This window comes from Sus scrofa, chromosome 13 (genome assembly GCF_054392235.1).
Source record: "Sus scrofa isolate SSC_HxYL_T2T_F1_AM1 chromosome 13, Sscrofa_HxYL_maternal_Yorkshire_Landrace_v2.0, whole genome shotgun sequence".
Lineage (NCBI taxonomy): Eukaryota > Metazoa > Chordata > Mammalia > Artiodactyla > Suidae > Sus > Sus scrofa.
Window position 1 is genome coordinate 110,151,585 of NC_139395.1, and position 255,164 is coordinate 110,406,748.

Here is a 255,164-nt window from a genome sequence, read left to right on the forward strand (position 1 = left end):
TGATGCCCTGAGATACCAGTTGCATGCACTTGAAACTGGTCTTGCCTCCAAGAAATTTTGCCTGACCACTCCCCCCAAACTGAACTAGCTGCCCCCTTCTATGCTCCTTGCTTACCTCATGTTTGCACTTACGGCTACATTTAACACACTGTGTTAGCAATTACCTATTTATATGTACATTTCACAAAATATTTTGTAAACTCCCTAAGATCAAGGAATTTAGTTAAATCCTTTTGTCTTTTTTTTTTTTTTTTTTTTTTTTTGTCTTTTTAGGGCCGCACCGGCAGCATATGGAGGTTCCCAGGCTAGGGGTCAAATTTGAGCTACAGCTGCTGGCTTACACCACAGCCACAGAAACACAGGATTCAAGCCACATCTGCAACCTAAACCACAGCTCATGGCAATGCCACGCCAGATCCTTAACCCACTGAGCGAGGCCAGGGATCGAACCCACATCCTCATGAATGCTAGTCAGGTTCATTAACTACTGAGCCATGACGGGAACTCCCCTTTTGTCTTTTTTAACTTCTAGGTCTTAGTATTAAACCTCTTATCAGTAGACCTTCTATAGGTGTTTAAATAACCTGACGAATATACTACAGGACTGACCAGAACCCAATTCATACCCTATCCCTGCTTGGCTCGGCCAACACCACCACCATGGCTATTTCCCTTGGTTTCCAGCTCCATCAGCCACAGCACACATCACACGTGATCCACAGTTTTGTGTCCTGACTACTACAGCCACTGCCACTATCACTGACCAGGGAGTTTCCAAGAACCCACTCAGTGGCTATTTCTCTAGTCTCTGAGTGCCTAATGGTATAGATATACTTATAAGCTGACCCTTGGTTTACAGACCTATGAATTATGACTTTTAAAACGTGCACTGCCTCTTCTTTCCAGGCCTAGAAAGTAAATGAGAAGCAATATCACCTCCCAGGAGGAACTGCAGAAATCAGTACCAACAAAGACTTAAAAGATTCAGGGATGGTAATTCCCGTAATACACCTTGTTATTTTACCTCCCTGGCCTCTGCCAAAAAAAAAAAAAAATCACATAGATCATGGTGGGTGCCAGTGCACCACTATAAACTTAAAATAATATCCCCAATTATAGTTTCCATGCTAGATCTGAATTTTATTGGAGCAAATTAACTCAACACCTGGCACTTCATTTATGGCTATTGTTTGGCTAAATGCTTTATTCCTGATTCTCATCAATAGAGAGGATCAAAAGCAGATCATCTTTACATTGCAAGGCCATCAGTAAGTCTTTGGTGTACTTGCTCTGGTTATGTGTTAATTTTCCACTGTCTGTCATGGTCTTTTCTTTAGTGATCTCCATCATCTTCCTATTCCACAGTGCATCATGCTAGCCTTTCTATACTGATTGACATTTTACTAATTGGACCTAATGAGGAGAACAGGTCCAGTAATTTCAATGCCCTATTAAACACATATATGTCAGAGGGTAGGAAGTTAGGTCCTTGATGATCAAGGGGCATGCAACATCGGTGAAAGTTTTAGGGGACCAGTGGTCTGGAACATGAAGGGACATAACCTCTGAAGTAAAGACTGAGAGCCTGACAATGGTACACCAAGTAACTGTGCAACTGGAGTTGCCTATCACAAGCTTAGTGTTAACAGAAACTCTCAGAAAAAAGGCTGAGAGGCATGAAACAAACTATTGCATGAAGGAAGTGGAATAGTTAGGACACAACTCAAGTAGTCCAGAAGATGCAAAAAATGTAATTTGTTGGCCTAGTCTGCCAAATCGCCTGGCTCTGTTGCACTGGTGCCAGTCTCTCGGCTCACTACTGTGGTCTCATGGGAAATTCCCTATAAACAACAAATGAAGAAAGAAAGATCTTCTTCAGTTCAAAGACAGTTTGCATGCTATATTGGATTCCACAGAAATGGATCACCACCAGATTACAGTCTCTCAGGAGTGACTCCGAAAGAACAGGCATAGCCACAGAGAGGATCTCAACAACCAGGTAGATAGAATGACCTATTTTTTGGGTATAAGTTAGCTTCTCTCCTTGGTCTATTTACTGCTTGCACAATAGGCTAATGAATGAAGTGGCCATGGTGACAGGCTAAGCTCCTGTACACGTATCCAAAAGCAGGGGCTTCAGGAACCCAGGGGTAGAAACATAATCAGCCTATCTCACTATCACTTTTAATGATCCACTTGCATAATTTGTGCTGTTTCTAGTCTTATTTCTGCTGGATTAGACATGCTGATTCCCAGGGGGAGCATTATTTCCTAGAAAACACATTAAGTGTCACTGAACTGGAAGCTGAACTACTTTGAACTCCTCATGTCAGTGTATAAGAAAATAATTACTCTGACTGGTTTAATTGACACTGATTGTCATAAGAAGGTGAGGTTGTTGCTACACAATGGGGTCAAATACCAGTACATCTGGATTATAGGATTCACTGAGTCCCCTTTGGTGATTCTGTGCTCAGTTGTACTTGTAAGTAGACCCTGAAGACAACTATTGACTGACAAAGGAAAAACAACCAAGGGTTCAAATCTACCAGGGAGGAAGGACTGTGTGAACCTACCAGGCGAGTAAGCTATAGCAGCTGAAATGTTGACTGAAGGTGAAAGAAATTAGAATGGGTGACAAATGAGGGAATTGATGACTATCAGCTATGACCCTGGGACCAGCTGCAGCCGTGAAGGCTGTGGCTTGGTTTGCCAATCCTCTTTTCAATCTTGTTTAGAAGTTGAAACCAATTAACACTTGCATCTCTCTTCTTAAGGAAGTACAGGAGATACATCTTGTCCTCATACAAGATCTAGGACATCATAACAGAACGCAAGTAAATCTGACTGGTGCAAGGGACCCAGTACAGAGGCACCAGCTTGTATATGACCCTAGATACAGTCATCCCTGTTGCCCATTCCACCCAGTCATCAACCATTTGCAGTGCTTCTAGCTCTTCAAAATATCCCCATGGTGATTAAACCCCAGCCACTGCCAACTGTCACACACGGACAGTCCCTATATTGGACATTTCCCAACTGATACATAGAGACTGCTGCACTATAAGCCAGAGGCTCTTGGCTCCGGTGGCTGCCTGGAGGGGTTGTATAACACAACCTAGACACACAGGAAGTAAATGCCTTCTAGGGTGGACTTCACCACTTTAAAAAAAAAAAAGAAAAAAAAATGTAGAGAGGAAGAAACATGTGAATGATAAGAAAGTGAAACAGCCTCATTGCTAATATGGAGAAAGTTTTACCAGTCTGGATTCAGGTTGTTTTCACACCTGCTAACTCAACATCCATTCTGCAGTTCATGGATCAAAGAGTAATTCTGATTTTCAAGTCTTATTAGATAAGAAATACATTTCATAAGACCATAGCTGCTATGCCACTGTGCCGGTCCACGCCACAGCCATGCCAACTCAGAACCCAAGCCGCATCTGCGACCTACACCACAGCTTGCAGCAAAGCTGGATCCTTAATCCACTGAATGAGGCCAGTCATCGAACCCACATCCTCATGGATACTAAGTTTGTAACCCATTGAGCCACAACGGGAAATCCCAAACTGAGGAATTCTTAATGAGTTGGGTACAACCAGACAAGAGGAGGCGACAATCAGAGAAGGCTCTCTAGAGGAAAGGAATGTCCAAGATACATCTTAGAAAATGTAGTGGGTAAAGGAGGAAATGCATTCCAAAGCAGATGAGACCAGGCTGTAGAAACAAGGGTACCAAATCAAAGAAGATTTGTGTGCAGGGCTATGGAACCTTATTCTGTAAGTGACAGGGATCTACTGAAGGATTTTAAGTAGGAAATACGACTTGACCAGATTGATGTTAAGAAGCTTTACTTTGTCCTCTGTGGATACTGCCTCTGCTACAGGAAACTCTCCTGGCCACTTGTCACTGCTCAGCCTCAGAATATTCCATCCAGCCTCTAAGAGAGGAGTCAAGTGAGAGAACTTTGAAAGCCCACAGGGCTTGTAGAGAATGGGGGCTTCCTGGACACCTTAGAAAAATTAGAAAACTTGTTAATATCTTGCTTGAGATCTCACTAGCTGTGTGATTTCCTTGTGATTGAGGGAGCTCCTGATCCATCCTCCACACAACCGAAACCCTGATCAGAAGTCTAATCTGAGCGCTGAAAGCTTAAAGTAAAATTTAAGCTTTATTGACTCTTCTTCCCCAGTAGGCCACCCCCAAATAGTAACTGTGAAGTCACTTTCCCTTCTCTTCCTAAGTCTATCAGTACAGGAGTACTTTACGCATGAGTGACAGGCACATGGGTACCTGGGGGATTGGTCTGATCACCCATCACTTGGCACCAACTGTTTATGTTATTATTAAATCACCTTGAGACAGGGCTGACATCTATATGTAAACTCCTGGATTTCTTTAAGAATACAGATTCTGTCAAATTATAAAAGGCCAATAAATTCTATCCCTTTTTGCAAATGAATTCCAACAACTTTACACCATGTAAATTTAAGCCGAGGATACTTTAAAAACCAACCAAGGTCTAAGGATAGAACTTTGTGGGTTCAGAACCACCAAGATGATGAAATATCTCAGGTTCACTAAGGGACAGAAAATCCTTCTACCATTATACTCCTACTCAGCCAGCATCCCAGTGCTTGTCTAAAGATAGGAAGATCCTCACTGGAGAAAAAGTTCAGGGCTGGGAACTGAGAGAAAACAAGGTCTAATTGCTTTCTTTCCCCACCCTCCCCCAACACAACAGAGCTTCAGGTGGTCTTATTTGCCAAACAGTGTCTTGCCAGCCCCACTCAGCCCCATACTGAGCAGGATTTGGGAAGGATTTTTAAACTAGTAACAACATCAGATGCAAATAAACTCATTACATTTCTTTTCAAGTCACCTTACAAATATGGTCTTTAAAGCACAGTGAAAACAAAGACATAAAATAAGGCTTAAAACTGTCTCCTGTAGAAGTTATCTCTTCTGCTGGAGAGAGATGAAAAGGCAAATATTTCTGAGTGCTCCAGGTTCCTTACTGAACAATCATCATATGAACTTCAATTGAAAAAAAAAAATCAGCAAGTGTTTAAAAATCTCCTTTAATTATATTTTCATGAATTCCAAGAATATCATTGCAGTTAATGTTACAAAAAAGCAAAGAGGGACATCTGAACATGCAATAAAAAAATGGATTCACAGTGAAAATAATGTATGTTGGTACTAAAATATAGTAACTTGGCTCCCTGAAGGGAGAGGGTTTCTTCTAATTATCTATTCACTTGAGTTTTATTATGAGAAAAAAAAAATTTTTTTTTCTTGAAAGCTTTGGGAAGTTCTCAATTTGTGCTACAGTTATTGTTAGCATCTGCTGGAAGTCCCTCATTCTGAAAGCCATTATCTGCAGTCTATAATTTAATCAGGAAATTCAAAAGTACAACAAATAGCTTGGCAACTGTGTTCTTGTTACATACAAAGCCATTAGCAAAAATATGTAACAAAATCTATGTAAAACAAACAATTTTGTCCTTATATACATAAGTTTGCTCTATTCTTCACAACCTCACAGCCTGCTCTAAAATGAGAGGGTGTAGGGGAAGCAGCTACCAATCTCCTTTGAACTCTCCTTCTGGATGGGGTAGAGAAATCTTAAAAGGTAAGGTAACTATTTTAATATTTTAACTGAGTTACAAAAATGCGTCTGGGCTTCTCAATAAAGAAGGAAAACCAGGAAGGATGATAATGGCTTTAAAATAAAGAACTCATCCCTTTGTCCTTTGTAAAATCTCAACTCAATAGAGAGTAAGAATGATGACATTTGTGACTGTGATCTGAGGACACAGAGTAAAGAGCATCTTGGGGAAACACGGACATTAGAACCCAAGCTGCTGAGAAGTTTCACATCTAGGGCATGCACATACATCATACCAGTAAGAGTTTACACCTCAGAGGAGAAAGAGCATAGGTATGTGGGAAAGGTCACCCGAATCTATATACAAATGCATAAACAAGAACACACGGAGTCAAAGGGAGACAGAAATACAAGTTTAAAAATACACTATAAAATCTCAAAGCCAAGGAACATTTTTACTGAAAAACTGAAAACTCAGACAATCTACAGAATACCTTGTAAACATTGAAAATGCAGAAATTCACAGTCTCAAAAGAAAATATATTTCTGGTTTATCCTCACTGCTCGGCTGGGTCTGCAAAATGGAAGGATGTGAACAAAACTGATCGGCATGGCCAGAGCGCAGGGCAGCGCATGCGCCCTCAGGGATGCCACGACCTTCAGTGCCACTGCCCTTGGCACTCCGCAGATAGCCAGCGATGTAGGAGCCGGTGGAGTGCCGGTTCCCCGGAGGTGCCGGAGCGCAGGGTTTGCTTCGAAGAACCACTCCTCCCACAGTGCTGGGGTTCACACTTTTCTGCTTGTTGGCTTCCTGCTTTTCCTTGGCACGACTGGCAATATTGCGCACTCTGCTCTGACTTCTGGATGACAACTTTCTGACTAGCGCCCTGGGAAACTGATTGGCATCCTGCTTGGAATACAGCACTTGGCAGCTGTCTTCCTGGTCAAAGGACACAAGCTTCCGCAGCTGCTCGGTTAGGGCATCTATAGGCTCTAAAGACTTTGTTTTCACAGTCACGCCCTTCTTGTCTCTGATGCCAGTTGTAACAAAACTCTTACTAATACACTGGTACTTGCTTTCAAAATTGCAGGCGATGTCCTCTGATGTCAAGTCCCCCAAACTTTTGGACTTGCAAGGACTGGGCAGCTTCAGAGCAGGCAGAGGAGGGTGTGTGGACTGCTCAGGGGCAGGAACATGCATGTCTTGAACACTAGACAGAGGCTCGGAGATCTGGTTCATTTTTGCATCTGAATTTGAGAAAGGGTTATGCATAAAACCAGCACCCTGATAGGCTAGACAAGAAATATTTTGATTTTTGACATCTTGAATATTGTTGAATATTTCAGAGACAGAAGAATAAAGAGTCTCTTTACAGTAGCCATTTCTCAAGCCTCTTTGAAAATGTTCCACCGCATCCTGACTGTACTTCAGTTTTAAAGGAGAGGGGAGGTGACTTGTGCCCTCTCTCCTATATTCATAGGTTGTTACAGACAGATTTTCTGAGTCTCCATCCACTTCCACAAGACTGCTCCCCCCAGAATTTAAACCAAGAGTAGGATAAGCTATTACATCTTCCAGTGTCAAGTCAGTGGAAGTGGCAGGACTGTGGTTCTTCAGCATTTCCCAGCCTTTTCCATGGGTGGGGCTTTTTGGTAACCAGCAGTGAGAAGTATTAGAGGACCCAGTCAGGCTGCTTTCCATGGCCCCTGTCTTGGCCTTCCCTTGGTCATCATCTGGTTTGGTTTTAGAGACAGGAGTGCAGATAGTTTCACAAACAACTGTGTGTGTTGAGCATTCAGAGGTCTCAGGCCCTGAGAGTGCAATCTGCTCAGGAGATGAGCACAGGAAGGATGACTTGGGTTTTCCATTGGAAAAGCCATGTTTGAAGGGCATTTTTAGGTCCATGGTGGGCAAGGGAGGATGGCCAGATATCACACTGGGGCTCTGAGGATGAGAAATAACTGTGAGGTTAGCCTGATCACTGGTCTCATCAAACTGGCCAATCAGAGCTGAGATGGAACTCCCTGGCTCATTCTCATTTGTTAAATTGACATTGTCGATAAGATGGGAAATTTCATTCTCCTGGAGAATCGCAGTGGAATGTAAGTCGGGTACATCAGAACAGAGTGTAGAGACATCTGACAAGGAAAAGGATGTTGCACCTTTGCCCATATCCCAATTACCTTCCAGCTTCTTAATCTCCAGATTGCTTTGAGAAAGGATGCTTCCTGACAATGCGCTTTTCCCTGCCACGAAGCCCCCAGGATTCTCATTTTCCTTGATTTTCATACCTCGTAGATCTCCTGTTAGGCTAACTGCAGGATCATGAGTTAAATGTTGCCTTGAGGAGAGGGATTTGTTGGGGCACTGGTGTTCCTGGCAATCACTTAACACAACTGATTTGGTTCTCCCACTTTTAGGACCCGGTACCAACCGTTCTGTGATTGACAAGTTGGCAGTAGAAACAGAGTCCCCTTGGCTGATGTCTTTGTGTAGGAGAGCGCTGGAGGAAGAGGATAACTTTTTGTTGAAATTTGGAAAGTGTTGTTCTTTTATACTTGCTTTCCCATCTCTTCTGCCATCCTTATCTTCTGCAGAATGAAACAAACAACATTTTAAGTGACATGAATCACTTTATGTAGGACCTGCCAACACTCATGTTTGTCTTCAGACAGACAAATGGAAAATGTAAATCTGTTACATTGTGACAGAATATAATTATGGATTGCATAGATCTGCAACAAAGTGTCTGTGTGATGGATAAATGGTAAAATATAGTAATTTCATTGAAGCTTCCCTTTGAATAGCTATTACATCAGCTAAGGATGTAATATTCATTCTCAAAAAAAAAATAATGTCAATGAGTTAGCATACTTTTACAGTGAAGATTACCTTGTTTCCTAGTCAGATTTGTACTACACAGAAGCATGGCAATAAAAACAGAACAAGACAGCTCTGTTAAACAAAGTATTGTGGCACCTGTAAGCAAGATACTGTAAGCTTTCAAAGTTATACATGTATTAGTTTAAAAAAAAAAAAAAGGCACAAATCATTTTGAAAAACATTTTGGCAGAAGACTTAATTTAACCAATTAATTTCTAAAACAAATTGGAAGATGCAATAAATGCATTCAAATATCAATATCTGTTGACTTTAAAATGTAAAAATAAAAAATTTGTCATCAATTCTATGCCATTGCTAATATCTAATTTTCCATTGATCATATTTATTCAGTTTTAATACATAAATTTCATATTGCATCATCCCCTAAAAATGGCAGTAAGATATCAAACGTAGTAAGGAAAACTATAAAAATACACAACTAATTTGGGGTACCCTGTCATTTAGTTTGGTGCTAAGGCAACATTAGGTGTTCAAGTATTCTTAATTAGATTATTTTAATAAATTTTTGTTTTTTGTTATGAAAATCAAGAAAGAAGAATATATTTAGCTTGTTATTAACTATTTTCCTAACAAAAAATTCATCATAAAAATTTGATAAACCCCCCAAATATGAGGAAAAATATAAATACTATATGATGTTACTACTCAGAGATAGCCACTGTAAGCTTTTGTAGAGGGATAGAATTATGTCTAGAATTTCATATTCTGAATTTTCTCCACTTAATTTTTTTTTTTTTACATAACCTGAATCACTGGATGGTTATGTACTGCTCCATATTTATATATATATATATATAATTAAATGTATTACTTGATATCCATATATAGATGAATAACATATAAATTCCTGTTTTTTAAAGGGAGGAAAGAATCATGACTATCACTTTCTAACTCACCTTAATGGTATTAACATCTTAGTTGTGGCACTAACAGGATTAATTACCAATTCCTATTGCTTATTTTCCCCTCAAAATTGAGTTCTTTTTTTTTCTTTTTTTTTTTTCTAGGTCCACACCCACAGCATATGGAGGTTCCCAGGCTAGGGTCTAATCAGAATTGTAGCCACCAGCCTACACCACAGCAACGCAGAATCCTAGTCACATCTATGACCTACACCACAGCTCATGGCAATGCTGGATCCTTAACCCACTGAGCAAGGCCAGGGATCGAACCCACAACCTCATGGTTCCTAGTTGGATTTGTTAACCACTGAGCCATAACGGGAACTCCTGAAGTTATTTCTTTTTATATATAGTTTACTTTCCCCCCAAATGGAGTTTAGAAATTCTTTTTTTTGGGGGGGTGTCTTTTTAGGGCCTCACCCACAGTATAACAAAAGTTCCCGGGTTAGGGGTTGAATCAGAGCTACAGCTGCCAGCCTACACCACAGCCACAGCAACACAGGATCCAAGCCTCATCTGTGACCTACACCATAGCTCACGGCAACACTGGATCCCCAACCCACTGAGCAAGGCCAGAGATTGAACCTGTATCCTCATGGATTCTAGTCAGGTTTGCTACCACTGAGCCATGACTGTAACTCCTTGAAATAAATTTTAAAGCATATATTTCATCTCTTCTCTGATACTGCTCTTAGCCAAATTTCAAACTTTTAAACTCCCCTTTTCTCCTTCAAATAAACCATTCAAATATTGGTCTGTCTCCCTAGAATATCTTATAATAAAAATCAATACAGGAAAGCAGTTTTTGTGAGAAAACAGATGATTGAAATTAGATTGCATTATGAGAAAAATTTGCTACAAAAAACAGGTCTCACATTCTACCATCTGAAATGATTTTGATTGAATTAAAACATTTGTTGCAGAGACATCAAATAGACACAGTTTGGGTGCTGAAATTATCTGAAACAGGGTAGCGGAGGAGTCACTGATATAAGGCAAGAGCTCTTTGGTACATCATAAAGCAGATACCACTCTTCAGCAAGTTTTTTTGTTTGTTTGTTTGTTTTTTCTAATGAAGCTCTTGATATGAGTGAAGCACTATGCCCAAATTAGGGGAAAAGATGAGTAGTGCCTGGTCCCTATGTTTGAGGAGTCTGATTGGCCAGGAGCTATAGACATGCTTCCTTCCTTGACAATATCATGGGTCAGGGAAACAAGGTCACAGGAAAATATCAAATAAGCTACCTCTTGATGAAGCAAAGATTCCTCAAGTGAAAACAGTGGCTTACATTTACCAACTGGCTTCTCCTCTTTCTCCATAAACATTTCCAATTGTGAAAATATGTCACATGGTAAGGAAGAACTACAACTATATTCAACCTCAGAAAAGTCAATAGATTTCTATTTTACCTCAGAAAATCAATAAATATGGTACCCACTTATAAAACCATGATCTCTGCTCATATTTTGCAGGTTTCACCTCCATCTGTGGACCTCATAGACTCACAGGCTCCATGCCATCACACTGGATCCATCACTGGCAATTTCAGATGTGAGTATTATTTTGAGACTTTAGGTAACTAGGAAATAGCTCTTCTACCACCTCCCACAAAGTTTAAAAACTGGTCTAGCCGTGAGCTGTGGTATGGGTTGCAGACACGGCTCAGATCCTGAGTTGCTGTGGCTCTGGCATAGGCCGGTGGCTACAGCTCCAATTCGACCCCTAGCCTGGGAACCTCCGTAAGCCTCGGGAGTGGCTCAAGAAAAGACAAAAAAATAAAAAATAATAAAAAATTTTTAAAAATTAAAAAAATAAAAACTGGTCTAAAAGGTAACATTACAAATTATTTACTTTTCAGGGTATTTTGACTACAAAATGTCAACAATGTCATAATGGTAATCAGGGAACAAAACGTGGTTTAACCATGTGTATTCTTAAAGAAACTTCAAGTGTCTTACCCAGAGAGTTTTCTTTTCCTTCTCTGTCTTTTACAGTTTCGGATACAGGCAGCGACAAAGCCCCCAGAAGACTTCTGTCAACAGGCATAGACACAGGGCGTGCTTGCAAACTCCGTGTGGTCCTTCGCAGGACTCCATCTTGATCTCTTGCAGCATCAGACACAGAATCCTTTATCTCTATCATTTCCTGGAAGCCCATTTTGCTCTTTTTTCTGCCTTTGGCTGGAGCACTGGCTGTGCGCCGCAGAATCCTATCTCCAATAGATCGCTTCCGAACGTAATGGGAATTGTTTTCTGAAGAACTGTGCCTGGGATTCTTATTGAACAGCCCCTTCAGGCCTTGGAGCTGTCTGTTCTGAAGATACAAAAGGACCAAGCACAAGTTAAGCAAATGCCATTGTGCCAACTGCTTGCCTTTTGAATGACCGCTCCATGAAAAATGGATACAAAATGCAATCTCACAGCCACTGAAGAATATTCAAACCAAGAAAATAGCAGCTCACAGAATGTTTGCACATCATGCATGTCTTAACAACCTGACTCTGTGAGGAAGGCAGCCTTCCATTTTCACAACCAGCTTTCCCGAAAGTTTCCTGCCCAAAGATCACAAGGTGGTAGGAAGTTTCCACAGTTAACAGACTGTTATGAACTACAGCCGCTTAGAGCCACAGATGCATGTTGCAAAGAGGTAAGCAGGAAAATGGAGTAAAGTGAGAGAGCATGCCGCCACGACCACTGAAAGAGCAATGCGCCAGCGAGAACAAAGTACCATGCTGAGAAACTACCTTTGTAGCTCCTAGAAAGTGCAATATAGTATAACTGGGGTTGAGTATTAAAGGGCTCCACTGCAAGGGGAAACAAAACACAATTTGGGCTCATTCAAGAAGGTTGCACAAATAAAAACAAAAGAAAGAATAAAATGCATATGCTCTATAAACCCTTCCTCCCACTTTGGGTGATTTTTAGTCACAGGTTCATTTGTTACACAATTCACTACCATGCAGTGGTATATGCATCTCAACCCAAACACACCTTGAAAGTAATAAATAATATGACTTATATGTGGACATTTATTTAGGAGTGAGAATATATGTCCTATAGAAAACTTCCTTTTTCATATACTACTTCTGGCTCAAGTTATAAACAAACTCTGAATGTTATTATTTCCCTCAAGCATGATAAGTGCTAAAGATGCTGCTTAGTTCACCCGGCATTCCTAGAAATTCAAGAATCATTTTTTAATTGTTTACATTTGTGTGTGTTTAGACAGAGAAGAAATCCCAATGAGCAATGCAAACAGAAACCCAGGACTAAACACAGAAAGTCATGGTACAAAACCTTATTATTCCTAGAAATTAGGATCCTTAGCACGTCACCCCCACACCCAACTGATGGATGTGGGGATAAACACATACCTCCTAATTCAGTCTGCCTCCTGCCAGTTGGATTGTAGTCTTAGTAATATGAATATTAGCCATCATTTTGAGCATGTGCCAGACAGCTTTTTAAGGATAATATCTTTGCTTCTGAAATAGGTACTATTTTTACCCCACATGTACAGGAAGCAGAGGCACAGAGAATGTATATACCTCTGGAGGAGAAGCTCCAGGATGTGCAGTTTCTGATAAAGAGCACTGGACATTCCTGGGCCCTAGTCAATGCTATAGTCCCTCCAAATCACATTTATACCTGATAATTAATTCCAGTGGCCAAGTTCCCAATTACTTGGCATTACCAGAGAACAGCCTATTAATTGGTAAACCTCAGGTAAGCTCTGCAATGAAGAAATCAGCACCAAGGGAGAGCTCAAATACGCTTCCTCTTAAGACCTGTGGTGGCTTTAAATTCATCCATGACTTTTAGGTTTCCAGTTATATACAATGGCACTAAGTGAATGCATCCTGCCTAGAACTGGCTGGGATCACAGCCCAGTTAGTAGAGGTAATTCAAACACCAGAGACTACATTTCCCACTGCAGCCAGGTAGGTCTTTTTAAGGATTAAAATAAAATTCAAATACATTTATTATTTTAGTCAAATAAATGATTGCCTGAGAGATTGCTAGTTTTCTCAATTCTTTGAAGCCCAGGGATGGCCCCTAGGTATAGGAATGAGTACACACCCCCAAACAGGAAGGAGTACAAGTGAAGGGGACCTGAGGGCAGGAGAGCATGCTGAGCACAGTGTGGGCTGGGCTTCCCTAGAGTTTTCTGTTAAAGAACAGCCTGTCGAGATATACATTCCTGTCATGCAATCGGTTAAAAAACTTTTGTAAAGTACCATATTATTGTTGCGCGTGGCTTTAAGCCCTGTGATCTTTCTCACCTTTCCATAGATTTCATTGATTGTTATGTGGACAAATATGGATGCTTCTGTCAGTCCTTCCAAATAGACATGCCGGTAGCCTGATAAAAATAGAGAAAGTAGTTTCCTTTCATTGAACTTTCATTTGGCTCTCCCATGGATGCAACAGAATTAAACATCTGACTTAACTATAGTTCTTTATATTGACACTCACAGTATCATATAACACATATCTTATATATCAAATATGTCATGTATTATGTATATCACATATATTAAAATCTCCCAAAAGGAATGGTCAGTCTAGAGAGAAAAGCCCAGCCATACCTACCAGGCACTAAGCTACTGAAGGTCACAGTTCTTTGCCCAACAAAGTCTCGTCCAATCGGATCATGATCCCACACAAGGAAACGAACCAAAGCTATTTCTGGCATGTGTACTGTAAATGTCAGGGTTTCTTCCCACACAGGGTTAAAGCCTCGGAGAAATAGGAAAATAAAAATTAGAAAAGCAGAGGGCTTGGCTAAAAGATGATTTAGCAGCAACATCTGCAAAGCAGACAGTGAAAATTGCTTGCAATGGTTATTAAACTCGTGAAGATAACTGAGCCACCCCAGGATGCCTTACTGAAATGAAGCTTTGGAATTTACCCCATTGCTAGAAAATAATTGGTAGGAAAATTGCCTGTAAATTATTACATCAATTCCACTAATCTTTGATGCCAAATTGCATTGTAGAGAAACCTCTTTTAGACAATATTCAGAATGTTTCAGTAAGCTCAAAAATTATCTATAGTAGTGATCTAAGAATGCTTTAGCAAAAACAATGGAGACTGATTGCTCTCCCTCACCCTATCCCAATAGATCGATGCTTCTCACCCACCAAAGATCCTGCTGCTGTAATCATCACCAGCAAACATTTTGTAAGGTTTTAATGCTATTGTACATGTAATATCCTGTTTAATTCTTATGGCGATCTAAGGGTAGCAGGGCAGGAGTGTTTTTCTAATCAAGAAAAATACATATTGGAGTTCCCATCATGGTTTAGTGGTTAGTGAACCCCACTAGTATCCATGAGGATGTGGGTTTGATCCCTGACCTTGCTCAGTGGGTTAAAGATCTGGTGTTGCTGTGAGCCGTGGTATAGGTCACAGACATAGCTTGGATCCTGCATTGCTGTGACTGTGGCATAGGCCACTGGCTACAACTCTGATTTGACTCCCAGCCTGGGAATGTCCATATGTTGTGGGTGCGACCCTAAAAAAGACATTCATACATACATAAAAGAAAAATACATATTACTGACTTTCAAAAATATATAACTCTTAAAAATTACACAAGTAATCCATACTCATTTTTTAAATGTAGGAAATATAACGTTCATTTTATAGTTGAGAAAATTGGTATTCAGCGAAAATAATGTGCCTCATGTCATACAACTAGTGACAGAGCCAAATGAGACCAGCCACTATCAATTTCCAGTCATTTCTCATTAAGCAAGACCTTACCACATGAAAGATGATATATTTTCATAGCTAATGAAAATAAATAGGAAAGGCAAATAATTCAACTCAAATTCTAAAAGGCAAAAATGCATTTATTTCTTGGTAAAATTCTCTCAAGTAAAATAATTAAATAAACTGATCAATTTCGAGTACTCTATAATTTTGTTTTTCTCATTTAAAAACGAAAATTCATGTTATTAAGTAACCATTCAGTAGGTATTGAGCATTGGGGAAAAAAAGTGCAATATGGTAAGTTTGCTTCCATTTCCTAAGTAATAGGTTTGTGCTGCTCTTTACCTCTCAAATTCCTTTCCTTAAACTCCTCTTAAAGTTTCTCTAGGAACTTCTAATTCCCCAAACACTTTGAGGATTGTGGTTTAGATTTTCTTTTAGAGTACAAATGACTCGAGTTTGAGAAAAACAGGCTGTTTATCACATGTATGCATAAATACAACTTTAGATGATTACTAAGAAAAAGGCTTGCGTAAAGAAAACTTCTTTTACATCATGGCCAAAATATAAGAAAAATGCTGCCCATACACCACAAGTACATATTTAAGAAGTAAACTTCCCGGAGCATGCCGCGCTTGCCTTTACAATTTTGCATGCTCCAGAAAAAATAAAATAAAAAACGATCATTAGGACATGGGCTTCACAAATGAGAACTCTGAGGCAACATATGTCATGAGAACAACATAAAAATACAATGAGAGTCATTTTCCTGCATGAAGTTTTACCTCAGCCCTTTAAAATATCACTCATTCATTTCATTAGAAAAAAATACTTGCTTCAAAAGCAGAAGTCTTGAGAGCCTAGTTTACAACATCCAACAAAATATATCATGCATCAATCCCGCAATTGGCTTTGTGTTGAAAAATCTTAACGGAACACAGATGGCAGTTACAGATTTTAGAGATTTGTTTCTCTTCCACATAGATACTGTTTCCTTTTTTGGTGCAAATTCTACTTCTAGAGAATCCTTATTAAAAGTGAACACAGATTATAGTCTTACCATTGTCATCTACCACACGAGTTTGATCTTTACAGCAATCTACTGGCAATCCGATAATTTCAACTTCAACAAAAGGATCAATGATCTATATAAATAAGAGAGTATTATTACACCTGAAACATCTATACACATGTATTAATTTAGCAACATTTGCTAAAATGTCCACATATCAACAGCAATCTGTTTAATTAGGTGCTAAGAAAGAGATTGTGGAGTTCCCATCATGGCTCAGTGATTAACGAATCCGACTAGGAACCATGAGGTTGCAGGTTCGATCCCTGGTCTTGCTCTGTGGGTTAAGTATCTGGCGTTGCCGTGAGCTGTGGTGTAGGTCACAGACACAGCTCAGATCCCGCGTTGCTGTGGCTCTGGCGTAGGCTGGCAGTTACAGCTCCGATTAGACCCCTAGCCTGGGAACCTCCATGTACCACGGCAGCGGCCCAAGAAATGGCAAAAAGCCAAAAAAAATAAAGAAAGAAAGAAAGAGATTGTACCAGGTGCAACAGATTCAGATAAAAGGCAGGAATTTTTAAAAAGATTGCATTGTTGTTTGCCAATATATGTTAATGCTCCACAAATTTTACCCAATGAACCTACAGAAATGAGAGCTTCTGTCTGTGCACACATGCTCAGAGCAAGTGAATTCATAATAGTCTCACTCTGGAAACAACCCAAATATCTTTTTTCTTTTTTTTTTTAACTTATTAGTTTGCCTTTTGAGGGCCGCACCCGTGGCATATGGAGGTTCCCAGGCTAGGGGGTCCAATTGGAGCTATAGCTGCCGACCTACACCAGAGACATGGCAATGCCAGATCTTCAACACCTAGCTCCTATGCTGGACTTGGACAAGTTGTGTGCTTCAGTTTCCTCATCTGTAAACCTGGGTAACAGTGTCTGCTTCATCACACCGTTACCCAGTGTGTAACCCAGATGACATGCCACAAGAACAGAACTGGACAGTGGCAGCAAGACTGGGGAGACATTTGGGAGGTGGAATGTCCAGGAGATGGTAGTGGAATAGAAGTGGAGAGCAAAGAAAAGGTGAAAATTAAAGATGACAATCAATTTTCTCATTGGGAACAAGGAAATATTATTTCATTCTCAGAGATATGAACAACATGAGAGATCACAAGTTGAGAATTCAGGGAGCCTAGGTGGGGGGGGTGGGGGATGGTATTTTCATTAGCCTCTGACTAAGCACAAATAACAGAGTATTAATACTGTAATTTTGTGTCTGACAGAAATCACAGACGCTTTCAAGTTACATTATAAGTTGTTGCAGAAATCTCCAGGCATCACCTACACCCATCACCACTTCGAAGTTCTAATAGTTATTCAACCCCCCTCTAGATTCAGCTATTTTTACACACATATTTGTAGGTATGTCACAATTTGTTTGTAATATATTGATAAGTGAATTTCAATATTCTGGTTTACCTGTATGGCCGTACCTTTTATTTTATGCATTTAAAAACATTATTCTGAGAAGGGGTCCAGAGGCCTGATTAGATATCAAAGGGTTCTATGGCTCAAAAATAAAGTTAAAACCTCCTGACAGAGAATCTCAGAAGCCATAAGGAAGCTGGATTTTAATTATAAAAGATACACCTTACAGATTTAAAAGATTTCTTTAACCTCATAGACCACGTATCACACAGATAAAGAGATAACTCTTTAATGAAAACCATCTGGAAGAAACCCCCTCATCCAAGTAACACCATCAACCCCTGGGATACACTGACTAACATGGCCCTGATCTGATGCACTGAGAAGGACACACATTGCCCACGTAGTATGGCTGCCAAATATGTTTATTCTGATTCTAATGACAAACAATCAGGTCAATCCAAACTGAAGGACACTCTTGCTGCCCTTGGACATTGGCTTGGACTTTTTTTTTAAATGTCAATATCATGAAAACAAAAGCTATGGGAAATTAGTCTACATTTTAAAAGACCGCCAAAGAGAAATGACAACTAAAAGCAATGTGTGATCCTTAATCAGATTCTGAATCTAAAAAAAAAAAAAAAGGGTATAAGAAGAATTTTGGGACAGTGTGGGAAAATTGAACATAGATTTTTGTATTAGATAACATTGTACCAACAAACTATTGGGTATAAAATAGATGCAAGGTTCGATCCCTGGCCAAGCACAGTGCGTTAGAGAATCTGGGAGTTGCAGCAGCTGCTGCAGCTGGAATTCAATTCCTAACCTGGGAACTTCCATATGCCACAGGCTCAGCCACTGGGAAGAAAAAAAAAAAAGATAGGCACAAGGATGTATTGTACAACACAGGAAATAAAGGCAATATTTTATAATAACTGTATATGGAAAATAATCTTTCAATATTGTATAAAATTTTTTAAAAATTTAAAAGATGAATAAAGTTCTGAGGGCCTAAAAAATTAAAATAAAAAGAAAAGACATTATTGTACCAATATTAAATGTCAGGAGTTTTAAGACCATATTGTGGTTATACAGGAGAAATCCTTGTTCTTATGAGATAAATGCTGAAGGATTTAGGGCTCAGAGGTCACGATGTTAACGTACCCTCAAATGACTCTCCAAAGAAAAGCAAACGTATATATATCCATTTGCATAATTAAATTTTGTTACATTGGCTATATCTTTCCTTTTCACATGTATAAGTATATATGTATGTATACGTATATTTACACAAACAGATTTATACACGAGAGAAAGTAAAACGAATGTAAAAAAATTTGATAAGTCAACTGGTAAAGCTGGGTGCTGGAGGTATGGTGTCCATTTTATTATTCTTACAACTTTTCTGAGGTTGGAAATTTTTCAAAAGAAAAAGTTTAGAGGAAAATGCAGGAAGTGAATCTTCCTTTCTGCAGACAATAAAGAAAAGAAAAATGGAAATAAGAGGAAGTAAGGATAAATTTTTTGACACTGCCAAAATAATGACTCTTCCTGCTGAGAGAACAGAAGTGGGGAAACCAATGAGCTGGGACACCACAAAAATGCCAAGGAATGTCGGTGGCGTGGATTAGGCCGGAGACAGCAGAGGTGGAAGACATGGTCCCACCTGAAGCTCCTGCTTGCTGAGGGGTAGGACATGGGGCCATCTGTCAAAGATGAAAACAAATGTCTGAGAAGAGGTTGAAAACAGATCCTGTGGGGAATAGGATAGAGAGCTGATAAGGGGGAGAAGTGAAGCTGGGATGGCAGTGCCAGAGCAGCACTATGTGCGGGCCTGTTGAGACTGGAGGCAGAGTTGGTGGTGGTACCATAGCAGAGCTGCGTGGTCTCCCCCAGTCCAAAGACATTCAAGATCCAGAATGGGCAGTTTCACACGTGGGACAGGCAAAAAACTTGAAGTGCTGGGCCACTTCTGAGAGAAGGGACATAAACAGAGGAGGGGCTGACAGGTAGGAAGAAAACAGGCCAAGAAGGCCACTTTCAGGTGGAGCTGCTTTTTGGGGTTGGCAGGTGTGGTGGGAATAATGTAATGAAAGCTCTGGAAAGAGTCGAGGCTGTGGTCACAGAGGAAGGAGACATTTAAAATCATGCTGCAGCAGTGCAGCAAGTGAGGTGTTGGCCTGCGGCCAGGAAGCAGGTGGCTGATGTGCAGCAGAGATGAGGGTCATATTGGATGAGAACTGCAGATGAGAGGTGAAGATGTTCTCTTCTGCAATATCTCCATTAATATCAAAATTGTCCCTTGCACTCCAATTTAGCATTGCCAATGTCAGTCTTGAATTATGAATTGAATCACATGCAGTTATGTCTCCAAAATAGATGATGCACTGTATCCCAAAGGAAAAGGGTATGCTTTGCCACTAAGTCAGTTAATATATGATGAGCTGAGGTCAGTGCTCACTTACACACACACACACACACACACACACACACACACACAGAGCTGTGAAGACATTTCAGATGAAATCTAAACACAATAATATAATTACATAATTGAGCACCTGGTCATACACTCACCTCACCCCGGTCTCCAAACATGGAGTCTGGTGGTTTGGGGAGTTGTTGTCCACTGATCACTTTCAGGATGAGCTGCTTTTTGGGGTTTGCAGGAAGTGGATCACCAGAGAAAGGGTTGAAAGTACCTAGGCCAAGTGAAGCAGAAATTAACATCTAAGGTTGGTAACATGGGAAAACACACACATAGACACACATACACACACAGCTTAGGTTTCTAGGACAGAGAAACAATAAATGCTGAATTACTACAGTGTTTCTTAAAGCAAATTATCATATAACTGTCAGGGTGGCTTTTGCCTGAGGGCAATGCCAGCTGGCATTTCCATTGCTGTGGTGTTTTGTGTTTTTTTCTTTTTTTTTTTAGAATTCATTTAGAATTGGCCCAGAAGAATGGGGCAATTTAAAGCAAGTGTCTGTGATGCAATTATCAACCGTGGCAGGAGGAAAGAGGAACATTTAATTGAATTCCCACAGTATAGAGAAGGGGAGCAGTCATGTCAGATTCACATAGTTTTCCAACCTAAACTATCTCAGGTACAGAGTAAAGATAACAAGCAGAAAGAAGAACTGAAATTAAGGAAACAGCAGAGAAAGAAAACATGCAAAGCACAAAATTCTGAAGACACATCTGTCAAAAGTTTTTTACCTGAGCTGTTGAAAATTCGATTTGGAAAATTTTTTAAATTCTAATTAGTAGAACCTAAAGGAAGTATTTTTTGATGCAACACTGCATTATCTTTTCTTTTTTGCTAGCACTGTTCTGTAATTGGAATACGCTGACTAAAAGGGCTGATAAAATTGTTTTAAGTGGTGTTACAATTTTGCCAGCAGGTCTCAGACTCACACTTCCTTGGAGAGTTTCTGCAAGCATTCAATTTACAAATAATGCCCAGTGAATACCATCCTGGACCACTGGATTTCAGGTGAGAATCTGTTGCTGTCATTCACATCCCTCTTTAAGTATATAAGGCCACAAGGGAACATTCCAAACATCATGCTACCCAAATATTATACAGCTGTGCCAAGAGATTTTTATTTATATTCTTATACTAAATTTGTCTCTTTTCATTTTTTTAATTAATTTTTTGTTCGTTTTTTGTCTTTTTAGGGCCAAACCCATGGCATATGGAGGTTCCCAGACTAGGGGTAGAATCAGAACTACAACTACCGGCCTAAACCACAGCCACAGCAACGCTAGATCCAAGCCACATTTGCGACCTACACGACAGCTCAGGGCAATGCTGGATCCTTAACCCACTGAGCAGGGTCAGGAATCGAACCCACAACCTCATGGTTCCTAGTGAGATTCGTTTCTGTTGTGCCACAACGGAATTCCAAATTTGTCTCTTTTTAAAAAGTTATGTTACAAAACACTGGGGCATCACACTTTCCAGAGAGCTCTTTCAGAAGAGATCTCTGAATTCACAACTTCGATTAGGAAATGAACACACACCTTTGCACATCTGCTGGGGTTTCAGGACGTAGCCACAATTGCCATTTGTCTTGAATTTGGCTCGATTTAACTGCATCATTCGCCCTTCAGACTGGTAGTTCAGTGCCACTGTTCAAGTTCAAAGTTTGAAAGAATTAGGGAAGGCGACAGCATAGAGTCAAGATACAGAGATATCAGCCTCTCCCGAGGCATACCCACCTAGCTGGCAACCTGCGTTCCAATAGGGCAGAGGATTGAAATTGCTGGAATCAATGCGGTAGGCGGAGGGATAAATCCTTGTGAGCTGCTTTTGGTTATAAATCATGAACTGCTCTGATTTCTGCTGAACCACCTGATGTGCTCTTGTTTCACTGAAGGATAACACATTTCCTGTGGTTCCTGGCAGTTTTTAACAAAGAAAACAGACAAGTGAGAATTGCAGCAAAAGAAACACCACTCACAAAAAGACCTTAGAATAATGTCCGATGCCACCCACAATAAAGGCAGATTGAATTCGCCCAGAGCATGCACAGCTCCTGAGTGGGAAAGATCTATAAAATTCCACTCTTGGGGCTCTTTTTGCCATTCCAGATCAGAGCTGTGGATCTTGCAAAGATGACTGCCTATTTCTGGGTCCCATGTTCTCCCAAGAATCTAATCATTTCACTAATTCATGTCTATCTGGCTGGTATGAAGAAGACAGGACAGTTTTTTTCTAGATACACGATTCAAACAGAATAGCTTTACCAAAGATGAAGACACCTATGGATAAATAAATATATCTATGTAACTTGTTTCTGGTAACCGGGAGACTTTCATAGAAGGCATTCATCTAAAAAGCACACACAAGAAACACATATTAACTGACAGCATTAGAAATCAAAGAAAATAAAGGGAAAAGACTAATACCAAAACAGGAAAATTGGGTTTTAAAGTTAATTTGAATAGAATTATGAAACCAGAATATATTTGGGAAAAGAATTCAAAAGAAAGTTATAAAGAAATAAAAGTTTCAGAAACAAGAACAGTCATCCAAGCCAGGTTTATAAACAATGGAAAAATAAAGAGGGGTAAAAGAACAGGAAGCCTATTCCAAGCTTTTGCTTGGAGCATCATCAGAAAGGGTTAATCCAGGATCAAAGAAGCAACAAGTTAGGGGTCATGATGGAGTAAACCTCCAAATATTTAATACCCTACCCTTTCCTCCAAGGTATCTTTTGCAACATAATCTATAACACCCCCACCACTCCCATCCCTTCACCAAACATCCATATCTCACACCTAAAATGACCACCAAATATTGTCTGGACCTGCAGAAAGAGACCCGCTAAAGACCCAAACTTGCCCAGAGTCTGATTCTCATTCCAATGTGTGCCCTAACAAGATGAGTGGATCTGAACCCAGACTGAGGGACATGGCCCATGAAACCAAGGAATTGAATTACAGTCCTGTTGGCCCCGAGGTGTATCCATACTGTGCATGTTAAATTGTGCACACAGGCTCCTAGGGCCCCTGTTATCCAGAGGGTTGTGTACCTTAGATATTAAACACTGGCCAAATGACTAACAATTACACTCTGGAACTGGAACTTGGAGCAGTCATAAATACAAGTGGGAGGCAAGGAAATCAGAGAATTAAAGTTTTTACTCTGATTTCCCTCAATGTAGACCCTCTCTTTATCATATGTATATCTTACTGACCTATCCGCATAGTTTACATAACTCGAGCATACTGAAAATCATCTTATTTGTAGATTTTGATGAGGAATACTTTGAACATAATAAGAGAAAATACAATCTTTTTTGACAAAGCACATTCAGATGGAATAGCACTAAAATTAGTACCACTGTTTTCTCTCTCTCCACATAAATTATGCACACATTATCAACAAGACAACCTTGCTAATTAGATACATGTCAATTAGTATATTAATAGAGTTGAGTTGCTTTGCATTAAGATAAGCCATGCATCCATTACCTGCTGCTTATTTTGTGACTAAAACACACACAAAAAAGACAAAAACAGCTAAAGTTCAGGAACTAAATAGGACTCAAAGTTATTTTCCACAAACTAAGGATTACAATTTCCTAAGGCATGTATTTCTATGAACCAAATATACCTTTAACTCCATTAAGCTACTTCCTGAGTTTGTTTCTAGCTATGGGCAGTTATTACAAGAACGTGATGTTCACTTGCTGAGAATCCTGTAGGTTCTCATGTTCTCACATGACATTAATTTTTTGTTTTAATAATTATCACCATCTGAAAAAGGAATCAACACCAAAGGGAAGAAAAAGACATATTTGTGGAATGGGGGAAAAAGAGAAAGAGCTGGGGAAAGTCTCCTGGAGGTGTGTGAGGACATAGGAGTCAGCATAATGTTTTCCCATCACTGAGATAAGGGAAAATAGGAGATTTTAGTCTACATTTCACTTCCACTAAAATTAAAATTAGATAGAAAACCTACGTGGCCATCATTTATAAGTACTTATTAACTAAACAAAATACAAATGAGAAGGGGAAGGAGAGCAGCTAGCAGGAAAGTCCTGGGTAAAAACAGTTCTGACCAGAATTTCTCAACTCCATATATGGCAACTGATTAAAAACAAAACAAAACAAAACAAAAAACTACGCCAGAGTCAATGCTTGTGAAATTTCTACCCTTTTCTTCTTCTTCTTCTTTTTTTTTTTTTTTTTTTTCCTTTTTGGTCATGCCCATGGCACGTGGAAGTTCCCGGGCCAGGGATTGAACCTGAGCCACAGCAGTGACAATGTCAGATCCTTAACCTACTGAATGACCAGGGAACTCCTGAAATTTCTGCTCTTTTTGTTAAAACTGCAATCTGTGGATTAAATTATTATCACCAAGGTCAAGATTTTCAATGAGAAAATATGGGGTGTTTCAAGATGTTATTTTGGTCAATTAATTTCTTCTTTCTTCTGGTCATTCACACTTGGAATTGCCATCTGTTATCTGGCCACCAAACCAGGTCAAGTCTCCATAGTTCAAACACTGGAAAGACCTGGCTCTAATACATTTGTCTTTTTAATAATAATAAAGTGCTCTTCTGCCTTGTAGGAAATTTCTCTGACCTCTAGCCAATTAGGCAAACCTGGTACTCAGTAGAGCCTTCCCCCCCTCCCTGTGAGCTAATGTTGTACCAGCAATCAGTTTCCTGACACTAAAATTGGTCTCTACACAGTTCCAGAAATATGTGATGATGACCCAATTAACAACAGATGAATTAATAACGGACAAAGAAAGGTCAAGAGTGGTTATCCAGAAACAAAAACACTTAGCCCTTACCATCATCCACAATGTCCTGGGCTGCCACGGAGTTTGTGTACACAACCAAATCAGAGAGCTCTCGACAGAGCTTCATGGTTTTCCTTCGGCGACCCAACCTGTAAAATACACACCCAGGACTCAAGATATTTTAGAGCTGGGAGCGGTCTGGGTTTTGCTTACTCCACCTTCCCTCTCTGCTCCTGATGGAGTCAAGGAATGGAATCCAAATGTGATTTTCTGTTTGGCATTCTATCACAGAACCCCACACATGTGGCTTTATTCACTGCTTGGCTCAGCCAGGGATCACAGTCTTTTCTCCTGAGCAAGTTCTATTGTGAAGAGCTTGATTCCCACCATTACTCAACTGTGGAGCAACACCAGAGTTTACCAGGGAACTACTCTGCTTTGGCAGGGAGAACCTAGACTAAAAAGGACTAGAGACGCTGCATTGTGGATCATAAGAATTACATATCTAAAGAGAAATACAATAAAATTTCTGTAGTCATTATCTTCTAGAGGCATAATTCTAGTGACTTTTATTTTCTTCTTAATGCTTTTCCTACATTCTTCAATGTACTTAACATCTATTATTCTCTGTCTCCTATAAACTCCTCCTAGGATCTCCTCCACAACTTTACAAATTCTACCACTAATCTTTACCACAGTAAAATTCTCCACAATGGAAGCAACCTAAATGTCCATTGACAGAGGAATGGATAAAAAAGATGTGGCACATACACACAATGGAATATTACTCAGCCACAAAAACAATGAAATAATGCCAATTAAAATTAGAACCTAGATGGACCTAGAATTTTATCATACTAAGTGAAGTTAGACAGTGAAAGACAAACATCAAATGGTATCACCTGTATGTGGAATCTAAAAAAGGATACAAATGAACTTATTTACAAAGCAGAAAGAGACTTATATTCTTTGAAAACAAACATAGTTACCAAAGGGGACAGGTGGTGGAGGAGAGATGAACTAGAGGTTGGGGATTGGCATATGCACACTGTGGTATTTGGAATAACTGGCCAACCCAGACCTGAAGAGAACTCTACCCAATATTCTGTGATAATCCATATTGGGAAAGAGTCTGAAAAAGAATGGTTGTGTGTATGTGTATAACTGAATCACTATCATACAACAGAAATTATAACAATATTGTAAATCAACTATACCTCAATGAAACATTTAAAAATAGGCAAAAAAAGGACAGGAGCCAAATTGTTTCAAGAACTAAAAAAAAAAAAAAAATCCACAGATCATCACATTCCCCTCACAGACACACCTTTATCTGCTACAGAAATATCTAACCATTAAAAACTCCAGTGCTCACCACATAAGATACACAAATGGCCAATAAGAACATGAGGAGAGGCTCAACATCATTAGTCATTAGGGAAATGTAAATTAAAACTACAATGAGATACCACCTCATACCAACTAAAATGGCTATAACCAAAAAGGCAGACAATAACATGTGCTGGCAAGGCTGAGGAAAAACTGAAATGTTCATACATCGCTGGGGAATTTAAAATAGTACAACTCCTTTTCCAACATAGATTGGCAGCTCCTCAAAAATTTACAGAGTTACCATGTGACTCAGCAATTCTACTTTTAAGTATACCTCCAAGAGAAATAAAAACTTCTATCCACATAAAAGCTTATACATGAATATTCATTGCAGGATTATTCATAATAGCCAAAAAGTGAAAATAATCTAAATGTCCTTCAGCTAATGAGTGGATAAATAAAATGTAGTATATTCATACCATGAATATTATTCAACAATAAAAAGGAATGAAGTAATGATACATTCAACAACATATATGAATCTTGGAAATATAGTAAATGAAAGAAGCCAGACAAAAAAGGCCAAATATTGTTGGATTCCATTTATATGTCATATCCAGAAAAGGCAAATCTATAGAGACATAAAGTAGATTAGTAGAGACTGGGGGAGAGAGAAACAGAAAGTCACTGCTACTGGTAGTTTCTTTTTGGTGTAACGAAAATGTCCTGGAAAAGAAAATCATGGACTTGGAGAAGAGACTTGTGGCTGCCTGATGGGAGGGGGAGGGAGTGGGAGGGATCGGGAGCTTGGGCTTATCAGACACAACCTAGAATAGATTTACAAGGAGATCCCGCTGAATAGCATTGAGAACTATGTCTAGATACTCATGTTGCAACAGAAGAAAGGGTGGGGGAAAAACTGTAATTGCAATGTATACATGTAAGGATAACCTGACCCCCTTGCTGTACAGTGGGAAAAGAAAAAAAAAAAAAAAAAAAAAAAGAAAATGTTCTGGAATGAGATAGTGATGATATAGACTTATTCATTCAGTAAATACTTATTGAGCACATATTGGAAATAAAACAGTGAAAAAATTAGACAAAAATTCTTATCATAATGATACTTGTGTCATCAAGAGAACTAAGGCCAAAATGTGTCAACTCATTTTGCCAAGAAACAAGACATAAACATTGATATAAAAATCAATGGCAACCTACAGAATGGGAGAAAATAGTTTCAAATGATGCAACTGACAAGGGCTTAATCTCTAAAATATACAAACAACTTATACAACTCAGTAGGAAAAAAAAAAAAAAAACCCAAATGAAAAACAAGCAGAGACCTGAGTAGACATTTCTCCAAAGAAGATATACAGATGGCCAACAGGCACATGAAAAAATGCTCAACATCACTAAATATTAGAGAAATGCAACTCAAAACTACAATGAGGACCACCTCACACAAGTGAGAATGGCCATCATTAACAAGTCAACAAAATCAAATGGTGGAGAGGGTGTGGAGAAAAGGGAACCTTCCTTCACTGTTGGTGGGATGTAAATTGGTACAACCACGATGGAAAACAGGACGAAGGTACCTCAGAAAACTAAATGGAGAACTACCATATGACCTCAGAAATCCCACTCTTGGGCACATATCCAGATAAAACTTTCACTGAAAAAGATACCTGCACCCACATGTTCATTGCAGCACTATTCACAATAGCCAAGACATGGAAACAACCTACATGTCCATCGACAAATGAATGGATTAAGAAGATGTGGTATATATACACGATGGAATACTACTCAGCCTTAAAAAAAGAATGAAATAATGCCATTTGCAGCAACACGGATAGAACTAGAGACTCTTATACTAAGTGAAATAAGTCAGAAAGAGAAAGACAAACACCGTATGATATCACATATTTGGAATCTATATATGGCACAAATGAATCTATCTACAAAAAAGAAATAACCTCATGGACTTGGAGAGGAGGCTTGTGGTTGTCAAGGGGGAGAGGGAAGGAGTGGGACAGACTGGGAGTTTGGTGTTAGTAGATGAAAACTATTGTATTTGGAGTGGATAAGCAATGAGATTCTGCTGTATAGCACAGGGAACCATATCTAGTCACTTGTGATGGTGTATGATGGAGGATAATGTGAGAAAAAGAACATACATATATATATGTTCTGAGTCACTTTGCTATACAACGGAAATTGATAGAATGTTGTAAATTAATTGTAATAGAAAAAATAAAAATCTTATTAAAAAATTAATTATAAGAAAGAATCCATGCTCCACTTTTAATATTTAATTAGGAAATTCTATAGCCATTGGTGAATACATGGTTTTTTGATGGCAAATGATTATAAATCAGTGTGAGGAAGGTCACGCCTAGAAATTATAAGTAAAACTCCCAAGACATCCATAATACAGAGAACTTCTGCATAAAGTTAACTCTTTTTAATCATTAAGATTGAATTAGTTTTTGAGGTCCCAAAAGGACACCATCATAGATGCTTGGGCCTTCTATTATGGGCAAATCTCTTAACTGACTTCAGAGCATGATGCAACATGATTTCATGTGATACCTTCCCTGGCTATATGATTCAGAGTTGAGCCTTTCTCAAATTTCATCCTTGAGAACATTCACAGAAGAGGTCTCCTGGAAGGTGATTCTGTTTCTCTTATATCCTATAATGTAACTACATACTGAATTTTTTATACCCTAAAGGTAAAGACCCTACATATCTCCTTTGCCCTTACTAATTAGTTACTATTTCATGGATGGACATTTTGTTGAAGTGAAGCTCAAATATCGAACTTAACTGAAATCTAAATGTGATTCATTCTTGCAGAATCTCTATGCTTCAAAAAAAACATTTTAGTTTTTCAAGAAAGTCACAGAAGTGTGTGTGGGTGTGTACATGTGCACATGTTTGTATGCCTATCTATGAATGATATAATTTACATTCCTTTGTGAGACTCACTGTGTACATAATCTGTCAGAAAATCCTGCATCAAATCATGTATCACAATTCAAGCCCTAAAATTACCGTCATTGGAGTTCCCGTCTTGGCGGAAATGAATTGGACTAGGAACCATGAAGTTGCAGATTCGATCCCTGACCTTGCTCAATGAATTAAGGATTTGGTGTTGCCGTGAGCTGTAATGTAGTTTGCAGACATGGCTCGGATCTGGCGTTGCTGTGTCGCTGGCGTAGGCCGGCAGCAACAGCTCCAATTAGACCCCTAGCCTGGGAACCTCCATATGCCATGGATGCAGCCCTAAAAAGACAAAAAATAAAGTAAAAAATAAAAATAAATAAAATAAAATTACGGTCATTTTACTCATCCCAAATTCTACTGGCAATAATAAAGAAAAGAGCAGCTAATATTTTGGGGCACTTAATAGGGGTAGGGATCATCAGGCTAAGTACATTTCATTCCTTTAATCCTTTCAATGACCCTAAGAAACAAATACACATGACAAGCCTAATTTGCCCCATGTTAAAGTTGGAGGAACAAGAGTTTGAAATCTGGCTGATTTCAGATCCCTGGCTCTTCGCATGTGCTCATCACCTATCTTCTCCTTCGGACTCCTGTGACAGTGCTTCTGTACTAGTTCACGTGGCCTCTCTCTCTTCTCTGAAGACAATTTTGACCTGACAACTGCCACAGCCAGCATTTATTAAACGCTCATTGCACCAGGCAATGCAATTCCCCTATGTGTATTATCATCTCATATACCGTTGATCTTCACGTGTCCCACGGTACTGAGCTCTTTACCTTGGGATCTGATTTTCTAGACTCATACACCCCAAAGAGACAGACTGATAGGGCTGGAGAGTCCCTAGGAGTCTGAGCGAGAAATGTGGAGCGCTTTCTTACCGGTACAGCTGGCCGATCTCCTTTCCAGGATTCTGCTGTGTGTCCTCTTCATCATCAGTACTGTAAGACTTAGACCGTGATTTTGTTGTTTTCTGCTAGAAAAATCAAAGTAAACTTAACAAAGACTCACTGCATTAGGTAAATCTACAACACACAGAGAATGAAATGGGCTTTTAAAATACATGCATACACAGGGACAGTAACTTGGAGGGGAAAAAACTGACCAAATATTGCAGCTCGCCTCACCATTAATAACAAGCATGTTTATAGCCAAAATTCACCTTAAGATACTAAGGCAAAACTAAGGCCTTCATGCTTTAAAACCAACTTCTAAGCCACATAAAGTGCATGTCATGCACTAAAGTTCTCTATGAGGAGTAGGGTCAAAGTGGTAATATCCAATTAAGTGATTATAAGGGATAAAGTATCCTCTTATATGGGAACCTCACTATTCCTATTGACTTGCTTAGAAAAGGCAGATTTGTTTTTTAAAAAGTAGTAATTTTTAAAATGAATAACTACCATTCCTGCTTTTCTTTAGTATGTGCTCAAAAACCCATCTAAATCAAACTGTTCTACCAAACTTTTGATTCTTTTTAATTTCTAGAACACAGTGAAAATTGTTACCTATGATTCAGGCTGAAAGATCATAGCAGTAATCTGGTGCCTTTGGACAGATTAGCTGTTAGACAGAAAACCCCTTAGGAATGATGCAGTTTCATCTCCACCACATTGGAGATAACTCCAATACTTGCGAACTCATACCTCAACAATACAAACAAAGCTGAAGGACCCTAGTAACTGCAGAAAACCTTGTCACCAAAAACACAACCTCTCCAAACTAAGACTTTCAGACAGAGTACCCTGGACATCTGAGGAACGTAGCTTAGAAAAGGAAAGGGACTCCATCCACACATTACCATAGAACTCTAAGACCGTCTAGATTTTCTCATTCCCAGAAAATAAAAAATCAAGCTATATGGTTGGCATAAACACACTCAACTCTAGTGCACTGAGAGCCAGGTACCAATTTAGTCTGGAACCTTTTCAGATCTTATTTATGCCTTGAGAATCTCAATGTACATGATAAAGGAACCCAAGCACCTTATGATTTCATGCTCCAGATAGGTCTCTTAACAAGCAGATAAATTGACTAACCTTCCAGGCTTCCAATTGTGATATATTTTTTTTCTTTTTGGAGTCCCCTTGTGGCACATGGGGTTACTGCAGTGGCTTGGATCACTCCGGTATCACAGGTCTGATCCGTGGCCTGGGAACTTCTGCATACCAAGGTTGCAACCAAAAACTTTAAAAAAAGTTATAAAAGGAAATTATAACCAATTGTGATTTTTTTAAGGGCAGGGCAAAAACATTTATTCTAAAGGATTATTAGTTTTGTGATGATTAAATAAGAAGGCATGGAAAGTTATTCTGGAAGCCACATAATATTAACATCCAATTTTAAATACTATTAGTATTTGTTAAAATAATAATCTAGTCTTGTGGACATTCATTCTTATGACTTGAGACATAATAAATCCTAATTCTATAGTAGCTTAAAAACTCTCTAAAAGGTTTACTTTGGAAAACAGTTTTAATTTAAATGAGTAGTTGTAATCAAGAAATGAAATATTCTTCAATTCCACCAACAGTGAGCAATTTAAGGTGTTACAACAATAAATCTCTTTTAGGTTCATTTTAAAATATAAAATGCAAAAAACAGGACTAAGTAATGAAGTACCAACGATAGATGATTGGAGAAATGATGATATATTTTCCTTACATACAGTTTTGACACATCCCATCATGGATAATATACCATATAATCAATTTTTCACCTTACTTTTTTATTTAATGTTTTTCATGTTGAGCTCTTCAGGGTGATCATCTTTGAACAACTACATAATTGTCCATCATGTGAATGAATCACGATTTACATAAGCAGCCTTTATGGGAGAACACTTTAGTTGTTTTCAGTTTATTATGACTATTTTATCCAAACTTTTAATAAGTTATCCTATTGATGGGGCAGGAAATATTGATACACCATGCCTTGAAGTATAAAAGATGGCCTTGGAGAAACCTTATGCATAAAGTTCATCACCCAATAATTGATTTCTTAGTTAACATATTTTACTTTTTAATTTAAGTATCACACACATTTAGAAAAGTACAAGAATCAGAAGAGTACAACATGATGACTTCCCACAGAGTGTAACCACCCAAGTGAGGAAATGGAATATCATCTGCCTTCGGAGTCCCCTTTTTGGTCATCACCTTCTCCCTGAAGGTAGCTACCATCCTGAATTTTATCCCATAGGTTTTTTGTTTTTGTTTTTATTTTGCCGTTTTTGAACTTCATATAAAAGGAATCAAACTGCATGTACTCTCTTAGATCTGGATTCTTTTGCTCAATGATATGTTTACAAAGAACATACTGCAGGAAGTTGTAATTTTGTCATTCTCCTTGTTGATAAATATGCCCTCATGTGAATACACCACAATTTTTATTCATTCTATTACTGATAGATGGTTGAACTGTTTCCTGTTAGTGCTACTAGGAATAATGTCACTATAAATATCATTGTTTCAGTGTCATGACTCATAACCACAATTGAACTGATAAGACCTGGTTCATTCAGCAGCTTTAGTAGATATGGGGAAACAGTGTGCGGAAGTAGATGCACAAATGCAGATTCGAATGAGCAGTTTATGAAAGATCGACCTGCCCAACATCCTTCCTCACACTTGATGTTGTCCATCTCTTTACATTTGCTGTTATGGTGGGTGTATATGGAATCTCATCATCATTTTAGTTTGCAATCCCCAAAGGACTGGTAAGGGTGAGCACCTTTTCCATATTAGTCACTTGGATATCTTCCCCTGTGAAGTGCATTTAAGTCTTTTGCCCATTTAAAAAAAAAATTAGGGTGACTATCTTTATTGATTTGGAGAAATTCTTTATATATTCAGGATACAAGTCCTATGTGGCATATGTGTATTGAAAATATTCTTTTCCAGTACGCCATGTGCTCTTGATGCTTTTAATGAACAGACATTCTTAAGTTTTAGAGTAGTTTAATTATGAGTGTTTTCCTTTTCTGGGGTCCTGTGTAAGAAACTTTCAGTTAGTCCAAGGTCATGATGATAAATTCTCCTGTTACCTTCCAGGCACTTTCAATCAATTGAAATATGCATATTTATAACTCTTAATTCATACCTTATGTCTTCCAAAGTTGGTCATGAGGGATCGTCCATGTGCTTTCTTTCCACTTTCCTTCACATCTGGATGCTAAGTAAATAAAGCATAATATGACTATTTTTTCTTATTCGCTTTTGTTTTTTCCTTAATTCCAGCAGAATGGCATTGCCTCTCTTCTTCTGTCTCTAAGTGAGCAGCAAGCACATCCTGCCCCTTTCTTCCTGCTCTACCGGCCATGTCCCTGAAGGTGGCTGTGTCTGCCTTGGGGGAGGGGGAGCGGGGACACTGACAGAGAAGCCTGGGCACCACCAGGGGATGGCAACTGCCAATAGCATCCCAAAGCTGGGGTTCCGGGCTTCTCACTGATGCCCAGGTGTGCAGGCCTCCCGGTGCCTGTTCACAAGGCTCTCCACAGCACAGGATGCATTCTTCTGAATGCCCTGAGGGGGCATAAATCATCTTTAGTTAAAAGTAGATTTCATTTGGAAAAATAACAAACAGTCATTAAGAGCCAATTTGGTTGAATACAAAATGATTCACATTAATTGAAGGTTGCTATTTGGAATGTGGAAACATTAATAATAAATAAAGTATAAGTATATCTAATAAGACTGTTTTTCTTCTTTCTTTTTTTTCTTTCTTTTTGGGGGTGCACCTGCAGCATATGGAAGTTTCCAGGCTAGGGGTCGCATCAGAGCTATAGCTGCAGGCCTATGCCAGAGCCGCAGCAATGCCAAATCCGAGTCATGACTGAACTACACCACAGCAATGCTGGATCCTTAACCCACTGAGCGAGGCCAGGATCAACCCGCATCCCCGTGGTTACTAGTCGGGTTCGTTACAGCTAAGCCACAACGGAAACTCCCTATTTTCCTTAAAGTAAGCCACAACAAAGCTTATCTGTTCACTAAAATCATTCCCTCTGTGGTGAACACAAGAAACAGATTGTAGCCTCTGAAATCCTCATATGAATTAATTTTCCAGGCTAGAGATCTCTTTACTTTAGGGGACAGAAAGGCCACACTGCTAAAAGATTTAGACTCTTATACAATTGTTATCCCTAAAAATACGTATTAGGTGAACTCACTGTGAATTACAGGATATAAGGACAGACCAACAGCCCCCCACCTCCAGGACTTTCAGCTGAACAAAGATAATCTTGTAAAGGGAATATGTATGGATGAGCAAAACCACTCAAAATCAAAAGGTCAGGGAGAGAATTTACATATTATCCATAGAGACTGATCAATTTGGGATGGGGACAGGGAGGAGTGAGAACAGGGTTGGGGAAAGAGGCAGTTCAGAAAACACCAGAGGAGGGTGGGGAGCAGGTTTACAGGGTAATTTTAGTGGAATAGTTTATATGTTTTGACTACCTTTGAAGATCAATTAAAGTTGATCATCAACTATTCAAAAACCCTGGAATTAATAAAGTAATCAGATGTGGTTATAGAAATAACACTGTTCTACAAGCTAAGAGACCCAGTTCTGCCACCAAGTAGCCACAGGTTCTCCTGACCTCAGTCCTCTCATCTGTGAAGTGGGGAGGAATGGATCAATTAACCTCTGAGTTCCTTTCTAGTTCTATAGGAGCTCATCTATTGGTAGGGAGACCATGTCACCTATTGCCTAAAACAGGACTCTTTAGAGTGAAATGGGGCACTTCTAATAATTAATTACTCTGGGACAATACGTATAAGTGGGGCTGTCCCAGGCGAGTTAACGTATAAAGTCATCTTCTTTAATAGGCACCTGCTTTTCCCAAGGATTATACTAAGTGCATTACATACATTCTCACCTAATATATATAACCATCTCTGGAGATAAGTATAATTAAAATCCCAGTTTTGCAGATAAGAAAAACCAAAATATAATGAAGTTAGATAATATGCCTGAAGTTACACAACTAGTTAGTGATAACATAGGGATTTTGTGGAGTTATACATCTCGTCCCTGGCTTGCTCCCTTTCTCCCACTCTACCTTCGCTCTTTATGTACAAGAGGAATATACACAAATACCTCTCCCCAACCTGACCTCTCCTTGAGCACCAGCCCCACATCTTTCACTGAATTCATGGATCAGACTTTGTGCTAGAACATGACATGAATACAACGGAGACAACAAGCAAGAGAGATGCAGACTCTGTCCTCCATGGGCTTGCAATGTTACTTGGAGACAATTAATCGCAAGACAGTATAATAAGATGGAGAAATTTAACTATAACTGTGTATAACTATGATGGGGAAGTTTTGGGGCACTGTCTGGAGGCACAGGAAGGCCATCTACCTAGACGAGAGGATCAAAGAGGACTTTTAAGGGGACACATTACAAAAGCATAAGCCAGAAGACAGGCAGACATCATCATCTATGTGAGGTGAAGAAGATGAAGTATGCCCTGGCCAAGGAAAGAAAAACCACAAAGGCCAAGTGCTAAGAAGGTAGTACTTTCCAAGAAACAAAGAAAAAGCAGAAGGAGGAGTTACCATCATGGCTCAGCAGTTAATGAATCTGACTAGCATCCATGAGGATGTGGGTTCAATCTCCAGCCTCGCTTGGTGGGTTAAGGATCCAGTGTTGCCGTGAGCTGTGGTGTAGGTCACAGACCTGGCTTGGATCTGGCATTGTTGTGGCATGGCATAGGCTGGAGGCTACAGCTCCAATTGGACCCCTAGCCTGAGAACCTCCATATGCCTCAGATGAGGCCCTAAAAAGACAAGGAAGGAAGGAAGGAAGGGCAGAAGGGAGTTGTACTATACACATGTGCATTAGTGGATGAGTCAAGGTCAGGGTCGGATCATAGAAAAAGGATCTTTTGGGCTATGGCTTGCAATCTGAACTTCATCCTCCAAACTACAAAGAGCCTTTGAATGGTTTAAAATAGGAGAATGGCATGATCAGATGTGCAATTCTGAAATATCACTATGGGAGTATTATAAGTGAGAGACTGGAGGGAGCGGGACAGTGGGAGAGCTGGGAAGGTCCATTTAGGGAATAATTAAGGCCACCCAGGCAGCCACAGCTGGGTATAAAGAAAGGCATGAATTCAAGAACTCTAAAGAAGTCAGGCACCCTTCTTGTTTATTAAGTTCTTCCAGCATGAAGGATGAGAATTTCACTCTTGTTTTATTTCAAGGATCTCTGGGGGGAAAATGGCACAAGCAGAACCCAGTACTGCACTGCTGAGCAACCATCCAAGAAGGAAGGAGCTAGAGTGATGTGCTTTCCTGAACCCATATTCTCAGCCTTGGCTCCACACTCACATGTGTATCTGACACAGATGGACTTGTCTCAACAGTAACTTGTCTTTGCTTGCCCACTGAACCAAAACCATATTTTATTTTAAAAACTAACACAACAGTAGGGTTAAAAACCTTAACATTTAATAGTTCAGTTTCTTAAAGTTGAGGATCCATTTACTTCTAATAATATGGTGGTGACCTTGGATCTGAGTGTCCAAATCTAATGCACTATTGTAGTCACTGAGATTTAAGGGGAGTGAAAAAATAAGAAAAAGGAGGATGGGCTTTGTCCTACTACGTCTCTGAAATTTGAGGTCCCTTGCCATCTTGCCTGAGGGAAAATTATCACCAGGATCTTTTCCATAAAAAGAAAGATAGAATTGTTTTGTTTCTTCAAAATTTTCCAAGACCTGCTGTTGCCTTTCCAATTGGAATGATCTGGGCTGGAGCAAAGACTGCTCCAAAAACTTACTGGGAATTGATTGGCCCAGACTAGCCAATTCACCAGGGACAAGAAGCAGAAATCAAGCTGGGCTAATGGAGTGTAATTTCACAGGTATTTGTGTAGTTGAAAATAAGAGGCTGGAGGGGCAGGGAGGAAGGCAGAGGATTTAGAAATGTTATGAAAATTCAAAATTGTATGATAAACTGTAAGGGCAATAATGCCGTAATTGACATTTTGGTTGTCTCGCCAACATTCCATTCCACCCCTCTGGCGTGCTATTTCAGAGAGGCTAACCTTCAAGTCAGTTCTAAGGGTAAGTTCTCATAGGCATCAGCAAGCCAATATTATCCTATACCCTTGCCAAACTGCTGTTCCAAGAAGGACATATAACCGAGGCCACAGAGATTGGCTCAGGGGTGGACACGTGAGCTAAGTGCCCCGTCAAAGCTCAGCACCACCTCTGGTTTGCTGGCATGATGCACATACACTGTCTCACTCTCTCTGGACTTGAACCAAGAAACACATAGCTCGGGGGCCCATTAGCAGTCACCCTGAAACCACCAAGACAGGGGGAACCAGACATGGGATGATGCTAAGCACGTGGTAGGTAAACAGAGACAGATCTTTTGTGACCCTGCTGAGCCTCTGAATTAAGCCCACCTTGAAGGCCACACTGCAGATGAACTTGCCGCTTACCTAACCCAACATCTTTCCTCATTATTTAAGCTATTTTGAATTAGGTTTTCTCTATTTGGAAACTAAACAGACATGAGAAACAGTCCGGTGATTGAAAGGCTGAACTTGTATAGGGTTTAGAAAGTAACCGCCAAAGCTGGTCCCTCAGATCCAAGGGTGGTCACCACCACATATGACCTTCCCTTTGCCTGGGTAGCTCTGAGTTCTGAGGACAGGTGGCAATAGCAAGGAGGGCTATTAAGCCAGTGACCACATGGATCCGCTCTGGGCCAGAATAAATGCCCTCAATGTCCTGAAATGATAGCATCAATAAACAAATGACCCCTCTTCCTGGCCCATTTGTGATATTTTTATTAGAAAGCAAAATAAATCTCAACCAGAGACCAAATCATTCATTCATTCAACAACTATACATGAAGGTCATACAAGTCCCAAGCACTATACGAGTCAGAATAATAATGGTAATAAAGACTGGCATGGTTCCCTTCTTCATGGACTCTACAGTCCAGTTGAGAGGACAGATATTGAACAAATAACTACAAATTTGTAAAAAAAATTTTTTTAATTAAAAAAATTTTTCATAAAAAAGAAGACATAACAGGCTACCATCAATAATATAAAGGTGATAGCTAACCTAATACAGGGGTCAAGGCAGCACTCATTTAGAACACCACACTGATGCTGCAATTTAAGTAGAAGTAGAAATGAGTGTTCCAGGCAGAGGAAACAGAATGTGAGGAAGACCATGGCATTTAGACAGCTGTGGCTGGCATGACAATTGTGTGTGGTGGTGTGATAGGGAGGATGGGGAGATGAGACAGGAGAGGTAAGCAAGGAAGCAATTAAGTAGGTCCTTGAAGGCCTAGTTTAAGAGTCTGTAAATTATCCCAAGCATAATGGGAAGCCACTGAAAAATTCTGAACAATGGAGTGACATGATCAGATTTGCATGTTTAAAACATCAAGCTGATTTCAAAGTGAAGGTTGGATTGAAAGAGGACAAGTAAGTAAATGGGTAAGACACATATCCAAAGTACTGTCTACTGTTAATCAGAATTTCCTTAAATTCTCCCATTGCAATTCATTTGAAAGTACAGATTTAATTCCTGCTGTGGCTCAGCGGTAATGAACCCAACTAGTATCCATGAGGATGCAGGTTTGATCCCTGGCCTTGCTCAGTAGATTACGGATCCTGCATTGCCATGAGCTGTGGTGTAGCTTGCAGATGCTGCTCAGATCCAGCATTGCTGTGGCTGTGGTGTAATGGTGTAGGCCGGCAGCTGCAGCTCTGATTCGACCCCTAGCCTGGGAACTTCCATAAGCCTCGGGTGCAGGCCTAAAAAGAAAAAAGAGGGCAGGAGAAGTCTAGGTGAGAGTTAACTTTGGCCTGAATTAGGACACAGCCATGGAGAAGTGAACAGATAGACACATTCAGGAGGGGTGATCAACAGGGCATCGAGGCCACCTGAATGAGCCACCCTCACCTGGGTACACATGGGAAAGGTGAATGCAGGGGCATAGGCTTTGTCCTGAGGGGCCTGGTGAACCAGTGCATGAGTCATTTCCATCCCCATTCATCCACTTTAATCTGCTATTTCTCACATCACTTTGCAATAGGCAATTTTCATTTCTCCAGCAATATGAGGATAGAAATGGAAGAAAGTGAAAAAGCATTCCACAAATGACAAATGATCAGAAATAAAGTATGACGTGCTTTCTTTTTCCTGCTGAAGGACAAATACAAGAGGGAATTGTATACCTGCTTCAGGTGTGCATTTAAGCCTTCATGCGTGGCCTTCAGTAGTGCCCTCACTGTGAAACTATCAGGATCTTCCTTGTCTCGAATTTGAGATTCTTTTAACAGTGACTCCAGTTTTTTCCTTATGAAAGACTCCACCTGATGCTCAGTGGTCCCATTATTCTGCAAAGAATTAAGCAATGGAAATAATTTCCCTTAAGAAACACAGAATCACTTACAGCACACCCTTCACTCAAGCCAGTATTTCTTCTATAATTTCTCTCTCAATTACCTGTAAGAAGATAAGCTTATTGAACCATTTTTGTCCTTCTCCCCACACCCCTTCACCAGTACCGTACAATCATGATTACTGGGACCACATTCACCTTTCAGCAACCTTATATAAGTCTTCAGAGATGCAGAATCTAATGTTTAGGGAAGTTAAATAAGTTGATCAAGGTTACTTTAGGATCACAACTAATTTCAAATATTTTGGATAACAAAGCTCTGCCTGGGTCCAGATGATGACTTATGTAACTTATGCAATTTTTAGGTGACCAAGGGACACAGATTTCCTAGAAGTCTCATTTAGCATAGTCTTTTGGCCACCTTGTTCTACCTGAAATCAATGGCCCAGGCTCTGCTCACTACATCTGTCAACAACTTCACCTCTCCCATTGTCCAACACATTTCTGTAAATTGTTTAGCCATTTGCCAAAGACCAACCCACCCAAAAGCAAGGAAGGGGCACTCCTCCACCAGAATGATTCTCCTAGTCCTCATCCAAAGTTTAAGGTCCATTTTTTCACTTGCAAATTTGTTACTAAATTGCCATTAAACTGCAGAATGGGCCGTTTTTCAGTAATTCATTTTCACAATCAATATAAAAAGAAATTTGTGAAAAAAAAGGGGGCTACATCAGGTTAGGTTATTGAATTTCCCTGTATTAATATCACAGTATGAATATCTTTAATATATCCCACGAGTGAGGCATTCCACCTTAATGAAGGCCCTCAGGTCCTGAGGAGATGTGAAGGTGGAAAAGAGCTTGCCTTTGACATAAGGAGCAAACACCCCATTAGGCTAAGAATGCTATGTCCCCAAATATCCTATTGTGGTCCACACAGCTGCCTGCAAGAGCACAGATGACCAGCACAACAGGGGTTCTGAGAGTCTCTGGGTAGACAAGGGTCTGAGTCATATTTTAGAAATGATATTAACCTGGCAGGGTGCGCAGAAAGAGGAAAGGTACCTACAGATGAAAAGCCAGGCACACTGGCTCCTGCTATGGGCACTAAGAGCCCAGGCCAATGTACTAGTGGGGGATTTAATAAGAGTGAGAGTTTGAGGGTATTTTCCATAAAATAAGCATGTATTGAGCTGCTATGCCACTGTCACAGAACACTCCATGTCACAGAGAAGACAGACACATCAGTGAACAGTTACACAACAGGTGTAATAGGGTGACAGAGGGGTACACAGAGGAGGGGCACCTTGTCTGGCCTTGGGAATGCAGGAGAGACTTCAAGGAGCAGTGCACATTTGAGCTAAGCCTTTAAACATGGGTGTATTAGGTTCCTGTGGCTGCTGTAATAAACTACCACAAACCTAATAGTTTATAATCAAGAGAGATTTATTTTCCCACAATTCTAGAGGCCAGATGTATGAAATCAGGTCATCTGCAAGGCTACACCCCTTCTCAAAGGCTTGAAGGAGAAAATTCTTCCTTGCTTCTTCTAATTCATGGTGGTGCCAAGCATTCCTTGGCTTGTGGCAGCAGAAGTCTAGGCTCTGCCTCTGTCTCCACATAACCGCCTCCTATGTATCCCTTAATGTTAATAAAGGGCAAGTTAATCCTGAGGAAAAAAAAAAGGCCACTTGTCATTGGATTTTAAGGCTCACCCAGTAAATCCAGAATGATCTCATCTCAAGATTCCTAACTTAATTACATCTACCAAGTCTCTTTTTCCAAATAAGGTACTAGAAGGTAGGAGTTGGATCTATCTTTCGGTGGCCACAAATCAACACACTACAATGAATAAGAGTTGATAAACTGGAGTTCTCTAGTAGCTCAGCAGGTTAAGGATCTGGCATTAGCACTGCTATGGTGCAAGTTCAGTCCCTGGCCCGGAACTCCCACATTCCACTAGTGTGGCCAAAAAAAAAAAAAAAAGTTGATAATCTGGCAAAGAGGAGGGTGACAGCATTCCAATATGAGCAAAAGCCTGGAGAAAATAGCATCAGTGAGAACTAGAAACCACATGAACATGGGGAAAAGATCACAGGGAAACAGAAAAGGCTGTGCTGAAGCCCAAGAGCACTGCTACATAACAATGCTTCATTTGAGTCCCCAACACCTTTTAGGGAAGCATAGGACTAGCCAATTTTACTCATAATGAAGCCAAATTTTACTCAGAGGTAGAAAGATTCAACAACTTGTCCAAACATACAAGCCTAAGCAGTGGTGAACTGGGACCCAAGACTTCCAATTCAAAATTCTGTGTCTATTTCACCATCCAGTGCTGTGACCATCCCTTTTATACTGTCATAGAAAAAGAAATTCTTGGAGTTCCCTTTGTGGCGCAGCAGAAACGAACCTGACAAGTATCCATGAGGATGTGGGTTCGATTCCTAGCCTTGCTCAGTGAGTCAAGGACCCGGCATTGCCATGAGCTTTGGTGTAGGTAACAGATGTGACTCAGATCCCGTGTTGCTGTGGCTGTGGTGTAGACCAGCAGCTACAGCTCTGATTCGATCCCTGGTCTGGGAACTTCCATATGCTGTGGATGCAGCCCTAAAAAGCAAAACAATACCAAAAAAAAGGAAGAAGAAAAAAAAAAAGAAAAGAAAAATTCTTGAGCCAAACTGATCATGAGCAGGCTCATATTTTAAACAACCATTAGTCCCATATGACACCTGGGAAATACCTCACCAAAATATCTCTATGAAAAAAGAGTAGAAATGACTTAAGGTCAGAGGTGAATCCAAGAAAGGAAGTTTAGGTCTGGAACTCCCAACACATTTTATCAGGTGATCCAGAGCCTGCAGGAAGCATGTGTGCTCGCAAGTCCAAAGGAGAAAGTGTGGAAGAGTCCCTAGTGTGCCCGTGTCACACAAATGCCCCAAAGAAGCATCAGTTTCTTTTCCTGACTCAGGGTTGCGTGAGAAGCAGGAGATAGCGAGGATGTGAACTGTAGCAGTTATGTCCAAACACTTTCCCCATCAGCAAAACAAGGATTAAAATACAAAGGCAGGCTGACTGGTGCTGGTGAAATAATGAATGCATGATACAAAGACTATAATTATTCACTTCACATCCTCTCAACACTGGGAGTTGCTGAAGGAATGATATTTCTGTCTGTTGATCTTTTTCTTCCCTGTGAAATACAGCATGAGAATAAATATGTGGCTGAGTTTTCACTAATATATTATCATTTGGCCCTGGAACACAATAACACTAATAAAAAGAAAGCTGAGATGGACACCTGACCTCACAACCTGTCAGCCACCAGGCAGCTGCAGACCACAGCTGAAAGCCATATGCATCATGATCTTTTGTTCCCCAAGCCAGCGAGCCAGCGGGAGAGGGAGGAGGTTGCAGCTGGAGTGGGGGGAGGGGAGGGCAGCCCTTCAATTTGGACAGGAGTACTTTCCACCTGAGAAGCAATCAGGGTTCCTAATTCCCATTTCTGTGAAATAAGTATGATCCAGGAATATCGACCACACAGAAATAAATCAAACACTGAACATACACTTGTTTCATCTCCAGCATAAAACAAAAAGATCACTAGAAAGACAGAGGGCTGACCACCCCAGGCTGGGAAGCAGCAGGAAAGGGGAGGCAGTGGGGTGGAGGGGCTGCCCCTTAAAGAGGGACTCTCAAGCAGTGGTGCTCTATCTCTACTACACACTAGAATCACCTGGGGAGTGGGATGCTGCAAAACCCCAGACTACACCCTAAGCCAATTACATAGGAATCTCTGGGCTTGGACCTATGCACTGGGATTTTTGAAAGCTCCCCTGTCATTCCACTGTGTAGACAAAGTTAAGGACCTTCACCTTAAAAACAAAACAAAACACTGGAATATCTTACCATCCTAAAATATCTCAGCCCCCAACCCCTCACAGGGCTAGAGTCTGCAGACAGGAAGGATAATTATTAGCTGCCCTTTGTGGGAGCCTTAGAGCTTTCCAAGCTGGTCACCTAAGTGTCATGGGCTGAAGAGCAGCTGCTTCTCTGCCAATCCAAGGCTGTCATCTACTCCTGTCCTCTACTATCTCCTGCCTGCCCCCTTAGCCCCCTTAAAACACCTTCTTTTCCTCAATCAAGGACCAGCTCAGGACATAATAGTGCTGCAGCTGCTATTCTTGTTACTGACTGTATCCAGCATTTATTAAGAACAAATCATGTGCCAGGTATTGTTCTAAGTTCTTTACAGTGTATGAAAGAACTTAGCCCTCATGATAATAATTTTTCTTTTTTCTTCAGTTAAATGATTTCATTCCTTGAGTACATAAAAAGTCAAATTAAGGCAACTATGTCAGAGGATAAGAGTGACTTGCCTTTCCAACTGGAAGAACTCATACTTTTTTTTAATTGAAGTATAATTGATTTACAATTTTATATTAGTTTCAGGTGAACAAAATTGCTTATTCTTATACTAGAGAGCATATTGGTTCAGTTGTTCTCAGTAAAAATCAGAATTCAGTATCCGTATTGTTTCTGTTTATCTCAAGATGTTTTCAAATACTAATAGGTTTTTTTCTTTTTTTGTTTTTTTGGGGTTTTTTTTGTCTTTTTGCCTTTTTCTAGGGCCACTCCTGCGGCACATGCAGGTTCCCAGGCTAGGGGTCTCGTCGGAGCTGTAGCCTCTGGCCTACGCCACAGCCACAGCAATGCGGGATCCGAGCCACATCTGTGACCTACACCACAGCTCACGGCAACACCAGATCCTTAACCCACTGAGCAAGGCCAGGGATGGAACCCGCAACCTCATGGTTCCTAGTTGGATTTGTCAACCACAACGGGAACTCCCAAATACTAATAGCTCTTTTAATTAACCAGTAGAAACCCCCAGGAAGATATTGAGAAAAATGGGTGGACTTCAGGATTCTCAAGATTTTGTTGTCTGTCTTACAATGCACTTGTACAAGGTCATGGGAATCCCCTAGGACTGTAGACCTGCTTCTTCAGGTCAGATGTCAATGTCAGCCAGAAGAGGACACGCCTACCACAGTTTAGGGCCAACAGGGACAGATCCTTCCTGGAAGCATGAATGTGACTTATGAAGGTGGCAGGCAGGCCAAGACACAGACACAAATGCATTTTGACATATTATTTTGATGTTCATTTAGAAGATGAGAATAAAGAAACTGAGGCATAGAAGGGTTGGCAAACTCTTCAGAATTATACAATTAACAGGTGGCAGAGCCAGGCTCTCACCTAGGCAGTCTGGCTCCAAAGCTTGTGTTTGACGAATCTCCCACCCAGTATTTCACCTGACCTACTCTGGGTATTCTAGCCCAACCTCAGCTCTCTTTTCCCTGAATTCACATTGTATGAAGTCAATAGCACATGACATAGGGAGTTCCCTGATGGTGTAATAGTTAAGATTCAGCACTTTCACCACTGCACCCCAGGTTGGATCACTAGTTTGGGAACTAAGATCTCACATCAAGCTGTTGCACATTGATCCAAAAAAATAATAACAAAACACCACATGACATAATAGTTTGTCAAGTTAGTTATTCATTATTTGCTACTAGTGTGATAACTGAAATCTTATATGTAGAAAGTCCTTAGCTTGGTGCTGGTGCTCAAAAAATGGTATTTAAATGGTGATTTTTTTAGCTCAGGTATAAAAAATATAAGAGTACAATGTCAGAAAAGTAGCAGAAGGTAATGTTTCTTCAGAGCTGTTAAGCATACAATTAAAAATATTATTAGAGCAACCAATCTTTATATACTTAAAAATATATATATAGTCCAAAATGAATGTAAGTCTGGGTAGGCACATTTGTATATACATACGGGTTTATAAACGACTGTGTATATTCATGCTTGGGCGTCTTCCTCTGTTCCAGTGATAAAAGAACTAACAAAGAGAAAAGTCATAATCTTGGCCGCAATAAAATAACAAGATCACTGCAGATCGCAAATGTACCTGAGCTCCATATTCACAGTGGGCAAACATGGCCAAGAATTTATATCTTACAATAGAAGCTGAAGATTATCCACATGCTATGGTCTCACAACATGGAACCAAGGTGGTAAACAAAGGTGGAATGGGGTCTTTAAGCAGGAAACATTAAAAAAAAAAAAAAACTATGTGGAAGATACAAAATTTAATATCGAAAAAGGCAGAAGTAAGAAGACAACCAAAATGTTGGTTGGCTTGGAGATTGGATGGGTAACATCTTCAACAGAAAATTCCCAATCAATGGGAGGTCTGGTTAGGAACTTGGGGCACAGGTGTGCTGTGTGTGTAGGTGGGGACCTCAAGGGGTGCTGCTTAGGGCTCAAATGAAAGCAACCTCTGAACCACTAGATTTGAAGGTTGAATACAGAAAGAAGGAGAATGGAAGGGAAAAACATTCCATTCAAAATTGAACCTTCACTTTAAAATAATGTTAACTGCATGCTAACATAAAGGAAACTTTATGAAAATTAAATGTTTGCCAAAACAAAAGAAAAAAAAAAATTGAACCTTCAACCCCAAATTCTAAAACCCATGTGGAAAACTAATGCTAAGGCAGAGTCCCACAAACATCAACACATGGAATGGAGATTCACTTTTTCACTTTAAAATAAGAATGTTTAGATGCTCAAAGATATAAAGAAATTGCCCCATAAAAAGATCAAGAAACTGAGAAGCCAAATAATAAAATAAGGACAGATGTCTATGAAAAAAAAAAAAACAGTAAAAATTTTTTCAAGTCAAGGGTATAGTCATTGAAATTAAAAGGATAGCTGGGGGGAGTTCCCTTCATGGCTCAGTGGTTAATGACCCGACTAGGATCCATGAGGGTTCGGGTTCATTCCCTGGCCTCACTCAGTGGGTTAAGAATCTGGCATTGCCGTGAGATACATTGTAGGTCACAGATGTGGCTCAGACCCCAAGTTGCTGTGGCTGTGGCATAGGTCAGCAGTTGTAGCTCCGATTCAACCCGTAGCCTGGGGACTTCATATGCTGCGGGTTTGGCCCTAAAAAAGTAAAAAAGAAAAAGAAAATGGTAAAGTTACAGAACGGCTAGAATAGAAAGGAAGGACTTATTACCAAACTTCTCAGCAGTAGTAATTCTCAGAAGACAATACTTTTGAAATATAAACATATACATAAAGGTCTAACATATGTATGTTAGAGCTTAAATGTTCATTACCTTTACTCTCTGGCCCAGCGGGAGGCAAAAGTGGTATCATGAACTAGAAAACAACTGGGATCTTCAGCTCACCTTCCACTCTTTCTCCCCTGAACACAAGATGCAACAGCAAACAGCATGCCTGGCACATGGGTGTTTACTGAGTAACAGGACCTCACAATCTCACGATGTTAACTCACCCGTTCCAAAAGTGCTGACAAGTCTTAAACCAACAAGATTCATAATCTGCCTTAAAATTGCTTAAATCTTAAAACAAAGAGTTTAGGAAAGAAGGTCAATCTGCAGCTAAGGAAGTAGAAAGGGAAGAAACTTATTAAAATGAGTAGTGTGAGACATACACACAGAGCGGATAATGGTTTTAGGGTATTAATACAACACAGGGTAGTTATGCGTTACTCTACTAGGGCTAATTTAAACTTGGTGGAAGGCTTGGTGTTCATGGGATGAGCAATGGGTGTTCACAAGAGAGAGAGAGAGAGAGAGAGCAAGAAAAAAAGACAATTGAATAACTCAGCAGAAGAGGAAAGTAATCAGTGAGGTTGAAATATGGCAGTGGAAAGTCTGTAAGGCACACTGACATGAGAGGACCCTATAAAGATGAATAATGGTGAGCTGGCCTCATTGAATCAAATCTGCTAGATTACTATACTGTGGTTGAAAAGAAATTGTCCCTGAGTCTTTGGGCTGTGTGATTCTTGGGTCACTGAACACAATGGCTTTACCTATAGCTTATACATTATGAGCCAGATTTTCTCTATGGCTGAAGCCACAAAATAGCCAGGCAGAAGCTTAAAAGATTCAATTAATTCAATAACAGAAAGTGTTTAAAAGAGCAAAAGCTTTCAGTGTGGTTTGAGTCGCTTAGACAGTAGACTAAGAGAAGAAGAAACTGGTACGAGGGTCCCGCCTCTCATGCTGCTTGTAATGCTGGGTGAGCCACAAATCCTGCTTCTGACCTCTGCACATGCTGCTCCCTCTACCTCAAAACGTTCTTCCCTAGATACCAGCATGGCTAACTTCACTTCTCTGAAGTCTTTGCTGACATGTTACCTTCTCTGTGAGACCTTTTCTGGCCATCCCATCGAAAACGTCAACAGACCCTTCACACACACACTATCTACACATCTTCCCTCCCTTTTTCTCTTTAGCACTTGTCACTGCTGCACACAAGATACATGTTACTTACTTGTTTTTTGGTCCTTGTCTATCCTCCCTTCTCCCATTAATGTATAAACTCCATGAAGGCAAAGCTTTTTGTCTGTTTTATTTATTGATATGTACCCCAACAGCTACAGCATGTCAGCTGCATCTCCAACAGGAGTTTCTCAATAAAATTTGGTTGAAATATGCAAATGAATCTTGCATAAGCCCCATGAGAGCTAGCATTCCAGTGTTTGTGAATGCTAAGCTAAAATTTTTAATATTTATGGTAGTAATAACAATTGTAAATCTAACCACATTCTGTTAACTTAAAACTGAGGTTAAATTCCTCTAAGGTAATTATTGGTTTCATACAAACTATGCGCAGTACATCCTCTCTTGCAGAAATACGATCAGATACTGGGTTTAGATCAGGCAATTTACATTCAATACTCAGATAAGGTATCTGAGCTCTCTGCTGACAACAGGACTAGAAATTGTCTGATTACAGGGTAACGTTTTGGCTTTCTAAATACAGCACTGCTTTTTCTCAGAAGAGCTCAAAAATAAAGAAAAAAAAGATTGGAAAAAATGAGTAAAAAAATCTCATAGATTTCCACCAGAATGTTGGTTTCTTGATGTATTTTCTCTCCTAAAGTATAACAAAGAGACACCTGTAAAATGTTACAGGTAAGACGCTCTTCACATTCACTTAGGCCCAAATCGGAACCCAAATGGAATCACGTTCTAAACTACCTGAATGTATGTATGTCTAACACCTAGACATTAACAAAGAGACTCTGAAGACTGAGGGGAACCCAGTTGGGTATTTTCACAGGTGAAGTTACTAATTTGTTTCTATAAAACTACAGCTAACTCTTTTTTGTCTCACTCTTTTATAAGTATAGATGTTTAACCTAGAAAAGTTAGAAGGCTCACTAACATTAGAAGAAAATTTACATTACTGGGTGGAGTTAGGAACTAGAATAACTTGGGTTTCACTCAGAGCAATATGTGACTCTTGTGATAGTAGCTAAATTTCTACCACTCGATTTCACCAGAAATTGCATTTCCTAAACACAAAACTTAGTCAAGACTCTATTCTTTGCTTCCAAGTGATAGACTATTCTGAGGCTGGCAACCGAGCATTTTGGGAAACAAGAGGCAAAGATAATGAAATTCAGAGACTAAAATCTGGTTCATAAAATAAAGCTTTAAAAAAGAATGAAATCAACTATAATCACAAGTAATTAATTACAAAAATTGCAATAGCTGGCATAGCAAAAAAGACTAAAATATTAACTATTTTCACTTATGTGAATCTGTCCAGATAAATTTTCTGTAACCATAGCCCTATTAGTGGTATTTAATTGAAATTAAATATTTAGTTAATTTTAACATTAAATTAAATTAAATATAATATTTAATATTAAAAGGCTATAATAATGCAGATGATAATTTTTCCTTTTCACTTCAAGCTGAATCTTCTTCACATCAACCCTTCTAAAATGCATTAAAGTCAAGAAAAAACTATCTACAGAGGCTTCAGCTGTCACTAAGCTCTTGCCCTCTTTGAAAAAAAATACCAGCTCCCTTTAACAGGAAGCCATCACAGTTGCTATTATCTAGAAGAGAGTAGACTGTTTTAATGATGAATCACTGAATTCATGGCAATGATATAAATTAGAAGATTTTTACAATATTTCTTTTTTAGAGGGTAGCACAATAGCCCTGACATCTAGAGGAACACTGCTTTTCTGTAGAAATGAAACGGTAAACCCTACAACAAATTAACCTGAGCAGATGTTTCTTTCAGATTATTATATGATCCCGGCAATCACTAAATTGTAGAAGGTGGAGGAGGTCAGTAAGTCCTAGCCCCCAAGAGGTGGCGAGGGGGTGGAGGTGGGGTCTTTAAGCCTTACATTCCTCCAGATTTGCATTTCCATTGGATTACGCGGCTAGATGGTGCTTTTCCACAACTGGAGCTCCTAGATCTAGGACAGGGGTCTGAAGCACCACTAGGTGACAAACTATTCTTAGCCATTTTATCTAAGATGTGGCAAGTTAAAGATTTAGCCAAGAGACCCATGTCTGGAAGAGCTTGGGAATCCTCTGGTCCAAGGTACATTCTCTTAGGGACAGGATGAGCATTCTAGAGAAGCAGACCCACATGCAGTTGGGTTCTATGAGTCAGCCTTGGCAGGGAGCATGGTGGATCCACTAGCAGGAAGCAGGGAGACAATGATAAAGCCAGTTTATTTCATCAGACAGTAACATTTCCAACTGCAGTTTGAATTTTGACCAAGTTGTGATAGGAGGGAACTTGTTCCTGGAGAGAGGGTCAGATGGGTTAATCACTAACATTCCTTCTAAGACAGAAGAATCCTTGACTCATTCACTCAATAAACATTTAGGAATCTGTGTGCCTGCACACAAAGTAATTTTCAATAAATATCTTTTTACACTGAAGCCACCATATCTGTGAAAATTCCAACACAGCAGCAAGTTTTACTGCAGCATACAGAAGGTAAAAATTATGGCCAAGCATGTAACTTACATAATGGAGTTTGAACTTGCATTCATCTTCAATTTCATCTGCACTGTCTTCATCAGAAACTTCCCCTTCCTCTGCATCATCTCCAAGGTGATAAGGCAACTTCTTGCCCTGAAATGAAACAAAACACTCAATTTAAAAATGAAAATTCAGCAAGACAGGGGTAGAGATTTAAGAGGTACAAACTACTATATGTAAAATAAAGAAGCTATAAGGATATATTGTATAGCACAGGGAAACACACCCATTATTTCATAATAACTTTAAATTGAGTATAATGTATAAAAATATTGAATTAGATGTTATACATCTGAAACTAATATTATAAATTAGAAATCAACTAAACTTCAATTAAAAAATAAAAATGAAAATTCACAAAAGGTAGAAATGAGCCAGTGTCTGCCAACAGATGAATGGATAAACAAAATGTGATATATGCATACAACGAAATATTATTCAGCTTTAAAAAGTAAGGACATCTGACTCATGCTACAACATGGATGAACCTTGAGGATATTAGGTTAAATGAATAAGCCAGTCGTAGGAGGAACCCACGGCAGCCAAATTCAGAGACAGGAAGTAAAACAGCAGTTTCCAGGGGTTGGGAGAAGGGGGTGGTGGGAAAGATGGGGAGTTGTTTAATCAGTAAGAAGTTTCAGTTTTGCAGGATAAAAAGAGTACTGTACACGGCAATGTGAATGTACGTAGTAACACTACTGAACTGTGGACTTATAATTGGTTAAGATGGTAGGTAAGTTTTATGCTGTGTGCACTTAAAAACTGAAAAATGAAACTAAATGCTATCCCTCTGCTGATCATTAATTGAGACCGACTAGTCAGATAGTCTGAATTAGGGGCAAAACAAAGGAGTAAGAGGCTTTCGAGAAAAGTTAGTTGTATTACTTCCAATTAAATACAATTAAATAGGGGGAGTTCCCTTCGTGGCTCAGAGGTTAATGAACCCAATTAGGATCCATGAGGATGCAGGTTCGATCCCTGGCTGATCCCTGGCCTCGCTGTGTGTTAAGTATCCAGTGTTGCTGTGAGCTGTGGTATAGGCCAGCAGCTGTAGCTCTGATCTGACGCCTAGCCTGGGAACCTCCATATGCCGCAGGTGCTGACCTAAAAAGCAAATACATACATACATACATACAGTTAAATAGGGATACTATATTTATAAATAAAAATCAGACCAGACTTGGGGCCAGACATTCTGTTCGAAAGTATTTGACTCATCATAACAGGCACGTCCTTCCAGCAGCTTGTTCTACACGCCCTTCCCTCATGCTGGGCTGTGCAGTCTCCACCAATCAAGCCCACCTTCACAGACAAGGCAGTGAGACACCTGCCCAGCTGGCACATGCCCCTCAAACTACTCACCAACACACTTGAGGAATCAGGGGCTTTTGGACAAGGAAGAATTCCTATACCAAAGTGGTAGGAAACCCAAGTTATAGAATTATAAACATGCTATGATCTCAATGATATATAAAAACTCAGGGAAAAACTCTGGCTGAAAATATGGTCACTTATTAAAACTAAGAATCTCTGGGTAACACTATTATAGGTGATAAGTCATTTTCTCCTTTTTATTATGGGTGATGTCCACTTTCTCCTGACATTTCACAATATATAGTCAGAAAAAGTACAAGTAAATAAAGAGCAGAAGTAGAAGGCATGGCCCAGGGGCCTAAAAAGGGCTTCTAGAGCAGCAAACCATTTGTATCAGTAAAGCATCTTACTTGCAAACAGAAGGAATATTAAGAGGAAATTGAATCACTCCCAGAATCTTGGAGGGCAGGAGAGCAGAAGCAGGCTCTGAGACTAAGTGGCCAAGGTCACTATGGTAGGCAGCCTCTAAAGTACCCGCAATGTTCCTATCTCTTGCTATTCATTCCCTCCCATAATCCCTTCCCCTGGAGCATGGGCTGGACCTAGTGACCCCTTCTGATAAATGAAATATAGCAAAAACAAAACGTCTAACATTTTTAGCTTCTACAAGACTATTCCTTAAAACATAAAGAGGGGGGAAATTTTTTAAACATGGAAGGATGTTCATATGCGTGGTAGCCAAAAATAATAATGAATTTCTCAATATCATTCCAGACCACTACCCAGGCTGATCTTCAAGCTCCAGTGAGTTCTAGTATTCCTGCTCTCCACATCCCCTGCCATGGCACTCTTTCCAACACCCACTTCTCTCTCCCTAAGACCACTAGCACAGTTGGGTTTTCAAAGAGATCCCCCTCCCAGTTTTCCTGTCCCTTCCCTCATACCTAAAGCTCTTGACCTTGGGTGCTTGGCATAGTCACAGAGTCAAAGCTAATCAAATCATTTGTGTAATGAATTAAAAAATCCATATTAAAAATCCCAAACTCTTGGGGTTTGGATACTTAAACATTTTCTTCAACTTACAAAAGGATGTATATAGGTTTAAAAAGATGGTATTACACACTCCTATATATAAAATAGATAACCAACAAGGACCTACTGTACAGCCCAGGGAACTATAGTCAATATTTTGTAATAACCTATAAGGGGAAAGAATTTGAAAAAGAATTCATATATATGAATTCATATCATCTGAAAAAGAACATATATGTACATATATATATTAATCACTGTGCTGTACACCTGAAACTAATACAACATTGTAAACCAACTATACTTCAATAAAAACGAGTAATAATTTACCTTCATAGCACTATGTATATTTTTATTTGTATGTGCTACCTGCAAAGTGAAAACTATATTCTCTTCCTCCTTTTCCATAAGAATATATATAGATATATAAATATAGGTATAAACATACAGATATATACTATGATTACTAATTTAAAATGGCTAAAACTTTTTTCACTTCTTCCTGCATATTATTAATAACAAGGTAGCTTGGAATTAAAGCATTTATGTCTATATATTACTTTACATCTTAGAGATACAGAGGCTCCTATAAAATGAGTTTACTTCTCCTTATTTTAGAGAGCACTATAGAGTAGCTATGATAATACAGCAGTACCAGAAATAAGGTACTCAACTAAGTGGTGGCCAGACATATTCAGGAATATATAGACGTCAAGATTAAAACTTCCTTTATCTATTCACAACCAATTATTTATTCAGAGTCAACTTTGTTTGAGGCACAATGGCAGACACTGAGATGGATCTGTACACAAGACATTTAAAATGTAGTGAAAGCACTTCCTTCTTTTGAAATATTATTCCATTCATTGAATTTTTTAAATGTTCAGCAGAACAGAGCTAACAGACATGAGAAGCGACATCATCCAGTAAGCAATAACAATGAATTAAAAAATCCATATTAACAATCCAAACTCTTGGGGTTTGGATACTTAAATATTTTCTCAAGTGACGTGCAAGACTGTTATACCACGTGAAGGAAAGGAAAGTGCAACCACCATGAGCAGCAGTAAAAGACAGGCCCAGCAGTGGTGTTAAGTTTCAAATCCCCTTCATTTAGATGTGGCAGAGGTGGGGGACTAAAGAGAGACAGTAGCCATCTCAGAGAATTTGCAAGATGCTCTCATTTTCAGTCCTCTTAAAATCTAATTAAAAGACATCAGGGCCATATTTTCTGCCAGCCTTTTCCACATTCCTGGTCCTCAAAGATACTTTATCCAGACAGACAGGAAGAAAAAGCAACATAACAGAACACTGTTTCTTAACACTTTTTTTTTTTTTTTGTCTTTTTGCCTTTTCTAGGGCCGCTCCTGCGGCATATAGACGTTCCCAGGCTAGGAGTCTAATCAGCACTGTAGCCGCCGGCCTACGCCACAGCCACAGCAACGCCAGATCTGAGCCACATCTGCAACCTACACCACAGCTCATGGTAATGCCGGATCCTTAACTCACTGAGCAAGGCCAAGGATCGAACCCGCAACCTCATGGTTCCTAGTCGGATCAGTTAACCACTGAGCCACGACAGGAACTCTCTTAACACTTTTTATGAACAGTATTTCTTAAGGAAAACTATTAAATAAACTTAGGTAGACTTTTATGAACCTCACAATGGCCCAACGTAAACAAAGAATGACTTAGGGGTCCCCTTCTGATCTACATACTATTTCATGCAGGAGTTACACTCAAGAATTAGATTAATTCCTCTGTGGTATATGGAAATATTTCTAGAGAGTGAAACCACAGCCACCTCATAGCTTCTAGCCACATGGTCCCTGAAGAGTGGTAACACCTCTATGACATATCTGTAAAAGTAAAAATCTTGGACCAGATAAGGTTTCTCTCAGCAATGAGTCTATGGAAAATTATTCTTTGTTACTGATTTTGTTCAAAAACAAATTTTTGTTGCCTTTTCAGGAGATACACACACACACACACACACACACACACAGCTGGCCCTCCACATCCAAGGGTAGGTTGAGTCTGCAGATGCAAAGGGCTGACTGTACTCAGCCAGCTCATGTGAGGGACTTGAGCATTTCAGATTTAGAACTGATCTCCTGTGGATACCAAGGGACTAGTGTATACAAACATTTGTGTGTATGTGTGTATAAGTGTATATAAATGTATGTTATACTCTTAATAAACAACTTTTACTTATGTTATTGTATATGTTTATATTATACACAACATGTCCATCTCCAAAGTGGTAAGTAGCCATTCAAACACTGCTCTTTGGAACAGAGATGGCTCTGATGCTAAAGGAACTTAGGAAGGTCAGTGTCCTTGTTGTTGCTTCACATCTCTCTCTCTTTTTCTTTCTTTTTTGCCATGCCCACGGCATGTGGAAGTTCCCAAGCCAGGAATGAAATCTGCACCATAGCAGCAACTCAAGCCACTACAGTGACAGTGCCACATCCTTAACCCACTGTGCCAAAAGAGAACTACCTAATTGTTGCTCCCAGTGGGAGTGTGCTGGTCCACAGATCCAGGAAATCTCTTTAAAGTGTGAAGAAAGTTACTATTAGCAAATGGACTGCAGCTGCTTTGAAATACCTTTGGCTCACATTGCTGCCACTCCCTCCAAAGAATACCTCCAGTCTGGCTTCAATTCACCCTGGTGCCATCAGTTCTAGAACATTCTGTGCCCATTGACCCGAAGCCCAGTTATGCAGAAGGGATTCAATTAGCTCATATCAAATATTCCTTAAGTTCCACTGTCCAAATGGGAAGGATTTCAATCAAATGGACTCATTCTGCATTTAATCTTCTGATGGCTTGGCTAACGACCATTTAGGGAATATGGAACATTTACAAGGTTATAAAGGTGACACTGAGCTTTCTAATCCAGCAATCAGTTTTCACCACAATAGTTTGCTTTAGCAAGACTTCAGAAAAATTGACCTTAACATTATTTCTGGCATTATATCATTAGAGCTTTTATGCAAATGCTTTTTCACATATACAAATGTCCAATGACAACTCTTTGATGGATTCAGTCTATAATTCTCATTCAACCAATAGAAAAGCAGGTTTTGACCAATTCCAAAGATGAATACTTTATATCTTTATATCTTGCTGTCCTCTCCTAAAGCCCTAGTTAAAGTCTTGCCATGAAGTTATACTGACTTTCCTATGCCTCCTCTGTGATGTCTGGTTTTTGTACACACTCTTTTTAAGTAAAATATGACCCCGTTTGAATATTAAACTGCTCTTCCTTAGGTTTTTAGTCTCAAAATAGTATGACTATCCAAGGTAGTTTTAATCCAAACACAAAATTAACTGGAATCAAGTAAAATCACATCAGCAATCTGAAAATTCAAGGTGCTGTTTTTCAGGCTACCCTTCGTATTAATAATATTCATTTCAGGTAGTAAGCTTCCTCCCTTGGAAGGTCTGTTTATGAAATGTCATTCTATTCACCTACTGCTCCTCTGCATACACACAAGTCCTCTGAGGCACGACGTCTGAGCCTCTGCTCCGCTTTGAAGCAAGCTCTTCTCACTTACATAACCAAGGCTGATCAACCATGAAGACTTTTTTTGACAGAGAGTTATTGGAGCTTGAAAAGGGAGAGAAGAATTTGAAAGAAATGCTTTCGCATATGGACACAAGGAGCCTCTCCTCCTCTGTAATCCACGCCTCCTGTACACACACTTCTCTCCAGCATGAACTAGTGCAGACTAAAATATTCAACATCTGGCTCACAGTATCGATGTTTGCACCTCATAAAAACAAATCCCAGAATACACAGTCAGTAGCAAGCCTTTTCTGAAGGTATGACTATAAATAAATTGAAACGAGACAACCCTTTGTGTAGTGACTCTATTATGCTCTTCATAAACCACTTTTCAGTCCTTAAGGGAGAGAGGGCTGAGGAGGTCATTAATGGCTTTTATTGCATTCCTAAGGTAATTACCTTCACGAGGATTTTGCCTTTCAGACTTTGAGGACTTGGAAGCTGCTTGGTTTCTCCTGTGTCTACAGATGACAGGTCAAGTTTGTCTTGAAATATTCCTTTCAGGTACTGAGCAATCTTCCTCTGCTGCTGGACACTGCAGTGATTCTCAATGGACAGTATGACCGGGAACCTGAGAGGATAGCAGCACATTGTAAAGGCCTCAAGACGCAGGAACCTGTGAAACTCCTTCTGTGTTTATTATTCTTACAAGCCTGGTGATGGTATTTGTGAGAGAGGTGATGATTAAAATGCTTCTAAAATGAAAAAGATGAGAGATGTATTAAAAAACAAACAAACAAACAAAACCCTCCCCTGAACGAATATACTTTACCAGGCATAATGGCTGAACAAAATTATGAAGAAAATGGCTGACCCCATGTGGGATGACTTAGTCTAATATTTTGCATCACATGCACACACACACAAACATATATTATGTCTCATTTCCAAAAAAAAAATACAAGAGAAAATTTTGAGAGATAAAAAAACTAACGAAAGGAAACTGATAATATAATTATGTCTTATTTATTCAAAAGTCTAGAAACATCTACAAAATCACTATCATTAAATGTAGATATTTACTCTGAAAACATATAATCAGCACCCAGCTTGAAAATTACTATTGAGGATAAAATAACATGATGGAATTTGTATTTTATAGCAACCTATGTCAGGCATTTCAAAGTCATTTGTATAGAATTATATACTAGTCTTTACTTTCAGAAAGGAAAAAAAGTCACGCATTCATTCTCTGCCGGCACTCAGGTTTCTGTGCAAAGAATGGAGGCCCCAGTGAAGTGATTACCACAGACAGCCTGAGGAACAAGGAATGATTACATTACTCCTCTTCTGACCATTTTTTCCTCAGAATAAGAAATTATTTCAGGCTTATTTTCACGCTTTCCAGTGTTTCATCACATATCTTTTAAATTAGCAGGCAATACACTTATTCCAGAAAATGCAAACCAATATTTAAATTTCCTCATATATCTATGTGGAGAAAAATATTTTATTGCTGGGGTTGTATGACAAGGCCAAGTCCCCCAATAAAGGCTGTGACCTCCTGAAATTACATTCTATCCTCATTAGGAAAACTGATGCCAGAAGTAAAATGATAGATGAACCTTCGTGACTGGGGTTGGTTTGGTTATCCGACTATAATCTGCTTGCTCTTATATCCTCACAAGAGTTTTACCCCAGTGTTAGAGAGAAAAACAACAGCAAACTATCAACCTAGAGTTGTCTATGCAATCACATCAGGGAGTTCTAGCAATGGGTTTTTACATTATCGATCTGTTTATGAAAAGCCTGTTAGTGTCTAAGGATGTTTAGAGTAAAGCAGTGCATCTTAACAGGGGTGCGGGTGATTGTGCAGCACCCCTCCCAGTGTCTGAAGACCTTTTTGGTGGTCACAGTATTGAGGGGGTGGGGTTCCTACTGGTGTTTAGCGAGTAGAAGTAAGAATGCTGCTCGCCATCTGCAATGCCCAAGAATGTTGCCCACCACAAGAATTATCTGGCCCCAAATGTCAACAGTACCAAGGTTGAGGAACCCTGGTGTAAAGATGGAACTAAAATTTAAGAAAAAGATGGAACTTTTAAAATGCACTAATCAAGCTTAACTGTTTTAATTGGAAGTATTTTTCTCCTGAAGATCCCCAGACTTGAAGTAAGCACTGTCCAGTCACCAAAGGGTCTTCTATGGTACACGGATGGCAGGTCTCTTCAATGCTTTACTTCACATATTGGAAAATAACAGCAAACCACTTCATTAACCTGTCTAAGACTAATAGCAGTTAGGGTGAAAAGACCCATCAGAACTTAGCATCAGAGATTCTTCCATGGAGAAGACACCAAAAAACAAAACCTACTATGCAGCAAGTATCTCTTATCAAATAGCATTTAAACCTCACATTTAATTAATGAGAAGAACAAACATTAAAAATTTTAAAGGTTACTAATATCTCTAAAATTAATTTGATGCAATTGTAATTTTAATTTGCCTCTTTTAATTCCAAAATCCCTTTTTGAATGTCTGGTATACTGCAGGCACTGGTTAGGCAATAAAGAATGAAAGAGACATAGCCCCGTATGTTCCATGAGTTCATGGTCCTAAAGACTTAAGAGGAAGCAAGTCATCAGCAATTTTAAGAGCATGCAATATATGATAGAAATATACTCAGGGCACTTGGGACAGTGAAAAGGAGCATTTACATCAGCTGTGGTGTTAGTAAGTTTGCCAGAGGGACAATGCCTAAGCAGTCTTCTAGGATGAGCAGGAATTAGGCAAGTGGAATAATGGGGAGAGGCATTTAGACAGAGAGAACAGCCCAGGTGAGGGTAGAGGTTTGTGAAAGCACTAGGATCCCTAGGAAATCAGAATACAGCCAAGGAAGACAGAAGCCAGAGTCTCTGGAAGCAATGGGGGAAGAGACAACACTGGAAGAGCAGGAAGAGACCAGGCCTTGAAGGGCATGGAAGGCATGACCATGCATAATGGGGAACTTCTGGAGGACTTTAAGAACTACCACATCTGCTGATTTTTTCAGGAAAATACTGCACCAGTATAAAGGATGGACCAACGGTAAATGAAAACGAAAAGAAAGCAGTGGAGTCAACAGACATTTTAGGGAGTAGAACTGAGAATAGCTGAATCAAGAGTAACTCCCAGTTTCCTGCTAAAGCCTCTGATAAACAGTGCCACCCTTCTAAATAGAAGGAAACAGAGCAAGAGGAAGCTTGGCAGAAATAGATGCCGAGTTCAGTGTGGGATGAAGGCCCCATAATGTTACAAGTCTTATCCTTGTTCCGTATTGTGACTCCCTGTACCTACTACAGGCTGCCTGGCTTAGATTGGGCATCATTAAGTATTTAATCAATGTGTGAATGAATGAAATCCGTTGTTTTAGAGGAGCCTATGGGAAAATCAGATGAATTTTTACTAAGAATTTTCCTATGTATCTCTGAAATTTAGGGGAAATATTCTGGATATATAATTAGCAAGTAGCCAAAAAGTAAACCTAGGGCAATGACTTAGTGACTGGCAAAGGAGTGAGGAAATGGAATAGAAGACCGTAGGCCAAAGAAAGAGAGTGGGAAGCAATGACAGAAATAAAGAAGAAAATGTTATAACAGAAGCCCAATAAAAACAAGTATTGGGGAAAAAGTAGTCACCATGATCCAATGCCAAGGAGGAGTCAAGAAATATAGACTCCAGACCCTTTGGTATATAGAGGACATCCAGCAAGTCTGGAAGCCAAGATGTTATTATTTTATTCTATTGTAATATAACACCAATAAGCTTTGTATTATGTATAGTGACCAGTGTTTCTAAACTTTATGGACACTCTATACATCCTGGGTTTAGAAACTTTGAGGTCACTCTTTGTAAGAATATGCTTCAAGGAGACAACACCTTGAAAGAGAATGGGATAAAGGATAAAGGGAGCTCAAAGTTCCCATCGTGGCTTAGCGGTTAACGAATCTGACTAGTATCCATGAGGACGTAGGTTCAATCCCTGGCCTTGCTCAGTGGGCTAAGGATCCGACATTGCCATGAGCTGTGGTGTAGGTTGCAGACGTGGCTCAGATCCTGTGTTGCTGTGGCTGTGGTGTAGACTGGAAGCTACAGCTCCTATTTGACCCCTAGACTGGGAACCTCCATATGCCACAGGTGCAGCGTAAAAAAAAAGGGAGTTCCCATTGTGGCGCAGTGGTTAACGAATCCGACTAGGAACCATGAGGTTGCGGGTTCGATCCCTGCCCTTGCTCAGTGTGTTAACGATCTGGCATTGCCATGAGCTGTGGTGTAGGTCACAGACGTGGCTTGGATCCTCCGTTGCTGTGGCTCTGGCGTAGGCTGGCAGCTACAGCTCCAATTAGACCCCTAGCCTGGGAACCTCCATATGCCAAGGGAGCAGCCCAAGAAATGGCAAAAAGACAAAAAAAAAAAAAAAAAAGCAAAAAGAAGAAAAGGATAAAGGGAGCTTAAGAAAGCATGTACACATGGCCCACATTACTTTGTCATGGCATTTGCTGGGAAGGAAGGAAAAAACTGGAGCTGTAGAAAGAGAGATGCAGACTCCAGGGACGTGTGTGGCTTGGGTGCCACATCACACCAGGCAGTATTCTGTGTGCCGGCTGAGCCTGGCTCCCAGAGGTTGCCCTACTTACTCGTTCTTCACGAAGGCATGCTTGTTGATGGTCTCCACGACATCCCTGAAGAGGATTTTCGAGGTGAGTGTATAACCATGGTGTACTACCGGCTCTCCGTCTGGGCCATCCCAACAGTCAACTGTCAAAAAGAGAACACCACATCAACAACCCAAGGTTTCTGGTGTTTCCTAACATTTCTGGAAATATAAGACAAGTATTATTTTAAGTTTATCATTTGAGGTTATACATATTATGATTTTGTCAAAGATGTCAGACAGATATGAGTGTTCTGGAACGTTTAACAGAATGAGGAACTAAAGATTATAAGTGATTTACTATGAGTGCTTACAGTTAACAAAGAGGTCATACTGACAAGCAATTTAGCATTTACCAAGAACTCTCATTAGAAATTGGTCTAAACAGGAGTTTCCTGGTGGCTCAGCGTGTTAAGGACCTGGCACTGTCACTGCTGTAGTGCAGGCTCAATCCCCGGCAGGGGAACTTCCACAAGTAGGGGGTGGGGCCCACCTAAAAATAAAGAAATTGATCTAAGTAAAATCAAGTGTGCTCGAGGGCAGTGATATTTCTTAACAGGTTATTTCTATAACTTTACTTCTTTGATTTACTATAAAGTCTTTTACTAAGTCTCAATGACCCTCTCAAATCAATAATAGGGTTTTTCATTGTTGTTCACTCAAACTTATGTTTCCAATAGATTTATTTCCATTTTATTAACTCTACAGTAGTTCTAAAATAGCACTGACTTCCTAAGTTCAAATCTTCAGGACCTGCTATGATTTATATGAATATGGGCAAATGATTTAACAATTTAAAGTACTGCTTCTCTATCTATACAAGGAAAACTAGTAACAGGACTTGAATCATAAGTATGAATGATTTATAAGTACATGTCAAGTTGATTATAATCCTGCCTGGCACATACCCCTGTTATTGATAATTCTGATATATCATTATGTATGTGGACAACCTCACTGGCCTCCAGCTGGAGAAAGACAACAGCTTCCTCACCATTCTTCTTGACGTAGAGTTTGCCTTCCCTTGTTTTACACTCTACCAGATTAATTTCTCAAAACACGGCTTTCTCTATGTCACTACTTTGCTTAAAACCCTACTCAGTGCATAATATAGCATCTAACACACAATGAATAAACGTCCTACAGCAGCTCCTGCTGCTTAATCCCAAGGTCCCTATCTCTGGTGTTGGAGACTGGCTAGGCCTTCAATGAAGCCAGCTTTCTCGCTCGCCCTGGCTCACAGCTGGACTACATTTCCCAGCTCTCTCCTGCAGTAAATAGGACATGGCCATTCAACGTGCACCGAAATGATGCATCACTTCCAGGTCTGGCTTGTGAAAACCTGCCCTACCCAGTTATCCATGATCTCTCTTCTGCTGTGACTGTGGAAGTCATGCGCTGAAGACAGCACGGACACCAAAGAACAAAGCCCGTGCCTCTAAATCACCGCTTGAAAGATTCACCCATTAGGAAAAACTACTTTGGATTTCACATAAGAAACAAACTCCAGCTGTTTTAAGACACAGAGATTTTAGGTTTAACTGTTTTTTAAAAAAAGAAACAACCTAGTTAATTAATATCCTAGCTCCTGTCTGACAAGCCAAACTTATTTCCTCCTGCACCCAAACTCACAGACTTATTCTTCCAATTAGGCAAACTTCCTCACGTACATCCTACTTCCTGGACTTTGCTTCTTTCATTTAGGATCAACTGAAAGGCCCTCTTTGCTCATCTAAACCCAAAGCAAGGATCAAATCCTTAAACCAGGATCCCGAAGAGAAACTTGCCAACTCTCATGACATTACCCTTCCTTATAATAGGGGGTCACAAATTCAAATACCAAAAAAAAAAAAAAAAAAAAAAAATTCAAATACACACAAGAATCTAGCAGGCTACATAAATGAGTGCAGAAGCCCAACAGGAAATATGTGTCTAAATGAGGTAACTACTTCTTACTGTCAATCAACCATTGCTAAGTAAGAATAAGGACCCCAGCTGTCAGAGCTAAGAAAAGTCAAAAGTCTCCAACTCTTTTCTCTCTTCTCTGCCTGCCTCGATAGATGGATGGATGGATGGATGGACAGATGGATAGATGTTCAGTTCCCTAACTAATATAGTTACATATATCAGTTAAATATTGCCTGCTAAAATATCCTTAGGGGAAAAATTGGAAAATGTAAAAGGAGAAAGAACTTTCAAGGTTAATACATAGGAATACTGGAAACGAAGTTTAAGAACAAATATTTTGGGAGGCTATCATACAGAGTTATACTGTTAAGTCTGTAAATGAGGTCAAAAATACAAAGCTATCTTCTCAGAAGAGAAATGCCATCCATCTTTTGACATGTACTTGACATTCTTTAATTTGTCTTTGGATATAGGCATGGAAAGAATAAATAGATGTTTCAAAAATATGTTAAACAACATACCCCAATTTCTATCTCACCTTGGAAAAGAAAGGGCATAACAGGGTTTCTCATAAATTCTTTTCAAAAGAGAATGCAAAGTAAGATGTTGACTATACCTAGGGCCACTCTGATCTTTATTAAGAAGGATTTTCCCAGGGTATGGTGACCTTTTCTCAGTTCTCTGTGATCTCCATATGCCAAGATTATGAGTAATAATGAAGGACAGGAATCTGAGATTTACTGGCTTTGGACAGAATTAGGATCTACTTAAAACTGAGATACAGGTCAGATTTGAATGCCAAATTACAATGGAGATGGGCATTGAACAGTTCAACAAGTCATGAAAAGTGACTATCTGGCATTCAAGTATATTCCTTAAAAAACATTCAGAATAAAATCGGCTGCTTTATTCAAAAAAAAAAAAAGAATGCAAAGTAGATAAGACAATGCCACAGCTGATTTGATTATCATGTATATATGAAAATCTCTCTTCATGAGAAACTACATTGGTCACAAAAGTATAGGCTACTTTGTTAACATTTATAACTCAGGGAGAATATCCACAGTTGAGGATAGTTTTTCTAATGTTCACTTTTTAGGTCTGTTTTATCACTTGTCTGTTAAATGAGGATAAGGACACTCCCAAACAGTGCTAGCATCCATAGCCAAGTTCAAAGGCCATGAAGAGCCCTTGTAAGAGCTAGTGCTGTAATGAGAATGTTGGCAAAGTAGAAATTCTCTAACCAATTTCCTAGCCACAAAATAGCCAGGCCCATTTTCTAATCAGATGACACATTAGGGAAAGCACCCTGACAGAGTTGGTCAGATCTAAAGCCTAGCTGAGAGGCTAACGTGACAGCTTTTCACAATGGAACTTAAAAATGTTCCATCCTGATAGCGCTCCTAGAGATAATAGGAAAAGTTGTAAACTGATTACAACAGCAATGCAACATCAGTTCCATAATGAGAGTGAAAATCCCCTGGACAGAACATCCATATTTATTAAGCAACCAGGGCTGAAAATCAAGGGAATGAAAGGTCATGTAAAAAATGTTGTCAATTTGATTTGTTGAAAAACTTGCTTTAACAAAAAAAGACTTATTAGTCCTCCCCAAGACACCATATATATCCTGACAAAGGACAAAGCTGTAGCTGAACTAATGGAGATGGAAAGCATGGTATTATCAAAAGAGAAACTTAAAAGTGGAGAGATTCTTCAGGTCACAATACCATGAAGAGACTGTCCAGAATCATTACTCTCCATCTCCTAGTTCTCTACTTGGCAAAAGCTGCTTCAGAAAATTATCTGTGGGACCTGAAATTTTCAATCCATGACCTGCTACATTCTATAAATCAAGTTCTTTAAATCCTAACTGCAGCTGTTTAAGAGTAAAAACAACTTCATTCAGACTCAAGGTAGCTAAAGAACCACTGGGTAGACATATAGTGGTGCCCCCAGGCCCAAGCTTAAAACATAAATGAAGATCTTCAAACTACAGGACTGATGGAAATGGTCAGGAGAGCACAAAAGATTATGTCATCAAGTTCTAAAGTCTTTGGGAACATCTAGATATTTAGATACCAGGCCTAATCATGAGCCAAGCAAATGCCTCCTTCTAAAGTCAACCTCCTCTCTGTGCTGTGCATTGTGCTTGCTAGCCTTCCTATGTGACCTGATGGCACTCATTTGATCCTTGTTGTGCGAGTTATGTCATTTAATGCTTGTTCCTCCAAAAACCACAGACTCCCTGGAGAAGTAAGGCAGGAGAGTAGACAACTTGGGTTCAAATCCCAGCTTCAAGCTTCCTAGCTATGGGATCTTGAGCTACCAACCCCACTCCAAGTTGGGCTATCTTCTTACAGAGATCACTCTGTCTTCCTTAGTGTTGAAAGAATTAAAGAGAATGTGTGGAAAGCACTTAGCCAGAATTTAGCCCACAAAAGGGGATGAAATCATGGTGGTTTTTCTCTGTTTCTTCCCAGTATATTCAAAGCCAAGGTGACAACCATACTTTCAAACAGGAAATAAAGCAAGTACAAAGGTGAACAAATCTCTTAGATAAATATAAATCTTCTCAACAAAACTTTCTAAAAATAGCAGCTTGACTTTCACTGTCCAGTCATAGATTATTCCAATAGTAAGAACTTCGAGCCAAGCAACAGAGGAGGAATTTGCGGATGCAAGCCTAGTGAGGGAGATATTTGAGACTGCACGCCCTTTTAAATTACACCATAGCTGTGCATACTCTCATTTTGTGTGAATTCCTGGAGCAAGCAACACATTTTAGACAAGGAGGGCAAAGTAACTTCTATTACTTTGGTGACTGGCAGACAGGAAGGAAGAAGGTACGAGAGAAGATCTGTGTCATGTCATCCACTGCCCACAATTTCCAAAAACTAATTTTAAAATTAAAATATCTCTGAAAAAGCAAAAACTAAAAATTATTTGTGCCTTACTATAAGTTGTCTTAATCAGATAAATTTCCTTCTAAATATTCTAAACAAAGCTGGAGAATTAGAAGTTCTGATTCAATAAGGAGTTGATCATGAGAACATGATTAAGCTTGGATAGAGAGAGAAATCAAAAAAAGAAGACCTAAAAAGCAAATGAAATAGAGTACAGGACATACACACAACAAAGTTGTAAAACTGCCTGAAGCTATCATTTCATGGAGTCACTAGAAGTCATTTTCCACACTTAGCCTCCAAAAAGATGTCACCACTTAAAATGAGGCAACCATCAATCTGAACCCAATGAGGATATGTGTCCTGGACTTCTTATGCATGTCAGACTTCTAAAATTGTTCAGTCCTAAGGGAACAAAGGATTGAATTAATGGCTGAGAACAGAATATCACCTGAAAACCTTCCGTTGCTCAAAGGTTTTCCTTGGTGTTAATATTTTATAAACATTTTCATTACCCAGGTGCTTAAGCTACTCAATTATCAGTCACTATTGTCAGTAGACGTTCTCTGCAGCATTGGAAAAATTTAAGACATATTGCTAAATCTTAAAGCACACATTTAAAGAGTGCCGAATTTGTAGTGGTCCTAATAGTTCTGTACACAGATAGTTTTTAACAGCTCACCATTTTTTAAATATGCTACTTAACTTTATAACATTACTACCACTATTACTACAATATTACATCTGTTACTTTCTGAAAAAAAGTCTTCAAGCCAGAAACTATCTGACAAACAAAGGCTCTCCACTTACCAGTATCAACTCACTGCCCTACAGCTTTATTCACTTCCCTACACTATTCCACCACCCCAAGAACAAATTGTGACTTACTGTTGACTCCCAGTATGCTCCCATCCAAAAGCTCCCCTTTGCTCCACAAAACCTCAATTCTATCATAAACATACTATCATCATCAGACTCACTGGAAGTTCTTCCTCAACCTCACCTTGGTTAACAACAAGTTTACCTCAGAGGCCATTACTTCCTTTCTCCACAAACGCTTTTTTGTATAAATCACAGAATGAGAGGGCTTTACTACTACTTTTAAACAATTGTTCTTCTACATTCATTAAAAAAAATCCTTGACTTTTTTTTTTTTTTGGCTCTGCTTGTGGCATACTGAAGTTCCTCAGCCAGAGATCAAACTCATGCTATAACAGTGACCATGTCATATCCTTAATCCACTGTGCTACAAGGGAACTCCAAAAAATGCCCCTACTTTTAAATCTTACTTAACTCATCTCTACTTTTCTAGCATCTTCCAAGTGACTTTTCTATAGCATTCATTTTATACTTAAGTATCTCGTGTAAAGTTTTAAATATCCAATTTTTAATCTTTTAATTTTTTAACTTTTAATCTCCCTGTCAGCATCCTCTGAGTTAACAGTCCATGTGAGCAGTCTACCCAATCCCTTGACCTTGACTTCCTTGAAGCGAACAACTCCTTGCTTCACTGTAATTATGCTCACCTATGACACACCCTGGATATTATCACCTGCAAATATATCCAAAATCCCACCTTGTGATAATAATTTTGTTCTTATTATTTGTATGTGTGATGACAGCCTTCTCCATATTTCTGTTTTAGTATTCTAGTCAACCTCATTTTGTGGCCCCTTCATTTCCATTTCTAGTTCATGCACCTATTGTCAGTTACTTAAAAGACACTCACCAACACCCTGAAGATATTTTATACAAACTAGAAGTCTAGAGACTTGGATCAATTCTATAATCTGTCTTCACTGCTCCTATACCAGATCTGCTAGGAACAGGATGGGAGCAGTCTAAGCATGCAGGTTTTGTGTAATGAAGAATGCTTTGTTAAAGACTATTTATGAAATAAGCTAGACCTTCCCTAACTTATCTTGTCACTTATTTCTCCTTGTTTGCTGATCTTCTTAACTCCTCCACCAACCTCCACCCAGAATACACTTAGTGGGTGGTGCTCTCTCCCACTATCCTGAGAAAAGAGAGGCTATCAGGATCTCTTGTCCCCTATCCCATCTAGAAACAAGCCTGTATCCTCATCTCTCCCTCTTCCAAGTCTCAAAACCTCCTCAACCGTGCACCCTCAAAACTTCTTCTAATGCAGAAAAAAAATCTCAAGTGACCAATCCACAGCAGATTAGCTACTTGGCCATCACCCACTAAAACACTACCAAGCTATATAGGAAAGGACACCAGTAACCCCCTAGCTGTCAAATGCAACCAGACTGGATACCTAACCGTTATTTTACTTTTCTGATGCATAGGACATTTTTGACTGTTTCATTCCTTAAATCCAAGTGACTGCTTTGTGTTCATTGTCCTTTTCAGTTCCCCTTGTTCTTTCTACTTCTAAATGCTGGATCACTTAAGTTCTCAGGCTTTGTTCTCTTTTCCACCCCTAAGTGATCTTGCATACTTTTGTGTACATTTATACATGAAGATCTCTGTAAGTGATCTTGTACACTACTACAAAGAAAACTCAGAATTGTGAAAATTTTTACTTATCTGGATCCTTCTGTTGAGTTCACATATTGCTATTCAGCTGACTGATAAAAATATCTACGTAAAAGTTACAAAGTAACTATAAACTTAATGATGGAAAACTGAAACCATTAATGCTCTTCTTCTCAGTTCCCCACAGTATATGGTGGCACCCTCATTCATTCCAGCTCTCCCCCTCGTGCATCACATCCCTTACTTCTCCCACCAGGTCCTGTTACATTCTCTTCCTTAAGGTTCATTAAGCATTACTCTCACTTAGTCTAAGCTTTTCTAATCCTTCCTTTGAATCATTTCAATGGCCTTCTGACAATTCTCCTCACTCTAGTTTCACCACCCCTCCTCCTTCACAAACAAGTATCTTTATTTATTTATTTATTTATTTTATTTTTTTTTTTTTTTTTTTTTGCCATTTCTTAGGCTGTTTCCATGGCATATGGAGGTTCCCAGGTTAGGGGTCGAATCAGAGCTGTAGCCAGCTGGCCTACACCAGAGCCACAGCAACGCAGGATCTAAGCTGCCTCTGCAACCTACACAACAGCTCACGGCAACGCCAGATCCTTAACCCACTGAGCAAGGCCAGGGATCAAACCTGCAACCTCATGGTTCCTAGTCGGATTGCTAACCACTGAGCCATGACAGGATATCCACAAGTATCTTTAAAAAAAGCATCTTCCTTCACTGTTACCCAAGTAGTCTTTCTAAACAACAAGTCTGACTATATCACTATAGGTATTAAAACAATTCATTGGACCCTCTATACCAAATTTTAAGTTTAAACTTCTTATCACAGCACTCAAAGTCTTACCGCTGATCCAAGTCTACCTTCCCAGCCTGATTTTTCATCACATTTTACCTCACCCCTTCCTCCATACCCGCACTCTACCATGTATGATTCAACTAAGCAGAATCCTCCCTCCTTATTGTTTTTAACGTCCACCCTTTCTATTAGATTCTGAGTTCTTTTTTTTTTTTTTTTTTTTTTTTGGCTTTTGTCTTTTTAGGGCTGCACCTGCGGCATATGGAGGTTCCCAGGCTAGGGGTCTAATAGGAGCTGTAGCCACCAGCCTACACCACAGCAATGCCAGATCTGAGTAGCGTCTTCGACCTACACTACCTACATCTGGCAACACCAGATCCTTAACTCACTGAGCAAGGCAAGGGATCGAACCTGCATCCTCATGGATGCTGGTCAAATTCATTTCCACTGAGCCACAATGAAAACTCCAGATTTTGAGTTCTTTGAAGATAGGAACCACGTTTTATATCTGTGTTTTTACCCTAGGAATGCCCAAGAAATTTAATAAATGTTGGTTGATTGATAGGCCATCCAAGTATCCTCTTTTTTGTTTTTTTTTTGTTTTTTTTTTTGTTTTGGTTGTTCCCACTGCAGGTAGAAGTTCTAGGACCAGGGATCAAACTGATGCCACAGCAGCAACCTGAGTCACAGCAGTGACAACTCTGGATCCTTAACCTGCTGCACCACCTGGGAGCTGTGACCATGAACTATCTTAAAACAAACTATCCTGAACTATTTTTGCCATTATTTAATCAAAAAATTCTTTCTAGGAAAATTTTTATCCCATTTTTTCAGCAGCCGAAGGTGTGCCTCCCAACTGCTAGTACATATCTGTCTCCTTCCTAATAGAACTCTAAGGAGGAGCCAAAGAAGATTATGAGTTAAGAATGACTTTAGGGAGTTCCCATCATGGCACAGTGGAAACAAATTTGCCTAAGAACCGTGAGGTTGCAGGTTCAATCCCTGGCCTCTCTCAGTGGGTTAGGGATCCGGCATTGCCATGAGCTATGGTATAGGTAGCAGACGTGGCCCAGATCTGGCATTGCTGTGGCTGTGGTGTAGGTTGACAGCTACAGCTCTGATTGGACCCCTAGCCTGGGAACCTCCGTATGCCACAGGTGCAGCCCTAAAAAGACAAAAGACCAAAAAAAAGAATGGCTCTGACCAGTGTGAGTGCATTTTTTAAGTCCCCATTGTTTACACTGGACTACATGGACTAAAGGTCATGTTCACCCATACACACTTGAATTCAGACAAAGCACGTACCTTCCACACAGCGACAGCCCTCTTGTAGCACCCGCGCATACATGTCCACTTTGGACTGAGATAGGAGCTGGTCCCCAGTCAGGTACGTGTTGTGAGAGGAAGCAATGTAGTAGTTGCACAGGGGCTGATCCATGTCCTGGTACACTTCGTGATGCAGTGGATTAAATATGTCGCAAGCAGGACTACGCATGAAATTCGTGAAGCCTTTTGGGGAGAGAGAGAGTGAAGCACTATAGCTTTAAAACATATATATCTACCTGACTCTAACAAGTACAAAAGAAGTCAAAGTATGTTCACAGTGATTACCTTATTTACCCTCAGGACAGCCTTGGCAGGGAATACTGAGGCAATGGGAGATTTGCTGCAGGTCAAATAGTGTCAAAAATTGAAATATGACTTTGGGGACTTAGTTTAAACAACCTATAGAAAAACAGACTTGTGATAGAGGGAGGGAGGGGGCTTACTGCGAAGCTATTCAGCAATTGCTGAACTCAAGCTATGATTATGCAGTGGGACCTAATGGGTGGCTGATGCAGTGTTAAAGCCATATTTATGCTAGGTGATACCATTGATTAATAGCAATTTGATAGGTTATTAAGTTGACTTGAGAAACAGTACTGTCAGTGCCATAGCTGAGGTAAACAAGTCAGAAGTTAGGCACAGCATAATTCTGGGTATCATTATTTGACTATGAAATTGGTTTGGGAAGATGCTGCTAGTAATGGCTAGCACATCTGATAAATGTAAAGAAGTGCTTCAAGATTATGTAGAAAACCCTACAGTTTTTCTAATTTTTCAAAAGCATAGTACCTGAGTAGGAGAGGCATTCATTAATACATCAAAAATATGTGAATGTCCTCCAAGTACCTATGTGGAAAGATTATTAGAGTAAATTATTTTAGGTCTTCAAGAATCCTGTAGTAAAACTATTAGTAAATAGCCTCTAAAACGCTGGAGAATTTCTTCATGCCCGTCTTCATGGCCATAACTTAGAAATCATGTTTGATTCCATCTTGTAAGACCCCACCAAAGAAAAGATTCATTCTTAGCAAAGAAAGGTCCAAATGAGTATATCTCCTATGGTTGTTTTAAAAATAGTTTATAATTATATAAATATGAAATCATTTCTCTTTATTTTAATTAACCTCCATCCCAGGAAATAGAGATATGGTATCAAAACCTCCTTGTCTACACTGAGCCTGTCTGGGGAAAGTGGAGGCCAACAATCAAAACTGGTTAGATAAACCAGGGCTTTGAATGCTCCTAAGGGCAGTGGGGTGTCCCAGAGGTCTTTCATTAAGATAATCTGTTCTGCCTAGGATCTGTTCTCCTCTTGGGTAGCAGCCTACAGGTGACTTCCCTGAATATTTTAAATATATATAGCTTTTAGATACATGTAGCTAAATTCACAACTAGATTCTGAATATATAACTATAGGCAAATTATTTAATTTTTTAAGCCTCACTCTCCTTAACTATAAAATAAGATAGTTGTAGCAAAAACATTTGTGGTTCCCACAACCTCTCTACTACTACTAACTAGGTAAAACAAGTTTGTTGGCAACATTTTAAAAGAAATATGTTTACATTCAGGTCATCATTTTTATAGATTACTTATTTTAGGATCAAATTTCCCTTCAGGAGATTATCAGGTTGAGATTATTTCTAAAAATCAGCCATTTGACAATGTCAAAATATTTCTTGGCATATATCATACATACTGGCATCAAGTTGACTTCCTTGGAGTGGAAAACGCTATTGCTATTGCAAAAATTAAGAGAAACAGCAATATTATGGCAATTGTTTCACAGGAAAATATGTGTGTTATGGGTTTTATTTGAATCATCTGTAACTCTGAAGATATCTCCCAATTTCTCTTCCTAAAAATTTTGCTAAAATTTAACTTATCAAACTGAATTGAGAAATGAGAAATTAAGAATATTGATCATAAGACAAAGATGCCACAAAAAAGAAAACTACAGGCCAATTTCACTGATGAACATAGATGCAAAAATCCTCAACAAAATACTAGCAAACCACATCCAACAATACATTAAAAGGATTGTACATCATGATCAAGTGGGATTTATCCCAGGGATACAAGGGTTCTTCAATATCAACAAATCAACTAGTGTGATACATCAAATTAACAAACAAGAATAAAAACCATATGATCCTCTCAATAGATGTGGAAAAAGCCTTTGACAAAATCCAACACCCATTTCTGATAAAAACGCTCCAGAAAGTGGGCATAAAGGGAACCTACCTCAACATGATAAAGGCCATATATGACAAACCCAGAGCCAACATCATTCTCAATGGTGAAAAGCTGAAAGAATTCCCGCTGAGATCAGGAACAAGACAAGGATGTCCGCCCTTGCCACTATTCTTCAACATAGTTCTGGAAGTCCTAGCCACAGCAATCAGAGAAGTAAAAGAAATAAAAGGAATCCAAATTGGAAAGGAAGAAGTAAAACTATCACTATTTGCAGGTGACATGATTCTACACCTAGAGAATCCTAAAGACTCTACCAGAAAACTGTTACAGCTCATCCACAAATTTGGGAAAGTCTCAGGATACAAAATTAATACACAGAAATCGACAGCATTTCTATACACCAACAATGAAAAATCAGAAAGAGAAATTAGGGAAGCAATCCCATTTACCATCACATCCAAAAGAATAAAATACTTAGGAGGAAACCTACCTAAAGAGACAAAAGACCTATACTCTGAAAACTATAAGACACTGATGAAAGAAATCAAAGATGACACAAATAGATGGAAAGATATACCATGCTCGTGGATTGGAAGAACCAATATTATCAAAATGACAATACCTAAGGCAATATACAGATTCAATGCAATCTCTATCAAATTACCAAGGACATTTTTCACAGAACTTGAACAAAATATTTTAAAGTTTCTTTGGAAGCAAAAAGACCCAAAATAGCCAAAGACATCCTGAAAAAGAAAAATGGAGCTGGAGGAATCAGGCTCCCGGACTTCAAACTATACTACAAAGCAACAGTCATCAAAATCGCATGGTACTGGCACAAAGACAGAAATGTAGATCAGTGGAACAGGATAGAAAGCCCAGAATTAAACCCACGCACCTACAGCCAACTAACAAAGCAGGCAAGAATATACAATGGAGAAAAGACAGCCCCTTCAATAAGTGGTGCTGGGAAAACTGGACAGCCACATGGAAAAGAATTAAATTAGAACACTCCCTAACACCATACACAAAAATAAACTCCAAATGGCTTAAAAACCTAAATATAAGACCAGATACTATAAAACTCTTACAGGAAAACATAGGCCAAACACTTTCCAACATAAATGACAGCAACATTTTTTCAGATATACCTTTTAGAGTAATGACAGTAAAAACAAAAATAAACAAATGGGACCTACTCAAACTTCAAAGTTTCTGCACAGCAAAGGAAACCCTAAACAACACAAAAAGACAACCCACAGAATGGGAGAAAATCTTTGCAAATGAATCGACTGACAAGGGATTAATCTCCAAAATTTATAAACACCTTCTGCAGCTCCATACCAAAAAAACAAACAACCCCATCCAAAAATGGGCAGAAGATCTAAACAGACATTCTCCAAAGAAGACATACAGATGGCCAAAAAACGCATGAAAAGATGTTCAACATCACTCATTATTAGAGAAATGAAAATCAAAACCACTATGAGGTACCTTCCTACACCAGCCAGAATGGCCATCATCCAAAAGTCTACAAACAAGAAGTGCTGGAGAGGGTGTGGAGAAAAAGGAACCCTAGTACACTGTTGGTGGGGTTGTCAATTGGTATAACCACTGTGGAAAGCAGCATGGAGATTCCTCAGAAAACTAAACATAGAACTACCATTTGATCCAGCAATCCCACTCCTGGGCGTCTACCCAGAGAAAACCATGACTCGCAAAGACATATGTACTCCAATGTTCATTGCAGCACTATTTACAATAGCCAAGACATGGAAACAACCAAAATGTCCATCGACAGAGGAGTGGATCCAGAAGACGTGGTACATATACACAATGGAATATTACTCAGCCATAAAAAGGAACGAAATACCAGCATTTTTTGCAACATGGATGGACCTAGAAACTATCATGCTAATTGGTGTCTCATTGTCAGCCATACAATGAGACACCCACATCAAATGCTTTCACTGACATGTGGAATCTGAAAAAAGGACAGACTGAACTTCTTTGCAGAACAGATACTGACTCACAGACTTTGAAAAACTTATGGTCTCCAAAGGAGACAGTTTGGGGGTTGGGGGAAATGCTAGGGTTGCATGATGGAAATCCTATAAAATTGGATTGTGATGATCATTGTACAACTATATATGTAATCAATTCACTGAGTAATAAAAAAAAAAAGAATATTGATCATTTTACCTTCTATGCCAAGGACATTTTTCGCCTTATTTTCTTCTGAAACTTCAAATTTCCTTATGACATCAATACAATAGTCTGTTGTCACATTAGTCATCTAAACAAAACAGAATAATAGTAACATGCCTGCAATTTCATGAAATATTTTCCTCTATGCTAAAAAGGCATACTGATTTTTCAAGCATTCTTTCTTTAAAAACATGAATATTTTGCTATTTTATTGTCTTGAATGATGATAATTAACTTTTTTTTTTGGCCATACATGTGGAAATTCCCAGGCCAGGGGTCAAACTCACACCACAGCTGCAGCAATGCCAGAATCTTAACCAGTTGTGCCACAAGGGAACTTCCAAGCATTCTTTTTTTTTCTTTTTTGGCACACTGATGCATGTGGAGTTCCTGGGCCAGCAGTCAGATCTACAATTGCAACCTATGCCACAGCTGCAGCAATGCCAAATCCTTAACCTGCTGTGCCAGGCCAGGAATCAAATCTGCATCCTAGCACTGCAGAGATGCTGCCAATCCCATTGTGCCAGAGCGGGAACTCCCCAAGCATTCTTGATACAGTGCAAAATGGTTAAATGAGTAGTGTTTTAGGTTATTAGTGTCATAGCTACTTAATCTTTGGGAAATGATCATGATCTCAATATCCCTATGCAGTTTTCAGACTTAATCAGGAGAAACAGCCCTTCACCTTCTAGACAAAGGAAGCAATAAGATTAATAAAACCAACTCAATAATCAGGGCAAACTATCCACTCATTATAAGCTAGTAGCTATCTGCAAAAGTAATGCTTTCTGCATAAACATCCAAGTTTGCTAACCATAGTAGAAAGAAAATGATTCCCTACCAAACCAGAATAAATCCGTGTGTGTGTGTGTGTGTGTGTGTGTGTGTGTGTGTGTGCATATACAGATCCTTTCACTGAATCATGAGAGCAGTCTGCCATGGTGATTCAAGAACACAAAGGTTAGCAAAAGTAAATAAAAATTAAAATCTGGTGAAGTAGCTAGCTTAACAGAGAACTCCAGAGTGAGAGTGTTCATGTTCAAATCAGCTGGCTCATATTTACAGTGTAATCTTAAATACATCACTTACCTTCTTTGTGGCTATCTCATAAGGAGTGGTGGGGATTATATGGATTAATATTTTAAGAAAAATGTATACTGTCAAAAAAGCATCATATGTTGATATTATTGAGTTAGTCTCAAGGTTGCTGCATGTGCATTACATACTTAGTGTGAAAAGCAAACTTTTTAGGAATAAGCTCTTTAATACTAACAAAGGATATGCAGGGCCACTTTCCAGAGGCAATAGTGCCAACATTTCTTGACAATTCTTGTGGAATGAGTCTTTATATTTCTAATTATTATGTTAAGAATGCTATTTTCTATTTCACAGATTTTAAACATTATCACTTTTTATCATGTTAAAGACTTGGCTCTTGGGGTCTAGCAAAAGTAACTTTTTCCCTCTACCTGCCCTCCTTGTAATAGTTATGTCTTAATTTTTATTAAACTACTATTCTGTGTGTGAACTGTTCTGAGTATGCAAATATTAACACCATGTCTATGGTATAATCTGATTTTTTTCTATTCTTATATAATTTTTTTCTGATTTAATTGTTGGAATTCCCATCCATTTGTCTAGTTTGTAATGTCCCTATCACAAATTCTTCCCAATGATTCTAATGGGCTCTTGGGATTATTTGATTATTTTCCACACAGCCAAAGACAACAGGCAATCCATGGATTCCATTTCTACCCCCACCCCCTCCCCACTCCTGCCCAAAAAAGGTCCTCCTTCTTCCAGGAAGAAGTAAAAAAGGTGCTCCTTTTTCCAAGCTGGTTGAGTTATAGGACTTCACTCAGCTTTTGTCCCAATTTCATTCTGTCTCTTCCATCAAAGAGCACTTGAGAAGTAAATTATTTATTTATTGCACATGTTTTCTGTGTATTCTGTTATGTTTTTTATTCTGTGTACATAATTGGTTGACAAATTAACCTGGTAGAAAATTCTAGGTCAGAAATCATTGCTTCATGATTTTTGGCTTGCAGAGTTGCTGGTAAGAAGTCTGATGCCATTCTGATTCCAATCCTTTTCACAGGACCTGTTTTCGTTCACTAATTTGATAAGGCCCCCCCCCCACACACACTTTTACTGCAAGCCTTTAGGGTTTCACTTTATCCTTGGCATTGCAAAATTTCACCATGATTTGTCTCTGTGTGGATCTTTCTACATTCACTGTACTGGCATTTATTGGGCCTTGCCAGTCTAGACATTCCTATTATTTTGGTGCGAAGCATTTCTTGTAATACTTGTTTGATAATATCCTCCCTATTATTTTTTCTTATTCTTGTCTGTTGTTGTTTGTTTGGCCACATCTGTGGCATGTGGAAATTCCCTGGCCAAGGATTTTACCCATGCCACCATAGCAAACCAGAGCCGCGATAGTGACAATGCCAGATCCTCAACCTGCTGTGCCGCAACAGAATCTTCTGTAACTCCTACTATTCAGATAGTAGACGTTCTGGATCAATCTACTATTCCCTTATCTTTTCTCCATTCCTTTGTTGCACATTTTGGGTGATTTTCTCAAATTTATCTTCTAAGCCAACTACTGAATAGTTCTCTTCTCTTTTCTTCCTTTCAATCTTCTTTTCTCACAGCATCTTGCTCTTGCTTCATGGCTGCAATTTTCTTTAATTGCCCTGATGTATTAATGTCAATTTTTAAACTTTCCTTCTCCCTGCATTGCCTCTATTTCCTCCAATTTTCTTTATTCTATTTGTTTGCCTTGGTCTTTTTTTTTTTTTTTTTTTTTTTTTTTTTGTCTTTTGTCTTTTTGTTGTTGTTGTTGTTGCTATTTCTTGGGCCGCTCCCGCGGCATATGGAGGTTCCCAGGCTAGGGGTCCAATCGGAGCTGTAGCCACCGGCCTACGCCAGAGCCACAGCAACGCGGGATCCGAGCCGCGTCTGCAACCTACACCACAGGTCACGGCAACGCCGGATCGTTAACCCACTGAGCAAGGGCAGGGACCGAACCCACAACCTCATGGTTCCTAGTCAGATTCGTTAACCACTGCGCCACGACGGGAACTCCGGTCTTTTTTTTTTTTTTTTTTTTTTTTTTTTAGAGAATTTCCTCAAACATGTGGTAAACCCCGGCTATCTAAAACCCATCTTTTTAAATTGTCTGTTTAAAAACATATTTAAAACCAAGGCAATAAAAAATTGGTTGGAAGCTCTGAATTCATTAACAGAGTATAATGACTAGTGGGATGCATTGTAGAATTCTCTGGCTGGGCTATATTGTTAGGCGATTTCTGATGTGAATACCGTTAGGGAGTTTTTGCCCTCAGGTTGGTATATTACTTTCCTAGGGCTGCTGTAACAAAGTAGATAAACTCAGGGCTTAACAAGACAGAAGCATATTCTCTCTCAGCCCTGGAGACCAGAAGTCCAAAATTAGAGCTTAAAAGATTGGATTCCTTCTGGAGACCTTGAGGGAGAGTCAGGTCCATACCTCTCCCCTTGATTCTGGTGGCTGCTGGCAAACCTTGTCATTCCCTGGCTTGGAGCGTCATAACTACATAGTCTGCTTCCATCTGCTCTGTGTGTCTGTGTCTTCTTTTCTGTTGCTTATAAGAATACTCATCAGTGGATTTAGGATCCACACAAAATCTGGGATTATTTCATCTCACTGTTCTTAGTACATCTGCAAAGACCCTATTTCCAAATAAGGTCACAGATATTGAGAGTTAGGACTTGGACATATCTTTTCAAGCTACTATTCAGCCCATTATAAACTGTAATATTCTTCTAAGGAAATGTTTCCCAGTGTCCTACCTGGAAAAGAGAAACCTAGGATCTGAGCATTGGAAGGGTGTTATGGTTCTCATACTTCAATGCACAGATATTCACTTAATCTTTGTATTCATTATCTATTTCTGTGAAACAAACCTCCCCAAAACTCATAGATTTAAAACATCAACCACACACTTGTTCACCATTGTGTAGGGTGGTAAGTAAGACTGGGCCTGGCTGCACAGTTACTCTGCTGATCTTACCCAGAAGTTACTCATGTGACTGCAGGCATCTAGTCATGTGACTATAGTCAGCTAGTACAAATGGCCTCACCCACAGGCCTGTGGCTGGTGCTGGTGGGGCCTCTTTAGGTGGTCTCTTCTCCTCAGAGAAACTAGCTGGCTTCCTCACATGAGAGTCTCATCTCCCAACAGGGCAAAAGTGGAACTGCCACGGCTCCCTGAAGCCTATGTTCCTAGTTCATCAACTCTGCCACAATCAATTGGTCAAATCAAGTCATAAGGCCAGTCCAGATTCAAAGGGCAGAAAAACAGACTCCATTTCTCGATGAGAAGAAGGCAAAGTCACATTGCAAATCGACACATATGCAGAGATATGGGAGTTACTGCAGCCATCTTTATAAACCATCTGCCAAATCCCCATGTTTCATGCCCACACTCAGGTGTGCCTGGTATTCCTTAGTCCAGATTCTTCTGGTACAGCCTCTTCCAATTCTCATTTTCAGTTTTATGTCAGGCTAGAGAAAGGATGGTTGCCCTGCTGTAAGAGGCAGTGGAGAGGATCTGGAACCCTAACTACATTTTGATCAGACTTCAAAACAAAGCTAGCGCTTTCAACCCTTGCTCCTCTCCTACTTTCAGGAATATCATGTGAATTTCATTCTTCAGCTTTCTTGCATTCTTCTGGGCAGATGAACGTGCTACGGGATTTCCTACTCTATAGGCTTGAGTTTCAGTGCTCTGGGGTCTCCTTTAAATCAGACAAGTTTCAAGATTTTGTTGTTTCTATTTCCTCTCCTGTACTCTTTGACCTTATGGTTTTACGGGAAGCAGGGGTCTTTTTACTGTATTTTTGGATTATTTTGGGAAGGAGTAAAGAAACATCTCTAAATAGCCATTCAGTCTTCGACTAAGACAACCACGATAGGCGTTCCCGTCGTGGCTCCGTGTTTAACAAATCTGACTAGGAACCTTGAGGTTGTGAGTTTGGTCCCTGGCCTTGTTCAGTGGGTTAAGGATCCGGCTTTGCCATGAGCTGTGGTGTAGGTTACAGACGCAGCTCGGATCCCGAGTTGCTGTGGCTGTGGCGTAGGCCAGCAGCTACAGCTCCCATTCGACCCCTAGCCTGGGAACCTCCATATGCTGCAGGAGCAGCCCAAGAAATGGCAAAAAGACAAAAAGAAAAAGACAACCGCAATAACTATTTATCTCTACAAAATGGCTACTCTAAATCATTCTAAAATTAAACACATTTCCAAGTATTTAAAGACGTGACTATTTCACAGAAAATGTCATTTGGGAACTATATTCAAGGGAGGAAAAAATATTACAAGGCATAATTACTCTGAACAGTCTCTCAACTGCTTTAATTGTGAATAATTAAGAAAAATGAAACAAATTCAGGAAAGGCTCTTAAAGGAATGCTTTCATGATGAGGAGAATGCTTTTTTTAAAAAAAAGATAAAGGTACACTAGCACCAGAAAGGGATAGCTATAGCAAAGAAGAATTTATAATTATTTCTCACAAGAAAGAGAAGATTAGAACAACCATAACTCTCACCAAGCCAGTCTGGATTCAGAAAAGGGTAATGAAGGGAGAGGGCACAAATGACACCTACAACTGGATAAGAATCAAGGGAATGTTTTACCAGAAAGAATAAAGACACAAAATGAGCAACAGCTAGAACCACCACAAAGAGATAACGTAAAGGTCTGTGTCATATATAAGGTTCAGTAAGAAGAGGGCCTTCTAGCCTGGGATCAGAAAAGTTCTGAAGAATTCCTCTGGAATTAACCATGCACATGCATATTTCAGATGAAAGCGCTGCATAAATAGAAATCAGCTTTTGACTTATCCATGCAAGTAGCCTTTGCTCTCAGCTAATAGCTAGAAAGGTCTGCAAATTATAAGGGTGCTTCAATATTCCTGCCTTCTCTTCCTCACTCCTCATTGCGTAAGAAAAAAAAGGATAAAAAGAAGTAGAGGCTTGCTAGAAAAGGTTGTCAAAGGGGTGGGGAAGGGAATCAAATTCTCACTCCTGAACCAAAACCCTGAAAAAACTGAAGACAAGACACATTCAGCCTCAGTGTCAAACAATGAATAGGAACTCTGGAGAAGATGTAGGTTGCTTTTTGGCAGACACAGAGGGAAAAAAAAAAAAACAAAAAACAAAGAGACTCAACCAGCCCTTGACTTTGGAACCACGGACTAGTGGATGTCTGTGATCTTGATCTGTAGATGCAAGAAAGCAACGGAAGAGAAACTTCAGCCAGCTGGCTTCTTGCTTAACTGGTACTTCTTCATAGATATAAAAGACAGTGAGAATTTCCCTTAGCACATCACATTTTAAGGATCAAAGTCCTAATCAAACAGCAATTGGACCTGTCAAAGGCATAAATTTAATTTTCAAAAGGCTTCAGTGAAATAAAAATCTGACCCATGGGCCAGTATTTGATTTCCTATGATCCTGGGCCACATATGTGGCCAGTAGTGATATTTCATTTCACAGCTGAGTAAATCCATAAAATTTGAATACTCTGGTATGTACACCAATCTTATGCCATCAGAAAAGAATGAATTATTGCTGTATGGATCATCAAATTGCCTGATTCATTCCACTGTGAAAATCCAGTTTTAAAACTCAAAACCCCACAAAATTCTTGACTAATGACCTTCTGCTGCACATTTAGATCACATCCAATTTTTTTCTATTTTAAAGAATGCTGAAATGCACAACTGAGTAACTTTTTCTCATACACAATTATTTCCTAAGGATGAATTACTAGAAGTAAAATGGATTAGTTGAAGTTTTATAAATTACATACAAGTCGCTAAATAATAAAACTGCTCTTTTTATAAAAAGACTGTATGATTCCAAAAGTTCACCATAAGTAGAAAAAACAGATACCATGTTTGGTGATGTAGAGATGTAGAGATGCTTCTCTACTCCCTCCTAAAAAAACCCAAAAATACAGTTTAAAAAAAAAAAAAAAAAAAGGCAAGCACCCTATGCCTCCTATACTAATATGATGGGTAAAAAATGGTCTCTTGCTTTTACTTTATATTTTTAAATACTAATGAAGAATGAACATTTTTAATAGATTACTGACTTATTGTGAAATTATTTGTATGTTTCAAATGTTTTGCACATTTTTTTATTGGGTATTCATTTTGTTCCTCAGTAGTCTACGAGAGCACTTTCCGTATTAAAGGAAATTTTCTATTTCTTTTGTATATTATATTTTCCTAGTTTGTACTTGACATTAATTTTATAATGTTTGATATATTAGACCACATACAAAGTTTCAGGATATTAGTATTTTCCTTTATGGTTTATGCCTCTTGATATATGATAATTTTTTATATAATTTCTTTCATGTTATACCCATATGTAGCTTCAAGCTGATTTAGAAAATTAAACTGGAAACAGGTAATCATCTGCCAGGGGCACATGTCATAGAGCACAGGCTTCTGTTTTCCCCAACAAAAATTTACTGCTTGAATGTCAATATAACCAAAAAGAGGGAAGAAAAACATGCCCTTTAGCAACTGACATTCACTAATGTTATTCCAGTGGATTGGGTTAACTCCACTAGCCCAAATAAACTGGAAATCAGTATCTTTAAGCATTTTAATTTTAATTCCCAAAGTGTTGTGTTTCTGAATATCTCCTTCAAAGGGCTTTCACACTCATCATCCCAATCAATCTTCAGTCTCACATTGTGAGATAAGAAAAGGGGCTACCAGCTCCCCTTTGTGCAGATCAGGAAACCAAGGGTCAGAAACAGTATTGACTATCCTGTCCAAGATCGTCCAACCCATAACGCTTGTAGGCTGTGAAATGCAGATCTTCTGGACTCCTGGTCTAATGTTCTTGCCACTATACTACGAAGAGTTCTGATGAGAATGGGGAAATAGTTATATATATAAGTGCAGAAAAGAGAGAAATAAAGAAAGGGCATGTTTTCTGGGGAAAAAAATTCTTCTATTAACCCATTCCCATTTTTTACCTGTCTTACAGCTGTTTTTTAATTTTTTTCTATTAAGTTTTATCGAAGTATAGTTAATTTACAAGGCTGTGATATTTCTGCTGTACAACAAAATGACCCAGTCATACATATACATATATCCATTCTGATTCCTTTCCCACATAAATTATCACAGAGTACTGGGTAGAATTCTCTGTGCTATACACCAGGTTCCCTTTGCTCCATCATTCCATATACCTCAGTGTGTATATATCAATCCCAAACTTCAGTCCATTCCTCCCCTCAACCTGTCCCCTTTGGTAACCATAGGTTTTTCAAAGTGAATCTGTTTCTGTTCTGCAAATAAGTTCACTTATATCCTTGTCTTTTTTTATTTTTTTTTTATTTTTTTTTTATTTTTTTTTTATTTTTTGGACTTTTTGCTATTTCTTGGGCCGCTCCCGCGGCATATGGAGGTTCCCAGGCTAGGGGTTGAATCGGAGCTGTAGCCACCGGCCTACGCCAGAGCCACAGCAACGCGGGATCCGAGCCGCGTCTGCAACCTACACCACAGCTCACGGCAACGCCGGATCGTTAACCCACTGAGCAAGGGCAGGGATCGAACCCGCAACCTCATGGTTCCTAGTCGGATTCGTTAACCACTGCGCCACGACAAGAACGCCCTTGTCTTTTTTTAGATTCCACATATAGGTGATATCGTATGATGTTTGTCTCACTGCCTGACAAACTTCACTTAGTATGACAGTTTTTTGTTTTTTTAAGTTTTTTGTTGTTGTTGTTTGTCTTTTCAGGGCCGCACTCGTGGCATATGGATGTTCCCAGGCTAGGGGTAGAATCAGAGCTACAGCTGCCAGCCTACACCACAGCTACAGCAACACCAAATCTGAGCCACATCTGTGACCTACACCACAGCTCACGGCAACACTGGATCCTTAACCTGCTGAGCAAGGTCAGGGATCAAACCCTCAACCTCATAGTTCCTAGTTGGATTTGTTTCTGCTGCACCAAGATGGTAACTCCTCATTCTTCTGTTAATGGACACTTAGGTTACTTCCATGTCTTGGCTATTGTATATAGTGCTGCAGTGAACATTGGGTTACATATATCTTTTTGAATTATGGTTTTCTCTGGAGAGATTCCCAGGAGTAGGATTGCTGGATCATACGGTAGTTCTATTTTCAGTTTTTTGAGAAATCTCCATACCATTTTCCATAGTGAGTGCACAAATGTACATTCCCACCAACAGTGTAAGAAAGGTTCCCTTTTCTCTACACCCTCTCTGGCATTTATTATTTGTAGACTTCTTGATGATGGCCATTCCGGCTGGTGTGAGGTGATACCTCACAGTAGTTTTGATTTGCATTTATCTAATAATTAGTGATGTTGAGCATCTTTTCATGTGTTTTTTTGGCCATATCCACAGCATATGGAAGTTTCCAGGCCTGGGACTGAATCCAAGCTGCAGCTAAGAGAGACACCACAGCTGTGGCAACAACTACCTGGCTTAATACTTAAGAAAGCAACAACAAAATGTATAAAATCTGAATCTGTTATCCCTAAAATATATATGATTGTGGTAATGAAGTAAAGTAGAATGTAACCAGGTCTAGAGTGTTTTGTCTGATTGTCCAAATCTTTCATTCTCTGACACTAACTATGTATCCAACAATTCAACACAGTTCTGACACTAACCATCTGGAGTTCGATCAGTCCCACAGGACTGCTCCCACTTCAGATGCCAGCCACAAATAAGGTATTCAGACTAACTCCACTTCTGCCTGGCCTATGACAAATGTGGGAGTTCTGTCAAGGAAAAAACAGAACTGGACAGAAGCTAAAGCATAAAAGCAGTAACTTGTGCGAGAGGAGAAAAGAAAACTCAGTATAGAACTCTTTCACTTTTAAATGCAAGTGGGGATTTATAAACTTTATTGTTATCAAAGGGGAAACTTGGGGGGAAGGATAAATTAGGATGTTGGATTAACAAATACATACGACTGTAAATAAAATAGATAACTAATAAGGACCTACTATATAGCACAGAGAAATCTACTGAATACTCTGTGAAAGCCTATAGGGAAAAAAAGAATGGATGTATGTGTATGTATAACTGGTTGACTTTGCTGTACATCTGAAACTAACGAAACATTGTAAGTCAGCTATACTCCAATAAAACTGGGGGGAAAAAGTGGGGGGGTTTATACACAAGGAGCAGGGGAGTGGCCAGAGGAGGGAACATCAGGCATAAGAGGGGATTTTGGTTAACCCAGCCTAACAGTATTCTTCCTGAAATGCAGGTCAGGGTGATCAAATTTCACCTGGAAAATAGTGTTAGATGAGAAATTTTATTAGATATCAAGAGTGATCAGATATCAGGATAGGGGTTCTGGAAACTGACTTAGGATTCTTGCTACAACTGGATTCTTGAGGACAAGGCCAAAGGAAGGAAACTAGCAGGAAAAAAATGGCTCAAGAGTGCCTTCCTAGGAGTTCTCATGATAGCTCAGTGGCTAATGAACCCCACTAGTATCCATGAGGATAAGGGTTCAATCCCTGGCCTTGCTCAGTGGGTTGAGGATCTGGCATTGCCATGACCTATGGTGTAGGTCACAGATGCGGCTCGGATCCTGTGTTGCTGTGGGTTTGGCATAGGGTGGCAGCTACAGCTCTGATTCAACCCCTAGCCCGGGAACCTCCATATGCCGTAGGTTCGACCCTAAAAAGACAAAAAAAAAAAAAAAAAGAGGCTTCCTAGAGTTAAGGAGAAAGTCTTTGTCAATTCCCACGACTGGGTTTCCAGGATTCACTAGAATGACTCACAAAACTCAGAAAAGTGCTTTCTTAACTATTACTGGTTTATTATAAAATATTCTACTCAGGAACAGCCACATGGAAGAGATGCAGATAGCAAGGTATGGGGAAAGGTACTTAGCAATGAATTACTGTTTTGCTAGTTAAGAATTACAGTTAATAAATACCCACCTACATTATTAGTATAAAGAAAACATTACCATTGTACCTAAAAGATACCTAATACTCATTACTTTGTGGAAAAAGATGCATATGAACATGCATGCATGGTTAAGGTAAAAAAATTGTGTAAGTGTTCAATTTGCCTTCCTTCTTAAAAGTTGCTGAAAACACGTTCCAAATAACTCATAGATAAGGTTTTTGTGGAACTGTAATATTTACCCCTTTATCCTAAGTTTGAAGTATACTTCAAAGTATACTCAACCCCAAGAGAAACCCAAGTATCTTTCAGAAGTATTTTTAGGTAAACATTCAGTTAAACAGTCTAATGATACCTTTTGCTCCACCTTCAAAAACTGAGCCAATTCTTCCACAGTTAGGTGATCTTTCTTGTCACTGTAGCTCAAAAGCAGCAAATAAAGGTCCCGTCTCAATGACATCATTTTGTAAAAAACACAGAACTCCTCAAATGTCAAAGTTCCTTGATTCTCATCTGTATCAGCTTCCTGAAAGAGGCACAGAAAAAAAACAGGCAATGTGAGAGTTTGAAATAGGAAATTCAGTATCAGGAAGTAATATTTACTTACTATAAAAAGGCTAATACACATTTTACAAATGGTAAACACATTCTGTTCAAGCACACATGGATCAATTTAAAACCTGACTCTATATTAAGCCTCAAAGAAGTTTCAAATTATTAAAAATTGGAACAACACATTTCTAAATACATGTAGCATATAGAAGTAAATGCACATACCACATATTAAAACTTGTGTAATGAAGTTAAAGCAATAGTTAGAAACTTGAAACTTTCAACTTATTAGAAAGCAAGGTAGATTAAAATCAGAGGAGCTAATAATTCAACTCTGAAAGCTAGGGAAAAAGTTAAGCTAAATTAAATAGAAGGAAATAAATTATAAACAAAAGCAGAAAGCAACAAAATAGAAAACAAGCAGATATAACATCAAAGATGAGCAATTCAAACAAAACCTGATCTTTTGAGGAAATAAAAGGAAAATCTTGGACAAGACCAATCATGAGCAAAAGAGAGAAAATACATTTAGCACATAACAAAAATACCAGTCTTTATCAGCTTCTGAACTGTAGTTCAATCAAATGTAATTTTTTAACCAACAACAGAATCTCTCTTAATTCTGCATAGGTAGCTTATCAGCACCATTGGTACCTCCCTGCTTTTCCTCTACAAAAGGCTGAAAATACCATCTGGACTAATTGCTAGTAATTACTAAGCGAGGATCTTTCACCACATACCTTCCTTCTGATTGACTGAATTTGTCATAAAACCGTAAAACTGCTGGGGATATATAATGAGCAATCAGTCCATTTACATGATCTTTATTCTAAGTGAACACAGTTGTAACTGAACAAAAACTGACAGGGAGTACATGGTATCATGAAATGCATAGATTTTGAAACATATGGTCAGCTGGTATTTTGTGGTTTTAAACACAGCTTTGAAAGTCAAAGTGTGTATAAAAAAAATATTTTTTTAAAATTTGCTAACTTTGGATCAATTAAAAGCAAATACTTAGACCACTATTTAAATCATACAGTTTCTTTGTGAAGCTGACTGCTGTTGCCATCTGTCATTTTAAAGGGAGAGGTAGACTTGTCTACAGAATACCAACATTTTTGGTGTTTGAGGCTCTCGGTTGCAATCTTTGCATCCCAAGATATTAGGTCTAATGTTCATATTTCTGTCATAGCTTTGTTTCAAAATATCTAGCCCTGGATAGAGAGACAAAACATATTTTCAAGACTTCCTTGGAATTTCTTAAATAATTAAGAAGTTAAAGCAGAAGAACTGCAGAACAATTAAGAAGTTAAGAACAGTAAAACTCTGAAGTTTAAACAATAGCATCAGAGTTTTCAGGTGGCCTAGCAGTTAAAGATTTGGAGTTGTCACTGCTGTGGCATGGGTTTGATCCCTAGCCGGGGAAATTCCACATACCATTGGCACAGCCAAAGAAATAAAATAAATAATAACCAGAGACTTCAAAAAAAGTTATCCACACCTTAAAAGATCATTATTTTAAAAATCAGTTGAATCTTGCACTGCAACAAAAAGGCAAAGAAAATTCTAGAAAGGTTTTAATGTCTCAACCAGCAATTCAAAAATTGAATTGAAAATAAAATGTTCCGGAGTTCCCGTTGTGGCGCAGTGGTTAACGAATCCGACTAGGAACCATGAGGTTGCGGGTTCGGTCCCTGCCCTTGCTCAGTGGGTTGGCGATCCGGCGTTGCCGTGAGCTGTGGTATAGGTTGCAGACACGGCTCGGATCCCGCGTTGCTGTGGCTCTGGTGTAGGCCGGTGGCTACAGCTCCGATTCAACCCCTAGCCTGGGAACCTCCATATGCCGCAGGAGCGGCCCAAGAAATAGCAACAACAACAACAAAAAGACAAAAGACAAAAAAAAAAAAAAAAAAAATGTTCCTTAAAATACTACTGATATCCTTGTTCCCATCACTCCACCCTGAGCACTCACAGAACTCTGTTAACTGCAAGACCTATGACAGAAATATTTTATGTACAATAGAAGCCCAGCTGCTTTAAATCTAAACTCATAAAAAGAGATCTTAATGTTTTCTTAAAAATTCTCTAAAGCATTTACTTTGATCTCATAAACATTTCCTGGTTTACCCTCTAAAATTAGAGATAAAAAGTGTCTGAAGGGAGGTATATATATAGAAGTAAAAATAGTTCAATATCTAATGTTACTTCTTTATCATACTTCAAAAAATTACCCCTCAATTTTTTTTCTTATTTTAGGGCCACACCCAAAGCATATGGAAGTTCCCAGGCCAGGGACTGAATCCAAGCTACAGCTGTGACCTACACTATAGCTGCAACAACTTTGGATCCTTTAATCCACTCTGCTGGGCTGCTGTACCTCTGCAGCAACCTGAGTCACTGCAGTCCGATTTTTAACCCTTCTTTGCCATGGTGTCCCAAAATTTTTATAAGTATAGGCTGGCCCTCCTCTTGGAGTTTGGCCTGAATTTTTTTTTTTTTTTTTTTTTTTTTTTTTTGTCTTTTTAGGGCCACACCCATGTCATATGAAGGTTCCCAGGCTAGGGGTTTAATCAGAGCTGTAGCCACCAGCCTATGCCACAGCCACAGCAAAGCAGGATCTGAGCCGCATCTGCAAACTACAACACAACTCACAGCAGCTCCAGATCCTTAACCCATTGAGGAAGGCCAGGGATTGAACCTGCATCATCATGGATACTAGCAGAGTTCATTAACCTCCACAGGAATTCCTGGCATCCCTGATTTAATGAGGAGCTATCTCTCCATTCCTGTGAATGGGAAGGAACAGAAAGGGGAGGTGGGGCTCACAACAGGACAAAAGTAAGGTGTCACAAGGGGGGCCTGGAACATGGCAAGCCTTTCCATAAAATTTAAAAGACAATTCATTCTGTGACAACTTACTTCCCCGCCCATGTCCCTCATTCCATCTCTGGCTTCTCCTATAGCATATCTCATTCCTTCCTTTCCTTTCATGTTATTCTTCAGTGTAAGCAGACCAAGTTCACCCAGCACAAACCATATCCAGCTTCCACCGTATCTGTGACTGTAAGGGGTCACAGACCCACCTCCCACTAATTATTGCAACTCATATTGTTCCTGCCCTTAGCACCTCTGAGGACATGTGGTTAGAAGACAAAGGAAACACAAAACATTTAACATTTAAATATCACCCCTCTACTTATTTTTACACATACAAAATGTCACCTACTTAGTCTCTTAGAAAATCATTGCAAAACATGATTAAGCATATGACTTATCTCCAAATAACAGCCTTTCCTAAGTTAACATTCTAGTATTTACTAATAATCTAACACTGTCTTTGCACCATCTTCAATCTTCAAGTTGACGAAACTCACTTTTACTTATTTATTTATTTATTTATTGGTCTTTTTATACAGAAGTTCCCAGGCTAGGGGTTGAATCAGAGCTACAGCTGCTGGCCACTGCCACAGCCAGAGCCACAGCCACACCAGATACAAGCCAAGTCTGAAACCTACACCACACCTCACAGCAACACTAGATCCTTAAGCCAATGAACGAGGCCAGTGATCAAACCCACGTCCTCATGGATACTAGACAGGTTTGTCACCACAGAGGCACAGTGGGAACTCCTGACCAAACTCACTTCTGCATCTTGGAAGAAAGACTGAGTACAATCCCAGCAGGAGGCACAGGACAAGTTTGGGCCCATGGATTTTCCTCAAGAACTTACCACCAGAGAAAGACAAGTACTGTTTTTTCACGTTAATTAGTTTTTATTCTGATCATCACAGCAGACTATGAATGAGGTCGGTAGACAAAATCTTATCATCCTCTTTAAGGGACTAGGATCATGTTTATTCCATTATTTCAGTGTCAAGTAAAGTGCTTAGAATTATTTCCTAAAAACAACAGCATCAACAACAACAACAACAAAGCACTTTAGGAGGTGAAATTGTGCACGCATGTCAAGCATAGAATCTTTTCCTTGATGAAATAAAGTGCCCCTCTCTTCAAAGAAAAATAAAACACAGAGCAGCTATTTGTCTCCAATAAGACAAAATAGCCTTTTGAAATATCTCAGTACATGAATAACCTCCAACATGTATTTTACGTAAGGCCAATTGTGAAAACATACCTGAAACATTTGTCTGACTTTCCTTCGGGGCAGATTGACATTTAGTTTATGCATCAGTTGGTGTATCTCTTCAATGTTCAGTAAGCCATCACCATTCTTATCAGCTTCCTCAAAGGTCTGCTTCACCCACTTGCGGAAGGTTAAGAAAAACATCTGCATTTTCCCCAAAATAAAAACTGCTTTCACAGAATACTCACAGGGACATTTGTCATTAACTGAACTGGAGAAGCAATTCTCTTGAGGAGGCCCCTACAATCCACAGAGTTCTTTGTGAACTACCAATAGTGACAACTACAATCAAAGAGATGCAGGGAGGAGGGCACCTCTGTGGGAAATGAGAGGCAAACTGTATCATTTTGGGGGCTTCTTTAACTCAACCATTTTAACCACACTGTTAAATCATCTCTATGATGTACTGAAACCCCAAATATACCAAATATGGGCCTTATCTTCTCCTACAACCTTTCATCTAGTATGTTTTTAACCTTCACAATACCCCACACTATAAGATCTTTTCAATTCCCTTTTCTCAGTCCCACCCTTACATTTAAAAATTTAGACCATCTTGTTCAATCTCCTCATTGTTCAGATGAGGACATAAAACCAGAAAGAAGAGAGGGAGAAATGTGGTAAGAACCAGTAAGAGAATTGGTTCTCAAACGCAGGTCCTCTGCAAGCTGGCCTAGTACTTCACAGGCCTTTCTCTACACTGTTCCCCTTCCTATCATTAGCTTTTATGGTTCTTGCCTAACAGCCCCAACTTTTAAAGCAAGAGCATTAATAGGAACTATAAGCCTGATATGCTAATGGCTGCTCTCAAAGCTCAGATATGATACTAGGTGCCTGAGAATAGGAGATTAGATACAAAGGAACATCATGTGAATTGGAATTTTAAAGACTCCTCCTCTACCCCAGGACAGTGAGTTGGGTTGTTTTACATAGTGAGGAAGCAGAATAAATGGTAACAACAAATGGATGAGTTAAAAAGTCCCAGTTAACTTTTAGTAGAGGGTTTGGTTTTTTTTAATGTATGATTCACAGTTGTTAGAGGGGTAAATTACAGAAGGTAGGAATGCCATGAATATTAAAAAAAACAAACTGAGCTTCAAAATTCAAAGGGTAATGAAGTGAGAAAGTACAATGGTGATGAAAAAAAGGGAAAAACAGAATCAAAGTAAGAAAAAGGCTTAGGTTTAAATCCAAGAAATGGGAGAATGAGAGTAGGTCAAAAGAAAGGGTCAAGGAATAGTATCAAGCAGGTGACATCAAACTGAGAGACTTTCAAAATATTAACTAACCTCCCAGTAGTAATTCAGAACATTTCTATTTCTTAGATGGGGTTGGAAGGACAGAAATAGAGGTAGAATCAGACCAAGAAACATACACTAGTTCTCATTCTACGCTGACCTGGCCGAGTGACAGTGGGTCACTTTTATCACCTCTCCGGGCTTCCATTTCTTCATCTATAATGTCAGTGAACACAACTAGATGACCTTGAAGCCCCTTGCAACTAGAAGATTCTATGAAAGAAAAAACCATTCTCTCTCAGTAACAGTACACATGGTATAAGATAACAATTGCAGGTAAAAGTATTCTGGTTATCACAAAGTCATTCCTCATAATTAAGACATGAGTACCCAAGAAAGCCCTGAATTAATGATTCATAGCCATATACATGACAAATTTAAGAAAAGAAATAGTCATTCTGCAAAGAAAAAGCAGGAGAATAAAAACTGAATGAAAAGTTATGGCTTAGTATTTTTATCAAACTGAATGGTATTATTTAGTGCAGGAGCAGGAAAACTTTTTCTGAGGGCCTGAGAGTAAATATTTTAGGTTTTACAAGCAACTTGGTCTCCATTGCAACTACTCAACTCTGCCACTATTACACAGAAGCTGCCATAGGCAATATATAAGTGAACTGACATGGCTGTGTTCTGATAAAACTTTATTTATGGATGCTGAAATTTCGATTCAATAAAAGTTTCATGTGTCACAAAATTTTATTCTTCTTTTGATTTTTTTCAACCATTGAAAACCCACTCTTAGTTCAGGATCTCATATAAAGGGAGGTGGTGGGCCTGATTTACCCTGCAGGCTGCATATGCAGAACTCCTGATTTACAGGGAGGGTGTAAGGCTTCCATTTACAACATCTGTAAAGGACCTAAAGTCTAAAGGCCTAAAGTCTGCTAGAGGTAATAATTTCCCTAGTGGCGTCAAGAGGTAAAATGGGGGGAGTTCCCGTCATGGCTTAGTGGTTAACAAACCCAACTAGGAACGATGAGGTTGCGTGTTTGATCCCTGGCCTCGCTCAGTGGGTTAAAGATCCGGCGATGCCATGAGCTGTGGTATAGATTGCAGATGCGGCTCAGATCCTATGTTGCTGTGGCTCTGGTGTTGGCCAGCAGCTACAGCTCTGATTCAACCCATAGCCTGGGAACCTCCATATGCCGCAGGTGTGGCCCTAGAAAAGACCAAAAAAAAAAAAAAAAAAAAAAAAAAGGTAAAATGGGCAATCATGGAAGAAAATGATCTGACAGAGGAAAATGCTGAGGCTAAGTGCCAGCACCATCGTGTTTGCATGCTGGAGCCAGCAAGCTTTCAGACATGAATCTATCCAAATAGGAGAAAGCAAAAGATTCACCAATCCTTATCTCTCTTTAGCAACATAAAATGCTTAATATGTGCTGGACAGTAATCAAAGCACTTTGTGTATAATCAACTCATTTGATCACACACTATATAGGGCGGGCACTATCAGTTAATATTGTCATCATGTGATAAAGACTCTGAAGCAACAGGGTGTAAGTGACTTCCCCAAAGTTATGTAGTACATGGCAGAGTTGGTATTGGACCAGACAGGGCAGCACCAGTCTCAGTCCTTAACCACAACACTATACTGCTTCTGATAGATGCATGTATGGCATCTACCTGCCTTCGACACAGCCGTACTGCAGAAATAACTTGAATTTCACTTTACACTAGATGGATTTTTTTTCACACAACCACTTAAGATTCATTATTCACTCACAGTTGAAATTTTCATGGCTAACTGAAATGTAATAATAATGAACATCTCAGCTCTGTTCTCAATTATGTAATTAAATGTACATCCAATCAAGGAGGTCATTATGTTATTAAGACATTATCTACAACAGCCAAGACATGGAAACAACCTAATTGCCCATTGACAGAGGAGTGGATAAAGAAGATGTGGTACATATACACAATGGACTATTACTCAGCATTAAAAGCAAAGAACTAACAGCATTTTCGGCAACATGGATGGACCTAGAAATTATCTTGCCAAGTGAAGTCAGTCAGACAGTGAGGCACCAAAATCAAATGCTATCACTTACATGTGGAATCTGAAAAATGAACACAATGAACTTCTTTGCAGAACAGATATTGACTCACAGACTCTGAAAAACTTATGGTTTCCAAATGAGACAGCTTAGGGGTTGGGGGATGCACTGTAGGCTTGGGATGGAAATGCTATAAAATTTGGTTGTGATGATCATTGTACAACTATAAATGTAACAAAATTCATTCAGTAATTTTTTAAAAAGTTGGAAAAAAGACATTATCTAAACCCCTATGAAGTTCTGATAAATCTGTGTAAGAATGCTTCTCTAACTCAACATTCCCTATTTTTGACATCAGCTTCCTCTTCATTATTCATTAATTTCCTGTTTCTTTTTCTTTCCTCACTGACATAAACATCAACTCTACTAAATTTCTTATAAAATCATTCCTCTGTGTGGTTCTGGGGTACACTTGCTTTCCAGACAGCATATTTTCAGAATATGAAATTCCTCAGCTGTCAGTTTGATTAATTCAAATATGAAAACTTTCTACTGCCAGGAAATACATACAAACAAATCAGGTTCAAAAAACTATTCACCTAAGCTGGTTAAATTCAAACTAGAGTATTATAACTTTAGGATGTTAAATATAATCTCAAGGTAACCACAAAGAAAACAGCTATAGAATTCACATTAAAGTAAATGAGAAAAGAATTTAAACATTTTCCTACAAAAAAATCAACACAAAAGAAGATAGTAAGGCAGGATATAAGGGACAAAAAAAGCTATAAGGCATAAACAAAAATACAATAACAGATATTAACCCTTCTTTATCAATTATTTTAATATAAGTGGATTAAACTCTTCAATCAAAAGATAGATCAAGAGTTCCCGTCATGGCGCAGTGGTTAACGAATCCGACTAGGAACCATGAGGTTGCGGGTTCGGTCCCTGCCCTTGCTCAGTGGGTTAACGATCCGGCATTGCCGTGAGCTGTGGTGTAGGTTGCAGACGTGGCTCGGATCCCAAGTTGCTGTGGCTCTGGTGTAGGCCGGTGGCTACAGCTCCGATTCAACCCCTAGCCTGGGAACCTCCATATGCCGCGGGATCGGCCCAAGAAATAGCAACAACAACAACAACAATAACAAAAAAAAAAAAAAAAAAAAAAAAAAGATAGATCAACAGAATAGATAAAAACTCATGACCTAACTATATGCTGTCTGAAGGAGACGCACATGAGATACAAAAACACAGATAGATTAAAAATGAAAAGATGGGAAAAGATATTCCATGCAAATCATAACCAAAAGAGAGCAAGGGTGCTATACTAAAATAAGACAATAGACTTTAAATCAGAAAAGATTACGAGAGGCAAGGACATTTTGCATTAATAGAAGTCTCTACACAGCAAAAAGATATAACATTTATGTATCTAATGATAGACCGTCAAAATAGATAAAGCAAAAACAGACAGAATAGAAGTTTTCTTATGGTGCAGCGAGTTAAGAATCCAGCATTGCCACTGCAATGGCCTGAGTTGATGCTGTGTTGTGGGTTCAATCCCTGGCCTAGGAACTTTCAATGCCATGGCATAGCAAAAAACAAAAACAAACCAAAACAAAACAAAAAAACATCAGACAGAATTGAAGGGAGAAACTGATAGTCCTACAATATTTGGGGTACTTCAATACCTCACTCACAATTACAAATAGAAGCGCCAGACAGAACTAAGGAAACAGAATTAAACACCACAATAAACCAACCCGATCTAACAAACACATACAGACACTCTACCCAACAATAACAGTATATACATTCTTCTCAAATGCACATGGGAAATTTTCAAGATAATTTTTTTTTTTTTTTTGGTCTTTTCTAGGGCCATACCCGTGGCATATGGAGGTTCCCAGGCTAGGGGTCTAATCAGAGCTGTAGTCACCAGCCTATGCCAGAGCCACAGCAATGCGGGATCCGAGACACATCTGCAACCTACACCACAGCTCACGGCAACGCCAGATCCTTAACCCACTGAGCAAGGCCAGGGATTGAACCCACAACCTCATGGTTCCTAGTCAGATTCATTAACCACTGAGCCATGACGGGAACTCCAGGATAAATTATATTTTAGGCCACCAATTAAGTCTCAGTAAGTTTTAAAAGATATCAGGAAGAAGGAAATAAAGATGAGACCAGATGATAGGAAAACAATTAAGAAAAATCAAGGAAACTATAGTTTTTTCAAAAAGATCCACAAAATTGACAAGCCTTTCGAAAAAGAGAAAAGAAAACTCAAAGTACTAAAAATCAAAAATGAAAGTGGGGACATTACTACCAATTTGACAGAAACATAAAGGAGTATAACAAACTACTACGGAACAATGTTATACCAATAAATTGGACAAACTAGACAGAATGGACAAATTCCTAGAAACATGAAACCTACTAAGACAAAAAAAATCACAAAGAAATAGAAAATCTGAATAGACCTATAACTAATAAGGATATTGAATAAAAAATAAAAAATCTGGGAGTTCCCGTCATGGTGCAGTGGAAATGAATCTGATTAGGAACCATGAGGTTGTGGGTTCCATCCCTGGCCTCACTCAGTGGATTAAGGATCCGGCATTGCTGTGAGCTGTGGTGTAGGTTGCAGACTCGGCTCGGATCTGGCACTACTGTGGCTGTGGCACAGGCCAGCAGCTGTAGCTACAATTAGATTCCTAGCCTGGGAACCTCCATATGCTGCAGGTGTGGCCCTAAAAAAAAAAAAAAAAAAAAAAAAAAAAAAAAAAAAAAAAAATCTAAAATCTCTCAACAAAGAAAAGGTTTGGATTTGATGGCTTCTAACCAAATGTTTAAAGGAAAACATATATCAAATCCTTCTCAAATTTCCAACCCCCTCCCCCAAAAAAATGAAGTGGAGAGAATACTTCCTAACTCATTATACAAGGCCAGCATTACCCTGACACCAAAGCCAGACAAAGTCACTACAAGAAAAGAACACTACAAGCCATTATCTCTTATTTACATTGACACAAAACTCCTCAACATAATACAATTGACCCTTGAATACCACAGGTTTGAACTGTGTGGGTCCATTTAGACATGGATTTTTTTTTTTTCAAAAGTAAGTACTACAGTACTACACAATACACATTGGGTTGACTCCACAGAGTCAGAACCACAGATAAGGAGGGACAACTATAACATTATACTTGGATTTTCAACTGTTCAGGAGGTCTGTGCCCCAACACCTGCATTGTTCAAGGGTCAGCTATACTAGCAAATACAATTCAGCAGCATATTAAAAGGATTATATGCCATGACCAAGTGGGATTTATTCCTGGAATACAAAGATGGTTCAACTTATAAGAATTGAGCAATGTGATATGCTGCGTCGACATAATGAAGGAAAAAACAACTATCATCTTAATTGATACCGAAAATGCATTTTGACAAAATTCAACATCTTTTCCTGATTAAAAACACTCAACAGGAGTTCCCGTCGTGGCGCAGTGGTTAACGAATCCGACTAGGAACCATGAGGTTGCGGGTTCGGTCCCTGCCCTTGCTCAGTGGGTTAACGATCCGGCGTTGCCGTGAGCTGTGGTGTACGTTGCAGACGCGGCTCGGATCCCGCGTTGCTGTGGCTCTGACGTAGGCCGGTGGCTACAGCTCCGATTCAACTCCTAGCCTGGGAACCTCCATATGCCACGGGAGCAGCCCAAGAAATAGCAACAACAACAACAACAACGACAAAAGACCAAAAAAAAAAAAAAAACACTCAACAAAATAGGAATAGGAGAAAATTACTTCAACATAATAAAAGCCATATATGAAAAAACCACATATTCTATTCAACAGTTAAAAACTGAAAGATTTCCCTCTAAGATCAAGAGCAAGACAAGGATGTCTGCCTTTACCACTTCTACTCAACAGTATACTAGACGTTGTAGCCAGAGTAACTAGGCAAGAAAAAGAAAAGGCATGCAAATTGGAAAGGAAGAAGTAAAATTATGTTTTCAGATGATATGATCTTATATGCATAAAACAAAGACTTATAGAAGAATAGAGCAATACCACCCTTCTCACTAATTTGTTTCACTTTGAAAAAATTATTTTTCATAAAAATATGTTAACACATAATAGAATTTATTATAATTTTTAATGAGATGTTTTCAGAATTCTCAGATTTAATTTCCAATATGACAAATATCAATAGGTGGAACCCACATAAAAACACTCTTGGGTCTTCAGTTTTTAAGAATGCAAAAAGGGCCCTGAGACAAAAGTCTAATTATGTTAATTTCTCTTGTCAGAAGTTGGCTGAGGAATGCACCTGCACTAGAGATAGTCTTTTGAGGAGCTCCTGGGAAGTTTTTCTTTGCTTTGAACAACAACAAAAAAAGGTTTATTAGAAGAAACTTTGCTCCCTCAGGGCAGGGCTTCTCCGCATTTGGAGCTGCTGCAGCTTTCTTTGACTAAAGGGTAGCCAGCTAAAGGACCAAGCCAACATGTTAAGAATGGCAGAACCTGGGTCTCTGGTAATATTACTGGGCCACCAAATTAACCAACCCTGGAACCACTTCGTCTCATGTCTCTTATTCATGAGAAAATGAATATTCTTTATATTGGTTGAGGCACTGTTAGTATGGTTCTGTGGCTTGCATCAGAAAGCTTTCCCAGTAATTCAGCATTTTTTTTTTCAAATATAAAGGAGTTAAGAATCAAACTAACAGGGAAAAAAGCACAGAAAGTTAATTCCTATGTTTGTGTTTTGTTCTTTTATGAATCCCAGTTGCATTGATCTGCATGCTGTGAATATTGATGAAAACATCATGGCTCATCAGCTTAAATCTTTGCACTGTCAACATCCTTCCAAAGGCTATTTCCACTCTGCCCCAACAATGCCCAGAGATTATAGCTACGGCAGTACAAATTGATCACTGCTCTAGAAAAAATTAGGGTACACATTCCAATGACAGCAAGGAAGTGGTACTATTCCCTACATGGAGGGGGGAACATGTATTTTAAGACCACCCAAAACATGAAAAAGGTAACCAAAGCAGTCAACACAGCTAACACTGTACAGATAAGGAAACCAAGGCCAGAAAAGCCATGTGTGTCACACGCCTAGCTCAAGCCCAGCAGAATAGATGCACTCAGACCAAGTATGTTAATCTTTTATCTTGTCAGCACCACAGGGCCACAAGAATGGGTTTAGTAAAGAATAAAAATCAGGGAGTTCCCATTGTGGCTCAGCAGAAACAAATCCAACTAGTATCCATGAGGATGTGGGTTTGATCCCTGGCCTTGCTCAGTAGGTTAAGGATCCGGTGTTGCTGTGATCTGTGGTGTAGGTCACAGACATGGCTCAGATCCAGCATTGCTATGGCTGTGGCATAGGCCAGCAGCTGCACCACCAATTCAACCCCTAGCCTGGGAACTCCCATATGCCACAGGTGTGGCCCTAAAAAGACAAAAGACAAAAAAAAAAAAAAAAGAGTAAGAATCAGACTCCAGTTTCTTGAACAATTTAGAGAGGGAAGGTAAATATTAAGTCAAAAATAACTTCCCCTTGAGTGTCAATCAGTTGAGTTTCCAAACTATAATTTAAGAAAAGAGAAAAAGCAGGAAAGAACTTAATACCTGGTACCTAATTGGAACTCAAAAAGTATTTGTTAAAATAAACTGATTTTACAACAACGTAGGATTTTCTCTAATTCAAATAAATACTTTCCCAGTTACCTCATCTCTCTTAGGCAAATTTAGGTTGCATTTGGAGACCTCACAGATTGTGGTACTAAATCCAGTCTCCTCAGAAGAAGTCTGCTCCTGAGTTCATGCGAACTTAAGTTTCTACATGTTCTCTGCACTCATTTACTTGGGATGAAAGTAAAGAGGAGACTGAAAGTGCTCAAAGTAAAGAAAGATACAGCAAGGAAAGTGGCTTTAAGCCTCAAAATTATGGGAAAAAAATACAGACTCATACACACACACACACACACACACACACACACACGCACACGTGCACACACACATGCATGCACGCATACACAGTTGCAAATGAAAGTTCCAGGAAGGATATTGGTTGTGGGTCCTCTGCCTTTTAGCCAGGGAATCTTCATCACTGATGCCAGCCATCAGGTACTTGAGACCTGTGATCCAGGTGCGAGCCTCCTCAGGGTTGGAGGTGATGAGATCCAGGGACTCCATGTGGTTGCCATGGTAGATGGTGAAGCAGCAGCTGGGATCAAAGTTCCCCTCGGCCTGTCTGTGGAATATTTCAGACTGGCGACCCTCGGTGACTTTGTAAATGGAGTCAATAAGTACTGTGAGGAGAGGAAGATACATAGTTATGTGGCAGGTGAAAATGTATTTGCATTAAAAAAAAAAGAAAAGCAAAATCATCTTAAAACTTGAAAATAAAATTCATCATCTGTAAGTTGTGATCTTAAGTTCAAATTTAAAATACAAGCTCTATCTATCAGTTCGTGCTAGGAACCTTCCCCAGGTACCACTTTACCCTCCTGCACAGTCAGACAATACCCTCCCAAGTGTTGTGTCAGGATGTGTTGATATTTGGGATAGGAAGACAAATATAACCAACAGGACAAGAAAACTAGTAGAAAAGGGGGCTATGAATATGGCAAATGTATAATTTATACATTTATGCAGGGAAAACATACAATAAGACCCTAAAGCTGACTCTGACATTTTACAATATGCATAAGCCAACAGTTAAAAATTGAAGGGGAAAAAAAAATTGGTGGTAATTGAATAGCACAGATAGAGGTGACTGGGATTTCAAGAGAGAAGTCCATGATGGTAAAGGCAAAGTAAAGCGGTGGAAGGAGACAAGGTGGCAGCTCAGGGAAGGAGGCATAAAGATGCAGAAACATTAGGCCCACTCCTGGGATGCTGAACAGGCCATTAATGCTGGACTGAACACTCAAAAGAAGAGCTCAATTCGAGCTAAAGCTGGAAAGGCAGATAGAGGCTAGATGGAGGGAAGGAGAATACCAGGTCAGAAATTAGCATTGTTCAGGCAGTAAAGCAACATGCAGGTTTGGATCAGAGAAGAACTGGCAGAGAGGACTACTTTACGCTAAAACAGTCTTCTTGGTTTGCTTGCTTGCTTGCTTGGGGGCATGAATCAGGAGTGTACCAAGCCTACTGATTGCCCAGGTACACCATCCACTTCTCTGCTCTGCAGAGTCCCAATTTTTCTTTCTTTCAATGTGTTCTCCCTATGACTCATGGGGAAATGGGCCTATTCCCAGCCCAAGGGCACGTTCTGTGGGGGTCTAAGCCACTGGGGTGGCCCAATTCCTAAATTATCTGATTAATTTAGGTGTGGAAACACAACCCAGTTCTAACTAAAGAGACATGGGTGCTCTGCTTTGAGGGAAGGGTATGGTAAGCAGCTCTTCCATCCTGAAAAGGAGGCACTGGAAGAGAAAGCCCCTTGCTGCATCTTCATCACCCTATCAGTTGTGAAGCCTTGTTTCTGCTGCCTGGTTACAATGCCAGCTCACAAGAGGTAGAGCCAAGAGCACTTGTGGGACCAGAACTAGAGACTCAGCATCCCGTGCCTGAGACCAGCCAGTCTCTGAGTTCCCTGTTATGTGAGAGAATAAATTTCTGTTATCAAGTAAGCCTAATTTAGTCTGTGACTTGAAGAGGAAAGCATCTTAATGGAGAGAGGCAGAAGGAACTAGCAAAATGGAGATTGGTTAGGAGACTCAGCAATAGGCCACCAGAAAAGTGAAGAGACCCTGGATAAAGGAGTTCCTGTGCAAACAGGCGGGAAGCAGCAGAACAAAGAGACAGGACAGGGAACTCAACCTAGACTTTGTGCCAAGTATAGAAGGTATGGAGGGAAGGCATTATGGAGGAGGCGGATCAAAACTACTGTACCTAGTATCATTGAAACAATTTTTAACTGAAGAGTTAACTCACTCTTCAGTTAACTGTGCTCAGAATATGGCAAAGCCCTTTAAATCCTAGTGGGTTTATGATATCCTTCACTTTTTACAGGAAAATAAAAGGCCTTAAGCTATAAAACCTCATATCCCAACTAAAAAAAGAGCTGTCTCCAACACAGAAGAAGTATTACCAAGTACAGCACTTGTGGATAAGAAAATTTATGGATTTAAATTCCCCTATTAAAGAATTAACAAAAGCCAAAATGGTCATTTTACTTATCCTCTCTCTCCACATTCTCTAACCGTTAAATCTTACAAAAATATGAAAGTTGTACAGATCTGCAGCTTCCACAGAGCCCACCCAATAGAACCCATGTGTTACTGTGCCAAGTCAAGCAAAGAATTCAAAAGCTGGTCTTACTTTTTGCCTTCTCACTCTTCCTAGAGGGTCTCCATCGGAGGCGGGTCCGGTGTTCATCCAGGTAAAAGAGCCTGACAAGCCCTTTGGTCCCCCGTTTCAGTTTGATCATCTGAGTCCCGGACTGCATCACACTCATGCATCTTTCAACTGCAAACAAGATTAAAGCACATTCAGCTCTCACATGATGCACGTGTGCTCTGGTGTTCAGAAAACTTACTATCGGAGTTCCTATCGTGGCTCAGTGGTTAACAAATCCGACTAGGAACCATGAGGTTGTGGGTTCTATCTCTGGCCTCACTCAGTGGGTTAAGGATCCAGCGTTGCCATGAGCTGTGGTGTAGGTCACAGATGCGGCTCAGATTCCGAGTTTCTGTGGCTCTGGCGGAAGCCAGTGGCTACAGCTCCAATTAGACCCCTAGCATGGGAACCTCCATATGCCACAGGAGCGGCCTTAGAAAAGGCAAAAGACAAAAAGACAAAAAAAAGAAAAAAGAAAAAGAAACCTTACTATCAAATAAAACTTCCTTTCACACCCTAAATACTCTAAGGGCAAGAAGCCAAATTTATAAGAGGTAATCTGCAAAGATAGTTATTAAAGAATTGAGGAGTTCCATTGTGGCACAGCAGGTTAAGTCTCCAGCACTGCCAATGCAGCAGCTCAGGTTACTGCTGTCGCACTGGTTCAATCCCTGGCATGTGGAACCTTCAGATGCCATGGGTGCAGCCAAAAATAAATAAATAATTGACTCATCAGGCTTAAGCCAATAAAAAGCCTTCCTGATGGAAATAAAATTCTACTTCTAGATAAACAATGCATTACTACTGAACAGAGCAGCTTTTCTTCTAACTGGCAACATGTTTTTTGGTGTTAAGACTGAAATAATTTGATACTTGAATTTATGTCAAGAAAGCAAGTTCTCAGACTTCATGCTAAATGTTATGAGCCAGTTATAAAAACATCTTAGGATACTGCTTTAAAATGCAAACACAAGTAATGGCAAAATGTTTCAACAATTGTTGAGTTGGATGATGGCTGTATATGGGTTCATATAATTGTAGTTTTGCACATGCTTGAAGACAGCTAAATTTATTTTAAAATGTGATCAGAAAAAAAAAAAAAAAATCAGGAGTTCCCATCGTGGCACAGTGGTTAACGAATCTGACTAGGAACCATGAGGTTGCAGGTTCGATCCCTGGCCTTGCTCAGTGGGTTAAGGATCCCACGTTGCCGTGAGCTGTGGTGTAGGTTGCAGACGCAGCTTGGATCTCGAATTGCTGCGGCTCTGGCATAGGCCAGTGGCTACAGCTCTGATTAGACCCCTAGTCTGGGAACCTCCATATGCCACGAGAGCAGCTCAAGAAAAGGCAAAAAGGCAAAAAAATCTGGTTTTCATTGTGCTGTATGGCACTGGGAACCATATCTAATCAATTATGATGGAGCATGATAATGTAAGAAAAAAGAAATGTATACATGTATATGTAACTGGGTCACCTTGCTGTATAGTAGAAAATTGAAAGAACATTGTAAACCAGCTATAATGGAAAAAATAAAAATCATTATAAAAAATCAAGTTCTCACAATTAAACATAAAATAATTGTTAATGAATTTAGCTGCTAGGACCTTCCATCTAGAGAAATAACTTGGTAATTGGACGCAGGTAAAATTCAAATCACTTATCCAAGTTTATGCTATCATCTAAATTCTGTGCTTTGAGATGAACCTTGATGGACGTGAGCCATCTGTTGGTATTGCCTGTTTCCCTTTCTTTGTTAATAGCACCCACTTTTCCTTTGGAAATACTTATTTCCCATATTATGTGCCTTTGGTGGCCTGTCAACTACCCCAAGCAAGAGATGGGCACCTGACCTAAACTTAGAGCAAATCTGGCTCCCTTCCAAGGAACATGAATCCTGAGTGGAGTGCTGAATGAAAACAGAACTGAGCAATTTCAAAGGCAAAGACTTAAGAGATGCTCCTGGTCAGCCACCCCAAAATGTTAGTTGTTACAGTTACTCTTCCTGAAGCTCATCAATTATCCCATTTTCCCCGTGGTCCTACAAGTTATATAGTACTCTTCCAAACGTCCTTTTCTCATGGCATCTGCCAGAAACAGCTTTTGTTTCACCAGTCTATACACAGGCACATATGTAACCATTAGAGCACTAGAAACAGCTGGCTCTAAGTACCTAACTCATCAAGCAGCATGCTGATAGGTAAAGAAATGCAGTTGATAAACTTCAATAATGTTAGACTTCAGCTTTTTTGATAACTTATTTTTTACTAGGAGAGAATTTGATCCCAAATCTTAATATTGTATGTACAGCATACGCAAGGTAACTCCAATATAACCAACTTTCACTATTTCCTCCATGAAGAGCCTTTTCTTCCCCCAAAGAAATCAGGAAGAACTGCATAAAATTAAGTATGGTTTTAGGATTTGATTTTGCAAGAAAGGTAAAGTATATACAGGATGCTTTTACTCATTTCATCTAACATATCAAATATGCAAGTAATAAAATCCACTTAAGAAAACAAACTTAAAATGTTTACTTTGAAGCACAGAACGAAATTTTAAATTGGTGGCACACACTTTAGTAAGTTTACCCACCACTGAGCACCATTCACTTAGGTAATAAAAGTCATGGATGAGAATTTTTCTTTTGTCTTTTTTCATTTTTTCAAGTTTAATTGAAATATAGTTGACTCACAATGTTGTGATAATTTCTGCTGTTACAAAGTGATTCAGTTTGTACATCCATTCTTTTTCAGCCACACTGACCATCTCATACCAGTATTTAGAGGGAGAACAGAAGACAGCCAGTGTACCAAGATAAATTATCAAGTCTAACCAAGCAAACCAAAATTCCCAGAAAAATCTCTTAGAACTTCTTTGGCCACTGACAGTAGGTTACCTCAATAAACGGATTTTCAAAGAGCAACTCTTTGTTCCAGGCACAGGGCTATATAATGAGGTAAAGCAGAGAGCAAGGAGACTTTGGCTTTGGCTTAAAGAGGTTAAATTGAAGAGAATGAACCTCTAGAAAGATAACTTACTAATGGCAGTTTAGAGCTGTGGTTAACAACACAGAGTTTGGATCCAGACAGCCTGGGATAGAACTCCAGATCTGCCACTTACTAGCTGTAGGAGCTTGAGCACATTATTTAACCCCTCTGTGCCTCTATTACTTCACCTATAAAATGGAAATAATGCTATTTATTCCTTGAAATGTCGAGGGTTGAATGCATTAACTCATGCAAAGTATTGAAAACAGTGCCTGGCACAACATAGACACTATAAATGGTAGCTACTATTATAGTTTTATTATTAACATTTAAAAAAATAAATATCAAGACAAAAATACAATGGAGTCCATAGCAAAAGAAGAATGCAGCGTGCTGGGACAGAGAAAAGCATGGTAATAAATCAGCATCCGTGGAGACTTGGGGACAGGAGAGAGGAGGGGTATGATGAGAGGACAGGAAAAGATGGCCCACTGTCTTTGGTACAGTGACCTAAAAGGGAAATGACAGGATATGTGATTCTTGGGCCAGATCAGATAAGGTGAGGGGGGTTAGAGATGCTGGCATAAGATTTTAGTCTAATGGCAGTAAGAGATTCTCTACATATTTCTGAGCAAAGGAGTGGTGGGATGAAAGATATGATTCAGAAGGATGTCTGTTTGGGAAGAGAGAATAAAATGAATTGTTTATACCAGAATAGACAATTGAAATTAACTTCACCATCACAGATCTAAAGCAACAAATATAGACCTACAGCAAGGACTGTCTACACGTCCAACATGGTGCCCGCTTCTTGTTCACACTGTCTTCTTTCCCTCTACTTTTTATAGTCCCATTTCTTTTCCCTGAGATGGGACCACTATGACCATAACACTCTCATTTTAACAGGAAAGCACAGTGATAGGAAAGTTTAATCAGTTACTTGAGCTGATACATACCACCCACCACTTAGCAAGCAACATCCGAAGAAACCCGCACATTTTAGAAAGTGGGATCCAACCCTTTAGAGAGAGAGTGTGTTTGGGTAATTAAGATTCACTAGCCTCACATCCATCCCACCAACTGAGCCATGGGCTAAAATGCCAGCATGATCCATTGCCATGAACAAGTATGATGAAAATGTACTGGGCAGAGCTAGGGTCTGAAATGACGTGCTGCTCGGATTGTTTATGTAGCTGCTCCATGCTTTCTCCATGATGTTCCCTATCACTCAGAAATGTCACTTCGTTAGAGTCAAAGTGAAAAAACAAGTCTAGTGGGGTCTGAAGTCACTGCACCCACTTCTCCCTCAAACCTTACAGAAGACAGCCCATTGGAGTTACACAGCTAACCAGAAAAGGGGCACCCTCATTCTTTATAACTCCTTCCACTGGGTAATAATCACCCACGTCAGAGACAAAATGTTCTTCCAATGTCAAATAAACCACTCACAGATTCGTATTTCTTCATGTTCTCTTTCAGTTGAAAGAGATAACAGTATTTACTACCCCCTATAAAGTCATTCTCCAGCCATGCCGGATCATTAGATTCCATAAAATAGGGAGAGAAACAAGTGAACAAAGGCAAAAAATTCCAATGGCAGTTAAACAAGGGAAGAGTTCCAGAGGCTTAGGATGACGTGACCCCATCATGCACATTTCCAGTGCTGGAAGGTATCTGGGGAAAGTCTGCAAATACAGGTTATAAATTCAGGCAACTACCAACAATCACTTTGATCCCACATTCTCCCTGTAGTAGCCTTAATATTTTTAGAAAAGTAGTTTATTTGGATACAACGCAGCAATGTTTAAGAATATTAAGGGAGAATCTCCCATCAGCCCATTATATAATACATACACTGTTTTTGTCTATTATGTTCCAGACCTTAATTTGAGTACAAATTTGACATATTGGATGTGATCAAGATATTTAAGCCATTTGGCACTCTACTTTTTTTTCATTTGTATTATAAACAGCTTTCCATGTTTCCACAGTCTTAATAATTATCATTTTAATCGCTGCCTAACAGAAGAGCATAAATATTTAAAGAGCAGAACAGATGAGTAGAGGATTACGTTTCTAACTTTATTACTTAATTAGAGTTTTAAAACTATCAACAGAGTTTCGTCTATAAAATGAAAGGCACAACAGAGTGGTCTATAAGGTCCTTTAAAATTCAACTCTTTAAAAGGGATTAAATCAATCATTTTTGTCACAGGCAGTTTAAAATAAGTAAATTTCTTTAGGGGTTATCAGTTCACTAAGTTCCTCAAGCAGAAAATGCTTGTTAAACACACACACACACTTCTGGAGTTCCTGTTGTGGCTCAGCGGTAATGAGCCCAATTAGTATCCACGAGGATACAGGTTCAATCCTCTGCCTCGCTCAGTAGGTTAAGGATCCAGCATTGCTGTGAGCTGCAGTGTAGGTCACAGAGGCAGCTCAGCTCTGGCATTTCTGTGGCTGCAGTGTAGATGGGCAGATTCAGCTCCAATTTGACCCCTAACCTGGGAACCACCATATGTTGCAGGTGCAGCCCTAAAAACTAAACAAATACACACACTTCTGATCTGAAGTATCATAACAGAAAGTATCATTTGGGGGGATTCCTAATATTTCCACTATGTCTATATGGCATTCAAGAGAATTTAATCCTTTTTTATTTTTTAATTTTTAATTTTTTAAGTTTTATTGGCATGTAGTTAACTTACAATATTGTATTAGTATCAGGTGTACAGCAAAGTGAATCAGTTCTATATAACATACAATCCATTATTATATATATATATATTCTTTTTTCCCATACAGGTTACCACAGAATACTGAGTAGATTTCCCTGTGTTATACAGCAGGGCCTTGCCAGTTATCTAATATATACATGGTAGTGTGTATATGCTAAGCCCGTCCCTTCAATCCATACGTCCCCCACCACAGTATCCCCTTTGGTAACTGAGTTTGATTTCAAAATATGTGTGTTTATTTCTGTTTTATAAGTAAGTTCTTTTTTAATCATTTCTATTAAATTCCACATATGAGTGATCTCATACAATATTTGTCTTTCTCTGTCTTGCTTCACCTAGTATGATAATTTCTAGGTCCATCCATGTTGCTGCTTAATTCTTTAAGCCAAAGTCACATCAGAGAAAATCTCAGTTTGGAAGGCCATACACGTCACCTGATGGTGATTTTAACAGCTTTGAGATGTAACTTACATACATTAAAATTCAATGCATTCAATTTTAAATGTATAATTCCATGACTTTGGTATATTTACAGTTGTGTGATTATCTAATTTTACAACATTTCCATCATCCCAAAAAGAAACCTCATGTACATTTACAATCACTTCCCATTTTCACTCACAGTCCTAGACCACCACTAACTTACTTTCTGTCTCTATAGATGGGCCTTTTGTGGATATTTCATGTAAATGAAAATCATACAATATGCAGGCTTTTGTGTCTGGCTTTTTTCACTCAGCCTAATGTTTCTGAGGTTCCTATGATGATTGTGTTCATTTGTCTTCTCTTCCCTCTACTTCCTCCCTGACACCACATTAAACTCTTCCACTGCCACTTAGGATAAAAATGACACATAACAGGAGACAAGCTGATATACACATACACACAATGGAGTATTACACAACTATAGAAGATAAGAAGATCTCTGAACCAATAGAGTTTCCAAGTAATATTAGCAAGTGAAAAAGGCAAAGTGCAAATAAGCACATATACATATACTACTTTTTGTGTCATAAAAAAGGAAGGGCATTTACAAATATCTGTTTATCATTACAAAAACACAAGAAGGATAACCCAGAAAACAATGAAGCTGGCTATCTATTGAGAATGGAAGAGAACTCAGTAGAAAGAATGAAGAAGGGAGTGAAACCTCTCTTAGGAACTTACATGTTCAAACTGAAAATTAAATCAATGAGAGGAGGGGAAACACAAAAAGTAAACAAAAACATACCACACACACAAATAGTCATGTATTTGTATGTCTGTGTGTATATATACCTGCTTGTATTTCCTAGCTCTGTTCTTTTAAAGGCCAAGAAACAAAATCACCTCCAATAGGAATAAGCACACCTGGTGCCCTGCTCATTCTCTGCTTTGAAGATCACCTTGAGAGAGTTTCTCACAGACAGGGTCACAGCCATGCCAGTGTTGAGGCCATACAAAAATATCACTTGCACTCTTTTGTAAACACATCTATTCTGGGACATCGATCAACAAAGAGCACATTGGCGAGAGAAAAAAAAATTTTGAAGTCCAGATCCTCTGCAAGAGAATCTTCTTAGCAAAAAGGCACATGAAAAATGTGAATTGATTTCTTGCCATCTTCCACAGATCAGAGTAAATCTGTGTGACTGAAAGGGATTAGTTCCTGAAAACAATTTCATTTCTATATGGACAAGGTGCCAAATAATGCAGGAAACATTTCTTGCAAAGGAAGGAAAGGGAGATTTCCTAAAGTCCTCAGAGCAGAAGTAAAGGGTATGCTTAATTCTCAGCACAGACCGGAAACTTGTTTTGCTACCTGGTACACGGTGAGTCCTAAGACTCATTGTTGATAGGTTGGATGAGAGTCAGTCATGGTTAGCGACAGAAGGAGGGGTAGCAAAAAGAGTTCTGGTTTGGGATCCGTTGCTAACTAGCTGTGTGGACTTCAGAAGGTCACTGAGTATCACTGATTAACCCACTTCCCTCAACCTGAAAGTACACTTTCCCTTGAGTGAGTCTATATAAAGAGCTGATCTGGCTTTCACAAATAATATTCTCTCTCAACAAGCAGAAAGTCTAGTTCATCCAAAAGCCTATTAGAATAACTTTAAAGGGAGGGGAAAAAAAAGCTGATTAACATCTGGATCTCTTACAGCAGACATGAAGTCTCAAAATTATCTTTATATAAAATATAACTGCTTTTAAAAGGAATGGCTTCCATTAGAAATGCTCTTCCTTGCCAGGAAGAAGGCCTTAAAGACAAATCACATCAGCTTATGAATAAGTATGTTTACAAACAGTCATAGAGAGCCCCACTCTTATTAAGTCATGATTCTTCCCAGTGAAGACAATGTGGAATTCATTGATTTTTTTTTTCATTGCCTAAATTAGTCCTGTGGAGAAGATACAATATTGTGAAAGGCTTTTAGAAACCATTTGGTTAGCAGTAACGTTCTGGAACTTCTCTGCAAACTCTCTATGTGCATAGTCAATATGTTTGCAAAGTTGATACATATAGGAGATTTAGATCAAAGAAAGAGTAAAATGAAGTCATCTACAATTTTTTAAAAGTAAGAAACTTTTTTCTATTTTATTAAAGCTTTTCACACGATACTCTTTATATTTCTATTTCATATTCAACAATTGTTTCTGGTCCATAATTGTTAGCTCTGGGAAACAAATGAAATACCAACAGGAATTCATAACAATATAGTTTGAGGGCTTTTTTTTTTTTTTTACCATGTCTGCAGTTCCTGGTCCAGGGATCAATCCTGAGCCACCGCAGTGACAACATTGAATCTTTAACCCATTGAGCCACCAGGAAACTCTGAGAGCCAGTTTCATTTATTGCTTATTCCTCATCTTGACTCTTTCCTGGGTGACACTGGACAAGGTGACTTAATGAGGCTTAACCTTTCCTAAAGCCAGTAAAATATTTTCTCTTAGTTCTACAGGAACTGTCATGTCAAAGCACAAAAGCATCTCTACTGAGCATGTTAAAAAGAATAAAAAATTTACTATACCACACATTAATTTATGCTAGCTTGTTAGAACAATGGATAAGATGGAAGTATGCACAGCTGTTAGGAGACAGAAGTCTAATGTGGGTCCTTGGACAAATCCATCCTCTCTTAAGGCAGCAACTGGTCCCCAATCTTGGCTTTCTTTAAGATACACACTCCTAGGGGAGTTCCCGTCGTGGCTCAGTGGTTAAGGAATCCAACCAGGAACCATGGGGTTGCGGGTTCGATCCCTGGCCTTGCTCAGTGGGTTAAAGATTTGGCATTGCCGTGAGCTGTGGTGTAGGTTGCAGACACAGCTCAGATCCCAAGTTGATGTGGCTCTGGCATAGGCCGGTGGCTATAGCTCTGATTCGACCCCTAGCCTGGGAACCTCCATATGCCGCAGGGGCGGCTCAGGAAAAACACAAAAAGCCAAAAAAAAAAAAAAAAGAAAAAAAGATACACACTCCTAGACCTTGTTCCCAGAAATCCTTGTTGCTTGAGAACCTGCATTTTAAAAGCTGTCTCATGTAATTCTGAGGCCATTTAAGTTTGAAAACCACAGCTCCAGGCACCATTACTGCTCACCTTACCTCTTTAGCGTGGGGTCAGTGGGAGCCAATCAGTTTCCCAGTTACAGCACTGGGCCTTAATTCAGTCACCTAAATGAAAGGAGCACAGACTTACTAGCTTGGTTGTATATTTAGATGTCAGCATAAGGTTTCCTCCCTTACCAATAAAACAGAAAATATCCCAATTAAAGAAATGGTTAGAAGATCTGAAATTCTGTCTTTCAAATCATCATTTTAGATTACTTCTTTTATAAGCTCTTGTACCTTGGGGGAACTGATCAATACCTCACAATTTCAGATCCAGTCTAACATGTACTTAGCTGCTAAGTAGGGCAGAGGTGCTGAGTTTTGAGCCCTATGACCAGTCAGCATTTTATCTGATCTCACCCACACCCCATCCAGAGTCATCTCTTTGAAAAGCAGGATACCTCAACAGGAAACTTACACAGTAGATACACACACCAACATAGAGGAAGTATTTGCTCAGGTTGTCCTTGTCTCATTCATTTCTTAAAGTCACGCACACATTTTCCACCTACAGCCTGTGTTTATTTTCATTGCATTTTAAAAGGGGATATCTATTTTGTGCTCCGACAAATTCATATACCCCCCCAGCAGCTCCCAATTTTCACTCAAGACTCTATTTCCCTCCCCAACTATTGGTTTATAGAGTTGATCCTTTTTTGCCAAAAACAGCAAAACAAACAAAAGTCAAGAAAGTTTAACTGATTTCATGCAAACTGTCCTAATCTTGTCCACAGAAGTCCTACTTCTTTGTGCCTGTAAGGCTGTCTTAGGATGGAGGATGAGATCACATTTCCTTTGGAAAACACTGCATTAGGACTTCCTGTTGTCACACAGTGGAAATGAATTTGATGTGTATCCATGAGGATGTGGGTTTGATCCCTGACCTCACTCAGTGGGTTGAGGATCCAGTTTTGCCGTGAACTGTGGTATAGGTCACAGACACAGCTTGCATCCCAAGTTGCTATGGCTGAGGCGGAGGCCGGCAGCTACTGCTCCAATTTGACCCCTAGCCTGGGAACTTCCATGTCTCAGGTGCAAAAAGAAAACACAGTATCTCCCACCCCCAAGGGTTTGTGGCTTTCAGACCAACCACCTCCCAATAGCTGAAGGTTTCAGAGACCACCTGCTGAGCTGAAGCAGGCTTGGCACCTTCCAACCACAGCTAGTTGGTAATCAAGTTGTATGGCATTTAAAGTAGGCATCTTATTTCTGTGACAGGTGGTATGGGTATGGGGGTGGGGGGATCCATGCTAAAAAAATAAATAAATAAAACTACGTCTCCTGTGGCAAGGAAAATGTCTGGAGAATATCCTCAGATTTATTTTTCAAAAATCATTTGTCAGCCATCATTAAGTCCACAAATAACAAATGCTGAAGAGGCTGTGGAGAAAAGGGAACCCTCCTGCACTGTTGATGGGAATGTAAATTGGCACAACCACTATGGAAAGTAGTATGAAGGTACCTCCAAAACTAAATATAGAACTACAATATGAACCAGCAATCCTGCTCTCGGGTATATAGCTGGACAAAACTCTCCCTGAAAAAGACACACACACCCATATGTTCATTGCAGCACTATTCATGACAGCCAAGACATGGAAACAACCTAAATGTCCATCAACATTGGATGGATTAAGAAAACGTGGTATATATCAACACTGAATGAATTAAGAAGATGTGGTAGATATACACAATGGAATACTACTCGGCCATAAAAAAGAACAAAATAATGCCATTTGCAGCAACATGGATGGAACTAGAAACTCGCATGCTAAGTGAAGTAAGTCAGAAAGAGAAAGACAATACCATATGATTTACTTATATCTAGAATATATGGCACAAATGAACCTTTCCACAGAAAAGAAAATCAAGGACATGGAGAACAGATTTGTGGTTGCCAAGAGGGAGGGAGAGGGAGTGGGAAGGACTCGGGAATTTGGGATTAATAGATGCAAACTATTGCCTTTAGAATGATAAGCAATGGGACCCTGCTATATAGCACTGGGAACTATGTCTGGTCACTTGTGATGGAGCATGGTAATATAAGAAAAAAACAATGTATACACACATGTGTGACTGGGTTGCCTTGCTGTGCAGTAGAAAATTGACAGGACACTGTAAATCAGCTATAATGGAAAAAAATAAAAATCATTATTTAAAAAAAAGATAGAGAAAGAAAAATACCATACGATATCATTTATATCTGTAATCTAATATACAACACAAATGAATATTTCCACAGAAAAGAAACTCATGGACTTGGAGAATAGACTTGCGGTTGCCAAGGAGGAGGGAGTAGGATGGACTGGGAATCTGGGGTTCACAGATGCAAACTATTGCTTTTGGAATGGTAAGCAATGTGATCCTGCTATATAGCACTGGGAACTATATCTAGTCACTTTTGATGGAGCATGATGGAGGATAATGTGCAAAAAAGAATGTATAATTTATATGTGACTGGGTCACTTTGCTGTACAATAGAAAATGGACAGAACATTGTAAACCAGCTATAATGGAAAAAATAAAAATCATTTTAAAAAATTTTTTAAAAGATCATTTGACCCCATCCAAACCCTGGTCCTAATACCATAAGCATTCCCACCCACTTTTTTTTTTTTTTTTTTTAATACCACATGAACATCCCTGAGTAACTGAGCATTCACCATAGCTTATTTGTGGCATTTTGATTAGAGTCCCTATCCCAAATCACTGCACTATAGATCTTAAAATTATTTTTTAAAGTAGAAAAATCTAAAAACAGGAGAAAGATGGAAAAAAAAAAAGAAAACATCTTTTAAGCAGAATTTGCATATGTAATCAGAGCAGATGTGCTATAAAGTTTTCTAAATAGTCAATTGGGGGAGGGTAGCATTAAAACTAAAATTATCTGGTTACAAGATTCCTTGAGTCTCTCTGCATTCAGCAATAACTACCCAGACTACCACACACGTGTGCATGTGAACACAGACATCCACACACTTCCTCCGCAGTACAGGGTGACCAAGCAAGAATACACAGTGTCCATGATTAACCTATGATTGGTGGGGCACATGTTGGGAAGCATCCAGGAATTGACAAGGGACAGAAAGAAATGTCAGGGAGAGCAGGGAGAGTGTCAAAAATGGAGAGAGAGTAGAAACTATACTACACATCACCATACAGGGCCAAGAAGCAGCAACTGGAAGCACAACTTTTGATGGGGAAGAAGAGAGTCCGTGAGAAAGAACCAAAAGTTAAGAAAGACCTGTGGCCTAGGAAAAAAGTAGGAAATAGGTAGGAAAGCCTATGAACATCTGACAGCCATATTAATGTCAGAAACACAGGACACTGGGAGGGTCCTACATGACATCTGGAGCTCAAAGGACTGCAGGACCTACTTTAGCCACTGTAGCCCAAACAATTTTAAGCACATAAGCAATGCCATATGTCTCAGTCTGTTCTCCTAGATGCTTTTCCAGAGTAAGGATTCTATACTCTCTATAATATAGGCAAAGGACAGAAGTCCTCATGGAAAAGGATAATAAATTTCACTACATGTGGAAATATCTATATTAGGGACTCTAATCAAAATGCCACAAATAAGCTATGGTGAATGCTCAGTTACTCAGGGATGTTCATGTGGTATTAAAAAAAAAAAAAAAAAAAAAGTGGGTGGGAGTGCTTATGGTATTAGGACCAGGGTTTGGATGGGAACAAATGATCTTTTAAAAAATTTTTTTAAATGATTTTTATTTTTTCCATAATAAAAAAAGGATTAATAGCCATGATCTAAAAGGTCCCAAGTCAATAAGCAAAAGGATGAGAGATTCACAGAAGAAATGACTAATAGAAGAAAATGCTTAACCTTACTCATGGTTAAAAGCTTAAAGTCAAAGATTTCACCTAATATGTACAAATTTTAATGTGAAAAAAAGCTATTATGGATGAAGTGGGGTTGATGATAAGATTAAAAATGAGGCAACATTATTTGAATCAATTTAGCAACATTTATCTAAATTTAAAATTAGCATGTTTTGTTTTGTTTTTTTTCCAGGTCTGTTGCCTGCCCACTTAAGTCATTAAGGTTGAGGTCTTGGCCTATTTTGGATAGGAACTCTTTATGGGAAATGCTTGTAGTTTTTCAATTTATATCTATATGTTTTCATTATTTTCATTGTTTAAGTGAGAATTGCAATGATTTTTAATATTTATTTATTTTGCTTTTTAGGGGCGCACCCACAGCCTATGGAGTTTCCCAGGCTAGGGGTCCAATGGGAGCTACAGCTGTTGGCATATGCCACAGCCACAGCAATGCAGGATCTGAGCCTCATCTGCAACCTACACCACAGCTCACGGCACGGCCAGATCCTTAACCCACTGAATGAGGCCAGGGATTGAACCCACAGCCTCATGGTTCCTAGTCGGATTTGTTTCCCCTGCGCCAGGATGGGAACTCCTAACATGTATTTTTTAATTAAAATACAATTAATTACAATGTTTCTTCAAGTTCTGTTGTACAGCAAAGTGATACAATCACACACAGTTCCCTGTACTGTACAGTAGGACCCCACCACTAATCCATTCCAAATAACAGCTTGCATCCAAAAAACCCCCAAAATGCCCATCCATCCTACTCCTTCCCCCTTCTCTCTTTCCCCCAGGAACCCAAAGTCTGCTCTCCTTGGCCACAACCTGTTTTTGTTTTTTTAGATATTTTAGACTCTACAAAAAAGTGATAACATATGGTTTTTGACTTTTTCTTTCTGGCTTACTTAGTATGAGAATCTCTAGTTCCATCCATATTACTGCAAAAGATAGATGCAACCTTATGTTGATCACAGTGCTATTCACAACAGCCAAGACATGGAAACAACCTAACTGTCCTTCAATAGATGAATGGATTAAGAAGATGTGGTACATATATACAATGGAATATTACTCAGCCATAAAAAGACAAATAAACATGTATTTTGACCTTGCAATCATAGTACCAGTGATTTATCCTATACAGGCACTGGCATAGTAAAGCAAGAGTTGGAGATAGAGGCAATATGGCTGACTGCTGTCACCTTGTTTGTAATTGTTTAAAAACAAATTGGAAATCATCCAAGTGTCCATGAGGCCTGATTAAATGCTATTTATAATCATAAATTGTATCAATTAATAACCATCATTTTATTAAAACATGATGTTATCAAAATTAATATCATAGAGGGAGTTCCCACCATGGCTCAGTGGTAATAAATCCAACTCAGATCCATGAGGATGTGGGTTCAATCCCTGGCCTTGCTTAGTGGGTTAAGGATGTGGTATTGCCATGAGCTGAGGTATGGTGTTGCTGTAGCTCAGTTCTGGCGTTGCTATGGCTGTGGCCTAGACTGGCAACTACAGCTCCAATACTACCCCTAGCCTGGGAACTTCCATATGCTGCTGGTATAGCCCAAAAAAGACCAAAAAAATAATACCATAGATCTAAATTTACCAAAAGGGAAAGCTGTTACCAAGAAACATTAAGTGAATAAGAAGTTATAAAGCTGGGAGTTCCCTGGTAGCCAACAGGTTAAGGATCTGATGTTGTCATTGCTATGGTGCAGGTTCCATCTCAGGCCCAGAAACTTCCATATGCCACAGACGTGGCCAAAAAAAATTTAAATAGAAGTTACAAAACAATATTTACAGCATGATATTTGAGTTCTGTAATATATACATAAATATATGTTATGTAGTCCTGGAAATTTTCTCAAATTTGTGGAAAGGGAAGAGACTTAAAGAGACAGTCAAAGAGAGAAGACTTCAATCAATTCCTACCTTACAGCCTTCTGTATTCTTTTTTTTTGGAGGAGGGGTTTTTAAGCACAACTTAGGGCATATAGAAATTTCCAGGCTAGGGGTCGAATCAGAGCTGCAGCAGGGGCCTACACCACAACAAGACCTGATTCAAGCCACATTTACAACCTATGGTGCAAGCTTGCAGCTTGTTTTAAATCCTTAAAACACTAATTGAGGCCAGGGATTGAACCCACATCCTCACAGAGACAACGTCAGGTCCTTAACCTTCTGAGGCATGCCAGCAACTCCAAAGCCTTCTTTATCATTAAAGAATTTTCTTGTCTTTGCCATAAGCAAGTACTGCTTTGAAAAAAAAAAATTTTTTTTAACACATAGGAGGTGTTATATTTACTTTAAAATCGCAGATAATTTGCAAGAGCAAGCACAAGAAAATATTGCCACTTCTTGGCAACTATGCCAACAGCAAACATGATAAAGCAAAAAGGTGAAAAACCTGCATTCAAATCCCAGATTCCTTTCTCAGTCACACTGTCACCTGGCCTACTTAGCTGACTCTGAGCCAGTTGCCTCCCATGTTAAACACAAGCATCACAGTAAAGATTCAGCAAGATAAAGTATAAAGTGTCTTGCTCAATCCTCAGCACACACTGTGCTGTCAACAAATAGTAGTGTCTTTCCTTCTTCCTAAATGATAGCAGGACTCAGAAAAAAAAGCAGCAGTTCAAGATGTTGTCAGCAGATTCTGAATCATTGACAATTCTGTGGAAGGACAATAAACCTGCTTCCAATAGCTGAAGGAACTTGAGTTGCTATGCCATCCTATGCAATGTGGCCTAATCCTGGGGTACTGATTCCAGCCCACACACAGATGACTCCAAATGTACCTCTCCAACACCAGCCTCTGCCTTCAGCTTCAAGCTTGTACATTCGACTGCTGGAAAACAGCACTGGGATATCAGAATTTTAAACAAAGGCAGAGATGAAAAAAAATAAGACAAATATAAAATTGAATTTCTGATTAAGGCAGTTTGTATCACTGAGCGCATCTAAAATAACTTTGATATTAAAAATTGAACTTTTGGCACATGATAATGGGAGAAAAAAGAATGTATACATATATGTGTAACTGGGTCACCATGCTGCACAGTAGAAAAAAAAATTGTATTGGGGAAATAACAATAAAAATTTTTTTAAAGATAAAAAAAAAAAAGAATTTTAAACATTACTTCAATCCTAACCTGTTCCTGGCCCAGCCTCTGTGTCTCAGTAAATGGCTCCACCATCCCTAATTGTTTAAGCCCCAAACAAGGAAGTCATCTTTGTTTCCTTTCTCCATCCTTCACAAAGCCTCATTGACTCTCCAGCTAAAGCACAACCCAAACCCACCATTTCTCTCCATCAGTATGACAACCCCATGATCCAACCCCCCCCCCATCTTTCTTCTGGATATCTGAACATTCCAACTGACCTCCCTGCTTCCCCCAGAAAAGTTCTCCATGTCCATAGCTAACATGGTATTTTTCAAAGGTCAAGTAGACTTTTAAAAACAATCCAATGGCCTCCCACAGTAAATATAACTCAACCCAAACTCCTCTGGCCTATAAGCCTCCACCATCTCCCTCCAGCCTGTCTCTCCTACTCCTCTTCCTATGATCACTGGGTGCTATACAGTTCCCCAGTGTACTCTGACTCACTGTTCCCTCTTTCTTGAATGCTTTCCCTCCAGGTTTTTTGCAAGACTGACCTCTTCTTGAAATTCTAGTAACCCAGAGGAGTAGGTCCTCATCACCCAGTTTGGAGAGGTCTCCTAAGTTGTCTGTTATTAATAGGCATTTACTTTTTTAAATTTTTTTATGGCCACACTAGCATATGGAAGTTCCCAGGCTATGGATTGAATCTAAGCTGCAGCTGCAACCTACATTGCAGCTATGGCACTGCTAGAGCCTTTAACCTGCTGTGTGAGGCCAGGGATAGAACCTGTGGCTCTGCAGCTACCCCAGCTGCAGCAGTCAGATTCTTAATCCACTGCGCTACAGCAGGAATACCCATTTACTTCTTTATTTTCTGTCATTGCCCACTAAAATGTAAGTTCCACGAGAAGAGAAATGTTTCATTTATTCATGAGTCCCTGTGCCTAGAACCGTGCCTGCCACACAGTGATGATGCTACACATTTTTGTTCATTGCATTAATGATTCTGTGGTTCCTGATGAACAGATCTAAAAGAGTTTCCCAACTCTACCTTTTGCCAAGAAAAAAAGTATTTTATGAATAAAAGCTGGGGGACTGATTTGTGTTTATCGCAGAAAGATTTTTTTTTTTACCATTTAAAACTAAAGTTTGACTAAGAATCAATACAAATGGTGAGAAATGATAACTATTAGCTTAAACGGCACTCGATGTGTTGTCATTTCTGCCAATAATCAAGGATGTGATTTCAAAGTGTTTTATTAGATTTTTCAGAGTGTAGTGGAGTCAACCCAGGTGGCTGGGAAACTCATCAAATTAAAATATTTATTCTTCCAGAACTTCAAGTTCAATGTAATTAAACTTGCTAGAGCAGTTCATGAGCTGTCCTGAGGTCTCACCACATTAGAGACAAGGCAGCATTGTTATAGGCCCTTTTGGTTTTTCTGGTGATTCATCCCCTCATTTGGTATCTGCCATCTATCCTGGCTTTTTTCTGACTCCTGCATGGCAGTGAATCACACAGAGATGAGGCTCTAACATTCCATTTGTACATGTACATCATAGGAAAAGGAGGAAAGACTAGAAGGCTCTACACCAAAATGCCAACTGTAGCTATTTCTGGACTACAGGGTTATAGATGATCCATAATCTCCACTTTCTTTTGTGGTTTTCTAGTTTGTGCAGTTAACAAGCAATATTTTAAAAATAAAAAATAACTTTTTTGCTTAAATATCTAATATGTTATTTTCCCATGTGGAATAAGAGCTGAAAAAGAGATCTGAAAATTAAAACACAATTACTAAAATGCTTTAATATGATGAAGAAATTTCTTAGAACTTAAGATATCCTTTTTCAGTTATGACAAAAACTACTACTAATTTTTAATTTTAAAGGGAAAAATATCTGCCTTATTCCTAAAAGTCCTTTATCATGACCCTAAAATTTGATGCAAATTAATCATTAAAAATTTTACTGATCCATGTTGAAGTCACATTTGCTGGACTTAGAGCCACAGCAAAGAATAAGATAGAAAACAATTCTGGTAATTTTGGCAAATTTAGAAAAGCATACTAGTAGACCCAGAGTAGATGCCCAACAAACAAATCATAAGTCTTAAAAGTGGGATGGTGCTCCTACCCGTAAGTGATATATCTTCCCCAATATAATATTAGGATTGGAAGTTCCCTGGTGGCTCAGTGGATTAAGGATCCACATTGTCACTGCTATGGCCCAGGTAGCAGCTGTGGCATGGGTTTAATCCCTGGCCTGGGAACTTCTGCATCCTAGGGGTATGGCCAAATAATAATAACAATAACAATACTAGGGTCATTGCCAAATTCAAGGCATGCTATGTTTAAACATAATGCATATACCAGAAGTAACAGGACTTCAGTTCAAAAAAAAAAGAAGCATTGAGGCAGCAGCATAAATCAACATCCAGAAGATGCAAAAGTCTTTTCAGAGCACCTGCTCACCCTGCCCTAGATCATAACACTCAATATGGGATTCAACAACCTGTAGACCCTCCTCCTATAAGGCTGCTTCCCTAAAGATCTAGTCCAGGACAATTATGTCCCAGTTTGCATGCTATTTTAAATTTTTGCAACTGACTCAGCACTCCAACTGTTAATAAATGCCGTAATCAGAAATTCTTTTCCTTAAGTAAAACAAGGGCAATTCAAACATCAGAATTTATCCTCACAATCCAGATCTGAAAGATAAAAAAGCACCAACTAGGCCTACAGCTTCTTTAAATCTCAGAGAACATTTGCAGCGCTGTGAAAGCAGCATGATTCTATGATGGAAAAAACTTTTAATGAATAATGCAAAAGCATCTGTCAGGATTTAGGAAACAATCACCACCACTGGCCATTTGAACAGGTCCATTTTAGGTGAACAAATAACCAGAAGGACTCCTCTTGTTTTTAAGTACTCAGCTAAGAAACATAAAAATAATCAACAAGGTTCATTTAACTGAAATCATATTTCTGAGGGACCCTTCCTTCTGTTCTTGAAATGTGAGGATCCAAGGTTTAAGCCACTCTAACTAGCCTGACTCATCTAAAGCAGCTTTCAGTAGTTTCTCAGCAGCCATCAGCTCTGTCAGACGGTACATGTGGCCTGAGAGGGCCCTATCTGCAAAGGATGATTACCATGTTAAAAAGAACTGTTTAGCGGCAGAAATATTCCAGCCACCAAAAAGCTACAATTGGACACCTCACAAAAATCAGCTGATTTGTAGTTTAAAAGTATCCTATTCCAACCTATGGGCAAGACACACTACTCATCAGATCTCTATCAAAACCAAAAAGACACATCTTTAAATCAATTACCATGCTCTGGTCTAGAATTTGGAATTATTCAGGACAGCTGAATCAAGCATCTGTTACTTTCTAGAGCCATCATCATATCCATGAACAAATCAGCTGTAAAGCAGTATATCACTGGAGACTAAATATTTCCCAGTCCAAACTGCAGTTTTTACAATACAATTTTCTGCCTTTCTGAGATGACTAGACCTAAGTTAATTTAACTGTGTCTCTAAAAAGCCATTGCCCATGTGGGAACTTTAAAATGCTTGATCGCAAAAGATTTTTAAGGGCACCGCTTAAAGGAAGATCTTACAAAAGGAAAAAAGAGAAAATTACCTGGTGCAGTTTATTTATTTATTTTGTTGTTGTTGTTTCGGTTTTTTGGGGTTTTTTTTTTTTTGCTTTTGTTTTTGTCTTTTTGCCATTTCTTGGGCCACTCCCGCGGCATATGGAGGTTCCCAGGCTAGGGGTCTAATCAGAGCTGCAGCCACCGGCCTATGCCAGAGCCACAGCAACACAGGATCCGAGCCGCATCTGCAACCTACACCACAACTCACGGCAACGCCAGATCGTCAACCCACTGAGCAAGGGCAGGGACCAAACCCGCAACCTCATGGTTCCTAGTCGGATTCGTTAACCACTGCGCCATGACGGGAACTCCTGGTGCAGTTTATTTAAAATGAAAAGAGGGGGAAGGAAGAAGGGAACGGAAGACATTCTTAAGGTTTTTATCTGATTCATGGAAGTCATCTTAGTAAACTAAAGAGAACAGTCTACAAGTAAATATTATGAATGCTAATAGCATTCACACTAAGGAAGCAATCCCCGCTTGAATCTGTGATCTTAATTAAAAAGCTTGTTTCTAACTTGCCAGATTCCCAGGCTGATCTCCTTGCCCTGGTCCTCTTAGATGACTCATCGAAATTCTTCCCTGGAAAAGAAGTTACTTCCACTTCTACTGCTAACATTGCCAATGATGACAACGAGCTACCATAAATTATTTTTTATGACTCAGTGTTTCTCCTCCCTTGAGTGTGAAGAGCTCTTAAGTATCTCCGTTTTTACAATGGTCAGTTCTACTGATAGGGCCAGAGGGAAGAAGAGGTAGGAGATGTGGTAGAACCCTTGAGGGTTGAGAGGGGTCTATAGCTTGCCCTGTTGGAGGTATCGAGGGTTGCCAACTGTTCAGAAACCCACCTTCTCAAATATATCATAGTACAAAAACGTAAATTCTCTAAAAGGGTATGTATTTTATTTTTATTTATTTATTGGGCTGCACCTGTAGCATATGAAAGTTCCCAGGCTAAGGGTTGAATCGGAACTGCAGCCACCGGCCTATACACCACAGCTCATGACAATGCCGGATCCTTAACCCACTGAGTTAAAGAATCAAACCCACACCCTGTGGATACCAGTCAGGTTCTTTACCACTTTGCCGTGATGGAAACTCTGAGGTTATGTATTTTAAATATCATAATCTTGTTTTATTTTTTTAATAACTGAATGAATTCTATTACATTTATAGCTGTACAAAGATCATGGAGACCTGATTTTACACCACTTCCATCCCAAATCCCCACCCTATGCCCCTATCCCCGATACTGTCTCCTTTAGAAACCATAAGTTTTTCCAAGTCTGTGAGTCGGGATCTGTTATACAAAGTAGTTCATTGTGTCCTTTTGTTAGATTTCACATGTAAGTGATAGCATATAATGTTGGTGTCTCACTGTTTGACTAACTTCACTTAGCATGGTAATTTGTAGGTCAATCCATATTGCTGCAAATGCTGTTATTTCTTTCCTTTTAATGGCTGAGTAATATTCCACTGTGAATATTTACCCCATCTTCTTTATCCACTTCTCTGTTGATGGACGTTTGGCTTGTTTCCATGTCTTGGTTATTGTATATAGTGCTGAAATGAACATTGGGGTACATGTATCTTTTCAAGTCATGGTTTTCTCTGGATAGATGCCCAGGGGTGGGATTGCTGGATCAAATGGTAGTTCTATTTTCAGTTTTCTGAGGAATCTCCATATTGTTTTCCACAATGGTTGCACCAGTTTACATTACCACCAAAAGTGTAATAGGGTTCCCTTTTCTCCATACCTTCTCCAGCTCTTATTATTTGTAGTCTTTTTGATGATGGCCATTCTGGCCAGTGTAAGGTGATACCTCACAGTGGTTTTGATTTGCATTTCTCTAAAAATTAGTGATGCTGAGCACCTTTTCATGTGTTTTTTGGCCATCTGCATATCTTCTTTAGAGAACTGTCTGTTTAGATCTTCTGCCCATTTTTGAATGGGGTTGTTTTTTTGGTATTGAGCTGCAAGAGGTGTTTATAAATTGGAGATTAATCCCTGTCAGTCGCTTCATTTGCAAATATTTTCTTCCATTCTGTGGGCTGTCTTTTTGTTGTCTTAGGGTTTGCTTTGCTGTGCAGAAACTTTTAATTAAGTCCCATTTGTTTATTTTTTTAGTTTGAAAAAAAATTTATTTAGTATTACATGTAATTTTAATGAAGAAATTACTAAAAAAAAAAAAAAAAAAAAAAACTAACTTTTCCTAAGTCACAAACCAACTAAATGGTAAAGCAGGGATTCACACTCAGACTAATTTCAGAGTTCATGTTTATTTTTGTTTTTATTGTCATTAAGAGGTAGATCTGAGAAGACGTTGCTGTCGTTTATGTCAGAGTGTGTTTGGCCTATGTTTTCCTCTAAGAGTTTTATAGCGTCTGGTCTTCTACCTAGGTCTTTAATCCATCTGGAGTTTATTTTTGTGTGTGGTATTAGGGAGTGTTCTAATTTTCATTCTTTTCCATGTGGCTGTCCAGTTTTCCCAGCACCACTTATTGAAGGGGCTGTCTTTTCTCCATTGTATATTCTTGCCTCTTTGTCATAGATTAGTTGGCTGTAGGTGCGTGGGTTTAATTCTGGGCTGTCTATCCTGTTCCACTGATCTACATTTCTGTCTTTGTGCCAGTACCATAAGGTTTTGATGACTGTTGCTTTGTAGTAGAATCTGAAGTCTGAGAGCCTGATTCCTCCAGCTCCATTTTTCTTTTTCAGGATGTCTTTGGCTCTTCTGGGTCTTTTGTGCTTCCAAACAGACTTTTAGATATTTTGTTCTAGTTCTGTGAAAAATGTCCTTAGTAATTTGATAGAGATTGCACTGAATCTGTAGATTGGCTAGGGTAGTATCGTCATTTAGATAATATTGACTCTTCCAATCCAAGAGCATGGTATGTCTTTCCATCTTCTGTTTGTACCATCTTTGATTTCTTTCATCAGCGTCTTATAGTTTTCAGAGCACAGATCTCTTGTCTCTTTAGGTCGGTTTACTCCTAGGTATTTTATTCTTTTTGATGTGATGGCAAATGGGATTGTTTCCCTAATTTCTCTTTTTGATCTTTTGTTGTTGGTATATAGAAATGGTCAATTTCTGTGTGTTAATCTTGTATCCTGCAACTTTGCCAAATTCACTGATAAGCTCTAACAGTTTTCTGGGAGCCTCTTTAGGATTTTCTAGGTATAGTACCATGTCATCTGCATAGAGTGATAGTTTTACTTCTTCCTTTCCAATTTGGATTCCTTCTGTATCTTTCTCTTCTCTGATTGCCATGGCCAGGACTTCCAAAACTATGTTGAATAGTAGTGGTGAGTGGACATCCTTGTCTTGTTCTTGATCTCAGTGGGAATTCTTTCAGCTTTTCACCATTGAGAATGATGTTAGCTCTGGGTTTGTCATATATGGCCTTTATTATGCTGAGGTAGGTTCCCTCTATGCCCACTTTCTGAAGGGTTTATATCAGAAATGGGTGTTGGTTTTTGTCAAAGGCTTTTTCCACATCTATTGAGAGGATATGGTTTTTATTCTTCAGTTTGTTAATGTGGTATATCACAATGATTGATTTGCATATATTGAAGAAACCATGCAACCCTGGGATAAATCCCACTTGATCATGATGTTCATTCCTTTCAAATGTATTGTTGGATTTGGTTTGCCAGTATTTTATTGAGGATTTTTGCATCTATGTTCATCAGTGAAATTAGCCTGTAGTTTTCTTTCATTGCGGTATCTTTGTCTGGTTTTGGTATCAGGGTGATGGTGGCCTCATAGAATGAGTTTGGGAGTATCCCTTCCTCGGCAATTTTTTGGAATAGTTTCAGAAGGATAGGTGTTAGCTCTTCTCTAAAATATTTGATAGAATGCACCTGTGAATCCATCTGGTCTTGAACTTCTATTTGCTGGCAGTTTTTTAATCACTGTTTCAATTTCAGTACTTGTGAATTGGTCTGTTCATCTTTTCTATTTCATCTTGTTTTAGTCTTGGAAGGTTGTACTTTTCTAAGAATTTGTCCATTTCTCCTAGAATTTCCATTTATTAGCATATAGTTGTCTCTAATGATCCTTTGTATTTCTGTAATGTCCATTGGTACTTCTCCTTTTTCATTTCTAATATTATTGATTTGAGTCCTCTCTCTTTTTTGCTTGATAAGTCTGGCTAAGGGTTTATCAATTTGGTTGATCTTTTCAAAGAACCAGCTTTTCATTTCATTGATCTTTTCTCTTTGTGTGTGTGTGTCTATTTCATTGATTTCTGCTCTGATCTTTATGATTTCTTTCTTTCCGCTAACTTTAGGCCCTGAGGTAAGCTTGTATTGCTATAAACTTCCCTCTTTGAACTGCTTTTGCTGCATCCCAAAGGTTTTGGATTGTTGTGTCTCTGTTGTCATTTGCTTCTAGATATTTTTTAATTTCCTCTTTGATTTCTTTAGTAATCCATTGCTTGTTTAGTAACATGTTGTATAGTCTCCACGTGTTTGTGGTTTTTGCAGTTTTTTTCTTGTTGTTGATTTCCAGTTCTATAGCATTGTGGTTGGAAAAGATGCTTGATATGATTTCAATTTTTTTTCAAGTTACTGAGGCTTGCTTTGTGGCCCAGAATGTGATCCTAGAGAATGTTTCATGTGCACTTGAGAAGAATGTGTATTCTGCTGATTTGGGATAGAATGTCCTATAAATATCTATTAAGTCCATCTGGTTTAATGCTTCATTCAGGGCCTGTGTTTCTGTGTTGATTTTCTGTCTGGATGATCTGTCCATTGCTGTTAGTGGGGTGTTGAAGTCCCCCACTATTTTTGTGTTGTTGTCAATATCTCCTTTTAAGGTTGTTAGCAGTTGCCTTATATATTGGGGTGATCCTATGCTGGGTGCATATATATTTACAGTTGTTATAGCTTCTTCTTGGGTTGACCCTTTAATCATTATTTAATGTCCTTCTTTGTCTCTTATATTTATTATCTGTTTTGTCTGATATGAGTATTGCTATTCCACCTTTCTTTTGATTCCCGTTTGCATGGAATATTTTCTTCCATCCTCTCACTTTCAATTTGTATATGTTCCTAGAAGTGAAGTGGATTTCTTGAAGACAGCATCTATATGGGTCTTGTTTTTGTATCCATTCAGCCAGTCTGTGTCTTTTGGTTGGGGCATTTAGTCCATTAATATTTAAGGTAATTATTGATATGTATGTTCTTATTGCCATTTTATTAATTGCTTTGGATTTGTTTTTGTTGCTCTTTTTTTCTTCCCTTCTTTTCTTGTTCTCTCCTCTTCTGGTTTGGTAACTATCTTTAGTGTTGTATTTGAGTTGATTTTTCTTATTTGTTTGTGTATCAATTGTAGATTTTTGGTTTGCAGTTATTCTGAAGTTTTGATATAAGAGTCTATATATAGGAGATTGTTTTAAGTTGTTGGTCTCTTAATTGCAGGTGCATCTCCAGTGTCCTGCATTTTTACCCTCCTCTTCTCATGGTTTCTGATTTTGGTAGCATATTTATGTGGATAATTTCCTACATTTACTGTATATATCCCTTTACTGGTGATCCTTGTCATTTGTAGTATTTTTGTTTCTAGTTGTGACCTTTTCTTTTCCACCTAGAGAAGTTCCTTTAGTATTTGTTGTAAAGCTGGTTTAGTGCTGCTGAATTCTCTTAGCTTTTGCTTGTCTGTAAAGCTTTTGATTTCTCCTTCAAATCTGAATGAAAACCTTGATGGGTAAAGTAATCTTGGTTGGAGGTTTTTTTCCTCTCATCATGTTAAGTATATGGTGCCACTCCCTGCTGGCCTGCAGAGTTTCTGCTGAAATATCTGTGATAATCTAATCAGGGTTCCCATGTATGTTATTTGTTTCTTTTCCCTAGCTGCTTTCAATATTTTCTCTTCGTCTTTAATTTTGGGTCAGTTGGATTAATATGTGTCTCAGGGTGGTCCTCCTTGGGTTTATTTTATATGGTACTCATTGTGCTACCTGGATTTGACTGAGTGGTTTCTTTCCCATGTTAGGGGAGATTTTGGATATTAGCTCTTCAAATATTTTTTTTCTGCCACTTTCTCTCTTCTCCTTTTGGCACCCCATAATACAGATGTTGATGCATTTAACATTGTCACAGAGTTCTCTGAGAGTGTCATTTCTTTTCAATCTTTTTTCTCTTTTCTGTTCCGCATCAGTGACTTCCACTTGTCTGTCCTCCACCTCACTTATTCGTTCTTCTGCCTCTTGTATTCTGCTGTTAGCTGCTTCTAATGATTTATTTCATTTATTATATTTTGCATCTCTGCTTGCTTAAGTTTTAAACCTTGTATTTCTTTGCTCAGTGTTTGCTGTAGATTGTCAATTTTTGCCTCCAATTTATTTCCAATGTCTTGCATCATCTTCACTATCATCAATCTAAAGTCTTTTTCCTGGAGGCTGATAATCTCATCACTTAGCTGTTTTTCTGGGTTTTTTTCTTTCTCTTTTATCTGAGTTACAGTTCTCTGCCTTTTCATTTTTATAGGCTTTTGGTGTGATCTCCTTTTTACAGACAATAGAGTTGTAGCCTCTCTTACTTCTGATGTCTGCCCTCCTTGTGGCTGAAGTTGGTACGGGGCTTACTGCAGGCTTCCTGACAGGAGAGACTGGTGCCTGCACAATGGTAGGTGGAGCTGATTCTAATCCCTCTGGTGGGTGGGGCTTTGTCTCTGGGTGAGATTAGAGGCAGCTGTAGCCTGGGGTGTCTTTAAGCAGCCTGTTTACTGATGGGTGGAGCTGTGATCCCAGCTGGATTATTTTTTGGCCTGGGCCTTCTTAGCACTGATGAGTGAGGCCAGATTTTCCCAAAATGGCCACCTCTAGAGGAACACAATCTGATGAACACTCCCGAGATCTTTGCCTCCTTTGTTGCCCCCACAAGTAGTCACAATCACCCTGTTTTCCCAGAGATCCTCCAAGAACTGCAGACAGGTCTGACCCAGATTCCTATAGAGTCTCTGCTTTGCTCTTGGACCCAGAGCACGTGAAAGCCTGTGTGCACCTTTCAAGAATGGGGTCTTCATGTCCCCCAGTCCTGTGGAGCTTCTGCACACAAGCCCCACTGGCCCTTAATGCAAGACGTTCTAGGGGCTCTTTCTCCCAATGCCAGATCCTTAGGCATAGGAACCCAATGTGGGGTTCAGAACTCTCACTCCTGTAGGTGAGTCTCTGTGACGCAGTTACTTTCCAGTCTGTGTTCTGCCCACCCGGTGGGTATGGGGTTGCCTATATCACATAATCGCCCCTACTACCATCTCGATGTGGCCTCCTCTTTGTCTTCTGGAGTAGGATATCTTTTTTGAAAGTTTCCAGTCCATTTGGTTGAAGGTTGTCCAGCATTTGGTTGTAATGTTGTTGTTGTTATAAGAGAAGGTGTGCTCCTGTCCTATTCCACCATCTTAATCCTGTCTTCTTACTTGTTTTATTTATTGTCTATACCTCCCACTAGAATGTGGGACCAGCTACATCTGTAATGTTGAATTTCTCTAAATGATGGAGTGGAGCACTGATTACCTGGACGAGCTATAAACCATTCTCTGTACTTGTCTCTACAGTTGAAGGATTCCATATGGAGGGCATATAGTTCAATAGTCATGGACTGGAGGCTGTGAGCCTTGAGCAAATTATTTAACTTATCTGGATCACTTCATTCATTGTGAGAGAGCATGATAATGCTATCAGTTTTGTGGGCTTGTGGGGATTAAATGAGTTAAGAAAAGTGTTTAGAATAGCAGCTGCCACATAATAAAGTCAGACTCTTAAAATGCCATTTATTTGCTAATGTTTAAAAATTTAAGGAGTTCCCGTTGTGGCACAGTGGTTAACAAGTCTGACTACAAACCATGAGGTTGTGAGTTTGATCCCTGGCCTTGCTCAGCAGGCTAAGGATCCGGCATTGCCGTGAGCTGTGGTGTGGGTTGCAGACATGGCTCGGGTCCTGCGTTGCTGTGGCTCTGGCGTAGGCTGGTGACTACGGCTCCAATTCGACCCCTAGCCTGGGAACCTCCATATGCCGTGGGAAGCGGCCCTCAGAAAGGCAAAAAGGCAAAAAGACAAAAAAAAAAAAAAAAAATTAAATCTTCTAGCTCTGTCACCACATCTCAAACACTCCAACTCCCAACAGGGCTGGTAATAGTTCTTTTTACACCACTAGGTATTTCTCAAGCAGTGCAGCTTTTATCTTCCTCCATCTGGGTATTTCAGTTAAATTTAAAGGCTGAGAACAGACTGCCCAGGAGAGAGAAAAAAAAAAAGAATGTACAACCCTTCAGTCAGAGCTTCCAGCAGTTACTGATAATCTCGATCCTATGCCCTGCTCTGAGACTAACACATACATTGCATACTTTCCTTCAACACTCTGAACAAAAGATCAAGACTTGATTTTAGCCTATCCCAAGATTGGAAATGCCATATATCTCAAAGCAAAAACATCATGTGCAGTGCACCTTGTTTTTAATGACATGTGCTGCTGCTGAAACATTTGGCTTGCAGAGAAAATCCTACAGGTCTATTGAGAAAATCCTCTAACTATTGAGTTGGAAGCTTTTAGCCTGTACATCTAAGAGCTTCCACCTGATGACAAATAGGTCTGAGGTAGAGCAATGTTTGGAACATTGATTTTTAAATATCTGATCAAGTTGTGCATTTCCTTAAAAAATAACTCATTATGAAAATAGAAGCATTGAATGACTCCTAAATTACTCTCTTTAGGTGATTTGGGCTGCAAGTGAGAGAAAGACCAACTACAAATTGCTTAAATAAAGAGGATTTTTTTAATCCCACATGATAAGTAATGACATAGTTACTTTATTTAGCAGTTGAATAATTCATTAAAAATCCATAAAGTGATAGCAGCTCCAGGCATCACATCCTATTATTTCACTATCATTGTTAATTGGAAAGAAAACTTTCTAGAGTGACATGATTTTCCTCACATCTAATTGGCCAGAACTATATCATATGTTCCTACCTACAATCAATTATTCAGAGGAAACTGGAATAACCAATACAATCAAGATTCACCAAGACTGAACGGATGCTCACACTTCCCTTGGGTAGGACTGATTAACCTGACTGAGGCTCTGTTAGAAAAAAGTAAGCTGGGAGGTCCCACTGTGGCTCAGCGGTAATGAACCCAACTAGTATCCATGAGTATGCAGGTTTGATCCCTAGCCCCACTCAGGGGGTTAAGGATCTGGCATTGCTGTGGTATAAGCTGCAAATGCAGCTCAGATCTGGAATTGATGTGGCTGTGGCATAGGCTGGAAGCTGCAGCTCTGATGTGACCCTAGCCTTGGAACTTCCATATGCCACAGGTGCAGCCTTAAAAAGCAGAGAAAGAAAAGAAAGAAAGAAAGAAAGAAAGAAAGAAAGAAAGAAAGAAAGAAAGAAAGAAAGAAAGAAAGAAAGAAAGAAAGAAAGGAAAAGAAAAGAAAAGAAAAGAAAAAGGAAGGAAGGAAGGAAGAAGTTGTTTTAGGCAACAATATTAATATAACAAATTGAAATCAAGACACAATTCTCAGTATCTGAATGAATGGCCATCATTAAAAAGTCTACAAATAATAAATGCTGGAGAGGGTGGGAAGAAAAGGGAACCCTCCTACATTGTCCACTATGGAGACTAGTATGGAGGCTCCTCAGAAAACTGAAAATAGAATTACCGTGTGATCCAACAATTCCACTCTTGGGAATGCAAATACAAACCATACAAATGTTTTCTTAGGCTAGTCTCCCAAGGTAATAGAAATAAAAACAAAAATAAATAAATGGGACCTAATCAAATTTACAGGCTTTTGCACAGCAAAGGAAACCGTTAAAAAAAAAAAAAAAAAAAGACAAGCATAGAATGGGAGAAAATAGTTCCAAGAGATGTAACCAACAAGGGCTTAATTTCCAAAATATACAAACAGCTCATAAACCTCAACAACAACAAAAAACAAACAACCCAATCAAAAAATGGGCAAAAGAGCTAAATAGATATTTTTCCACATGGATGGTCTGTAGGCACATGAAAAAATGTCCAACATCACTAATTATTAGAGAAATGCAAATCAAAATTAAAATGTACCATTTCACACTGGTCAGAATGGCCATCATTAATAAGCCTACAAGTAGCAAAAGTGGAAAGGGTATGGAGAAAAGGAAACCCTCCTACACTGTTGGTGGGAGTGTAAATTGGTATAACCACTATGGAGAACAGGTTCCTCAAAAAGCTAAATATAGAACTACCATATGATCCAGCAATCCCACTCCTGGGCATATATAGAACTACCATATGATCCAGCAATCCCACTCCTGGGCATATATCTGGACAAAACTACAATTCAAAAAAGATTCATGAACCCCTATGTTCATTGCAGCACTGTTCACAATAGCCAAGACATGGAAACGACCTAAATTTAGTCCATCAATATATGAATGTATTACAAAGACGTGGTACACATATACAGTGGAATGCTACTCAGCCATAAAAAATGAAATTATGCCATTTGCAGCAACATGGATAGAACTAGAGATTATCATACTAAGTGAATAAAGTCAGAAAGAGAAGGACAAACACCATATGATATCACTTATATGTGGAATCTAACATATGGCACAAATGGACTTTTCTACAAAACAGAAACCGACTCACAGACATAGAGAGCAGACTTGTGGTTGCCCGGGGGGAGAGGGGAGGAAGAGGGTTGGACTGGGAGTTTCAGGTCAGTAGATGCAGGCTCTTATATGTGGAAGAGGAAAACAACAACCTCCTACTGTATAGCAAAGGGAACTATATCCAATCTCCTGGGCTAGAGCATCATGTGAAAAAATACAAAAAAGAATGTATAACTGAGTCACTTTGCTGTACAGCAGAAATTGGCACAACATTGTGCATTGACTCTAACAAAAATTTTTTAATCTTAAAAAGATGCAATTCTCAGAAATTTCTTAAGTAAGAACATCTAGCTATAATGCGACTTTTTTCAATTTCAATTAAATAATTAGATTCAGTGCTTCAGAGTCTAATCCTAGGACTATGCTAGTCTACAAACTGGTTGCAACGGGTTCAAAATGAGATGAATGCAGAACTGGAAAGAATTTACTTTAATAATATTTGACAGATTAATTTTATATCCATTAAATCAAAAATTGGAGCTTGTTTTTTAGGTCTTGGGTTTTATTATTAGCAATTGATTTTTAGTGTTTTGTACAAAATCATGAGTGCACGATAGCCTGAAAAATGAAAAAAAATATATATACATATAGTCTTTCAACAGAGATAGGTTGGGCCAGGCAATTTGTCTAACTTTAGTTTAAATGTTATAGGTAGAATAACTTAAATTTTACTTTTAATTGTCATAACAAATCTCAGCAGCTTTTTCCTCCCAACCTGATTATGGTCAAGGACTTTGAGAGTTACATTTGTGGTCTCAACACTGTAAAATATACTTGAATGTAAAAATTCTTTGAAACAATAAAACTGGCTAGGACTAATGAGCCCTAGGTCAGAGGTCCATTACCCAGTGGATAATTAGTTTCAGAAGAAACCAGACCTTTAATTTTGGACAGCCCTAGGACACATCAAGAAAAAGGGAGTAAAAGAAAGCTGTGTATGAATTTGACCAGGCCAGCATTACTGGAAAAACATGTTAGGTCCTGTTCTAACACAAAATGAGAAAAGTCCTTAAGATAAGCAAAATGCCATTGTAATAAGGACTGGATTCAAAATTCCTATCACTTTTTCTTTCAAGTGAGAAAATTACCTACATTCAATTAGCACTTTAGCTCTTCTGCTATGGAAAATGTGTTTGTACACAGTTCCACATCTTATCATATTTATTTCCTCAGATAGAAATCCTATTAATTGACTCTTGCACTTCCCCATATAGGACAAGACTTATAGTTAATACTGCAGTTTAGGAGATTACCTTTGCCATAATTAGTATACATCAACAGCACATTTTCATAACCAAAGAACCTATCTACTTGAGTATGTTTATTAGTAGATTTAAAGTAATCTTTCAAATCACAAACTGCAGGGAAAACATTCCATTTGAAAATGTATTCAAATCGGGCTCTTGTATGGTATTTTTATCAAATTATTGACCTACAATTTTATGAAAAGCTTGACAACATCCCTGAGAGCTCTAACCAAGGCACAGAGGAAACGAGGGCCTCAGGAGTCAAGAGTTTTAAACTGATTCTCAAATTGAAGCTTGAGAGTAAAGATCATTCTGAGCTTTAACATATCTACTGATGGCATTTTTAGTGGGTTATACTTTTTTCTCATTTCCCACTAGTTATCTTGGCATAGCCCTCCAAATGATTTTTTAAGGTACTCAACTTTAAGAATGCAAGGTCAAGTATGCCCGCTCCCTCACTACAGGAGAAGATAATTTCAAGTATTTAACAAAAAGGTTCACCACAGGTCTCTTTCTAAGGGTTTCCTACTTTTCATCCACTATCATTTTAAGAAATATTCCCATGACATAACCCCTTCAATGGTTAAAAATACAATGCCACATCTTCCACCATGCCCAAGTCCTCCTACCAGTACCAGTTCCCACAAAGAGCTAAATTTAAGCAAAGCCAAAGTCCTTTTCCCTTCAACTCTGAGAACTATATTTTGGACACAAAGAAGAGCTGACTTGGCCATCAAAGCTCATCCTTCTTTTCCTCAAGCAGCCAGCTGTGACTTTGTTTTGGACTTAGGTTATGATTTTTTCTGATTTTTCTCTTTGCATGTGAATGTCTGTGAAGTCTTAAACTTCGAGCTATCTTCAACTCTAGAAAGGATTTGGGCAAGTTGTTGTGTTCATGATTCCAACACCTCCAGCATCTCAGATTATACAAAATCTCTTGTTATTTAATTAACCTCAAACTCATAGTGTCCTGCAACATTGAGGGACATTTGCAACAATGTTGGGACATTTCTAATTTTCCAGCATGTCTATTCTCTTACACATAAGTAGAATGAGTAAAATTTCTGAATAAATCAGAGGCATCTGTATAGGCAGATGATTAAAGAACTTGACAGCCTGCCACAATATTGGAAAAAGATCTGGGAGAAAATATTAATGAATAAAGGATTATAACCCTGGGACATGCAAGTATAAATGCAGCCATTAGTTTCCTCAAAAAAATAAATTAGACATGATTATATTCCATGCATCTCTATATTGTAGCACTTTAAATAATCTAGATAAATAAATATTTATTAAACACTTTAAAAACCACAAGATATACCACCTGGTTAAAAAGGAAAATTACTGGTGGCATTAAGCTTCCCATAAATAAACCATGCACAGGGCAATCACAGTCGTTGATGCCATAGACAAAAGCCCAAGTCTGTTTGAAGACATCAGAGGGTAACAAGGGGAAGAGAATCAAGGGTGGAATATTCAAGAGTTCCCTGTGTTTTCACCTGGGAGCCCTTTGCACACATCCACCCTGTAAAATGGCAGTCTGCTTTCACAGCCAGTGCTACACATGTGCCCATCCCCCAGGCTCAGGGCACCACTGAGCCCATCTTACTCTCAACCATAAGATTCAACTTCCCAGGAACTTGCAGTAGGGCCTGAGAAACTAGTTTCCATCTCTGCTGATCACTTGCAGGATCACTTCCAGAATTTATGGGATGGCCATTTCCTAGGAAGCAAAAGCAGAGAAAAGCAATCCAGGAAAAAAAAAAAGAGAGAGAGAGAGAATGAGGCAGGTGGGAGGGAGAGCCAAGGATATCAGAGCTGGGTTATCAGGACTGCCAATGCTCCTAGCCCCAGCCTCTTGTGAAGCCTGGCCATCAAGGAGGTTCCTTGAGCTGACTCAATGTCCAATATCTGCATAACATAATGGTGGGATAGAATAAGAATTAAAGAGGGAGTGGCAGCTCAGCAGGTTAAGGCTTCAGTGTTGTCACTTCTGTGGCTCAAGTTCAATCCCTGGCCCTGGAACTTCCACATGCCACAGGTGTGAGGAAAAAAGAAGACTTAAAGAGAAAGGATGAAAGTATGAAATCATGGTCTGGATTTCTTTTTGAGGGCTCTGGGAAGTACTGAAGGGCTTTAAGCAGAGAGTGACCCAGATTTAGGAACCATCTTTACAAACACCACTCTGGCTGAGAATGGGTTTGAATGGAGCAAGGTTGCAGTGAGGAGAGTTTTGTGATCATTCAATAGCCCATGGTCCCAGGGAAGTATCTGTTGCTAATGTGCAATGCTGCCTGCTGGCATAATTTAAACAGATGAGCTGTTTTTCTTCAAAGGAGCATGCTTTATGTGAAATCTCTCAACAGTACATGAAAACTCATTCTCGGTCACCCCAATGACAATGAATTATTAGACTGTTAGTCTAAATCTTCATGAACATATAATTAAATCATTATGGTTAAAGATTAAGTCATCAGAGTTCCCATTATTTAACATGTTGTATTTTGGAATCACCCAGGGAGACCATCACTCCACTGCTTTTAGCATGGTCTCTAACATTTCTTCCTGAGTGTTTTCATTCCTTTCTTTGCTAAGCCTCTCAAAGTAAACTTCAACATATGAATTCATATACTAATACTTGGTAGTAGATACTCTCGCTAATCCCACAAAATATTTCTAAATCCCTTAAGATTGGGAAATTTGTACATTTCTAAATACAACCACTTATTAAGTTGGCTAAAGAGAGGCAGAGTGGGAGTTCCCGTTGTGGCACAGCGGAAACGAACCTGACTAGGAACCATGAGGTTGTGGGTTCAATTCCTGGCCTCAATCAGCGGGTTAAGGATCCAGCATTGCTGTGAGCTGTGGTGTAGGTCACAGACACAGCTTGGATCCTGAGTTGCTATAACTGTGGTGTAGGCCAGCAGCTATAGCTCTGATTTGGCCCCTAGCCTGGGAACCTCCATATGCCCTAAGAAGAAAAAAATAAATAAAAAGAGAGAGAGAGAGGCAGAGTGCAAGCTGGATACTGAAATAGGGACCATCATGGTAACACAGTAAGAATGAACTTCACTTTCTGCAACCACTCAGGCCCTATAGCAAGTATGGCTCTTGGAAGAGATTTTTCAAACTGATTTTCATTCTAAAAAAAATAAACCAAAAACAAGTACTTTTTAAGATTATTTCATCAGCACTGATACTTCGCTTTTTTTAATTAAAAATATTGAGCATTCAAGTCAATGTTTTCTATAGCCTGTCTCTATAGATCTTTTTTTTAAAGATATAAATGGTCAGAAATGTTATACTGACTTGTATTTCCATCTGTATAATAAGCCCAAATATTCTCTAACTATGCTTGATTTATTCTGTGGTCAAAATTTGGGAGCGGGGGGGAAATCCTCATCAAAACTCAAGTCTACTAAGATAAAATTCATACTAAACCCTCAAAAAAAAAAAAAAAAAAAAAAAAAAAAAAACCTGTTTTCCTGGCAGAGAAGTTATTGAACACTATCAGCCAAAAATTTTAATAAAAGCTCTAATTCAAAGACTCACCAGCTGCTGAAGTGTGGCATATTTAAAAAAAAAAAAAAATGGGTCAAGTGTAATTTTTTCCGGTTCCAAGAATAGTGAAAATGTTAATGCAATAATAAAAAAGAACAGCTACACTTTATCAGGCACTCAATGTATTCTCACAATGCACTATTCGCAGTGCTTGGCATGCTTCCAGTCATTTGTAAACAAAATAACCCTATGAGTAGTACTATCATTACCCCCATAGTACAGCAGAGAATACCGAGGCATAAATAAAGGAAGAAATTTCCCCGAGGTCACATAACCAAGAAGTTGGTGGAATAGGATCCTAGCAGCCACATCAAACTACTTTCCAAGACCCACACATTAGGTCAAGTTAAAAATCACTATTCTGGAGTTCCTGTCGTGGTGCAGTGGTTAACAAATCCGATTAGGAACCATGAGATTGTGGGTTCAATCCCTGCCCTTGCTCAGCAGGTTTAGGATTCGGCGTTGCTGTGAGCTGTGGTATAGGTTGCTGACTCGGCTCAGATCCAGCGTTGCCGTGGCTCTGGTGTAGGCCGGTGGCTACAGCTCCAATTAGACCTCTAGCCTGGGAACCTCCACATGCGGCAGGAGCAGCCCTAGAAAAGGCAAAAAGACAAAAAAAAAAAAAAAAATCACTGTATTCTTTAGTACAATGAAAGTAAAAAGAAAAAAAATACTCAGGATAAATTGCAAACTCTTCCATGTTGCCTCCATTACCACTTTCATTGAGAGAAGCCTAAGAGACTCCACTCGGCAGTAGTTTCCAAACTCACTACCAATAGTCAATTTTAAAAAGACAAATGTATAAATAAGTGGCATCCTCAAGATGACATGCAATACCAGAGGTGAAAGGTATCTCCCAAATAAGGATCACAGGAAGCCCCCCAGAGCCAGAGGAGCAATAGTAGTTCACAGAGTTCTTTCAGGGAACAACCAAGGCTCTTCAAGGAGAAAACACTTAACTCCATCATGCATACCGATAACATTCACAGCAAGCAGCCAAAATGTCAAGGAAATCAACAAAGTTTATCATCAACTCTTTGGATTTTCCCCATTACTATTACTGTTGCATTTAGAGTAACAAGTGTTCTTTATCAGTAGTCTATACTGACCTGGAAGCAGATACCAAAAAAAAATTTTCTAATACATGAGAATATGCTTCCACTAAATTAGATTTTTCTACAGTTTGTGTAGTAGAGGTTACGAGAAACTCTTGTTAACCAAATTTTAACTAACTAACCTGAGTTTAGCTCACCAAATTTTGTTTTATGGGCCTACAGTTTAAGAATCACTGATCTAAAGCCCTTCTTATCCCTTGTGATTAATCTAACTATTTTAAATCACTGTCTTCCATGCTAACCATAGAGAATTTTGCCTTTTCCTTCATCTCTTCTAGACACAAAATTTATGTTTGGGCTTTTTAAATAAGCAGGGAATTAGAACTAAATGTAGAACTAAGACCAAACATTCCTATTTTCTGGTTCAGGGAGATAAGGCTTTAGGCAAACAAGCAAAAAAAAAAAAAAAAAAAAAAAAAAAAAAAGCCATGATAATTAGCTATCCCAATTACAAAATACAGAGCAGAATGCACAAGTACTCTCTGTCCATTTTGGATGATGTCAGGCACTTGAATGAACAATGGCTGAAAATTCACATGAAAAATTGCTCATATACAGGAATTTATCCATAGTATTTGAATTTCTATGGACATATTAGGAAAATAAATTCCCCTAGTAAAATGGTTCTTAAACATTGGGACCCTAGAATCATTTCGTCCATGAAAATATATACTTTGTTTGTTTTTTTCTCAACTATGCCCTTAGCGTATGGAAGTTCCCAGGCCAGGGATGGAACCTGAGCCATAGCAGTGACAATGTCAAATCTTCAACTGCTGGGGTACCAGGGAACTCCTGTTTTGGCTTTATTTTGTTAGGCATTTTCCTAAAAATAATGGCCCATGTGCTCAGAAATACACACTTGCAAATTGTTATTGAAAACACGCAGGTTTAATAATCCACAATCAATCCTCAAAAGAGCATGAGTTTGTCGGGTTTTTTTTTTTTTAACCTGGGGCAATTACTGCTCATTGCTTATACAGGCATGCTCTGGTCATGTGCCTAGCTTAAAATCTTATAATCACAAGACTTGAGCAAGGAACCTAGCTCTTCCTCTTCTCCCTTCTCTCTCCTCCCCCCCTCCGCCCCTTATTTTGCATAGCATAATAATTACAAAAGTCCTAACAATAGAGAGAAGATAGAAGAAATCTGAAATGGCACAGAGTTGCCACAACAGTCCTAGACTACCTACCCTTAAGAGTTTTACATACAGGAAAATGAATTCTTTAAGATACCGTAATTTAGATTCCATGTTATATACCTGACCTTAATAACAAAATGATACTTTCCTGCAAGAGAATTCACTCTGCCATATAGTCAAAGGAGCCTTGACTCTTGCTATCTTTATACAGTCTCCTCCCACATGGAATGAGTCAGTCTCCAGCATATGGCAAGAGGGAACTGTGATTTCCAAAGCTAGGGCACAAAGGGCCTTATAACTTCCAACTTGGTTTCATGTGTCATTCCCCTCTAGGTTTAACCAGTCACTACATTGCAAGGAAATTCAAGCAGCCCTGTGGAGATGCCCACACAAATAGAAGCTGAGGTCTCCCACCAGTAACAGCTTAAGAACTACATGAAGAAGCCACCTTCAAAGTGGATCCTCCCACCCCAGTCAAGCCTTCAGATGACTGTGGTCTCATGTGAGAGCTGCCTGCATTCTCATGAAACACCCAAAGCCAGAACCAGACATTCCTGAATTCCAAATTCAAAGAAACTATAAAAGGTAATAAGTGGTTATTTATTCGTTTGGGAGCAATTTGTTATTGGCAATATGTAACAAAATGTACCTATTTATTGATATAAATCCTTCAGAATCCCCTGGTATTATAATTAGCTCCCATGAAATTAATCTTGAACTGTCCAAAATTATTCCATTAGCTATAGAGTTGTCACTCGTATCCTCAGGGGGTTGGTTCCAGGATCCCCAGGGGATAACGAAATCCATGCATGCTCAAGTCCTTTATATAAAATGGTATAGTGCAGCTAGTCCTCCATATCTGTGGGTTCTATATCTGTGGATTCAACCGACCCTAAATCAAACTCCACAGATACTGAGGGTCAAAGGTATTCTGCATCATCATTTCATTAGACCTGCCAACATGAAGCTCTACAAGATCAGAAATCACGTTGATTTTTCTCATCATTGTATTTCCTTAATATATACAACAGAATTTGACATGTTCAGTAAGCATTTGTTGAATAAATGAACAAATAAATGTATGACTGAAGAATGAAGGAATACATAGCAGCCAGGTACTAAGGTTTATTTGAGTGATTTTTATTTTCTTCTCTTTGTTGGCTAGTCTTGCCTGACCAGTGGCATAATGTACATGAAAGTGCCTGCCCAGTCCATGATTGCTATCAGAGACAGAAAAGAAAATTAACTTGCGATCTCTGGAGTTCCCGTCATGGCTCAGTGAAACGAATCTGACTAGTATCCATGAGGACACAGGTTCAATCCCTGGCCTTGCTAAATCATAAGCTATGGTGTAGGTCACAGACGTGACTCAGATCCCAAGTTGCTAAGGCCAGCACCTGCAGCTCTGATTCAACCCGAAGCCTGGGAATCTCCACACGCCACAGATATGGCCCTAAAAAGAAGGCCCCCCCCAAAAAAAAAACACTTCCGATCACATCCTGAATTGGTTTCCATTACTGGCTTATATGCTTTTGTTTCGGATTTCAAATAAAAACCAGAGTCACTGGAATGAAGATATGTTAAAAGACAGGCATGATCACAGAGGCAGCACCTTGCAGCACAGAAGGTGATGAACACAAAGCTATGGGAAGATGAAGAGAGGTGAAGGATGGAGTTACATGGTCCCACACCTAGATTCACAGTCCTAGTTACTCCTTGTGATCTCTGAGGCCCAGAGCTATTAAATTCCAAATTTAAGAAATACTCCAAGTGAATCTAAGAAGTCTAAAACTACTAATTCCAAAAGGATACAAAAAAAGAAATGTTTTTTGAAAGAGAAGGAAAAGAATTTCCAAGAAAGTAAATTCAAGCCTTGATTTTATACTAAATCATGTTTAGTTTATTCTTATTTTATACCTTCAATTACTAACTCTTAGAACAAAGGAAAATACAGTCACCCTCAGTATCCACTGGAGATTCGTCCTATGATGCTCAATGGATACAAACATCTGCAGATATTCAAGTCTCATAGTCTGGCCAACTGTCTGTATTCAGTTCTGCACTGACAGAATCAACCACCTGAGGATCATGTAGTTCTGCAGTATTTACTGAAAAAAATCTATGTATAAAATTTGAACCTATGTTCTTCAAAGGTCAAATATATTCACTTCCTAATATTCACCTCTTCGGTTGCTAGGACAGGCTACTATTTTTTTGTTTGTTTTGTTTTGTTTAATGAGAGATTCAACATTTATTTCAGGTTCTCTTTGGGTTTTGTTTTGTTTTGGCCACACAGGCAATATGTGGGAATTCCTGGACCAGAGATCAAACCTATGCCACAGAGCAGCAACAGAGCCACAGCAGAGAGAATACAGGAGCCTCAACTCGCTAAACCAGCAGACAACTCCCCAGGCTATTCTTTTAAAAATCAACCCCAAACCAATATGGTGGCAGCAACATTCAGCCAAGAGAACACCTGTAAAATTTCTGCCTAAACTAAGATTGGCAAGTGACGGGACACAGCATAATTCATTTTTCACTTAGTCTCAGCAAGGTATATCTATGTCAAAAGTATACAGCTCAAGGAGTTCCCATTTTGGCTCAGTGGTAATGAACCCAACTAGTACCCATGAGGATGGGAGCTTGATCCCTGGCCCCACTCAGTGGGTTAAGGATCCAGCATTGCTGTGAGCTGTGTTGGAGGTCACATATGCGGCTGGGATCTCGAGCTGCTGTGACTGTGGTGTAGGCCTGGCAGTTGCAGCTCCGATTTGACCCCTAACCTGGGAAACTCCATATGACACAGATATGGACCCCCCCCCCCAACTCTCCAGGAAAAAACAAAAAAAAAAACAGTATATAGCCTGAGACTCTAAAGGAAAGTAATAGAACAAGAAGACTTTTATTGACACGCACTTCATAATTTTCAAAGGCCTCCTCCTACATGATCTCACCTATTTCCCACAGCAACTCAATGAGCCATAATGGGGAGGAAATAATGAGACTTCTTCCCTAAAGCCCAAAATCCATATGTCCAATCATTTGGAGACATCTCCATCCAGATATTCCAATACGCTAGACCTCAGACTCACCAAGTGTACAACCAAACTCTCCATTAGCCCCACTACTTTAAGGGTATTTGGAACTTGATTTAAAATCCCAGTATGCATGGCATGGTAAGACACACAGACACAGAAATGGCTGTCACATAGGAACGAGTTTTGTATACCCTCAGCTCCCTAGAAACAGAAGGCATTTTTAATGCAGGGCAAGGGACACAGAGGCAAGCATCAGGGTGGGTCAGGAAGCAGAGGGATGAGTTGAAGGTCAAATGTGTCTTTATTTTGGTTCCCACAGGAAGGATCAAGGGAGGCAGCCTAAATGAGCTTCAGGTTCATTCATTTAAATAACTTCTGCAGGCTGTCCCACCATCCCCAGGGGCTCTCCCTAGTTATCTGGTACCTGGGCGTTGGGTGAATGGGGCAGGTGAACAGCGACCTGGGCCCTGATAAAGAGACTGATAAAGAAGGCGGTTAGGAGTGAGAATTCTGGATTGATTGGTCTGTATATATGAATAGTATGCTCACAGGTGTTTAACCATCTCTAGAAATTAACTAACCCTGGGAGGGGCAGTCCCCGTAGTCAGTAAGGCCCCACATGTAAAAGCATCAGAATATAGAAAACAAAGGAGAAATGGTTAATACACCGACCTACACACAGTCCCCCATCCTGGTTTCAGTCTCACGAATGGATGGCATCACCAATCACCCACTGGCCCAAGCCAGACACCTTATTACCACTGACCCCTTCGTTCTCCTATACCACACACTTTCCCTTCTCCTCCCTGGCTATCTCCCCTCTGTCCCCTCACTGATCGGTCCTTCACCTCTAACCTTTGAGATGTGACACCAGACATTTTAAATGATATCTTGGAAGACAGCCAGTGTCAAGGTCCTTATCTCACCCTCCTCAGTGCTGACAACAATAGCAGCTTTAACAGCCTAACTCTCATGCTCAAATCCTTTGAAGACTTTTATCTTTTAAAAGTATGTGAAATTGTATCCTCAATCCCCTAACAAGAATCCCCCCACATCTGAGAGAAAAACTGGCCTCTGAGGAATATCCCCTTTCTACCCTGACACTCCTCCAAATGACCTAGAGGGTAAGGTCACCACAATTTGGAAAACACAAGCCTAAGCCGAAGAACCTAAACCAAGCCCTTCCTGGAGCAGCCTCCTAACCAGCCAGCCGCATTTCTCACACAGCCTGTCTTCTGCCCCAAGTTCACACCCTCGCCATGCCACTAACACTGAAAACGTAAATCCTGAACACATTACATCAGGGCTCTTGTAGTCTCTGGCCCAATTTCGCTGGAATGGCTCCTGATAAAACAATTTAAGGAAGCAATAGAGGGCAGAAGACATTACAAACATACCTGTGGTAGTTTAAGACGTATCCACAAACTCTTTGACACTGTTGGCATCAAGAGATCGAGTCCAATTCCCTACCTCATGGATATGGCCTAGTCTTAGTGACTCATATCTGAAAATTAGAATGCAACATCACAACAAACACCGATATAGAGCCAAGACTCCTTGCAGCTGTGCAAATTAACCATCACCTTCATTCCTGATTTCCAACTCTTCCCAGAGAGTGAAACAATTTTCTTTAAATGCACTATCCTGCAGGGCCAACCCTGTTTGCTTTTTCTATTCAGTGGGCTGAAGATGTAAAAGCTTTGCTAATAAAAAAAATGCATGTATTCTTAACCTGAGAGTCAATGAGGAAAATGAATGTGCTCTCCTGCCCAGCAGAACAACAAGCATTTGTGCTCCTAACAATTGAAATAACTCCCTAAGTACATTTTAACAGTCCCAGGATGAAAACTGCTTGCTAGCTTCATTCAGAAGTACTCCCAAAGAATGTTCTTGGGGACAGCACTATCAGCCAAGGCACATTTCCTAAACCACTTTCTCCCAAACTTGCAGAATCTTTCAGATAGATCAAAGGACACAGTTAACAGGAAATTGCATTTCCTTTGCAGATCAACAAAGTAGCCACTTTAGGAGATCAGAGAGAAAAAAAGATGTACACAGAGCTTTAGAAAAGAATATAGAATCTAAAGGCTCCTGGTGAAGCAATGCCCACATGATCTTTGACATGGAAAAGGTTTTAATTGAGGACTAGCAAACCCTTAAATTTATCCCACGCCTCCACTCTAAAATTTAATGAGAACTTCAAACGCCTTTTTAAAAAATAAAGAAAAAATTTAAAATTTAAAACCCCCGAGATAAAAGAAATGATTGTCTGAAGACTAAACATTAATTCTTTTATTCACTCAATAAGTAGTTTTAAGCATCTATGGAATATCTAATCCAGGACTAAGAATTGTCAGAGGCAGGGACTTAAATCCTGGGCACTTAACCTGTTCTCTTCCATTTCTGTAAGTAGTAGAGGAATTTGGCCAGGGTTCTTAGAAGGAGCAATCTGTGTCTTCAACTTCCCAAATTTACCCAAAGGCAGTAAAAGAGGAATATGTACTTGTTTTCAAATTTAAAGTTCCAAAGGCTTGGAAATCTGACTCATGGGTCAACTGAGAGAAAACCTATTATCAGTAATATAGTCATCTAAAAATCCTCCAGCCCTAGGAGTAGAGTACAGCTCTACTATACTAGCTCAGGAGACTGTATCCAGAGGGGCACAGCTCAGGAATTCAAATTTAAATTTGGAGTTTCCTGGTGGCCTAGAGGGTTAAGGATCTGGCATTGTCGCTGCTGTTGCTTGCTTGGGTCGCTGCTATGGTGTGGGTTTGATCCCTGGCCCAGGAACTTCTGCATGCCACAGGCATAGCCAAAAAAAAAAAAAAAAAAAAAAAAAAAGAATAAATTTAAAATTTTTACCAATCCCAGGCGAAAGGTAGTGATAGTGGATATTTCCTGATACCCAACTTCAACCCTCTTAGCATTCATCAAGTCAGATGAAAAACAGAGAAACAAAAAGCATCACATAAGATGTTGGTGGCCTTGAAAGGGAAAAAAAGTCACTAAAAGGCAGCTTAAGAACAGGTGGGACTATTTACAGCCTAGGTTTGTTTATGAGTCTCTGGTGTTGGTATCCTTCCCAGAAAAAGGAGGTTTCTCCTTTGTAAAGCCTCCCCCCACCCTCCCTTCTGTGGTGAGTGTCAGCTTTCAATGGGGAGAAAGGCCTGGTCACATTTATTTTTCCCAAAGCAAAGTGTCATGTTATTATGCAGCCATCTATTCTATCCATCAGCAAATAAATAGTGACTACTACATACAAAATGTATTTTGAGGTGCTAAAGATATAATAATGAACATGAGAGAAAGAATTAAGCAAGTGTGATTGACAATGCACGACAAATTAAACAACAAACTGTTTCATGATGTTGGCCATAAATCCTCTGAAAAGGGCAGGATATAAAGAGACAGCAAATGACAGACAACCTGACGGCACCTGGGCTGCCAGGGAAGGCTTCTCTGTGGAGGGGGTTTTCGTCTGAGCTCAGACTGCAGCAGTTAGCCAGGGAACAGGCAGGTGGGAGCGGTTATCACAGGGGTGGCACGTGCGGGAGTGCTGGGACAACATGGTAGGAGGGGAAGCCAGGCAGACCTTGGAGAGTCTCTGAGACCACACTAACGATACTGGCTTTCGCACTAAGAGCAACAGAAATCTAGAGAAGGCTTTTAAGCAAGGAGGTGACATGATGAGGTTCATCTTTTCTAAAGATCAGCCCAAACCTAAAGGACACTTTGGGAGGATAAGAGGACAAGGGTGGAGCTGAGAGGACAACTGGAGAAGAACAGCTACACAAGGGGTAACACTTAGACAGGAGCAAAGCTGAGATATGTGGGCTTATCATAATCATTTGGGTTTCTTCAACTAAGCAGTCCTCACATATTTATCCAACACTGATTTAGAGATTTTTCATGCAACCACTTGAGGAAAGTGAGGAAAAGAAGCCTCTCCTCCAGTGCCCTACGGAATTGTTTGGGGCCCATAATAATAATACCCTGATGGACAGAACAAAGCCTGCCACTCAGCAGGCCTTGCCCTTACAGGGAGGCCAGGGACCATCTGACAAGCACATGCCCTTCAGGCAGGGCCAGCACATGCGATGGGCTGACTGTGTAGACTGCAAGTAGCATAGTGCACACCCTATGCAACAGTACAGAGAAACCCTGCTATGGGGGGTAAGGGAGGACAGGAGCCTCACTTCCTACTCCCTAATGACTTCCAACCCATTTTCTCCACCTCCTATTTCTAGTCATCTTCTCACTCTCTTAACCACACAGTCACCCAGCTGACCCATCTTGAATCAGGCTCTAATTTGGACTAGGATGATGATAGTGGAAATGGAGGGAAAGAGAACAATACCAAAGGCTATGAAGAAGTAGAGTTAAGAAGACTTGGTGAGTGTGTGCCATAGGGCACAGGGAGGCATATGAAAGGGGAGCCACACTTTTACAACTTCCTACTGTATTCCTCAAATAGTCCCTTCCTAGCCAGAGCGAAGAAAACTATCACATGGCTAATAAAAACTTGTATAGAGTTCTTTATAATTTATATCTATTTATTTTGCTCTATCACATGACCATCCCAACAGACCTTCAAGACGTGACAGGCATCATCCTTGTTTCAAAAGTGAAGCTCACCAAAGATCACACAATTAGGGACAATAGGAAAAAAAACCCAAACCAAGAACTACTGAATCCAAATCTGTGCTCTTGCCACTAAAACACCCTGCCCATAAGTGACACAATAATCTAATAGTGTCCCAGACAAGTTGCCAAACTGGTATGTTTCTTTGAAAATGGTCCTATTCTTTAAGCCTGCAACTTCAAAGCTTGGAGTTTACACACTGCCCGAGGGAACAAAGGAATATGTAAATGAATGTTTGTCATAGCATTATTTGTAAGAACAAAAAAGCTAAACATCCATCAGTAAAGAACTAGCTTCTTAAAGTATGGTACAGCCATCACTTTGAAAACAATACAGTTGTTAAAAAAATTTTTTTTTCTTTAGAGACGAAATTTCTATGTGGCAAAGTGGGTTAAGGATCTGCTGTTGCCACAGCTGTAGCAGAGGTCACAACTGTGGAAGTGGGTTCAGTCCCTATCCTGGGAACTTCTACATGCCACGAGCAAGGCCCCCTCCCCCCCCCAAAAAAAAAAATGAGGCAGATGTGTATTTAATGACATGAATTTGTGTGTGTGTGTATGTGTAGAGATAGAAGTAAAACAAAATCAATTAAACAGATTTATAAGGTCATACATTTTTATTAAGATAAAGTATGTCTGCATTGCACAGATAAAATTGGGAAAGATATACACAAAATTGTCAATTGTTTATACCTACAAAGGGTGGAATAGTCAGCAGGGATCAAAGAAGTATAGCTCAAAAAAGAACTTTCAAGAGTTCCCAGTGTGGTTCAGCAGGTTAAGAACCCAACTCATATCCATGGGGATGCAGGTTTGATCCCTGGCTTTATTCAGTGGATTAAGGATCCAGCATCAACACAAGCTGCAGCATAGGTCGCAGATGCAACTTGGACCCAGTGTTGCTGTGGCTGTGATGTAAGTCTCAGTTGCAGCTCCAATTCAATCCTTAGCCAGGGAACTTCCAACTGCCACAGGTGTGGCCCTAAAAAGACCAAAAAAAAAAGGAGGGAGGAACTTTCACATTTCATTTCATATACTTCTGTTTGATTAGATTATCTAATGATTATCAATATCTAGTGATAAGCATATATTAATAATTTTTTAAATAACAATACCAAAATAAGAATATCTGGAGTTCAATGTTTTTCAGCAAGTAAAATCAAGTATTGAGTAAATACACTCCATTCTTATTCCCTTTACTTTTGAATTGCTTCCTGTTTCAATATGAACTAACCTATCAGTCCATCTCACATGAAACATTAATCTTAGAAATCCCTGCTTTCTTCTTCGCTTTTCAAAAGGCATTTTAGATGTTCCAATTATCTTCTCTGAAGTGCTATTTCTAAATCAGTCCTTGGAAATGATCAATTATTAGCTAAGATAAACTAAAAGGAAAACTGAGTATCTATCTATTGGTCTCCATTTTTCAAGTCTCAACTTCCCAGTCTTTCCTCCCTCCAGGAATCTCTAAAAATATGTAAGTTATGCCTCTGAGCCTTTGGACCCATGCAGTTAACCATGCAGAACAAGCTTATTAATTTGACTTTCCTGGCAAACATAATGATCAAATCATTCTAAATGAGCGGGAGGACAGAGCAAAGTCCAAGCAGGATGTTAGCTTTTATTTGCCTTTATATCTAACACTACGTCTCATTTTTCCAAGCATTCCAGGGGTGTTTGGGCAATGGGAGCCAGTTAACTTTAATCACTCATGCTGCTCTATCTCTCAAACAGCTAGAATGTTTAAAAAGCACCAAATTAAACTTCTTACATGTAATCATTTTATAGCTTGCTAATAATCTACATTTGCCCAGAATCATTTATCTAATGCACACAAAGAAGCCAGCACGGCATAGATGGCTATACTGAGACTATTATCCACCAGAGTTCTGTATAGTCAGTAGGACAAATCCACACTCAGTTATGGGAGACTAGAATTTCCCCTGAAGGGTAGCAAAGGGAAAGGTTCTGTTCTGCTTTTTTGTTGGGGACCCTGTTGAAAACATGCACATTTTCTGAGCCCACTCTGAACATGGCACTACATTCTCAAGATCATTTATTCACCAAACATTTAAGACTAGATATCGTTCACCATTTATAGAGTGCTTATTACACACAGGAAGATCTTTAAGTACTTGATCTCATTTATTTCTCCTCATTGCTGCTTTCCTCACACTCCCTTTCACACCTAAAACTAAAGCACATTATCTCTGCTTATAACACCTACCACTTATCCTGCTGCCTCAGTGGTACATCACCCACTAAGGCATCCCCCCATTCATCAATGATTTCTACACCAAGCTCCACTTCTCATGTCATCATTCCTGACAACACTCACTTAAAATTGGCAAGAACCAAACACAAGAACAAGGCTCTTTTTTTGGCCACACCCATGGCATACAGAGGTTCCAGAGCCAGGGATCAAACCTGTAACAGAGCAGTGACCCAAGCCACAGCAGTGATCCTTAACCTGCTAAGCCATCTGAGAACTCCCAAAGCTCATTTTTAAAGATATATCCTTGGTTTTCAAATGTGCCCTCTTTTCCCTTCTCTGTTTCCTACATCACATTTCACAATGACTTCCATATAACTCTTCTCTTGAAATCTCCAATACCCTTCCTACTCTCAGCTAATAACTTTGCTTCTAATTTCACCAACAGGAAAAATAGGTAGGGAAATGACTCATTCCACCCACCATTTTTTATCCAATGTCCACACGCACTGCTTCCACTCCTGCATCATCAATTTGTTTTCTCTCTAGATGATACAGAGTAGTTTTCAAATATGCTAATAAAAGCCCCTTGAAAACCCCACCCCTGGACCCACACCCCTCTCTAGTGACCACCCCACAACTCAACATATCTTTAGGGGGAAATCTCAAAAATAGCTGTCTCTCTACTTGCTTCCCTCTCACTTTCTCTTTAATCCATTCCATCCAGGCTTCTCTCTATCTCTTCACTGAAACCATGCTAATCAAGCATGCCCATGACCTCCATGTTGCCAAATCCAATGGCAATTTCTTAGTATTCATTGTACCCAACTCCCCTGTGGCATTTGACCCAGCTGACCACATCCTTCTTTTTGAAAGGCTCCGCCCTCCATGATTCCTACAACACCAAATTCCCCTGATGTTTCTCATATTATACTGGCCAGGCCTCCTGGCTTTCTTTTGCTTGGGCCCTCCTTTCCAGAGCATTAAATCTGGAGAAACCCAGCACTCATTCTGTGACCTTCTTTAACCCATTCTTTAGAAAGCTTAGCAAGTTACAGTGATTTTAAATATGCTGGTGATTTCAAAAATGTCTATCTACAAAGCTGAACCTCTCTCCTGAGGTCCAAAATTGAGTATTCAAACTGCCAATCAACATCTCCACCTAGATGTTTAATTAATATCTCAATTTTAATATTTCCAGAGAAGAATTATTGACACCCACCACCCGGACCTGCTCTTCAGTCAAGCCTCTCCATCTCGGAAAACAGCGTCGGAGTTCCCATCGTGGCGCAGTGGTTAACGAGTCCAACTAGGAACCATGAGGTTGTGGATTCAATCCCTGGCCTTGCTCAGTGGGTTAACAATCCGGCGTTGCCATGAGCTGTGGTGTAGGTCGCAGACGCGGCTCGGATCCCGTGTTGCTGTGGCTCTGGTGTAGGCTGGGACTACAGCTCGGATTTGACCCCTAGCCTGGGAACTCCATATGCTGCGGGAGCGGCCCTAGAAAAGGCAAAAAGACAAAAAAAAAAAAAAAAAAAAAAAAAAAAGAAAGAAAGAAAACAGCATCATCATCACCCTATTTATCCTTGATGATTCTCTTGCACACCCCACCTCCAACCAGTCTGGAAGGCCCATCCAATAAACCCTTAAAACATATTTTAAGTCTGCACTTCTCGCAACATTCCCAGTTATCACTCCAGTTCAGACACCATCACCTCATGCAATAACATTGTAATTAGTCTCCCAGTGTCTCTCAATTCATTAAGTCCATCTTCTGTGGTTTAGCCCAAAAGTCCTTTGTAAAGAGAACTCTGTCACTTCCCCCCTTAACACCCACCAATAGCTTCTAATTACTCTTACAAGAAAAAATCTAAACCCCATGGTCTGACCCATGGCTACTACTCTGACTCCATGTCCTAATATTCCTTGGTCACTTTCTCACATTATTCAGGATTCTATTCAAGTGCCACCTCTTAAAAAGTCTTCTTAGAGCCTTCCATCTAAAATATTCCCCTTTAGGAGTTCCTGCCATGGTGTGGCAGAAACAAATCTGACTAGGAATCATGAGATTGCAGGTTCGATATCTGGCCTCGCTCAGTGGGTTAAGGAAGCGGCATTACCGTGAGCTGTGGTGTAGGTCACAGACGCAAGTTGGATCTGGTGTTGCTGTGGCTCTGATGTAGGCTGGCGGCTATAGCTCTGATTAGACCCCTAGCCTGGGAACCTCTATATGCTGCTGGTGTGGCCCTAAAAGGACAAAAGACAAAAATAATAATAATAATAAAATTTTTTTAAATAATAAAATATTCCCCTTTAGTAGCTATTTCTCTTATACCTATTTTTGGATCCATCTTATACTTTCAGAATCTTTGCAGTAAAAGAATCTGCCTGAATCCCAATCCACCAAAGATAAGCAAATAATACCATCTATAAGCCACTCCCAGAGCATAGCTAGGAGTCAGAACATAGCACAAATTTCAACATACATATAAGGGATAAAATAAATGTCATAACCAAATATAGCCGGTTCCAGAATCAGACATCAACTGAATGAAAAAGAGAAGAGGGCAGTAGCAGGGACCTAGAGGTGATGGAAAATGAAAACAAAAATCTAAAAGGCTAGTAAAATCCTGAGAAAGCAGAAAGGAAACAAAAAAAATTTTTTTATTAGTGAGATTACTAAATAAAGTTTTTCTGTCTTTTTAGTACCGCACCTGCAGCATATGGAGATTCCCAGTCTAGGGGTCAAATCAGAGCTGTAGCTGCCAGCCTACACCACTGCCACAGCAACATGGGATCCAAGCCGTGTCTAGAAACTACACAATAGCTCACAGCAATGCCGGATCCTTAACCCACTGAGCGAGGCCAGGATTGAATCTCCATCTTCATGGATAATAGTCAGATTCGTTTCTGCTGAGACACAATGGGAACTCCATAAATAAATTTTAAAATGCAGATTCCTTGGGAGAAAACACCAAATAGACCAAAAAACCCCATAACTAATCAACTCAAGGGAAAAAAATCAGAAAGCATAAACAAACAAAATTTTAAAACTATAAAAGGGAAAGAATATTGAAACAGAGGCTATGTTTAAGATACCAAAAGATGGGAGTTCCTGTCATGGCGCAGTGGTTAACAAATCCGACTAGGAACCATGAGGTTGCGGGTTTGGTCCCTGCCCTTGCTCAGTGGGTTAACAATCTGGCGTTGCCGTGAGCTGTGGTGTAGGTTGCAGACGCGGCTTGGATCCCACGTTGCTGTGGCTCTGGCATAGGCTGGTGGCTACAGCTCCCGTTAGACCCCTAGCCTGGGAACCTCCTTATGCCACGGGAGTGGCCCAAGAAATAGCAAAAAGACAAAAAAAAAAAAAAAAAAAAGATAATTTTTCGCCAATTCTAAGCAAATAAATCTGGAAACCTAGAAAAAGGGGATCCTTTTCTTTTAAAAAAAATACATTCTCCCCAATTTGATTTCAACACAGATAGTATATTTAAACAGCAACTCACATAGAAGAAATAGAGAAAATTATCCCCCCAATAAATTACTGCCATAAAGCACCACCAGACTTATCCCATATGGCTTTATGGGGGAAATTCTACCAAATCTTCAAAGAATTGACAATCCCATGCTAATAAAATTGCTCTGGAGCAAACAAAGAGAAGCATAAATTGCCAAATTCATGAAATGAAGCAGATACAATACTAATATCTAAATTTAACTTTTAAAAAGACTGCAAAAAAACCCTACAAACTTCATTTATGAATATTGATTTAAAATTCATATATAAAATGTCAATAATAAAAAATATATATTGCATTAAGTGGAATTTTCTTTCAGGAATGCAAGCATGACTCACTTTTAGATATTGCACATTCATTAATGTAATTTTCCATCTTAACACATTCAAGAAGAAAAACCATATGATTATCTCTAGAAAAACTAAAATGGCTTTCAATAGAATTCAATACCATTCCTAATTTCAAAAAAGAAAAAAAAAAACTCAAAAATTAATGGATGTGTGTGTGTATCCCTCAGTCCTCAAGTTAGCATCTCATTTAATGTGGAATCACTAGAATCATTTAATTAATGTCTGAAATGAGGCAAGGATACCTGCTATCTTTTTGTAACATTTTATTAGAAGAGGCATTAGACAATGCAATTGGACAAGAAAAAAGCAACTAAAGACATGGAAATTAGATGTAATTACATTTCCTTTTAATTTGTAGATTATGCAACAGTATACCTATAAAACCTATAAAAGCCAAGATAGTAAAAGATAATTTTTTTTGAAATTCAGTAAGGCAGAAAGTTATAATTAACATATAAAATAAAATAACCTTCATATCTTCATATAGACATACAGTAACCAGTTAGAAGACAAAATGGGAAAGAAAATCCTGTAAGCAGAAACAAAACGTGACACAATGTGATTTGTGTCTTGGGAGCACTGGGACGTGGGTTTGATCCCCAGCCTAGAACAGTGGGTTAGAGATCTAGAGTTGCCACAGTTTTGGCTTAGGTCGAGACTGCAGCTCAGATCTGATCCCTGGCCCAGGAGCTCCATATACCATGGGGTGGTCAAAAAAGTTTTTTGTTTTTGTTTTTTTTTTCTTTTTCTGTTATTTCTGCAGATAGACAAGATGATTCTTAGTACAAAGAAAATAAATAAGCATGAATAGTTCAGAAAATGGATTTCCACTTCTGACCAAAATGGAGTAACCAACCTTAAAAAAAAAAAAAAAAAAACTAAATATGTAAAACCATAGTTTGCAAGGCCTCAATATCAGGGTGGGGAAATATATTTTTCCTTTAACCTTATAAATTCTCAACTAGGAACTCAATAACAACAAGCCAATTACTAAGAGAAACACACACAAATTTATTTAATATAAGTTTTGCACGACACAAGAACATTCATAAAGAAATGAAGATCCAAAGAAATGGTTAAACCTGAGTTTTTAATGCTAGGTTTGATGAGGAGTGGAAAGTCAAAGAGCAACATGATAGGGCAAAGAGTACAAGGTAGGTGTACTCAATCAGGGGAAAGCTAGCAAGACTTGATTGCTCAGCTTCTTCTCTGTGCCCTTTTGTCTTTGAAGTTAAAGAAACTCTTTTCCTCTGGTTATATGGGTACCTCTTACTTAAGGATTTTATGATTTGCTTCAGGGAAAGATCAGAAAATCCTGCTTAGGAAACACTCCCAATTTCAAAATACCAGCATTACCCAGATATTAAGGCTAGATAAAGACACCATAAGAAAATAAAACTATAAACCTATATCCGTGATAAGTACAGATGTGAAAACTCAACAAACTATTAGAAAACCAGGAGTTTCCTGGTGGCTCAGTGGATTAAGGATCCAGTCTTGTCGCCACTGTGACTTGGGTTTGATCCCCAGTCACAGAACTTCTACATGCTGCAAACCACAGCCAAAAAAATAATAAAATAGGAAACCAAATTCAACAACACATTAAAAGGATCATGATCATACAGCACAATTCAGAGGGATTTATCCCTGAGAGGCAAAGATGGTTCAACTTACACAAATAAATGTGATACATCACATTAATAAAATGAAAGATAAAATATCATATGATCATTTCAATAGATGGAGAAAAAGCAATTAATGAAATATAAGATCCTTTCATGATAAAAAATACTCAACAAATTGGGTATACAACAAACATACCTCAACACAAGAAAAGCCATCTATGACAAAACCACAGCCAGTCTCATAACTCAATGGTGAAAAGTTAAAAGCTTTTTTCTAAGACCAGAAACAAGACAAGAGGACCCACTCTCAATACTCCTATTCAAAACAGTATTGTAAATCCTAGCCAGACCAATAAGACAAGAAATATAAAAACATCTAAATCAGAAAGTAAGAAGTAAGACTATCTGTTTGCAGATAATATGATCTTATATATAAAAAACCCTAAAGATGCCATCAAAAAGTGGTTAGAACTAAATGAATTCAGTAAAGTTGTAGGATACAAAATCAATATAGAGAAATCAGATGTGTTTCTATACATCAACATATGTAACATCTGAAAAAGAAATTAAAAAATAAAACAATTCCATTCATAGTAACATCAAAAATAATAAAATACACAGGAATAATCTAACGAAGGAAGTGAAAAGTCTATACGCTGAAAACTATGAGACTTTTGATGAAAGAAAGTAAAAAAGACACAAATGGAAAGATACTCCATGTTCATAGATTGGAATGATTAATATTATTGAAATATCCATACCACCCCCAAAATCTATAGATTCAGTTCAATCTCTATCAAAAGTAATACAACTTTTTTTTCACAGACACAGGAAAAACAATCCTAAAATAAGTAGAGAACCACACAAGACCTAAAGAACCAAAGCGGTCTTGAGAAACAACAACAAAACTAGAGGCATCACATTTCCTCATTTCAAAATATATTACAAAGCGATAGTATTGGTATACAGTATGGCACTATGTGGTAATAAAAATAGACACATAGACCAAAGGAACAGAATTGAGACCCCAGAAATAAACACTCACATAAACAGTCAACTAATATTTGACAAGTGAGCCAAGAATATATAATGGGAAAAGGATAGTCTTTAATAAATGGAAAACTGGATAACCACATGCAGAAGAAACTGGACCCCTATCTTACACAACTAACAAAAATTAACTCAAAATAGGTTGAAGACTTAAACATAAGAACTGAAAAACAAAACAAGAGGAAAAGCAGTGGATGTGACATCAATAGCATAAGCAATAAAAGCATTAGATTAGTAAACGCCATTACACCAGACTAGAAAACATAGCAAAAAAAAAAAAAAAAAGAAGAGGAACAACTAGGACTGAGGAAACCACAATCAGAGAGCAGTCACTCAAATAAGCCAGCATACAGATTTAATCATGAACATGCTTCAAACAAAATAAAATTAAAAAGAAAAAAAGAAAAAAGAGTCATCAAAATCATAAAATGTCGGCAAGGGTTGTTAGGAAATAACTAACCCTTTTTGTTTGTTTGTTTGTACGTTTCTCTTCTTAATTTTAATATAGTAATGAAGTGTTTGAACTTACAGGACCATCAGGCTAAAACACACAATTATGGGAAGGGGTTAGCATACTTAAAAAACAGGGCAACCACAAGCCAAAACCAAATATTGCATTCACAAGAAATGAAAAAAAAAAGCACTCAAGCAGATAATAACAGCAGATCATCCAACAAAAAAAAAAAAAAAAAAAAGAAAGGAAGAATGGAGAAACATAGAATCAACTGGAACACGAGGTTCAAAATGGCAATAAATAATCATCTATCAATTATCACCTTAAATGTCAATGGACTGAATGCCCCAATCAAAAGACACAGAGTGGCTGAGTGGATAAAAAGGCAAAAACCTTCAATATGCTGCCTACAAGAAACCCACCTTAGGACAAAGGATACATATAGATTGAAAGTGAAAGGGTGGGGAAAAATATTTCACGCCAATAGACATGACAGGAAAGCAGGAGTCGCAATGCTCATATCAGACAAAATAGACTTTAAAACAAAAGCCATAAAGAAAAACAAAGAAGGACACTATTTAATGATTAAGGGATCCATCCAAGGAGAGGATGTTACTATCGTCAACATATATGCCCCAAATATAGGAGCACCCAGATACATACAACAAATATTAACAGACATAAAGGGAGATATTGATGAGAATACAATCATAGTAGGAGACCTAAATACCCCCCTCACATCAATGGACAGATCCTCTAGACAGAAAACCAATAAAGCAACAGAGATCCTAAAGGAAACAATAGAAAAGTTAGACTTAATTGATATCTTCAGGACACTACATCCAAAAAAATCAGAATACACATTCTTCTCAAATGCTCATGGAACATTCTCAAGAATCGACCACATATTGGGACACAAAGCTAACCTCAACAAATTTAGGAGCATGGAAATTATCTCAAGTATCTTCTCTAAACCACAATGCCATGAAATCAGAAATCAACCATGGGAAAAGGAAAGAGAAAAAACCTACTACATGGAGACTAAACAACATGCTACTAAAAAACCAATGGGTCAATGAGGAAATCAAGAAGGAAATTAAAACCTACCTTGAAACAAATGATAATGAAGACACACCTCTCAAAATCTATGGGATGCTGCGAAAGCAGTGCTCAGAGGGAAATTTATAGCAATACAGGCCTTTCTCAAAAAAGAAGAAAGATCCCAAATTGACAACTTAACCCTCCACCTAAACGAATTAGAAAAAGAACAAAAAAGACCTAAAGTCAGCAGAAGGAAGGAAATTATAAAGATCAAAGAAAAAAATCAATAAAATAGACACTCAAAAAACAATAGAGAAAATTAATAAAACCAAGAGCTGGTTCTTTGAAAAGGTGAACAAAATTGACAAACCCCTGGCCAGACTCACTAAAAAGAGGAGAGAAAGAACCCAAATCACCAAAATTATAATTGAAAAAGGAGAAATCACAACGGATACTGCAGAAATACAAAAAACCATAAGAGAATACTATGAACAACTATATGGCAACAAGTTTGACAATCTGGAAGAAATGGACAATTTTCTAGAATCTTACAGCCTGCCAAAACTGAATCAAGAAGATATAGAACAACTGAACAGTCCAATCACTAGAAATGAAATTGAAGATGTCATAAAAACACTCCCTACAAATAAAAGTCCAGGACCAGATGGCTTCACAAGCGAATTCTAACATATAAAGAGGAATTGGTGCCCATCCTCCTTAAACTCTTTCAAAAGGTTGAAGAAGAAGGAATACTCCCAAAGACATTCTATGAGGCCACCATCACCCTCATTCCAAAACCAGACAGAGATACCACCAAAAAAGAAAACTATCGCCCAATATCATTGATGAATATAGATGCAAAAATTCTCAACAAAATCTTAGCCAACCGAATCCAACAACATATCAAAAAATTATACACCATGACTAGGTAGGGTTCATCCCAGGTTCACAAGGATGGTTCAACATATGCAAATCAATCAACATCATACACCACATTAACAAAAGAAAAGTAAAAAATCATATGATCATCTCAATAGATGCAGAAAAAGCATTTGACAAAGTCCAACATCCATTCATGATCAAAACTCTTGCCAAGGTGGGTATAGAGGGAACATTCCTGAACATAATTAAAACCATTTATGATAAACCCACGGCAAATATAATACTCAATGGGGAAAAACTGAAAGCCTTCTCACTCAAATCTGGAACAAGACAGGGATGCCCGCTCTCTCCACTGCTCTTCAACGTAGTTTTGGAAGTCCTAGCCACAGCAATTAGACAAACAAAAGAAATAAAAGGCATCCATTTAGGAAGAGAAGAGATAAAACTGTCACTGTATGCAGATGACATGATACTATACATAGGAAACCCTAAGGACTCAACCCCAAAACTACTTGAACTGATTAATAAATTCAGTAAAGTAGCAGGATATAAGATTAACATTCAGAAGTCAGTCGCATTTCTGTATACCAGCAATGAAATATTAGAAAAAGAATACAAAAATACAATACCTTTTAAAATTGCACCTCACAAAATCAAATACCTCAGAATACACCTGACCAAGGAGGCAAAGGACCTATATGCCGAGAACTATAAAACTTTAATCAAAGAAATCAAAGAAGATGTAAAGAAACGGAAAGATATTCCATGTTCCTGGATTGGAAAAATCAACATTGTAAAAATGGCCATGCTACCCAAAGCAATCTACAGATTCAATGCAATCCCTATCAAATTAGCCAGGACATTTTTCACAGAACTAGAACAAACAATCCAAACATTTATATGGAACAACAAAAGACCCAGAATCGCCAAAGCAATCCTGAGAAACAAAAACCAAGCAGGAGGCATAACCCTCCCAGACTTCAAGAAATACTACAAAGCCACAGTCATCAAAACAGTGTGGTACTGGTATCAAAACAGACAGACAGACCAATGGAACAGAATAGAGAACCCAGAAATAAACCCTGACACCTATGGTCAATTAATCTTTGACAAGGGAGGCAAGAACATAAAATGGGAAAAAGAAAGTCTATTCAGCAAGCATTGCTGGGAAACCTGGACAGCTGTATGCAAAGCAATGAAACTAGAACACACCCTCACACCATGCACAAAAATAAACTCCAAATGGCTGAAAGACTTAAATATACGACAGAACACCATCAAACTCCTAGAAGAAAACATAGGCAAAACACTCTCTGACATCAACATCATGAATATTTTCTCAGGTCAGTCTCCCAAAGCAATAGAAATTAGAGCAAAAATAAACCCATGGGACCTCATCAAACTGAAAAGCTTTTGCACAGCATAGAAAACCCAAAAGAAAACAAAAAGACAACTTTCAGAATGGGAGAAAATAGTTTCAAATGATGCAACCGACAAGGGCTTAATCTCTAGAATATATAAACAACTTATACAACCCAACAGCAAAAAAGCCAATCAATCAATGGAAAAATGGGCAAAAGACCTGAATAGACATTTCTCCAAAGAAGATATACAGATGGCCAACAAACACATGAAAAAATGCTCAACATCGCTGATTATAAGAGAAATGCAAATCAAAACTACCATGAGATACCACCTCACACCAGTCAGAATGGCCATCATTAATAAATCCACAAATAACAAGTGCTGGAGGGGCTGTGGAGAAAAGGGAACCCTCCTGCACTGTTGGTGGGAATGGAAACTGGTACAGCCACTATGGAGAACAGTTTGGAGATACCTTAGAAATCTATACATAGAACTTCCATATGACGCCGCAATCCCACTCTTGGGCATCTATCCGGACAAAACTCTACTTAAAAGAGACACATGCACCCGCATGTTCATTGCAGCACTATTCACAATAGCCAGGACATGGAAACAACCCAAATGTCCATCAACAGATGATTGGATTCGGAAGATGTGGTATATATACACAATGGAATACTACTCAGCCATAAAAAAGAATGACATAATGCCATTTGCAGCAACATGGATGGAACTAGAGAATCCCATACTGAGTGAAATAAGTCAATAAGACAAAGACATATAGCATATGATATCACTTGTAACTGGAATCTAATATCCAGCACAAATGAACATCTCCACAGAAAAGAAAATCATGGACTTGGAGAAAAGACTTGTGGCTGCCTGATGGGAGGGGGAGGGAGTGGGAGGGATCGGGAGCTTGGGCTTATCAGACACAACTTAGAATAGATTTACAAGGAGATCCTGCTGAGTAGCATTGAGAACTTTGTCTAGATACTCATGTTGCAACAGAACAAAGGGTGGGGAAAAAGAAAATATAATTGTAATGTATACATGTAAGGATAACTTGATCCCCTTGCTGTACAGTGGGAAAAGAAAAGAAAAAAAAGAAAAAAAAAGGTCAATGAAAAGGTAACACACAGAATAGGAGAAAATATTTTCAAATTATGTATCTGATAAAAGTTTAATCTCCAAAAATATAAAGAACTTATTCACCATAATGTCCACCAAAAAAAAGTCTTATGAAAAAATGGGCAAAGGAACTAAATAGATGTTTTTCCAAAGAAGACACACAAATGACCGATGGATAAATGAAATCATCAGGCAAATGCAAATCAAAACCACAGTGAAATATTGCCTTACACCTATTTAAGAGGCTATCATCGAAAGGTGAAAAATGAATCAATGGAATATAATACAGAGCCCAGAAATAAACCCACACACCTGGGGAAAAGTCTCTTCAGCAAGTCGGGCTGAAAAAGTTGGACAGCTGCATATAAATCAATGAACTTAGAACACATCCTCACACCATACACAAAAATATATTCAAAACGACTTAAAGACTTAAACATAAGACATGATGTCATAAAACTTCTAGATGAGAACATAGGCAAAATATTCTCTGACATAAATCATAACAATGTTTTCTTAAGTCAGTCTCCCAAGGCAATAGAAATAAAAACAGAAATAAACAAATCAGACCTAATCAAACTTAGTGCTTTTGCTCAACAAAGGAAATCATTAAAAAAAGAAAAGACAACCTACAGAATGGGAGAAAATAGTTGTAAACAATGCAACCAATAAGGACCTAATTTCCAAAATATACAAATAGCTCATACAACAAAACAGCAACAACAAAAAATAATCCAATCAAAAAATGGGAAGAAGACCTAAATAGATATTTCTCTGAAAAAGATACTATACAACCACCTCATACCAGTCAGAATGGCCATCATTAAAAGTCTACAGGTAACAAATGCTGGAGAGGGTGTGGAGAAAAGGGAACCCTCTATCACTGTTGGTGGGAATGAAAACTGGTATAACCACTATGGAAAACAGTATGGAAGTTGCTAAGAAATTAAAAACAGAATTAGCTTATGACCTAGCAATTCCACTCCTGAGCATATACCTAGACAAAACTACAATTCAAAGATATGTGCATCCCAAATTCACTGCAGCAGTATTTACAATATCCTAAGACATGGAAACAACCTAATGTCCACTGACAGATGAATGGATCAAGAAGATGTGGTATATATATACAATGGAATACTACTCAGCCATAAAAAAGAATGAAATCACACCATTTGCCAGCAACATGGATGGAACTGAAGATTGTCATACTAAGTGAAATAAGTCAGAAAGAGAAAGACAAATACTGTATGATATCACCTATATGTAGAATCTAAAATATGATAGAAATGAACCTATTTATGACACAAACAGACTCACAAACAGAGAAAAGACTTGTGGTTGCTAAGAAGGAGGGGAAATGGAGGAAGGATGAACTGGGAGTTTGGTATTAGTAGATATAGACTACTATACATGGAATAGATAAACAAGGTCCTACTGCATAGCACACGGAACTAATTCACTATCCTGAGATAAAACCGTATTGGAAAAGAATATAAAAAAGAATGAACATATATGTACAACTGAATCACTCTGTGTACAACAGACATTAATACAACACTGTAAATCAACTATAATTTAAAAAAGGAGTTCCTGTTGTGGCTCAGCAGGTTAAGAACCCAACTAGCATCCATGAGGATGAGAGTTCTATCCCTGGCCTTGCTCAGTGGGTCAAGGATACAGTGTTGCCACAAGCTATGTTGTAGGCTGGAGATGCGGCTTGGATCCGGCATTGCTGTGACTGTGGCGTAGGTGGCAGCTGCAGCTCCAATTCAACCCCTAGCCTGGGAACTTCCATATGTCATAGATGCAGCCCTAAAAAGACACACATACAAAATAAATAAATAAATAAAGTAGAAAAAAAAGAAATTAACACAACATCATAAATCAACTATATTTCAATTTTAAAAACAAAGTCCAGGATTTCCTGGTGGCTCAGTAGGTCAAGATCTGGCATTGTCACTGCTGTGGCTCGGGTTCAGTCCCTGGCCCAGATACTTCCACTTACTGTGGACACAGTCAAAAAAAGTCCAAAGATAACAAACAAGTATTGGCTAGAATTTGGGGTGTGGGGAAGGATCCTTTACACTATAGGTGGGAATGGAAATTGGTGCAGCCACTAGGGAAACCAGTATGGAGTTTCTTTAGGAAATTAAAAATTCAACTATTGTATGACCAAGCAATCCTAATTCTGGGTATAAATCCAAAGGAAAGGAAAACAGGATCTCAAAGAGGTATCTGCACTTCCATGTTCTCCGCAGCATTATTCACAATGGCCAAGACATGGAGACAACCAAAATGTCCAGCAATGGATGAATGGATAAAGAAAATATTTTATATATATACACACACACACATGAATATTATTCAGCCATGAGAAAGATAGAAATCCTGCCATTTGCAACAACATGGATGAACCTTGAGGGCATTATGCTAAGTGAAATCAGTCAGCCAGAGAAAAAATACTGTATATCATTTATATGTGTAATCTATAAAAGCTGAAATGGAAACAGAGTGGAGTGGTGGTTACCAGGGGGATGGCTAGATAGAGGAATCCCAAGAAGAATCCAAACACACAGCCCTTGCTAAAATTTCCCCAGTTTACTACCGTTAGCTCATACTCTTTTTGTCCTAACACATTTTTCCACCTTTATCAAACCTAGCATAAAAATGCTCAGGCTTAACCATTTCTTTGGGTTTTCATTTCCTTATGAAGACTCCTGTGTCAGGTAAAATTTATATTAGATAAATTGTATGCTATTTTTCCTTGTTATTCTGTCTTTTACAGGGCCCTCTGCCAGAGAACCTAGGAGGGTTGTAGGAAATTCAATTTTTCCTCACCTACAGTATATTATTTCAAAAATATTTATTGAGCTGTAAAATCTGAAACTATACTTTTGAGGAAAAACTAAGATATTCCCAATCATTTCCCATTATTTACTCCTTAAGCTATATTAGCAGAGTATAAAATAATTCATTGAATAAAGAATATTAGAAAATAAAATTTGCTTTGTTTCTGTAGTTAATCTCTATTCATCTTTCATACAACTTAAGCCTATCTTTATCCAACAGTTAAATAATCCTACTGAGAAATATGCCTTTCATATTAGGAAAAAAGTAGTCACACATTTAATTGTGTTCTTTTTCCCTGGCTGCCTGCCAAAAACAATCACAGTTTGATATTACAGCTTCTCCTTCAAAGGTAATTAAGAAGCTAATCTTAACTTAGAAAACATAATTACCCAGCAGACCATAGAACCAACTACTTACTTGTCAGGAATTAAACCTCAAAGTAGTACCACATTCACAAGCAAGTCCAAACTGTCTCCCTAGCTATCCCATCACCACAGTTTGGAAACGTATAAAGCTCATCACAACCCATCAGCCACTGGAAACCAAGCCTCTCTGCCGTCTTTGAAACATCAAGAAGCAGTGGAGGAACCCGGCACTGGTCAGTTCAATTCCTAGTCCATCACGAGAAGAGATGATGTCTCAACAACCAAGGAGCCTTCCCTAACTCAAAACTGCAGAATATTTCTTTACTGCTTTTGACCACCTGACAGGGGTTAGATGTTCATTTGCCCTTCATCTCCCAACATCAGTCAATCATTAGAGAATGGGGCCTTCTGCTTCATTTGATACTGGTATATCAAGTGCCTACTATGTGATTTCTCCTACTTGACATGGAAAGCATTTCTTTTTCTAAGCTCATATACCTATACCCAAGAATGAGGGAGCTATATATCTTCCGGAAGGTGGGGATCTTTTGAGAAGGCACCCACACACACCTGGATTATAAAGGCACCACCCACTCTGTGTGGTGGTTTTCAATGCCTAACAAGCTGAACACAATTGCAGACTTTTCCTAATAGTACAGACCCCATGGCCACCTGTGCACACCATTAAGGGAACTATATTCTTTGCAGAAGTTAACAGCCACTTCTACCAGCCTCTTTTCTCTCTAAGCTGGCTCTCAGAGCAAATTCTCAAATTCTTTGAATGCTGCAGAAGCTAAGGGATTGCAGCAGCAAACCAACTCCAAAGCTATTTCCAGCCAGCTATGGTGGGTCTTTCACAATGAGGCTGTTTCAGTAGTTAGTAGCCCTTGGAAACCTGCTGTGTGCACAGCACTATACTAAAGAGCACAGGGATTTACAAAGCAAAACTGCACCATTTCTGTCCCTGAGAAACATATACTCCATCCTAATATTCTAATATCAGAAGTGATTGAACAATAGCAGCAGCTGAACTTAAATTATTTCAACCACTACAGGAGTGGAAGGATGGGGAAGGGGACATCAAATAATTCTTCTACCCATTTACCCTTATCAGTATTGTGAGTTTTGCTTCATCTTTTGCACATTTAGATTTTTCTTTCTTTTTTTTTTTTTTTTTTGTCTTTTTGTCTTTTCTAGGGCCATACGCATGGCATATGGAGGTTCCCAGGCTAGGGGCCTAATCAGAGCTATAGCTGCCGGCCTACACCAGAACCATAGCAACACGGGATGCATCTGCAACCTACACCACTGCTCACGGTAACACCGGATCCTTAACCCACTGAGCGGGGCCAGGGATCAAACTCATAACCTCATGGTTCCTAGTCAGATTCATAAACCACTGAGCCACGATGGGAACTCCTGCATTTAGATTTTTACATTATTAAAAGAAAATCAACATGTTCCTTTTAAAAAGAAATCCCTTGTTGGAAAATGAATTGACAATTTTCCTTTTCATATGTACCTTAAGATGAGTGGCTCCCCTAGGGTGACTTCATAGGTAATTGAATTTTAAATGAAATTTATCAAATAATAAAGGCCTGCTGTGCTGTGCAGAACATTCCATATAGCCCAAATCCCCACCTGAGGCTTTCAAACATAATGTCACATGGAAAACTGGCATATGGAGGAATAGGGTAGTACTGCCCCCTTGGTAAACCAGCAAAATAGATCAGGAAAGCCCAACAACTCATCAAGCTGGAGTTGTCATCCTCCATATCCTGGCTGTAGACCCAGCACCCACATTTTTCCATAAAAGGCCTTGAAGGTACTGCTTTGTACAACCTCATCATGGGGACACATTCACTACAATTAGAGGACCTGCCATAATCTAAAAGCAATGTGTGGGGGGGTTTTTTTTGTTGTTGTTTGTTTGTTGTTTTTTGTTTGTTTTTTACTATAAGCCTAAGATTAGAAAGTAAGAGTCCAGAGAGAATAAAAAATGTATTGTCACCAAATATCCCCAGTCCCAAAACTCAATTATTTACTAATTAATCTTTGTTTTCTATGTTTGTTTTTTTCAATAGTTAAAAGGGGTATTAAATTGAAATTCCCAATATTTTTATTAATAAATAATTATTGAGCACCAACTGCATGTAGGACATTGTTGTAGATTCTGGTTGCCAAGTGAAATGAGACTCTACCCTTGTTCTGCAAATTTCTTAGGAGTAACAGGTCCCAGTATGTTCAATGGCTAAGTTCTACAAAGGTTATATTCTAAAATAAAACTGCTCAAAACAAAAAAGAAAACTACAAAAAAAATGTATGAACTAAACATAGCTACAAAAAACACCTTTTGTAATGTGTGATTTAATCAGTTAGGCAGATGTCTTTGGTTAGATTTGGATAACTAAGAATATGCATGGAGAAGTAAATCTTGACCCAGTTCTGTCATTAACTAACTGATGGAACAATACACCTTTTTTTCTTTCCTCTTCTGCCCCTCTCCCTTACTTTCCATAAGCCAGCCAAAATATTCAGCCTTCTGATTATTCCAGTTGAAGAGACTGCTGTTCCAAATATTGATGTCTACAAAAATAATTACCTCCCAGCAAAATTCTCCCTATCTCTCAAAGATAAGGAGGGATCTGCCAATTCTTCTTGTATCTTCTCCCACTAAGCTGTGTGTGCCTCAAGCAGGAACCATGCTTATTTATCCTACTATCCTTGGTACCTGGTGCATAAGTGCTACCAGGCAGTCAATAAATGTTAGCTCAATGAATTTCCCCCTCCATTATCTAGTTTAATATCCTCTATATGCTAAATGCTGAATTTGTACTGATTGACTGATGTATGTATACTCTTAATTTGCCAATCATTAGAAGAGTCATTATCATGTTTGCACTACTATTGTCCAAACTATCATAACTTCAAACTAGCCAAAGACAGCGCCACAACAAGCAGAAGCAAACATTCACAAGACAGTGCACTGGTTAAAACAAACATTCCTCAGTCAACTGTACCTTACCCTGCCTTTTACTCCCTGCAATAATTGTTCACTTCATATTTGCCAAGCGTAATGAGTTGACTAGTGATGCACCATAAACAGTTTGATTGTACCAATTATAACGATGAGAAGGGACATTTGCTTTTCTTCAGAGAAGGACTTGGCAAAGACAGCAAAATAGAGGGGATTCAGCTGGTCCTGCACTAAGGGTGCCTGATTACCTTGGCTCTTTGGCGATTCAAAGAGTGCAAAGGAACCTAATGCTCATCCACTCTGATGGAGAAGCAACTTCCCTCCTGAAATTGCCTTCTAGCCACATCATTTCTAAACTACAGGCCCCTAAAAGAGATTTCAGCCCCTCAGTAAAGATTCCCTAAGCATCTGCTGTGTCTCAGACACTGTACCGAATACCAAATGAATAAGACCTCAGACACACAGTCTAGTCCAAGGGTCAGCAAACTTTTTCTGTGAAGAGCCACATAGTAAATGGTATAGGCTTTGTGGGCTATACAATCTCAGTGGTGATCACTCAACTTTGCATGTGGTGCAAAAGCAGCCTTAGAAAATATGTAAACTATTGAACTGGCTATGTTCCAATAAAGCTTTATTTACAAAAACAGGCAGCTGGCCAGGTTTGGCCCACAGGATGTGGTTTGCTAACTCCTGTTCTAATCCACAAGTCAAGTGGATTAGTGGATTAGATTTTTAATGCAAAACAGTAATATCTGTGTTAATGAAAGCTTCCCTCTTGTATCTGTATAACATTTCAGAAATAACGAAGCTGCGAGTTCCCGTCGTGGTGCAGTGGTTAACGAATCCGACTAGGAACCATGAGGTTGCGGTTCGGTCCCTGCCCTTGCTCAGTGGGTTAACGATCCGGCGTTGCCGTGAGCTGTGGTGTAGGTTGCAGACGCGGCTCGGATCCCACGTTGCTGTGGCTCTGGCGTAGGCCGGTGGCTACAGCTCCGATTCAACCCCTAGCCTGGGAACCTTCATATGCCGAGGGAGCGGCCCAAGAAATGGCAAAAAGACGACAAAAAAAAAAATAAAAGGACAAATTAGAAGTTGCCTTATGGAAGAGCAGGTTAAGTATCTGGCATTGTCACTGCTGCAATTTGAATCAGATCCCTGGCCCAGGAACTTCCACACATCATGGGTGTGCCCCTCCCCCCAAAAAGAATAAATTGTTCTAAATAGATAGTAAATTAACAAAGCAGTGGAAAGAGAGGCAGCAAAGACAGACCCTGGGAAATGACTTGTACACAACCCTAAAGAAAAGGACTTGGAGAGAACAAGAGACAGCAAAAAATAAGAGATGTACTGTTAGCACACCCATCCAGAGGAAAAGAGGCTGGAGGTAGTGAGACTGTCTCAAGCATCTCAGGATAGTCCTGGCATAATCAGAGCAGAGCTGTGAGATAGCAGAAGACTGTTCTTTATATAACTTGTTTCTTACAGGGTTTTTTTTCCTGATTATAAATGTAATATGTGTTAATTATAAATGTATAAAGAAGTGAGATGAAGAAAATAAATCACACATAATCCCATTGTCAAAGATAACTAGTGTTATAATTTTGAGGCATAAGCCTCTGAGCTCCATTTGTCATTTTTTTATGCACTTACATTCAGGCATGAAGAAAAAACAGGAATATAATATTTTCCATTTAATATAACCATGGGAATCTTCTCATATCAAAAGATCTTAACACTGTGAGTAGCTGCATTGACCCACAAAGTAGATAGGATATTTTTTAAAAATCAGCTATCTCCTAGTGTACATTTAGGTTACTGCCTTTTTCTTGCTATTACAAAAAAATTACTGCAATAAACATTCCTATTTGTATTCCTAGATATATCTTTGTGCAAACGTGCAAGTACTTTCACAGGACTAGTTCTGGAAGCTACTGAGCCACAGGGTTCACATACTGACAAACCGCCCTCTTGAAACACTAATTCAGATTCCCACTAGCCATATATAAAAGTGCCCAGTTTCCCACACCTCTACTGACACTACATTTTTTTTTTGTAATCCTTTGCCAATCAGGCTAGACCAAAAAAAAACTCTCATTTAATATTTGAAAACACAAATAATTTGTTAGTTCTCTTTGTCGTTTTTAAAAAATCCTATTTCATCTTTACAAGATCCTAATACATAGCATTTGGAAGTTACCTAGTTATCTTTAAAGTGACAGTATGCTTAATTTATATAACTGGTCTGCATGACTATAAGAGGAGCTAATCTGGATTTGAGAGACAGCATGAAAGAAATCAGCACAAATGACCAAATATTAATTCTTCCCAGGGAATTTTGCTTCAGTGATACTGCACAGTATAGGGGAGCTATGACCATCAGAACTGAGAGAGTAATCTGTTTCAAAAGAAAAAGCTATTTTGCTAATTAAAATCAACTAGGAATTTAATTTTTTGCTTCCTTGGTTTTTCATTGCACATTTTTATCAGTGCTTGACTTATTTTTGGTTTTGGCTATATTGAAGGTAGGTAGAAGGGTAAGTACCCAAGAATGTGAGAAAAAATACACATAGAAACTGATAAAGGTTGTCAACACAAAGAGAAAAGAAGGAAGAGACACAGATGAGAGGTGTGTACAGAACATAGCTACTGAAATGAGCAAGCATGTGTTATTAGGGGAGGGATGCAATATTCCCTGAAGGCCTAGGTACCAAGCACTGGGCAAGACTTGTTACACATGTCATCTCATTAATCCTCATAACTCTTCAAAATGCAAAGGATCCATATTTGTTTTATGAGGAAAACAAGTGCCGGAGAAATTGACTCAGGTGATTACCTAAAGAGCTAAGCTGCTCATTAGAACATTTGGTTGTTTTCTGCTGCTATTTTATTCCAAACCCCCTTATTCCCACAATACCAAAGCACTGGAGAAATCCTCCAACTTCCAGTGCTCTCCCTGCCACCGGTGTCCCTCACATCTCACTAGGGGATCCAAAGAAATAAAGGAATGATAATGAAAAAAAGAGAACAGGCTGTATGTGAGAATGGGGGGAGATACAAATAGATGAACCAGGAAAATAAATTATGTATTGAATAAATGAGAAATTAAAGAACTTGAAGAAAGGAGTATAAATTTAGAGTTGTATCCAGAAGGCCAGAATAAAGGAGTAGCATGAAAACGATGGCATAAACACATTAGTCGAAGGACACAATTTGAAAAGATAAATCAATAGTTAGAAACCACAGGATTGCAAAACTGAATTGTTCAACCAAGAAACAGTGTGTTTAGTCCCTCAATCTTAAAGGTTCCTAAAGGAACCCATTTTCCATTCTGTTACTATTCATTTTCATATCCCAATGTCCACCCTCTTAAAATACGGTGACCAAAATTGAACTCTCTTTTCAAATAAGGGCTATATTTACCCACTGAATCTGAAGAGAATGTAGTCATGGCCTGCTAACACTATTTGTACTAACAGTCAACAACTTTGGCACTTGCATCAGTTTGTGGGTCTCCAAGATCCTCAGGACTTCTGCTAAGCCTGCCAATGTTTGAGTTGCTTTGTTTTTGTTCTTAACAGTTCTGAGTTTTAGAATGAGAAAAATCACAGAAAGCATCTTAGAAAGATTCCCTGGCCCAAAACAAAGGGCAAGTAACTGCTCCAAGACCTTACAGCTAATGCATGTCTGAGCCATTAATTCTTATCTTCGTGGACTTGTGTACAGCTTTATAAATTAAGCATATCATAAATTTTATTTCTATAAAAAAGAAACAAAATGAAATTAGAAAACTAGGGCACAGACATTTAAAAACAGAAAGGAAGATTGTGGAGGAGAGATCACAACCAACAAAAGTGTACCCAGAGTAGCAAAAGAAATGCAAGCCTAAGAAGAATGGGATGTCTTCGTTCTTCATCCATTTTATTTTTCCTCTATGCATATTTTGCTTCCATCCACCATTTCTTCAGAGGAAGAAAGGCATAAATTTGAGGCAGAAAAAGAAAGTAAATAGAGATCAAAGAAGAAATAAAGTTCAGAATGACCACCCACCATGACCAAATAAGAAGAGGGCTGGCCAACCAAAAATTTTTAAGATGAAAATTAAGTGATAAATAAGAAATTGGAAACATGATTCCTCTCTCTCCCCCAACACCACCACCAAAATTTGTTTTCTCATTTACTATGCTTCCCATGCCTGCTTCCTTTCATTTTCCCAGTTTATTTTCTGAACTTTTCATTTTTCCAAATGTTAGTGAGAACCCAAGAAAAGAAAGGAGTAAATAAAAAAATGCAAATATGTGGAGTTCCCTTCATGGCTCAGCAGTTAACAAACCCAACTAGGATCCAGGAGGATGCCGGTTCCATCCCAGGCCTCACCCATTGGGTTAAGGATCTGACGTTGCTGTGGTGTAGGCCAGCAGCTACAGCTCCAATTCAACCCCTAGCCTGGGAAGCTCCATGTGCTGCAGGTGCAGCACTAAGAAGCAAAAAAAAAAAAAAAAAAAAAAAAAAAAAAAAAAAAAAAAAAGAATGACAATGGAAATTAACCTCAAAACCTCAGTATCAGGAGAAGGTTCGCTGTATGAGAGGAATTTAGTTACTAAGTCCACTTTTTTTTTTACAGAAAAAAAGTGTTTCCTCCCTAGGAAATCTTACCCACTGATGGGACCGTAATGTGTGCACACACATAACACACACTCCTAGAAGGATGCCAACCCACATGCCAAAATACCAAGCACGGTTATATCTGAGGAGTGAGAACAGGGCAAGGAGACATCTTACTTAGTACTTAATATAAATCAGTATTGCTTATTTAAAAAAAAAATTGAGCATAACTTTGGACATTCAAAATAAAGAATTTAAAAAGGGGCAAATGTGCAAAGAGAAACTGTAAGAGAAAAAGGAATAAAATTGTCCTTTAGAGCTGTCTTTTACATCATCCCTTCTAATCTCTTCTCCCAATTTTATATCTACATTTGAGAGGGGATGCCTCATAACCACTGCTTGTGTATTTTCTCAAATTTTATCTTTTACAACTCTTCCTGGGGGTAAAAAAAGACAGACAATATTGACATCGATTTTTAAGAAAAATGAGAAGCAACAGGTCACTGGATTAGATGAAAACCTTATGTTACACACATCTATCACCATGACTTATTCTTTAAACAGATCAATAGAAACAATCATTCACCTTTTCTCAAAGAGACAGCTAAAGTAACTCTAGCTCACTCATGGTAGCTTCTGTTTTGTTGACAAGTAATTAGACACAGTAACAGATCATCTATCAAAACCTCAATGACTAGGGTTCATGGCCTTGATATGCCTGAACCAATTTCTCAAGTAGACTACAGGACTCTTTATCTTTGGCTATTGAGTCAATCCTTCACAGTACTTCTTTTTTCCTTAAATACCACTATTTTTTCCTAAAATAGCACTTTTGTTTCATAAAATATCACTTTTAACCACTCATTTACTCCAAAGCTTACCATCCTCTCCCCTTCTTCATTAGATCCAGCCCAAACTCCTTGAGAGGGTATCAAAAACCCTCTGTGATCTGGTCACACCCTAACCATTCTTACTCCACTGCTTCCCTAACCCAACCCCCATGCAATCTTCCACACATTCTTCTTTCTGTATCCTACTCAGAAATAAAGCATTTGCAGGTCCATTTACTCAAGGGGATGTCAAGCCAACCTGGTGGCTGGGGAAAGACAACTGCAGAAAGCAAAAGTTAAACTGAGATGTCTGTGTAAAGACAGTAGAGAACCACTTACAGAGAAGGCAATCGATTGCTTTCTGCCTACGTTATCTTATCACCTCCAAGAAAATAATAATCTAAGAAAGGGAATAGGATGGCAAGTCAGACTCCAGAGTTAGCCAACAGGATTCAAGTATCAGCTCTAGTAAATACAGTATGACCTAGGGGAAGTTATTTTTCTCTTTCTGTACCTCAAATTCCTCACCCCTAAAATGGAGATCATTATACTTGTCTCATTGAGTTACAATGATTATTGCTAGTTGTCAAATTATCAGGTGCTCAGTTTTCTCTAATGAATTTGATGCTATCACCTGGTATAGAAATCTCCAATATCTGTCCTTTTCCTCAGATACCATCTCCTGAATTAAACAATTAACCTGTTCTGATGAACATTTATTTACAGAGTCAAAATAATGCAAATGTATGCAATCATAGTATATAAACTTTGCTTAATGATAATAAACTTTTTAAATCAACCTATTGTCAAAACACGGAATGAAAAGTTATGAATACAGAAAAAGAATGGAAAAATTATTATATATGAGAAAAGTTAGGAGGGATAACTGAGAGAAAGAGTTGATGAAAGGGAATGGTGTGATCACCAAATCGAGTATTTCTGTCAGGTAGATCAGGAAACACAAAAGTTTAAGTGAAGTATTAAAGTTACAGAGGAAAGCAATGGGGTAACTGAAAGACACAAGGGGTGGTATGAGTGAGTTAACTCCCCATCTGCCATAGAATAAAATTAATAGATAATATCGAAAATTAAAAATCAGTAAGTAGGAGTTCCTGTTGTGGCTCAGTGGTAACGAACCTGACTAGGAACCATGAGGATGCAGGTTCAATCCCTGTCCTTGCTCAGTGGGTTAAGGATCTGGCATTGCCATGAGCTATGATGTAGATCACAGATGCAGCTCAGATCTCACATTACTATGGTTGTGGTTAGACCAGCAGCTGCAGTGCTGATTCCATCCCTAGCCTGGGAACTTCCATGTGCTGTGGGTGTGGTTTTCAAAAGACAAAAAAAAAAAGAAAAAAATAGTAGTTTAAGTACATCATTTAGAGATATGAAAGTAACATTAAAACTACCAAAAAAAGATAGTAAGAGTTAAAGTAGTTTATTTAGACAGAGGTGAAGAGGACTGAGAGAACTATACTTTTTGCACTAATTCTTCTATACTACTATGTTTACATTTTAACTGTTTCCAAAAAATAAGAAAATGTGGCTGAAAAAAAAAATATATTCACATACCAACTAAAACCACAAGAATAAACCTAAAAAGACACTGGAAAATCTGCACGAAGAAAACTCCAAGCTCATTGACATAAAAGAAGAACTAGGAGTTCCCGTCATGATGCAGTGGTTAACGAATCCAACTAGGAACCATGAGGTTGCAGGTTCGATCCCTGCCCTTGCTCAGTGGGTTAACGATCCGGCGTTGCTGTGAGCTGTGGTGTAGGTCACAGATGCAGCTCGGATCCCACCTTGCTGTGGCTGTGGTGTAGGCTGGCAGCTTTAGCTCCGATTGGACCCCTAGCCTAGGAACCTCCACATGCCGAGGGAGTGGCCCCAAAAATGGCAAAAAAAAAAAAAAAAAAAGAAGACCTAAATATGGTACGCTCTAGTGTGCTCCTGAAAGGGAGGACTCAATGTCTTAATGGTGGTTCTCCTCAGTTAATCTATAAATGCAAGGCAATTCCAATCAAAAATCCCAACAAAATTACCTTTGAGACTAGACAGGCTATTTTTAAAATTCACCTAAAATATGGGTGTTCCCATCATGGCTCAGCGCAAATGAATCCGACTGGTAACACAGGTTCCATCTCTGGCCTCTCTCGCTGGGTTAAGGATCTGGCGTTGCTGTGAGCTGTGGTGTAGGTCACAGACTCAGCTCGGATCTGGCATTGCTGTGGCTGTGATGTAGGCCAGCAGCTACAGCTCCAAATCGACCCCTAGCCTGGGAATGTCCACATGCCTGGGGTGTGGCCCTAAAAAGACAAAAAAAGAAAAGAAAAAATTCATCTGAAATAGAAAATACATGAAAAGTGCCAACATTTTTTGAATAGGAGTTCTCCTGTGGCACAGCAGGTTAAGGATCTAGCGTTGTCACTGCAGTGCCTTGGGTCACTGTTGTAGCACAGGTTCAACCCCTTACCTGGAGAACTTATACATGTCATGGGCGTGGCCAAAAAAAAAATATTGCCAAAAAATTCTGAATAAGGATAATGATGGAGAACTTGCCCTAACTGATAGTTCAAGAAATAGAATGATAGATCTGTGGGACAGAATAAGGTACACAGCATATGAGCATCATCTTCTCCTTAAATGAGAAAATAGACCTTTTTGACAAAAACAAAATCAAGTACCAAGAGATGGCCTCTAACCTTCCCACTCTGATGTTTTATTTGGACTGATTATCCTGGCAACATGACAATTTGAAACCCATGTCCTACAACCTAAAAATGGTGGAGTTGGGGTTCTTTGGGCTTCTTGGGAAAATGATTTTGTTGTTGTTGTTGTCCTCTATAAAAGAAGAATTAGTCACAATTCTGTCTGAAGGACAAGAGGTCACAAACTTAGAGCAGAAATGTTAAATGGAATATAAGGTAATTACCTGCTTGTAGCTGGTTTAGTTCAACTACAAGACAGTGACTGGATACAAAACACAGGAGGAGGAAGAACCAATGTGAGTTTGAGGGAGAGGCTACAATATGGACTTGAGAGCCCAGGGCTTTCTCCTGAAAGAACAGCTAAGCTAGGAAACTTGAGCTGAGGAGGAAGAACCAGTGTGAGTTTGAGGGAGAGGCTACAATATGGACTTGAGAGCCCAGGGCTTTCTCCTGAAAGAACAGCTAAGCTAGGAAACTTGAGCTGAGGAGGAAGAACCAGTGTGAGTTTGAGGGAGAGGCTACAATATGGACTTGAGAGCCCAGGGCTTTCTCCTGAAAGAACAGCTAAGCTAGGAAACTTGAGCTGAGACCCTTGTATTCTCACCTGTTTCCTGCAACAGCCTTCCGGTCTCCCTTGCTCTAGCCTTATCCCTGCCATCATTTTCTAAACTGTGTCAGAGAGATCTGAAATGTAAATCAGATAAATCTCTCCCCAGCTAAAAACCATCTGCTTTGTTTTTCTTGGATAATGCCCAAATTTCTTAACCTGGATTATGAGGTCTTTATTGGCCCTTGCCTACTTCATCTTCAATACCTGCCTATCCATGAGATATAATCCTTCTTACCCTTCAAGGCTGGGTGCAAATGTTACCTCCAGAAATCCTTTACTGATTTCTCCATGCTCAAGGTACCATTGGAATGCTCCTCTATTATAGTACTGTAATTGCAGTGATATGAGCTTGTCTTTGCACTAGCAAATCACTGGAAAAGACGGTAATACTTTCATTTTCATATCCCCATTAGCACCTTGTATAGAAAGTACATATTTGATATATTTGGTTATTAATTATAAGCAGTTAGGAATTCCACAAGAAACTCAATTTTCCCCTCCTTAAAAATGGCCTTGCACAAAGAATTCAAATGACATAAGATGAGAGAAATCACAAGTATCTAAATGCTTAGCATCTGCTAAAAGCAAAAATCTGCATATTTGAAAAGAGTGGGTCCAGCCATCACGATCTGGGAACTGGAAGGCCTGATTCCAACCACAGATCTGCTCCATGTCTTAGAGAAAATTATGCAGCCTATATTCTTTCTTTCTTTTTTTCCCCCCCTCCTTTAAAAAGAGAAAGATTGCTATGGTTTCTTCCTGCTCTAGGAATCTAGGACTCACTCCTACATTGACATCAGCGCTTCCATAAGGCTTTCATACCCAGCATGCACACTGCTGGCATGTAGGTTATACTAAGCCAAGGGGAAAATTAGTAGCAGATGGCACCAAGGTTCTAGGTCAAAGTGCTTTTGATTTGCACTCCAGAACAAATATAAATTCTTCTCAACTAAAGTAAAAAAAATACGTGTTATCCTTAGTTCCATAACTATATCATTTTCCATTTCTGTGGTCCTTTCCCATCTCCCAAATGCTTTCAGAGACATTTTACCAGTAATTTTCATAACAATCTTTTGAAGTAAGCAAGAAAGCAGTGTTATCTGTTGTTACTAAAAAGGAAATTGGGGTTCCTAGACATGACAAAATTACAAAACACTTGCCTGAAACATGTGCCTGAAGCTTGCTCTGATTTCTGTTTGTACAGTGCAAATCAAATTCTTTACATATTCAATGCTATTTTAATAATCAATAAAATGCCTTCTAATGTGGAGGTTTATAGCACATTGGATTAAACTATGAGAAAAATAATAATAATTTTCTGAGGATGTGGATAAATACAAAATATAGGAGCAAACCTGAGTTTTACACTTAATAAACAGTTTTAAGACTAAGGATATACCATCAAAACTCAGGTTTCTTCTCTTCTGTCTTCCTGGCTCAGAATGAATATTTTTCAAGTTTGTATCTCCATAAATTGAAATCACTTCTACTTACATTACTGTTTAATAATGCAACTCAGATTTCATGAGAATTCAGAATCTATTAATTTCACACACTTGGAAATAGAGCTGATCTGTATAATTTAAGAGGATCCACTTAATATTGATTTGGAATTCATAAGAAAGATTTATTCTTGAAAAGTTGTGCTACCCACTAGGATGATTTTAATATTAAGATGGACAGTCAGTAAAGAAAATCTTTCACTCAGCAGCAAAATAAATCACTAAAATGAATAATTGAAAATCTATTAAGTAAAATATGAAGTATATGCTCATTTCAAAAAAAAAGACTCTAGGAGGACCACCTGTATGTGACTACATCTACCTTCAAACAAGACACCCTACATTCATCAACTTTAATGGCTTATAGGACTAAAAAACTCATTCGAATTGCTATTGGGTTAAGAGTTAAAGCTTACTTTTAACTTTAAGCCTAAAGATTACTTTATGTGGTAAAAGAAATGGGAGTGATTTTTACCCTTACTTCCATGATGTGTAAAGCAAGACAATTCTGAGAGTATGGGATGCCATTCAACTGGCTCCAACATTCAGCATACATACAAGTTTCTAAACACATGAAAAGACAAAACTCTAAATGGAAAACCCTTCCAACAAACTGCTTCCTGGGAAAACCAAATCCTACCTGATTTCTGTATAAAAGCTCCTTCCTAAGGCTTAGCAAACTCAGCTATACTCAGAAACCTCAACCGGGGTTTAATTTATATTTTGCATAAAAAGCAAGCATCCTTGCTGGCACCATGAACGTGGCACATTGAAGCTGATACCATCAACTAGCAACAACCTCAAGACAGTCTCTCAGATGGAACACTGGCACGATAAAGTTACCTTTGAGTAGATGTACATGAATAATCTGAAACAACAGCCCAATTTTGGGTTCAAGATAAGTTTAGAAGGAATTTCTTGACATGTCATTTATTCTGTCTGACCAGACAGGAACATTTCTTATAATTCAAAACAATCTCCATCTATTTCAAATTCCCCATCTCCTAAATCATACTTTAAAATGTTTCTTTCATGCAGGGGAGCTGACAGATAGCCTCTGAGAACATGACACATGGATTCTGCCTCCATTTTATCCATGCTGAATACTTATGCCATTTCATTTTCAAAAGCTAATTATTTTCACTATTCATGACTTTCTTTAGCTGATACAAATTGGGGATGATTCTTTCCAGATTATTGTAGGAAGTTAAAATAGAGATTTATCCATCATTTTTCAAACTGAATAAGACAGAGCAATGTTTAAATTTAAACTGTTTGTAAGTATCAGACAAATGAGATTTTTAAGCCTGTTTGACTTATAACCTAAGAACACAAATGGTTTTGTCACTGACCACTTTATTACAGTGATACACTTCCAATTTGTCAGCATGCAAATTCTACCATTATAAAAGTACACATTGGCGAGAAAAAAAAAAGAGATATCAAATACTTTTTACCTTTTCATCTCATACTGAAATATAATATCAAATATGATGTCAAGAGCTCAAATAAATCTTTAACTTAACCAAACATGAAATAAGAAAGGTATAGCATCTTTTACTAGGACTATTATTACACTTACCTTAAAATTAGTATGACTCTTACCTTTTTCTGGACTTAGGTTTTTATACACTTCAAGGTCTGCCATTAAATTTAATATTGTTACACATTATTGGCAAGAGCAGTAAAATTTCTCTCTAAAGGCAAAGCCTTTTCCTGATACACATCTCCAAAAAGGAAAAAGGAAGGAAAAAAAAAAAAAAGGTAAAGAAATCCTTGGCAGACCCAAGAACTTGACTCATGCTGCCCTTTATGGCATGATGAGATCTTCACCATTCAGGCTTTACAGTGTGGAAAAAATAAATCCATGAGATATGATTATAGAACTTTGTCCCAAAGTGAAAAGCACAGCCAGATAAGAACACTGGAAGCATCTGCTCAGGGCTGCCGCTATTGTGGGAATGCAGGCGCTGTGGCTACTTCGGGTATGAGACATGCATGCTTAGTGCAGCGCTTAAAGCCCTCAAGGCATTATGCACATTTAATGTCTGGGAAGTGTAGGTCTTTAAACCATCAAAGAAACCCTCCTCACCTACAGAGGCCATTGAGAAACACTGATTACCACGGTAGTGACGCAGGCTGAAAGCAGAAAATGAATGCACACACACAGAGACACACAGAAGCATACACACACACTCACGGAAGCAAACATCACCCCATTTGAGGCAAAAACAATCCACTAAAAAAATCAGCTACATGTGGTCCTCTACACTGTATCTGAGCCAGTCGGTTTAAGCACATATATATTGACAGTGTTGAAGTTTTTCCTTGATTTTTGTCCTGATTCCACACACAAACATAGCAATGATCACAGAGGAGACTGGAATGTTTCCAACTTAGAATGAATGAGGTTATAGTAAAAAAAAAGGGGGGGGGACGATTGGGCAGTGAGGGCTACTTCTCAGGTAAAAAAACATATCCCTGTGAGTGAGGTAAGTAGCATGAATGGGTCTGAAAAAGCCAGTTTTTAGTGAATGAACCAGCAGGTTATCACAGGACAATTCTCCCTCAAGTATACAAAAGCTCTATTTGCATGCTTTAAACAACTTCTTTATAGAGACAGGTAGAGACAGACAGGTAGGTATTTCAAAAGCAATTAATTGACTATAGACCTGCATGTAAGCTTTGTAGCTAGGTCTCTCCATCCTGAACATTAACTCCTGTACTCCTGGATTTCTCTACCTAATAGCGACCCTGCTTACCATTTCTTCTTCCTAGCTTCAGCTGTGACCCGAGACTCCCTGCACCTCTCAGACCAGTGTCAACCCCTTTACTCTATTCCCACCAGGACCACACAACCCAGACAGCTAACCCAACCCTCTACTCTAAGACGCCAAGCTCTACCCCCTTTCCCATTCATATTTCTCCTGGTTGGCATACCTCTTGGCCAGAGTACAAACCCCACTATTTACTCTTAAATATGCTTAAGAAATTTGAATTTCAAAGGTGGGGGGAAGGTACACATACTTAAAATATCCTGCCAGCAAGACTTTATTGGGCATATATACACAATAGCAGTTAAGAGTTTAGGAGCCCATCTGCCTAGGCTCAAATCCCGATTCTGCCACCAACTAGCTGTGTGACCTTGGGCAAGTTACTTAAACTCTCTGCTCTTTGGTTTCCTTATTTGTATAAGAGGCATAATAATTCCCACTTCAAAGTGTTATGGCAAAATTTTAATACCTATAAAGTGCTTAGACTCACATGTTATGTTTTTGTAATTAGTCTTGAAATCCTTTACATCAACCCAGAAAAGCAGTGGATTGCACTGTTTAAATTGAACTAACCAGCATTTTGAACACAGTGGCACCCCAAACTTTGAGATATCTTAGAAATACTCACTCCTGTTAAATAAATCCAGTGATTAATAAATACTTCTTGATAATCTTACACAAAAAGATAATGTTGTTTCCATAGCACAAAATTAGCACAAAGCGATGGATTTCTAGTTCTTTTAGCTTGCTGAACAAAAGCTACCTGAAAAGTAAAAGGCACATTTGGGCTCATTTCCTACTCAATACAGAAAAGAAATGGAAAGCAAAGTGGTCCCAAGTCAGGCTTGGAAATCTCTCCTTTTTTTTTTCTTTCAAGATCCCCCAACACAGTCACATGATGCTATCAGAAGGGATGATTAAGAAAAGGGGAACAGGAAAACTGTTCCTCACCCTCCTCACCTACACAGAGTCTTTTCCTCCCAAAAAGTTCTCCATCCCTCTTGCCCTCAAAGCTCCCTGGAAAAGCTGTTATACAGGTCAGGTATAGACCCAACACCACAGCAATGGGCAGTGCCCTCGGGGTTATCCTGAATGGCCAAACTAGGCACATAGTATGAGCACTCAGCAGGTCCACGGGGCAGATAGCGAGCTTTTAAAAAGCAGGCATGGCCCAAAATATGCATTTGACCCTTGAGAAACACTCACGGACTTTTTAGAGCCCAGACATACCCTCCCTTTATTAAATATCCCATTCTTCAGCAGCAGCAAATTACTTTCTATGCAGCCCATTCGAAAAAAGTCATAAAACAAACACCTATTCTAAGGTCAGCAGAGGCACTGGGTGAATAATGTATCACCCCTGATTACTCCCCCAAGATTCTCCCAGCAGAAGGTCATGTATAATGTCAGGTCTAGGCCAACAGGCTTTGGTGGGATGGGGAGAATGGTGCTTCCTCTGATGGGTCACCTCAACAACTGGATAGTTTAGAATCTTTGACTTCTTACCTAAAACCTAGTTTGAAAACGTCAGGGTTCTTTCAGATTAGTTCTATCATGGTACTTGGTATATAGTAAATATCTTATAAACCATCACTGCTTTCTCCATTTTTAATCATTAGACCTAATCCGGCATTACCTTTCATGAATCAGGTTTAAAAAAAAAAAAGTCTCTAAGTTCAGCTTCTAAGTTTACAATGAGTGAAGGACTTTAAGTCCCATCGAATGGCATTTTCCTCAACTTTCACATCTGTGTTATGATTTCTTAAAGAAACATCACAGAGTAACAGGTAATACCTGGACTGCAAACTCAGGTGGGGGAAAGTCCAAGATCCAGCTTTCTCCTTTTCTCACTGAGTGGTCCTGGGAAAGTTATGGGGAGATGGGCCAGACAAAACAGGGCACCAAATTCAATCTGAATTTCAAGTAACAGGTAACTTTTTAGTGTAAGTATGTCCCATGCAGGAATTCCCTGGTGGCTCAGGAGGTTAAGGATGTAGTGTGGGTTCAACCCCCAGCCCTGGAACTTGCGCATGCCATGGGCGTGGCAAACAAACAAACAAAAAACAATTCCCAGAAAATGAAAATAGAATCAGAGTAATACAATAAAGTCTAACCTTAAAAAAAAAAAAAAAAGTTTGCCCTATGCAATATTTCCTGCATTTTTATTTTTTAGAATCTGATAATCCAGATTATCGAACCCCTAAGCCTCTGAGCCTAAATACCTTCTTCTTAAGGCTAGAGAACCCACCACAGGTATTCGGTAGAGTAGATGAACTAGCATAGGCCAAGGGCCAACACCCAGAGCCTGAACAAATATGTACTCAGTGGCTAGAAGTTAAGTGAACAGCTACTCCTATCACTGGGTCACTATGACATCATTTAATTAAGTCTCATGCTGAAGAGGTTCTACGCTATCTTCTTCCCACACCTCAGTCTCCCCAGTCACATAATTCTGAATCTAGACCAACTCAAGGCAAAAACCTGGCACGTATCTGCCCCAAGAGTTCCAAGTCCAATTAGTAAAACCACCGACACAAATGTGGGGGCCACATTACTTCATGAGTCAATGATTATAAAAGCTGCCATTCACCAAAGACCACTACACTAACATGCCCTTCTCTAAATCTTCCTGAAATTTCTGCAAGGAGATACCAGGGTCCCTGTTACACAGGGAAGGAACATATTCAAGTCGGACAAGATATGCTAGAACAAAGAGTCAACAAATAACAAACTCTAGAGAGGGGGTAAAGAAAAAGGTGCCCTCCTTCACTGCTGGTGGGAATGTAAATTGGTACAACCACTATGGAAAACAGGATGGAGGTACCTCAGAAAACTAAATAGAGAACTACCATATGACCCAGCAATCCCATTGCTGGCATATATTCATACAAAACTTTCATTGAAAAAGATATATGCACCTCTACATCAATCTCAGTGCTACTTACAATAGCCAAGACAAGGAAACAACCTAAATGTCCATCAACAAATGAATGGATTAAGAAGATGTGGTACATACATACAATGGAATATTACTCAGCCGTTAAAAAAGACAAGCATGCCATTTGCACCAACATGGATGGAACTAAAGATTCTCATACTAAGTGAAATAGGCCAGAACGAAAAAGACAAATACCATATTATAGCTCTTATTTGCAGAATCTAAAATATGTACCAGATGATCCTATCCAAAAAAAAAAAAACAGAAATAGATCATGGCCAAGGAGAACAAACTTAGGGTTCCCAGAGGGGAAGGGGAGGGAGTGGGATGATGGGCATTTGCGGGGTTGGGGGGGAGGGGGGTTCAGATGCAAATGATTAAATATATGGAATGGATGGGCAATGGGGTCCTACTGTACGGCACAGGAAACTGTTTGTGATTGGGTCACTTTGCTGTACAACAGAACTTGAAGAAACACTGTAAATCAACTATATTTATAATTTTTAAAAACAAATAAAAATATTCAAACCGAAGCCAACTCCAGATCTGAGCCCTTCCCACTGGCTCCATGTTTCAAGTCATGGGAACCATCTGCAAGATTTCAGGCCTAACTTCATAACTCCCCATTTTTCCCAGTTAGAGAATATTCCCACACAATGTCAGAAGCTGTTAGGGCCTCTAGCAAAGGAACACAGAGATATTTAACAAGAAAAATAGTTGGTAAAGTCCAAAATAACCCCAAATTACCCACTCAATTTTTAAAGCATATCTGCAATTTTCTTCACACTGCAATAGCACAAACGCAAGTGGGAAGCAACGGTAGCTTCACTGTGTAAGAGTCTCCAGGTGGGGGCCAGCCACACCCTTCCACAGACCCAGTCCTCTAGGCCTTCACTCAAAGCACTTAGGCAACATGTTGATGGGTGAATTTCACAGGAACTTTCACACACTGCTGATGAATTGTAAATTGAGAGCATGAATTGTAACAAATTTAATGAGAAGTTATCAAGCAAGATGCAGCAAGATTCATGAAGATGTTTGTACTTACTTTAGTCAATAATCATTACAGCTAGAAAGCTATCATAAAGTGATCATCAGAAATATAAAATTATGTACAAGAAGATGTCCTTAGTATCACTTATAACAGTGAATAAATCTAAATGCCTATCAACAAGGGAATGAGTAAATAAAATATATATCCATGCTTTGGAATACTATCTAGCCATTAACAATGTTTTGTTATCTAGCCATTAACAATTTTTTAAGACACTGCAATTACCTAAAAATGTCTGACAATCTATGTGAAAAAGGATCCAAACTAAATATGAGTTTAATTATGTAAAATATATGTGTATAGAAACACAGAATAAAGGACTAGAAAAATATGTGGAAAAGATTAACAGTGGGACCTCCAGGTGTTCTTATTTTCTTCTGAAATTTATATTTTAATTTTTTAGAACTAGCATTTCTTTTATTCAGAAAAAAATAATGTTTTTTAAACTGTAGCCAGTTTAGTAACACTCAACTGGGGAGGAAATCATCCCTTCCCATCTGTGTATTAAAACAATGGAGAATTTTGAGGATTACTAACATTTCTGAAACACTTACTATGTTTCAGGCTCTGCTTCTACCCTTGTATATACCTTATTTAATCATAACCATGTCCCTATGAGTGAATTCGGTATAATCCTTTCTCTAGCTTCAGATGTGGAAACTGAGGCAGAGATAAGTTGAGTAACTTCCCTGAGCTGTCACAGCAAACGAATGATAGACACAGGCTTTGAATTCCCCAAGGCTGTCTCTAGGGCCAGTACCTTTCACCAGATAAGGGAGCACAGAGATCTTAAGCATGTCATTTAAAACCTGCTATCTGCTTTTTCATCTGGAAGCTTCTCAAACAATCAATTAATCAATCAATCGAGCTCAATTCCTTTCAGGAAATTTCACTGTACACTCAACTACACAGGAAACTCCAAATCCTCAAAATAAGTCATACAGCCAAATCACCAAACTACCCAAACACAGGAAACCCCAACAGAATCCTACACATAACACACAAACCAAAAGAACCAGATGAAGGGAAATTCCCAAGTAAATGCTTCAGGGAGATGTTCCCAGGAGAAAAAGCACATTTGCTTCCATAAATTGGGGGGTACCTACCACTGCAGCATTGTCCTATCTGAGCCCCCTGCTTAGCCCCAAGCTGTTCTAGGTCTTCTGAGGAAACTGGACACCAGTTTTTCATCAAAAATCTCCCGAACACTCAGGGCCTTCTCTATTCAACTTTCTGTCCTAAGCAATATCTGACTTTGAGGTAGAGGCAGCACCATCCCATTACTTGGCCTACACGAATTAGAGATTTAAAAAAGAAAAACAACAGAGTTCCCATTGTGGCTCAGCAGAAACAAATCCGACTAGGAACCATGAGGTTGCAGGTTCGATTCCAGGCCTCGTTCAGTGGGTTAAGGATCTAGGTGTTGCCAGGAGCTGTGGAGTAGGTCATAGACGTGGCTCAGATCTGGCGTTGCTGTGGCTCTGGTGCATAGGCCAGCATCTACAGTTTCAATTCAACCCCTAGCCTGGGAACCTCCATGTGTCGCAGGTGTGGCCCTAAAAAAAAAAAGAAAAAGAAAAAGAAAAAAAAAGCAAATAAATAAATAAAAATTAAAAAGAAAAAAAAAATGTAGCTAACCAAAGGTAGAGAGTCTAGCCTCTGAGTATGAATCTGTGGGGTGGCACTGAAAATCTGCTCTGTTTATATTTACAATGGACCCAATTCAGTAGATTAAATCTGCTGCAGTCACTGCAGATTTGGAGTTAAATGGATTAAAAAAAAGTAGAGATCATATATTAATTCAAAGCAGCATAGTACCTGCCTGGGGCCTATTCATCATCAATGCATTTGAGGAAATCACTGTTATGTAAAGCTCAGAAATACTGTCAGGACTAGGCTAAAAAAACTGCTAGAAACTTTTTCATCAGGTCCCATGGAACAAAATGCAGTGCTACCATGCATCCATTTCTAAAGGAAGAGAAAAGGTGTATGTGAAGTACCTGTATGTTCAACAGCAATAATAATCATAATCTCGTGCCCTCCCTGCATACCAGGCATATGTGCTTCACATATTATTGCCAGCAAGAACTAACTGCTAGACAACTCGGTATAAACAAAAACAAACTGCAAACCCAGTATACAACACAAACATCAGCTTAGCGCAGAGAAAGACCTGGAGGTTTCCATCCATGGCTGCTCAACTAATACTGAGAGTGGCGGAAACAAGGGTTTTAGTTAGACAGCAAGCTTAACATGGTTGTTTATTTATCGCTGAAGAGAACAATTATGTATTCTAATGGTATAGAACTTGTCCTATAGATCACAGGTGCTTGCCAAATAAACCAGTTTGGACTTTTCCTACATAAAAAAACTGAAACACATCATGGGCTGTCATTGCTACACATTTTTTAAGCATCTGAATCCCAAAACGAACTGAGTGCACCCATATTTAATTTTGCTATGTTCCACAGGACAGAGATGAGCCACCCTTTAGCCCAACTGATGACTGATTCTTTGAAATGATGCCTCTTTGATGATTTATTGATCTCCCCATTCAAGGCTTTGGGCTTTAAAATAAAATTCTCATTTTCTTGGAAAGACTTGACTATTTATCAGTCATGTCACTTTAAATGTAATAGCTTAGCATAAAAATTTACAAGCACATCACTGTCAGTTTGATAACAATGTCAATATAATTCAAAATAAAATCCCTGGTAGGCTCAGAGCCTGATCTCAGCCTGAGCTAACCACAAAAACAACCGAGACCTCATGGGCAAGATTTTACTCACAAGCCCCATTAAGAAACCTGAGAGCCTGCAGCCAGTGAACATGTACAGCCCTTGAACCACTTTGGGTAGAGGCTCAGGAAATGTGAAAATTCAGTTGACATTTAGGTTTCATGAACTCATATCCAGATATAAATAAAGGTACGGAGACTTTATAAATCAGCATCAACTGTCTGGATATCTACCATCAATTCTGATCAGTGTTAATTATAACATTAACAGAGGGGAATTAACCAGAGATAGGTAGGCACAAGGGAATCTCTAACGGTTGTTGACAGTGACATATATTAAAACCAATATCTACCCTGAGGGCTGAAGCTTTAATTAAATTCTCAAAACTGAAGTAGTGACATATTCAAACTCCCCCATAGCACTCAGGAGGCACTTGTACCCTTGAACAGAGAAGCTCTTTTTCTCTCTGAGGAGGTGAAGCTGGACAGCTAGAGTGTGAATGTCTGGAAGAAACCCTACGTGCGTGAACCCTCCACCTAAAAGAGGACTATTTTCTCATTCAATAACCATGCTTGCATGTACCTGATATTTCAATAGAGGAAATTTCACCATGCTTTACTCTGACATCTCTGGGTGTAATAAAATGTAAATGATATTATCTGCCATGCCTGGCTTGGCTTGGCTTATGGTAAAGAGGGATTTCAATATGTGCTCTCAGATGGGAGGCACACGTGATCATCCTAAGGCAACCGCCTCATCTGATGAAACTAAACCCGAGAACACCACATATGCAGACCGGCTCCATGAGGAATGTAAATATGAAGATGACCATGAGGGGAGAGGAGCAGGGAAAAAGGGAGAAGGAGATTCTAGATTGTGAAACAAACCCCTCCTAAACAAAGCTCTTCTGAGTATAGGAGTTGAGAGCAACTCACATCCCTGGAGTAAGGGAGTCGGTAGCCACAAAAGCTCAGGCCAAAGAGACACCAGCCACATATCTGTAAAGTCTCCCACAGGCCAGCCCAAGCCAAGGTCTGGCAGAGGTGGGGCCCCAAGGGTCCTTCAGCACAGCAAGGGTACCCCCAGCCCCAGCTGGCTTTAGCTGACCTCTGCTTTTGCACAGCTGATCAAAGACCCTCCAGAGGACAGGAGCAGGTCTCCAGGAGAGCTGGACAGACATTCAGACATTAAACCCCTTGAAAGACAGGAAAGGAGATGCCCTGCTCTGAAAAATCTAATCCTATAATGGTTGGAGAGGACATTTTAATAACACAACACACCTTTTAAGGAAAGGATGACCTTAAGTGACCAAGGCAGAAAGACCTCATCCCTCTTTCCAAAAGAAAACCAAGGTAGGAGATGGTACCAACTGCTCTGGTAACAACTGTCATTATGTCACAGTGAACAGACCTATCACCAAAAATCTAATTCCTAACCTAGCTTACACTACAGAAATGAAAAATAAGACTCCTTTGTCTCTTTCTTGATTAAATACAAAGTGACTGTTCTCCCCAAATTCAGCAGTGCATTTTTTACACATATTAATACTTTTCAGTCGCTCTTCTCCAAGCGAAACGACTTTACTTCTTTAGTCTTTCTCCTTATCTTATTTTCCTCAACACCAATCCTGGTTTTTTGGTTTTTGGGTTTTTTTCTAACAGCCATCCTAATAGGTAGGTGAGACATGGCACAGGAAGGACCATAATGTAAGCTTGAGAGCAGGAGTGGTGAGTGTCCTGTTCGCTGCTATATCCCCAGGACCTAGAAAGCACCAGGCCTCAGTGAGCCCCAAAAGGTCTGACAGCAGAAAGAACCAACACAAGATCTAAGATTCCAGACAGTTCTCCAATTCCCAGGCAGAGACTGGGAATAAAGCAGAGCCTAGACCCAAAAGTATGACAGAGGGACTCCAAAAACTGGGAGCATGAAGAAATCAGGTACTGGAGTTATGATATACAATAAGGGTGAATTTAGGGAGGGACCACAGATACTTTTCTCTATAAGTATGAGAAGATTAAATTAGAAACTACTCATAGGCAGTTTCTTTGAGACAAAAATTATCAACTTAGGAAACCTTCCCAAATGACCTTTTAGTTAACACTTAACTCCAGGAATTTAGGATGAAAGAGAGCAATTTTGGAGTTCCCGTCATGGCACAGTGGTTAACGAATCCAACTAGGAACCATGAGGTTTGGGGTTCGATCCCTAGCCTCGCTCAGTGGGTTAAGGGTCTGGCGTTGCCGTGAGCTGTGGTGTAGGTCATAGACGAGGCTTGGATCCTCTGTTGCTATGGCTGTGGTGTAGGCCAACGGCTACAGCTCTGTCTGATTCGACCCCTAGCCTGGGAACTTCTACATGCCGCGGGTGTGGCCCTAGAAAAGTTAAAACGACAAAAAAAAAAAAAAAAAAAAAAAGAAGAAAGAAAGAAAGACAACAATTCTGTGGTATCAGTAAGAAGGTGGAATTCCTAAAGAGAAAAACAGTGAGGACAAGTCAAGCTCAAATTCAGAAATAATTATACATGGTTGGAGGAGAGTTGCCCACATGGAATAGTTGGAAGTGATAGGACGGCCATTGGATATGGAATCAAAAAGAACTAAGTCAATCCTGGCTTCACCAGGTAGCTCAGCAACCTGAGCCAAGTTAAGTACCTGAAAGCCTGGGAGTTTCTGTTGTGGCTCAATGGATTAAGAACCCAGCCTAGTCTCCATGAGGATGCAGGTTCAATCCGGGGCCTCGCTCAGTGGGTTAAGGATCCAATGTTGCTCCAAGTTGCGGTGTAGGTCACAGATGCAGTTTGGATCTGGCATTGCTGTGGCTGTAGCCAGCAGATGCAGCTCTGATTTGACCCCTAGCAGGGAACTTCCATATGCCATAGATATGGCTGTAAAAATAAAAAATAATAAAAATGGTAGAGGAATAAGTATATATGTGCATATAGAGAGCAAGATAAAGCAAACATGGCAAAATATTAAAAAAAATAAAGTCCCTCGAAGCCCCAGTTCCTCATTTCACAGCACCTACAATACCAGATGTGCAAGTTCCCAACCCTGTGCAGAAGTATTCTAAGCAAAACCAGCTACATAATCTGCAAGTCCAGTGTGAAATGAAAACACAGGGCTGTTCCCTCCAAAAAAGTGAATCTCAGCATAGCAAGAGCAGAACATTAAACTAAGCACAGGGTCCTTCTAAGGAACAAATCGCACATATGTGAAGCTGGCCCTCGCCCTAAGAACTTGGTGGGTTATGTGATGCTCTATTTTTTACATGTTTGCTACTCCCCATCTCCCAGGTCTGTTTCCCTGTAGATATCAGCTGAAAAAAAAATTCTTTCAGAGTTCCCATTGTAGCTCAGCAATAATGAATCCAACTACTATCCATGACAACGCAGGTTCAATTCCTGGCCTTGCTCAGTGGGTTAAGGATCCGCCGTTGCCAGGAGCTGTGATGTAGGTCGCAGATGTGGCTTGGATCCCATGTTGCTGTGGCTGTGGCATAAGCTAGCAGCTGCAGCTCCAATTTGACTCTTAGCCTGGGAACCTCCATACGCCACAGGCGCAGTCCTAAAAAAAAAAAAAAAAAAAAAAAAAAAAAAAAAAAATTCTTTAAAAAAAAATCAAATGGCCTTATCAATGTTAAATTTACTTAAGCTGATAACTGCTTATATAAGAGAATATCCCTATTCTTAGGAAATTCACACCAAGGGATATTATTAGCGACAAAGACCTATGACATATGCAACTTATTCTCAAATTATTCAGAAAGAATAAGTGTGTGTGTGTGTAGAAGAGTTACCAAGCACAAAATGATAAAGCAAATGGGGTAGAGGTTAATGGTAAATAAACCTTAGGTAAAGCATATATGGAAGCTCTTTGTTGCACTCTTATTCTTGCAACTTTTCTATAAGGATAAAATTATTTCCCAAGAAAAAGCTAACATAACATAAAGGTCCCATATGAGCTTTGAGGGTAGAAGAGGCAAAGATAGGCAAGACTGTAAGCTCTGTTTAGATAGGGGCCATTTCTACTTTGTTAACTGTTGAATCCCTAGCACAGAACCTAGGTCAAAAAATATCATGGCAGGAGTTCCCTCTGTGGAACAGTCGGTTAGAAACCAACTGCAGTGGCTCAGATTACTGAGGAGGTGCAGGTTTGATCCTCACCTGGTGCAGTTGGTTAAAGGATCCAGTGTTGCTGGAGCTGTGGTGTAGGTTGCAGCTGAAGCTTGGATTCAATCCCTAGCCCAGGCACTTCCATATGTTATGGGTACCACCATAAAAAATAATAATATTATGGCAGGAAGGAGAAAAGAGAGCAACATCCCATGTCCAAACTGGCGTAGGGACTCAGGGCAGGGGACAAATGACTGATGGTTACACTGGTGCTTGGGAGGCAGCAATGGGTTACACCAGAGTAAGCTGCCTCTGTTTAGAACGAAGCCAAGGAATCTTGTGAATGAGGGCACACATGGTGACATGGTGTATACCACACACTGCAACACACTGCCCAGGGCCTTGGCTCTCATAGCTTACTAAGAGTTAGACCCAGCTTAAGACCACCATTTAACCTTCCCAGGTCTCAGGGTGCTTTTCGATACAATCCAGTTCCCAAGTACTTACTGCATTTCTCCCATACGCCAGGCCCTCAAGTCATGTTCCCTGTTGTCTGGAGCCTTTCATTCTAGAAAAGATCTCACAACCGACTGCACTAAATAATTTGAGGTCCTTGAGGTCTTTTCTAGCCCTGAAAATTCTATGCAAAAACTCTGGGGCTTTTTACTTAGAAAATAAGAATGAATATTATAGAATGACTATTCACTAAAGTACTCATAGCAAAAGCACACTCTTTAGGAGCTTTTTTGTTTTTTGGTGTTGGGTGTTTTTTTTTTGTTTTTTTTGTTTTGTTTTGTTTTGTTTTTTGGTCTTTTTATGGCCCCACGCACTGCATATGCAAGTTCCCAGGCTAGGGGTCGAATCAGAGCTGTAGCTGCCAGCCACAGCCACTCAGAATCTGAGCCATGTCTGCAACTTACACCCCAGCTCATGGCAATGTCGGATCCCTTAACCCATGGATCGAGGCCAGGGATCAAACCTGAATCCTCAGGGGTCGTAGTTGGGTTAGTTACTGCTGAGCCACAGTGGGAACTCCCAAATGCATACTCTCTTAGATGAGAAAATATATTCAAGATGCCCTATGTTTCTTTAAAAAAAAAGAAAAAGGAGTTCCCGTGGTGGCTCAGTGGTTAACGAATCCGACTAGGAACAATGAGGTTGCGGGTTCGGTCCCTGGCCTTGCTCAGTGGGTTAAGGATCCGGCGTTGCTGTGAGCTGTGGTGTAGGTCGCAGACGCGGCTCGGATCCCATGTTGCTGTGGCTCTGGCGTAGGCTGGTGGCTACAGCTCGATTCAACCCCTAGGCTGGGAACCTCCATATGCCGCAGGAGTGGCCCAAGAAAATGGCAAAAAGACAAAAAAAAAAAAAGAAAAAGAAAAAGAAAAATCTGTACACACAGCTAGGGAAATGCTTGAGCACATATATAATTAAGCCTTCTGCCAATAATCAAGTTGATCTTAATTGTCAGAATTCTCGTTCCTTGACTAGTTACACAAAGAGAAAGAATTTCAAAAATCTAACAGAGCTCTGTAGATAGAAAAAACATTACCAAGATAAAATATTTTTAAAAGAAATAAACTGATCAATGAAGGAAATTACTCTGAAGTATAGAGTAATGATTAGTATTAAAATTACAACATCAAAAGTATTTTAATTTTCTGCTCCATTGGTCTTCCTCATTCACAGTCAACTAGCACAAAAATGGTGACAAAGGCTAATTTTGTTAAAGACCTTGGAGGAAAGAAGAAAGGATTGCTCCTTCATGAATACTAACCATGATAAAATAGGAAACCAATAACATTTTATCACTTTATATAAATTAATCTAATTTAGAAATAATTTGGTACCATGATTTATGCAGAATTTGTTATCTAGTCAAAGAAAATTTTTATATTACTAGTATCAGAAACATGGCACCTACAGCGGCCAGATATTAAACATCCCCTCAGATTTATATAATTTAGGAGGAATGGTAAGGGATGGGAGAATCAAAACATTATGGGATTCAAAATGAGCAAAATAAGAGGCATATGAGAATATGATTTGCCAGCTGGGCTGCAATAGGAACATACATCTATGAGAGACGGTCATGATCACAGGCTTTAAGATATTGAGATATTAGGATATTGAGGCTGAATATTTGTCCTTGAAAAACAACCATCCTCCTGATACTGACACAATTCACACGACCTGGACACTCCTAACTATTTCTTGGTTGATACAAAGAGGGACTACTTCCACAACTAAAGGCTATTCATCCATGGCTTTACAGAGCAGCAGCTTTAAGTTTTATTCCTAGAATTGAATAATGTTCTAAACATCCTTTGAATTCATGGAGTCAACACTTTGCCAGATAGTAAATCACTACATAGTGAAATCATTACTTGATCTAAATGCTATATGGATTATATTACTCTGTTTGCAAAGTTCATCACTTGCTCCCCACAGAGAGTTAATAATCATTTATTAGCCATGAAGACACAGAAAAGTCAGCTGGATGGCACCAGGTGGAGAAAGCCCTGTCTCATAGCCCTGCTGCCCTTAGGAATGGAAAAACTGGGGCAATGCTTGGGATCCCAGCCCTTCAGCACCACTGCAATGAATGCTTCATATTCATCTGGCCAACACATGGAAGCACTGACATGCTTTCATGTAAAATTGCTTTCATGTCACAATATTCCAATGCTATAAAGATCTAACCATTTCCAGTAATCAGAAAAATGCAGAGATTTGCAAGTTTTATCCCACAGAAAATCCACTTAGCATTTCATAATACTTAACTTGGATTATAAAGGCCAGCTGAATTGGAATGGCAGAATGTTGGCTTTTAGAATTAATCCTGCTACTAGCTGGTTGGTATGAATATGCCTTATCTATAAAAAGGGAGTGGTTTTAGTCAGAGGTTTATAGTGTTCAGAAGGGGCAAGAAGTAACAGATTACTCTGAGATATGATGAAAGCTAAGGACTTTGTTCTTGGGAGAGTAATACACAAATACATATGCATACAGAGAGAGCTTTTAGAATAACATTTTCAAAGATTCATAATGTCCTAAAACCCAGCTACAAGTTCTGTCCAGAATTCCCCAATGAGATGGCTTCTCAAGTCCTTTCTAATTCTGCTATGCCATGCACCACTGCAGACCAGGGTATTGCTCATATCCTTAACTGTGTCTTCTTCCTCTTTTTAGACATTGGAAGCTCATTCTACATAGAAAATTACCCAGGCATTTGTACCTTCACATCTCCTAGTTGGGAATCTGAGCACTGGGATAGTATTTGAGGTCTTTGCCATTAGCTGTATCCCTCACACATAAGTTTCCAGCCTCTAAACAGATGGTGGGAGTCATTCTCATCCCTCTAACCCCATTTCCTTTGCACCTGTTCCTTGAAGGATAAGGACTAACCCCGCACTCATGAGGAGTCACACCTAAGCCTAACAGGTCTCTCACAGCAGTGCTACTCACACTTTACTGTGAACTCAATCACCTGGAGGTCTGGTGAAAATGCGGATTCCAATTCACCTGTAGGTCCCAGGCAGGGCTGTGAGTACATTTCTAACAAGCTACTAGAGACCATTCCAGAAGGTACCCGCTCTCAGCCCCCATCCATTCCCTAAGTCCCTGTCTCAGTCTGAAGGCAGCTCACCATGGTGTTTCTATGGAGTCCTCTAATTGCCTCTGAAAGGCCTGGAACTCTTAAAACACTCAAAAACAGCCCCCCAACCCCAACTCCCAGTTGCTTTAAAAGAAAAAAACTGTGCACTGCATCACTGCGTCACAATAATGGAAAAACCCTGGATTTTAGAGTCTGACAAACCTGAGTTTGAACACCATGATCTAACAATGTGATTTGTGGCAAAGCGTTTACCACTCTGAGTTTCATCCTAAAACTTATTGAAAGACCTAAAAGGGATAATGCTCATAGAGCAACCAGCACCACCTGTTCTAATGACAACCTTGATTCAGCATCAGCCCTAATGTTTCCTGATGATTCCCCAAGAATATGTGAATATAGAATCTACTGATTTCTCCTGACAAGGGTCTGAACTTAGGTATCTAAACATCAGCCCCAAATTCCTTTTTGTGTTCCCCATATGACTCCAATGTGCAAAGAAGGAACTATCGTGCAAAACAAGAATGATCTGAGAAGATAAGATTTCTCCTTCACAGCTCTCAACTTCTAAAAATAACACAGGGACCCTGAGCATCATTTTTCTCATGTAAAGTGATGCAGGTACATGTCCACGGGGGCTGACAAAGCTTGCTTCCACAGTAAAATGTATGCACCTCTATGAGTCTCTAGGCACCCCTTAGTTTTCCAGGTAGACAAACAAGCACAATTCCAATAATACTCAAGATGAATTTGACATACTCGAAACGATAGTGCTATTCTCCCAATTCCTGTGCTTCATATTTATTTCTGCATTGATCCTTCAAATTATCCTGTTGTAAAGTATGTAGTCCTCATTATGGATTAATCAAAACAAAACACTTAATACATTCTCTGTTGCCTGTTGTTCAGAACCTTCCCAAAGTATTTCTGTTTACCATCAGGAGGCCATGGATAACTTTGTGAGGTCAGCTAATGCTCAAATGTATATATCTGTATCAGTAACAGATATATCAGCTGAAAAAGACAAACTTTAAAAGCACTAAGAAAGCATGATATTTAAAGAAATAGGAAATCTGTTAGGAAGAAAAATGCCCATATGAAGGTGAGCATATCATTAGCCTGCCCCCATTCCTCTGCATAAAATCAACTTTCATACATTACTTTTACCCAAACTAGCAAATAACTACATACAATACTAAATCGGTACATACTTGATTTAGTTTACTAACCAGGTCAGCATTTCAGTAACTCAACAACTTTAGTCAGGTGACTTTTATCCCTCACAGTTCATCAAAATCACCTGAAGTTAAACAGATAGAAAGGTATAGAGATAAGGAATGAAAGGATGAAGAACTAGGATCCCACCCCCAACCCCAAGGATGATTTAATGAGGATCAGGTAGAACCCAACCACCAGTACTTTTTAAGCTCCCCAGCAACTTCTAATGTATAACTAGAATTGAGGATCACCACTTAGTCTTTGGTTTTTCAATCACTTTAAGCAAGTGGAGACTTTTTTTTCTTTTTGGAAGTTCCTAGGCTAGGAGTCAAATCAGAGCTGCAGCTGCAGGCATAGCCAGACCCACAGCAACAAGAGATCCAAGACACACCTGCAGCCTACACCTCAGCTTGTGGCAATGCCAGATCCTCAACCCACTGAGCGAGACCAGGGATCAAACCCACATCCTCACAGACACTATGTTGAGTTCTTAATCAGCTGAGCCACAATGGGAATTCCAGAAACTACAGACTTAAAACACATATTGAGATTATAGATTATTTCTTTAGTCTTTTCTGAACTCTCCACCTTTTTAACAGTGAGCCTGCATTGCTATCAGTAAAAAATTAAGTGGAAAAAAAAAATTTACAGGAGTTCCTGCTGCGGCTCAGTGGTAATGAGCCCAACTAGTATCCATAAAGATTCAGTTTCAATCTCTGGCCTTGCTCAGTGGGTTATGTATCCTGCGTTGCCATGAGCTGTGGTATAGGTCACAGCCCTGGCTCAGATCCTGCATTGCTGTTGCTGTGGTGTAGACTGGCAGCTGCAGCTCTGATTCAATCCCTGACCTGGGAATCTCCATGTGCCCTAAAAAGAAAAGTTTTAAATTAAAAAAAAAAAAAACTTTATAGAAAACCAGCATTCACAAAATGCCAAGAATAACATAGAAGCAGAAAATACAAGAGTCATTTAAGCACATATTTGCATCCATATTCTTATTCAATGTCCCCCTCTTCCTACAGCGTTAAGATTCAGTATCAGACAGGCTATCATCACAGAAAACAATCATTATCAAATTCATAAATTCTATAGTTCTGTTGAGAGAACACATATTTTCAACCCTCCAGAATCTAACTGGCTGCCCATTGGAATTATGCACAGAATTCTGAAAATTCCCCCAGGCCCTAGCCATACCCCAGACCAATTAATCAGAACCTCTGGACTGGGACCCAAGCAACAGGGTTTTTTTTGTTTGTTTTTTAATATCCCCAGGTGATTCCAACATGCAGCCAAGGCTGGGAAACATTGGCTTAAAGAGTTAATTAATACTTGTCTCTAGAGATAAGCTTCTGCTGGCTTAAAAGCACAATACCTTGAAATTCTGACACTGGTATAATGTCAAAAAATGGTCATTTGTGAATATGCATTCATATTCAATTTCAAGTTACCAAGGAATAAAAATAGGACACTAAATAATAAATGTGTTCACCACTCACTCTCCCTTTTAATTGGAAATAAGCCACCATCTTCTACATTTAAATGCAAGAAGTTCTGAGAACACTGTTATATTCCAGGCACATATTCTGACCAAGAGATGAATATGGACAAGACAAAATTGGATAAAAACTGTTTTCACAGATGCTACACTTATTCTACCCAAGTAGGTTATTATTCTTGGGGTAACTGTGCTAGCTAGAAGTCAGACTGTACTCTCATATTGGCTTGAGATTCTTGGATGAAAGGCCTAGATGCTGGCCATTTTTCTTGTATATAAAACTAAAATAAAAGTGCATCTTCTCAACTTTTTTTTTTAGGGCCGCCCTTGCAGTACATGGAAGTTCCCAAGCTAGGGGTCGAATTGGAGCTGCAGCTACTGGCCTACACCACAGCCACAGGAACTCAAGATCTGAGTCCCATCTGTGACCTACACCACAGCTCACGGCAACACCAGATCCTTAACCCACAGAGCAGGACCAGGGATTGAACCCGCATCTACAGGGATGCTAGTCGGTTTATTTCTGCTGAGCCACAAGGGGAACTCCAACTTCTTCTTAACTTTTAAGAAGCTCTATGCTGTTGGATTATTCTCGTTGTGTACCCCCAAGGCCTCCTTTCCTCTCTTACTGAGGAAACCAGTGCTTTGTTTTGGTGCACATCTATTCTGCTCTCTGAGGTAAGAATCACCCCACAAACAACACTTACTTCCCTGCCTAAAGATTTTCAGACCCAAGCAGCAGAGAATTTTAATAGTATGCAAAATTCTGCAATTAAACAGCTTTTATTAACAAAAGCTATTTTAATGGACAAAACTTCCATTTTCAGAGTTGAATGAAATAAACACACATAAGTAACATGGAAGTTCTGGAAAACATGGAAGTATCATTAAATGAATTCAAAAAGTCTATGAAATTCTTCTAAAGAAATGGATTCGTCCTTTCCTACTTGCAGGCATTACATGTTTGTATTCTGAAGCACTCTAGGATTCTCAGCAGAGTGGCCTTTCCCTTCTCAGTCTCAGGAAGGAATGGTTTATGTGCATTCTTTTGTTCTTCGAGGCAAAAGCACAGGTGAAGTCAAGAACAGGGTCAGCAGCCAGAGAACGGATGCATTCTGCAGCAAAGATTAAAGGCCAAACTTAAAAGGCGCAAAAATAATGAAAACAGTAGGTGGTTCCTATCTTCCTAATTAAAGTGAGTAAATCCATTCAACAGTATTTTATTGAGCACCTATTGTATGCAATGCACTATACTATGTACTGGAGATAGAAGTCAGAACAGTCTCTGCTTCCCTGGAACTTAGGAGTATAAGGCGGACAGAAAATAAACTGGTTGCCATAAAATTAATTGCTTTTTTTACGACAGTGATAATGCAATGAGGCAGCAATGCAGGGTGACAGGGAGCATAAAAAAGGGACTGACCTGGTCTGGGAAGTCAGAATAAGCTTCTCTGCAGAAAGGACCCTTGTTCTGAGGTCTAAAGAATGAGGTGGCAGCTGGTTAGGCAAAGAAGGGGTAAGTTTTGTGGGCAAGGAACTGGAAGGTCAGTATAGCCCTGCTGCAGAGAGGGGAAGCACAAGGTAAGGCTGGCAAGGCAGCCAGGTATCAACAGGAAAGAAGAAGTCCTGCTCCAGACATGGCGAATCTGAAGACCTGAAGATATCAGTGGAGCCATCGGGTAGGAGGATGGACATGTGGGTATGACATAAAGAGGGGCCATCTAAGCCAGGAACACACTATTGGGAGCTACTGGTGTAGGTGGGAGTTGAAAGTGTGAGTGGGTGAAAAACACACTAAGCAAGGAGCTTTAAATGTGAAAAAATCTGAATATCCCTTTAAAGCCAACAGTGTGAACCTGTAATAACACAAACCTACTTGCTGAAAGGAAAGAGTCCTAAGAAAACAAACTATCACAGGTCTATTGGGATGACTTTCACATACACAGTAAAAAGGAACAAAATGCAATTTTTCATCTTTGATGGACAGGAGACGGGAGGGTTCTGTGATTACAAACACACTAATAATTATTACCGGGGTCCAAGAAAAAATACTGGCTCTTTTGTATAACCAAATTAAATAATTATGCTGCCCTGGAAGAACCTGAATCTACCCGTGGAAAGACATTTCATCCTCCCGTCAATCTCTGTGCATACATTAGGCACAGAGTAGAAAAGACAATTGGGAAAATGAGAGAGCAGAGGAAAATTAATTATAATTATGGAAATGCAGCTTAAAGAACAAAGGCTTAAATTTGTAACACAGGTCTAAGGGGATATAATTCTCAAAAGTAACCACTTAAAACATGAGAAGTCTGCAAATCTGAAGGAAAAGTTGACTGTTTATTAGATCTAGTTCTTCTTTCTAATTTAGTAATTAGAAAATTGGTATTCATTCCCAAGCATAAAGAAATGAAACAATCAAGGGCTTTTTTTGCTTGGCTGGAGTCCCAACGGCTAAGGTTTAAGAGAATTTGAGAGTCTATTGGGAGAGGCCAGCCAAGGATATCAGCTAACACAACAGACTTATTCCAGACAGTACCTAAAGTTAAAGCTTCACTGCTAACTTCTTATCCACCTGAGCTTCCCAGGTACCCAGATCTGCAGAGTGCCATTTCGCACCAAATCTAGCCGAATCTTTTCATCCACTCCATCATTACAGAATGTAAACAACCTCCACACGGACAGCATGACGAAAGAGAACACAGAGGATTCAGTTACCAAGCAAAATCCCATCGAGTTAGATTTCCGATAGGGAAAAGAGGATGAGACATCTCACTATGGATTTTTATAAATCTAGATCACTGCTTGGTTCTGATCAATCCAGCTGCACAATCTTGCAAGAAGAGTAACAGTAACTGGAGTTCCCATTGTGGCTCACCAGTAATGAACCTGACTGAACCCGACTAGCATCCATGACAACACAGGTTCAATCCCTGGCTTTGCTCAGTGGGTTAAGGATCCAGCATTGCCATGAGCTGTGGTGTAGGTTGCAGAAGCAGCTTGGATCTGGTGTTGCTGTGGCTGTGGTGTAGGCTGGCAGCTGCAGCTCCAATTTGACCCCTAGCCTGGGAACTTCCATACGCCTCAGGATTGGCCCTAAAAAGCCAAAAAAAAAGAATACCAGTACCTTTAGGGAAAGGAAGTCACTCTAATTCAAAATGTTAGAGGACAAGGACCAGCCTGGAGTGGCTCTAGAGGGCTTCAAGGAGAACTGTTGGGGTAAGGAGGGTGGGATTCCATCCAATCAAAATAAATTTACCTGAGGTCCTATGACGTGTACAGCTCGAGTGCCTGGAGTGGCAGGGACAGTAATCAGAAGAAGCACCCCTCACTCCCATGGACAAGCAGGGGAAGGTCTACAAGAACAACTCAGAGGCTTCCTAAGATTCATGGGAGCAGTCCCCACTGCAGCGTGAGAAGAGAGAGAGACTGAGGTCAGCAGGACTGGGAGGAGGACAAAAACATCTTCATGCCCAGCCCATCCTCCACAGCCTGCAGCAGCCTACGTAACTCTGTAACTCCCCGGGTGGATATTAGAGAAAAGGCAGGGACTAAGCAATTGCCCAAGAGTGCTCAGGGCAAGGGAAGCCAGGCCTCAGCCAGAGGGAATTAGAAACAGACAATGGGTGGGGCTGGAGGGAGACAGCAGGTCCCCTCTGAAGAGCCCTTGGTGACAGAGGGGTTCAAGGTGAAATCAAACGTCCAGGGAGGATGGAACCAGAGAAAGATTACCTCTCTACCACTGGCATACAAACAGGTGCTGGGGTGTGGGTCAAAGACCTCTGCTTCTGCTTCTCCTCCTCGTACCTGCATCTAGGCCTTGAATTCCCCTTCAAAGGGAAGAACTACAGCAGAGGCAGGTGAACCCCTGCCCCAACTACCAGCAGCCAGTTCAAGTCTGTGTGGGAGGTAAGGAGGAGATGGGACTTAAGTGAGTTTGAGATTCATCTTTTAAACTGGATTAGATCCTCAGTAACTGTAAACAGCCAGAAAGTAATGGCATCTGCCCAGGATGCTGCCAAATATTTTCTCTTTTTTTTTTTTTTTAAGGGCCAAATAGAGGCACATGGAGGTTCCCAGTCTAGGGGTCTAACCTGAGCTACAGTTGCCGGCCTATGCCACAGCCACAGCAACTCAAGATCCAAGCCTCATCTGCGACCTACACCACAGCTCATGGCAACACCGAATCCTTAACCCACTGAGCAAGGCCAGGGATTGAACCTGCAACCTCGTGGCTCCTAGTCAGATTCATTTCCCCTGCACCACAACGGGAACTCCCTGCTGAGTATTTTCAAAAGTATTAGTTGAGAAAAATAAAACAATTTTTTGGATGTGTTACACTAAGTTGAGAATGCTCAATAAACCAGTTACAAATGGAATACCCATCATGGAGAAAGATCCAAAAAAGAAATGAACTTTACGTGTTAAATAAATAAATAGCATTTCATTGACACTTTCATTGAGAATTTTCTCTATCTCCAAGAGATGGAGAAAGAACACATGTTCCCCAAAGGTTATAGAATAAGTTTGCTTCATACCAGCTCACAATAAAGTTTGTGTTCTAACCTAAAGTATCCACTTGTGTAAGGCCTGAATGGCTGGCTCTGATTTGTTTTGGGCAAAGGAAGGAGAAAAGCACATAAATCAATTTGGTCAGTTACTTCACAGCAAATTCCCCAATTAACCACTGTTTACAAGTGGCCTAAGGAGGGGAGGTAGAGAAACAACAATTTCTTGACAGTTTACCACTTAGAAGTTTAGAGGTCCTTTGTCCTAAATCGAAGCATTTTGCTGATGTGGTAACTTAGTCCCAAGGGAACAGCTCATCCAGAGCAACCCAGCGGGAGGGTGGCCCCTGCAAGAGGCCACATCTGGGTCAGGCCTTGCCTCTCCCTGCAGAGCCTTCACTGCCTCTGGCATGTTTGCAAGATGCCCCTGAACATCACGGACCTGAAAGGATACCTGCCCTCCATGTTTTGTGCCTGGTGGCCAGGGTGGGAGTGGAGCCATGGGCTAGAGAGGAAGCTTTCTAGACAAGCTGCTTCCAGAATTAGTTGTATTATAATTTATAACATTTAAATGACTCAAGTACATTTGAAGGCCTTTCTTTTTTTTAACCCTCTCTCTCAAGTTGTCTTTGAAATTTTTTTCCATGCAGTGTTCCTCTCCAAGACATTATACTTTTTGGGGGTTTTGGGGGTGTTTTTTTTTTGGCGGGGGGGGCTCATCTGTGGCTTATGGAAGTTTCTGGGGCAGGGATCAAACCCAACCACTACAGTGACAATGTCAGATCCTTAACCTGCTGAGCCACAGGAGAACTCCATGAGACAATACTTTTGATCTTAATGACGCTCACAAAAGCCTATCATTGCATTAGTAGGAATTCTCTGTGCACCAGTATTTTTCTGGACCTAGAAGAGGATGTTTGTACAGTCATTGGCTTGAAAAGATAGGTTTTGACTCAGTAAAGAAGTTAACACTCTAATAAAAAAAATCTAGCATTTTTTATTACTAGACCCCTACAGCAGGAAGGCTGTTGAAGTCATAACTTGCTAATAAACTGGCCTAAATTAATGAGAACCATAATTCACTTCTGCATAATTTCGTTCTCCTTTCATATTTACCAGACAGGATCTGGCATTCTTCTTTCTCTTTCCAGCAAGGATGGAATTCCAGTGAGGGAACATCTTCATTCTTCTTTCTTTTAATATAATGACATCTGTCCCGAAAGCTAACCAGTCCTAGCCACTGGTCTCTACATGGTGGGGACTCATGAGCGTGCACACACACACACACACACACACACACATCTCCCTAAAGGGAAATGTTGCTCTTTGCCAGTACAAATGTTTACAGTCAAACAAGAATCTTACTCCCATTCACTACCAACTTGCCAGCCTCCCTTTCCCACATTCTGGCCTAATAGGACACTTCTGTTCAGCACAGATCCTGTTTGACTACACAGAGACTATAATGTCACTGCTCGAAGAAACTTTGGATTCTGGAAAAACTCTCAAATTAGAAATAGGGAAACTAAGGTCCCCTAGGTGACAAAGGCTACACAAGTGGGTAGTAAGCCTGGAGAAAAAAACTAGTCTCTGGATCCATTCCAAAAGACGTGACTTTACAAACTAGCAGTCTGGTTTCTAACCTCACATCACCGACTCAGCCTCTGGCCAGGAAGGGAAGGCTGGGTAAAATGTAATGATTTAATTAATTGTTAGTTTCATTAACAGATTTTTGTGAAGCAAAGTAAAAGTACATGTAAGGCATTCTTTGGCCACACCCACAGCATGTATAAGGTCCCCAGTCAGGAACTGAACCCAAGCCACAGCAATGACCAACACCAAATTCTTAACTGCTATGCCACCAGGAAACTCTTACAGAGGATTTTTTTTTTTTTTTTTTTTGCTCTTTTTAGGACCAAACCCTTGGCATATGGAAGTTCCCAGACTAGGGGTCAAATCAGAGCTACAACTGTCAGTGTACACCACAGCTCACGGTAACACCAGATCCCTGACCTACTGAATAAGGCCAAGGATCGAACCCACATCTTCATGAATACTACTCAGATTCATTTCCACAGATCCACAACAAGAACTCCCCCATAAGGCACTTTTTAAAAAGACATACTATATAAATATTGAATAAGAGATCTAGCCTTAATTTTGACCATAGATAGTAAGAGATACTTGTAATTCAATTCAAAACCTCTCGAGTCTAGATTTGTCTTGGCCATTCAGAAACATTCACATAGTAACATGACAGCAACAGAAATAAATTTCAATATAAGAAGTTGGGGGATACCATAATAACTTACAGAAAAGCAATAACTTTTTCCAACATCGTAATTATATCCAGCAAAGCATGTTAACAATAATTAAGTAAACACCAAGTCTATTCCATTAAGGAACGCAAATGTTTGAAAAAGCTTATGTGCATTAGAAATTGTCTGTATCAATTGCAAATACACTGATTACTGGTTTAAGAATCTGTGTCCCGGGAGTTCCCGTGGTGGCGCAGTGGTTAACGAATCCGACTAGGAACCATGATGTTGCGGGTTGGGTTCGGTCCCTGCCCTTGCTCAGTGGGTTAACAATCCGGCATTGCCGTGAGCTGTGGTGTAGGTTGCAGACGCGGCTCTGATCCTGCGTTGCTGTGGCTCTGGCGTAGGCCGGAGGCTAGAGCTCTGATTCAACCCCTAGCCTGGGAACCTCCATATGCCGCAGGAGCGGCCCTAGAAATGGCAAAAAGACAAAAAAAAAAAAAAAAAAAAAAAAAAGAATCTGTGTCCCAAGCAGGTCAAGACAAAAAAAAAAAAAAAAAAATGCTGCAATTCATGAACCAAGAGAAAGAGCTAAGGGCATAGGTAGTTTTCAAATAAGAATAACTCATGACAATATAAGCCATTAAAGCAAGGTTCATACTGCACATTCTTTGTCCAAGTTTTTTCTATCAAACATATTAAAACAAAAGCCAGCTGGAGGAAAACTCTAGCAATCGGCTTCTTTGATACGCTCACAATCCCTTTGATCCCTCTGGATTCAACAGATTCCCTAAAAGCCTGGGCAAAAGACAGACAGGTGGAAAATATGAAAACAGCTCATCATAATTCCTATCAGAGGTCCTCTTCTCACTGACTCGGAATTAAGTCAATTCAACCAGCTCATGCCTGTTGGCCAGCATTCACCATTTCCTACTTCTCTGAGATATTCCTTCCTACACCAGGATTGTTGCAAAGATGAAAGAGTAGACAAAGGACGAGACAGAAACAAACCATTAATGTTTCTCCTTGGTTTGTGGGATTCTGGGTGATTTTCTCAATTGTCTCCAACAGGAACATAATTCCTCTATACTCAGAAAATGAAGCTGTGAATATGCTTTATGAACTGTGAAAGCATAACCAAACATTACATTTTTATTTTTAATTTTAGTGACTGTTATGGCCCACCTAGACCTCATTTTAACACAGTTCTTTCCTCCTGGGGATACTGGCTGGCATGATTTGCACAACCAAATCTGCATATTCTAAAAGTCTATTATCTTGCAGAGGAAATGGTTCTTTTCTGTTTGTAATGGAAGGGGTTTGTTTCTTTTTGTTTCGATTGATTTGGTTATGTAAAGAGAGGTGTCCTTAGACAAGGAAAAGCCCCAATAGAAATCTGACATTTCTGACCAAATGCATCCTGTCCCCTCTCTTCTCTCAGTAAGGTTCTGAAATACTCCACAAAGGTATTATCACTAGTGCTCCCTCAGCTTAAAATATACCAAGATACCTCACAACTCTCCATTAAGTTAAATAAATTCCTATCTTGGAGTTCCCGTCGTGGCGCAGTGGTTAACGAATCCGACTAGGAACCATGAGGTTGCGGGTTCGGTCCCTGCCCTTGCTCAGTGGGTTGACGATCCGGCGTTGCCGTGAGCTGTGGTGTAGGTTGCAGACGAGGCTCGGATCCCGCGTTGCTGTGGCTCTGGCGTAGGCTGGTGGCTACAGCTCCGATTTGACCCCTAGCCTGGGAATCTCCATATGCCGCGGGAGTGGCCCAAGAAATAGCAACAACAACAAAAAGACAAAAGACAAAAATAAATAAATAAATAAATTCCTATCTTAATAGATATGAATTTTCTGCAGAGGTAAATAAAGAGAAAGTGCAGAAGCATCATTCTTTTCTAAATTACATATCCTTTGGCATAGAGAGCTAAAATGTTATTTTGCACTATCAGAAATATTTAAAGCTATTGCTTGATTATAAATGAATAGAATCATAATTCTAATTGGCTTTAATCCTTTTAATCTTGGGAAGATTTGATATCACTAAATCCTCTCAAAAGAGTAATTCTTAAATGTTAGCAGTAACCAATTCCTATTTTAAGCATTATACTGCCCCCTTGTGTCCTTCATGATGAGTAACAAGATAGCTCACAAAACTGCAAACAGCACCTCTCAATTCTCAGAAATATTTCAATGGACTCTCAGAGACCAGAACTAGAAAGAACCTCAAAAATCATAGAGACCAGCACACTCATTTCACAGAAGAGAAAACTAAGATCCTGCAAGATTATATAAATTGGTTGAGATCAGACACTGCCAGTTAATTTCTGGTTACTTGCAGAGCAAATACTATTGACTAGAACTTAAACCTCTCAGAATGTTAATTCCTCTACTGAGGTGGAGATGGAGTCTGAAAGAAAATTGTGGGGTTCTGGAAGAGTTCAGCAGAGGTGAATTTGATTTTGGATCACTGCTTTGCAACCTCCCCCAAAGCCTGTTTCCCCATCCTTCTGTAAGATGGATGGGTAATAACAAATGCCAAGGTGTTGAAAGGATTTAATAGGACCATGTTCCTCAAGCCCTCAGCAACTGTCTGCAATACAGTAATTCACCAAGTGGTAACACAACTACAGAAATACATAGGAAACTGGTTAGAGACTTCGAGAGCTCCAGAGAAAGGTAATTCTAGAATAATGAGTAAAGGCATCAAAATCTGGACTTTTTCGAAATAGCATACAACTTGGGAAAAAATACAGCTAGTTGTTAGAACCCCTGTGTTTCTTTGGTCATACTTATTCTTTCTTTTTTTTATTACTATTATTATATTTTTTTTATTTTTAGGGCCACACTCGCAGCATATGGAGGTTCCCAGGCTAGGGGTCTAATTGGAGCTACAGCTCTTAGCCTACACCAGAGCTTACTTTACACCAGATCCAAGCCATGTCCACAACCTACACCACAGCTCACAGCAACACCGGATCCTCAACCCACTGGGCAAGGCCATGGATCAAACCCTGACGGTTCCCAGTCAGATTCATTCCCACTGAGCCACGACGGGAACTCCCTATTCTTTCTTAATACAAGTAAATCAGTAACAGAAAATACCACATAGCACACACTGTCTGAGAGATGAAGCAGTGAATAGAGTCCTTAGATGAGGATAACAGGAAAACAAAGTAGAATTCAGTGCCAGCGTGTTAAGTCACCATTTCCTCGTCTCCTTCAATAAGAGGCCTTTACCACTGCAATGCCAAGAGAGCCAGCCTAGAAGGGTGAGGCTGGAATTTGAGAACTGACCTTTCTAATAATTAGCTGTGTCAACTTGGGCTGGTCATTTCATCTCTGCTTCCCTTTCCTGACCTGTAAATGAAGCCATCTTCCATCTAGCAAAGTTCTATACTGAGGGTGTCTAATGAACGTGAAAAGACACTGTAAACACTGTTTTAACAAAATACATAGGATTAAACTTATCGGAAAGCAATTTTAAAAATTAAATCTGTCACTTAATTAGGGAAGAAAAAACAAACTTAGAAAGTTTAGCTTAAGTTACAGGATTCTGATAAACAGCATTCTACTCTCTGTGAAATCTCTCTTCCCTCAGCAATTCCACCAGCTTTTGAAGGAGATCACTCCAAAAATTCTGCCATCACATAAATCTCTGGCTCTAAAGTAAATTTCACTCAAGGGCATCCTGATATCAGGATTGACAGAGCTTATCTCTGACTGTATATCACAAAACAAATATGCCGGCAGGGTAAAGGCAATTCATCTTAGTCTGCCATGAAAATGACTAATGTTGATTATCCTCTGATGTGCAACTGCAGCCACCCACCCTGATAGATATGGTTAAATGCTGAGGGCTGCTGGTTTTATACGGGGCTTGGTAGAAAGCACATACCAAGCTGGTGGGTGATAAGCTCTGACTGATGATCCTCCCATATTAACTGAACACTACCTGTGGGTATAGCCCCCCAAATTTCAAACATCGGAAAGGGATGTTACTGGACTTGACAATGTAGTAGACAAGGAAAGGCACTGACATTAACTAATTTGCCAGGTGGCAAGTGATGAAGCTGTTATGGTTGTTGAGTCAGGGCACATTGCTTCCAACGGTGGGGAATGAATGAGTCGTGGGGCTTCTTGGGTAATTTTTCATCAACGAGTTCATTCAAGTGCCTGGTTCAACCCAACAATTACACCGTATTTGCCGCCAGAGTGCTGGAATAAAAGTGCTGTCAGAAACAGAATAAAAGATCCAACCACGAGAGTAGCAACGGGAGCTCACCATGAAACAGACTGTTGTCCACCAGAAAGTGCCTGCGGTACTGCACACAGTTCCTTTTCTCCAAGTTCCAGTAACTCATTGTCAGAAGATTTCTGGCACAGCATCAAAACCCAATTGCCCTGTCAAGGGAAAGAGAACGAGACAAAAATGAAGAGAACAGCAGCCACACGCCCCCACCAGCGGCACAATGCCGTTAGTCCCGGGGAACCAGGGGCTGGCACAGGGGGCCTGCAATCCTCCAGGTCCAAGAAAATTCCCCACAAGTTGGCCTGGGGGTAGGTGGTGATGTAACATACCACAACAGCTTTTTCAAACAGCACCTTACACGCTCAAAGTTACCGGCCGGCTGTCCTCAGGGAAAATCAATCCACTATCAGGGAACAAGTTTCAGAACTGGTTTAAGCGCTCCAGGCCTTGCCCCAACCTCGGCCAGGACTCAAACCAGTCAATGCTGGTAACTTAGCAGGAAATTTCAGGCGCAGGAGGCCAAGTGACCAGAAGGTTCATCTCCAGTTCCCGACTCTGGTGTCAGTACCACTCTGGTGGACTACATACATGGCCAATTCATGGAAATTTTAGAGATGGTAATGGCGTCCACATGGCCACGGGTCAGGCAAACACAGTAACAAAGCCTGCCTCCCTCTTTTGGATTCATCATCAGGGTCCATTTAGGACCACAAGGCCCTAAGTCTGCCCTCGCCAAACTCCAGAGCTGTGTGAACAAGCAGTGGGCCTGCTCCTTATAAGGTTTGCCCCTCCACAGAGAAGCGGAGTGCTAACCAGAGCAAGGACTTGAAAAGCAGAGAACCGAGCTGATGAATTAAACTCCTCCAAGAGCTGATGGGCATAACCCCGAACAAGGCTCCCTTTGTTCACAGGATTTGGCTAATGCAACTTTTCAGAATTCCAATTTCTTTTCTTGTCACAGAATAAAGCCAGGCAAAACCAAGGATGGCTGGCCTGGTGGAAAACCACAGGTGGGAAACAATTTGTCATCTGTCCTATTAGGGCAATCTAGAGTTTTGTAAAGGCTCTCTAGGATAGAGTCAGTAAAAGTCAGTGAAAAAAAAAAAAAAAATATATATATATATATATATATATAATAAATGATCAGAGCTGTGCCTACCCATTAATGGAACCATTATTGGTGCAGGTTCCTAAAGCTTTTGCCAGAACTTCTCCTTGGCTCCCTAAGCTTCATTCTTCATCCTCCCTCCCCTAACTGCAACCTGTTCTACCTTTTCTGTGGCTCCAGGCCTGACTCCCCCTTCTTCTTACCCCATCACCACCTGGCTAACTCTGGCCGCTTCTCCCACTCCCTCAGGCTGAGGATGAGTCCCATCATGCTAAGATAAAAATCATCCATGGAACCAACTGTAAAATATGACAGAAAACAGGTGATTATGGAGACAACTCTCCCTGCTCTATCCCCGTCCAATGCTGCATACTATAAAGATCTCTTCTTTAAAAAAAAAAAAAAATAGTTTAGTTATATAAATATATATGGTCATCAATTTATAAAAGCTCAAACAATAATGAAATTCATCAATAAAAATGTTTCATCAAAAAGCCCCTCTTCCCTCATTTCACATCCTTTCCCTGGAAGGGCCACTTTTTGGTGTGCCTCATTCCAGTCTTTTTTATGCATTTATTTATACATATCTTTATTATTCAATTTTTAAGGCAAGTTTTTAACAAGAATATCTTTGTACAAGAATTGGAAATAATTTTTAGTAATATCAGTAGTAACTATTTCCTGCAAAAGTATATTCATGATTTACATTAGAAATATTTTAGGCCACATGGAATTAAGAAGAACTCTGTATTCATGCTAATTTTTCCTTACTAACAATCTTTTCATTTCATGTGTCATTCTTTATTTTGCCCTCTTTGTTCATCCTCAACCCAAGGAAGAAAGTTAGTGGAATCAGAAGATGAAAGAATAAGGTGTATTTGTATATATGTTAACAAAACACATGGACATACTTGTCTCTCATTTGGCCCTTCCTTTTAACCAAATGAAAGAGAGAGGAGGATGTCAGAGTAAGTGACTCACCCATGCTTTTAGGAAAAAGGAACAATGGGACCTGAAATCATATCTTCAGATTACAAACTGCTGGGTAGGTGTTTTTAAGGAGAGGGGACTCAGTTTAAGTGGCTGAGCTAGAACAGAAACGTATAAGTAATTGAACACTATGGTCATCAGGCTATGTTAATTACTGGCATGTCTTACCCTATTTTGGTTATTTACTGACATGTCTTACCTCCCCTGGCATCTGTTTGCTACTACAGAGCAGGCAGTAAGCCACCTCTGAGGGCCAGACATGAGCTGCACACACTACAGGCCCTTAGTAAATATCAGTGACACCTTTGTATTATGCCCCATTTCCTAGACCCTCCAGTCAGAGGCTGAGAGAAGGATGTGCCTGTTCTGAACTCCAGAATCAGGACAAATGACTCCAAAATTTAGAGATACTGGAGATGGAAATAACAAATGGAGTTAGTAGGGCTGAGGTAGAGAAAGTCAGCTGTATAATAAAGCCAGCCTTAACTGCAACCAGACTTAGAGGAGCCAGGGGCCCAGTGCTCATCAAGGGGAAGCAACCGAAAGGGACCATAGAAACCAGCCAAGCCAAATCGCATATGGTGTAGCCCTAAGGAAACTGAGCCCCCAGAAAGCATGTGTAACTTGCAAGATAGCACTGCTAGCTATTAGATAAAGCTAGCAGGAACCCCAATCTCAGTGGTCCCAAAGCAGGGATATTTTGAGTGTTTCATGATCCCATTTATGTGAATATAATGGGTAAAAATATATACTAAAATATACTTTACTATTGATTTACTATTTGCTATTTAATATATGTTACATTTGGAACTCTTTTTTTGGGGGGCGGGGGGTTCGCACCCATGGCACATGGAGGCTCACAGGCTAGGTGTTGAATCAGAGCTATAGCTAGCAACCTCAGATCCGAGCCACATCTGTGACCTACACCACAGCTCACGGAACACCTTAACCCACTGAGCAAGGCCAGGGATTGAATCTGTGTCTTCACGGATACCAGTCAGATTCGTTTCCGCTGAGGCACGACGGGAACTCCTGGAACTCTTTATAGAACATATAGATCCCCAATCCTTGCAAAAATTAGTAAGTGACAGTGCCTAAGGAACATCACACAGAGAAAAACTCATTAAAATTAGCTGCCTTCAGAACAAGGTTAATACGGATTTTTTTTTAGTGGATAGTAAAGTTATAGGAAATGCTATATATATATATACTTTATCTTTAACATTTTTATTCACTTTTAGAGCTTGAAACATGCAGAGAAGCTAAAAAAATTTACATAGTGATATTACTCATTACCCAAAGACAACTACCATGGACATTAAGGTCTTTAAAAAAAAAAAAAAAAAACACAAACTAAATCCTATTATTTTAAAGCCTATGTTTTTTTCATTTTTAAGCTTACTAATATATTGTGACATTCCAGCCATATCAATGAATATATTTCTACATAATATATACATAATTTGAAAAATCAATTGTAATCAACTCTACTCAAAGACTCCAAACTCCAAAAACAAGAAATAAAAGAAGCCAAATAAGAAGAGAGGATTCATCAGATAAACTAAAAATATCTAAAAAGTTGAAATGTTCCTAAGATCATTTTGTAAGTGATTAGTAAATTTATAATCGTTCTACATTTCTCTATTTTTGCCATTTTTATCTGTAGGTACATGACCAAAGTTGTCAGTGTCAAACAACAGGCCAGACATAAAACTGTGGCAGCAGGACTCCACCAAGAAAGAAAATTTTAGAAATCCAAAGACACTTTTTGGAGTCTCCGTCACGGTGCAGTGGAAACAAATCCAACTAGGAAACATGAGGTTGCAGGTTCGACCCCTGGGTTAAGGATCCAGCTTTGCCATGAGCTGTGGTGTAGGTCAAAGACACAACTGGCTCAGATCTGGCACTGCTGTGGCTGTGGAGTAGGCCAGCAGCTCTAGCTCTGATTAGACCCCTAGCCTGGGAACCTCCATATGCCGCAGGTGTGGCCCTAAAAGACAAAAGGAAGGAAGGAAGGAAGGAAAGCAAGAAAGCAAGACACTTTTCACTAAGAAAAGCAGGAACTATTTTGATGAATAAGCATTTGTCAACGCCTTTAAAACTCCACAAAGGAAGGAAATCCTTCACAGCAGCAGCTGTGACTTCATCCACTGTGATGACTACCCACCACAGCCACAGCCTCTCCTCTGACACCCTTCCTTCCATAAAAGCCAACACTCCCAACTCCACTCCTTTACATTCTTTCTTAAAAACAGTATCTCTGAAGTCCCTAAGCAAAAGCTCACAGTGGCAGCCATCCGCTGGTTTTCCTCCAAAAAACACCTTCTCCCACTCTCTGTCTGTGAGATTTAGCTGGTGTCAGCTCCATCCCAATTTGGGTGGGCATGTGACTCAGGTCTGACAAATCAGAGAACTGCCTTCCCACAGACCACAGTACAAGAGGTGCACAGGGCCCATCTGACCACTGAAGAGTCAGGCATGGATGTCTGAGCTGCTGGAGAAAAGAAACTTTCTTGGACTCATAGTTGTGAGGCTGTGAAGTCGAGAAAAGAAACTTTCTTGGACTCATAGTTGCGAGGCTGTGAAGTCGTGAAACCTGGAAACCTAAAACTCCCGGCAAATGTCTTGTCACCGAAAAGGGCAGGGCGGGGGGGAGAACTGTACAAGACTGAATCCAACCAAGAAGACTGAAGATAAACTCGGTCCTACTGATATCATTTAAGGTGAAGTCAGATCTCTCTCTCTGTACTTTTTAGTGAAACAAGCCAGTACATTCCTTTTCTTTGTTTCGTTTTGTTTAAGCCATATTGAGTTGCATTTTCTGCCACTTGCAACCAAAGAGTCCTGACTGATGAATTGTGTTGGCAAAATGTAAAGAGAACACACTGGGCAGTCAGGAGCTCCCTATTCTAGTTTCAACTCTAACAATTCACTCACTGAGGGACCTTGGGCAAGTTTTTTTCAGCTGATCCTCTGAGTTTCAAAATATGACTCTGTATTTACTTGGGCTTTCCCTACAGATACTCTGCTTTCAAGTCCTTGTTCTGGGAGTAAAGGATTTTCTCACACCCCTTGAAGGTGTATTTAAGCAGAGCAAACCCTGAAATCTTTTCTTCTTTAGAAGTCCCTTAGCTGTTTTTACATGTGAGGCAAATGTATATCATTGCTTTCACATGCGTTTTATGGAACACGATAAATCAGTTCAAGCCACTCGAATGGCTTAATAAACCATTGGAGTTCCCATCGTGGTGCAGCAAAAATGAATCCAACTAGGGACCACGAGGTTGCGGGTTTGATCCCTGGCCTCGCTCAGTAGGTTAAAGATCAGGCGTTGCCCTAAGCTATGGTGTAGGTCACAGACGCAGCTCGGATCCCGTGTTGCTGTGACTGTGGTGTAGGCCAGCAGATGCAGCTCCAATTAGACCCCTAGCCTGGGAACCTCCACATGCTGCAGGTGTGGCCCTAAAAAAAAAAAAAAAAAAAAAAAAAGATAAATTACTTAAGTTCGTATGTGGAAATCGGTTATAACACTATGCCAAAAGAAAAGAAGATAGGAAAACATTAAAATAGAACTTTGCAGGAGGGGAATATATGTGTGTGTGTATATATATATATATATATATATATACACATACACGAATATATGTGTATATATATATGTACACATACATATATACATATATATATTTTTTACAGGTTATTTGTCTACTACATGCTATCTCCATCTCTTCATCCACTGTGACTACTACCCACCACAGCCCATTCTCCTCTGCCACCCCTCTTCCATAAAAACCATCACTCCTACTGCATTCCTTTACATTTCTTTCTTTCTTCCTTTTTTCTTTTTTGGGCATATGGAAGTTCCCAGGCTAGGGGTCGAATCAGTAGGTGCCTATACCACAGCCAAAGCAGTGCTGGATCCAGGCTGCATCTGTGACCTACATGGCAGCTCACAGCAATGCCAGAGCCTTAATCCACTGAGCGAGGCCAGGGATCGAACCTGCATCCTCATGGATACTAGTTGGATTTGTTACCACTAAGCCATGATGGGAACTCCCTTCTTTACATTCTTTCTTTCTTAAAAATAATATATTTGGAGCTCCTGCTGTGGCACAGTGAGTTAAAAATCTGACTGTAAGGGGCCAGGTCACTGTGGAGATGCAGGTTCCATCCCGGCCTGGTGCAATGGGTTAAAGAATCCATTGTTGCCACAAGTGCAGCATAGGTTGCTGCTGCAGCTCAGATTCAATCTCTGGCCTGGAAACTTCCATATGCCAAAGGCGTAGGCCATAAAAATAAAATATTTTTAAAATATATATATTTGTAAATCACTTTATGGTTTATACAATATTTCTATTTATATCTTGTCTTTTTAAAAAATAACCCTTACAAGGGCCCTGTAGGTCATGCATCATTAGCATGAGTTCAAACAGACTAATAGGAAGTTGTAAGTTGCAAATTCATGTCTTCTGGCTCTAAATTTACTGTCCCAGTTCCAGATCTACACTCTCTCCGGCTGTGTTTCCTCCCTGACACTCTGCTTTGCTGTGGAAAGAGCCTAGAGTTGTATTACTCATGATAGACAAGATTAATTCTTCCCACCTCCACCACTCAATTTAACTCCATTATAGGTGGAGTTCCCTGGTGGCCTAGCAGTTAAGGATCTGGTGTTGTCATAGCAGTGGCTTAAATCATTGCTGTGGCTCAAATTCATTACCCAGCTCAGGAACTTCTGCATGCCTCGGACACAGCCAAAAACAAAAATGAAAAAAACGAAACAAGCAAACAAACAAACAAAAAAAAAAAACCCTCCACTGTGCACCAGTGAAGAAGGGACAAGAGATGATTAAACAAAACATTCAAAAAATGCTTAACTTTGTCCCTCTATCCAGGAGCCTTTGGCATATACAGATTGGAGGGGATCCGAGCAGTGTCAGTCCTTTGAGTATCAAATGGTGGGAGGTTTCTTGGCCATGAAATTTGAGTGAGCTACTTGGACCAAGTTCAGAAACACCAAGTCCAAATTTTCAAGCCAGACATCATTGTGGGGAAACTGTCTGAGGGGCTCATGTGTTTTCCAAACTGCTAACAACAGGGAAGAAAGCTATAGCCAGAAATTCAAACAATGCATGAACTCACCCTGTTGTTGGAAAAGGAGTAACTAGCTCATGGCATTTAGTAAGGCATCGAGAGGTAATGGAAAAATGTCTGACAGGCAGTCAAGAGACCAGAGTTGCAGCCCAGTCCCCCTTTAAACAGTGTCAGGTAAATCTCTTCACTCCCCTGTGCTTAAGTTGCCTCACCTATGGAACGACAACAACAAAAAAGAGATGGTGGTGAACGAGATGCTCTTTCAGAGCTTCCAAACTTAATATTCCACATTCTATTAACAAGAACTATGGGCAACCCCCCCAACCCCTTGCTAATATCTGCATTCATTCATGTTTAATTATAAATTAAAATAGCCCTGAGAAACCAGAGTTAATTCCCATTAGTACAGCCTTTAACTCATAAGAAGTGCCCATTTCCTTCTCTTTAAGCCTCGCTGAGACAAAAGACATAATTAATAGGCTCTGACAGTAATATTCATAAAACAGTAAGTGCTCAGAAACAGAAAGGCAGAGGGGGAAAAGGTCCCCAAACTGTGTCCCGCATCGCACAGCCTCTGACACAACACGTTTAGCAATTCCTGAACCAAGGTCTCCCTAAAAGTTAAGATTCAAACTCAATCCAATTAAAAGCTAAGATTTCAAAAAACAGCTCCTCTTCTCTCATTTCTCCACTAATTTTAAGACAAACAAATCAAGAGAATTACACAGTGCAAGGATGGGGGCAGGCACAGCTCCTGTCCGTGGGTCCAGACCTCAACTAACAGGTTCTGAAACAGCTCAGGCACCTGAGTCAGTGGGGCCTCACTCCTCTCTGCAGATGGCAGCTCACTGTCCTCCCCACCCTCTGGCTTCCCCCCTCCCCCATTATAAGCCCCCTCCTCCACTTCCCACAGGTTTCCAAGCACTGACAAACTGGTTGTTAAAGGGCTCTGCAAACAGCCTAATTCCACAGCCAGCCCCCTCCCAGCTATGTACACACAAGAAAGAAAAGAGTACTTTGTTCATTTTTTTAAGACTTACAGGGGACACCACTAAACAAAGTTCCTGGTGTATTTTCTCTCCTTTAAAGCGATCACGAACTGAAAATGCTCTGAGCTAAACTGAGCAGTAAGATACAATCACCCTCCAAAGATATGTGGATGCTTCCTTCATTTGAAAGGGTCATAGTATATGCTATGTATTCAGTGCTTGAAAGAGTTCGTACCTTTTGGTTCAGTAATTCAGCTGCCAGAAATACCTCAAAAAGAAATAAAGATACAAACATATACACAAAAAATATTTACTGCATTATTTTTTTATGACGCAGAAAAGTTAGAACACTAAATAGCCAACTATTAGGGTAGCATCAACTGCAGAGTAGTTATTAACAATTGGCGTTGCAAAAACTTTGTAAATGAGCATGGAAAATGCTTGTGATATGATGCTATGTGGGAAAAAAGCTAGGATATAGTATGCTATCAACTATCAAAAGCAATATTGCATAAAATTATGGATCTTGATCTTAAACAGAATGCTTTAATGTTTCACAAGTATAATTTTTGCTCTAGGTTATTTGTAAATATTCTTTATCATGTTAAGAAAACTCCCTTCTAGTCTGATTTTCTGAACAGATTTTTGCATAATTTGATATTAAACATAACACTTCCTCTGTGTCTACTGATATCATATGTCTCCATTAATCCATTAATATGAATTCTTTAATGTTAAATCAACCTTGCAACTACAAGATAAACCCAATTTGTTCATAATGTATTATCTTTTAAACACATTGCTGAATTTGGCTTGCTCAGATTTTATTATTTTTTACATGTATATTTCTAAGTATGTAAATTGGGCCTATAATTTCCATTTCTCATATTATTCTTGACAAGTTTTTATATTGAGCTTATGTGTTTCTATTTCCTGTCATGATTTATGCAAGCCTGAAATTATTTTTTCCTGGATTCCTTGGTAGAATTTGATCATAAACCCACATAAATTCTGACCTTCCCTTATGGGGAAATGTTTGACTACTGCTTTAATTTAAAAATTACAGGATTGTTCAGTCTATTTTTTCTCATTTAGTTTTGGTAAGTTATACTTGTCTAGAAATATATTCATTTAACTTTCAAATGTTTCAGCATAATGTAGCTCATAATATTTTTTAATATCTGTAACATCTGCTTTTCCATTCCTAGTATTATTTGTGCTGCTCTTCTCTTTTGAAATGTCTCAGGTGTTCATCAGCATTGCTAGCTTGTTCCTGTCCTGGCTCAATGGAAACGAATCTGACTAGTATCCATGAGGATGCAGGTTCGATCCCTGGCCTCGTTCCTCGAGTTAAGAATCTGGCATTGCCATGAGCTATGGTGTAATTCACAGATGCAGCTTGGATGCTGTGTTGCTGTGGCGTAAGCCAGCAGATACAGCTCTAATTTGACCCCTAGCCTGGGAACCTCCATATGCCAAGGGAGTAGCCCTAAAAAGACAAACACAAAAAACAAACAAAAAAAAAATTGCTAGCTTTTACCAGGAACTATCATTTTTTATCCCTTCCATTAAATAATATGGAATTACTACTGTTATTTCCTTCCATCTATTTTCTCTGGGCCTATTTTCAATCTTTTCTAACTCTTCAAATTCAATGTGTAGCTAATTTTCAGGCCTCCTCCTTATAATCATTTATAAACACTTTAGCTGCTTACCCAAACCCCAAGTTTCAATACTTGTATCATTCAGTTACAGATATATTCTAATTTCCATTGCAATTTCTTCTTTGATCCAAGGTTCACTTTGAAACATATTTCTATAATCATTCATAGTCATCTTTTGTTACCAGTTTCTAGCTTAATTGGATTGTGGTCACATTTCTGGCCTGTATGAGACCAATTGTTTGCTTTTAAGACTTGATGACACAGTTTGGGTCATGGGTGCAGCATACGGAAATATGGAAGGTCCCAGGCAAGGGACTGATTCAGAGCTGTAGCTGCCAGACTACACCAGTCACAGAAACACCAGTTCTGGGCCACATCTTCAACCTACACCACAGATCACAGCAACGCCAGATCCTTAACCCACTGAGCAGGGCCCGGGATCGAACATGCATCCTCATGGATACTAGTCAGGTCCATAACCCGCTGAGCCACAACCTCAAGAGAACTCCTGAGATTACTTTCTATAAATGTTCTATGTGTATTTGAAAATAGTATTTATTCTCTGGTTTTTTGAGATGCAAGGATTTTCACATGTAGATCAGCTCAAACTTACTATATTGTTCAAATCTTGTATGTGGTAAATGATTTTTCCCCATTTTATCAGGCACTAATGAAGCACATTAAAATATCACTAATAGTAACACAAATATAGTGTTTCTCACTGTAGTTCTCTTAATTTCTGCATAATATATATTGAGATATTATGCGATGCATACAAGTATTTTTTCTGATGTTAAAGCTGTCAAACCAATATGACCCTCTTTATCTCTAAAAATGCTTTTTTGACATTTGTCTGATTCAACATTGCCAGTTTGTTTTTAATCACGTTTCTTTTTCTATAATTTTACCTTCACCTTTCTGTATTCTTATATTTTAAGATATATCTTTTATAAACAGCAAATAGCTGAATTTTCACTTTTCATCTAGTCTAACAATCTTTGGTTCTTTTAGATTATAGTTACTGTAATTTGAATTTATTCCTACATCTTATTTTGTGATTGTTACTTGTCTTGCCTGTTCTATATTTTTTCTCTCAACTTCCTCGACTTCCAAGATTTATTAATTTTCTCTCTTCAGTTTTCCCTGCTAGAAAGTTAGTCATTCCTGGAGTTGCTGTCATGGCTTAGCGGGTTAGGAATCCAACTAGTATCCATGAGGACTCAGTTGCAATCCCTCGCCTCGCTCAGTGGGTTGAGGATCCAGCATTACAGACTCGAGTTGCTGTGGCTGTGGTATAGGCTGGCAGCTCTAGCTCTGATTCAACCCCTAGCCTGGGAACTTCCATATGCTGTAGGTGCAGCCCTAAAAAAGAAAAGGGGGAAAAAATGTCAGTCATTCCTTTACTAAATTTTAATAGTTGCCTTAGAAACTGTAACATGTGCACTTTAACTTCCTCCCAAACCATACAGGAACTTTAGAAGACGCTGACTCCTTTTGCTTCTCCAACTTATGTCACTTATTTCTCATTCCCAAGGAAGACATATTATTACTTCATAGTCAATGTGTGTTTTACTCACAAATTTCCCTTTCTTTGCTCTTCATTTCTCCTTTCTTCTTCTTCTTTTTTTTTTTTTTTTAGGGCCACACCTGCAGCATATGGAAGTTTCTAGGCTAAGGGGTGGAATCAGAGCTGTAGCCACTGGCCTACTCCACAGCCACCCAACACAGGATCTGAGCCATATCTGCCGCCTACATCACAGCTCATGGCAACGCTGGATCCTTGACCCACTGAGTGAGGCCAGGGATTGAACCTGTGTCCTCATGGATATTAGTTGGGTTCGTTAACCACTGAGCCGTGACAGGAACTCCCATTTCTTCTTGTTTCTGAGATCTATTATCTGATAATTTTCTTATGCCTGAAATGTATCCTTTTGATGAAGATCTGTTAGAATACTCTAGGTTTTTCTGAGAGTCTTTGTCTCTGCTTTTTAAAGATATCTTTCGATGAAAATTGAGTTCCAAGCTGATAATTTCTATCAGTACATGAAATTTAATATTCTACTGGCTTCTATTGTTGCACCATCAGGATAATTTGTCATGTCTTTGAAAACAAGCTGCCTCTTTTCTCTGATCTCACTTAAGATCTTCGCTTTATCTTTTGTGTTCTGCAATTTAATTATATTTTGTCTCTGTGTGGATTTCTTTCTCTTTGTCCTAATGGAATTCAGATGACTTCATGAATATATGAAGTGATGCTATTTATTGGTCCTTGAGAATTCTCAGTCATTCTCTTTAAATGTTGCCTCTTCCCATTTTCTCTCTCCTTCTGAAATTATAATTCGACTTACATTTAATCTGAATCCTTCTGACATTAGAATTAAATTCACATTAAGTCTGAATCCTGAAATTAGAATTAAATTTATGTTCAATCTGAATTCACTATCTTCTACATGGATTAACCTTTCTTTTGAGTTTTTCATTGCTTTGCCTCTCTGCTGCCATCTTAAAATTTTCTTCAGATCTATCATTCAGTTAACAATTTGTTCAGCTTGGGTTAATCTGTTGTTAAATACATTCACTGAGTTATTCTCAATTTTTGTTTTCAAGTTCTATTTGGTTTTCTCAAATCAGTTCAGTTAGTCTTCAGAGTTTCTTATTGTCAACTCTTGTGCTTAGTAATTTTTTTAAAACTGTGAGATACTTATTTTCCTTCTAATTTCATTGGTAGGAATTCTTTGAAGTCTAAAATAAAAATAGATTCCTCCAAAAGAAGGAGGAAAATTGGTATTTGCCTGGTACCAGGGACACGTGAAATGTAAAAACTCTTTAAATCAAATTTTCATCTTGAGGTTTTTTTTGGCCACTTATTATAATTCCAGATGCATATCTATATGAGAGCTGACTCAGGATAGCAAATTTTCAGGACCAAATAATTAGGATCTGCTCAGAACTAAGATTTTTGATAGGTGATTTTCCTTACAGTCTTAAAGGGATGGAAAAAGGGCGGATAATTTTTATTTTTTATTCTAACTTACCCTTACAATGAGGGAGAAGCCCTTTGAAATCCTAGCTTTATGACCAAAGGGTCCCTCAGAAATCTTTCCCTGTGCCCTCGGGCCATGAAAGCAGAAGTTCAAGTTAATCTGGTTTGGCAAATGTCCTCAAGGCAAAACACGAACTTTATTGCTCAGTAAACCCCTCTTCACTTAGCCTTTGGCCTGAATATTCATTACTTTCTTACAGGCTCATTGCATTTAAGAAAATCATCTTCCTCTTGTACCCAACATTTTCTTTCTTTTTTATTTTTTATTTATTTATTTATTTTGGTCTTTTTTGGCATCATATGGACATTCCTAGGCTAGGGGTCCAGTAGGACCTGTAGCTGCCGGCCTACACCACAGCCACAGCAACTTGGGATCCTAGCTTATAGCCACACGAGATCCTTAACCGAGTAAGGCCAAGGATCGAACCTGCGTCATCATGGATGCTAGTCAGATTCGTTTCCACTGAGACATGACGGGAACTCCTACCCAACATTTTCAAATTGTTTCAGCAGAAGTACTGGTGAACTATATTGCTCAAGACAGAATTCAACCCCGGAAATTCACATTCAAAGTCATAGAAACTTGCAGTCTGACAGCCAAATCAGGACCTGATCTAGCCCAGAAGTATATTAGCTCAATGCTTACTACTTTGTAATAACTGCCAATACTTTTTAGCACTTTTTATGTGCCCGGTATTGTGGTAAATATCTTACAAGTATTCTTTTATTTCATCTTTACAGTGATCCTAAGGGCTAGGTATAATTATTGTCTCCATTTTACACATGGAGAAACTAAAGTAAGTAATTACCTAAGGTCCACAGCTACCAAGTGACAACACTGGTATTTGAACTAAATAAAAATTCCAAGGATTGTACTCTTAAGATCTATGTAATTTTGCTTTCTAATAAATAAGAGAGGGAAAGAGAAAAAGATAGTGAGAGAGGAAGAGAGGAGAGAAGGCACTACTAGGTATGGTAGAGTCAGTAATAGAATCCAGACTTTTCTATATATAATCCTTTCTAATTCCCTATGCTCACATCAGGGTTGGGATATTTTCAACTTTTTTAAACTATATTCCTTCATTATAAAAGTGGGTACAAAGTACAAATTGGAAATTAAAACTGCCTTGAAAAAAACAACACCCAAAGGAATGACTATTTGATAATTAGATTTCAACTCTTAGTGGCCATCAGGCTTCAAAATCCAGCCCAATATTAACATCTTGGGTCACATTTGAAGACTTCCCAGTAACACATTAACAGACTTTTTTTTTTTCACAATTCTAATTTCATCTACTTAGGTATATATAGGTCTAACATCCAAAAAAAACTTGATTTATACTAATTGTCTCTAAACCAGTGATTTCCACACTTTTTAAGTATTAGAAGTGTACTTCAGAACAGCTCTGCCCCCAATTCCTTCTTACATAAGATGCCCAAGATCCAGTCTCAAAAAAGACAGCCTCCAGAGAGAGGCAGCTCTCCCAGATTTCCTGAGTTCATCTTACTTGCTCTCCTGTCCTCTTCCCCGCCCACCAGGGAGAAAAAGAGTTCATCACAGGGAATGTGCTGGATTCCTAACTTGCCTGCTTTCGCTGCCCCTTCCACAAAACAATAAGCACAGGCTCCAACAAGAGATCTGTCCTGAAGTGGGCAACTATACTTCTAGTCAACACCTTCCCTCCTTCCCAACCACACATCAGGGGAGGTAGGGGGAGTGTGTCCCCTTTTGGGACCCCCAAATAGGAGTTCAGATCTCACCACCACAGGGTCTGTGATGGACATTGCTGAGTCCTCCATCAAACTCAAATCAACAATCTCTGTTAACACATTTCATTTTGTGAGATAATTAAAGCTTTTTTTTTTTCTTTAAAAAAAAAAAATGTTCAAGAGCTCTTAAGATGCAAAGGCTACAACCAAATCAATTTATGAAACAAATAACCCATAAGTATGCTCTAGGCCCCACTTTAGGCATTAGAGGTAAGCACTAAAGGAGGAAGAGATACCTAAATACTGTTCCAGTCATTAAGATGCTAACGATCTAGGTGGAAGAATAACACATAGATAACAACAAAAGACTTACATAAAACTTGCACAGAAAATGGCAGATTATATGATAGATGCCAAAGGAAGCATACTGTAAGGGTTCAAAGAAAAGAAACCAAGGTTGTCAGGAAAGAGTTCCTGGAGAGTGGGAAGATAGAGCTAGATCTCAAAACATCAGTAGTTTTAGAAGAGGGAAGATAAGGAGTTCCCATAGTGCTTTAGTGGGTTAAGAACCCAACTAGTACCCATGAGGATGAGGGTTTGATCCCTGGCCTTGCTCAATGCGTTGGGGATATGGCGTTGCCATGAGCTGTGGAGTAGTTTGCAGACTCAGCTGGGATCCCATGTTACTGTGGGTGTGGTTTAGGCTGGCGGCTATAGCTCTGATTGAAACCCCTAGCCTGGGAATTTCCATATGCCACCGGTGCAGCCCTAAAAAGCAAAAAATAAAAATAAAATAAAATAAAAATACTGCTCTCAGTTATCAAAGAAGAAATTATTAACATAATTATTCATATGCTATTTAAATACAGTGTGATATAGCAAAGTATATCTAAGGAAACTGGCAAAAATAACATTTCACCAAGAATGTTTAAATCTAAATTATTTACAATTTTTTTACTCAATGAATTTTATTACATTTATATTATACAATGATCATTACAACCCAGTTTTATAGCATTTCCATCCCAAACCCCCAGCCTATCCCTCCACCCCCCAACCTGTCTCCTTTGGAAACCCTAAGTTTTTCAAAGTCTATGAGCAGTATCTGTTCTGCAAAAAGTCCATCATGTCCTTTTCTTAGATTCCACATGTAAGTTATAGCATATGATGTTGGTGTCTCACTGCCTGACCAACTTCACTTAGTATGATAATATCTAGGTCCACCCATGTTGCTATAAAATGCCGTTATTTCTTTCCTTTTAATGACTAACATTCCATTGTGTATATGTACCACATCTTCTTTATCTACCCCTCTGTCAATAAATGGATTAAAGACCTAAATATAAGACTGGATACTATAAAACTCTTAGAGGAAAACAGGCCAAATACTCTGATATAAACCACAGTAATATCCTCTCAGATTCACCTCTTAGATAATGACAATAAGAACAAAAATAAACTAATGGGACTTAAAAGTTTCTGCACAGCAAAGGAAACCCTAAACAAAACAAAAAGACAACCCACAGAATGGGAGAAAATCTTTGCAAATGAATCAACTGACAAGGGATTAATCTCCAATTTATAAACACCTCTTGCAGCTCAATACCAAAAAAACAACCCCATCAACAGATGGGCAGAAGATCTAAACAGACAATTCTCCAAAGACATACAGATGGCCAGAAAACACATGAAAAGATGTTCAACATCACTCATTATTAGAGAAATGCAAATCAAAACCACTATGAAGTACCTCCCTACACGAGCCAGAATGGCCATCATCCAAAAGTCTACAAACAATAAATGCTGGAAGGGGCGTGGAGAAAAGGGAACCTTATTACACTGTTGGTGGGAATGTAAACTGGTGCAACCACTGTGGAAAATAGTATGGAGATTCCTCAGAAAACTAAAAATAGAATTACCATTTGCTCCAGCAATCCCACTCCTGGGCATCTATCCAGAGAAAACCATGACTTGAAAAGATACATGTACTCCAATGCTCATTGCAGCATATAAACAATAGCCAAGACATGGACACAACCACAATATTAATTCTGAGATAGACCTCTCTTTAAAAGGATAGTAGTAATCATAAAGACAAGAAATACGTAAAGATTTTAGCCTAAGATAATGGTGGTAAAGTTAAGAATTAAAGTTTAGTAGTTCCTGCTGTGATGCAACGGAAACGACTCCAACTAGGAACTATGAGGTTGCAGATTCGATTCCTTGTCTCACTCAGTGGCTCAGTGGGTTGAGGATCCGGTGTTGCCGTGAGCTGTGGTGTAGGTCGCAGACACGGCTCGGATCTGGTGTGGCTGTGGTGCAGGCCGGTGGCTACAGCTCTGAATAGACCTGGGAATCTCCATGTGACGCAGGTGCGGCACTAAAAAAAGAAAAAAAAAAAAGAATTAAAGTTTAGTTTCTCTAAAGCCGACAGACATGTTAAGCATCTAACTTTTCAACAGAAGACTTCTATCAATGCAAAGATAAGAATATCAGAAGTTATAAAAATGAAATGTAAAAGGTGCTCAAAGCAACAGAGAAGGAGATAGAGTATTAAACCCAATTTGGTCATAAAAATTCTCAAACTCAAAAGACCAAAAAATCTGGTCAAATATTTTCAACTGTGGAAACTCAGCTTTGTTTTTTATGTGCTAAATCCTTAATTTTTAAGAGACTCTAGGAAAAACTCAGATGCTGACAGATGTACCCCAACTTAAATGTATCCAATGCGCTTCATATTAAATCACTCTTTAAGCTTAAGAGTTATTGGAGTCCCCACTGTGGTGCAGTGGGTTAATGATCCAGATTGTCTCTGTGTAATTGCTGGTTCAATCCCTGGCCTGACTGACACAGTGGCATAGGCTGCAGCTCCGGCTCAGATTTCATTCCTGGCCCAGGAACTTCCATATGCCACAGGGGCAGCCAAGAAAGAAAAAAAAAAAAAGTACTAATGAGGTTAACTCACAAACAGCTTGTTTGAAGTTGTCCATCTGAATAAATAGGTCATAGAAAGCATTAGGGAAACAAAATAGAGAAATAAAATCAAAACATATTACAAAATCCTAAAATGAAATTTATAGTGCAGATTTGGGGAAGTCACTAAGGAATTCAAGTTAGAGATTTCTCTTGTGGTACAGTGGGTTAAGGATATGGTATTGTCACTGCAGCAGCTTGGGTCACTGCTGTGGTGTGGGCTAGATTAGTGCCAGAACTTCCACATGCTCCAGGGGTGGGGGAAAAAAGGGAATTCAACTTAGCTTTGATCCCAGAGATTGGGAACCAAGCAGTGCTACAGCCAAGCCCAATGTCAACACCATGCTGCCAAGATTTGAGATGCTTTTGGATACCAAAGCTATCGGCTCTCCCAGACCTAGGAAGATCAGTGAAATGTTAAGACTTGGAAAGCAGTGTGAATATTATTTAAGAAAAGTGTGCTGACTTTAATCCTCTGTCAGGCAGTGGTCAGAAACCTGTTCATTTGCTCCTTCAAAGTTAATTTTTTTTTAACCTACGTAGAAAGAATGAAGTAACACCTTCTACCCTGAGGATCTGCCCAAAATGGAAATTTGTGAAGTCACCCACAAGTGAATGAGAAAAGCAAGTTTATCTATAACAAGATGCTATTGTGAGAAAAAGAATATGTGTGTGTGTGAGAGACTGGGTCACTTTGCTGTACAACAGAAATTGACAGAACATTGTAAATCAACTATAATAGAAAAAATAAAAATCTTTTAAAAAGATGCTAATGCAATTAGAGATTATCATACTAACTGAAGAAAATCAGAGAGGGAAACACCAATACCGTATGATACTTCTTACATGTGGAATCTAAAATATGGCACAAATGAACTACAAAACAGAAACAGGATTTCCCGTGGTGGCGCAGTGGTTAACGAATCCGACTAGGAACCATGAGGTTACAGGTTCGGTCCCTGCCTTTGCTCAGTGGGTTAACCGTCCAGTGTTGCCGTGAGCTGTGGTGTAGGTTGCAGACGCGGCTCGGATCCCGTGTTGCTGTGGCTCTGGCATAGGCTGGCAGCTACAGCTCCGATTCTACCCCTAGCCTGGGAACCTCCATATGCCGCGGGAGCGGCCCAAGAAATAGCAAAAAGACATTAAAAAAAAAAAACAGAAACAGACTCACAGACGTAGTGAACAGATTTGTTGCCAAGGGGCAGAGAGGAGGGAGCCATATGCACAGGGAGTTTGGGGTTAGTAGATGCAAACTATTATATTTAGAGTGGATAAGCAATGAGGTCTGACTATAGAGCATAGTGAACTATATCCAGTCTCCAGGGATAGACCATGATGGAAAATAATATAAAAAGAATATAGGCTTAAAGACTTAAAAATAAGATACCATGAAACTCCTAAAAGAGAACATAGGCAAAACATTCTCTGACATCAACCATACAAATGTTTTCTTAGGTCAGTCTCCCAAGGAAATAGAGAAAAAACAAAAATAAACCAATGGGACCTAATCAAACTTATAAGCTTTTCCACAGCAAAAGAAACCATTAAAAAAACCCACAAAGGACAACCTACAGAATGGGAGTAAAGAGTTTCAAAAGATGCAACTGACAAGGGCTTAATCTCTAAAACATACAAACAATTGATAAAACTCAACAGCAAAAAATCCAACAACCCAATTGAAAAACGGGCAGAAGCCCTGAATAGACATTTCTCCAAAGAAGATATACAGATGGCCAATAGGCACATAAAACAATGCTAATCACTAATTACTAGAGAAATGCAAATCAAATGAGGTACCACCTCACGTGGGTCAGGATGGACATCATCAACAAGTCAACAAATAACAAATTCTGGAGAAGGTGTGGAGAAAAGGGTACCCTCCCTCACTGTTGGTGAGAATATAAACTGGTACTACCACTATGGGAAACATTATGGAGGTACCTCAGAAAACTAAATATAGAACCACCATATAACGCGGCAATCCCACTCCTAGTCATATATCCGGACAAAACTTTCATTGAAAAAGATACATGCACCCCTACTGCAGCACTATTCACAATAGCCAAGACAGGGAAACAACCTAAATGTCCATCAACATATGAGTGGATTAAGAAGATGTGGTATATATACACAATGGAATACTACTCGGCCATAAAAAGAACAAAATAATGCCATTTGTAGCAACATGGATAGAGCTATAGACTCTCATACTAAGTGAAGTCAAAAAGAGAGAGACAAATACCATATGATATCACTTATATCTGGAATCTAATATATGGCACAAATGAACCTATCTCCAGAAAAGAAACAAACTCATGAACTTAGAGAACAGACTTGTGGTTGACAAGGGGAAGGGGGAGGGAGTGGGATGGACTAGAAGTTTGGGGTTAGTAGATGTAAACTATTGCATTTGTAATGGATAAGCAATGAGATCCTGCTGTATAGCATAGGGAACTATATTTAATCACTTGTGATGTAACATGATGGAGGGTAATGTGAGATAAAGAATATATATACAAATACTGGGCCACTTTGCTATTCAGCAGAAGTTGACAGAACATTGCAAATCAATTATAATAGAAAAAATAAATTTTTTTAAAAGACAAAAAAAAAAAAATATATATATATATATATATATATATATATATATATATGAGTTCCCGCCATGGTTCAGTGGTCCATGAGGACAAGTGGGTTAAGGATCCGGCATTGTGTGAGTTGTGGTGTAGGTTGTAGACGGGTTTGGATCTGGTGTTGCTATGACTGTGGCACAGGCCGGCCACTGCAGCTCCAATTTGACCCCTAACCTGGGAACTTCCATATGACCCAGGTGTAGCCCTAAAAAGACCAAAAATAGTAATAATAATGATATATATATATATTTATATATTAAACTGAGTCACTTTGCTGTACAGCAGAAATTGGCACAACACTGTAAATCAACACTGTAAATCAACTATAATTTAATGAAATTTAATTTTTAAAAAAAGGAAAAAAGATCATAATTTTTTAGCCATCAGGTTAGCAAATATCAAGAAGCTTAAGACGAACTGAGTTGGTGAGGATGTGGAGAAATCATCATGTAATACGTTTTAATGAGAGTAAAAAATGTGGAGTTCCTGTCGTGACACAGCAGAAACAAATCCAACTAGGAACCATGAGGTTGCAGGTTCGATACCTGGCCTTGCTCAGTGGGTTAAGGATCCAGTGTTGCTATGAGGTGTGGTGTAGGTCATGGATGCAGCTCAGATCTGGCGTTGCTGTGGCTCTGGTGTAGGCTAGAGGCTGTAGTTTTTTTGTCTTTTTTGTCTTTTTGCCATCTCTTGGGCCACTCCCGCGGCATATGGAGGTTCCCACGCTAGCGGTCGAATCAGAGCTGTAGCCCCGGCCTACACCAGAGCCACAGCAACACGGGATCTGAGCCATGTCTGCAACCCACACCACAGCTCACGGCAACATCGGATCCTTAACCCACTGAGCAAGGCCAGGGATCAAACCCGAAACTCATGGTTCTTAGTCAGATTCGTTAACCACTGTGCCACGACAGGAACTCCTAGAGGCTGTAGTTCTGATTAGACCCCTAGCCTGGGAACCTCCGCATGCCAGGGGTGCGGCCCTAAAAAAAAAAGGTTAAAATTGTACAAATTCTATTGAGGTTCATTTGACAATATTTACCAAAATTACAAATGTATATACATTTGACGTAGCAATCCCACTTTCAAAAACATCCTATAGCTGTACTTGAACGTGAAGACAGTACATATACAGAGTTATTTACTGCACTACTGTTTTCAAAAGATCAGAAGTAACCTAACTGTCCATTAATCTGGTTAAATTTAATGTACCCATACATTGGAAAATAGATAGCCATGGAGGTGGGGGGATCCAGAAGAACCAAAAATACTGAAATTTGGAGAACTGGCACCATCCAACTCAAGACCCACTCTAAGTCTACTGTAATCAAGACAATGTGGTGTTGAAGAAAAAGGAGATAACAGATGGAGAGAACAGAATAGGTTACCCAGAAATAGACCCACATAAATGGAATCAACTGGTCTTTTACAAATAATCAAAGGCAACAGAGATAGTCTTTTCAACAAATGGTACTGAACAACTGGACATCCACATGCAAAAAAAAAAAACAAAACAAACAAAAAAGACTAAGTGAAGACTTTATATTTTCACCAAAAAAAAAAACTCAAAATGAATCACAAACTTAAAATACAAAACTATAAAACTTCTAGAAGATAACATAAGAAAAAAAAACTAGATGAACTTGGGCATGGTGGTGACTTTCTAGGTAACACCACCAATGGACTGATCCATGAAACAAAGAATTGCTAAGCTGAACTTCTTTAACATTTTTGCAGAGCAGAAGCTTTTCTCCCCCCCCTCCCCACCCCCGCCATTTCTTGGGCCACTGCGCACTCCGCGGTATATGGAGGTTCCCAGGCTAGGGGTCGAATCGGAGCTGTAGCCACCGGCCTACACCAGAGCCACAGCAACGCGGGATCCCAGCCGCGTCTGCAACCTACACCACAGCTCACGACAACGCCAGATCCTTAACCCACTGAGCAAGGCCAGGGATCGAACCTGAAACCTCATAGTTCCTAGTCGGATACCACTGCACCATGACGGGAACTCCCTGAACTTCATTAACATTTAAAACTTCTGCTCTGTCAAAGACAATGTCAAGAGAATGAGAGGACAAGCCTCATACTGGGAGTGAATATTTGCAAAAGGCAGATCAGATAAAGGTCTATTATTCAAAACATACACTGAAGTCTTAAAACTCAGTAAAAGAAAAAACGCCTGATTTTAAAATGGGCCAGAACCTTAAGATACACCTCTTTAAAGATATACAGATGGAAAATAAGTATCTAAAAAGATGTTCTACATCTTATGCCAGGAAATGCAAATTAAAACAACCAAATACCACCACACATCTATTCAAATGGCCAAAACCTAGAACACGGACAGCACCAAAAGGTAGCAAGGACGTGGAGTAACAGGAGCGCTCCTTCACTGCTAGCGGCAATGTAAAATGAAACAGCCACTCTGGAATACAGTTTGGCAGTTTCTTACAAAATTAAGTTTGGTGCTTTCCTATACGATACAGCAATTATGCCCCTTGGTATTTATGCAAAGGAGTTGAAAACTAATGTCCACACAAAGACCTGTACATGAATGTTTATAGCAGCTTTTTTCAAAATTGCCAAAACATGGAAGCAATCAAGATAGACTGCCCAGGTGAATGGATAAACTGGTACATCCAGGCAATGAAATATTATTTAAATAAGAATGTTGTGGAGTTCCAAGTAGGTTGTAGACACTGCTTGGTTTTGGCATTGCTGTGGCTCTGGCATAGGCCAGCGGCTACAGCTCCAAATTGACCCCTAGCCTGGGAACCTCCATATGTCACGGGAGTGGCCCAAGAAAATGGCAAAAAAGAAAGAATTTTGTGTGTGTGTGTCTCTTTTTAGGGCTGCACTTGTGGCATATGGAGGTTTCCAGGCTAGGGATCCAATCGGAGCTATAGCTGCTGGCCTACACCACAGCCACAGCAACTATCCAAGCTGCATCTGTGACCTACACCACAGCTCACAGCAAGGCTAGCTCCTTAACCTACTGAGCAAGGCCAGGGATCAAACCTGTGTCAAGGACACTAGTCAGATTCATTTCCCCTGAGCCACGAGGGGAACTCCTAAATAAGAATTATTTATTCTCATTTAAAAGAAGTAAGCTATCGCCATTGGTACGGCCCTAAAAAGAAAAACAAATAATAATAAATAAAAGAAATAAGATATCAAGCCATGGAGAAACCCTTTCATATTGCTAAATGAAAAAAGCTAATCTGAAAAGGCTACATACTGTGATTCCAAATATATGACAGTCTGGAAAGGCACAACTAGGGAGACAAGTGAAAAGATCAGTGGTTGTCAGAGGTTAAACGGCAGGGAAGAGCTGAATAGGAAGAGCACAGGATTTTTAGGGCAGTAAAAAGCAGTGTATAGTATCATAATGATAAATACATTTCATTGTACATTTGTCCAAACACACAGAATGCCTAACACCAAGAGTCAACTGTAACATAAATCATTTACCCTAGGTGATTATGACGTGTCAATATAGGTTCATCAATTGTAACAAATTTAACACTCTGGTGGGGGATGATGATCATGGGGAGTCTAGGCATGGGTGAGGGCAGGGAGTACATGGGAAAGTTCTGTACCTTTCACTTTTGCTGTGAGCCTAAAGCTGCTTTTTTAAAGTTCAAAAAAAAAAAAAAAGAATAAAGAAGCTATACATGCTGATATGGAATGATATAAAAAATTTGTTACAAGAAAAAATGCACAATCATGTGGATGGTACCTTATCATTTGATTTCTAAAATGAGGAAAAAAGCACCCATAGGTAGTTGCTTATACATAATTTTGAAAAAAATGCGTAAGGAACTAATAACCTACTGGATGGTGAAAGGACAGAAGTGAGAGAATTTTCACTAAATGCCCCTTTAGCTTTAAAAAAATTCAAGCATCTGAATGTATGATCTAGTAGTCTGTTATTCTTTTCTAACAGAAGTAACATAGCAGTAAGAATTCTGTGAGGAAAGAATGTTTTATTTACTTCACCAAATTTGAGATGAAAATTGAAGAAAATGCTGAAAACTGATCCTGACTTGAGTTTTAGCTTTTGATTGAAACTTGGACCCTAGACAATAGACTTCACATTTCTCATTTGACGAGCGAAAAAGAAGTTGGTACACAGTTTGTGTTCACGGTCTTCCAAGACTGTATTTTAATGATTTACTCAGTAAACAGAAAACTACTTTCAGTTCACAACCTATTTCAAACATGAAAAGCTGTAGTTCAGAATGAAACACTAGTACACAAGCTTTCTTTTTTTTCCTTTTTCAATTTGAGATGATGTCTCTGACATTCAGTTAGACACTGCTCAGGAAAATGAAATAATCATGTGACAAGGATTTCTCTATGAGGGAAAGAAAAAAAAAAAAATGAAGCGGTTTTCTAGCCTTCACTCCATAAACACACAGCCAGCATAAAACAGGTTTAGCGGCTCAGGAGTAGGACGGGTCTGATTCCCATTGGCCCACTCAGTCTGGGGGCAGCCAATAACTACTGCTTTCTGAGAGGGAAGAAAATTATGAAAATAAAAAAAAGAAAGGAATAAAAAAAACCTCCCTAAGCCCTGTTTTTGAAAACTTTCAAAAATTACTAAATATAAACTCTGGTGGGACCTAAAAAGATAGTAAAACACAAAATTTCTTTTCTTTAACATTGCTTCCTGGTTTCCTACTTCTACCACTCAGCAGCCAGGAGGTGATTATTATTGAATCCAAGTATTATTTTTTTTACTTTAATTTCACTTATTTTCAAAATCCAAATACATAAAAGGACATGCAATAAAGAGTTTACCTCTGATATCTGTCTCCCAGCAACCAATAATATGTTTCCAGTGTATCCTAGAGATACTTTATATGCATACAAGAAAACACTTCCATTTTTTCTCAACCCTCCTTTTCTTTGTTTTACACAAATGGTTGCATGGAACCAAAAGTCTTTTTTTTTTTGTCTTTTTGCCTTTTACATGGCAGCTCCCACAGCATATGGAGGTTCCCAGGCTAAGAACCAATTGCAGTTGTAGCTGCTGGCTCACACCACAGCCACAGCAATGCAGGATCCTTAACCCACTGAGCAAGGCCAGGGATCGAACCTGCAAATTCACGGTTCCTAGACAGATTCGTTAGCCACTGAGCCACGGCGGGAACTCCACCAATAGTCTTTAAATTGAAATAAAGATCAAAGGATTATTATGTAATCCTAATTCCTTGTTCTATAAGGAAATCTTTTTTATTATTATCAATAACTCCCATTAGCTCTCAAAAGTTAAGAAAGGGTTGTTTGGCAAAAAGAAATAGGAGGACTAGAGAACTAAATGACATACAATTACACAGCAAATCAACTCACTTAACTTCTGGTCCAGGATTCTTACCCCTGAAAAACAACCATGTAGATCTTCAAAGTTCCCACCAGGGGTAGTTTTGCACAGGTTCTGCTAAAACGCCATGGAGACCTGTTTCAAGGTCCAGAGGCTCTTTCAATTAAATTGAAGAGGGAGAGAAGAGGGAAGTGGGAAGCTGAATTCAAATGTTTGGTTCTTGTAGATTAACAACAAGGAAGTGAAGGCAGATGAAAGAGAGTCCATGATTGCCTTAGATCAGTTAATCAGTAACTTAGATGTGATAGCACCAAACTAGAGCTTTCTGCCTTCCAGTGGCAATTTAATAGCTAATTTATGGGCATCTGAATGGCTGGACAGGTTTTTAAGTCCCTTGCTAAATTCAGAAGAACCAGCCACAAAGAAAAGGGGCTGCTGGTAGAGTTTAAGACAGAAAAAAAAACCTCATGAACAGGGAAACTCTGAGAGCTCCAGGGTCCTATGTGTTGCCTAAAGCAAGGCTTGTCTGAATTCCAAAGTGGAGTCTGGTATCCAATCTTCTGAAACCCTCAACGTTTTCTTCTCTCCTGGAGTCAGAGACACAGAGAAAAAAGAAGGCCAAGGAGAGACGTGTACTTTTAAGGTATGGTGTGCTAATAAGGTCACTAATAAAGTTTGCTGGCAATGCCAAGGTTCGAATCCCAACTCAGCTGTGTGAATATGGACGTTCCTGAGCTTTAGTTTCTTCATGGGTCAACCAGCTCAAAAATACTGCAAATCTGAAATCGGCTCGGTAGAATCTCAACACCACAGCCAGACTAGATCTAGGAGCACCAAATCTCCAGCGGCCTAAGCTTAGAAATTTTCAGCAACTGGTCAAGGCAATTCAGGTCTCCAATTTGAAGAATATTACAGAAAGACACTATCTGATTCTATCCAGCAGTAAGTCGTTGTTTCAAAAAAAAAAAAAAAAATCAGTGAGCAACGTTTACATGAGATAAACATCAATATCTAAGTCCTGGGATGCCACAATTTGACAACAACCTCCAAGTGGTAAGTGGGACACTTTGATCTGGAAAAGCATTCGCAGAAGAGAATCTAAACACCACTCACTTCTAAACAAATAGCCAACACAGTTTATAAACAAAGTCTTGAATGTTTTTCTGGAACCAGGCCTGAATTTACAGCCTCATAAACTCCATAAAGGGAATGCAGCTTCTCCGCTCACCAGAAAAACTTCTGAATATCTGTATTTTGGATGACATGGTGCATTTGAAAACAAAACTTGAGTATTTTTCATAGATTTGGCCTTGCTTTTTGAGTAGCAACAGGATGAGATAGAGCAGGGAGGCAGACACACCTGGGTTCAATTCCAAGACTACTCCATACTCACCTAAATCTTGGGCAAGAAACTAATCTTCAAGCCTCATCAATAACATGGGATAATAATTCCTGCAATTCTCTTATTATGTGTTAAAGTGACCTAAAGTAAATGCCCAGGCACATGGCAGTAATATATTACTGATCATTTCCTCCTTTTCTTCCAGAGCCCCTTGTTTAAGATATTTAGTGGACAATAACCACAAAGGCTGTTGTAGTTCTCTCTTGTGTTAAATCCTAATCGTGGCAGAATTCTCAGGCCAAAATACACACTGAAAAGAATCTCTTTTGCATTTATGCATGTGACCCATATACATTCTCATGATGCACACATGCTTATAACCAAGTATCCAGTCAGAAGGTGCCCACTGTCAATTCCACTCAATGAAACTGGATTAAGTCATAAAACATTGCTGATGTTTGACCATTTTATAACTACAAGTATAGTAATTTCATATAGTCATGAATACCAAAGTCTAGAACAAGAATTTCACATCTGCCCTCCCTAGATTTTCTGCAAATAGGATCGTTAGAAATCAGAATAATTTCATCCCAGATTTTTCATTTATTAGCTGTGTGGCTTGAAGAAAATCATTTAGCAGCCTTAGGTCCTGGTTTCCTGATTTATACAATAAGCATAGTAGGCGTGTTTTTCTGCCCTCTCATTTCCTGACGATAATGAGGCACAAGCATTTAGTTGAGTGCATCCAAAATGCAGACTTGGCAAGATTTTTTTTTTTTTAACTTTGCTATGAAAGTTTTCTTAGGTGTCCCTTCTGGGTCCTCCATGCCCTCTTTCACTCTGAAGACAGAAACGTCGAGGACAATAACACAAAGCTGTGTAAACTTCTTCACGGGCTTCCTAAAATGCACTTCTAATTCGGCACACTCTGCCATAGCAGTCCTGGATTTCTCCTTAAACAAAAATGGTCATGGATGTCAAAGAGATGTGAGCGAATGTCCACTGAAGTGTGTCTAAATGATTTTCCTTGTGAGCAAAGCCGGCCGGGGATAAGCCCCTCCTAGTGAGGAGAGAGAACATGCTTCCCAGGCGGAGGAGGCATTGTTCAAAGTAATGAGTTCTGCACCACTTGGGCCACCATTCACAGCTGAGTCTGATTTTCTGAAACAAAGAGCAATAACCAAATAGGGATGCTCTTCGGCCAGCTTCTCTGAGCTTTGAATTGTTAGTAGACTCATGAGGTGAGGAATGAAAGGAAGCTAGTCTTCCTAAGCTTCTGTGTCCTAGGAATATGGTCAGAGGAAAACATTTGCCAACCTTGGTCAATATTATGCCAGGTTTGTCACAGATGTAATGGATTTCAATAGTCTAAACCCAGGAAAAATGTCTAGAAATTATTCCAGCTCAAAAAGTTAAAATGTTTAAATGTTCTGCTGTATTCTTGTATCCATCTATCATAATCCCATTTCTTTTTTTTCCATTCAGAGAAATAACAGTCATGATCCTTCAAGCATGCAGACCAACACTATTCTTAGAAGGGAGCTGCTGGAGGTTTATTATGTCATGAAACACAGAGCTAGAACAAAGGACCACTGAATCACTCACCTTATCTTCATCTAAGAAAACTGAGAATTACAATGTTTCTGTTCCTCTCCAATTCAGAACTGCACTTGCCAAGACTGCAGGTTTTAGGGCCAAAACTATCTTATAAAAAGGTAAAAAGATGGTGCACACAATGCTTCTTACCATATATTTAGACTCTTTATCTAAAATGCTCAAAAACAATGTTCAGGGTTAAATCAAAGTTTAAGCATTTATTCCTGAATCTAGACATCTGATTCCTTGGCAATTAAGTGCTCTTCTTAACAGTACTACAGCTGGTATCTTTACCCTGAAAACCTGACACAGGATTAGAATTATTTCAGAACTCACAACCCTTAGTTTGTTGAGGGCAGAAATTTAGATTTGCCATTATATATGTGACAAATATATATATATATATATATATATATGTGAGTGTGTGTAAATATACATATACATATATACAGGTAGAGTTTTCCTAGTATATTAAAGCACCCTTATCATATTCTATTTCTATAATTCTCTCCTTATATTTGGAAGACTGATTCTAAAAATAAGTTGAATTGATGATGATGTAGGGAAATGTATCAAACAGAAGCAACCACTGTTAACAGCCTTTATGAAGAATCTAGTGTAGCTATAAATCCTGGCTCTTGCCTATCAACCTTCCCTCCCTTTGTCTCATCTCATTGCTTCTCCCCAGCCTTCCCCCAAGCACTCCCAATCTCATTATCCCATGATCTGCTAAACTGCAGTTTACCTCCTGGAACCAGCAGAAACACATGTCACTGAGAATTAGGGAATTGGAGCCAGTTACAAGCCATCAAATAGGGTCACAAAGTATCTGAACCTGAAAAATTAAGAGTTTTTCTTTTTTTAAATATGAAAGAAGAAAAAACTTAATTGGACATTTTTAAACATTTGATTTAGATGGACTGCATAATGTCTCAGCGTTTATCATGAATAGGGTGGGAGAAAGAACTTTTAACAGCGTGTTATTTGCTGATCATCTGAATAGTAGTATTACAGTTGACTTCATTTGCTGATGTTGGAAGGATATTGTCTGAAAACTATACCAGTAATACACATTTGCTATTCTTGAAGGCAAATTATTTAAAAATAGGATACAGCAGGGCAGTACTCATGTATTACTTCATCTAAGGTATTTTTATACCATACTTTATCCCAGGAAGAGTACCTCCGTTTTAAACTTTTATTAGCAGTTACGTTCATTCTAACCATCGTTTATTTACTAGGAAATAGGTATACCAATCACGTTGCCAAATACTGATGCAACCTAAGAAAAAGCGAGCAACAAGAATCTACAGCTCCTGCTACACACCTCCTAAGACATGTACCCTTGCCAAATGCTAACCTGTGTGTAAACGAATAGGATTTTTAAAAAGGAATGGAGCTGTCAAGACACACAACTTTAAGGGAAATGGCTCTTAACAGAAAGCTTCAGGTATCTGATGGTTCGTGTCAAGGCTTCTTGAAACATTCCTCGCAGAGGATTAGCCCCAGAAGTGACCAAAATGCCAGAGCAACTGGAAAAACAATCACTTCTGAGAAAGCTTTTGTTTCTTTTCATTGGCATTTTATTTTGGTCCATTTTGGCGCACATCTCGTTCTCGCTAATGAGCAAAAGGAGAACACAGGTGCTGCCAGTGAGTACACGCCCCGCCTCTCCACCTGCGGAAAGGCGGCACAGGTAAGCCCCAGACCTAATTTTTCTTTAAACTGACCCACCAGAAAGTAAATATATTTTATTCGTCTCCACTTTCATGGGCTAGAAGGGAGGCGCGGCGGAGGAGGGGGGTGGAATCTCAAAGACTGCCACAATAAGCAATTTCTCACCTTTTCTTTCCTCTGCGATCAAATTGGTATTGCCATGGGTAGTGGGAGGGGTCTTCTTTTAAATTTTAGTTGGTTATTGTTTTAATGCTTAACTCCTAACGTCTAAATAAGATCATAAACTTATTTCTGAGTTACAAACAACAAAGAAAAAGTTCAAGGGAGCTGGAGAGAGGGCGCCACAGACGCTCAACTGAGAAGAGGGCTTCCAGGCTCTCCGGGTGGCGTCTCCGGCTTGCCGCACCGTCGCCATGGGAACCCCGCGCAGGCGCAGACAGCGCCGCCCAGCGCCCTGGACTTGCCTCCACCGCCCTGAACAGCTCCGGTGCCCCTCATTTATTCCCGGAAAGGGCAATGGAGTAAATCCTCCTTGCGCAAAGAGCACCCGGCCTTCTCCGAGAGGGCCCTGAGTTGGGTCACCGGTCGCATGTAGAACCGTGAGACTCCAAATGTAATGGACACCGCACTCCCCTTCCTGGGAAAAGCGGATCTGCCCTCTTTGGGACGGCTGGCGGGTCAGAGAACCATCCCGAGGTTCCCGCGTGGGGGTGAAGCATCCTGCAACCACCAACGCTTTTACTCTCCACGGGGCGTAGACACTGCTCACCACCAAAAGAAGCCCGAGAGTTAAACTCTGGGGCGGGCTCACACATCCACATCCTTCTGAATTACGGGACCCCCCAAGACCAGCCCTGGTCCCAGTTCTCTGTACAGGGGTTTAGGGGATCCCCACACACCACCGCTCAAACTACGCTAAAGAGCGTGTCCCGGCTGGAACTGCAGAGAGCGGAACTCAGGCCACCTGCTTGCCTGAACACCTGGACCAGGGCACCAGTCCTCTTTTCCTTTCTCTCCCCCACCCCCCAATTCCCCCCAAATGCACAGACCTGTAGAACTTTGAATGTTCGGGTAGATGAAGGATTCCTCGAAGTCCTCGGCGGAGGAGCGACCTCCAAAGTGCTGCCGTTGAAGAGTTATTGGCCCCTGTGATTCCAACTCCAAAACCCTGTCGAGGGGCAGAAAAGCTCCCCAGAAGGGCACTTCTCCACACCACCCTGCAGAAACCTCGGAGACCCGCTGAGCAAAGTGGGGCGCCTCCGCCACAACCTGCTTTCTCATTCAAATCCTCACGCTCACTCTGGACCCCCTCCCTCCCAGCCCCACAGCTCCCGCGGAAATAAGGAACTGGAGCTTGGAGAGCGGACTGGAGCTCCCGCTGCCGCCTAGGGGCCCAGCCCGCTGAGTGGAGAGGACCTAGTGCTGGACTTGGACCCCTGGGCCTATACCTTTTTGCGAGGCTCTGCTGCAGGCAATGGCAGGAAGTACTGGGAATGAAGCCTTTTTTTTTTCCCCCTCAAGTTTCAAAGGTTCCCAAACCCAAGGAAACCCCCTTGATACTCATTTGGGAGTGGTCAGGTAAGAGCCGGTAGTGGGAAAGTAAAGGAGTTTGGTGAAATGAAGTCAGAGAGGAAGGGTGCAGGAACTGTGTGTAGTGTGCACCAAAGTAAAAAATGTCATAACTACATCTTAAAGAAATTTCCCAACTGCCCATCTTATCTCCCCTCCCGTTTTTTACCATTCTAAGAAAATAGCATCTATTATGCTGTTCTAAGCAACGAGACCTGCTCTGAATAAAGCTAAGACTGAGGAAAAGGGAGGGCAGTTAACACTGCTTTTATTCTCTCCTCCCCTTACCCGGCCCTGCCTCTTCTTCCAGATGCTTCTCCTAAGCGTTAACAAGCCAGTTATTCAATCAGATCAATTTGGTAGCAGGTGGCCTCAAGCGACCATCAAGCGGTGAATGAGAGCAGGGCCCTGGCAGAGGAAAGCTTGCACAGAGTAGGCACTCATATGGTACCGAAACGATGAAATCTACTGAGCGGTTAGACGCGGTGAGACACCAGGTCGCTGCAGCTGCTGGAACGCTGACAAGTGCCTGCCAGGGCAGCAGCAGTGTGATCCGGTTCGGGATTCCAGGATTTGCATTTATCAGCCTTCATTCAACCTGCCCTATTGTTAGTTCAAAGCCTGGCTGGGAGGGGCTGAGAGACGCTGCTCCTCACTCACCTTCAGTTTAAAATTCTCCACCAATAAGAAGGTCTCAGAAAAGCTGGCAGCTTGGGGTTGGCAGGGATTTTCTGGGCTTAGTGACAACATAAACTAAAGTCATTTTCTTTTTCAAGCATGAATTTACTCAGGAAGTTACAAATGAGAGTAGGAGCTCAGAGAGCTGGGCCTGGCTGCCCCTCAGCTTTGACAGACAGTGTGGGGGGTGGTAGCACCATGACCTCTCAGAGCAAGATCTAGGGTTTCACCTTTTCATCCCACTTAGCCGATACCATAGAAACAACCCATTTGTATTATTCAGTTCAACAGAGGCAATGACAATGTCCCTGCAAAGCACCATGGGCAAGAAGAAACTTTATCCCCAAAGCAATACTGGACTCTCAGAAAAAAGGAAAAAGCCACCAGAATAGTCACTTGGATTTCTTCCTCCAGGGTACCAGGAAGAAAGCAGTTTGGGAAAAGATGTATGAGGTCCTTTCCATAGAAAGAAATCTCCCCAAATTTTCTTGTTCTGCTGCAAATCCACAATTTATAAGAAATTAAACAGAGGAGTTCCCTTGTGGTGCAGCGGGTTAAGTATCCAGCCATTGTCACTCCAGCAGCTCGTGTGGCTGCTGTGGTGCAGGTTTGACCCCTGGCCTGGGAACTTCTATATGCTATGTGAGTGAAGCCAAAAAGAAAAAAAGAAAAGAAATTAAACAGAAACCACCTCTACCCCCAGATCTCTTTTTGCAGATTTGTTTGGCTGGTAATCTCCATGGTGAATATTTTCCCTAAAAAAAAAAAAAAAAAAAGGAGAGAGAGAGAGAGAAAGCAAGCTACCAAGACAACCCCTCACACAACCAGGGAAGTTATCCACCCCAAAATCTCCTGTGTTTCTCATATCTGAAAAACTGCAGATGCACATGGTAAGATAAACTCATACAAAGTTCATGACAAGAGCACTTGTTTGCTATGCATTTTTTTTTTTGGTGTTTTGGTGGGGTTTTTTGGGGGGGGGGTTCTGTTTTTATGGCCACACCCGAGGCATAAGAAGTTTCCCAGGCTAGAGGTCCAATAGAAGCTGTAGCTGCCAGCCCACACCAGAGCCACAGCAATCTGAGTCCAAGTCTGTGAACTACACCACAGCTCATGGCAACACCGGATCCTTAACCCACTGAGTGAGGCCAGGGGTCAAACCCACGTCCTCATGGGTGCTAGTCTGTCCATTAACCGCTGAGCCATGACAGGAACTCCTATGCATTCTTTATTTTAATAGTTTAAACTATTTTTCATAATTTTGAGAACTTTAAATTTTTCTAATTATGCAAAATTTCAAACCTACCAAAAGCAAGGCAAACACCCATATACTACTCTTGCTCCCCCCGCCCCCTTTTTTTTAAAGCATTACAGATTCATCTAAAACCTCATCTCCTGGCCCTTGTACCTCCCTTTTCCCTCAAAAGCAACCATTCTGTAGTATGAATCATACTAATCATGACCTTAAGTGTACACATCCATAAATCTTTTAATGTAGCTTTTACCTCTGAATCTTTTTTTTTCACCATTAATCAGAGAAAAATTACTAACTAAAACCAGGAAAGTATTGTTGTTACATTGCTAAGTTTTTAGGAGCAGGACAGAACTATTTTTCCCTTTTGGGGACAATCAGAACAATAACAAGAGGATTAGACAGTGGGTAGTAAACAGCCTCTCTAGGTTACACAGACCCTTCCATGGTTACCGAACAGTCAATAGGAAAACAAAATAAATAATACCCCCTTCTTCCTTCACTGGTTACAAGGGAATTGGAGAAAATGGGATCTAGGTTAACACTTATTTGGGCAGGTACAACTAAAGACCTATAGGGTCAGAAAGTTTCTTTTGACCTGTCTCTTGGTCATGTAAGTTATAATCTTTTAGCAAGGGCTTCCAAGTGTGAGGGAGTCCTGCTGGTAGCTCAATTCAAGGCTGAAATCAGCCCTGCTGAAAAGTCTGGGTTGAATCCTCCCTGCTTCCTTATACACAGGGACCTCCATCCATGCAGTGAGTTACAGAAAGCCCTTTAGAGCAGTCCTTTGACTTAACCTCCTCCCAGCAGTAAAAAGGCTATGAAAGCACCGATTTTTCTTAAATGCCATTGACTGGTGAAAGACATCCTCCCCAACCCCCACTCTCCTCTGGCTTCCAGAGCGATGACTCTCATTAATTATACTGGCACAGCACTGCCTGGCCTCCCTTCTAAATGGCTGCCAGATTCCTACATATCACCTCTGCCTTGATACAGAATGTGCACTGACACCAAGATCACAGAAAATCCTGTAAAAGGTGCCTGATACACAGGAAGATGATTGATGTGCCCTGTGGTGGGCCTGCTGTGCTGCATATCATAAGGAGTTTCTCAGAAAATGGCACTGGAAATCTGTGTTGGAAATAGCTTTTTCTAGCTGTCCAAAAATCATGCTTTTAGTTACAAAAATAGCCATATTTAAGGGACTCAGATTTAACCAGCAATCTTTAAGTTATATGCATGAAGCAAGAAAGTGAAGGAGATGAATATTATCCCCATTTTCATCAGTGGGACAAGAAATCAAAAGAAAGACCATTCAAGGAGGAGTTATCACTCTTTCAACACATATGTCTTAAACACTTGCCATGTACCAGGCACTGCTTAAGTTCTTAGCTGGAATATAGATAGTATTCCTGAAACACAAAGCCATAGTTGTCCTCACAGCTCTGCTTCCTGTATTGGTCAAGACTTTTAGGAGTTCCCACCGTGGTGCAGTGAATTAAGAATCCAGCATTGTCTCTGCAGCAGCTGGCTTGTGTCACTGATGAGGCATGGGTTCAATCCCCAGCCCAGTGAAGTGGTTAAGGATTTGGCATCACCCCAGCTGTGGCATAGGTCACAAATTCAGCTAGGATTCGATCCCTGGCCAGGGAACTTCCACATGCCATGAGTGCAGCCAAAGGAAAAAAAAAAAAAAAAGACTTCTAGATAAAAATACCAAATCAAACTAACTTAAGGGGAGTTCCGTCGTGGCACAGCAAAAAAGAATCCAACTAGGAACCATGAGGTTTCAGGTTCAATCCCTGGCCTCGCTCAGTGGTGTTGCAGTGAGCTATGGTGTAGGTTGCAAACGCAGCTCAGATCTGGTGTTACTGTGGCTATGGTGTAGGCCAGCAGTTGTAGCTCTGATTGGACCTCTAGCCTGGGAACCACCAAACGTCTCAGGTGCAGCCCTAAAAAGCAAAAAAACAAAAACAACAAAAAAACTAACTTAAGGAAAAAAGGCAATGTGCTGACTTACCTTTAGATAGGAGAAAGTATAAGGGCTTCAGCTATGACTGGATCTAGAAATTCAGGGTCATCATTTCTTTCACACTCCTCTCACTTCTTTTGCTCCTACTCTTCCTCTCTCTGCTTTTTTCAGCTTTTTTCAATGGTTTGATCATATTTTTTCCTATTATACATGAGCGTCCTCTGCAGGCTAGTGGGGGTGGAGCATGACCAGGGACAGTTCTAGGCTTCAGTCAACTCAGGGGAAGAGGAGCCTTCTTGCTTTCACCCTCTATAAATAAGATTGTGGGGCTTCTAATTGACCTGGTTCAAGTTACGTGTCCATCCATAGGTCAGTTAACGGGGTCAGCAACAAACAGAGTATATTCGAGGCCAGTCTCTGATTTTATGCCCACCCCTATAGGCAGGAAGATACATGCTACAAAAAGCAACCCCACCAGAACTTCATAGGGAGTCAGGGAGGATTTGCTCACTACAGGAAGGGGCCTGCTCTTCCCAAATGAGGATAAGAAGGAAAGCGGGCAGATGAAAAGAGCAGGTATCCCTACGATGCCCTCTCCTGATTCTTCCACCAAAGAAAGACATAAAAACCTTAGTACAGATTCAGATGTGTATGACAGAGATAAAAATGAGAAAAGAAACTTCCTGAGTCCAGCAGGAAGGATTGCAGGCCGAGAGGTCAGGAGGAGGGGACCACTATAAGTGCCATCAATGTTTCCCTCCCCAGCCAGAAAGGCATGTGTCCACACATATGGCCAACTGTCATCCTGAGCTAGAGGGGGAGAAAAAGGAACAGAAGCAGGATAGATGATCTTGGGAAGAGTTGTTTGAGTTTGTGTTTTTCACTTTTTATCATGGAAATTTTCACATGTACACAAGAATAGTAAAATGAAGCACTATGTATTACCCAGTTTCAACAATTTTTAATACTTTGCAATCTTTTATATATTCAGGAATGTGGGAGCTTCATTAGAGTACTTAAATTCATAAATTAATACATTTCTGGTGTTCCCGCTATGGGACAATGAGATCAGCAGCATCTTGGGAGCATTGGGACGCAGGTTCCATCCCCAGCCCAGAACAGTAGGTTAAGGATACAGTGTTGCCACAGCTGCAGTTTAGGTGGGAACTGCTGCTCAGATCTGTTCCGAGCTCAGGAACCCCATATGCAGAGGGGCGGCAAAAAAGAAAAAAGAAAGAGAAAGAAAGGAAGAAAGAAAGAAAAGAAACACCTTTCTACAGCGTTATAATCTTTTTTTTTTTTTTTTTTTTTTTTTTTTGGTTTTTTGGTTTTTAGGGCTGAATCTGAGGCATATGGAGGTTCCCAGGCTAGGGGTCGAGTCAGAGCTGTAGCTGCCGGCCACAGCCACAGCCACACACAGCACTGCCACATCCAAGATACATCTTCAACCTACACCACAACTCGTAGCAGTGCCAGATTCCTTAACCCACTGATCGAGGCCAGGGATGGAACCCATATCCTCATGGATTCTAGTTGGGTTCATTACCACTGAGCCACGATGGGAACTCTAGCGGTGCTATAATCTCTTAATGGAAAAAAATGAATGCCTCCAAAATAACTAAACTGAATAAGACCAATGCTTATAAAGCTCTTAGTAAAGTGTCTAGTACATATGAGTTCTCAAAAATGTCAATTAGTTTTACTTTTATTATTGTTAACCTATTTAAAGCTTTTAAATGTTAACAAAGTCTACACATTGAAATGTATTTGGGGAGTTCCTGCTGTGGTGCAGCAGGTTAAGGATCCAGCATTTCTGCAGCTATAGTGTGGTAATAGCTACAGCTCGGATTTGATCCCTGGCCCCAGAACTTCCATTTGCTTCGGATGCAGCCAAAAAAGAAAAGAATGGAAATGTATTTGGCCTACAAAAGAGAAAGATTTAACGCTAAGCACCTTACTAATAGGCAATAAATAACATTTTTAAATGATCCATTTTTAAATGAGCTAGTCATATTTTTTCTATAACAACCCTTTATAATTGTTTCCCCTTTTATATGGAATGTCAAAAATATTACAAGAAAATGCAATTTTCACCTTACAAGTAAAGAGAAAATAATGTTAGGTTGTTTGTCAAGTTCAGGAATGAGTTTGGACTAGATATGAGAATTCTAGACTCTGGTTTCCCTACTTTAATACCTTGGCAAAGCAATTCATCCTGTGAATTACGGGGTGAAGGTAAAATAGCTGACTTGTGCCTGCCTCAGTTCTTTAATTCAACTAAGATTCAACTAAGATAACTAGACATCTCAAGTGGTGTCAATTCCCAGCACAGAACGAATCCTTTTTAAAAGGCAGAAAGTGGGAGTTCCTGTTGTGGCGCAGTGGAAACAAATCTGACTAGGACCCAGGAAGTTGCAGGTTTGATCCCTGATCTTGCTCAAGTGGGTTAAGGATCCAGCGTTGCTGTGAGCTGTGGTGTAGGTTGCACACTCCGCTCGGATCTCTCGTTGCTGTGGCTGTGGCATAGGCCAACGGCTACTGCTCTGACTGGACATCTAGCCTGGGAACCTCCATAGGCAGCGGGTGTGGCCCTAAAAAGACATAAAAGGCAGAAAGTATGCTAATTGCTAATTAAAGTGAAATTTCCCTTTTTTTTTTCAATCTGTTTCGTTGTTTTTTTTCTCTTAGAGATTGGGGGAGGAATTAAGTATTTCGGAGGAAACAATAGTGTCAGGGACCCCTTTTTCCTTCCTCCTACAAGCTTCACAACTCAGCTCAGTGTGTTTTGTTTCCAGAAAGACCTCCCACAGAGCCAGTATCTACAACTTTCAAGATGATCAGAGCTTGCTGGGCAGGACAGGCATAAAATTGAAGTATTTTCTACTGCTTAGGAAATAATAGTGAAATTTTGAGATCACATGTTTCTATGACAGCATATACTGGGTTTTCCCTTTCGCATACTACCACGAAAAATTCCAGCAGAATCCCTTAATATAGTCAAAAGAAAAATGAATCTTTATAATCTAATTGCATAGCAGTCATCTAATACAGCAATCATCTTAATGGACATTGAACAAAAGTGTAGGCAAACGAGCAAACTCTATTGCAGAAACAAAATGAAGAATGAAACTGGTAAGACAATGTAAGTTCTAAAACTTTGAAAGCTGGGGCTGGGGAGACAATATACACTGCCAGGAAAACACTATTTGGAATCCTAATGAGGTATGCACACTCCATAACTAACACCTGTTTTTTTAAACAGACAACAAATGGTTAGGTTTTCCCACAAAACATAGTGAAAGGGAAAACCGCATTTTAAAAACCTTATTTTAGTTTTGTTTTATTAGTTTTGTTGCATATTTAAACTAAATATATGTATCTGTAGAGGGCTAGATTCATCCAAAAAAAATTACATTCAAATTTGACAAGCTTAAAAAAAAATGTTCTGGAGTTCCCATCTTGACTCAGGGGTTAACAAATCAGACTAAAAACCACAAGGTTGTGGGTTCAATCCCTGGCCTTGCTCAATGGGTTAAGGATCTGGCGTTGCTGTGAGCTGTGGTGTAGGTTGCAGACGTGGCCTGGATCCCGCATTGCTGTGGCTCTGGCATAGGCTGGTGGCTACAGCTCTGATTAGACCCCTAGCCTGGGAACCTCCATATGCTGCAGCTGCAGCCCTAAAAAGACCAAAAAAAAAAAAAAATGTTCTTTCAGACTATTTAAGGCAAAGAATGGTGTAGGAGCATGAGATGTATGGGGGAAATTAGAATAGAAAAATAGGTTTTGGTTAAAATGAGAAGGCAATGTTGTAATTTTCTATTTCATTCCTGATTTGATTTTTTTATTTAATATTTATAGAATTCCCAATGAGCAATAAGCTGAGCTAAATGCTGTGGAGGGAGCAGAAATGATCCAAAATTTGATAAGGTACAGTTTGAGTAATAGGATACACTATACCTTGGATGTGAGAGAAGTTGGTAGATCTTCTAAATATAATGTGTCAAGTGCTAAAATAGATATGTGTATTGTTATGGAAGAACAGAAGATGGCGCTAATTACTCAATTTCACTGATAGTCTACAAGCTGTGTTTTGATAAAACAAAACAAAATAGAAGTAACGATCCCAGTACTTCAATTTTTTAAAAACCTTATTTCTGTCCAAATTACCTGTTGTCCTAACTTTAGTTGTATAAATCTATTGATTAGGCTTCTTCCAAAGAGTGTGCTGGAAGAAAGGGAAGTTCTGTCGTATCTCTTGGTAACCCACATACTTTGACATTCCAAGCCAGTACACACATTCATATATATTTGTGACAAAAAAATTTAACAAAACAAAACTTACCTTTGCTATGTGCAATGTACTCTGATATAGTCTGTTCTTATTTCTTTATCTTTTTTAATTGTTGGTGGCATCCCATTAAATTGATTTCACATCTCACTATAATTCATGGCCTACATGTGAAAAACACTGCTCCAATATGCCCTTTAAAAGGGAAAAAGAGGCAAAGCAGTTGTGTTCAGTAAACTGATAGATCTCAAAGCTATGCAGGATTAAATCTCTGGAAGAAAAAGAAAAAAAATCATGTGACAGCTCAACCCTTTGGCCATGAACCCACATCAACAAAAAGGAGCTTCAGAAGTTTTCTAGCCCCCAAAGGGTAGATCCTCCCCAATGCTGTGGAAGATAAGGGCAGTCTTCCAGAGAGCAGAACTGGGTACCCAGACTGATTAAGAAGCTCACACACTGCCAGAACTGGGAGTCATCATTATCCCTGTGCAGCAGGATGAGACACATCTATCCTGACATCCCCTTTTCCCTCCACGTTATACACTGGGTGCACTGACATTTGGCCTTAGGCTTCCAGATCATGAAGAACTACATCTAGACCTGAGAGAAAGGAATTCATATCACTCAGACATCCCAAAGGAGGGCATGGACTTACTTTGTAGGTCACCCCACCTTCTTTCCTGAGAATACTGAACCCTAGAATCATCAGTATCACAATCAAACTCTATTCATCATAGTTTGCAAAATTTCAAAATATCCAGCTAATCAATGGTTCATTGATATACTATTTTCCATCCCTGATATCATTTTTTCTATTTTTCTATTTGTTTGATATTTTGACATAATTTGAGTGGAAGTTAAATGAGTGAGCTCAATGACCATCTTGAAATAGAAATATGGTTCCTTCTTAAGCTTTTTTATTAATTTAGTTTTAATTTTTTGTTAAAATTTTTGTTTGTTTGCTTTTAGGGCCATACCTGTGGCATATGGAAGTTCCTGGGCTAGGGGTCAAAACAGAGCTACATCTCCCGGCCTACACTACAGCCACAGCAATGCCAGATCTGAGCCACATCAGTGACCTACACCACAGCTCACAGCAACACCAGATCCTTAACCCACTGGGCAAGGCCAGGGATCGAACCACATCCTCATGGATACTAGTTGGGTTTGTAACCAGCTGAGCCACAACAGGAACTCCCGGCATTTTAATTTTTAACCCTGGGTTTTTAAATTTTCTTCAGTCTTTTCATAAACTTTCATTACCTTCTTCCTGTGATTTGCCTTCACTGAAATAGCTGCCTTGGTAATGGCAGAGAAGTTCCAAAGCACTGGTGGGTTCAGGTCAGGCTACCCCCAAAATATGGCACCTTAGCATATCAAATATTTTAAGCTGAAAGAATTTGAGAAAACAGCAGAAGCAGGACGATCACTCTGACCTCCTCCTGCCTCACCCTTCTTCCCCGAAATAGGCCATAAAATCCTCACTTATGAAGTCCCGCCCCCACCCCCCTTAAGCTGGAGGAAAGGAGCATCCTTATCTCCGAAGACAAAGGGATACCAGAGGAATCCTAACAAACAGGACTTGTTAAATCTCTCCCAGTTTATCACAATCACCTCACACTCCCTTCCCCAGCATGTTCCTCCACCACTGTGCATTTCATTAAACCTACCATAAAGTATCTGTTTCTTTGGGTCCTTATTTCCTTATGAAGTCGCTTGTGTCATATAAAACGTATTAAATGCATTTGTATGCTTTTCTCTTGTTAATCTTAGTCAGCATAATTTTCAAACCCAGCCAGGGACCCTCAGGAGAAATTTTCCCTCCTCATACCACAAAAAAGAACCAGAAAACTATCTCCACCCCAGCTATCTCAGCAGCAGCTGTTTCTACATGGGATGTCTTCCATCTCTTTTATTTTTAGGGCCGCACCCACGGCATATGGAGGTTCCCAGGCTAGGGATCTAATTGGAGCTGTAGCCACCAGACTACACCACAGCTCACAGCAACGCCGGATCTGTAACCCACTGAGCGAGGCCAGGGATGGAACCCACAATCTCATGGTTCCTAATCGGATTCGTTTCCACTGTGCCATGATGTGAACTCCTGCCATCTCTTTTAATGGTGGTTTTAAGCAATAATGATTCTGTTGGTGCCTCAAACTTCTGAAATGCTGCTGTTCCTTGGTTTGTGAACTAGGCTGACTCCTTATGAAAAGTCACTGTTATCAATCCAATGCCACGTGCAAACATTGGACTTGGAACAGACTATGAACAATGTGCCCCTTGACAGTATATGGAATTATATTTCTCCAGGGAGGGATTCATATCTCAAAGATGCAAACCTCACCTTGGTGAAGAAACAAAGGATACTGGAGAAATCCAGGAGAGGATACAACTCTTGGCATGCCTGCCTGCTTCAGATGCAGTTAACTCTCCTAAAGCAGGTTTTGAAAGTGTACATGTTGATAAGAGGAATTGACTGGAATCTTTACCATGCTCTTTGTTACCAGAGATAAGACATAGCAGAACTGTTGAGATTAGTGGCCTTAATTTTTCTTTGGGTCAAGTTTTTAAAAGATGATGTTTCTGGAGTTCCCGTCATGGTTCAGTGGTAAGGAATCTGACTAGTATCCACGAGGACAATAGTTTTGATCCCTGGCCTTACTCAGTGGGTTAAGGATCCGGCCTTGCCCTGAGCTGTGGTATAGGTCAAAGATGTGGCTCAGAACTGGCGTTGCTGTGGCTGTGGTTTGGGCCAGCATCTGTAGCTCCAATTCGATCTCTCATCTAGGAACCTCCATGTGCCGTGGGTGCGGCCATCGAAAGACAAAAAAAAAAAAAAAAAAAACGGCCTTTCAGGCAGATTTCCCAGGATTTTTCCCAATGGTGGGAAAGGTCAAGGTCAAGGTGATTTAAAAGGTCTCACGACCGAGAACTATGAGCAGTCTTGGGGTGAGGAGGAGTTGGCCAGTTAGGCAGGAACCAACCCTCCCTCTCCCATTTACTAGAAGAGGAGGTTTAGACATTAGCACTTCAATCCCCTTTCTACTAGACTGAAGGTGCCAGAGATCCTGTTTCCACTAAGTTGGGGAATAGTGATTATCCTTTTCCTGACATTCACTAAGCTACTAAACTTGCCAGTACCTCATTTTCCTAAGACAAGGAGAAAGAAGCCTAATAGAAAGAGGGAGTTAAGAGAGAAAATGCCTAGCAGTCAGCTTGTGACTGGGTGAGTTTCCTGTAAGTTGGATTGACATCACAGAAAGTGCCAGGACTGATCAGGTTCAATAGTGCACCCCCAAAACACACACCATACCATGAGGCGAGTAAGCCCAGTACCTTCCACAAACCCATGTGTCCTTCCCATCCCAGATGGTGGGGATCCAGCAGCCAAAGGCCGTGGACCAGACCTGCCTTGGGAGCCAAGCAGGAGGGGAGAGAAAGAGCTAACACCCTCCCAAGCCTGGGGATTTTGGTATGAAGCCCCTGTGTAGCCCTTATCAAACAGTAACTGTAACCGAATGTGCTAAAGAGCCAGAATTTGTCCATCTGTCTCATGGACAGAACTAACAGCAACACCAACACAACAAACTGAAAGCAAAATGTAAGGAGCCCTCGGTTGACTGTTTTCCTCCTCTGGATATTGATGGAATATGCTTAGCTGCCAATAATGACAATGTGAATAATACTTATGGGCATAATTTTCACTCTTCTCCCAAGTTTTGTTCACCATTAATTATGATAAGGCTGGAAGTGCTGTCAACATTTCATATATAAGAAGTATGATTGAAAAATGAAAAATAAATAAAACCTGCAAAAGGTGTTTTAAGAAGAGTATATGGAGCTGCAAGAAAATAGATTGAGAAGGGGCATAAAAATCCAATCATTTAGAAATACAGTAAGGATAAATTCATCAAACAGAAATAAATTTTATTTTATTTTTTTATTTTTTGTCTTTTGGTAGGGCCACACCTGTGGCATATGGAGGTTCCCAGGCTAGGGGTTTAATCAGAGCTGTAGCCACCAGCCTATGCCACAGCCACAGCAATGCGGGATCCAAGCCACATCTGCAACCTACACCACAACTCACAGCAACGCCAGATCCATAACCCAATGATCGAGGCCAGGGATCAAACCCGCAACTTCATGGTTCCTAGTCGGATTCGTTAACCACTGAGCCATGACGGGAACTCCAGAAATAAATTTTAAATGTAAAAAGTCTAAGGGAGTTCCCTAGTGCTCTAGTGGTTAGGACTCAGTGCTCTCACAGCTGTGGCTTGGGTTCAACCCCTGGTCTGGAAACTGAGATCCCACATCAGGCCTCAGCCAAAAAAGGAAAAGAAAAGAACCTAAATACCTAACATACCAAAAGGAAAGAAGGCCAAGGGGAAAAGGTGATCATGGACCCTGTTGTTCTGAAGACAGAACAAGAAGTAGGAAATCCTCTATTTGAAAAAGGTAAAGAACCTGGGTTTTGGTCAGAAATTCAGTCTAAAAGGGCTTTTCCACTTTTTCAGGTGGCCCTGTTATAATCATCTCCAATGGCAAAGATCTAGCCTTCTGCAATTAACTCTTTCACCTTGCCCTTGGACCATCAAACAAGCTCGTCTAATCAGTGTTCTCCACTATATCATCAAGGAGTAGATTAGACCAGGTCACCCGATCCCCAGAAAGACCTGTACAAGCCCCACCTTCACATGCTTAACCTGAAAGACAATAGTGCACAGGCTGAGCTGGTCGAAGTCATCAGAACCAGTTACGGTGATAACTGGGATGAGATATGATACCACTTAGAGGCAAAATGGTAGGGGGGGGGGGTTTTCAAGATTTTGCTGCAGGAGTTCCCTTTGTGGCTCAGCAATTAATGAACCCGACTAGTATCCATGAGGATGTGGGTTCAATCCCTGGCCTCGCTCAGTGGATTAAGGATCCAGCATTGATGTGAGCAGTGGTGCAGGAGGCGGCTGTAGCTCTGATTTGACCCCTAGCCTGGGAACTTCCATATGCTGCAAGTGCAGCCTTAAGAGCAAAAAAAAAAAAAAAAAAAAAAGATTGCCACAAAACTACTTTAACATCTCTCTAAGTTAAAATCTTGTTAACACCTCTGTAAATAAAAATAAAACATCCCCTTAAAACAAAACAAAAAATTATTGAGGCATTAGACCCAGGGAATAAAAGCTACCATGTAACTTCCTATCCTACCCCAAAGATGATTAAATAAAATCACACACAAAAAGAATTTCTGGTAGATTTGAGACTGCACTAAAAATTGATGTTGTTTGGAGTTCCAGCTGTGTAGAGAGTTAATGATCCAGTACTGTCTCTGTGGCAGCTCAGAATTGATCCCTGGCCCAGGAACTTCCATGTGCCACGGCTGCAGCCAAAAAAGAAAAAAATAATAATGTTGTTTAATTTGAAAATGTTGGGAGTTCCCATTGTGGCTCAGCAGGTTAAAAACCCAATATGATGTTGATGAGGATTCAGGTTTGATTGCTGGCCTCGTTCAGTGGGTTGAGGATCTGGCATTGCTAGCTGCAGCACAGGTCACAGATGTGGCTCAGATCCCATGTTGCTATGGCTGTGTCATAGGCTAGCAGCTGCAGCTCTGATTCGACCCCTAGCCTGGGAACTTCCATATGGTAAATCTAGTTTGCTATGTTGTTTTTTTTCCCCTTTTGGCCACCCCATGCATATGGGGTTCCAGGGCCAATGATCCCCTTGCACCACAGTGGGAATTTCTACTTTGCTATCTTTTAACCAGGAGTCAGTTAGCAGCAGTTAACTTCTCATTCTGTATTATTGATTCTAATAGGAGTCAACTATTTGGACCAGATGATACTTCTGACTTTGGTCACTATCACAAACCATCAAGAAAAACTTTTGTAGACACTGTGGGTGGATCATTGCTGGTGTTGTGAAAGAAGCTTATACTGTCAAGATGATGTTAGCACCACGTATGTGTGTATGTCAAATCCTCAGAAATCAAAAACTCAAACTGGTTTTAAAAATAAAGAAACAGGAGTTCCCGTCGTGGCGCAGTGGTTAACGAATCCGACTAGGAACCATGAGGTTGCGGGTTCGATCCCTGCCCTTGCTCAGTGGGTGAATGATCCAGCGTTGCCGTGAGCTGTGGTGTAGGTTGCAGACACGGCTCGGATCCCGCGTTGCTGTGGCTCTGGCGTAGGCCGGTGGCTACAGCTCCGATTCAACCCCTGGCCTGGGAACCTCCATATGCTGCAGGAGCGGCCCAAGAAATAGCAACAATAACAACAACAACAACAACAACAAAAGACAAAAGACAAAAAAAAATAAAGAAACATGGGAGTTCTTATCATGGCTAAGCAGTTAACAAACCCAACTAGGATCCATGAGGATGTGGGTTCCATCCCTGGCCTCACTCAGTGGGTTAAGGGTCTGGTGTTGCCTGTTGCCATGAGCTCTGTGGTGAAAGTCAAAGACATGGCTCAGATCCCGCATTGCTGTGGCTGTGGTGTAGTCCAGCAGCTACAGGTCTGGTTTGACCCCTAGCCTAGGAACTTCCACATGCTTCAGGTGCAGCTGTAAAGAAAGCCAAAAAAAAAAAAAAGAAGAAGAAAGAGAGAGAGAAAGAAAAGAAATTTACTGTTTTACTTAATGAGAAATGGGGAGGCTAGA

The 255,164-nt window shown here is 39.6% G+C and overlaps 1 protein-coding gene across 12 annotated transcripts; it reads right to left on the minus strand.

Moving 5' to 3' along the window:
- Positions 1 to 5,066: 5,066 nt before the first annotated feature.
- On the minus strand, positions 5,067 to 240,042 carry PLCH1 (phospholipase C eta 1). Of its 12 annotated transcripts, none has more exons than XM_021069703.2 (25): positions 239,801 to 240,042; positions 208,643 to 208,761; positions 102,208 to 102,354; positions 99,947 to 100,190; positions 90,552 to 90,681; positions 86,217 to 86,387; positions 74,879 to 74,972; positions 70,460 to 70,663; positions 61,020 to 61,140; positions 56,806 to 56,977; positions 50,472 to 50,579; positions 39,413 to 39,574; positions 33,292 to 33,363; positions 30,072 to 30,163; positions 24,900 to 24,997; positions 21,812 to 21,991; positions 21,614 to 21,721; positions 20,161 to 20,285; positions 16,198 to 16,282; positions 14,013 to 14,159; positions 13,703 to 13,782; positions 12,164 to 12,223; positions 11,379 to 11,733; positions 8,506 to 8,528; positions 5,067 to 8,204 (listed from the first exon to the last, which is right to left on the minus strand). In XM_021069703.2, the coding sequence occupies exons 2-24, from the start codon at positions 208,719 to 208,721 to the stop codon at positions 8,518 to 8,520; spliced, it is 3,045 nt and encodes a 1,014-aa protein (XP_020925362.2). In that variant the 5' UTR covers positions 208,722 to 208,761; positions 239,801 to 240,042; the 3' UTR covers positions 5,067 to 8,204; positions 8,506 to 8,517. The 12 variants fall into 12 exon arrangements, with proteins under 12 accessions (XP_020925362.2, XP_020925361.2, XP_084846209.1 ...); XM_021069702.2 differs by having other exon boundaries at positions 30,072 to 30,166; XM_084990083.1 differs by lacking the exon at positions 12,164 to 12,223.
- Positions 240,043 to 255,164: the final 15,122 nt, after the last annotated feature.

Excerpts from the sequence above, each read along its gene's own strand:
- PLCH1 (XM_013982146.3), bottom strand. The coding sequence starts at position 208,721 with ATGAGTTACTGGAACTTGGAGAAAAGGAACTGTGTGCAGTACCGCAGG. Across the intron at positions 39,575-50,471 it reads GCAAGTTCAAACTCCATTAT|AATAATGGGACCACTGAGCA; the intron begins GTAAGTTACATG and ends AATTCTTTGCAG. Across the intron at positions 13,783-14,012 it reads CTTCAGTAGCTTAGTGCCTG|GCTACCGGCATGTCTATTTG; the intron begins GTAGGTATGGCT and ends TATTTTTATCAG.